The 236,298-nt window shown below is 42.0% G+C and overlaps 3 protein-coding genes across 7 annotated transcripts in view; all 3 read left to right on the top strand.

Annotated features, from left to right (window-relative positions):
- Positions 1-5,500: 5,500 nt before the first annotated feature.
- On the top strand, positions 5,501-22,466 carry LOC144497939 (calreticulin-like). The gene is made up of 9 exons (XM_078219400.1): positions 5,501-5,591; positions 8,685-8,786; positions 13,665-13,868; positions 14,399-14,493; positions 15,579-15,788; positions 17,501-17,614; positions 20,457-20,600; positions 20,683-20,775; positions 22,332-22,466. The coding sequence occupies exons 1-9, from the start codon at positions 5,501-5,503 to the stop codon at positions 22,464-22,466; spliced, it is 1,188 nt and encodes a 395-aa protein (XP_078075526.1).
- A 12,984-nt stretch (positions 22,467-35,450) lies between these two features.
- eps15 (epidermal growth factor receptor pathway substrate 15) lies at positions 35,451-183,805 on the top strand. Of its 4 annotated transcripts, XM_078218557.1 has the most exons (26): positions 35,451-35,509; positions 57,650-57,709; positions 62,239-62,280; positions 71,208-71,297; positions 72,577-72,624; positions 72,771-72,866; positions 77,609-77,674; positions 78,097-78,222; positions 82,205-82,264; positions 90,523-90,723; positions 93,002-93,156; positions 93,837-93,987; positions 97,516-97,601; positions 122,508-122,580; positions 149,282-149,443; positions 154,351-154,548; positions 158,998-159,204; positions 160,571-160,660; positions 164,324-164,414; positions 168,137-168,181; positions 171,081-171,226; positions 172,752-172,821; positions 177,442-177,518; positions 179,618-179,780; positions 180,002-180,177; positions 181,861-183,805. In XM_078218557.1, exons 10-26 carry the CDS (start codon positions 90,526-90,528, stop codon positions 182,005-182,007), a joined length of 2,235 nt encoding a protein of 744 aa, XP_078074683.1. In that variant the 5' UTR covers positions 35,451-35,509; positions 57,650-57,709; positions 62,239-62,280; positions 71,208-71,297; positions 72,577-72,624; positions 72,771-72,866; positions 77,609-77,674; positions 78,097-78,222; positions 82,205-82,264; positions 90,523-90,525; the 3' UTR covers positions 182,008-183,805. The 4 variants fall into 4 exon arrangements, with proteins under 4 accessions (XP_078074683.1, XP_078074681.1, XP_078074684.1 ...); XM_078218555.1 differs by lacking the exon at positions 57,650-57,709; XM_078218558.1 differs by lacking the exon at positions 78,097-78,222.
- Positions 183,806-196,955: 13,150 nt separating this feature from the next.
- The window catches only part of ttc39a (tetratricopeptide repeat domain 39A), a 92,092-nt gene continuing 52,749 nt past the window's right edge, over positions 196,956-236,298 (top strand). Inside the window, exons 1-2 of one of the 2 annotated variants that reach the window (XM_078218552.1) lie at positions 196,956-197,222; positions 214,592-214,699. In XM_078218552.1, coding sequence (XP_078074678.1) covers positions 197,164-197,222; positions 214,592-214,699 — 167 coding nt within the window. In that variant the 5' untranslated portion in view covers positions 196,956-197,163. The remainder of the gene's footprint in view (positions 197,223-214,591; positions 214,700-236,298) is intronic. The other variant, XM_078218554.1, reaches the window with a different exon arrangement.

Raw genomic sequence — 236,298 nt, 5'->3', positions numbered from 1 at the left:
CAAAATCGATTTACTCAACCCACATTCTAAATAAACATTATATATACAAGTTAGACATTTGCAAATCAATGCAGAAACTGTTCAATGGAGGGATCTTGAAACTTGCAGTTAACATAACACTTTTTCTGTCACAAATATTATCTAGCATTGGATTCTTCCATACAAGTTTGCTGCTTTCCAAGTTCTGTCCTAGACTGTGTGCTGACCAAGAATTACATACTTCATTCGATGGACAGTGTCACTCTCCAATCCACTGTTGATCCTTTTCTCTGTCAAGCAACTTATTCTACAATGCATGCAGGTACTATCATTGCAATACAGTCTTAGGTCTTGACAGTTCTTGCACAAGCTCAGTTTGTCACTTGTGAAATAAATAATTGTGATACTCTTTCTGGTACTTTGCAGTGTGATAAAGTTTCTTCTCTTTCTAGCGTTTTTATTTGGCATGTTTTCCACCAACCATGTTACCATACTGGTTCTTGTGCATTTCTATTGGTGTGTCATTTCAACAATCTTGTACTGGCATGTAATCTAGATTCCTTCTCTGCCTGAATTGCTGCTTTCTCTCTAACACATCTCCTTCAACTAAGTGGCTTAATTTACCAATCTCTGCCTTTCATCTTCCGTACTAACTAATCTTCTGCTTAGACTTGATTTGTTCTTTAGTCCAATGCATCTGCTTGTGCAATCCATTCAGTTTATCCATTTCTGAGTTTCTTCCAAAGTGAATCCATCATTCTCTTCTAACAACATTTGATAACAATCTCTCCCTTTTCATACTTTCCATGTTTTCAGAGAACTGACACTTTCATTTTGTTGTAGTTGCAACATACTCTACTTCGACATACATAAATTTCTTCCTTGTTACATTTATTAGACAATTCTCCTGAATTGTTAACTTGTTCCAACAGTTGTGTTCTTTCTTAGAGTCTGTCCATTGTTAAGTCCTCCTCAGCACTTTCAAATGCCAGACAGTTTCTGCCTCTCTGCAGAATGTCAGTTTCTCAAACTCATTTGTGCATTCCACATGACTGGTAGTTCGATTATTCAATTGGATCTCTATGGGATTCCCAATATGACTCTGGTGAATGATGGCTCTCCTTCAACTGTATAACTCTTGCAGTAGATGTCACAAGACGTCGTACATGAGTGCCATGGATCAATCTTTGAGGTGCTTCATTCTGAGACAAGCATTTCTTTCACTGATCACAAAACTGATTTTTTATTTGATTTATTATTGTCACATGTATTAATATACAGTGAAAAGTATTGTTTCTTGCATGCTATACAGACAAAACATACTGTTCATAGAGATGGAAACGAGGGAGTGCAGAATGTAGTGTTACAGTCATAGATAGGGTATAGAGAAAGATCAACTTAATGCAAGGTAAGTCCATTCAAAAGTCTGACAGCAGCAGGGAGGAAGCTGTTTTTGAGTCGGTTGGTACGTGACCTCCGACTTTTGTATCTTCTTCCCGATGGAAGAAGGTGAAAGAGAATGTCCAGGGTGCGTGGGATCCTTAATTATGCTGGCTGCTTTGCTGAGACAGTGGGAAGTGTAGACAGAGTCAATGGATGGGAGGCTGGTTTGCATGATGGATTGGGCTACATTCACGACCTTTTGTAGTTCCTTGTGGTCTTGGGCAGGGCAGGAGCCATACCAAGCTGTTATACAACCAGAAAGAATACTTTCTATGGTGCATCTGTAAAAGTTGGTGAGAGTCGTAGCTGACATGCCAAATTTCCTTGGCATCCACTACATGGGATTTCCTTGGATCTTCTCGAGTTCCATGGTACAACCTCTGTTGCTGAGTTTCTCTCAATCCTTTCTATGTTTTATTCACAACTGTATCCTTTAACTCCAATTCCTTCACCATTTGCTGGTGAATGTCGCATTGTTTCTTACTGGCCTTGATAGATTTCCTAGCTACTTCCACCTTTTTTTTTAAATAGAGCTTTGTTATTGTTTTTTTTCTTGGCTCCGATTTGCTTTCAGCTCTTCATTTATTCATTTAGCATCTTTCTAGGTCTTTCGTTGTCCACTTGGGGTCTTTTGTTGCCTTCCTTCTGGCTCTTCCCCCTCTCCGGGGTTTCGTAGTACCCCTCTCTTGCGAATTTTGCTGCCTACTCTGAGTCTGGCATTGCCTCATGCTTGAGGGCTTAGTACCTCCTCTGAGATTCAGCACTGTCTCTTTCTTGAAATCTCCACTATCTCCTTTTGAGGTCTTCATTGCCTCCTTTGAAGTTGTCAGTTGTTTATGGACCCCCTTTTAGAGTTGCTCGCTATCTGGGTCTTCTGAATTTCCTGTCCCTTGTCCCCTCTCCTTATGGTTGTTGCGTTAAATGCTGCACAATTTTAAATGCATTACCTCTTTAAATATATTAATGCTTTAAGACTGTCTAAGTTTCTTTTTTAACTGTCAGTTGTTAGGGACCAGATCAGAAACTCCAAGGTATGTTATGAAGTTAGCCCAAATTTGATTTGATTTTGTCAGTACGATGAGCATAGGGTGTTTTGCTCCAGATATGATTCGATTGACCCAGTTTTTATTAAAACAAGCTTTATTTAAGAACACAGCTAGAATATAACAAAAAGTATTTGTATAACTTTTATCAATTAAAATATTTAAACATGACTAAGTATAATTTTTAACAGTTATCCAACTCTATAATTCCAATTTAAGCAATATACCATTGACATAAATCCTACTTCAGAACCAATTAGTACCAAAAATAGATATGCTCACATGGATGATAGATTTCCAGCCTTTTAACCCCTCTGGACAGATATAGAAAAATCCCTGCCTTCTGACTCCCATACAGCAATTTCCAGAGAAGAATATATCCTCAAGCAGCAGAACTTCAGGGAAATAAACCAAGCTTTTGGAAGATCGCAGACTTCAGAGAGACTCAGAGCTATTTCTTCTTTCTACAGCTCCCAAAAAAGCAGCTGAGCTTGTTTTCTTTCTCTGAGCCTAATCTCGCTCAGTCATATGACCTTACCCACCAATCAACCTAATCAAGCCCCACTTGGATCAACCCCAGGGGAAAACACAAAAATAACAACCCTGCATTTGACCAGATTAAAACAAACATTTTAGCAATTAAGATCAATTATGCTGCTGCAGTAACAACAGGGCTGCCAGATCCAGACAAAACAGCACCAATAATAAAACAAACTGCTAAAACAGATCCTGCATAGAAACATTGAAGATAGGAGCAGGAGGTGGCCATGTGGCCGTTTGAGCCTGCTCCACCATTTGTTACGATTATGGCTGATCAACCAACTCAATAGCCTAATCCTGCTTTCTCTCCATAACCTTTGGTCCCATTCGCCCCAAGTACTATATCCAGCCACCTCTTGAATACATTCAATGTTTTGGCACAACTACTTCCTGTGGTAATTAATTCCACAGGCTCACCACTCTTTGGGTGAAGAAATGTCTCCTCATCTCCGTCCTAAATGGTCCACCCTGAATCCTCAGACTGTGACCCCTGGTTCTGGACTCCCCCACCATTGGGAATATCCTCCCTGGGTCTACCCTGTCTAGTCATGACCCAAATACATTTCTTAAAGGCACAGTATTGTCACAAACAGCTGGCTTTCCTGGCTGCGTTATTCTTGTACTTTGTGTTTTTGGCAGGAATCTACATTTGGACCCTTTTTTGGTTTCTCTTTCCTTGCTCCTGAACAGTAGCTATTCTCTCTTCATTCCAATGTTTTTTTTGATATATTTCCAAATCTCTTTGTTCACCTGGCCACACTGGGTTTTGTACTTCAACTGCCGCTCAAGGTCTGGCACTAGCTCAACAACTCTTGCTGAGTCTATTTGCCCAATAGGTATCCCACTTTTCTAACTCCAATTAAACAGGATACTCACCGGTAGGCTGTGTCATCCAATTTATCCACCTTATCACCAATATTATATATTTTGTGTGGTCCACTTCTGGAATTGTTATGAGAGGCTTCAGACTTTGTTAAGGACAAGGAAGGCATTTATTGATAAAGAGAAACCAGGAGGGGTTTGCAGCACAAAGGCTTCCTTGGGGCAGAGTGCTTACATGCTTACAACATGGCTTGTAGATGATTCTGCCTGAGAGAGGACTCCACCCTCTGATGTGATCACTCATTCTGTTTCCATAGGCCCCTCAATTCAGATGACTTACTTTTCCTGTACTGAGACAGACACCACATACACAACATCTTCCACTCATCAAAATGGAGAATGGGACCTGGAATGTCAGGACCCTCATGGATAATCGCAACAGTGACAGACCTGAGCACTGAACCACCATCATAAAATTGGGAATGCAGATGAGTTGGCATCGACACAATATGCTGTCGAGAGACTGGATAGACTGGGGTTGTTTTCCTCAGAGCAGAGAAGGCTGAGGGAGGACCTGATTGAGGTATATAAAGTGAGGATCATAGATAAAGTGGTTGAGAAGGAACTTTACCCCTGGTCAATAAGTTAAGGGGCAGGAGGTTTATCGGAGATGTGAGGAAAAACCTTTTCATTCAGAGGGTGGTGGGAATCTGGAACTCTCTACCTAAAAGGATGGTAGAGGCAGAAACCGTCACATTTAAGGAGTATTTAGATGACCACTTGAAATGCCATAGCATACAAGGCCAAGTGCTGGAAAATGTGATTAGGATAGGTGCTTGATGGCCAGTGAAGACATAATGGGTCATAGGGCCTCTTTCCATGCTGTAACACTCTATGACTCTGTGAGACTTGTGACCAGTGCAAGAGAACTAACAGGCTATCTGATTGAATGGAACACCACAGCCAATTCCCATTCAGCATCAACACTGGTCTCAATAAAGCCAGGAAGAAGTCTCGCAACACCAGGTTAAAGTCCACTGGATTTTGCTACCAAATAAACCTGTTGGACTTTAACCTGGTGTTGTGAGACTTCTTACTGTGTTTACCCCAGTCCAACGCCAGCATCTCCACATCTCAATAAAGCCAACAGGAGCTGTTAGACAGGCTTGACCAGTGGTGCCATGATCAATGACAACTGTCCTCTTACTACTTCAGGGCTGAAATCAACCAACACCACACAAGGATTGACCTTAGGACATTGCTGAACTATCAATTACTTTAATTCCAAGTAATTGGGATATGAGAGAGGGATGATACATTTACTGTGCTTTATACTTTACTATCAGGACTTTTTGTTACTAATTTCATATATGAGAAATGTTGATTTCATTTTGAAAAAGGTCATACACACCCCTCCGCGGGGTCTCTGTGAACCTGGCAATTACTTCACAGAGCCCAGCTTCCCCCTCATTGGCTACTGGCCGTCTCGCCGTCAGATAACATTGTTCACCCAATGGCCTTCATTAATTTCACTGCTGGGCAGCAATTTTATTGTTGGGGCAAACGGCATTGTCGTTATTAGACAGAGAACGTGAAGCTTTAAACCGTTTACCGGCTCCGAATAACGACTGAAAGAAACAACAGAACGAAACAACCTAGTAGCATTTGATGACATGACGGTAGCTATACTGCTCCTGGCAGCTTTCGCCGTCCAGTCGCTGGCAGAGCCCCAGATCTACCTGAAAGAGGAGTTCGCAGATGGCGGTAAGCGACAGAGTTTGTGCCTTAAGAAGAGGAGGTGAGAGGCACCAGCTGGCGGGGCGGCGGGGGAGTGGGGGTGGCTGTACTTAGCTCTGAGTTTATTTTAAATCCAATCATTTTCTTGACGTTTGCACTTTTGGTGATAGAAGCCAATCAGTCATTCTTCATTCCCCACACAAAACTCAAGAGGACTTGAAAGTGGATGCCAGAATTTTTCCTGGCTTGGAAAATGGACTTTCAAAAGGGAGTTTTACTAAATAATCGAGAAGTCTAGATACAAAACACTGCAATTTTTACGGATGGCATTTAAAATTTATAATGGGTAATGTAGATTGAAGGGCTGAAGAGTTAATCAAAGATGGTTGTTGTGTTAAGAAATGAATTATATCACTACAGTTTAAGACAAATGTGTGAAGTATATCATTTCTAAGAATGGGTTTGTCCAAATCGTGGATCTGAATTATTTTCCTGAGCACCATGATCTCATAGAATAGAATCTACAGTGCAGAAGGAGGCCATTCGGCCTATTGAGTCTGCACCAACTTTCCAACAGAGCATCTTACCCAGGCCCACCCCTACCCTATCCCCCATGACCCCACGTATTTACCTTGTGAACCCCTCTAACTTACATATCTTGGGACACTCAGGTACAATTTAGCATGGCCAATCTACCTAACCTGCACATTTTTGGACTGTGGAAGGAAACCAGAGCACCCGAAGGAAACCCACGCAGTCACGGGGAGAACGTGCAGACTCCACACAGACAGGAATTGAACCCGGGTCCTGGTGCTGTGAGATAGCAGTGCCAGTCAGATTCTCTTTGACACCCAATTTATTGTAGTATAGAAAATAGGTATTTGTTTTCATACATGAAATACCTAGGCCGGAATTTTACCATTCCGTCTGCCACGGGAATTGGAGTGGGCGAGGGGCAGAGCATGGAAAGGTCCGTTGATCTTGGGTGGGATTTTACAGTTTCGGGAAGTAAAATCCTGCCCCTAATCTTTTGATTCATACCTGAATTTAAAATGAAATTTAAGAGTTAAAGCACAAGTCATTACAATTGAAAAGGATGGATGGACACCAAGAATCAATTAGTCTGCTGGTCATGGTAGTAATGCATTAGATTAGGCTGTGTGAACAACCATTTTTAGGATAACTTTCACTCTTGGGCCAGTTGAATTGGTCGTACTACAAGTTAGAACATAGAACATAGAAAAGCTACAGCACAAACAGGCCCTTCGGCCCACAAGTTGCGCTGAACATGTCCCTACCTACTAGGCTTACCTATAACCCTCTATCTTACTAACTTCCATGAACTTATCCAAAAGTCTCTTAAAAGACCCTATCGGATACGCCTCCACCACCACTACCGGCAGCCGATTCCACGCTCCCACCACCCTCTGAGTGAAAAACTTACCCCTAACATCTCCTCTGTACCTACTCCCCAGCACCCTAAACATGTGACCTCTTGTGGCAACCATTACAGCCCTGGGTAAAAGCCTCTGAGAATCCACTCTATCAATACCCCTCAACATCTTATACACCTCTATCAGATCACCCCTCATCCTTCGCCTCTCCAAGGAGAAAAGACCTAACTCTCTCACCCTATCCTCATAAGGCATGCCACCTAATCCAGGCAACATCCTTGTAAATCTCCTCTGCACCCTTTCTATGGCTTCCACATCCTTTCTGGAATGAGGCGACCAGAACTGGGCACAGTACTCCAGGTGGGGTCTGACCAGGGTCCTATACAGCTGCAGCATTATCTCCCAATTTCTAAACTCAATTCCTCTATTGATGAAGGCCAGTATTCCATATGCCTACTTAACCACAGCCTCCACCTGCGACGTTGCTTTGAGCGTCCTATGAACCCGGACCCCAAGATCCTTCTGATCTTCCACACTGCCAAGCGTCTTACCCTTAATATTATATTCTTTCATCCTATTCCATCTGCCAAAATGAACCACCACACACTTATCTGGGTTGAAGTCCATCTGCCACTTCCCCGCCCAGTCTTGCATCTTATCTATGTCTCGTTGCAACTGCTGACATCCCTCTCCACTATCCACAACACCTCCAACCTTTGTGTCATCAGCAAACTTGCCAACCCATTCTTCCACTTCCTCATCCAGGTCATTTATAAAAATCACAAAGAGCAAGGGTCCCAGAACAGATCCCTGGGGCACTCCACTGGTGACCGACCTCCATGCTGAAAAAGACCCATCTACAATCACTCTTTGCCTTCTGTGGGCAAGCCAGTTCTGAATCCACAAAGCAATGTCCCCTTGTATCCCATGCCCCTTCACTTTCTCAATGAGCCTTGCATGGGGCACCTTATCAAACGCCTTCCTGAAATCCATATAAACTACATCTACCTCTCTTCCCTCGTCTATGTGTCGAGTCACATCTTCAGAAAATTCAATTAGGCTCGTAAGGCATGATCTGCCTTGGACACAGCTATGCTGGCTATTTCTGATCATAATATTCCTCTCCAGATGTTCATAAATCCTGCCTCTCAGGATCTTCTCCATCAACTTACCAACCACTGAGGTTAGACTCACCGGTCTATAATTTCCCGGGCTATCTCTTCTCCCTTTCTTGAATAACGGAACCACATCCGCAATCCTCCGGAACCTCTCCCGTCTCCATTGATGACGCAAAGATCATCGACAGAGGCTCAGCAATCTCTTCCTTCGCCTCCCACAGTAACCTGGGGTACATCCCATCCGGTCCCCGCGATTTATCTAACTTGATGCTTTTCAAAAGCTCCAACACATCCTCTTTCCGAATGTCCACATGCTCAATCTTCTCAGTCCACTGCAAGTCTGCACTGCAACTACCAAGATCCTTTTCCACTGTGAATACTGAAGCAAAGTATTCATTGAGTACCTCTGCTATTTCTACCGGTGCTATGCAGACTTTCCCACCGTCACAGTGGTGCAGTTCTCTGCACCAGAGAGCCCGCAACATCAGAAAAGGAAATGTATTGTAGTGCCTAGCTTTAACTTGTTCAGAGCTTTCTCAATCATGCAGTAATGTATGTATAGTTTTTAAAGAAGCTTTGTGATGCATTGCCATTCTTTTTCTTTTAAGATGCTTGGGAAAGCAGGTGGATAGAATCAAAACACAGGTCAGACTATGGTAAATTCAGACTCCATTCTGGAATATTTTATGGTGATTCTGAGAAGGACAAAGGTAAATATTGAGAATGAATTAAGCAACAGTACATATACATGAACTCACCATCCTAATCCGTTTACATATTCCCCCTTCCATTATCCTCTCCCTCTTCATTATGAGGGCGTGTATAGAAAAATCCTACATATGCAACACTCCTTTGTTAATTCTTTGGTCTTTGGGGGCGGCATGATGGCACAGCGGTTAGCACTGCTGCCTCACAGCGCCCGGGACCCTGGTTTGATTCCAGCCTTGGGTCACTGTCTGTGTGGAATTTGCACATTCTCCCCGTGTCTGCGTGGGTTTCCTCCGGGTGCTCCGGTTTCCTCCCACAGTCCAAAAATGTGTGGGTTAGGTTGATTGACCATGCTAAATTGCCCCTTAGTGTCAGGGGATTGGCAGGATAAAAATGTGGGGTTTACTTTCTTAAAAATATTATAACCCACTTTATATTTGTTCATATTTAATGCTGCCGCATTTTCCATGATACTTTGACCAAGCTTCCTTCCCGCTTATAACGAGTCAATTTTATTTTTCCTCTTGTGCTTCCTTTATTAATTTATTCATTCTGCATATTATACACTTTTTGTTTATCAGTCTCATCTAATTCTAGTTTTTTACTTGCTCTGCCCCTTCCCTCCCTAGATTAAATAACTCTCACTCCCCTATTTAATATTTTTGCTAATTCATTAGGAACATAGGAATTAGGAGCAGAAGTAGGCAACTAAGTCCTTCGAGCTTGCTCTACCATTCAATAAGAACAGTACAGTACAGCACAGGAAACAGGCCCTTCGGCCCTCCAAGCCTGTGCCGCTCATTGGTCCAATTAGACCATTCGTTTGTATCCCTCCATTCCCAGACTGCTCATGTGACTATTCAGGTAAGTCTTAAACGATGCCAGCGTATCTGCCTCCACCACCCGACTTGGCAGCGCATTCCAGGCCCCCCCCCCCCCCCCCCCCCACTCTCTGTGTAAAAAAACGTCCCTCTGATGTCTGAGTTATACCTCGCCCCTCTCACCTTGAGCCCGTGACCCCTCGTGATCGGCACCTCCAGCCTGGGAAGAAGCTTCCCACTGTTCACCCTATCTATACCCTTCATAATTTTGTACACCTCCATTAGGTCTCCCCTCATTCTCCATCTTTCCAGGGAGAACAAGCCCAGTTTACCCAATCTCTCCTCATAGCTAAGACCCTCCATACCAGGCAACATCCTGGTAAACCTTCTCTGCACTCTCTCTAAAGCCTCCACGTCCTTCTGGTAGTGCGGCGACCAGAACTGGATACAGTACTCCAAATGTGGCCTAACCAGCGTTCTATACAGCTGCAACATCAGACTCCAGCTTTTATACTCTATACCCCGTCCTATAAAGGCAAGCATACCATATGCCTTCTTCACCATCTTCTCCACCTGTGCTGCCACCTTCAAGGATTTGTGGACTTGCACACCTAGGTCCCTCTGTGTTTCTATACTCTTGATGGCTCTGCCATTTATTGTATAACTCCCCCCTACATTAGTTCTTCCAAAATGCATCACTTCGCATTTATCTGGATTAAATTCCATCTGCCATTTCTCCGCCCAATTTTCCAGCCTATCTATATCCTGATGTATTGTCCAACAATGTTCATCGCTATCCGCAAGTCCAGCCATCTTCGATGATGCAGCTGTGTAGAACGCTGGTTAGGCCACATTTGGAGTACTGCGTCCAGTTCTGGTCGCCGCACTACCAGAAGGACGTGGAGGCGTTAGAGAGAGTGCAGAGAAGGTTTACCAGGATGTTGCCTGGTATGGAGGGTCTTAGCTATGAGGAGAGATTGGGTAAACTGGGCTTGTTCTCCCTGGAAAGACGGAGAATGAGGGGAGATCTAATAGAGGTGTATAAAATTATGAAGGGTATAGATAGGGTGAACAGCTTTTTCTCTGGTCGGAGGTGACGATCACGAGGGGTCACGGGCTCAAGGTGAGAGGGGCGAAGTATAACTCAGATATCAGAGGGACATTTTTTACACAGAGGGTGGTGGGGGCCTGGAATGCGCTGCCAAGTAGGGTGGTGGAGGCAGGCACGCTGACATCGTTTAAGACTTACCTGGATAGTCACATGAGCAGCCTGGGAATGGAGGGATACAAACGATTGGTCTAGTTGGACCAAGGAGCGGCGCAGGCTTGGAGGGCCGAAGGGCCTGTTTCCTGTGCTGTACTGTTCTTTGTTCGTGTCATCCGCAAACTTGCTGATAACACCAGTTACACCTTCTTCCAAATCATTTATATATATCACAAATAGCAGAGGTCCCAGTACAGAGCCCTGCGGAACACCACTGGTCACAGACCTCCAGCCGGAAAAAGACCCTTCGACTGCTACCCTCTGTCTCCTGTGGCCAAGCCAGTTTTCTACCCATCTAGCCACCTCTCCTTGTATCCCATGAGCCTTAACCTTCTTAACCAACCTGCCATGAGGGACTTTGTCAAATGCCTTACTGAAATCCATATAGATGACATCCACGGCCCTTCCTTCGTCAACCGTTTTTGTCACGTCCTCAAAAAACTCCACCAAATTTGTAAGGCACGACCTCCCTCTTACAAAACCATGCTGTCTGTCACTAATGAGATTGTTCCGTTCTAAATGCGCATACATCCTGTGTCTCAGAATCCTCTCCAACAACTTCCCTCCAAGGACGTCAAGCTCACTGGCCTATAATTACCCGGGTTATCCCTGCTACCCTTTTTAAATAAAGGTACCACATTCGCTATCCTCCAATCCTCAGGGACCTCACCTGTGTCCAGTGAAGAGACAAAGATTTCCGTCAGAGGCCCAGCAATTACATCTCTTGTCTCCCTGAGCAGTCTAGGATAGATGCCATCAGACCCTGGGGATTTGTCAGTTTTAATGTTACCTAAAAAACCTAACACTTCCTCCCTTGTAATGGAGATTCTCTCTAACAGGTCAACACCTTCCTCTGAGACACTTCCAGTCAACAAGTCCCTCTCCCCTTTGTGAATACCGATGCAAAGTATTAATTTAGGATCTCCCCTATTCCCTTGGGTTCTAAGCATAATTCCCCTCCTTTGTCCCTGAGAGGTCCGACTTTTTCCCTGACAACTCTTTTGTTCCTAACATATGAATAAAATGCCTTAGGATTCCCCTTAATCCTGTCTGCCAAGAACATTTCGTGACCTCTTTTTGCCCTTCTAACTCCCCGTTTGAGTTCTTTCCTACTCTCTCTGTATTCCTCCATAGCTCCATTCAATCAGATCACGGCTGATCTCTTCCTGGTCTCAAATCCACCTCCCTATCTCTACCCTATTCCCTTTAACTCATTTTAAAATCAGAAATATATCTATCTCCTCCTTTGAACCATTTAATGATTCAGACTCCACCGTGTTATGTGGCAGCGAGTTCCACAATTTCACCACCCTCTGCAAGAAACATTACCTCCTCATCTCAGTTCTAAATCTACCATATCTCAACCTATACCTGTGACCTCTTGTTCTAGATTGCCCCACAAGGCGAAACATTTAGTCTACATTTACTATTATCAATCCCTTTTAGTATTTTATATACCTCGATCAGATCCCCTCTCATCCTTCTAAACTCCAGCAAGTACAAGCCCAAACTGTTTAATCTCTCCTCGTACGTCAACCCTTTCATCCCAGGAATCAATCTGGTGAATCTCCTCTGAACTGCCTCCAATGCCACCACATCCTTCCTCAAATAAGGAGACTAAAATTGGACACAATTCTCCAGATGTGATCTCACTAACACCAACAATTGCAACAACACTTCTCTATTTCTATACTCCAGTCCTTTTGCAATAAATGCTAACATTCCATTTTTTTAACATGCTGTACCAGCATACTGACTTTGAGATTCATGAACAAAGCCACCCAGATCCCTCTGCCCAGACACATTTTGAATCTGCTTTCCATTTAGATAGTAATTTGCTTTTCTATTTTTTCAGCCAAAATGGAAAACCTCACACTTAATCCATATTAAACTCTATCTGCCAAATTTTGGCCCATTCTCCTAACTTATCTATATCCATCTGTAAAATCCTCATCACCTCTTCATTGTATGCTTTCCCGCCTATATTAGTGTCATCTGCAAATCTTGCTATGTTATACTCTGTCTCTGCTTACAGATCATTTATATAGATTGTAAATAGTTGAGGTCCAAGGACTGATCCCTGTGGCACCCTGCTAGTTACATTTCATGAGCTTCCTTCCTATTAGGATGTAGTGTATTCTTGCAGAATAGCTCCATCTTCCCCAGAAATGTTGCCAGCATACCACAAAATTGAAACCCTTTTCCTGGTATTACTCCTTTAACCACATGTTAAGTTCTTTAATCTGCCATCCTTCCCTCTTCTAACACATGGCAAGGGAAGTAATTTGAATACTCTGTTCCAAAACCAACTTCCTAAGTTTATTTTGCAAAACATCATGCCGTTCCTGTATCTTTGGCTCCACACAGACCACATTGGCTTTTCTCTTGATCCTTCTGTAATCTTTTCCAGCTCTTCTGAAATGTTCCTTGCCCTAACATCAGGAAGGCAGCAAGATCTGAAATATGCAAATCTTCAATGGTAACATCCATCACAAACATTCCTTACACAAATTTAAAAAAAAAGACAGAATAACAAATGCTCTAACTTCTGTGCCTCCAACCTTCATTTTAGAGTTGTGAGCAGTTCATGCATGCATGACCTGTCGTTTTTTGGCTTTCTCCCCATGTCACCTGCCATCCCATCCCATTCCACCAACAACTTTTCATGTGTTATCTCAGACAATTAAGTTTATTCAACACAACTCACCCCAGTGTGGTAGCTGTTTTGGTTAGAAGTCCTTGTAATAATTTTTCAGTTTGCTCTCAAAGGGTATGATCTTTATTTCTCCTTTCAGGAATCCAGACAAGCCAGGATGCCAAGTTCTATGCAAGATCAATTAAATTTGAACAATTCAACAATGAAGGACAAACATTAGTCGTACAATTCACTGTAAAACATGAGCAGAATATTGACTGTGGTGGTGGATACATTAAGCTTTTTCCTGCTAATCTGAACCAAGAAGATATGTCTGGAAATTCTCCTTATTATATAATGTTTGGTAAGTAGTGACTACAGATCAACTTATTCCCAGTCTTCAAAATGACTCAATTTAATACAGGATCTACTTTAGCTCAGCACAACTGTGAAAATAAATTAGGTGCCCTTCATCAGAACATTCCCTTTTAGGGAAGGTGAATGGGAAGGAAGAGGTATAAAGGATCACTTCTTTAAGAGCAAGTTAGCAAAAATTGTAAGGGAGATTTTTTACATGAATTTAGATTAAAATTGATTGCCATCTAAACTAAATCTGAGACAATTTAGTTTACAGGAGTTTGCTGGTAAGCATATATGGGTATTTTTAATAGCATTAAGACTTCCAAGACTTGGGACTGGAATTTCCTGTGACAGAATAATCAGAAAGTTCTGCTTGCATTCATGCAAAATTCACACCCAATTTCCCAACAGTAATTGTTCCTGGAATTTTCTTCCAACTGAATGTGCCAGAATGTGAAAATCAGTGTTTCTCCAAAAGCTTATAATTTACTTAAGAACTCAATGGTAAAGTTTTAATGTCATTCCATTCTTCAGGTCCTGATATTTGCGGACCAGAAACTAAAAAGGTTCATGTGATCTTCAGCTACAAAGGAAAAAATCACTTGATTAAAAAAGATATTAGATGCAAGGTAATTATTTTTTTCAAACAACACCGAGCCTGAGTTTACTAACAGGTAGACATGAAGAATAAACACAAGAATGCAAGAAATAGGAGTAAAGCATATAACCTGTCAAGCCGACTCTGCCATTTAATACAATCATGACTGAGCTTCTACTCCACTTTCCTGCCTGCTCCCCATATCCCTTTATCCCCTGAGAAACCAAAAATCTGCCTTATGGGATGGAACATCTTCAACTCTCTGGGGTGGGGAATTATTCAAAATCCTTCATATGAAATAATTTCTCCTCGTCTCAGTCCTAAATGGCCGGCCCCTTATCCTGAGACCATGGTCCATGTATTAGATTCCCTGACCAGCATTTACCCTACCAAGCCCTTTTGGTGTTTTGTATGTTTCAATGAGACTGCCTCTCATTCTTCTAAACTCTGGAGAACACAGACCTAATTTACTCAACCTCTCAACATAGGACAACATCCTCATCCCAGGGACCAATTTAGTGAACCTTCGCTGTTTTGCCTCCATGTGAGTATATCCTTCCTTAAATATGGAGACAAAAACTTCATATTGTAGTATCCATGTGATCCCATCAAAGACGTGTACAATTGTAACAAGACTTCTTTATTCCTGTGCTCCAATCCCCTTGCCATAAAAACCAACATGTGCTTTGCCTTCCTAAATGCTTGCTGTAGCTGCCTGACAACCTTCTGCACTTCTTGTATGAGCACAGCTATTAAGAGGAAGTGGTGGCATAGTAATAATGTCACTAGACTTGTAATCCAGAGGCCCAGGCCAATGCTCTGGAGATGTGGGTTCAAATCTCACCATGGCAGCTGGTGGAATTTAAATACAATGAATAAATCTGGAATTAAAAGCTAATGTTGTTAATGGCGACCATGAATCCATTGTCAATCGTCATAATGTCCTTTAGGGGAAAGATACCTGCCCTGCTATCCTTACCTGGTCTGACCTACATGTGACTCCAGATTTATAGAAACGTGGTTGATTCTCTTTAATGGCTAAGCAGCTGAGGGGCGAAGTTTGTTAATTGCAGAAGTAATTTATCTTTTTGAATTGAAATACCATTTTGCTCATAGGACGATGAGTACACGCATCTCTACACCTTAATAGTTCATTCTGATAACAAATATGAAGTGAAGATTGATAACCAAAAAGTTGAATCTGGGACTCTGGAGGATGACTGGGACCTACTGCCTCCTAAAACAATTAAGGACCCAAATGTTAAGAAACCTGAAGACTGGGATGATCAGGAGGAAATTTATGACCCTGATGACATGAAACCAGAAGTAAGTGAGCATTACTAATTTTGAAAAATTTAAGTAATTTAAAAGTACCTTTGTGGCAATTTTAGAAATGCATACATTTAATAGGATTCTAGTGAGTAAGCCACTCAAATTTTGAATGCTGTAACTGATAATTGTGTTAGAGCTTCCCTGTGCACAGAACTTAGCAATCATGGATGGGCTCTGTGAGCCAGATCAGGACATGAAGAACTACTCGAGGCTCCTTCACCTCCTGTTGTCACTTTCATAATATGGTTTTTTGGTCCTTTCAAAGTAACTCTTGGTAACTTCTCAGCTGCACAGACAATCTTAGATGATACATCTGGCAATGCCTAAATTTTACAACTCATTCTTGCTTTAAAACCCCTCCGTGGTCCATCTCCATTTCTAACTCCTCTAGCTCTGCTAATTTTACGAGCCCCCCTACCCCTCCGGGGAACAGTTGGCAGGCAGTGGGGCATGACGAGGGTATCATAACTGTTGCCTACTCCCCTCCACTGGGATTTTAACAGCAGCGTGCAGGCATTGAATGGCACACCTGCCCTTGGGCTAATTGAAATCTTTAAGTGACCAATTCATGGCAACATAAGGATCTCCCCCTGCCACATTTGGGGGTGGGGGGGTGGTGGCGGTGGTGTTGTCCATGCCAGATTGTGGGAGGGATTCCTCCAGGTCAGGTGCCCTCCTGTGACCAACTGAGTCCTTGCACTATGGTAGTACTCCACCTGCTTTGCTGGGACCTACCAGACTGGCCATGACATAACACCACCTTGCCTTCTAATGTGACATCAGTGTTGGAGACTTGTCTGTAGTACCTCCAGTGGTCACCGCTCTAGGTGGCATTGCTGGGAAGGGGAGCTAGTCTGGGAGCCAGGTTTATTTTAGAGGATATCAAATAAATCATCAAAATAAATCAAATAACCTGAGGGACAAATAAAAGGGGCAGCTCCTTAAAGGGATATTTCCTGAACTAAAAAGGAAATCGCAAATGAAAATTAAAACATTAAACCAAAACATGATTAAAAGGGCCAAGAAGGAATCCTAGTACCTGCGATGCCCACCCAACATGGAAAGCCTCAACCATGTTGGTGGATTCTGTGTATTCCTTCCAGGGACAACCGGCTGCGAATATAGCCGCGGTAGAGGGCAGACAGTCAGGTCAGATGATCCCCTTGACCACCTTGCCTGGACCTGTTAACGGCAAGTTTGGCCAAGCCCTGGAGTAGATTCACGAGAAAGTCCTCATTCCCTATCTCTGCACTGTGTGCCCATAAATCAGATCAGGAGCATAAGGCTGAGGTGCAAACAAAACTGTAACGAAAGGTTCTTTAAAAAAACTGAAAAGGGGATGCAGTCTAAAACAACCTATGTAAGCATGGGGGTCCATGGACTCCACAATAGTAGGTGAGCCAGATGGGAGCAGAAGTCTTGTTTGAGATAATAAATGGCCCGACAACCATAAAACCAGCTCAGGGCTTCCCAGCCACACTGAGACGGGATCGCCCACCCAACTTTTAAGTCGGGGTGGGATTATTGCCTCTGTGTAATGTTGCATCAATTATTTGAGAAGTAGTTTGTAATTGGACAATGGACATCGAGGGAATTTCCTTTACATCTAAAAACCTTAGGCTCTGGAGACACTTTCGGAAAGTAAAGATACATTTTCTTCCCTCCTTCCAATTTTCCTCTTTCCTGCCCAAAAAACAAAAAATGAGGACTGGGACAAGCCAAAAAGCATTCCAGATCCTAACAGCAAGAAAACAGATGACTGGGATGATGAGTTGGATGATGAATGGGAGCCTTCTATGGTTCAGAATCCAGAATACAAGGTGAAAATTGAAAATTAAACTTTTATGGTGTACATTTATTTCATGTTAACGTCTCTACCTTGAACTATCTTTAATAAAGACGGGTGAACTGAAGATCCCTGCTCTCTAGCCAAAGCTAGATGTATCTTCCAGCTCCATTTAGACCCTCTCAAACTTGACCTCTTCAGTCGCTCTCTCTCTCTCTAGCGTTCTCTCTCTCCCTTGCGTTCTCTCTCTCCCTTGCGTTCTCTCTCTCCCTTGCGTTCTCTCTTTCCCTTGCGTTCTCTCTTTCCCTTGCGTTCTCTCTTTCCCTTGCGTTCTCTCTTTCCCTTGCGTTCTCTCTTTTCCTTGCGTTCTCTCTTTCCCTTGCGTTCTCTCTCTCCCTTGCGCTCTCTCTCTCCCTTGCGCTCTCTCTCTCCCTTGCGCTCTCTCTCTCTCCCTCTTGCGCTCTCTCTCTCTCCCTCTTGCGCTCTCTCTCTCTCCCTCTTGCGCTCTCTCTCCCTCTTGCGCTCTCTCTCTCCCTCTTGCGCTCCCTCTCTCCCTCGCGCGCTCCCTCTCTCCCTCGCGCGCTCCCTCTCTCCCTCGCGCGCTCCCTCTCTCCCTCGCGCGCTCCCTCTCTCCCTCGCGCGCTCCCTCTCTCCCTCGCGCGCTCCCTCTCTCCCTCGCGCGCTCCCTCTCTCCCTCGCGCCCGCCCTCTCTCCCTCGCGCCCGCCCTCTCTCCCTCGCGCCCGCCCTCTCTCCCTCGCGCCCGCCCTCTCTCCCTCGCGCCCGCCCTCTCCCCCTCGCGCCCGCCCTCTCTCCCTCGCGCCCGCCCTCTCTCCCTCGCGCCCGCCCTCTCTCCCTCGCGCCCGCCCTCTCTCCCTCGCGCCCGCCCTCTCTCCCTCGCGCCCGCCCTCTCTCCCTCGCGCCCGCCCCCTCCCCCTCGCGCTCGCCCTCATGCCCGCCCTTCCTGTCGCTCTCCCCCTCGTCCTCGCGCGCTCCCTCGCCCTCGTCCTCGCGCGCTCCCTCGCCCTCGCGCGCTCCCTCCCCCTCGCCCTCGCGCGCTCCCTCCCCATCGCCCTCGCGTGCTACCCCTCCCCCGCCCCTTGCTGGCGCGTCCCCTGCCCCTTGTGGGCGTGCCCCCCTCCCCCGCCCCATGCGGGCGCGCCCCTTGCGAGCTTGCCCGCTAGCGCGGCCCCCTTCCGCCCTTCGCATATCCCTTTGCAGACTGACCCTCGATAAGATTCAAGAATTTTTTTTAGAAAAACCTACAATGGCTTCCTCTAGCCTCCTCCTCTCTCAAAGCCCCTCTCCAAGGCAACTTGAAGCACTTGGGCCCTGCGTCCAGGTAGAAATGCTAATTGATTGTCTTTTGAAACTCAACATCATTCTACATTGGGATTAAAGAGGCAGCTTAAGGTATAACCATTTACAAAAGCAGACAACCCTAACACTTCTTTGGGACTTGGAGACTGACAGACTCCTGCCTTCAACACAGCTGATCCGTTAATTGTTTAAGTGTGAATATTGTGCACATTCTTTCTGGCAAAACAACTTGCCCCCATGTCACCTTTAACCTTTAATAACCAAACCATCCAGGCTTGTTTATGTTTTGCAATTAATTCAAAAGGGTGTTGGTTGAGGCGTTGTTCTGCATGAGAATTTGTGCATCGAACAAGAATTTACCATGGTGGCATTCAAGCTCATGAATCTAAGATTGATTTTAAAATCAGTACCAGTACAACAACCACTAAACCAACATACATGGGAGAAGCCGCCCAGATTTTTTGTTAGGCAATTCAGAACAGATCACAAGCCCCCCTTTATTACTCCACTTTATATTAGAGACATTCCCAAATCATACAAACTTCACATTTGTAACAGGTGGTACTTTCCAGGGAAATAGTTTCATCACTGAAATAATCAAGCTTTGAAACATTTATTCTAGAAAACCAACAATTTGTAGAGGGATGTGTGAATGAAAAAAGTAATGTGTATTCCTCTAGAAATTTTAATGTATCTTAACCAACCTCGTAATGCTTACTAGAGAGTGAAATGGTTACTGTTGATGGCTTCAAGCTTGTGGAGTCACCTGACCTCAGCTGAGCTGCAGCAGACATGTTGTACTTACGGCCTAGTGATCCCACCTACTTTTTGCCAAAGGTACCTCTGTACTGCTGATAAACAAGTTAAAACGTGTGATGAACTTGTTGTACCCACTTGCATTGTCTAGACTTGTGATGAAACGTTCCCATTTGGATAAGGCACCAGGAGCAAACATTTACCGTGGAGTCAATAGGAGGTAGCATCATAGGAGAAAATGGGAGACACCTGAGAAGCTGGGAGGAGAGAAAATGGACTTACAGCACCCACTGGAGGAAATTAACATCTGAGTGTCCTCTAATAATTTCACCTCCTCGTCTCAGATGCTCTTCTCACACGATTTAGTGCATTTGGGGTTCTTTGATTAGCAAGATCTGGATCATTCAGGAACATGTAGAGAGTTTCCCAAAAGAAACGCCAGCAAACTACCGCTCTCAGCAGAACAGCAAGGATTGAGAAACAAAATTTATTGTTTTTCCTTCTATACAAAGATTTATGTGTGACGTTCTAGCCTTGGACTGGTGCAATTACTTGATAATTGTGAATCAGTTGAATGAAGAGTTTTTTCACAAATATATTGCCCAGCATAATATTTTTCTTTCTCAAGGACTCTGTAAGGATGAGTGCTACTAGGCTTTTCTTTCTCGTTCTTCCTCGTGGATAAATATTCAACTTATCTGTAAACAATAGAATTTGTTTAATTTCTAACTGTGCCAGTTGCAATGTTTTAATGGTCAAATGAACCTCAAATTCATTTTTTAAAAACTGGTCTTGTGCTCAGGGTGAATGGAAATCTCATCAGATTAACAACCCTAATTTCAAAGGAAATTGGGTCCATCCAGAAATTGATAATCCTGAATATACACCAAAGACCAACATGTGCCAATATGATAACATCGGTGTTCTTGGCCTCGATCTGTGGCAGGTAAGAATAAAGGCAGTGATATTTTATTGAAGTGAGTCAAACAGAGGTTATACATTGTAAATTCTCTTTTTGTCTGTCATAGGTGAAATCTGGAACAATCTTTGACAATTTCCTTATTACAAATGATGTAAAATATGCTGAGGAATTTGGAAATCAAACATGGGGAATAACTCAGGTAGTTGTTTTATTTATTTTATGAAAATATTTTGCTGGTGCCTGAATGCTGCCAAAAACAGGAGCAACTTGCATTTATGGCGCCTTTAATGTTGTAAAACGTCCCGAGGTGCTTCACAGAAATGTAATTGGACAAAAGCTAACATTGGGACGAAGAAGGAGACAGTAAGACAAAAGCAAAAGCTTGGTCAGAGATCTGGATTTTGAGGAAGGAGAAGCGGAAAGCTTTTGGGGAGGGAATTCCATAACTTAAGAGGTTAGACCAGTAAAAACATGACCACCATTGGTGGGATGAAGGAAATTGGAGATGTGCAATGGTCAGAATTGGAGGAGCACAGAATTCTGTAGATAGGATTGTGGGGTTGAAGGAAATTGCATATTTATATTCCATTATTATCTGGAGGGTGGGGTGTTGGATTAGAGGAGGGAATTATATTTTTATTTTTTTGTATCAGGGTGCCCTTTAAAAATGTAAAAACAGCACCCTAATCTTTAAAAGGTTAAGTTCTTGATGCCCGCCCCGCCAGCACTGGGTCATGAGATCCACCTCCTCAACTTTTTTTCGACTACTTCTTAGACAGTAGGCCAGAGAAGGGGGCCGGTGGCTTTAACTCTGTTTTTCTAGCCCGCTGCGCCACTCTGCTGATGCTTTCCGCCCCAGGGCTCTGACTCCAGGCCATATTACATCAATAACTCAACCTATACTGTGTGATCCTTGCTGAGAATGTACTGAAAATATATTAACACACCTGAGTTAAAAGCTTTAATTTAGATGATAAACTGATGAACTTTTCAGTTTAACAGTAATTCAACTGCAGCATCTTCTGTTGCAATAAATCTTGTAAGAAGTCTCACAACACCAGGTTAAAGTCCAACAGGTTTATTTGGTAGCAAATACCATCAAACATCGCAATAAATCTTGACAGCATTGTATTAGCTGGTGTGTTTTAAAAACATCAGGATATAATGTGTTGCTAACAAGGTGAGCTTGAATTTATACATTGACAAAATGAACATTTGATAAGCAAATTTGTATTCCTCTAAAAACTCGTTTTGCAAAAACAGACCAATCAGGCCACATAACCTTTAAACTCAGATTGACCATCAGTCTCCAGTTGGACAAATTGATGCATTTAAGGTACAGGACTCAATCTACACTGTTTACATTCCCATTATATCAAGCAGAAGCAGACATTATAAATCTGGTGACAGATTGTAAGGCACAGAGTGTACCTTCATTGGAACCAGAGCAAGGTCAGCTGGCAATTTATATTTACAATTGATGCTTGACAGTAGGATAACCTGGTGCTCGTGGTTAAATGTCATGTTTAAACATTGGAGTATCTTAATATAACAAGTATATAGGATGACTCCACTCACTAATTTATACAGCCACCAAACACACTACTCTTGCCCTTGATTTATAAGATTTTATGAACAACCGATGCATGTGTGCTGGCAATACATAAGCCCAGGGTAAACCGCATTTTTTGATTTTGATTGTAACATTTTCAGACTACGTAATACAAGGTAACAAATTTAGCTGTTTAATAATAGGTTGGTGAGAAAAAAATGAGAGAAAAACAAGAAAAAGAAATGAAGGAACAAAAGGAGGAAAAAACTGAAAATGAAGAGGTTGAAGAAAAAGGAGAAAAACATGAAGACGGGGGAATGGATAAATATGAATTGTAAACCTCTAAAACATGTTGAATGTTTAGCTACATTTGGAATGTTCATCCTGTTCCAAAAGGAAATCTCCAACAATTGCACTGTCGTACCTTCATAAATAAATGTGGCTTAAAGGTGGGAGGGAGGATAGCATTATTTTTTCTATATATATGTACATAGTACAATAATATTGGTGGGAATGGTCGAATTTGCAGCAAATGCAAGACCATAATGTTCAACTTCATTGATGTTCAGTGTTAAATATCGCAGTTTTTATTATTTCTATCCTCCGGATGCTCCGGTTTCCTCCCACACTCCAAAGATGTGCGGGTTACTTTGATTGGCTATGCTAAATTGCCCCTTAGTGTGTCCCGGGATGTGTAGGTTAGAGGGATTAGCGGGGTAAATGTGTGTGGTTGTGGGGATAGGACCTGGGGTGGGAATATTGTTGGTGCAGACTCATTGGGCCAAATGATCTCCTTCTGCACTGAAGGGATTCTATGGTATGTGAAACACTGCATTGAGTTTAAGGGGGATGAGATTAAAACCAACTAATTTGGACACAGCTACCAACAAAAGACTACCCAGGAGCAGAGAATTTAAGGAAAATTGAAAGCAACACTACAGCTGGAGGCGTTTCACCCTCATGTCTCAGACAGCTGACACCAATCTCCCAGAAGATGGCGAGTTCACTAGTTCATTCATGCTAATTCAGAAGGACGAGATCATCTAAGTTATAAAGACATTGCGAACCACAAACACAGACCTGAAGTTTGCTGATTAGGTGAAAGACTGAACATCACCAGAAATGAGTGTTGCCAGTGGCCAGTGCGCTTCGCTTTCTTTCTGAATCTTACGGGCAGCAACCAATTAAGTGGCCACCCACCCCTGAGAGCTGCTGACACAATTGGTGGGCTGGTAGCTCAGCCGCATTACCAGGAGTGATGGCCACTGCTGAGGCAGGCAGGGACCCCGCAGCAAAAGAAAACTTAAAAAAATTCCAGGGCTGAGTATTGGAGACAAGACCCCTCCTTGGAGGGATATTGGTAGTGGGGACTGCCTTCCCTGCATCTGCCTCCTTTCTGCTTCAGCATGATAAAATGGTTCTCTACAGGGGTTTTACAAGTATAAATTGGCTGTTTGTCTCCTTGGGGCGGGCAGGATGTCTGATTTCAGTCCCACTGCTGATAAAGTTACCCGATGGTAGGAAGTGGTCAGGGAGTCAATCCAACAAGGCTCCCAGCTACTTTACCACTTCTCCCCCCACCACACCCCCACACACACACCTCCTAGGGGCCAGTAAAATTCTGTCCGTAGACCTGAATCTATTCTGTGGATTGCTATTTAACGTCATAACTTGGCCACTATCTTTGGAAACTTTGAAAATTAACTTGCAGGATGTGGGTGTCATTGTGAAAGCTGCCAATTATTGTCCATCCCCATTTGCCCTAAACATGGTGGTGGACTGGCTTCCTGAAATACTACAGCAGTTTGATATGACTTAGTGATGTACTAAGCCACTTCAGAGGGCAGGTAAAAGTCAACAACATTGATTTTGGGCTGGAGTCACATATAGATTAGACATGGAAGGATGGTAAATTTTGTGTCCCAAAGTGCACAAGTGAACCAGCTGGGTTTTTAGGACAGTGTAACATCTTCATGGTCATTTTTACTGATTCCATATGTTGAGAAATTGAGTTTAAATTCTCAACTTGCCATATTGTACTTCCATTCTCTGCATTATTCTGTGTGGAGTCTGCTCGTTCTCCCCGTGTCTGCGTGGGTTTCCTCCGGGTGTTCTGGTTTCCTGGACATGCTGGTTAGGTGCATTGACCATGCTAAATTCTCCCTGTACTCGAACAGGCTCCGGAGTGTGGCATCTAGGGGATTTTCACAGTGACTTCATTGCAGCGTTAATGTAAGCCTACTTGTGATGCTAATAAATAAACTTTACACTGGCCTCTGACAACTAGTACACTTTGATTTGATTTATTATTGTTGCATGTATTAGTACAGAGTGAAAATTATTGTTTCTTGGGCTATACAGACAAAGCGTATTGTTCATAGAGAAGGAAAGGAGAGGGTACAGAATGTAGTGTTACAGTCATAGCTAGGGTGTAGAGAAAGATCAACTTAATGTGAGGTAGGTCCACTCAAAGGTCTGACAGCAGCAGAGAAGAAACTGTTCTTGAGTCAGTTGGTATGTGACCTCCGACTTTTGTATCTTTGTCTCAACAGAAGAAGGTGAAAGAGAGTATGTCCGGGGTGCGTGGGGTCCTTGATTATGCTGGCTGCTTTTCCGAGGCAGTGGGAAGTGTAGACCGAGTCAATGGATGGGAGGCTGGTTTGTGTATTGGACTGGGCTTCATTCAGGACCCTTTGTAGTTTCTTGTGGTCTTGGACAGAGCAGGAGCCATACCAAGTTGTGATACAACCAGAAAGGATGCTTTCTATGGTGCATCTGTAAAGGTTGGTGAGAGTCGTAGTGGACATGCCAAATTTCCTTAGCCTCCTGCGAAATTAGAGGTGTTGGTGGGGTTTCTTAACTATAGCGTCGGCGTGGAGGGACCAGAATAGGTTGTTGGCGATGTGGACACCTAGAAACTTGAAGCTCTTGACCATTTCCACTTCATCCCTGTTTATGTAGACAGGATGTGGAGATGCCGGCGTTGGACTGGGGTAAGCACAGTAAGAAGTCTCACAACACCAGGTTAAAGTCCAACAGGTTTATTTGGTAGCAAATACCATAAGCTTTCGGAGCAGAGCTCCTTCGTCAGATGGAGTGGCGCATGTATTAGTACAGTATCTGGGAACAGATATCCACTCCATCTGACGAAGGAGCTCTGCTCCGAAAGCTTATGGTATTTGCTACCAAATAAACCTGTTGGACTTTAACCTGGTGTTGTGAGACTTCTTACTATGTAGACAGGGACATGAACTCCATTATGCTTCCTGAAATCAATGACTATTTCCTTCATTTTACTGACATTGAGGGAGAGATTTTCATCATCACACCAATTCACCAGATGGTCTAAATCTTTCCTGTACTCCAGCTCATCATTTCTTGAAATCCAACCCACTATGGTGGTGTCATCAGCAAACTTGAGAATCGAGTTTGAGGGGAATTTGACCACACTGTCATAGTACTCTAAAATTAATGCTAATTAATTTTAGATTGATCTCAACTGTAAGTTCATGATCAGCAAGCAGCTATTGCTGAATTACTATGATCTAACTGTAGCCTCTTATTTATGTTGTTGAATAACCCTATTTTCTGCTGCCTTGCTTGATGCTTACAGAGTAGTGCCCCTCAAGCTTTATATAACCAATTATTTTTCTCTAATGGGGAGAGGTCTTATGATCCTTTGTGGACTATGACTAATTACCTAAAAATTACCTTCCCCTATCTATTAATTATTTACATATTCAATAGGTTTGGACAGGAGAAATAAGTTAGGATGATGGCTCTCCCCTCTCCCACCACTCAACTCATCAAAGATATGTGTTCTTAAACCCGCTGTGTGCTGTGACTGTTAAAAATAGACAGGTTTTCTCATAAGATTTTTAAAAAATGATAAATGTATTAATCAACACCCCAAAAATATTGCAGTAGCTCTCACTCATACAGACACACAAGAAAAAAGTGATTGTAATATTCAATGGTTTGATCCTGTTGGTCTGTTTTTTGATCTATGGAGTGGCACTTGATTCCTTAAACCTTAAGATGGAGGGAGCCAATTAAATAAAGAAGCTTCCTCAGAAAATTCCAGAAACAGCTAGGTTCCAGCTGACACGTGTGTGTGGAAATCATGTAAGTTCTGAGATATCTTAAAGTATTGTAAATAAACCCAAAATAGATTTGGAACTTGTGCCATCTCTGCATTGTGCTGAGATAAAACAGATATATAATATATACAACAAACCTGGTGAATATGACCATAGTATCTAAGGGTTAGTATAGTGGTATTGTCAATGGATTAGTGCTCTGGGTCTCAGATTCAAATCCCACCATGACAGATGGTGAAATTTGAATTTAATAAAAATCTGGACTTAAAAAGCCTAATGACCATGAAACCATTGTCGTAAAAACCCATTTGGTTCACTAATGACCTTTAGGGAAGGAAATCTGCCATCTTTACCTGGTCTGGCCTATATGTGACTCCAGATCCACAGCAATATGGCTGAGTCCTAAATGCCCTCAGAAAAGTCTGAGCAAGTCACTCAGTTCAAGGGCAATTAGGGATGGGCAATAAATAGTAACCTGATGGGTATTCATAAAGACACCAGCAAAGCCTAATGGTTAAAAAGGCTAACTCAAAGTCAGAACTGTGGGAACAGCAAAGAACAGGATGTGCAGTTCTGGAACAAACATGGGAATTGATTGAACAGTGGCTGTTGCTATGCCTTGAGCAGAGATTGATGGAACATTGATCCCTGGGTGTTGTGTTCCTGAGAAAATTATCACCCCTGTCATGGGGACAACTTGGTATTTGTAACAAAAAGACAGTTCCTGATTAGTGTTTGTCCTGAGAGTGTGTGACTGGAAGCATGATCATTGCCAGCAAGATCTCTATAAGAAGAAGAGACAAAGAGACATCAGCATCAGTAACCTGGGATTAACTGCTGTAGAGGAAGCAGCAAGTCCCTGAGTTTCAATCAAAACCCTCAGTAGGGAATATGATTAGTTCACCTCACCTTGGATAGTATTTCTAAATTCAAGTCAGGAGTTTGGATATTTTGTGAAGTTTTGGTATCTTTTGAATACCTATGTGTATAACGGGGTAGACACAGGAAGAAGCTTAACAACACCAGGTTAAAGTCCAACAGGTTTATTTGGTAGCAAAAGCCACACAAGCTTTCGGAGCTCCAAGCTCCTTCTTCAGGTGAGTGGGAATTTAATGGGGTAGATCAGAGATTAGCTACTTTGTGTATAATGAAGCAAGTCAGAGGTTTGTTACTTTGTGTACAACAAAGTTTGATGCCTGGTGTAACTTTGTGGTAACTTGGTACAGTATAATAAAGGAGATTTGTTGTACAATAATTTGAGAGTTTGAGTGTCTTTGTCCATTGTGTCAGTTGACCCAAGTCCGAGGGAAACAAAATGCTGGCCCAGCCAGCGAGATCCATATCTCATGAATTACTGAAAAAAATGTTTATCCATTGTCCTCACATTTGGTCTCTGATGGGCTGGCCATTGGTTCAAGTTCCAGCTTGAGATAGGATGGAGATTCTTCAAACCATTTTTTTGGAATTCCACACAAGAGCTGAAAGGTCTATATGTCCATGTGAACTAGTTTCTTCAATTATTTGGACAATGGCAGCCATCAATTCACAGAGAAGATTTGTTGCATTTCAATGACTTGTCCAGACTTGCAAGTTAGCTTCCAGGGCATGGTGTAGTTCCTTGTGTATTGACAGAAAAGGAAATGTTCACCTGACCTCTGGACTCCATTTGATTTCAAAAGCAGAGTGTCCATTTTGTTTTGAAAAGTAAGATGTCTATTTTAAATTTATACTCCATAAATCAATGGCTAATTGTATGAGTGTGACATAATGTGATAGTAAATCTGATTTTAAGTTTAATAAACAATTGATAATTCTATGACTATTCATAGAAATCCTACAGTGCAGAAGGAGGCCATTCGGCCCATCAAGTCTGCACCGACCACAATCCCACCCAGGCCCTACCCCCACATATTTACCCGCTAATCCCTCTAACCTACGCATCCCAGGACTCTAAGGGGCAATTTTTAACCTGGCCAATCAACCTAACCCGCACATCTTTGGACTGTGGGAGGAAACCGGAGCACCCGGAGTAAACCCACGCAGACACGAGGAGAATGTGCAAACTCCACACAGACAGTGACCCGAGCCGGGAATCGAACCCAGGACCCTGGAGCTGTGAAGCAGCAGTGCTAACCACTGTGCTACCGTGCCGCCCATTCTATGGGCTTTTCTATGGGCTTTTCCTTTTGCAAGTTGCTGGTGCATATTTTGCTGGGAATTTGGTTATGTAAATACTATAATAATTTGAACTGATTGGTGAAAGACAGTTTAGTGTGTTACAAGTGTAAGGTTTTAGAAATGTTTATGTTTTAAACTGTCTCATTTAATTCAAAGTGAAATGGAGCACTTGACTTCCCATTAGTTCTGCCTGGCAATAAGCAGATGTGACTTGGTTGCCATAGGAACTGGAGGTCCAGACAAGTCCTATTGAAACCAGTGACAGATTTAACATTTGGACACAAAGAAAGGAACAGCTGGCTTTGCTATGGGTAGAATTACAGATTCTCAAATTTACTGACTCAGAGATAACTGGACACAGAAAGTGAGAGTGTTCCAGAGGGAGAGGGAGAGTGAGACCGGAATTGCAGCTGCTATGAACAGTAATGGAAAAGACTGTTTCCTGTTTGAAAAAAAGAACAATACAGCACAGGAACAGGCCCTTTGGCCCACCAGATTGAACACAAATGGGAACACATTCTCTGGATTTACCCTGGCATGACCAGGAAAAAGAATCGTCGGAATGAGCCGTGCTGCTGAAAGTCATTTGGGGGATTCTCAGAAGACTGAGGGAAACGACTTTCAACTGGTTTCATATCTCATTGGAGAAGATAGCAAGGACTTTTTGATAGTATCCAATTGTGTATAAGATATCACGGGACCTCAAATCAAGCCATATTTATCCATTATAATTTCCTCTTTTAAGTACACTGATTTACAAACCAGATGAAGTTTTATTTTAAATCAGAGTTTCATCTACATATGTTATTCACAAATCTATCTTTTAATACAAAATTAAAGAAATAGATGTTGATCTTTAATATTTTCACACTTTGTTTCATGGAGTATATGGTCCCTTGTATTTGTGATACCACTTTATCCATTGCAGCCTGAGAAAACACTCCAGGATGTACTACTGATCTAACTATTTAAATTGTAATTAAAAGCATACTGAACACTTTTTAACAATTTGATTGTAAAAATATATATTTTGGTTTTATTTGGATCTTGTTTGAATTTTTATTATGTTTATGGGTGTAGCAAGTAGCACCCTAAGGAAATAAAAGAAAGACTTGCATTTATATGGCATTTTTCATGACCAGTGGATACCTCAAATTGCATTACAAACAATGGAGAACTTTTAAAGTATAGTCACTGATGAAATGTAGGAAATGCGGCAGCCAATTTGTGAACAGCAAACTACCACAAGTAGCATTGTGATAATCACCAGGTAATCTGCTTTTGTGATGTTGATCGAGGGATAAGAAATGAGCAGGACACCAGAGATAATTCCATATTCCGATTCAGAATCGCCCCATGGGATTTTCTTCTATGTCCACCAAAGCAGGCAGTTTGGGCTTTAGTTAAACATCTCATCTGAACGATGACACCTCCAACAAATGTCGCACTCCCTCTGTACTGAACTGGAGTATCAACTTTGATTTTTGTACTCATGTCACAAAGTGGGACTTCAACCTGGTGATGCAGAAGCAACTGACATGGCTAATAAAATACACCTTGGTGTTTTGTAAAATGTGTGTGATTTTTAATAAAGGAATAAACAATCTTGTGATAATCTCTTTTTAATATCACGTTTTTAACCACAGCTTTGCATCATTTCTTTCCCACAAATTTAAATTACAGTCCAGAAAATAATCCTGTTTTTCTTTGGCAGTGTAATTAAAGTTTAAAAGTTTAAAGTTAAAGTTTATTTATTAGTGTCACAAGTAGGCTTACATTAACATTGCAATGAAGTTACTGTGAAAATCCCCTAGTCACCACACTCCGGCACCTGTTCGGGAACACTGAGGGAGAATTAAGCATGACCAATGCACCTAACCAGTACGCCTTTCGGACTGTGGGAGGAAATCAGAGCACCCAGAGGAAACCCATGTGCAAACCCACGGGAGAACGTGCAAACTCCACACAGACAGTGACCCAAGCCAGGAATTGAATCTGGGTCCCTGGCACTGTGAGGCAGCAGTGCTAACCACTGTGCCGAATATAATTATGTTTATATTTACAAACCCTATCACTTGCTGAATTAGTTTGCATTTAGATTTGGAAGAATTGACTGATTTTTATTAGCCAGAAAAATCTGCAACTGCTCTCCTACTGAAATTCTGTGCCTTTGGTTAAAAATTGGTTCAAAACAAATTGCAGCAGAACCTCCTCATTAGAGCAGTTCTTTTTGGAGGCTGGACATTTCAGAACAAAATAAATTATGTGTTTTGTACATCAGTAAATATTGATTTACTTCTAAAGGTTCATCACAGGGAGTGACAAATTTCCTTATTTGCAAAGTTGAACAATGAAGAAGGGGAGGCATAGGGGGACATTGTTAGGGGCAAATTCTAAAACTTTATCCTTTAGTTGTAGTTATACGGCTGATCCTTAACAAATAAATAAATCTATTAAGAGACCCTCAGTAGGAATGAACAAAACAAATTTAAGAGGGAAAAGGAAGAGAGATAATGGCACGATTAACTTTTATGGCAGTAGAAGTATGAAGATCATCTTGGTGAGGTCAATCGGAAGCCATTGAACAAACAAAGGAGAATGAAAGTAGCTTAAATGACAAATTGGAAATCTGAGGTCAAAACATAAAAACAAACTGTCTCTGTACTGATCCTTCTCGAAATTGGAACTGTTCACCAGCGTCCATGCTGCCAAATTTACCTCCTTCAGCTTTGGAGAACAAATTGCAACAGCTGGTCTTCAGCTGTAAACCAAAAGTAGAACTGCACAAAAGCAACCAGGGAATACGAGAAACATGTAGCAGCCCTTCTGGCATTTGAAAGAGAAAAGACAGGCCAACACTTGACTGGTAAGAGCAAGGCCATGTTCTTTGGGCTGCCAGATCCTTTGTTCACTTTACGATAAAATCACACTACCTGAAGGTGCTGGAGATATGGTGTGAAGCAGCCAGGCCATGCGCTATAAACTGAAAGGGACACGTAGGTATGGTTAAACAAAACTGAGCAATGCTTCCCCTCCAATGTGGGTAAAAACCTGATCATTAGATGTGAGGTGTTCTTGGTGTTGTTGGACATAGTGCCAATTTGGCCCATTCCTCTACACCACAGCAATTATACAAGTCATCTTCCGTTTTACCAGGAAATTGAAAATGGACCATGTTTGCAAGGACACAACATACGAAAAAGGAGTAGGATTAGGCCATTCTGCCATTTAATAAGGTCCTGGCTGATCTAATAGTAACCTCAAATCTTCATCCCACCCAACCCTGATAACCTATCATCCCCATGTGTACCAAGAATCTATCCACCTCTGGCTTAAAAATATTCAAAGACTCTGCTTCCACTGTCTTTTTGGGAAGAGAGTTCCAAAGACTCACAACCCCCTGTGAGAAAATATTTTTTTTCCTCTACTCCATTTTAAATTTTATTTATTATTAGTCACAAGTAGGCTTACATTAATACTGCAATGTAGTTACTGTGAAAATCCCCTAGTTGCCACACTCTGGCACCTGTTTGGGTACACGGAGGGAGAATTTAGCATCACCAGTGCACCTAACCTGCACATTTTTGGAGTTTGGGAGGAAAACGGAGCACCCGGAGGAAACCCACACAGACATGTGGAGAACATTTGGATTCTGCACAGACAGTGACCCGAACCGGGAATCGAATCCGGGTCCCTGGAGCTGTGAGGCAGCAGTGCTAACCGCTGTGCCACCGTATCGCCCATGCCACCCAAATGGGTGACCTCTTATTTTTAAACAGTATTTCCTAGTTCTGGATTCACTCACAAGAGGAAACATCCTCTCCACATCCATCCTGTCAAGACCACATTCACAATATCCAAGTTTCCAGATAAAGGGGATTAAACAAATCTAACATCGACTTCATCCTGATAGTCACCTTAGTGTGTGGCTGTATCCATCTATGTGTAGATCTTCTGTATGCAAACACCAAGTATCACAATGTGTTGAAGTTCTACTTGTCCCTGATGTTGCAAAGGACGGGTCTGGCCATGTTGCTGCAGGATGTTCTAAGTAGTTGGATTGTGCCATATCACCTATCCCACATGGAAAAGTTTATGTTTAAGCTCTGAGATTCAGAGGGATCTGGGTGTCCTAGTGCGCAAATCACAAATGGCTAGTATGCAGGTACAACAAGTAATTAGGAAAGCTAATAGCATGTTATTTTTTATCATGAAGGGAATTAAATACAAAAGCACGGAGGTTATGCTTCAGTTGTACAGGGTTGGTGAGACCACGTCTGGAGTACTGTGTACATTATTGGTCTCCTTGTTTAAGGAAAGATGTTAATGTGTTAGAAGCAATTCAGAGGTTTGTTAGCCTAATATCAGGAATGGGCAGGGTGTCTTCTGAGGAAAGGTTGGACAGGTTAGATTTCTATCCACTGAAGTTTAGAAGAATAAGAGGTGACTTGATTGAAACATATAAGATCGTGAAGGGGTTGGGTGTGGAGAGAATATTACCTCTTGTGAGAGAATCTTGAACATAGGTCATGGTTCAAAATGGGCTATTGCTCACTTAAGACAGAGATTAGGAGAATTTCTTTCTCTCAGAGGATCATGAGTCTTTGGTACTCTTTCTCAAAAGGCAGTGGAAGAAGATCTTTGAATATTGTTAAGGCACAGCTTGTAGATCCTTGAGTAAGGGGGCGAAAGGTTATCAGGGGGTAGGCAGGAATGTGAAGTGGAAGATACAGTTAGATCAGCTATGATCTTATTGAACGGTGAAGCAGGCTTGAGGAGCTGAGTGGCCTGCCCCTGCTGCTAACTTGTATGTTGTATGCATAAAAACATCTTTGACCACATGTCCATCAGCCTGTGGTCTGCACATAACATTTTGAGCCCCTGTGTGAAAAGAAAATACTTGATCCTGTCAGATGGTTCCCTGAGCAAACTGCCAAAGTCATTTGACAAAATGTCTCATCACCAGAACTTTCAAACAAATGCCAAGATATAGCTTTGTTGATGAGAAATGCTGTCTCTGTCAGGGATCCTTCCTACATGTCTGCAGTCTCACCTCCCCGCACATTGCCCTCAGGGTGGCTATGATGGTGGAGACAGTTGTTCACTTCCCTGTGGAATGTGCCTTTGCAAAGAAGGTTTGGAAAAAGTTGCAATGGTTTTTGTCAAGGTTCATCTCGAACAGCTCCATGCCGCAGGACTCTGCACTAAAGTTGTTCCCAGGGACGCACATCGAGATAAAGATCAACTGTAGTTAGTGAAAGACGTTCTTTAGTCTGCCTGAAACTTGCTGGCCTTCCAGTGTGACGTGTTGTCCTCGACCAAGTGTTGCAGCCTAGCACATTCCATGATCTAGCACTACATGCTGAGGGGTGCACTAAAGGGTGGGCAGTCACCGCAGAGGCACAAATGGGGATTGGTTGCTGTCTAAGGCTTTTCAGCTGTAGGAGCTGGACTCCTAGTAAAACCCATTAGGTTATGTGCCTGATATGGAATGTACATTGTGAATATTAAGAGTATTGAAATTGTATTGAGCCACACCAGAGTGAAACATGCTATGTGGAGAAAAGTTGAATTCTATTGCACTTTCTATAATTTTCAAATTGAACTGTTCTGCCCTCAGGCTGTACACCTGACATGGAATGAACATTACAAATATCAAGAATATTATAACTGTTTTGAAGCAAATGTTTTGTTGTATGGAGACAAGTTGAATTTTAATGCACTTTCTATAATTTTGAAGTTAAAATATGTTTGTAATGTACTTTTACAAATTTAATGAATATATTTATATATATTATTTATGGAAAAAACAGAGTATTTGCAGTACAGAATTAAGCCTTTTGGTACAACAGGTGCATGTCTGTGTTTATGCTCCACACAAGCCTCTTCCTATCCTTCCTCGTCAAACCCCTCAATATACCTTCCTCTTCCTTTCTCGCTCTCTCTGATGACCAATATCTCAGCTTCCATTGCAGCTGAAGCAGAAGCCACCCAACATCTGAGTGCTCCGTGGAAACTCAGACTGTTTGCCAGGCCATCAATTGACCTTGCCTACTTTTCTTCAATTACTGGCATAATGTTTCTTATGTCTGTCTGCACAATCTGATAGAACCTTGGTTTATCATCTTGTCCAAAAAATAGCACTTCCAACAACACACCATTTCCTCAGTACTGGAGTGTCAGCCTAAATGATACGATCACATTCTTGGACCAACAACCTTTCGATTCGGAGGCCAGGGTGAAGCCATTATCAAGCTAGCACAGGAGAAAATGTTTTGATTCATTAGTCCATGAGATGTGGACATTGCTAGTGTGACCAGCATTTTTGGCTGGCCCTACTTGTTCTTGAGAAGGTGGTGTTGAGTCACCCTTTGAAACCACTGAAGTGGTGAAAGTACTCTTCCAAATCTATGAGGAAGGGAGTTCCAGGTGTTTGACCCAGTGGTGAGTAGGAACAGCACTATATTTCTAATTCAGTGTTGAGTGGACCTAGGAGGAGATGGTATTCCCAATTGCCTTAGCTGCTGTCCTTGTCCTTCCAGGAGGGCTTGAGTTTGGAAGCTGCAGTTTAAAGAAATCTTGGTAAATTGCTGTGGTGCATCTTGTAGCTATGGTACACACCTGGTTCACATACAAGGGAGTGAATATTTAAGATGGTGAATGGGGTACCGACCGGTCAAGCAGGCTGCTTTGTCTTGGATGGTGTCAAACTTCTTGAGTGTGGTTGGAGCTGCACTCATCCAGGTGAGTAGAGACTATTCCACCACACTTCTGACTTGTGCCATGTAGATGGCGAGCAGGCTTTGGGGAGTCTCCTCTAGGTAATACACATAACAAAAGATTGAGAGATAATTGGTCACCAGATTGGCCAGTCTTGCTTTTCAAGAACTGGCATGGGCTGAGAGGGGGGTTGGTGTCTTTTAAAAAAAAATTGTATTTGTTTGTTAGAAAACTGCATGGAGATAAACCCCTAAAGTAATCTATTCCAGCTGGAAATCCAGTGCCAGATTTTATTTGTGGTCCTAAAGTTCACGAACTTTTTTCAGTGCATGATGGGCTAAAGTGTAGGAAACAGCATGGCGGGGCAGTTTACACTCACTCAGGTAAAAGCCGGGCCTTTTCTTTTAAAACACTCGGGTTTTTACAACGTTTGCCAGGATTTATGTTAGAGAAAAGCGAGTGGGTGCCGAAGGAATGCGGTCGCGGTGGTTGGGAGGGATAGAGTTTTTCATTCTGTGAAGTTCGCCTTACAGTGGGGCTGGTGCGGGCAGCGACAACCGGAAAAAAGGAAACAAACCTGTGGGCGTAGTTCGTGGGAAATAGCGATTTTGCTGAAGGTTTGGGGGGGAATTGCCGGGCCTACAGCACCGCCGGACAAGCTCAGGGGCCGGGAAGCTGGTGTGTGGATGGGAGACCAGGCGGATACTTTATTGCAACTGGGAGGGTGCAACCAGCAGGATTTAAACTGTATCAGCAACATGCTACACTGATGCGACTTACTGTGGCACTTTGTAAACATTAATGTCAGCGGCACTTACTCTCCCATATAGATCTGATTTCCAATTACTATCGGGGTTCTTTCCTTGACTGTTTCTCATACGTATGCAGAACTTCAAGCCCAGCCTTATTTCCGTACAAATCGTTCATTACATAGTTGATGCTTAGCCCTTTTAATAGTGTCTTATGGTGAGCAGATTGCAGGAAATGTTGTTGTCATTATGTCAAATGGTATCATAGAATAGAATCACAATGTTTACAGCTTAGAAAGAGGTCATTTAGGGAATTTCACAGTGACTTCATTGCAGTGTTAATGTAAGCTTTACTTGTGACTAATAAATAAACTTTAACTTTTTCGTGTCCAGGTCAGATCCCTGCAAGAACTGAGTCCATTTCCCCTTTTTCCCTACAGCCCTGCAATTTTTTTTCTTTTCATGTAAGGAGATTACAGATCGCTCCAAGAAAAATAGGATGGTAATAGTAGGGGATGTTGACTTTCCCAACATTGACTGGGACAGCCATAGTATTAGAGGGTTGGATGGAGAGAAATTTGATGAGTGTATTCAGGAGGAATTTCTCATTCAGTATGTGGATGGCCCGACCTAGAGAGGGGGCAAAACTTGACCTCCTCTTGGGAAATAAGGAAGGACAGGTGACAGAAGTGTTAGTGATGGATCACTTTGGGACTACTGACCACAATTTTATGTTTTAAGATAGCTATGGAGAATGATGGGTCTGGCCCAAAAGTTAAGATTCTAAATTGGGGCAAGACCAATTTTGATGATATCAGGCCAGAACTTTCAAAAGTGAATTGGGGGAGTCTGTGGGAAGGCAAAGGGACATCTCGTAAGTGGGAGGCTTTCAAAAGTGTGTTAACCAGGGTTCAGTGTAAGCGCATTCCTTTTAGAGTGAAGGGCAAGGCTGGTAGAAGTAGGGAATCCTGGATGACTTGGGATATTGAGACCCTGGTCAAGAAGAAGAAGAAGGCACATGACATGCATAGGCAGCTGGGATCAAGTGACTCTTGAAGAGTATAGGGGGTGTAGCAGTAGAGTTAAGAGAGAAATCAGGAGGGCAAAAAAGGGATTCAAGATTGTGTTTTGGCAGATAAGGCAAAGGAGAATCCAAAGAGCTTCTACAAATACATAAAGACCAAAAGACTAACTAGGGAGAGAGTAGGGCCTCTTAAGAATCAACAAAGTCATCTATGTGTGGATCCACAAGAGATGGGTGAGATCCTAAATGAATATTTCTCATCAGTATTTACTGTTGAGAAAAGCATGGATGTTAGGGAACTTGGGGAAATAAATAGTGATGTCTTGAGGAGTGTACGTATTACAGAGAAGGAGGTGCTGGAAGTCTTAAAGCGCATCAAGGTAGATAAATCCCCAGAACCTGATGAAGTGTATCCCAGGACATTGTGGGAGGCTAGGGAGGAAATTGCGAGTCCCCTAGCAGAGATATTTGAATCATCGATAGTCACAGGTGAGGTGCCTGAAGATTGGAGGGTGGCAAATGTTGTGCCTTTGTTTAAAAAGGGCTGCAGGGAAAAGCCTGGGAACTACAGGCCAGTGAGCCTCACATCTGTGGTGGGTAAGTTGCTGGAAGGTATTTTTGAGAGAAAGGATCTACAGGCATTTAGAGACGCAAGGACTGATTAGGGACAGTCAGCATGGCTTTGTGAGTGGAAAATCATGTCTCACAAATTTGATTGAGTTTTTTGAAGGGGTAACCAAGAAGGTAGATGAGGGCAGTGCTGTTGATGTTGTCTACATGGACTTTAGCAAGGCCATTGACAAGATACCACATGGTAGGTTACTGCATAAGGTTAAATCTCACGGAATCCAGGGTGAGGTAGCAAAATGGATACAAAATTGGCAATGGCAGAAGCCAGAAGGTGGTTGTAGAGGGTTGTTTTTCAAATTGGAGGCCTGTGACCAGTGGTGTGCCTCAGGGATCAGTGCTGGGTCCACTGTTATTTGTCATTTATATTCATGATTTGGATGAGAATATAGGAGGCATGGTTAGTCCGTTTGCAGATGACACCAAGATTGGTGGCAGAGTGAACAGTGAAGAAGGTTATCAGATTGCAACGGGATCTCGATCAATTGGGCCAGTGGACTGACGAATGGCAGATGGAGTTTAATTTAGATAAATGGGAGGTGATGCATTTTGGTAGATTGAACCAAGGCAGGACTTACTCAGTTAATGGTAGGGCGTTGGGGAGAGTTACAGAGCAAAGAGATCTAGGGGTGCAGGTTCATAACTCATTGAAAGTGGAGTCACAGGTGGACAGAGTGGTGAAGAAGGCATTCAGTATGCTTGGTTTCATTGGTCAGAACATTGAATACAGGAGTTGGGACGTCTTGTTGAAGTTGTACAAGACATTGGTAAGGCCACACTTGGAATACTGTGCACAGTTCTGGTCACCCTATTATAGAAAGAGTGCAGAAAAGATTTACTAGGATACTACCAGGACTTGATGGTTTGAAGTATAAGGAGAGGCTGGATAGACTGGGACTTTTTTTTCTGGAGCGTAGAAGGCTGAGGGGTGATCTTGTAGAGGTCTATAAAATAATGAGGGGCATAGATCAGCTGGATAGTCAATATCTTTTCCCAAAGGGAGGGGAGTCTAAAACTAGAGGGCATAGGTTTAAGGTGAGAGGGGAGAGATACAAAAGTGTCCAGAAGGGCAATTTTTTCACACAGAGGGTGGTGAGTGTCTGGAACAAGCTGCCAGAGATAGTAGTAGAGGCAGGTACAATTTTGTCTTTTAAAAAGCATTTAGCCAGTTACATGAGTAAGATGGGTATAGAGGGATATAGGCCAAATGCGGGCAATTGGGACTAGCTTAAAAAAAAAGGGCAGCATGGACAAGTTGGGCCGAAGGGCCTGTTTCCATGCTGTAAACCTCTGTGAGCTAATTATTTTTTTGAAAACCATGGTTGAACCTGCCTCCATCATGTTATTTATAATATGATGGATGTCTTCAACATCCATCATGTGGTAACACGTGGTAAAAAGGCACCCTTTAGTCCTTAGCTGAACTGCAAGGGATCTTGCAGGACCTGTCAACCTAGAGATGCAATATGCAGACCCATCAGCATGTCGATATGTCCTGATGTCCATCAACCAAGTCCCAGTTATGGGTCAAGCTGCCTTGTGCGTCGGGCATGGGAGAGTCGGAGCTACTGGAGCAGAGCCTTATAAGCAGCATGGGAGAGTCAGAACTACCGGAGCAGAGCCTTATAGGCAGCTGCTGTTCCCTTTAACCAAGCAGCTTCCAGCATCTCCTGCAACTGAGTGTGCTCCAGACTTAGGGTTTGTTCTTCTTTTGGATTCAGTTCATAAGGTAGAGAGGGAGATGCAGATGCTGGCGAAGCCTATGTCTCCAAATCCTGCTTGTGCTATGCTGCCAAAATATCAAATAGAGGGAACACTTCATCCCAGCTCTTATTTCATGTGAGGCACTTGTGCAGACTGCACTTTTCCAGAAATGGCTTCTTCAGCCATTAGATGATCTCATCTGACCTCACCCAAGTTTAGGGTTGGATTCCTATCATCTCTCTCAGATGGAAGGATGCCAATCTGACATTCTTTGGCAGTGAATTCCAGATCCTAACCATTGTTGTGTAAGAAAAAAGTTTCTTCCCCCTATTGCCTCTAGTTATTTTATTGTTCAGTTTAAAGCAATGGCCTTTGATTCTCGACCCTTCTGCCAATGGAATCATTTTCTCCCTATCTGTCCAAACTCCTCATGATTTTGAGCCCTCTTCTCAAATCTCTCTTTAACCGTCTCTTCTCAAAGCTGAACAGCCCCAACTTCCCAAATTTATCTTTGTAACTGAAGAGCCTCATCCCGTGAACCATTCTTGTAAATCTCTCTGATGCCTTCACATCCTTCCTAAAGTGCAGTGCCCAGAATTGGACAATACTCCAGTTCAGGCCAAACCAATGTTTTATAAAGATTCACCATAATTTCCTTGCTTTTGTATTCTAAGCCCAGGATCTCCTGTGCCTTTTTAACCGTTTCCTCAACTTGCTCTGCCACCATCAATGATTTGTGCACATAAACCCCCAGCTTTTCTTTGCTCCTGCACCCATTTTAGAATTGTACCCTTTATTTTGTATTGCCTCTCCTCATTCTTCTTTCCAAAATATGTCACTTCACACTTCTCTGCATTACATTTATTCTGTCATGTGTTTGCCTATCTTTCTTGAAGTCTGCCTTTATCCTTCTCACTGTTCACAATATTTCCAAATTTTATGGCATCTACAAATGCTGTAATTGTGGCCTGGACAAGTCTTGGGTTGTTAGATGAAGAAAAGCAGTGGTCCTCAGGAACCCCACTATAGCCCTTCCTCCAGTCTGGAAAAAACTGTTCACCATTACTGTTTCCTGTCACTCGGCCAAATGTATCTCTCATTCCATGGGATTTATCTTTGCTGACAAGTTTGTTAAATGGCACTTTATCAAACACCTTTTGGAAGTCCATAACTTTACACAGGAACAGGTTAGCAGGAAAAACCATAGCTGAACAATGGGTTACCTTAAAAACAGATGGACACAGTCAAGGTATAAGGCAAACAAATGCAGAGCTCCCTGGGTGAAAAAGTGGTTGGAAATTAAGGAAGGAAAAGTGTGCTTATTACAGGTGCCAGGTAGAAAATAAAGTTGAGAACTAAGAGGGATACAGAAGGTTCAGAGGCGACATGAAAAAGCACATTTGTTTAAAAAGGGCTGCAGGGAAAAGCCTCGGAACTACAGGCCAGTGAGCCTCACATCTGTGGTGGGTAAGTTGTTGGAAGGTATTTTGAGAGACAGGATCTACAGGCATTTAGAGATGCAAGGACTGATTAGGGACAGTCAGCATGGCTTTGTGAATGGAAAATCATGTCTCACAAATTTGATTGAGTTTTTTGAAGGGGTAACCAAGAAGGTAGATGAGGGCAGTGCAGTTGATGTTGTCTACATGGACCTTAGCAAGGCCATTGACAAGGTACCACATGGTAGGTTGTTGCACAAGGTTAAATCTCACGGGATCCAGGGTGAGGTATCTAAATGGATACAAAATTGGCTTCTTGACAGAAGCCAGAGGGTGGTTGTAGAGAATTGTTTTTCAAACTGGAGGCCTGTGACCAGCGGTGTGCCTCAGGGATCAGTGCTGGGTCCACTGTTATTTGTCATTTATATTAATGATTTGGATGAGAATATAGGGGGCATGGTTAGTAAGTTTGCAGATGACACTAAGATTGGTGGCATAGTGGACAGTGAAGAAAGTTATCTCCAATTGCAACGGGATCTTGATCAATTGGGCCAGTGGACTGATGAATGGCAGATGGAGTTTAATTTAGACAAATGCGAGGTGATGCATTTTGGTAGATTGAACCAGGGCAGGACTTACTCAGTTAATGGTAGGGCGTTGGGGAGAACAAAGAGATCTAGGGGTACATGTTAATAGCTCCTTGAAAGTGGAGTCACATGTGGACAGAGTGGTGAAGAAGGCATTCGGCATGCTTGGTTTCATTGATCAGAACATTGAATACAGGAGTTGGGACGTCTTGTTGAAGTTGTACAAGACATTGGTAAGGCCACACTTGGAATACTGTGTGCAATTCTGGTCACCATATTATAGAAAGGATATTATTAAACTAGAAAGAGTGCAGAAAAGATTTACTAGGATGCTACCAGGACTTGATGGATTGAGTTATAAGGAGAGGCTGGATAGACTGGGACTTTTTTCTCTGGAGCATAGGAGGCTGAGGGGTGATCTTATAGAGGTCTATAAAATAATGAGGGGCACAGATCAGCTAGATAGTCAATATCTTTTCCCAAAGGTAGGGGAGTCTAAAACTAGAGGGCATAGGTTTAAGGTGAGAGGGTAGAGATACAAAAGTGTCCAGAGGGGCAATTTTTTCACACACAGGGTGGTGAGTGTCTGGAACAAGCTGCCAGAGGTAGTAGTAGAGGCGGGTACAATTTTGTCTTTAAAAAGCATTTAGATAGTTACATGGGTACGATGGGTATAGAGTGATATGGGCCAAATGCGGGCAATTGGGATTAGTTTAGGGGTTTTTAAAAAATAAGGGCAGCATGGACAAGTTGGGCCGAAGGGCCTGTTTCCATGCTGTAAACCGCTATGACACTATTCGAGAAGCGAAGGGGGATTGTGAGGAAAAACTGGCAGCCAACGTAAAGGGGATCACAAAGTCTTCTATAGGCATATAAATAGTAAAAAGAGTAGGGCCAATTAGAGATCAAAAAAGGAATTTGCACATGGAGGCTGGGGGCATGTTTGAGGTATTAAATTAATACGTTGCAACTGTAGAAGGTAGAAGCAACACCGGCCATAGCGACAAATGATGAAACTCTGTCCCTAGAAGAGTTTAAAATTGATAAGTTGATACTGTCAGCACTTAAAGCTGACAAGGCACTGGGACTGGATGAGATATATTCAATGATATTGAAGGAAGTGAGAATGGAAATTGCTGGGGTATTGGCCATAATCTTCCAGTCTCCTCTAGAATTTGGAGAGTTGTCGCGGACTGAAGAATTGCAAGTGTTACCCACTTGTTCAAAAAAGATTGTAAGGATCGCCCCAGCAATTACAGACCAGTCAGTTTAATATAAGTGGTGGGAAAGCTTCTAGAAACAATTATTCAGGATAGAATTAGTAGCCACATCGATTAGGAAGAGCCAACATGGGTTTCTGAAGGTGAAATCATGTTTGATTAACTTGCTGTCGTTTTCTGAGGAGGTAACAGAAAGGCTCAATGTGGGTAATGCAGTTGATGTGTTTGTGGACTTTCAGAAGGCATTTGATACAGTACAAGTTTTCTCTCAAACTTATGAGAAATGTTATAGCTCATGAAACAAAAGGGCAGTAGCAACATGAATACAAAATTGGCCGAATAATAGAAAGCAGAGAGTAGCGATCAATGGATATTTTTCGGGCTGAAGGATGGTTTCTCAGGCTTGGTATTGGGACCCTTGCTTTTCCTGATACATATTAATGAACTAGCTCTTAGTGTGCAGGGGACAATTCCAAAATTTGTGGAGGATACAAAACATGGTGGCATTGTAAATTGTGAAGAGGACAATGTGGAACTTCAAAACAATATAGAAAGAGGGTAGACAGATGGCAGATGAAGTTCAATGTGATGTGTGAGGTGATGCATTTTGATAGGAAGAACATTGAGAGACAATAGAAAATAAGGGATAAAATTCTTAAGGGGGTGCAGGAGCAAAGGGACCTGGGTGTACATGTGCATTGGTCATTTAAGGTGGCAGGACTGGTGGACAGAGCAGTTAATAAGGCATATAGTATTCTGGACTTTATTAACAGTGGCATAGAAAACAAGAGCAGGAAGATTATGCTGAACTTGTAGACCTCAGGTTAGACCTCAGCTGGAATATTGTATACAGTTTGGGCACCACATTATTGGAAGGATGTGAACCATTGGCGAGAGTGCAGAAGAGGTTTACAAGAATGGTTCCAGGGTTGAGAAATTTCAGTTATGAGGATAGATTAGAGAGGCTGGAACTGCTGTCCTTGGAGAGAAGGAGTCTAAGAGGCGATCTGATGTTCAAAATTATGAAGGGGCTGGACAGAGTAGCTAGGGAGAAGATGTTCCTCCTTGTAAAAGATCAAGAATAAGAGAGCACAGATTCAAAAAGAATTGCAAAAGAAGCAAATATAAGAATTTTTTCTTTCACACAGCGAGTGGTTTGGGTCTGGAATGTACTACCTGGAATGTGTGGTGGAGGCAGAATCAATTGAGTCATTCAAGAAGGCATTAGATAATTACTTGAGTAGAAACAATGTGCAGAGGTATGGGGAAAAGGCAGGGGAATGGCACTGAGTCACGATCCTCGTTTGGAGAGCTGTTGCAGACATAATGGGCCAAATGGCCTCCTTCTGCACTGTAAAAATTCTGTGAACATTGTATTATGTCATGCACAAATGCTAGCTGTTGTTTCTTTGGGGGTCATATTTAATTGCTGTTAAATGAACATAAGATAAGTTCAAAATTTAACACGTTCAGCCTATAAGTTGGACTCTGGCTTGTTGAAAAATGTTTGAAAAGACTTTCAGGAGTTGGAGATATTCTGGTTCTGTTGACACTTAAGGTTCTCTTTTAATCTATCATTGCACTTAAAAAAAAATCTAACCTAGCTATACCACAGCATATTGATTCTGGGAGGCCAAAACAGCTCATGAATGCTGCATATGTAGCACGATTTCTGGGTGTGAATGTTGTAGATTATGACACAAATTCAGAGGAGTTTGTGAACAATGAAATTTAAAATTTACACAGCCTCACTTTGGTCAAGCAGTCATTGTTATATATTGTTCGGTACATCTCTTTGGCCTTTTTACAGTTTAGTTTGTATCTTCTATTACGCCAATAGAATTACCACTTACTTTGTGCCTTTTCAGTCCATTTGATGCTTATGCCAATGTTTTACTACATTGGAATAAGTAGTGGTCCTTGTGTCACCTGACAGGAAGAGCATCATTTTTGTCTGGACTGCCCCATCTCATTTAAATGCAACTGTGATCACTAAATATCACATTGCACTCTCAAAATTCACCTGAGGCCTGAAATTGTAAGTAGCCATCTCCAGTTTTAGGTACCAAATGATAAAGTTGTGACACAGTAGAGTTTTGAGGAAAAAAATTACATTTATATAAACGTAAAACATTTCATAAGCACCAGCTGTCCCATAGCATCTTGTAGCCATTTAAGTGCTTCTGGAAAATTAGTCATGTTGTAATGTAAGAGACGGAACAGCCAATTACCACACAGCAAACTCTCACAGAGATATGGCAATAACCCCAGATACTTTATTTTTGTGATGTTGATTGAAGGATAAATATTGGCCAAAATACCAGGGATAAATTCCATGCTCTTGGAAATATGAGATCTTTTATGTCCACTCGAGAGGTCTGATGGTTTGATGTATCATCTGAAAGACAACACCTCCGACAATGCTGCACGCACTCACCACTGCGTTGGAGTGTGAACTCGGATTGTTGCAATCCCTGCTCATTAAGAGGCTAGAGTGGCAGCAACTGCACCACGACTGACTTTGATGCTGTTGTGAAAAGATGTGATGTGAAAGATTAGGCCAGCTGTGTTATTACAAAGTCTACTTTTGTCTTTCTTTTCTCATGATTTTGATTATCTAAATCTCTATAGCATGTTGCTATGCAGTCTTGACTTAGCATTGGCTTTCAGCATATCATACAATCTCTTGCTTTTAATGCAGATTGACAGCCAGAATCTTAACTAGCAAGATGATTCAGTGTTGTCTTGTTATAGGGAGAAGTGTTTTCCTCTAGTCTTTGTTGTAAAATCATCTGTTAAGTCATCTTTCATTACCTTATCCGCAAAACTACTATTGAGAAATTCATGCTGTGACCATTCAACAGCATAATAGATTTTATACCTCCTAAACTTGGGTTCTATCTGGAGAAAGATTTTTGAGTATTGCAACAGTGTAAGAATACAGAATGATAGTGGTGAGAGCAATTTGAGATAATTCATTAACACAGGTTATAAAATATTAAAACTTAAGTTTTTATTTTTAGGATAATTTTACTTGATGTCATTTCATTTGTTAATGTAAAAACAAATCTGGTTATTTTAATGTAATTTTTTTAGTATTTTAATTTAAGGACATTCAATAACAGTTGTACATGGGTTATGTAAGTTGATTATAAGAACACATAGCTGAAGTTGAATGTTCCAGAAGAGAAAAAAGTTATTTGCATTTATAATATCCTTAGTTATTTTAGTACACTTGTTATTCAGAGATTACATTAATCAGTTAGTGAAATACTTCTATCTGTATCTCTCCTTTCTCTTTCTCATACAAGCAATGATAACAAGAAATATCACCATCTGGAAAACACACTGCAACATCAGAATATAATGGAGGTTTACATGGGAGTGGCACAGTTCCCTTGTCCTCGCCTTCCACCCCAACAGCCTCTGTATTCAGCAGCTCATCTTCTGTCATTTTGACCACTGCCTCATCTTCTTTCCACCACTCTGAGTTCTGAAGGGATTGATTCCTTTGTGATCCTGTTGTTCACTCTTTTCCCCTCAGCTCTTCACCCTTTGCATCTTCCTGCAAGCATAAGAGATGTTGGTAGGATGGTCTGAAAACTTGGTTTTTCATTCTTTCCAATATACTTGCCTGCCCCATTTTAACTCTTGCCACACCCTGTGCATTATACATGTTTATTTCTTTGATTTCTCTCATTGCTCCTCCTCTTGTCTCTTTACGTGTAGGAATTCTACCGGTTAATCATTTCCTGGTCTCCACTGTGGGAATTTTCTATGCCTTTATTTGTGTGCAGGTTACCCTGCCTTTCCAACTCCCCCCTGATAACCTATCACCCGTTTGGTGATCATGAATCTATCCACCTTTATCTTAAAAATGCTCAAAGACTCTCTCTCTCTCAAAAGGCGGTGGAAGCAAAGTTCCAAAGACTCACGACCCTCCGAGAAAAAAATTCACATCATCTGACTTAAATAGACCAATTAAGCAGTGACCTCTAGTTCTAGATTCTCCCACAGTAGAAAACATCCTCTCCACATCCATCCTGTCATGACCCCTCAGGATTTTAAAGGTTTCAATCAAGTCACCTCTTACTCTTTTAAACTCCAATGAATACGAGTCTAGCATGTCTAACCTTTCCTCATTACACAACCCATGTGTTCCAGGTTTTAGTCGTCTTTGAATTACTTGCAATGCTTTTAGATCTTTCCTTAATTATGGAGACCAATACTAGAATACATCTATTACTCTAAATATGGTTTTACGAGTGTCCTGTACAACTGAAATATCACTTCCCTACCTTTGTAATCAATTCCACTCACAATAAATGATGACGCTCTATTAGCTTTCCTAATTATGTGCTGTATTTTATACTAGCCTTTTGTGATTCATGCACTTGGACACCCAGATCCCTCTGAATCTCAGAGCTCTGTAATTTCTCACCATTTAGATCATCTTTATTTACATTTGTCGACATTATACTTCATTTGCCAGATCTTTGCTCTCTCACTTAACCTATCTATGTCCATTTGTTGCCTCTTTATGTCCTCTTCACAACTTACTTTGTGACCTATCTTTGTGTCATCAACAAATTTCACAACCATATGTTTGGTCCCTTCTTCCAAGTCATTTATATAAATTGTAAAATGTTGAGGTCCCAGTACTGATCTCTCTGGCACACCACCATTGCATACTGCCAAGCAGAAAAAGACCCATTTATGCCAACTCTCTGTTTGCTGTTAGCTGGCTAATCTTGTACTCATGCCAATATTCCCTGCATCATGAGCTTTTATTTTCTACAATTATCTTTGCTAAATTATCAAATGCCTTCTGGAGATCTAACTGCATTAGATCCAATGTTTCCCTTTATCCTTTAAGGCTACATGTACACAATCGTGTTGTATTTTAAGCCATACAATATGTAAATATAATAGCCTGTGAGCAAAGACATCCATTTACAAATATGAAGGAATTTTGTATTAAAATTACATTTATAAAATATAACCGTATTATATCGTATGAGGAAAGGTTGGAGAGGCTGGGTCTGAATGCATTGGAGTTTAGATGAATGAGAGATGATCTCTAACATATATAGGATCCTGAGGGGACTTGATAGGGTGGATGCTGGATCTCCTTGTGGGAGGGACTAGAACTAGGGAATACAATTTAAAAATAGGGGGTCTCCCATGTAGGACAGAGATGAGAAGAATTTTTTTCTCAGAGGGTCCAGTGTCTTTGGAACTTGCATCCCCAGAGGACAGTGGAAGCAGGTTCATTGAATATTTGTAGATAGATTCTTTACTAATGAGTGAGTATTGGGGAGAGGCAGGAATGTGGAGTTGAGGCTGCAATCGGATCAGCCATAATCTTATTGAATGGCGGAGCAGGCTCAAGGGGCCAAGTGGCTTTCTATGCTCCTAATTCATATGTTTGTATGCTTACTGCATGTGTACGTGTCTGTGGAGGGAGAGAAACAGAGTCTTTGTTTCAAGTTGGTGGCCTTTTGTCAGAGAGTATCTGCAGAATTTTGCTTTTCAAACTTCAGACCAGATTGTCGTGTCACTGGAGGGAAATTTGGAAGCAGTTCCCTTGAGCTTTCTGCTCTTTGTTGGTGGTAGAGGTTAGAGAGCTGGCAGATGATGTTGAAGTAAGCTTAGTGAGGCGTTATAGTGTTTTCTATAAATAGTTGTTACAAGCAGGTGAGGAGAGGTAGAATTTTTTCCCACTCCTGCAACAGATTTTTAAAAAGGATATGCTTGCCACTTCAGTGAGTGTTTAACTGTGTAGGGTGCTGTGTCTGTAAAAGGCTTACACAGACAGGACTCCTTGAGTTTATAAAAAAAAGAGGGTAGTATTTATTGTACTTGACTCGCTCTAAGAAAAATAATAAAAATGCTCCAACTTTCATGCAAGCACACAGATATCAATAATTTAGAGTCGGAGGATAGATTAAGTGATGTTTTAGAGTCCAGTGAAGATTAATTTTATCCAGACCTTGTAGCTTGATGACTTGGATGGATCCAGGCTGAGCTCAGTGGTCTCTCAGGATTTGGTATCAAAGTGGTTTAAAGATGTTGGTGATGGATTTATCTTTCCTTCTGGAGACAGCAGCCACTGGGTTAATGTTTTAAAAATCTCTAACTGTGGCACATGGATAGTCAAAAAGCAGATAGAGTTCGAGCTTGCAGGAAAGTTGAAGAGAGTGGGGGGAGAGGGTGCTGACACGGGGATCTTCTGTTTATTTCCAGATTGGCTTGTTTTTCCTAGTTCTTAGTTCAATAAGATTTGTTACCTGAAGTCAGTTTGGATCATGAGATGAAAAGATCAATGCCTCTGTTGTCTACACAAGTAATTCCAAGTCAGAAGTCATTGTTCCATAATGGGGAATGTAAGGTGGATGTTCACACCTGCTTATGATAAACTGATTTCTTGGCAGTTCTCTACGCTTAGTATTGAGCTTGGAGACAGAAAGTCTGGAAACCAATAGATTTTGAGCTTGGTAAGAGCACGGACAGTAGGCGGTCTAAGTTCCACAAGTGGTTTCATCTCCAGCATGTCCACTCAAGGGAAGGCACCCCACCCATGGTCATTAATTAAAAACTTTCTGGAGACTTGAGGTAATTCTGAGTCTGTGCAGAAATTCAAAAAGTCACCGGGTTCTTGGCAGTCACCTTCACAGCTGCTGTTTTCGTATTTAAACTCAAATCAGTGGTTTTTGGCCAGTAAATACGTAGTAATTTTCCATATGAAGTATGGCTTCGTAACGTAGTACATAGAGGAGGGAGTTGAAATTGAGTGGCGGAGACATCAATGTAGATGTTATCATGGTCTCTGGTCAGCCAATGAAGAATAATTGCTCTAGCCCAACAGAAGCGAGCATGCCTAATGAATGACAAACAATTCCAACAGGGCACATAATAGGGAAGTAAGAGGCGTGTCCTGGGTGGAGAGCAGGGACATCTTCTTGTGTGAATCAGTATTCTCAGCAAGCAGTGAGAAGTCAAAAGTATCGCTGGACAAAAAATCCAGCAACAACCCAATAATGTGCTGCGTCTGACAAATTCATGCCAAAGTTCCAAACTTAATTGAAAGAAAAATACTTTTAAGTTTCACGCTGAATGATGGCAGATGTTTAAGTAAATGTGCACATGAAGCACGTTTACAATATATTACATAGAACATTTCCCGCAAAAATTATGTCACTGTAGCCATGTCTCTGGTTAGTTGGTGGTTTTTCTCTGGGATAACACTGTAAGGGTTACAATTCACAGTCACCCCTATTCACTTCACACTCACTTCTGTCACGATTCCTCTACTGCACATTTCATTTGTCCTTTTACAAAATAAAGTTATATAACATGAGGGAATTGTACAGTGGTAATATCACCAAGGCAGTTGGTGGAATTAAAATCTGGAATTAAAAGCTAAACCCAGTGTTGGTGATCATGAAATAACATTGATTGTCTTAAAAACCCAGTTGATTGACTGATATCCTTTAGGGAAGGAAATTTGCCATCCCCACGTGGTCTGACCTACATTGTGAATTCAGACCACACTGGTTTGGTTGACCGTTAAATACCCTAGCAAGCAATTGTTCCAAACTGCAATCAAGTCAAAAAGGAATTAAACCAGATGGAGCACCTGACTTTGATCTAGGAACTGGAAATGACAATGGTCCAGCATGTGCCTCACTCCACCATCACCGTCAAACTGGGGGATTAATCCTAGTTCATTGAAGAGTGCAGGAGGGCATGCCAGGAGCAGCACCAGGCATACCTAAAAATGCCTGTTAACCTGGTGAAGCTACAATGTAGGATTACGTCAAACATCAGGAGCAACATGCGATAGACAGAGCTTAGCAATACCACAAGCAATGGATTAGATCTAAGCTCTACATCGCCAATCATGAAAGTGGTGGACAATTAAACAACTAACTGGAGGTAAAGGCTCCACAAACATACCCATCCTCGATGATAAGGGAGCCCAGCACGTCAGTGCAGCTATCTTTAGCCAGATTTAATTCACTCTTGATGGCAAGAAATGGCTGAAGACACTGGATACTGCAAAGACTAAGGGCCCTGACAACATTCTGGCAATTGTATTGAAGCTTCAGGACTAGCTGCCTTCCCTAGTCAATCTGTTCCAGTACAACTACAACACTGGCATCTATCCGACAATGTGAAAGATTGCCCAGGTATGTCCTGTCCACGAAAATCAGAACAAATTGAATGAATTAATTACTGCTCTATCAGTCTATTTTCGATCATCAGCAAAGTGATGGAGTGTATCAACAGTGCTATCAAGCAGCACTTGCACACTAATAACCTGCTCACTGTCACTCAGTTTGGATTCCACCAGGGCCATTCAGCTCCAGGCCTCATTGGTATCTTGGTCCAAAATGAACAAAAGAGCTGAACTTGAGAAGGAAGTTTAGAATGATTGCCCTTGACATTAAGTCAGTGTTTGACTAAGTGTGGCATCAGGAACCCCAGCAAAACTGAAGCTGACAGGCAGGATGGAGTTCTCCACTGGTTGAAGTCATATGAAGATGATGTGCTTGTTGGAGGTCAGTCATCTCATTTTTGGGGTATTGCTGAAGAGTTCCTAGTGTACTAGGCCCAACCATCTTCAGCTGCTTCATCAGTGACCTAGCTTCCATCATAAGGTCAGAAATGGGGATCTTCACTGATGATTGCAGAGTGTTCAGTACCATTTGCAACTCCTCAGATACTGAAGCATCATTTACGTGCCTAAATGCAGCAAGACCTGGACAACGTTCAGTTTTTTACCAGAAGCCGAATTTGACCAGCTGCATAAATACCGTGGCTACACGTAGCAGTTCAGAAGCTGAGAATTTTATGCCGAGGTGCTCACTTCCTGAATCCACACAGCTATCTACCATCTCCAAGACACAAATCAGGAATGTGATAGAATACTTTCCACTTGTCTGGTTGAGTGCAGCTTCAACAACACTTGAGGAGCTTGACACCATCCAGGAAAGAGGGACCTGCTTGATTGGCACCCCACTGAAACGTTCACTCCTATCAACACCAATGCACAGCAACAGTGCTGTATACTATCTGCAAGATGTATTGCAGAAACTCACCAAGGCTCCTTCAATACCACCTTCCAAACCCGAGACCTTTACCACCTAGAAGGACAAGGGCAGCAGGTGCATGGGAACACCACCATCTGCAAGTTCCACTCCAAGTCACGCACCATTCTGACTTGGAAATATATCGCCGTTCTTTCACTGTCACTGGGTCAAACTCCTGGAGCACCCTCCCTGATAGCACTGTGGCTGTACCTCCACTACATGGAACTGCAGTGGTTCAAGAAGGCAGCTCAGCACTACTTTCTCAAAGGCAATTAGGCCTTACCATTGATAGCCACATTCAATGGAAGCATTTTTAAAATGCAGTCTAACTCTTCACTCCATTCAAATACCTGATGATTCCCTTTTGTTAATGCTAAGTTTACTCACTTTCCTGAGTATTTATATTGTTTAGATTGGTGGATAATTCATTTTTTAACCATGAAAAAGCTTTTTTGAATTTTCAGGAGTGGGCTAACTGATTGTGAACCTTCAACTCATTGCACTATTATGTAAACTATTGAAGCTACCAAGAATTGTGTTGTCAACGTGTGATTTTTCTTTCTGCAGAGGCGGCCATTCAGCCCATTGAGTCTGCACCGACCCTCTTTGACAGATACCTTACCTTTTCCCACCCTATCCCTGTAACCCTACACATTTACCGTGGCTAATTCCCTAATCTAGGACAATTTTGCATGGTCAGTCCACCTAACCTGCATATCATTGGATTGTGGGAGGAAACCGGAGCACCCGGAGAAAATCCACGCAGACATGGGGAAAACGTGCAAACTCCACACAGAGAGTGACCCAAGCCGGGAACCGAACCCGGGTCCCTGGCGCTATGAGGCAGCAGCGCTAACCACTGTGCCACTGTGTTATCTGGTATTGTTTTCAGTGCATTAGAATTTAAAGCACTGCATTGTTTCCTGAATAGTGTTCAGGAATTTCGCAACATTCAAAAGTTTGAGGGCTAAGATTCGCTGGTTTTATTTGCAGGGTAAAAAAGAATTGATGACAGCTTAGCTGTGATTGAGAACCTTTTCTATTAATAGATCTGGTGCTGCAATGTTTGTGGATTATTCAAATATTGTGGCAGATGGGGTTCATTGAAGCAAATGCACACCTAAAATTATCTGAAGGAGGCTAAGATGCTTGAACTAGATATTGAATTTATTTTGGTGATTTGTGTGTGCTTGTACTAAAGCATGATTTTCTATGCTATGCTTTTTCTGCTATTGATTGGTATGCTTCACTCTTGACAGTGAAAATAAAGATTTGCATTTATATAGCACCTTTCATGACCGCAGGATGTTGCAAAGAGCTTTAGTCAAAGAAGTGCTTTTGAAGTGTAGTCACTGGTGTAATGCAGGCAGTGTGATAGCCAATATGAACACGGCAAGGTCCAAACAGCAATACCAAATGAAAGGATAATCTGTGTTTGCAATATTGTTTGAGGGATAAATGTTGGCCAGGATACCGAGGATAATTCCCCTACTCTTCAATGTAGTGGCATGGGGTCTTATTTTCCACCTGAGAGTTCAGACAGAGCCTCGCTTTGATGTCTCATTTGAAAGACAAAGTGAATGAAGTGGATAGAGAAAGGCATAAACAGGAAGAGAGGACCAGGTTTGGAAGAAGAATGTAGAAGCCAAGAGTTAATGATAAACTTGTGTCAAACTAATTGGGTCTCAGTTGGAGAACTGTGTGGTTTTGGACTGTTATTGCCTTTAGGGGGCTAAAACGTAGATACATTAGGAAACGTACACGAAAATATAAACACAAACGAGCAATTGAGATATTTTGACAAAACAATGCAGATTATGACATAAAATAGAAGAGAGAGTAGTTATTGAGACACAAATTATGTTATTCAAAATTAAATTGGATCTGTAAAGGAATGAGTAAAGGTGATTAGGATAATTTGCTTAATTGGGAGGTCAATGTTTTTTCACTTTAATCCATTCTAAGGACAGCATCATGGATACAGTTCCAGGGACACCCCAGTGTTTTTTCCAAGTGGCTGATCTTATGAAAAGGCCTCAGCGATTTACAATCGATATTAATGACTTGTTTGCTAATGATACAAAGGTGGAAAGGTATGCTGTTCAATAGACAACGAATGATGTGGAGATGCCACCGTTGGACTGGGGTGGGCACATTAAGAAGTCCACTCCACTCACCTGATGAAGGAGCAGCGCTCCAAAAGCTTGTGATACCAAATAAACCTGTTGGACTTTAACCTGGTGTTGTGAGACTTCTTACAGTGGACAAGGAAATGATGCAAAGAGACAGGTAAAGGTGCCATAGTTCCAGATGACCATAGGCTGCTCTCTCTTTTGATTTTAATCTGACGAGCACCACACCTCCGGCAAGGAGCAAGGTTGAGAAGGCAGGCATCATGAATAACATCAGCTGGTACGGGAATTGAACCCACACTGTTGGCGTCACTCTGCATCACGAGCCAGTCAACTGAGCTATTTTGTGTGTTCCTGTTAGCGACGCACTAAAATATCATAATTATGATGAATATCTTGTATCTTTTGAGTCCGTGCCTGATAATTTTGGTGGACATAAAAGGAATTCAAACTAAGCTTTTGCATTAGAGCACATCAGCTGGACTGCTGTGATAGGTTTTCAGAGAGGTTAGTCTGGTACAAGGTAAATTTAAAGATAAATACAACAGGTGTTAAAGGAGTCCTGTAATAACGTTTCTTTAAAATTGATATGTACAATGTTATATTTTCAAATTTGTAATTTTAGGATATAATTAATGAAACGATCGAGTGTTGCAATTTTGTCTCAGAAGCCAGTTGCGTGCCGCTTTCTTCTTTCTCTGTCCCTGAGCAACCAATTCATAAAAACATTATCTTGCTAGATTGCCGCTTACGCTCTCTGAATTTAGTTTACTTTGGGAAGATTTCCATTCCTGTCCCTGAAACGGTTGAATGTTTGTTCCCAGATCCTAAAGTTAATCTGTTTAACTGTCTGCTAAGCTGCCTGGTCAGTTGTTTTAATCATCAAGTGTTTATATTTGTGTATGTGAAATGGTGAGTGGACAGAAAGTGGAGAGGGAGGAGTCGGATTTCTTTACAGTTGAGTTGGCTCCAAGATAACATCCCCGGCAATGGAAGATTGGTAATTAATCAATCAATCCTCTGGCAGTCTTAGTAACCTGATAACTGAGTCAGAGAAGTCTGTAGAAATCTTACGGTCCAGCTTATGATTAGATAGGCAAATTCTTTGTGTAGGTCACTAACAAGGTAACAAAAACGGGAAAGCAGGTCAAGGAAGCATCTGTGGAGAGAGAAACAAGAATTAATAGGCAGGATTTTACGGCCTGGCTCGGACGAGATCTGAAATTCCTGCCCAAGGTCAACAGAAATTTCCATTGTTGGACCCTCGCCCACTCCCTTTCCGTGGAGGACGAGGTGGTAGGGTTCCAGCCAATGTTTCAGGTTGATGACCTTTCATCATAACTCCAGCATCTGCAATATTTTACTTTTCGAGGAAAAAAAGAATCTGAAGTTGATGATGAAGCGAATTGTTCTATTCTAGATGGTGCTGGAATTTAAGCCACAATAATCCAGGTGTTCAAAATCCCAGCCTACTCTTCTATTTAATTGCTGAAAAGACCAGTACAGTTAAGTTTCTAGTCCACTGATATCCTCAAATCAGTGATGGTGGAGGCTTCAGCAATCATCATGCCATTATGGGTGAGGGAAGATAGCTTAATTTTCTCTTGCATGAAATAGTAATTATGTGGCTCAAATTTTACCTGTAGTTTGCCAGCCAGAGTTTGGATGTTGCTCATGTCCCGCACTTGCTTTATGATCAAAGCTGTTGTGAAAAGAGCTGAACATTATGGAAACATCAACAAACAGTCCATTCCTGACTTTAAGGTGGAAGGGACTACCATCGATGAAGCATGTGAAGTTGGATAGGATAAGGGCGCTTCTCTGGAGAACTCCTGAGAAAATGTCCCAGGGAAATGATAATAGGCCTCATTCTAAATTACTCACATTCAAAGTCACTACTGTATTTATTACCGTGTAAAACACATTTCGATAGACCATAAATGCAAAGCCCAGTTACATGCGTTCTCTTTATTATATGGAGCTCTGAATATGCACTCACATCCACAAGGACAGAAGAGAATCAAGATTTAAAAACAGAAGTCATTACAAAAACAACTTCATTTATGTATAACAACTTTAGAGTTGTAAATTGTACTCGGTCACTTCACAGGAGCATTCAGACAAAGTGTGACGCTTGACTGCATGAAGAAATATTAGGACAAGTGTGGCCACTGCCAGAGACCAAAGAATACCTGACACCAGACCAGCAGTGCTGCTGCATGGTGGAGGGGAAAGACGTCAAACCCATGGAGGTGATCTCAACACGGGCCCCCATCCAAAAGCCCACAACTAAAATATACACCAGAACTACTCGTGTTTGTGAATATAATTTCTTAATTTCAAGTGAAAATCATTGATGAGACCATCAAACATCACAGTATATTCCTGGCTTGTCTCTATCTCCTGGATTTTGCAAAATTACTCTTGGGTGCTTGATTCTTGCATCCTAACCTTAGTATACTGGATATAAAAGAATCCAGCACTTGATAGTGGGCAGAATATCTAAAAACTGGACTGGTCACACTAATTAGTAAGAAGTCTCACAACACCAGGTTAAAGTCCAGCAGGTTTATTTGGTAGCAAAAGCCACTAGCTTTCGGAGCGCTGCTCCTTCGTCAGGTGAGTGGGAGTTCTGTTCACAAACAGGGCATTTAAAGACACTAACTCAATTTACAGAATAATGATTGGAATGCGAGTCTTTACAGCTAATCAAGTCTTAAAGGTACAGACAATGTGAATGGAGAGAGCATTAAGCACAGGTTAAAGAGATGTGTATTGTCTCCAGACAGAACAGTTAGTGAGATTTTGCAAGTCCAGGCAAGTCGTGGGGGTTACAGATAGTGTGACATGAACCCAAGATCCCGGTTGAGGCCATCCTCATGTGTGCGGAACTTGGCTATCAGTCTCTGCTCAGCGACTCTGCACTGTCGTGTGTCGTGAAGGCCGTCTTGGAGAATGCTTGCCCGAAGATCAGAGGCCGAATGCCCGTGACCGCTGAAGTCCTGGCTGGAGACAATACACATCTCTTTAACCTGTGCTTAATGCTCTCTCCACTCACATTGTCTGTACCATTAAGACTTGATTAGCTGTAAAGACTCGTATTCCAATCGTTATTCTCTAAATTGAGTTTGTGTCTTTATATGCCCTGTTTGTGAACAGAACTCCCACTCACCTGACGAAGGAGCAGCGCTCTGAAAGCTAGTGGCTTTTGCTACCAAATAAACCTGTTGGACTTTAACCTGGTGTTGTGAGACTTCTTACCGTGTTTACCCCAGTCCAACGCCGGCATCTCCACATCAGACTAATTAGGACAGGTGACCAAATTAGATCAAAGAGTTACAGTTTCAGGAGCACCTTTAAGGAAGAGAGAGAGGCGCAAAATGTGGAGAGTCTCGGGGAGGGAATTCCAGAGCTTTGGAACTAGGCAGCTGAGGCACAGTCATGAAAATCATAATGGTTGATAAGTTTAAAAAAAGAAAGAGGGGTTTGCTTCAGTGACAATAACCAAGCACAGTGTGAACATTAATTTTTCACAAAATGCAGCATCCTTGCTCAACTTTGGATAATAATTTTTAAAAACTCAGAATAAGCTGCCCAAGAAAGTGGTTAAGACAGGTACAATAGCAATGTTTAAAAAGCATTTGGATAAGTACATGGCAATTGGGACTAGCTGGGAGGGCACCATGGTCAGTATGGACCGGTTGGGCCGAAGGGCCTGTTTCTGTGCTGCATTGCTCTATGACTCTAAATGTGTCCTCCTTGTGTGCCCCACCACAAAGTTTTAAAATAACATTGCATTTAAACAATGCAATATTTTGTAGGCTGTCCCAAAGTAATGAAAAATGACACCGACTAATTGGATAAAAGTGTGTTACCGGAAAAATGTTTTGAACTTTAGCCTCATTCCTGGTTTGATTTAGCAAACATTTATTTTCTTCTCCTCCAGTAGGAGGGTCAGGAAAAGAAGAAGGACATCACAAATAATATTACGAGGAAAGAATCAACCGTAAGTCAGTTGTAGCACCCTTGCCTGAGTCAGAAGGTCATAGTTCAAGCCCCACCCCACAGCTTTGAACACATAATTCAAACTAAAACTTCAGTGTTAAATTAAAGGAGTTCTGCACTGACAGAAGCATCATCTTCCAAAGCCTCATCTGCCCTCTAGGCTGGCCTTAAAAGATCCTACTCAAAGATGGGCAGAAGAATCCTCCCTCTATCCGGCCAATATGTTTCCCTCATTTAAGAACAATAATAAAACGGATAAACTCATCAGTATTTGTAGGATCTTGCAGTGCACAAATTAGGTGGGACTTTCCCTTCATTACAACAGTGAATGTACATCAAATTCACTTCCGTAGTTGTGCAATGTTTGGGATGTCCTAACAATGTGAAAGATACAATATAAATGCTTCCTCTTCCTAAAAGCACGAGTCATTTATAAAATGAGGAAAAGTAAAGTCACCATAGTCCCAGATGACCATAGTCCCTGGATCCTGAGGGGGAGAGCTGACTGGTGGTGATTTAATCTAAAGATCACCATATCTCAAGCGAGGGGCAAGGTTGAGAAAGCGGGGACTTCATGAATAACCTCAGTTGGTATGGGAATTGAACCTGCGTTGTTGATATCACTATGCATCACAAACCAGCAGTCCAGCCAACTGAGCTAACCCGACCCACTAAATACTGTACTGATTAAATTATTTCAAGTATTTAAATCAGCTAATATCTGAGAGAATATTTGCCCTTATTGCTGATGTAAGAGGAGCTGAGTGATGCATTTTACCTCTGGAACTAGAGCTCAAATTCAGCCCAAAATAATCAGGTGAACATCTCCTGTTTGGCTCTGTGGGCTCCTACTTTGACAATTAAAGCTTTGATAGTTTTAATCCAATTTCTAGTGGAGGATAGGGTGGCACGGTAGCACAGTGGTTAGCACTGCTGCTTCACAGCTCCAGGGACCTGGGTTCAATTCCCGGCTTGGGTCACTGTCTGTGTGGAGTTTGCACATTTTCCTCGTGTCTGCGTGGGTTTCCTCCGGGTGCTCCGGTTTCCTCCCACAGTCCAAAGATGTGCGGGTTAGGTTGATTGCCCATGCTAAAATTGCCCCTTAGTGTCCCGAGATGCGTAGGTTAGAGGGATTAGCAGGTAAATATGTAGGGATATGGGTCTGGGGTCTGGGTGGGATTGTGGTCGGTGCAGACTCGATGGGCCAAATGGCCTCTTTCTGCACTGTAGGATTTCTATGATTCTATGAGGTAGACAGATGCAGGAAGAAAGCATTAACGTAACATACAAATGCTTATAAAAATTTGGAGGTGAACTTGAGTTACTCACAAGCTATAACACCAATATCATTGGTTGATTTGATTTATTATTGTCACATGTATTAGTATACAGTGAAAAGTATACCGTACATAGAGAAGGAAAGGTTGAGGGTGCAGAATGTAGTGTTACAGTCATAGCTAGGGTGTAGAGAAAGATCAACTTAATACGAGGTAGGTCCATTCAAAAGTCTGATGGCAGCAGGGAAGAAACTGTTTAGTTGGTTGGTACGTGACTTCAGACTTCTGTATCTTTTTGAATAGCAAAAAAAAGCCAATTTCAACAATGAGTGAGGCCACTTCAAAAAATGAGTGGAGTTTTACTGTTAGTTGTATATTAATTATGTTTATTGTGCATGCAGGTAGCCGGCATTAACTGGACATTCAGTTGAGCCCCCTATAAATAGACACAACCTAAAACATTAGTGGCTGGGTGAAGGTGATTTATGCTTGCAATGTGTAACTCTATATAGTGTAAAGAGATTGACTCCAATTCTATCCTTCACCAACCAGCTTTCTGGATCATCTTGATTTCTTATTATTTCAGTACCAGTGTCTCATGGAAGTACAAATAAAGATATAATTAATAGTGTTTCAGATGCACATATTAACAAGTACAGTAGTAGGAGATAAAATGGAGTACATCAATTTACAACTTTTAAAACCAGGTTTGGGCTTGAGATGTTCTGAATAACATGCAAGAGTTGTTGGAATTGTTGCAGCAAAATTATCCAACCTTTTTCCATTAAATAATTTGCCAGTATAATGGATTTCAGATATAGATTGCATCAAGCTGCCCCTCCAGTCTCTATCAGCTCACCAACAAATAGGAACAACAGGGTTAGAGATGTCAAATGAAAACAAAGTACTCATCAAGATTATAATATTTTGGTGAGTTACTCACAAGCTACAACACCAATTTCATGAGAAAGGGGCGAGGCAGAGATTATCTGTGGCTCCTGAGAAGGCCCTTTATATGGAGCAAATGTGTCCCCGGGTGATTCATCATCTGCATCCTCCTCCAGTCTATAATTTCCCCATAGCGATCAAAAACAATACACCCTGTTCCCAACTCATCTTACTGGTTATTTGCTCAGACCACACTCAGTGATATCCAATCTTGGTATGCTACTTAATCCAAAGTCAAATTTTGAACATTATTGAGAGATTTACTTCCACTCTACAACATCACCCAACAGGTTTCTCTTTCTGCACTGCGCTCTCAGACAACCTTTTAATACCTAGGTGGTAAAAAAGAAAATCTCTACTGTTATCTATCACAAACTCTAGTGGAGTGAAAAGAGATGGAAAAATGATTTCCAAATAACTATAAGAATATTCTTATAAAAAATAAAGATTTGCATTAAACAAGGACAGGCAAAGGCAGGTTTATAGCGAAATGATGTATCACACAACTCAATAACATAATTCTGCTGCCTCACAATAAGTTTCTTCATATATTATCCGACCTGTTCATTTATTTTTCAATGTTTGATCAGTGCCTCCTCTACGCTGTTGCTGCATCACTGGCATAGTATGACTGCCCAATGCACAGTTTACTGGATATACTGCACTAAATTATGAAGGTTACTTCAAAAACACCTTCCTCCTCAAAACCTTTATTACCAAGAAGAGCAAGAGCACTTATTGTCTCGGTTCATCTTCAACTTCTCCTCCAAATAACACCATCCTGAATTGGACATTTTCCACTGTCCCATCATTGGTCTTTGGTCATTTTCCTGTTAACATGTGGATTTTCAAGGAACTATTTGAGGGAGGAAACTGGAACACCCAGAGGAAACTCGTGTAGATACAGGGAGAACACAGTCACCCCAGGCTGGAATTGAACCCGGGTCCTTGGCGCTGTGAGGCAGCAGTGCTAACCACTGTGCCAGTGTGTTGCCTTGGGTACAATGTAGCACAGGCTCATTTTAATGCGAAAACTTCCCATATATTTCTAAGGCCAAAACTCCCTTTTCAGCACACCCATTCTTGCTTCCATCAGCATTTGATACTGACAGTGTTTTTGGAATCTGGTTAACATGTCTTCATTTACTAATGCAAATCAATGAGAGCAGGTTCCTTTTGCATCTCTATCAGGCACCTCATGAACCCTATGGCTTATGCTCTTCTGGATAGGTCTCATCTGCACTTAAGTGGGTCCCAACAGTACTGGTGTAGTTTGGTGTCTTGATACACTGGAGTGTGAACTTTTGTGAGAACGGGAGCCACTAATCAGGGCTGTTAGCACTTTGTGTACAAAGCTGGGCATGGAGACTTTTTTGTGCATTAGTCACTGAACACGTGAGTAAATTGGGTGGAGGAAGAACATGGCTCAGGCATAGAAGGGGAAAGAAGAAAATGAGGGTAGGGATAGGGTAGTGGTAATGTCACTCTATTCGTAACCCAGAGGCCCAAGTGAATGTTCTGGGGATATATGTTTGAAGTCCATCACAATAACTGATGGAATTTGAATTCAATTAATAAAATCTGGAATATAAAACTAGTCATCGTAATGGTCACCATGACTACTATCATTAATTGTTGTAAAGCCCATCTGGTTCACTAATGTCTTTTGGAATGGAAATCTGCCAATCTTATTGATCTGGCTTACACATGACTCCAAACCCACAGCAGTATAGTTGCCTCTTGTCCTGCCCTCTGAAATGGCCTAGCAAACCACTCAGTTCAAGGGCAGTTAGGGATGGGTAACAATTGCTGGCCTTGCCAAAGATACCCATGTTTTCATGAAAGAAAAAAAACACACCTCCAGTTGCCCATTCATAAGAGATTTGAATCGAGCTTTGATGGTTCTCTGTGCTGACACTTATGAAAAATGGCCACTGTACAAGGAGTCTGTGCATATGGCTTTGATTTAGCTTGAGTTGCTACTTCCGAATGGAAGGGATAATTGGACTGGAGATGTAAAAGGAAAGATAATTCTTTGCCTTTTGGTATTAAATTTATGTTGGAGTGACTCTTGGTAACTAAGTTTGATGCTTTCTCTATTGAGTAAACATGTCTCAACAATGGAAGATTAAATATTTGTGGAATCAAGAATGTCATCATTTGGCAGTAAACAACTGATTGTAGCAATTTTTTTCAGAACCAGCCTCCAGTAGTTTTGAAAATGTTGGTGTTGATTGTCATACGCTGGTTTTTTTATCCTTAGTAATAAGGTCAGAATGCTTATTTTGTTTTTATTCATTTACAGCTTTCCAGTGGAAATCCTTTATATGAAAAGTATTATCGTCAGGTAAATGAAGCTTTACTTACTTCAGAGCACGTGACAATAGTCCTTCTAAATCTTTGACATTTAACTGCACAGACCATTTTAACAATTTTTTGTTATAATGAACATTTGGATGTTTTGTAAATTAAAAAATGTCATTTTAATCTTAAGTTTCAAAATTTTTGTGACATTGTTTGCCTACGAAACAGTCTCCATGGATTGTTTCAGAGATCTACACTGTAAATTCTACATAGTTCTGTTCCTCTTATGTTTATTTTCTCTCCTTATCTGAAGGCACTAATTCAAGTAGTGGTATATTTTCACAGTCGCTGTAGCTTTTGGTATCTTGCCCAAATGACTACATCATACATGTGTCTAGACTGTGAATAGTAGCAACCTATTCAACCATAAAGAACATCTGCAGAGTCCAACCCTTTTGCTATGTATCCTCACACATGCACTTTTTAGCAGCGGTCAGTGGATAGCAATCATGAGTGCAAAATCTGGCAGATTATTTTTTTACCTCCTTTGTGGGCCAAGAGTACTGAGGTCAGTTCTACACTGGTGATGCCAGTGATTAGAAATAGGTTCGAAAGAGAGACGTGAAACACTGGGACCATTTTCATTGGAACAGAGAAAGCCAAGAGCAGAATTAAGAAGGTTTTAAAAAATTTATATTGGGGTGTGATCGAGTGAAAAAGGAAAAACTAATTAGTCTTGCTGGAGAGATGATAAGGAGGAGTCAGAAATTTAAAATTGTCACCTGAAGAATGCAGACGTTTAGGAGAGATTTCTTAATGCAGTTGATCGGTTGGTGGAATGTGGACGACTTTTGAGAGCAATTAAGGCAGAGGCCAACGGGGTTTTTAAAATTTATTCATGGGGATGTGGGCATCCTTGGCCGGACCAGCATTTATTGACCATTCCTAATTGTCCTTAAGAAGATGGTGGTGAGCTGCCTTCCTGAACTGCTGCAGCTTCATGCGGTGTAGGTACACCCATAATACTGTTAGGGAGGGAGTTCCAGCACTTTGTCCCAATGACAGTGAAGGAACGGCGATATATTTCTGAGTCGGGGTGGTGAATAGCTTGGGGAGTACTTCCAGGTGGTGGTGTTTCCATACATCTGCTGTCTTTGTCCTTCTAGTTGGTAGAGGGTGTGGGTTTGGTGAGTTGCTGCAGTGCATCTTGCATATGGTACACAGTGCTGCCACTGTTGTGGTGGAAGTTGTGAATGTTTAAGGCATCATTCAAGCTGGTTGTTTGTCCTGGATCTTCTTGAGTGTTGTTGCAGCTGCATGCATCCAGGCAAGTTGAGACTATTCAATCACACTCCTGACTTGCACCTTGTTGATGATGGACAGGCTTAGGGGAGTCAAATTCCCAGTCTCTGACCTGCTCTTGTAGTCACAGTGTTAAGGCGTGTCAGGTGGCAAAGGCCAAAGGGAAATTTGAAATAGCTGTCAAAATGATTTTTGCAATTTGTGTATTATGAGGGGGTTTTCTGAAATCAGGAAATGAGTCTCTGACCAATTGTGATGATTTTATATTTAATTAAACATTTGTTAAAATAACAAAGAAAATATAAAAATACACTTAAACACAATGGCTTTACACAATTAACAATACTTTAAAACAGTTCCAAACGATCTTAATTTAAACCATACTTTTAACCTTCCCTTTCCTATTGGCAATAATCCTTGTAGGTTTTTGAATCGATAGAATCCAGTAATTTTACCATGCAATTCTGGAGCATAAACCCAAGCTCACCAGGGTGATTCTCTACCCTGCTCCTTAATTGGTTCTCTGGGTCATGTGACCCTTACTCTGCAGATGGATCCTTAAAGGGATAATCACCACACCAGCATTGATCATACTCCTTTATTTTTAAAAAGTAAACTTGGCTTATCTTTGCCTCACTTGCTTACAAGTTTTGCAACTTGCATATGTTCCCCTTTGAACTAAAACAACTTACTTCAAAATTACTTATTTTATTGCCTTGTGTAAATCCATATTGAAGTTCCTCTTGGTTCATTAACATGTCAAAATCACTTCTTACTAATGTTTATACTCTTGCATTTTCTGTCTCTTTATCCAATTGCACCAACACATCCCCACCAGCCTGTTTTCCAATATATATGAAATATGACAGGGATATTACCAAAATAAAAAATATTATAGTTCCTCATTTTTCTGACAGCAGATATATAGAGAGAGAGCTAATCCAGTTCAATATCTGGTCAATAGTAACCCCACCAAGACTGTGATAGTTGGGGAATCAGCAATTTGTAATGCCTTGGAGTGTCAAGGGGAGATGGTTAGATCCTCTCTTGTTGGAGATAGACATTGCCTGACACTTGTGTGACGTGAATGGTACTTGTCACTTCTCAGTCCAAACCTGAATGTTGTCCAAGTCTTGCTGTATATAGATATGAACTGCTTCAGTATCTGAGGAGTTGCAAATGGTTGCTGAACATTGTGCAGTCATCGGTGAATATCCCACTCTGACCTTATGGAGGGAAGATCATTGATGAAGTTGCTAAAGATGATTGGGCTCAGGACACCACCCTGAGGAACTCCTGCAGCGATGTCCTGTGACTGAGTTACAAAAAGATTAGCCAAATGGGGCATAGAGTAGATGGCAGAAAGTCACAAAATCAACAGCAGATGCATAAATATTCCACTGCAATAAACTGGCAACTGAACGCACTGCCAAGTATAATTTTAGATCATCAGATTTGGTGAGAATAGCCACTGTGCTGTTTTAATAAAGTGCTGAGAATGCACAGGAATCCTGTGATGGAAAGTAACCCCAAACATTACTATACAAATGAGGAGAAGTGAAACATATTCAGTAAAGCTCTACACACACAACAGCAAAATATTGCTCCCCATTTTAATGATTTAAAATCTATCTTGTGAGAAAATGTGTCATGTTTAAGTTCTATGCAAAAGATTGTCTGCCCTAAGAAATCACACAGTTTATTGTCCAGTATTTAGATTGATAATCACTGCTGGAAAAGTGTGCGGGAGCTTTAGTGATGACAAGATTAAGCACCCTGCAGTCTGTAATGAATATAAGATTTTATAATGTGGTTATATTTCAAACTGTCTCTTTAAATTGAAGTTTAAAAAAGGAGCATATGCTCTCCTAGTTCTGTCCAACAATTAGCTGATGAGACGTGGTTACCGTGGGGACATGTGGTTTAGAAATCCCCTTTGCTATGGGTAGATTTACAGACTTACAGGCTTTCTGATTTTAAGAAGCTCTGGGCACAGTGTGTGTCCTGGAAAGAAAGACAACTTCAGGTACTGTGATCAGCAGAGGGAAAATAGCTATCTCTGTTAGCTAATAGACAGAATGCAGTTCTCCAGTTGAAGAGATTGAACCCATAGAAATTTAAGGACACTGGAAGCTTCGTTCTGGCATGGCTGGAGGAAGGAGTCACAGGAGTGAATGAGCAATGCTGCTTTGGGTTGCTTCAGGATTTCCGGGAGACTGAGGGAAAGGGTCTTCAAGGGTCACTAGATATTCTGACTCAGTAAAACAAGGAAATGTGAGCCTCTTCAACTGGTTCATGTGAAGACTGCAATTCTGTGGAGTACGTGCTATATAAATGTGGTCGAAGTTTTTTGTGTATGTTAAGACGCTAATTTTAAAAAAGTTTAAAAGTTTATTTATTAATGTCACAAGTAGGCTTACATTAAACTGCACTGCAGTTACTGTGAAAGTCCCCTAGTCACCACACTCCGGCGCCTGTTTGGGTACACTGAGGGAGAATTTAGCATGGCCAATGCACCTAACCAGCATGTCTTAACCCACGCAGACACGGGGAGAACGTGCAGACTCCGCACAGACAGTGACCCAAGCCAGGAATCGAACCTGGGTCCCTGGCGCTGTGAGGCAGCAGCGCTAACCACTGTGCCACCAGATGTCTTTTCTGTATTTGGTGTATTAGTTGCTGTTTAAGCATTCTTTAGTCAATGCTGATTTTGTTTTGTTTCTTGCAGTGAAAGGTCTCAAAATGTAAAATCTTGACCTGTGATCCTTTGAGTTAGTCACTAGGAATTCAAATCCCTTTTTTAAAAGATACTGGTCTCTACGTGGATCATAACAAGTTAAATAGCTTGTTAATACTCAGCATCAAAGCTCACAAGAATAATGGGGAATTGGGTCTGTACTGGAGAATGCCTGGCACCAATGGAGCGACATCCCAGCAAAAGCCAACACTTTGTGGAGAGAAACTGCTAAATTGGAAAAAAAAATCAGAACTACGTGAAGCTCCTACATACTGCAGTTTCTATAGATAGAATCTAAGAGAAATCAATGGTGAAATTGCCATTAGTTCTACAATAATTGTGGAAAAGGCTGAGTGTGCAGTGTTTTACAAGGAACATGTATTTTAACAATTCATAAAAGAGCAGTATCCGTCTGGTTCTCTCACTATGCATCACCAATCCCTATACCCCACCAAAAAAAAAAATTATAAGACAACCTATTAATTTGGGCATCAGACCTGGCTATTGAAGGATATTGAACAAATTCAATATGGCTGTACTCCTTTGATCTTTGTATGCATGTGGAACAAAGGGGAATCTTAAAATTCAGAACCAATTAAATAATCAAACATTTATCACAAGTTTAGATGTGTGGTTATGTTGATTAGGAAGACCATGTCAAATTCACCAGAGTAATGAAAATCAAGGATCTGAAATACATTATCATCAGCATATTAAAAATCTGGTGAAGTATTTGGTTCAAGGCTTCAGAATGAAGTTGCTTCATTGATTATTTTTCTGCCTCTTGTCCTCAATTATTACAGGTATTTAATAGAGAATGATTAATCATATCTAAAACCAATATAACTTGTGGGAGCTTTATTGTGAAGAACAGACAAGTTGAAGAGGTGATGGCATTTTAGCTCGGAGATGGATCATCATCAAAAATGAATAGCAGAGTTCCCCCAATTCAATAACAGTAGCACCTCATACATGAATTAGCTGATCACATTTGAGGAAAAAGTATCACAGTGATATACAGCCCAAAAAGGGCTATTTGACCACTTTGTGTTTGCTAGAAACAGCCCAGAACACATCCCAATGCTTAGTTGCTCCCCATTTAGAGCTGAACTCAGAGGTGAGGTGAGAGTGATTGTCCTCGTCTTCAAGGCAGCATTTGACTGAGTGTAGCATTAAGGAGCTCTAGCAAAGCTGGCGTCAGTTGAAATCAGGAAGGAAACTCTCTGCGTGTTGGAGTCATACCGAACATAAAGGAAGATAGTTGTTGTTGTTGGAGGTCAATCATCTCAGTTCCAGGACATCACTGCAAGAGTTCCTCAGGATAATATCCTAGGCCCAGCCATCTGCAGCTGCTTCATCAATGACCTTCCTTCAGTCATAAGATTTGGGATGTACACTGATGATTGTACAATATTCAGCACCATTTGTGATGACTCAGATACTGAAACAGTCCATATCTACATGCAGCAAAATCTGGACAATATCCAGGCTTTGGCTGACAAGTGGCAAATAACATTCATGCCTCAGGTAATGGCCATCTCCAACAAAGGAGAATCTAACCATTGCCCCTTGATGTTCAATGGCATTACCATCACTGAATCCCCCATTAACAACATCCCGGGGGTAACCATCGACCAGAAACTGAACTGGACTAGCCATATAAATACTGTGGCTATTGGAGCCAGGCCACAGGCCAGGAATCCAATGGTGAGTAATAACTTCCTGACTACTATCTACAAGGCAGGCGAAGGATGGAATACTCCCCGCTTGCCTGGATGAATGCAGCTCCAACAACATATACAAAGCATAGAAACTAGAAGCAAGAGTAGGCCATTTGGCCCTTTGAGCCTGTTCCACCATTCATTTTGTTCATGGCTAATCATCAAATTCAATGTCCTGATTTCCCCCACCCCCTCCCCCATATCCCTTTAGCCCCAAGAGCTATATCTGTAGAAACGAGCTTGACACATTCAGGACAAAGCAGCCCGCTTGATTGGCAGCCCATCCACAAACATGCACTCCTTTCTCCACCGATGCAGAGTGGCAGCCCTATGTACCAAGACGCACTGCAGGAACTCACCAAATCTCCTTAGACAACACCATCCAAGTCCATGACCACTACCACCTAGAAGGACAAGGACAGAAGACCATGCTTGCAATTGCCTTGTGTGATCATTTATTAGCTTGTAAGGAAATAATTACTTTTTGTACGTAAATATTTTTGGGATTGCGACCAACTTTTAATTATTTTCTTTCAGTTTCATTCTAAAGTTAACCATTTGGAAGTGGATGGTATGTTTGACTGCATGCTGGTAAATCTACTGTTTGTGAACAGCAGCTTCTTGTCCCTTTGTTCACTTACTTGGCCGACATCTGCTCCTTTTTGGCTCACCCATCCTGGCAGAGTTGATGAGTTATACGAACAGAGACAATCCAGGATATGTTCTGAGTTGATCGCTGTCAGTCAGACACCTGGGTGAGCACCACAGTGGGCCTCGGTGCCTTTAGAATGGCATGACCCAGGAAGAGCAAACAGATTCAGTTTGGGTTCTCAATCTTCATCAATGTCCCTTTGATCTCCCTTCGAGACTGCGCATGCATATCACCACTGGGCAGCTACAGAGGATTAGACTTGGCTGTAAGGCTTCCCCTGTCAAATATCATTAGAACATGCAGTCTCTAGGCTTGCAAATGAAGGATAGCTGCTTGGGATATCGGAGTACTTTGAACTAGCATTTATCTGGCACAAAAATAATTAAAAAAATTATTTGCAATTAATAGAAAACTAAGTATAAACTAATTTCTGCATTCTTCTTCCCTAGAAAATGTCTGCAGCATATTTTTTGGTGGGGCCACAATTGGAAAATATTTAGTTTTGGTTTATAGTAGCCTCTTGTGGAATTGCTATTTTTGTTCTTTGTTGAATGATCGCCACAATTTTTTCCTTTCACTGCTTTTGTTTTTCATTGCTGCTTTGAATTGAACATTTGTTTCTGTTCTAAAGTCTCATTTTGAATTTCCTTCATTTTTTGGATTAGTAAGGGGTTTCCAACGTGAACTCAAAACTGTACAGACAGGCAAGGACTTTGCCATTTGTCTCCCCAGATTTCCTAATAAGGGATGACTTCTGGAAAATAAGTTGACATTTATCTGAAAACAGTGCAGTGTACCTGGTCTCAAATGTTCAGAAACAAAAATGTCATTTGTGTTTATCATCTCTAAGTTCTTACATTAAGTTTGGATGATATGTTTTCGTTGGCATTTATTTTGCAGGAGCAGCTGACCAATGACTTCCAAGAAGGCACATTCTCCATTGTAAACACTTGCAGCTAAATGAGTCCATGTGTGTTTTGTTACCTTTTATTTCCCTTTCCCTCCAGTTTTTATTTTCTCCTCTCTCTCTCGGCCTTTTGGCTAATTTCAAGCCCAAGATGGGATGTAATGCCTCATCCAGGCTCTTGTTTGCCTCCTTTGTGGGGATCTTGAATTGGATTCAATTGGTTTTTGAATTTGATATTTGGAGCAAGCAAGGAATGGGATTTGAGTTTGCTCGGTCCATTCTGAGCATTGGCTTTGTAACTTTAAGAATGGAGTAAAATTTTTTTTTTTAAAACTTAGTCTCCAGAACTATTATGTCTTGAAAGAGACTTACAGCAAGGCTTTATCCAACATTACTCTGCAACTGTACTGACCAGTGGGTGAATGTGACTGGGGGTGATTCACCTTTAAACATTTTATTTTTAGAACATAGAACATAGAACAGTACAGCACAGAACAGGCCCTTCGGCCCACGATGTTGTGCCGAGCTTTATCTGAAACCAAGATCAAGCTATCCCACTCCCTATCATCCTGGTATGCTCCATGTGCCTATCCAATAACCGCTTAAACGTTCCTAAAGTGTCTGACTCCACTATCACTGCAGGCAGTCCATTCCACACCCCAACCACTCTCTGCATAAAGAACCTACCTCTGATATCCTTCCTGTATCTCCCACCACAAACCCTATAGTTATGCCCCCTTGTAATAGCTCCATCCACCCGAGGAAATAGTCTTTGAACGTTCACTCTATCTATCCTCTTCTTCATTTTATAAACCTCTATTAAGTCTCCCCTCAGCCTCCTCCGCTCCAGAGAGAACAGCCCTAGCTCCCTCAACCTTCCCTCATAAGACCTACCCTCCAAACCAGGCAGCATCCTGGTAAATCTCCTCTGCACTCTTTCCAGCGCTTCCACATCCTTCTTATAGTGAGGTGACCAGAACTGCACACAATATTCCAAATGTGGTCTCACCAAGGTCCTGTACAGTTGCAGCATAACCCCACGGCTCTTAAACTCCAACCCCCTGTTAATAAAAGCTAACACACTATAGGCCTTCTTCACAGCTCTATCCACTTGAGTGGCAACCTTCAGAGATCTGTGGATATGAACCCCAAGATCTCTCTGTTCCTCCACAGTCTTCAGAACCCTACCTTTGACCCTGTAATCCACATTTAAATTAGTCCTACCAAAATGAATCACCTCACATTTATCAGGGTTAAACTCCATTTGCCATTTTTGAGCCCAGCTTTGCATCCTATCTATGTCTCTTTGCAGCCTACAACAGCCCTCCACCTCATCCACTACTCCACCAATCTTGGTGTCATCGGCAAATTTACTGATCCACCCTTCAGCCCCCTCCTCTAAGTCATTAATAAAAATCACAAAGAGCAGAGGACCAAGCACTGATCCCTGCGGCACTCCGCTAGCAACCTGCCTCCAATCTTTTTTTGCAGTTTATTGTCTTTGAGATGAGTGCGCAACCTTAGTTTTGGTGCTTTTCCCAAGTCAAGCATTTATACTACCATGGCCCATTCTGTTTTAAACATGCTTGCGGAATAGAGCAGAACAATTCCATGCTTAGAACTTTCATTGTTTTGTCTTTTGTTTCCACAGATTGATACAGTGAATGGTGGGAAAGTTGGTGCAGCAGAAGCTGCCTCATTTTTAAAAAGGTCTGGCCTATCTGACCTAGTACTTGGAAAGGTACAGCTTCCTTTTTGTTACCATTCTGATTCGTGTGCTGAACGTAAATCATTGATGCATGAGTAACGTAATCAGTACTTTCTATAATACTGGAACAAGTAAATGATTCATTGTAGTAAATAGTTGTAGTTTTGTAATGTTACCCTTTTGAAAACTTTGCTTGCTATTTTCCCCTCTAAATCTTTATTTTGTTACCTATTTGTCATTACCCTAATTTATTTTGACTACTTTTATTCTCTTCTACCTGCTCTACTTACAATCATTCGATCATAGCTCTTTTTGAGTAATCTGTTGAATTCAAAACTTGATTTTCTTGTTCTATCTCCCACTTGAGCTGTTGCTTTTAACATGTTGTGAACTTGAACATCAAACCCCACTGATTGTCAGATCATTGGGAACAGAGGGATATGGTCCCCGGAAGGGCAGGGGGTTTTAGTTAAGTTGGGCAGCATGGTCGGTGCAGGCTTGGAGGGCCAAAGGTCTTGTTCCTGTGCTGTAATTTTCTTTGTTCTATTTAACTCTACCCCATTCAAAGAATAATCATTTGCCCTGAGAAGACTATCAGAAGTTCTGTTTCCCGACCCCTATTTGTTTGTTCATTTTAATGCTCCATTTTTCAAAGTAATAAGAATGTAGATTTTCCTCACTCTTAATTGGACTGCATAGCTATTGTGTGTAATCAATAGTAGCCTTATTATACTTCTTTAAACTACAAATGCTAGTTTAAGGAAGTATAATAATCTACTTGTAAGTCCAAAGATGTGCAGGTTAGACTGATTGGCCATGCTAAATTGACCCTAGTGTCAGGAGGATTGGCAGGGTAAATATGTGGATTTACAGGAATAGGGTCTGGGTGAGATTGTGGTCGGTGCAGACTCGATGGGTCGAATGGCCTCCTTCTGCACTGTTGGGATTCTATGAAATGTATCATAATTGCCCTTTTATAATCCTCTGCCATATCATGTCTGAACTAATCTGAAGATAGCCTACCTTTTAGCTGTTTTATTCTGATTGTAGCTTTATACAGATGATTAATAAAGATCTTAAAGTCAAAGGCAATAAGAATAGCATGGCCTAACGTACGCTTAGTTTTGGGGATAAAATGTGTGGGTAAATTCATTGACTGAATTTTGCCTTTTTGTTTCTGAACTTTCCTGTAATTTTCCAAAGGTTGCAGAATACTGTGATATAATAGTGAATACCAATCAATAGACTGAATTAGCATTAAGTACTAAGAAGATGTGCAATGTTTTTAATCTGTTGAATGCTTGTTTTTTAGATATGGGATTTAGCAGATGCGGACGGGAAAGGGTTTTTAAACAAACAGGTATTTATTTTAGATTTTAAATTCAGGAGAATTGTTGCTGCTGCTGGATTTATTGTGCAATTTGTATGTACCTTTAGAATTGTTACAACTGACCAGTTTTGATCATGTGGTGAGTCAGTTTATTTGTCCATTTTTATTTCCTTCAGGAATTTTTTGTTGCTTTAAGGCTTGTAGGATGTGCACAAAATGGGCTTGAAGTCTCTCTCAGCAGTTTACACCTTGCTGCCCCAGCTCCAAAATTTGTAAGTAAATTAATTTCTTATTGTTTGTAATCTGAAGTGGCAGCAGTGTTTTGAACTTTTGGCTGCAGTTCAGGAATCCAGCCTGGAATGTTTTCATTTCATTCAAAAGGGAACTAATGCAGGAAGTCATGTTTGGAATCTGAGTACTGCTTTTAAACTCAGCCCAAACTGATGGAATGAATACTCTCTTTTTTTGTGTCTCTTCTGTCTCTCAGTCCTTCCTTCTTTCTTGTTCTCTATTCCCCATGTTGCTCCCTCTCCAACTCTTTGCCCTACCCCCACGTTCCCCAACATTACCTTCTCTCCCCCGCCTCCCTGCCTCTCACTCAAAGAACAAAGAACAGTACAGCACAGGAAACAGGCCCTTTGGCCCTCCAAGCCTGTGCCGCTCATTGGTCCAACTAGACCATTCGTTTGTATCCCTCCATTCCCAGACTGCTCATGTGACTATCCAGGTAAGTCTTAAACAATGCCAGCGTGTCTGCCTCCACCACCCTACTTGGCAGCGCATTCCAGGCCCCCACCACTCTCTGTGTAAAAAACGTCCCTCTGATATCTGAGTTATACCTCGCCCCTCTCACCTTCAGCCCGTGACCCCTTATGATCGTCACCTCCGACCTGGGAAAAAGCTTCCCACTGTTCACCCTATCTGTACCCTTCATAATTTTGTACACCTCTATTAGGTCTCCCCTCATTCTCCGTCTTTCCAGGGAGAACAAGCCCAGTTTACCCAATCTCTCCTCATAGCTAAGACCCTCCATACCAGGCAACATCCTGGTAAACCTTCTCTGCACTCTCTCCAAAGCCTCCGCGTCCTTCTGGTAGTGTGGCGACCAGAACTGGACGCAGTACTCCAAATGTGGCCTAACCAGCGTTCTATACAGCTGCAACATCAGACTCCAGTTTTTATACTCCATACCCCGTCCTATAAAGGCAAGCATACCATATGCCTTCTTCACCACCTTCTCCACCTGTGTTGCCACCTTCAAGGATTTGTGGACTTGCACACCTAGGTCTCTCTGTGTTTCTATACTCTTGATGGCTCTGCCATTTATTGTATAACTCCCCCTTACATTAGTTCTTCCAAAATGCATCACTTCGCATTTATCCGGATTAAATTCCATCTGCCATTTCTCCGCCCAATTTTCCAGCCTATCTATATCCTGCTGTATTGTCTGACAATGTTCATCGCTATCCGCAAGTCCAGCCATCTTCGTGTCATCCACAAACTTGCTGATAACACCAGTTACAGCTTCTTCCAAATCATATATATCACAAATAGCAGAGGTCCCAGTACAGAGCCCTGCGGAACACCACTGGTCACAGACCTCCAGCTGGAAAAAGACCCTTCGACTGTTACCCTCTGTGTCCTGTGGCCAAGCCAGTTCTCTACCCATGTAGCTACCTCTCCTTGTATCCCATAAGCCTAACCTTCTTAACCGACCTGCCATGAGGGACTTTGTCAAATGCCTTACTGAAACCCATATAGACGACATCCACGGCCCTTCCTTCGTCAACCGTTTTTGTCACTTCCTCAAAAAACTCCTCCAAATTTGTAAGGCACGACCTCCCTCTTACAAAACCATGGTGTCTGTCACTAATGAGATTGTTCCGTTCTAAATGCGCATACATCCTGTCTCTGAGAATCCTCTCCAACAACTTCCCTACCACGGACGTCAAGCTCACTGGCCTATAATTACCCGGGTTATCCCTGCTACCCTTCTTAAATAACGGTACCACATTCTCTATCCTCCAATCCTCAGGGACCTCACCTGTGTCCAACGAAGAGACACAGATTTCCGTCAGAGGCCCAGCAATTACATCTCTTGTCTCCCTGAGCAGTCTAGGATAGATGCCATCAGGCCCTGGGGATTTATCAGTTTTAATGTAACCTAAAAAACCTAACACTCCCTCCCTTGTAATGGAGATTCTCTCTAACGGGTCAACACCTCCCTCTGAGACACTCCCAGTCAACAAGTCCCTCTCCTTTGTGAATACCGATGCAAAGTATTCATTTAGGATCTCCCCTATTCCCTTGGGTTCTAAGCATAATTCCCCTCCTTTGTCCCTGACAACTCTTTTGTTCCTAACATATGAATGAAATGCCTTAGGATTCTCCTTAATCCTGTCTGCCAAGAACATTTCGTGACCTCTTTTTGCCCTTCTAACTCCCCGTTTGAGTTCTTTCCTACTCTCTCTGTATTCCTCCAGAGCTCCATCAGTTTTCAGTTGCCTGGACCTAAAGTACGCCTCTCTTTTCTTTTTGATCAGATCCTCAATTACCCTGGTTATCCACGGCTCTTGAATCCTACCTTTCCTATCTTTCCTTTTTACAGGCACATGCCTGTCCTGCAGCCTTATCAACTGTTCCTTAAAAGACTCCCACATGCCAGACGTGGACTTACCCCCGAACAGTCTCTCCCAATCAACGGCCACCAATTCCTGCCTAATCCGGCTATAGTTAGCCTTCCCCCAATTTAGCACCCTACCCTTAGGACAACACTCGTCCTTGTCCATTACTATACTAAAGTTAACAGAGTTGTGGTCACTATTTGCCACATGTTCCCCTACCAAAACTTTGACGACCTGACCGGGCTCATTTCCCGGAACTAGATCCAGTATAGCCCCCTCTCTCGTTGGGCTATCTACATACTGTTCCAAAGAACCTTCCAGTACGTATTTTACAAATTCCTCCCTGTCCAGACCCCAAGCCCTAAGCACTTTCCAGGGAAATTGAAGTCTCCCACTACAACAACAACAACCCTATTTTTTCTGCATATATCCAGAATCTCCTGACATATCCGTTCCTCCACTTCCCGTGGGCTGTTGGGTGGCCTGTAGTATACCCCCAGCATAGTGATTGCACCTTTCCTGTTTCTGAGCTCCACCCACAGCGACTCATTACATGACCCCTCTAAATTGTCCACCCTCTGCACCCTAACTAATACCGCTACTCCCCCACCTTTTTTAGCCCCTCCTCTGTCTCGCCTAAAACACTTATACCCCGGAATATTCAGCTGCCAGTCCTGTCCTTTTAACCATGTCTCCGTCATCGCAACCACATCCAAATTCTGCGTAAGCATTAAGGCCCTAAGTTCGTCTGTCTTACCTGTTACGCTCCTCGCATTGAAGCAGATGCACTGCAGACCTCCAGGCCCACTCAGGTCATCCTGCTCCAGAATGCTCTTCTTCTTATCTAGCCTTGCCCTGGCCCCCAGCTCGACCCCAGCCTCAGTACTTACTGACCTATTGTTTTGTTCCCCACCTCCCTGCCACACTAGTTTAAACCCTGCCGAAACACTCTAGCAAAACTCCCAGCCAGGATATTTGTGCCCTTCCAGTTAACGTGTAACCCATCCTTTCCGTACAGGTGCCATCCTCTCTTGAAGACTTCCCAATGATTTATTAATTTGAAACCCTCCCTCTTGCACCAGTCCTTTAGCCACGTGTTCAATTGTGGAATCTCTCTGTTCCTGGCCTCACTAGCACTAGTGAGATTGCTACCCTAGAGGCCTTATTTTTTAGCCTAGCACCCATCTCCCTGAATTGCTCTCGTATGACCCCCCCTGCTCTTTCTACCTACGTCATTTTCACCAATGTGTCCAATTACATCTGTTTGATTACCTTCCCTTTTTAATATGCTTCCTACCCTCTCGGAGACATCCAGTACCCCGGCACCAGGGAGGTAGACGACTATCCTGGAGTCTCGTTCGTGCCCGCAGAACCGCCTGTCCGTGCCCCTAACCATCACATCCCCCACCACTATTTCTCTCCTAATCCCCTTCTTTCCTTCCTGGGCCTCTGAGCCTGTCTCTGTGCAGGCGATCTGGTCCTCGTGGCTTACCCCTGGAGGGTCATCCCCCTCCACAGAATCCAAAACAATATACCTATTTTGGAGGGCAACCACAGGGGATCCCTCCACTGACTGCTCACTCCCTTCCCCTCTCCCATCTGTTGCCCAGCCCTTACTATTATGGGAGACTGCCACTGGGGTACTTTCTGGTACATCACCCTTATGACTTTTACCCTTCCTAACTGTGATCCACTTGTCTTCCTTCTGAGGCCCCGGTGTGACTACCTGCTTATAACTTCTATCTATTATTTTCTCATTTTCCCTGACTAAACTGAGGTCATCGAGCCGCAGCTCCAGCTCCCTTACACGGTCCCTCAGGAGTTGCAGTTCCATGAATCTGGCACAGATATGGACCTCCGGGAGGCAAGTCGTCTCCAGGAACTCCCACATCCCACACCAAGTGCAGCAAACTGGCCTCTCACTCATACCTGCCATTTCCTTTATAGTTTTGGGAAAAAAAAACAACAACCTTCCTTGCCTCCGCCTGTTTTCACCGAAGCCCTTAGAGCCAAAGCCCTTACAGCTCTCACTCTGCTTCCGGCTCACTCCACTGCCTGCTAACGATGCTGCCCGCGGTATACTGCAGCCTACCTGTTATACTTCGCGTGCTTAAAAAAAATCCTTCCCAGACTCCCCCGCCTCCCTCTCTCCTCCACCTGCCTGTCTCCTGCATTGCGTCCTACCCTCAAAAATACTTTTTTCAAATCATCATGATTTTTGGGTCCCTCTCCAAATTTCCATTCTAACCATGCATCAAGGAGCTAAAGCAAGAGAGTCATGAGATTGATTGAATTTTGTGAACAAAATGAGGATATTATTCACTTGACTTTTGTTCTACTGAGATCATCTGTAATTCTTATTTATGAACCTTGTCATTTTTTATTTTTAGAACGATAGGAACAGTCCATTACCTGCTAGCGGCTCAGCACCTCCTGATGTTCCCTGGGCTGTGAAGGTACAATGTTGAGTTTTAACGCGCACTTTTCTTGAGATTTTTGACCGTCCCATAAAAGACCTGCGACTGGAGATGGAATGTGGCTATCTTCTCAGAATAATTTTTAAAAATTAAATGCCCCATGTGCATCAAGTATATATTACTTAAAAACGGATTCAGTGATTAGGTTTTTAATTATTTTTCAGCCAATCCATCCATTATTCCATTCATAATACCGAGAAACTTATAAACAGTCAAGGTTGAGTTTTTATATGTGAAATATTAGACTTGTGAATTAAGTTGTCCTCCTTTTAAATGCTTTCAGTCGTAACATTGTAAATCATTTTAGTTAAAACTATGAATGTAACTTGACATTTGTAAAGCAATGAGAGTTTTTGGTTTATAATTATTAATTCACATCTGCATTAATTTATGAACTGCAGTTGGAAGAAAAGGCGAAGTATGATATAATTTTTGACAGCCTTAATCCTGTGAATGGTTTCCTGTCTGGTGATAAAGTGAAACCTGTGCTTCTCAATTCTAAGCTACCTGTGGATGTCCTGGGAAGGGTAAGAACAATACTATACTAACACATTGTGCAATAGTCCAAAGGGAATTGTGCTGAAAGGTGCTACTTGTTGTTGTAGAATCATAGAACTATACACATGTAAGGAGGCTAACAAATCTAAGCGGCTTCTTTGAAGAGCAATTCAGTTAGTCCTACGCCGCTGCTCTTTCCTGGTATAACCCTACATACATTTATCCAATTCCCATTTGAAGGCTATTTTGAGTCTCTTCTATCAAGTAGTGCATTCCAAATCCGAACTACTCGTTGCATAAGAAGATACTTTTCCTCATCTGGCCTCTGCTTCTTTTGCCTGCCACTTTGAACCTTTGCCCCCTGGTATCGACCCTTCAGTCATTGGAAACTGTTTTTCTTTATTAGCTCTATCTAAACCCTTTGAGGTTTGAAACACCTCTATCAAATCTCCTCTTAGTCTCTATTTAAAACCAATCCATCTATGCATGTAACCGTATTTTGGCATCCCCGGAACCATTTTTGTAAATCTCATGTGTACCCCCTCAAAAGCATTCACATGCTTCCTTAAGTGGGGTGTCCAGAATTGGGCATAATATTCCAGCTGGAGCCCAGTTAGTATTTTATATAGGTTTAGCATTGCTTCCTGGCTCTTGTACTTGGTGCCGCTATTTATAATGTGCAGGTTCCCATAACTGCTTTGTTAACTTGCCCTGCCATCTTCATAGACTTGGGCACAGGTGACCTCAATCTTTCTTTCTTCTTCCACCCATTTTAAAATTACACCATTTAGCATGTATTTTTCCCCTTCATTCTTCCTACCAAAATATGTCAACTGGCACTCTTCTGCATTGAATTTCATCTGCTATGTGTTCACCCTTTCCATGAGCCTGTCTGGTGTCTCCTTGAAGCCTGTTGCAAATTTTCTCCACTGTTTGCTACACTTCCAAGTTTCGTGTCATATGCAAAAGTTGAAATTGTACGTTCGTTGTAGGAAATAGTCACACCAGAATTTGACTCCTCTTCCATTTGCTTCTGCTACATTTTATTTATTCCATTGGTGTGTGCTCCATTCTATCCTCCATTATCTTTCATGTTTCTTATGAGTGCCAGTACGTGCATGAGAAAATTAATGCAGCTGAACAAGGAGAATTATGGCTGCCGTAACTCTGCCACTATTATGCTGCTTGGAAGTGAGCTGGGATATGCATCAGTGCAAAATTAGCAGTATATCTTGGTGCAATAAATTGAGGGTGACCCGATGTGGCTCAAAGTAACAAAGGTTTTATTGCCAACGATAAATAAGTATTTACAATAAAAAGATCAGACAGGTTAAACTTTGGGACTGTACAACACACCTCCCTGGCTCCAACTGAGGACCCTCCCCGACCTGGGTTAGACACCCTTGCACCCAATCGGCTCAGCTTCCTGCCTCAACATTCCATAAGGTCTGGCACAATCACGTGGCCCTCAGGGAATGCCCCATCAATGGGGCCATGCTACCACACTTTGATATCAGATTCTGACTAGACTAAAGCCTTGTGTGAGGTTCTTTTGTAAGAAGTATCTTATTCTGGTTTTAATTCACATTTTGCAGTATTAACACCAGCAGAAAGTGAGACCAAATTTTAAACCTGCTGCGTCTGTTCCAGAATTCTTGAATCTTTTATGTGTGAAATATTTTTGATTTACAAAGAAGACGCTTTTAAAAAATCTTTCATGGGATATGGGTGTCATTGGCTCGGACAGCATTTGTTGCCTATATCTAATTGCCCTGAGAAGGTGCTGGTAAGCTTCCTTCTTGAACAGTGGCAGTCGAAGCGGTGTGGGTGCCCCCATGATACTCTCGGGGAGGGAGTTCCAGGATTTCGATCCAACCACAGTGAAGGAATGGCAATATAATTTCAAGTCTGCATGGTGTGTGACTTGGAAGGAACTTGCAGGCGGTGGTGTTTCCATTTGTCTGCTTCCCTTGTCCTTCTAGACAATATTGAATGAGGCTTGACGAGTTGCTGCAGTGCCTCTTATATATAATAAACAATGTTGCATCGTGAGTTGGTGGTGATGGGGTGCCAGTCAAGTGGGCTGCGCTGTCCTATATGGTATCAAGCTTCTTGAGTACCTGTTCCCTTAGATTTCTTTTCTGAGGTAGAGCTCTGCATCTGCAACAATACTTTAATGCCTTAAAATACTTTTACATTAGAGCATACTGAGTTCCCTATTGGATTTCTTGGTGACTGTCTTATATTGATGGCCTCTTGATCTTCACCACTAGAGGAAACATTGTCTCTGTATCAACTCTGGTCAAAACCTTTCATCATTTGCAAAATTACTATTACGTAGTCCCTAAGCCTTCTTGAGAGAAAAGAGACCTAACCTTTCAATCTTGTTCTGGAAATGCATGAGTGCATATACCAAGAACTCTTGTTCTTGGTATATGCAAGAACAAGATGGTTGTTCTTGGTATGTGCCAACTCTTGTTCTTGGTATGTGCACTCATGCATTTCTAGTATTTTGTACCTACAAAACCTGTCACAAAAAGTTAGGGCTTACTCATTCCAGTGTAAGTAAATTTCTAATGATGTGATAAGTCTGTATTTGTTACTAAATAATTTCTCTGGCACTGAAAATTAAGTGTGGAGTCTTGTTTCTTCAGAATGTAATTGTTGTTGGAGATTTACAAAAAAGTAATTTAATTTTTCTTTATGTCATTTATCTCTCACACTTTATCCCATCTTTCTTTCCCTCTATTTCACTTTCTATACCTGAAATGATATTGAATTAACTATTCTAACTGCTACTTCCTGGTTCAGATCCTGTGGGGGTGATTCTCCCAAAAAAATTCTAAGTGTCGAACTTGTGGGAAAACTGGAGTAAATCACGCTGGTTTTTTCAGTGGGAGTTCACACTAAAATCTCCCGCATTGTGTGCACTGCAGAGGCCACCAGCGGGGTCTATTCGCACTGGACGGGACGGGACCATCGCAATACTGCTCCCCCCCCCTCCCCCCCCCACAGCACAATCACGACCCCTTGTCCATTTGTGGGCCAGCCCCGAACCGCGCCTCTGTCCTGGCCCAACCCGATCTCCAGCCCTGTCCTCCAGCAGTGACGAACCCCCCCCCCCCCCCCCCCCCAGCTCGCTGCGATCGCTGGCCTCCTTTCAGCCCCCACCGAACCTTATGCAGGGTGGCAGTGGCACTCCGCCCCACCCCCACCCCCACCGATCGCCCCCTAGGCCATGCCCCCAGCATGACCCGCCCCAATATGCCCCACTCTTTGTCACTGCCCATGCCTGATGGGCAGTGCCAAGGTGCCCCATGGATTTGGGCACTTTGCACCTTGGGCAGTGCTGGTGGCACAGGCTGGCATTGCACGGGTGCCCATGCCTGGGGGCACCAACTCCCCACTGTTTGCTCCCCCCCCCCCCCCCCCCCCCCCCCCCCCCCCGGAGCTACTCTGAACCCTGCTGCAGTGAAAATACCCCTGGCGGGGTGGGAGATGCTAGCGGGCCCGGAGAATTCAGTCCCAGGCCCACTAATAGCATTTAAAAAGTATGTAAAATACTAGCTAAATGGTAGCCCCTCCTCCCAGTCAATTTCTGGTGCCGTGCAGATGCCGCCGGAAATCCGGGCCTGAGAAACGCAAGTGCGGCACGAACACTTGCAGCAATGCCGCGAATCGGCTGACATGCGATTCTCCTGGCCCGCTGTGCTAAAAAATAAACTCAGGATGGGAGAATCACCCCCTGTGTTGCTTAGAAACAATCCTTTGATCTGATTTATTAAGGAGTGTTGCTTGTCCTATTTGTGCAGGTTCCAGACCCTTGTAGAAGGCAATGTGCTGGCATAGTTTTCTACTGTAAGTTTGAGTATAAATTTCCATAGCAAGTCAATGGGCAGCAACTCATGCCGCTTGTTTGTATCTGAGAGCAAATACTGGCTAATTTAAGTTAGAAAGAATGTTCAGTATTAAGCTAGTTAAAGCCTTAACTTGCCTCTTATTATCTTTTAGGTCTGGGACCTGAGTGACACCGATCGTGATGGATTATTAGATCGAGATGAATTTGCTGTTGTAAGTTGCAAGTTCATTGTATCGATAACCGTTTTGGTGCAGCAGGCTGCCTCCTGATACCTACATTATATAAACATTTACAGATTGTGCAACAAGGCTACATTGAGTTTTAAAATAGTCTCTGATATCTCACTCAAATAGCAATATCCTTGGGTCAGTCTTCAGATGGAATGTAGTCAAGGACTGCTAGGAATATTAATGCCAATGCTGTCCTCACACCTACAATGATCTTTGAATGACCAAGGGAATAGGAACGCTGTCGATCTGGGGTAGTGTGGCCAATTGTACCATCCTTAACCCCATCTCAAGCAGGAGTAGCTAAAGCAGCACAAAGTGAAATTGAGCTTGGGATCTCTGTGGTTTGTATCATTCAGTTATCTGTTATTCTGACATTGGGAAGTTAAGAATTTTAATATCGATCAGAGAACAAACTGCTAATTTATAGTGCCTCCTGATCCAGAGATGTGGTTATTTTCTCCAAGTTCATTGGGGCGGCACGGTAGCACAGTGGTTAGCACTGCTGCCTCACAGCGCCAGGGACTTGGGTTTGATTACAGCCTTGGGTGACTGTGTGGAGTTTGCACGTTCTCCTCTGTGTCTGTGTGGGTTTCTTCCAGGTGCTCCAGTTTCCTCCCACAGTCCAAAGATGTGCAGGTTGTGTGAATTAGACATTGTCTTAGTGTCAGGAGATTAGCTGAAATTGCCCCTTAGTGTCAGGAGATTAGCAGGGTAAATACGCGAGGTTATGAGGATAGGGTGGGATTCTTTTCGTTTCAGACCCAGTGGGCTGAATGGCCTTTTTCTGCACTGTAGAGATTCTATGAAATTCTAGCATTTCTGTTTTATGGCTGGAATTCATGGTCTGGTTCTTTTGAACTTTAAGTGTTCTTTCTGGTGTCAGGTTTGTGTGGACAGGAGATGACAGCTCCTCGGGAGTGAACCACGTAATTTGAAATACAATGCTACTTGGTTTTGGTTCATGAACGTAATGGGATAGGATAACTTGATTCTAGTTCTACATTGAAATTTCAAAACACCAACATTACTCTGAGGTTGGAATGCATTGGTGAGATGATGCCAATTTTGGAACATTTTTGGAGGTGCAGGGAAAATCAGACACTTAATCAGATACTTGCTGATTTTTGCGTTTAATTGAACATGCGCACTTTGGTGGTTGTTGCCTAATCGACTCTTTAAAAACGGTGAGTACTCTTAGCCTCTGTTGTTCCTACTGAAAAGTCTAGGCCAACATTAATTTGTATTGAACATTATAGAAAAAAATAATACATTTCATCACTTAGTGTTTCAGCAAAATTAATGGGAAGTGGCTGAGCTTGTGCTTTTGAATCTATTCAGTCTGGTTTCCACCATTGTTGAAAAACTGTTCTGGTCAGCAGTAACAATGTTACACGTGACTGTGACTGGAAATACATTATTCTCCGTTGACTTCTGACTTGTTTGATCATATGATCCTCCTCTACTGCTACCTCCCTGGCACTGACCTGACATGACTTCACTTCTACTGTCTCAATGTAACATCTCTATCAATGGCTTCGTCACTTGTACCTATGAATGCCCCAAAGTTCCAATCTTGGTCTCTCCTGTTCATTAGACTAATTAAAGTTCATTTATACTAATATTCTCCATAAAAAACCTTTTGTCCCCCAGGCAACCAATCAGATTTTTAAAAAAAACTTGCCTTTGAATTTGAAGAAATTCCTAATTTTTTAATGAAAATTAGGTCCATAAATGTGTGTGTTGACATATATGCTCTAAGCATGTGCTTGCTGTATGTCCCATGTTGACGTAACTTATATGATGCACGTTGCCTGATTTTTGGCAGTAAAAATAATCCTAAACTTTGGAGCCCGATTGGAAGGAGAGAGAGAATATGTTTTGTCAAATAAAATTTCACAGCCTTTGACTTGGATATTTATCCACCGATGTTTGCTCATGAATTATTCATCAACTCTTGATGTTAAACATTAAAATTGCATTACCTGAATAGCTAGACGATGCCAAATATATGCATGCACTTTTGCCTGCTAGCAGAAGCTAACAGAATTGGAAGTGCATTTGAGTCTTATGGATTGTACCTTTGTTCTAATGGAAGTGGAATTGAAGGATTATTTATTATTAAATTAGAAATGAATTAATTATGTTATAACCTCTCTTCCCACCATTTTCTTTTCTACACCTGCCAATAACTATCTGACTATTTGGGACCAGATTCTAAGTGAAGAAGAATTTTCTGCAGCTCCAAACTAACAAAATTAAAGCATCAAAAAGCAGATTACTGTAGATGCTGAAAATCTGAAATAAATACTGGAAATACTGAACAATTTGTTACCGTATCTCTGGAGGTAGAAACAGAGTTAATATTTCAGTCCTGTGACCTTTCATCAGAATTGGGCAAAGTTAGAAATGTCATCAGTTCTGAGCAAGTGGTGAGTGAGACGAGTACAAAAGAAAGGATAGTGTGAAAGACTAGAGATTGAAAGACAAAAGAATTAGTCTTCAGGGTCAAAGGGAATGATGATAGAGCAAGAAAAGAAATAGAAGATTTGTCTTGAACAGGTGTGCTGTTGACTGCAAGCAAAAAATAAGAGGAAAACTGAAACTCGTAAAGAAAAGGAAACAACATGGCTGCTGAGATTATCGCCTGAAATTGGTGAACTTAGTGTTGAGTACAGAAGGCTATAAAGTGCCTAATCGAAAGATGAGGTTCTGTTCCTTGAACTTCCGTTGATCTTCACTGGAAGAGTGCAGTCAATCCAGGAGAGAAATGTCAGTATGAGAGCAAGTTGGAGAATTAAAATGACAGGTCGCTGACAGGTCATGCTTGTGGTTGAATGGAGGTATTTCACAATCTGAGTTTGGTCTCCTAGTGTAGAGGAGACTACATTGTGAAGTAGATTGAAAGAAGCACACTGAAGTTGCTGCTTCACCTGAAAGAAGTATTTGGAGCCTTGGTGAGGAGAGAGGAGATAAAAGGGCAGTTGGTACATAGAACCATAAAATTCCTACAGTGCGGAAGAAGGCCATTTGGCCCATCGAGTCTCCACTGGTGACTGAAACATTCCTGTTCATATTCTTCCACCAAACCAAGTTTCCATAATCCCTACTTCATGCTGCTGCCTTGGCCCTGACCATGTGCTCGGGTTGAGCCAGAAAGCACAACATCATGCCATTATTTTTGTCCAGAGCCTAACTTAAAATCCCACACCCTCACATTCACCATGATTGCTGATTTCTACCTTTGCAACATTGCCCACTTCCACTCCTGCCTCCTGCTATTGATACCCTTGTTGTCTCCTTTCTCTCACAGCAGTCAATTTCTCCTTTCTGGCCCTCTATCCATCATCTCTCCAGGGCCTATGCCTCCACTCGCATTCTCTACAGAGGTAGGTCTTGCCGCCTAACTCATCACTGCAGGCTTGCTGACCAACATTGGTTCCTAGCCCCAGCATATTAAATTTAAAGTCCTCAAATTCAAATTTATTTACATCCCTGCTCCCTCAAATTGCAAGCTTCTGATTTTCCTGCATTTTGTGAATAGCTGGCAAATTTTATGTTTCACGTCTAGATCTTTCTTTGTGAGAATGCACTTGTTTAAGTACTATTTAGCTCCCCCTTAAACATTGATCACACAGCTGTTTATATGGCATGCAGCTTCTGCTGTTTAGCATGCATAAAGGTCCTGTGTTGTAGCTTCACCAGTTTGACACTTCATTTATAAACTTAGCATTATACTCTTCAGTACTCTCAGATTGATGCATCCTTGACAGATGGATGGGTAAGGATAAGGTCAGGTAGACTTATTCCATTGTGTTCGTTCTCTCACCATGTACCATAGGCCCAGTCTGGCAACTATGTCATAGAATTATAGAATCCTACATACAGGAGGAGGCCATTCGGCCCATTGAGTCTGCACCGACACAATCCCACCCAGACCCTATCCCCATAACCCCATGCATTTACCCTACTAAACCCCTGACACTAAGGGGCAATTAGCTTGGCCAATCCACCTAACCCACACATCTTTGGACTGTGGGAAGAAACCAGAGCACTCGGTGGAAACCCACGCAGACACGGGGAGAATGTGCAAACTCCACACAGCCGTGACCCAAGCCAGGAATTGAACCCGAGTCCCTGGTGCTATGAGGCAGAAGTGCTAATCACTGTGCCATCGTACTGCCCTTAATTGTCCTTCTGGACCTTTCCAGTTTGGTTAAGACCATAAGACATAGGAGCGGAAGTAAGGCCATTCGGCCCATCGAGTCCACTCCACCATTCAATCATGGTTGATTTCAACTCCATTTACCCGCTCTCTCCCCATAGCCCTTAATTCCTCGAGAAATCAAGAATTTATCAATTTCTGTCTTGAAGACGCTCAACGTCTCGGCCTCCACAGCCCTCTGTGGCAATGAATTCCACAGACCCACCACTCTCTGGCTGAAGAAATTTCTCCTCATCTCTGTTCTAAAGTGACTCCCTTTTATTCTAAGGCTGTGCCCCCGCGTCCTAGTCTCCCCTGTTAATGGAAACAACTTCCCTACGTCCATCCTATCTAAGCCGTTCATTATCTTGTAAGTTTCTATCAGATCTCCCCTCAACCTCCTAAACTCCAACGAATATAATCCCACGATCCTCAGACGTTCATCGTATGTCAGGCCTACCATTCCTGGGATCATCCGTGTGAATCTCCGCTGGACCCGCTCCAGTGCCAGTATGTCCTTCCTGAGGTGTGGGGCCCAAAATTGCTCACAGTACTCCAAATGGGGCCTAACCAGTGCTTTATAAAGCCTCAGAAGTACATCCCTGCTTTTGTATTCCAAGCCTCTTGAGATAAATGACAACATTACATTTGCTTTCTTAATTACGGACTCAACCTGCAAGTTTACCTTTAGAGAATCCTGGACTAGGACTCCCAAGTCCCTTTGCACTTTAGCATTATGAATTTTGTCACCGTTTAGAAAATAGTCCATGCCTCTATTCTTTTTTCCAAAGTGTACGACCTCGCACTTGCCCACGTTGAATTTCATCAGCCACTTCTTGGACCACTCTCCTAAACTGTCTAAATCTTTCTGCAGCCTCCCCACCTCCTCAATACTACCTGCCCCTCCACCTATCTTTGTATCATCGGCAAACTTGGCCAGAATGCTCCCAGTCCCGTCATCTAGATCGTTAATATATAAAGAGAACAGCTGTGGCCCCAACACTGAACCCTGCGGGACACCACTTGTCACCGGTTGCCATTCTGAGAAAGAACCTTTTATCCCAACTCTCTGCCTTCTGTCTGACAGCCAATCGTCAATCCATGTTAGTACCTTGCCTCGAATACCATGGGCCCTTATTTTACTCAGCAGTCTCCCGTGAGGCACCTTGTCAAAGGCCTTTTGGAAGTCAAGATAGATAACATCCATTGGCTCTCCTTGGTCTAACCTATTAATAGTGATGCTACCAAGAAACTTATGGTTTTGTGCCCTTGCTATCCTTAGTGCTTCTTCCAAGTGGTGGTCAATGTGGAAGAGTTTCAGCTAAGAGAGTGTGGTAGGGGTAATCAGCATATGGTTTACTTGTCCATCAGGGCAGACCCAAGAATGATGATGGAGACTCTGGGACATTGGCTTAAAGGCATGATTCACTGTGTATGATAATGTTAGCTTGTCGTTTGACTCATCTGTGGGACAACTTTCTTAATTTTGACACAAGCTCCTGGATATTAATGAGGAGGACTTTGCAGGCTGGGCATGCCTTTTTGTCTCTAAATTTGGTGCCTCGATTGATGTGAGTCACCCATCACGCATACTTATTCTTCAAATTTCTCATAGCACTTCTGATATAATTGAGTCGGTAACTAGGCCATTTCCATCCAGGTCTTCCATTCTTAAAATTTCTCGTAGTAGTTTTGATACAGATGGTGGGTCACTAGGCCATTTCAGAGGGCAGTTAAATATCAACTACTTGACCAGATAATGGTGGCAAATTTCTTTCCCTGAAGGACCTCAATAGGTTTTTACAACAACCTATAGTTCCCTGGTTATTATTACTGATATAAGCTTAGCATTCCAGATTTATTAATTAATGAACTGGTTTTAAATTCCCCACCCCCTCCCAGCTGCTTTGATGAGAATAGCATTCATGTCTCAGCGATCCACGATCCGGTAAAATAACTGCAATGCTATTGTACTCTGTAGTTTCATCATTAAGACAGTTCTTAACTTTGTAGCTGAGTGCATTTGATTGAAAAAGAAAGATAGCAGGGATGTACTTCTGAGGCTTTATAAAGCACTGGTTAGGCCCCATTTGGAGTACTGTGAGCAATTTTGGGCCCCACACCTCAGGAAGGACATACTGGCACTGGAGCGGGTCCAGCGGAGATTCACACGGATGATCCCGGGAATGGTAGGCCTGACATACGATGAACGTCTGAGGATCGTGGGATTATATTCATTGGAGTTTAGGAGGTTGAGGGGAGATCTGATAGAAACTTACAAGATAATGAACGGCTTAGATAGGATGGACGTAGGGAAGTTGTTTCCATTAACAGGGGAGACTAGGACGCGGGGGCACAGCCTTAGAATAAAAGGGAGTCACTTTAGAACAGAGATGAGGAGAAATTTCTTCAGCCAGAGAGTGGTGGGTCTGTGGAATTCATTGCCACAGAGGGCTGTGGAGGCCGAGACGTTGAGCGTCTTCAAGACAGAAATTGATAAATTCTTGATTTCTCGAGGAATTAAGGGCTATGGGGAGAGAGCGGGTAAATGGAGTTGAAATCAACCACGATTGAATGGTGGAATGGACTCGATGGGCTGAATGGCCTTACGTCCGCTCCTATGTCTTATGGTCTTATGGTCTTATATATTTACAAAGCACCTCCCATAATCTCTGGACCAGTGTTCACTCTTAAATTACAATGACTACACTGGCCAAGCAGAAGCCTCAAAATCCCCACTCAGGTTGCACAGAAATCAACCCCTTTCACGCCTATGTGTGATGATGTAAAATAATTCAGAGGCCATGCACTTGAAGAAATCATCCACACACAAAAAAAAATTATAGGCAACCTTACTCAGCACATTTCAGGATAAACTTGGCTGAAGCCAATAAAGAAAATATATTTAGCCTTTTTCTCTATCACACCTGGATATACCTGAAATAGATTATTTTGACATTTATATGTGGGTTCACAGAGGCAACCAAATAATGGGCAGCTACACAAGAGCAGGATGGAAAATTACATTGAGGGCATTAAATATCATCAAATTGAGAGTAAAATATCCAAAGATTAGAGCTTTACAACCATTCCATATAACCATTCTTACACTGAATGAACATTTCCTCTGGAGATTTTAGGAACTGATTAGACTACATTCTGGCAATTCAATTTTGTAGAATATCACAGCTGTCCCTGATCTTGTCACATTGATGTATTAACAGTAAGAAGTTGCAAAAGAGACTTAAACTCTCATATAATTGCTACAGGGAACACACTAAAATCTGAAATTTACTATTAGGAATATAATTGATTATTCCCTGAATTTTGTTGATCATTTAATTGCCTATGTGGATGTTAAAAAGCAGGCAAGATTCACATTACAGAAATATAACTTGATGGTCACGACACACATCTGTCAGTGAAGTAAGTGTGGGCAGTGCAGAAGAAGGCCATTTGGCCCATCGAGTCTGTACTGACTTTTCGAAAGAGCATCCTATCCAGGCCCACCCATCCGCCCTATCCCTGTAACCCTGTGCATTTACCATGGCCAATCCACCTAACTTGCACATCTTTGGACTGTGGGTGGAAACCGGAGTAGCGGGAGGAAACCAACGCTGACACGAGGAGAATGTGCAAACTTCATACAGTCACCTAAGGCTGGAATAGAACCTAGGTCCCTGGCACTGTGAGGCAGCAGTGCAAACCATTCTGCCACTGTGTCGTCCTTTGTTTGTCTAACAACCCGGTTGTAATCCGCAAAATGTATGGCTTTTAATTAATAGTTTATATTGAAGACATCTGATGAAAGTGCAAGCATTTCTCAGGAGTAAACTAAGGGTTCATAGTTCATAGGTCACATGTTCTGCCATTCCTATCCCTGGTGTACCAGTTAGACATCATTGTATAAATATGGCTGTTGTCCTGATTACAACCATAGCTATGTTTCTTCATTAGTCTGTGTTTCATTTAGTATTTTTGTGAACTGTTGTATAATTTTTTTAATATACTGACTTGGCATAATTTTTCTCTAATAAAGGCTATGTACTTGGTTTACCGTGCTCTTGAGAAGGAACCTGTGCCATTTTCCTTGTCGCCTGCCTTAGTACCACCTTCAAAGAGGAAAAAAGCCAGTGTTCCATCTTCAGTGCCGCTCATTCCATCTCCGCCTTCTTCCAAGGAAAGCCGACAGTCCTTACCTCCTGTGGGAATTCTATCTTCTAAAACGCCAGTAGTCCAGGTAGTGCATTTAATAATGATGTTTTCTCTTTATACCCATTTTCCGTTGTTGATGTTAACAAAATATGTTGTTGATTGTGCTGTTCACTCGAGATTCTGACTCATCTCTCCCAAATGTAAAATTGTAGTCGGGTGTATTTCTGACAAGCTTGTATGTTCACACTCAGCTGCTTTCAGAAAATAGAGATCTTCCAGGATGCAAATTTATTCTAACTTTAGTGTTCAGTGACTGACATTACTTCAAAATTAGAGACAGAATCATTTCTATTTTGATTCAATAACCAACTTCTGGTGGTTTGTTAATCATTGATTTGGATGACTTTTGCCACCTGATTTACAATCCGCATCTCCCATTATTTGCCAAAAGAAACACAATTTAGGAAAGCTCGAGCAGAATACTAATTGAGAAAGCAGGCAATAACATTTGTAAGACTCTGGGTATTGTTATATTCCCGACAGCCAGTTGGTGAAGGAAGAATCCAAAGCCAGTCTTTACTTGGGATACATTTATTCAAAGAGTGAAACATTACAGGTATATATGTCTCTTTATACTCTTGAATAAAACAAAAATCAATGAATTAGACAAATGAAAGGGGTGACAGCTCCTAGACAGACCCCTCTGCACCGGGTGACCAAAGGTTAGGAGCGTGTAACTGTAGTGTCTCTTTATATGTGCTAATGTAACCAATCAATCAATGCCTTCCACCTGCACATACTTGCCTGTTAATTATGTGTGATTTTAGTACTTGGTATTTGAGGAATTTATTTTAGCACATAAAGTTACTTCTCTTGCTCCTTGCGATGAAATGTGGTTCCACAGGTCTCTGTAATCCTTGTTCCTTCCACAATTAGTCAAAAACCTAACATTAAAAGGAAACTTACAAAATCAAACCAGAATGTCATTCCCAGGGCTGATGACGCACACCAGCCCCTCAGGGAGCTCACTGGACACGGAAAGCCTGAAGCATGTTGGTGGACACCGCGTGCTCCCTCTCCAAGGCCACCTGGCTGTGGGCTGTGAATATAGCTGCAGCAGAGGGGCAGACAGTCGGGTCAGATGACCACCTCAACCGCCCACCACCTGGACATGGCCGACTTGGCCAGGCCCAGGAGCAGGCTCACAAAGAGGTCCTCCTCCCTGCTGGCCCCCCTCTGCATTGGATGACCGAAGATTAAGAGCATGTGACTGTCGTGTCTTTATATGTGCTCATGTAACCAATCAATGCATCCCACCTGTACATACTTGCCTATTAATTATGTGTGATTCATAGTCCTTGGTATTTGAGGAATTGATTTTAGCTCATAAAGATATGTCTCTTGCTCCTTGTGCCTAAACATGGTTCCACAGGTCTCTGTAATCCTCGTTCCTTCCACAAGTATTCATTCTTCCTCAATTGCCCTTTACGTTACGTTGACTATTCAAAATTGGTGGGTTATCACAGCTGAGCATGATCTTGTTTATTCACTCATGCAGACTTATACAAAGAGATGCTGTGGGCAATTATAATGCCATAAAACCTGCTGTTAGTGGTTGAATAGTGTTACCTTGTTTGCCATGCAACCAATGTAGTAAAAGAACAATGTGCTCTTTTTGTCATAGACTCACACATTTTTGTCTCAAATTATAAAAAGGAAGGATTTCTTGCTACTTATGTTGTTGCTTGCAGGCACTATTTCACTTGATTTAGATTTTTACCCAATATAACCCGATTATCTTTTGTACAAAACACAATTGGAACCAGCATGTTGCTGGTGATCCATGGTACATTAGGTCAAATCATGTTATCTAAATCAGGAGGTGTGATTATTTTCATTGTAATAATCTCCACTCACATACCGTATTTAGCATGTGTATACTGAGATTTCATAATTCAAAGTAAAATTATATTTACACATCCTATAGAGTTGTATTTTGAACCTTTGCTTGCCCCATTGTCACCCCTTTTGCCTTGCATCATCATCCCTTTTGTCATTTAATCTCCCCTAGCCTCCCATCCGATCATAGACCTTCTCTCTTGTTCTTCTCCATCCCCGCTTTCTGTACCTCTGCCCTTGTTTCATACCTGTTACATCTCTGGCTTCTTCCTTTTCTTTCAAAAGGTTATCATTGACTCTGTTTCTCTCTCCACAGAAACTGTCATAACTGCTGAGTATTTCTGGCGTTAAGATTTCCAGGATCCATAACATTTTGCTTTTGTATAAAGTGTACGTTGTGATTTCTGAACTTTGAAAATTATGGTGCAATTTATTACTTTACAGTGTTTTGTGTTATTTTCCAGGCTGTAAAATGGGTTGTAACACCAGCTGACAAAACAAAATATGATGAAATCTTCATGAAAACTGACAAAGACCAGGATGGTTTTGTCTCTGGGGTAGAGGTCAAAGATATCTTTCTCACCACAGGTCTGCCTCCAACAACACTGGCTCATATCTGGTAAGTGTTCAGTATCTATTTAGTGATAATCATGATATCACTTCTATCCACTGCAGTTAGCCTGATTACTCTTAAGCTTAAGAAGGGCAAAAGAAAGCATCTGTTCTTGATTGCTATTCAATAAAGTTGTACATTTCTCAAGATATATTCAACTTGTATGATCTCAGCTTTCCAGGTTATCAACTCTATTCCTAGTATTAATAGGGGCGATCTTACAAAAAAAGGTTTGTGCCAAACGAGTGTGAAAATGGGGAAGTTTCTGATCAGATTTTTTTTTTGGCAAGGCCACAAATGAAATCTTGCGCCATAGTGCAAAGAAATGCTGCACAATCTGCTTCCTGCCAGTAGAGGGACTGGACAGAGTTTGTGGTCACTGGAAAGCCAGCTGCTCACATTGGAGGGTGCTATTGCGCAAGCGCAGATCTGTCAGTCGTTGCCCCCTCCCCTCCCCACCCGTTGATGGTCTGGCCTTGCCAGTCGCTGCCCGAACCCAGTTATTCTGTTTATTTTTTATTGCTTCAAGCTTAATTTAAATGTAAAAATAACATGACAAAATATTATTGCAATTTCAACCGTGGGAACTGGAAGTAAAATGACCCAAATCCTAATTAAGTTAATTTCTACATATCTAATCCAAGTTAGCAGAGCTGTTGAGTTGCCTCAATTTTCTGCCTTCGCAGGGCACTGTGTGATACAAATGATTGTGGGAAGCTTTCAAAGGAGCAGTTTGCTTTGGCACTACATTTAATAAACCAGAAGATAACTAAAGGTGTTGATCCACCTCAGGTTCTCACAGCAGAGATGATGCCTCCTTCTGACAGTGCACAAAAGGTAAATCTTTTTTTTTTTGGCATGACTAGAATTGCAGTGATGTGACCAGCTTTGAATAGTTCTTATGAGGAAGATGTGGGCTGAGCTACATGTTCCAACACTGGCCCTTAGCTCCATTTTCAGGAGAAATAAAACTAACTGCACTGATCTGAATAATGATTTGGTTATGTCCAAAACAATTCAAATTAAATTATCATTGAATTCTTACCATTCTAATTTTGTGATATTTCTTTTGATTTATGAAAGTGTGCGATAGCATGACTGATGTAAGTGATTGTGAATTTATTAGTGAACCACTGTTGCTTCCAATAAAATTCTCCCTTCTTGCCATATGGTGGTTTCACGCACTCTACTCGTAAATCTTCTGCCCTTGACCATTTCCTTCCCGCCAGATAATGTAAGGCTCAGTAGCCATAAAACGAATGGAGATTTAGTTAGAAAGTACTTGAGGAATACTTCCAGCTTCAGGAAATGGAAGAGACAAGCCTCATTCAAAAATGTATCAGTAGAAATATGAAATTGATACGATATGTGCTATAAAACTGATTCCAGCAATAATACAGATTGCAAAATTCTCGACGAATAAGAATTTTAAAGTTGATTTGTTGAGCTGTTATGAGCTTTTACATGTGATCTGGATTCTGCTGACTATATAAACAGCTCACGCTAGTCCCATCCAACGTGCCTTTAATTTTCTATATTAAAGAAAGCTAGCTGCTCTTAATTTGTTTAGTACCCTTTTGAATCATAGAATTTTGATGCACAAGTGGTAGACATGGTGAGTTTATTTTGATAAAATTGCTGGGAACTCAAAACAAGTCTGCATCCGTCAAAAAGAGCAAGATTGGTTAATATTTTGAACAATTGCACTCTTCAGAACTGAATATTGAAGAACAAACAAGCACTTTGAATCAGAAAGAATGAGGAGAGAAAACACAATTGATACTGGGGTCACAAATGTTAATAAAAGTAAGCACTTTCAAACAAGAAATAAATGGTAACAGACACGTGAAACATGCTAATATATGAATGCTACCTTTAAAATGGCAACGAATGGTGGCATTTTAAAAATAAAAGAAAGTCAATCAAGACGGGTTTGAAATTATAATAAAAACGCTGTCATTCAGCTGCAGTTAAGTACTGATGTTACTCCAGTCAATATTAGGTATTAGCATGTCCAGCAGAAACATCAAACCCTGTTTCTGAAGCTTGTACTAAATTTGGCCAGAACATTGTACAATTCCAGTGCTTGCACTCTCACCACTTCCTTTCCTAACAAAGAGATTGCTCTTCACCTTCACTTAATTCCATATTCCTGTTCGGACTTTCTTTTGGTCTTGTCTGCTGTTCTGGTCGTTCAATTTTAATTCCAGTTTGCATGCGTTTTTGTCCTTTTTTTTTGCATTTTACAAGGCTGAATTTCTCATTGCTTTAATTAGTTATAACTTCCTGTTGTGTTTTCCATCTATCTATGCGTAGTTATGAGCATTCTTTGTATTATTTAACCATTTACTGATTTTATTAACGTTTCCATTTGTGATTGTGGTGTCATTTGCTTGAATTTTCCATCCATTCCATTCCCTTTCTCCCCTCTTTTTCTGATGACATTTTATGCATCCCTTCATCTTCTGCAGAAGGGCACTGTCCAAGACATCAGCATTATTAGTTTGTCTTTCCCCATTCAAGTGAAAAATACTGCATGTTTTCAGCATTCTCTGTTTTTGTTTGTGATTTTAGATTGTTCTGTTTCACTGTTCAGTGGTTAGCACTGCTGCCTCACAGCACCCAGGGACCCGGGTTCGATTCCCAGCTTGGATCACTGTCTGAGTGGAGTTTGCATGTTCTCCCCGAGTCCGCGTGGGTTTCCTCCGGGTGCTCCGGTTTCCTCCCACAGTCCAAAGACATGCTGGTTAGGTCCATTGGCCATGCTAAATTCTCCCTCAGTGTACCCAAACAGGCGCCGGAGTGTGGTGACTCGGGGATTTTCACAGTAACTTCATTGCAGTGTTAACGCAAGCCTAGTTGTAACTAATAAATAAAGTTTAAGCTTAGTTTAGTATTCTTTTGGCGATGTTGCTATTTTTGCAACCTAAAAGTTAGGCAGCAGAATTATTCTGTTATTTTGGTTGGTGGTGCAACATTTTTATTCAATCATTGCACATTGACATGATGGGCAGGAGGTTTAATCCTCTTTTCCTGTTGCATGTGCAATGTCTCGAGAGTAGAGTCTTCATTCAATAAGGGCAGAAAATAAACTATGGAGAGGAAGAACTTTCTCCAATTAATTAAAAGCTTCTACCAGAAATTCTTCTGAAGGAGAAAAGTGTGTTGGTGACAGTCTAATGGTTCTCTTGTCTCAAGATTCTCTTGTTAATTTCTTCCTGCATTTCAGGTCACTATCGACATTAATGTATCATAGTGAAACAATATGATTCAAAGTAGAAGTACATTTCCTGCATTTGTGACTAATTATTTTAAATAATTGTGTTTTTTTTAGTGCTCTTTGTTCTGAAAATTCTGATTTCCATTTTGTTAAGATGCTGCTTGATCCAAAGCAAAAATTCACTAAGAATGTGGTTCTTCGCAATTTGATTTTCCACAATTAATCCAGTTCTGTTTTGTAGCTTTACTAATTCTTGCTAAACCTTTCTTTCTTGCATTCTACTGGCCTCTGCTTTGCTACAGGCTCTATGCCTTTCTCACTGTGCCAGCCATCCTTGCTGCACTGCTTTGATGTCCATAATATGTGAATAACGTTGGAAGCCTAACGTAACACTTCTTCGTTAAAAATGCAAGGTTAGCATTATTATTTACTGTTTAATCTACTACCTTCTATTCACCGTCTTTTGGTCATGGTAGCAGACATTTCTTTTTCAGATTGCTTTTTTTTTATTCAATTAAGAATTTCATCAAGCACAATTTTGGAACAAAATTTATTTAGTCTACCAAGAAAATAATGCAAGTTGCACAATCTGGCAAAGGAATTCAATGCTAAGGCTAAACCTTTCTCCCTTTTAAACTACATAATTTGTTGTTGTTTTACATTGACACATTAACTAACACAATTGAAGAATGGTGCTACGGGTGGAGGATAGACTCTTGTTTGGACGCATGTTTTGCCCTGTTTTTCTGTGCTTCCAGTTAGCATTAGGGTCACGTGTAGGATATCTAACATTGTTCTAGTTGCCTTTGGTTACATCCAGTTGTGCTGTTTCATTGGCAAACAGTTACTTGTACCTTAATCTGGTGCTCAGAATTAAAATATACATGCCATTTGGTCGGTCATCCCTTTGGATTTGATACCTGATGATGTGGTGAAGTTGTTTTTGTGTTAGTTGGTATGTTGGAGCTGCTGACTGTTGGGTGAGTTCAGGTTCTTAGAAAGTTGACTTTACATATATTCTTTTTAAACTACAAAATGATTGTTCAGTTCTGAAATAAAGTAAAGGTATGGACTGTTTATGAATTCACATGCTGAGAAGTGTTAGAGGTTAGATGCTTAAATACCCTAAAACTTGCTTCCCACAGAATGGAGCAGCCCTGAACACTATAACTGACTTTTCAGCCATCAAAGAACTTGATTCTATACACAATGAAATTGCCGATCTTCACAGGTAAACAAAATGTTGTCACTTTATATATACAACTCTGCATTGTACAAAGATACCTCCCAGTAGGCCAAAATGTTGAATCAAGTGATAGATCAACATTGTAATTATTTGCCATTCTATAAAATAACTCTGAAAGAGATGGCAATTATTCTGTTGGCTCACTTAGACTTGATATTATAATTACTGGTAAGTACAAGCATGCACAAATTATTGTTTTTAGACTTCAATAGTTCAAGAAGTTGGCTCAAAGAACAAAGAACAAAGAACAATACAGCACAGGAACAGGCCCTTCGGCCCTCCAAGCCCGCGCCGCTCCCCGGTCCAGGATTGAATCCTGAATCCAGGATCCCCGCCCAATTTTCCAGCCTATCTACATACCAATATCCTATCCACCGAGCTGTCCCTCACAGCTATGATGCTTTGTTCATTACAACCTATTAACTTACCCCCACCCCCCCATTCCAGACCATGTGATCTCCAGGGAGAGGCGAAAACCCAGAGTGAAAAACCCCAGGGCCAATATGGGGAAAAAAAAAAAATCTGGGAAATTCCTCTCCGACCCCCTGAGGCGATCGAAACGAGTCCAGGAGATCACAATGGCCCCGATCGGAAAATGCTTCCCAACCCTAGTCATTTCCACTTCCACGAACACCATATGAATTCCCTGCCCCCGAGACAGGTTCCCAACTATCCGCAGTCTCCAGCAAGATGATCGTAGAATGAAGCCTTGAAACGAGAAACCAGGAACAATTAGCCCGCGCCGCTCCCTGGTCCAAACTAGACCACTCTTTTGTATCCCTCCATTCCCACTCCGTTCATATAGCTGTCTAGATAAGTCTTAAACGTTCCCAGTGTGTCCGCCTCCACCACCTTGCCCGGCAACACATTCCAGGCCCCCACGACCCTCTGTGTGAAATATGTCCTTCTGATATCTGTGTTAAACCTCCCCCCCTTCACCTTGAACCTATGACCCCTCGTGAACGTCACCACCGACCCGGGGAAAAGCTTCCCACCGTTCACCCTATCTATGCCTTTCATAATTTTATACACCTCTATTAAGTCTCCCCTCATCCTCCGTCTTTCCAAGGAGAACAACCCCAGTTTCCCCAATCTCTCCTCATAACCAAGCCCCTCCATACCAGGCAACATCCTGGTAAACCTCCTCTGTACTCTCTCCAAAGCCTCCACGTCCTTCTGGTAGTGTGGCGACCAGAACTGGACGCAGTATTCCAAATGCGGCCGAACCAACGTTCTATACATCTGCAACATCAGACCCCAACTTTTATACTCTATGCCCCGTCCTATAAAGGCAAGCATGCCATATGCCTTCTTCACCACCTTCTCCACCTGTGACGTCACCTTCAAAGATCTGTGGACTTGCACACCCAGGTCCCTCTGCGTCTCTACACCCTTTATGGTTCTTCCATTTATCGTGTAGCTCCTCCCTACATTATTCCCACCAAAATGCATCACTTCGCATTTATCAGGATTGAACTCCATCTGCCATTTCCTTGCCCAAATTTCCAGCCTATCTATATCCTTCTGTAGCCTCTGACAATGTTCCTCACTATCTGCAAGTCCTGCCAGTTTTGTGTCGTCCGCAAACTTACTGATCACCCCAGTTACTCCTTCTTCCAGATCATTTATATAAATCACAAACAGCAGAGGTCCCAATACAGAGCCCTGTGGTACACCACTAGTCACAGGCCTCCAGCCGGAAAAAGACCCTTCCACTACCACCCTCTGTCTTCTATGACCAAGCCAGTTCTCCACCCATCTAGCCACCTCCCCCTTTATCCCATGGGATCCAACCTTTTTCACTAGCCTACCATGAGGGACTTTGTCAAACGCTTTACTAAAGTCCATATAGACAACATCCACGGCCCTTCCTTCGTCAACCATTTTGGTCACTTCTTCAAAAAACACCACCAGGTTCGTGAGGCATGACCTCCCTCTCACAAAACCATGTTGACTATCGTTAATGAGTTTATTCCTTTCTAAATGCGCATACATCCTATCTTTAAGAATCTTCTCCAACAACTTCCCCACCACGGACGTCAAGCTCACCGGCCTATAATTACCCGGGTTATCCTTCCTACCCTTCTTAAATAACGGGACCACATTAGCTATCCTCCAATCCTCTGGGACCTCACCTGTGTCCAGTGACGAGACAAAGATTTGCGTCAGAGGCCCAACGATTTCACCTCTCGTCTCCCTGAGCAGCCTTGGATAGATTCCATCAGGCCCTGGGGATTTGTCAGTCTTTATATTCTCTAACAAACCTAACACTTCCTCCTTTGTAATGGAGATTTTCTCCAACGGTTCAACACTCCCCTCCGAGACACTCCCAGTCAACACATCCCTCTCCTTAGTGAATACCGACGCAAAGTATTCATTTAGGATCTCCCCTACCTCTTTGGGCTCCAAGCATAAGTCCCCACTTTTGTCCCTGAGAGGTCCGATTTTTTCCCTTACAACCCTTTTGTTCCTAACGTATGAATAAAATGCCTTGGGATTCTCCTTAATCCTGTCCGCCAAGAACATTTCGTGACCCCTTTTTGCTCTTCTAATTCCCCGTTTGAGTATTTTCCTACTTTCATTATACTCCTCCAGAGCTCCCTCCGTTTTTAGCTGCTTGGACCTAACATACGCCTCTCTTTTCCTTTTGACCAGTCCCTCAATTTCCCTGGTTATCCACGGTTCTCTAATCCTACCCTTCCTATCCTTCTTTTTTACAGGCACATGCTTGTCCTGTAGCCCTAACAACCGTTCCTTAAAAGACTGCCACATACCAGATGTGGATTTACCCTCAAACAGCCTCTCCCAATCAAGAGCTGCCAATTTCTGCCTGATCCCAATAAAGTTAGCCTTCCCCCAATCCAACACCTTACCCTTGGGACACCACTCATCCTTTTCCATCACTATCCTAAAGCTAACAGAATTGTGGTCACTATTTGCCACATGTTCCCCGACCAAAACTTTGAAGACCTGACCGGGCTCATTCCCCAGCACCAGGTCCAGTATAGCCCCCTCTCTAGTTGGGCTGTCCACATATTGTTCCAACGAACCCTCCTGTACACATTTTACAAATGCCTCCCCATCCAGAGTCCCTGCCCTCAGCGATTTCCAGTCTATACCAGGGAAATTGAAGTCTCCCACTACAACAACCCTATATTTCCTGCACCTATCCAGTATCTCCTGACATATCCATTCTTCCACTTCCCTTGGGCTGTTGGGGGGCCTGTAGTACACCCCCAACATAGTGACTGCGCCTTTCCTGTTTCTAAGCTCCACCCAGAGTGACTCGCTACACGACTCCTCCGAATTGTCCTCCCTCTGCACCGCTGTAATATGCTCTCCAACCAATACCGCTACTCCCCCACCTCTTTTGGCCCCTCCTCTGTCTCGCCTAAAACACTTGTACCCTGGAATATTCAGCTGCCAGTCCTGTCCCTCTTTCAACCAAGTCTCCGTCACCGCAACCACATCCAAATTCCTCGTGCGCATTAAGGCCCCAAGTTCGTCTGTTTTACCTGCTACGCTCCTTGCATTGAAGTATAAGCACTCCAGACCCCCAGGCTCAGTGAGGTCGTCCTCCCCCAGAGTGCTCTTCTTCTTTGCCAGCCTTGTCCCAGCCCCAAGCTCGTCCCCAGCCACCACACTTATAGACCTAATAGTTTGATCCCCACCCCCCTGCCATACTAGTTTAAACCCCCCCGAACTGCATTAACAAAGCTCCCAGCCAGGATATTTGTGCCCTTCCAACTTAGTTGTGACCCCTCCCTCTTGTACAGGTGCCATCCTCTCCTGAAAACCTCCCATTGGTCTATGAAAATAAAGCCCTCCCTCCTGGACCAGTCCTTTAGCCAAGCATTCATTTGAACCAACTCCCTATTCTTATCTTCACTGGCACGAGGCATTGGGAGCAGCCCAGAGATGGCCACCCTAGTGACCCTACTTTTTAACCTATTTCCCAACTCCCTGAATTGCTCCCTTAGGACCCCCCTACTCTTCCTATCTACGTCATTTCCACCAATGTGTATAATGACATCCGTTTCTTTATCTTCCCCTTTTAAAATGCCTCCTATCCGCTCGGAGACATCCGTGACCCCAGCACCAGGTAGGCAGACTACCATCCTGGAGTCCCGTTCGCCCCCACAGAATCGCCTGTCTGTCCCTCTAACTGACGCATCCCCCACCACTATCGCTCTCCTAACCCCTCTCTTCCCTTTCCGGGCCACAGAGCCTGACTGTGTGCCAGTGACCTGGTCACTGTGTCTTACCCCTGGAGAGGCACACTCCTCCACACTATCTAAAACAATGTACCTGTTTTGGAGTGGGACAACCACAGGTGACCCTTCTTCTAACTGTCCACTCCCCTCCCCTCTCACACCTGTCACCAAGCCCTTCCTATTTTGAGACACCTCTGGAGACCTCCCTTGTACTTTACCCTTCTGCCCTTTACTCCTCCGAACTGTGACCCACGTGTCATTCTCCTGATGCCCCGGTGTAACTAGTTGCCTATAACTGCTGTCAATTTTTCTCCCATTTTCCCTGATTAGGCTAAGGTCAGCGATCTGCAGCTCCAGTTCCCTAACACGGTCTCTCAAGAGCTGCAGTTCCACGCATTTCCAGGGCAATTAAGGATGAACAATAAATACTGACCTTGACAGCAACACTCATATAGAATCAAAAAATCCTACAGAGCAGAAGGAGGCCATTCGGCCCATCGAATCTGCATCGATCACAATCCCACCCAGGCCCTATCCGTATAACCGCATGCATTTACCCTAGTAGTCCCCCTGATACTTGGGGGCAATTTAGCATGGCCAATCCACCTAACCCGCACATCTTTGAACTGTGGGAGGAAACCCACGCAGACACGGGGAGAATGTGCAAACTCCACACAGACAGTGACCCAAGCCGGGAATCAAATCCGGGTCCCTGATGCTGTGAGGCAGCAGTGCTAACCACTGTGCCGTTCATATCCCATGAACAAATTTAAAAAACAACCTTGTAATTGTGTACACAAAACAAAATGTCATGAAGTGATGCTGGATAAGCACTTGGCCTCTCAAGCACTGCATTTACACTGCCCTGCCTTCCTTGTCAAAAATTGCAGACTTGTTGAGACATGAGCATTTTAATGAAGGATCTGCTATCTGATCATTTTTGGGAATTAAATATATTTAAACTCGGGTTTAAATGATCACAATTTCAGAATAAGTCTTGTATTGTAAAGCACTTTCCTAAAAAAAAACTTCATTGAAGTAATTATATATATTTCAAATAACTTCTATATTCCCCTTTTCCTATTTGTTGTTACATTTTGTTTGATTCTGTCACAACTAAGAAACGGGCAGTACAAATCTGTTCTCATGGCTATGACAGTAACATTGCTTAATCAGTCACCGAGGAACATGAGAGCAGTACTGGATGTTTTAGCTACCAGTACATATATTTTCAGATTTTCTGTTGTGAAACATCTTAATTCCACCTGGCATTGGTGATTTCCCCATCCTAATTGCTCAGCTGAGATTAGGAAAGGTGTTGGTGAGGTTGTTGGCAAAAACCCCAGTATCTAACAATCGTGTTACCCAGCCCCTGAAAATGTTTAGTATCTTCTTGGTTCCTGTGGGGCTAATTTTTCACCAGTGTAGAACGGTGTCGTTTTGGACTATCTAGTTCTTTTTGGGCAGCCTTAATATAGTTTTATATTTTGTTTATAAATCCAAACTGTGCAATGATTGTGTTATGCAGCTAAAGGATAGAAATGTATTAAAGCATTACTGGGTTTGTACTAGATATTCTATATTGCATATTTTTAAAGAAGTAACAAACAACATGTATTATTATAGAGCCTTTCATGTCTACAGTCCTTCAATTTTGAAGCACAATCATGGTTTTGTAGGCAAATGTTGCAGCTAATTTGGGCACAGCAAGCCGCTTCAAAAAGCAGTGCAATAAATAACCAATCAGTCTGGCCATTTAACAGTCAAAGCCTGAATGTTGCCCAGGCCTTGCTGTATATATGGACTGCTGCAGTGTCTGAGGAGTTGTGAACGATACTGAACACTGTGTAATCATCAGGGAACATCCCCACTTCTGACTTTTTATGTTGGAAAAAAGTTTGTTGACTAAAATCCAAAGACTAGCTGAGGAACTCTTTAGCAATGTCCTGGGATTGAGGTTTGATCTTCAACAATCATAACTGTTGTCCTTTGTGTTAGGTATGATTCCACAACCAGTGAAGAGTTTCCCCCAAATTGCCATTGACTTCCATTTTGCTGGACTCTTGATACCACACTCTGTTTAATGCTACCTTGATGTCAAGGGCAGTCACTGCCACTCCCCTTCTCTTTTGTCTCGTGTTTCAACCAATGCTATAATGAGAACTCGAGCTGAGTGGCTCTGACGGAAACCAAACTGAACATTGGTGAGCAGGTTATTGCTGAATGCATGCTGCTTGATAGCATTGTTGATGACGTTTTCCAGTACCATTTTTTCAATATATGGGAAGCAAGAGGGGAAATTCACTGGTTGAGGCTAACATCACTGAAGTGGAATCTGTAATTGACACCAAGCAATCTGCTCACATTAACTCCAAGAGAGATCTGAGTGACAAGACTCTGAATGCACTAACAGCTGCTCAAAATAAAATCCAACAAACTGCGAGGTACTGCGCCAGACACCACGTTAACATTCCTTGCTAAGGAACACCTTCAGCAGCAAATAAGCAGACTCTCTCTTTCTCACCTGTAAGGAGGCTGGTTTGACTGTCAGCATCAGGAAGACAAATGTCATGGTCCAGGATGTTGCCATATCACCATCAGTCAGCATTGACAATGTGACTCTGAGGTTACTGATAGCTTCACCTATCTAGGCTCCACAATCCCCAGGAATCTGTCATCAGATGCAAGAATCAAGATCGGCATTGTGAAAGCCGAAGCTGTTATATCCGAGCTGAGTAAGAGTGTGTGGACCAACAGCAAGCTAACTGAGCTCCAAACCGCGAGTCTACGAAACCTGCGTCCTCGATGTATTTCTCTACAGTAGTGAAACCTTGTGTGCTAGGCAAATAAAAAGTCTGAATAGTTTCCACCTTAGTTGTCTCGGATCTATCCTTGGCTGGACGAGGTCACGAACTCAAAGGCCCTGGAGCATGCAAATTCCATCCGAATAACCTTTATACCAAACCAACGATGGAAGAAACTTTCTGTTGTGAAAGGATCAAGAACTGATTGAGAGGATACTAATTTAAAGTGATTGGCAAAAAAAAGATCACGGCAACATGAGGAAAAGCTTTTTTTTAAAAAACACAGTGAGAGGTTAGGATTTGAAATGAGTGGTGGAATTAGATTCAAACAAAGTTTTCAAAAGTGAGTTGGGTAATTGTGTGGAGAGGAAAGATTTGCAGGACTAAGAGGGAAAAAGTGGGCAGGTTGGCTCAGGTGCTGTGGCGAAGAGCTGGTATGGGCACAACAGCCAAAATGACCTTCAGTGCTGTGACTATTCCATGATTCTGTTCTATGATTGATTCTATCCTCATTTACCATTCAACTCGAGCACAGTTCCTATAGGAGTCACTGGTTAATGACCAGGCCTGGGAGTGCTGTCAGCATAGACTGAAGTTAGAATCTATTCTGTAAGGTTCACACGCACACACCAGGTCAGCACACAAAGCTGTTAGCAGTCTTGTGACTAGCACTTCAGCGTGACTGCAAGTTCCTTATGCTTATTAACTTCAAAGTGTTCTGCTAAAATGATACTTTTGGCAAAATGATTTTAACTTCAAAATATTAATTATTGTAATTTCATTCTTTGTCTTTGGGTGCATTCTTTAAACAAAAAACCTCTGCAGGGTTTTTTGTGGGTATATTGTAATGCTTGCATGTGTATGCGTGCTCTTGCTTTCACTGTCACATGCACTCGGTTGAATTGAATTGATTTATCATTGTCACATGTATTGGGATACAGTGAAAAGTATTATTTCTTGCAAGCTATACAGACAAGACATACTGTTCATAGAGTGCATAGGGGAGGAAGAAAGGATAGGGTGCAGAATATAGTGTTGCAGTTACCGATAGGGTGAAGGGAAAGATCGGTTTAATATGTGATAGGACCATTCAAAAGTCTGATGGCCACAGGGAAGAAGCCTGTCCTTGAGTCAGCTGGTACGTGATCTCAGACTTTTGTATCTTTTTCCTGACGGAAGAAGGTGGAAGAGAGAATGTCCAGGGTGCGTGGGGTCCTTGGTTATTCTGGCTGCTTTTTGATTTGATTTATTATTGTCACATGTATTAGCATACAGTGAAAAGTATTATTTCTTGCGCGCTATACAGACAGAGCATACCGTTCATGGAGAAGAAACGAGAGAATGCTGAATGTAGTGTTATAGTCATAGCTAGGTTGTAGCGAAAGATCAACTTAATGCAAGGTAAGTTCATTCAAAAGTCTGCCAGCAGTAAGGGAAGAAGCTGATCTTGTGTTGGTTGGTATTTGACCTCAGACTTTTGTATCCTTTTCCCCGACAGAAGAAGGTGGAAGAGAGAATGTCCGGGATCCGTGGGGTCCTTAATTATGCTGGCTGCTTTGTCGAGGCATCGGGAAGTGTAGGCAGAGTCAATGGATGGGAGGCTGGTTTGTGTGATGGACTGGGCTACGTTCACAGCTCTTTGTAGTTTCTTGTGATTTTGGTCAGAGCAGGAGCTATACCGAGCAGCGATGCATCTGGAAAGGCTGCTTTCTATGGAGCATGTGTAAAAATTGGTGAGGATCATAGTGGGCATGTCAAATTTCCTTAGCCTTCTGAGAAAGTAGAGGCGTTGGTGGGCTTTCTTAACTACAGCGTCAGCGTGGATAGCAATTGTACTGCAACAGACTCATTTGACAACAAAGAACATCAGTGGAATGAACAAAATGCAAAATTTGTACTAAAACATAATCCTCAAGCCATTTTGCATCTCTTTGCCAAATACAGCTATATTGGTCATCCATTTCATGCATGGTACTCAAACATTTTTACATAAGGTGCCCCTGCAAGTATTGTCACACTTCTCAGGACTCTCTGTGCTAACTTTCGGAAACCAATGCTATTGTAGAATTTTCATCCATTGTGAACAATGTGAATGGATTCCAGGTCTGGGGATCCTGGTTTGAAATGTATGATCTGATCAGAATGAATAGAAATAAGAACGAGTCTGTGTCAACACATGGTTTACTGTTTCTCATGAGAATTAATTGCTCATTTTTTAGAGAAATTAATATGGTTTAATTCCCGGAAGATGCCTACTCGAATCTGTGAAAAAGAAGTCGATATCTTGTAAACATAACAAAACATGTATTTTACCCAATGATTGATTAATGATTTTGGTCTCCAAGGTGTTTGACAGAAGGCAATGCTTGATTCTCCAACAGTCCAAACAGATGGTGTTTCTGTTTGAATGATAGGGAGCATGTGCTTGCAAGGACACACTCAAGTGACCCAATTACAGACAGCTTGGATACAGGTCTGCAAACTCAAGATTTGGGAAACCCTCGCCCCAAAAATACAAATGGAGCTTAACCAGCTAGCTGCTTATAAGTTCACTTGCAGATTCATGTGGAACCAAAATAGGATCCTTACTTCCAGTGACATTTAACCCTTTAGATTCTATTACTAAACCAGTCTAACTGGTCAGACATCACCAGTTGAGCCCTCACTAAGCGAACTTCCCACATCAGAAGAAACGTGATAACTAGTGCAAGTGATTACAGTATTTAAATGTGAGTGCATTGCAATCATTCTCCTGAACACCACCTAAAAATGCACATTCTGTGCCTCTTGTAGCTGATGAGCGAACTGAATCTTGACACAACAGCTATTGGAAAGCATTCCTTGAAGGCTGAACAAGAATGGTTCAATCATTGTTAGGTTGCAGAAAGGTAACCAAACTTTCACTGTAATATTTATTAATGGGACTAGTTAGAAGGTGACTTATAATACTGTTCTGAGGATCTGTAAATAGAAGGAAAGGGATTCAAATCCCCATTGGCACTATTTGGGAGAAGTTGTATCTGTTTTACAGTTAGACCATAGAAGAGAGAATTTGTAGTAATGGGTGCTTGTATCCTGTGGCGATTGGTATAAGCACAACCTCCAATGAATTCTTAATCATGGTTCTGTAATCAATGGATGTGACAAAGATGATCTAGTGGTCTTGCCCTCCTGATAGGAATGGGCTTCACAGATTAATAGTGGCAGTTCATGGGTGTCATTTTTTGGGGGGATATATACTACATATTTTCTTGGGTTTAGTATTATCTACCATCCCTGCCATGGTAGTTAACTTGATCTGGGATCTGACCAGTTTTTAAAGTGATACCAACTTCCAACACACTTTTTTAAACCAGTGCAAAAGATTCCAGAAACCTGATTTGGCTGGACATAATTTGTGCTTGAAATTCCTCTACCCTTTGCATTGGTTTGTCTGATTTGCGATGAATTGCATAGATGAAGCCAGCGCTACCTAGCAGAAATTCTAGACCCGGATGTTGCTTCAGAGGGAACTGTACCACAGCAAGAACACCTTCAGGAATGAATTGAGGGGGATAAAATTTAACTTGGAATGAAAAGTTACATTTTGTATGCTATGCTTCAGCTTCACGTATATTTCTAAATTTAAGTTATCTGCTCCAGGCAAGCAGACAACTGCATCAACTGTAATCTGATGATTCTTGACTGGATTTCCTAATCTCGGGCTAATTTGGTCCAAAAATCTGTATTTAATTCTTCTGAGGGAATAATTATGAATCTGTCAGGATTGTCACGGCTTGATAATTATTACAGAACTGATGAGAAATTATCAGGAACATATAATCCTCTGTCTTGAAAAATGTTAGCCATTAATTATTTAATCTCTGTAAAATATTGAAGTTGGGCTACAGTGCCCCTTTATGAGCCATGGAGTCAGAGGTTTACATCATGGAAACAGGCCCTTCGGCCCAACTTGTCCATGACACCCTTTTTTAAAAAACCCCTAAACTAATCCCAATTGCCCGCATTTGGCCCCTATCCCGCTATACCCATCATACCCATGTAACTGTCTAAATGCTTTTTAAAGGACAAAATTGTACCCGCCTCTACTACTACCTCTGGCAGCTTGTTCCAGATACTCACCATCTTTGTGAAAATATTACCCCTCTGGACACTTTTTTGTATCTCTCCCCTCTCTCCTTAAACCTATGTCCTCTAGTTTTAGACTCCCCTACCTTTGGGAAAAGATATTGACTATCTAGCTGATCTATGCCCGTCATTATTTTATAGACCTCTATAAGATCACCCCTCAGCCTTCTACCCTCCAGAGAAAAAGGTCCCAGTCTATCCAGCCTCTCCTTATAACTCAAACCATCAAGTCCCGGTAGCATCCCAGTAAATCTTTTCTGCACTCTTTCTAGTTTAATAATATCCTTTCTATAATAGGGTGACCAGAACTGTACACAGCACTCCAAGTGTGGGCTTACCAATGCCTTGTACAACTTCAACAAGATGTCCCAACTCCTGTATTCAATGTTCTGACCAATGGAACTAAGCATGCCGAATGCCTTCTTCACCACTCTGTCCACCTGTGACTCCACTTTCAAGGAGCTATGAACCTGTACCCCTAGATCTCTTTGTTCTGTAACTCTCCCCAATGCCCTACCATTAACTGAGTAAATCCTGCCTTGGTTCAGCCTACCAAAATGCACCACCTCACATTTATCTAAATTAAACTCCATCTGTCATTCGTCAGCCCACTGGCCCAATTGATCAAGATCCCATTGCAATCTGATAACCTTCTTCACTGTTCACTATGCCACCAATCTTGGTGTGATCTGCAAACTTACTAACCGTGCCTCCTATCGTCTCATCCAAATCATTAATATAAATGACAAACAATAGTGGACCCAGTACTGATCCCTGAGGCACACCGCTGGTCACAGGTCTCCAGTTTGAAAAACAACCCTCTACAACCACCCTCTGGCTTCTGTCAAGAAGCCAATTTTGTATCCATTTAGATACCTCACCCTGGATCTCGTGTGATTTAACCTTACACAACAACCTACCATGCGGTACCTTGTCAAAGACCTTGCTAAAGTCCATGTAGACAACATCAACTGCACTGCCCTCATCTACCTTCTTGGTTACCCCTTCAAAAAACTCAATCAAATTTATGAGACATGATTTTCCACTCACAAAGCCATGCTGACTGTCCCTAATTAATCCTTGCGTCTCTAAATGCCTGTAGATCCTGTCTCTCAAAATACCTTCCAACAACTAACCCACCACAGATGTGAGGCTCACTGACCTGAGGTTCCCAGGCTTTTCCCTGCAGCCCTTAAGGCACAACATTTGCCACCCTCCAATCTTGAGGCGCCTCACCTGTGACTATTGATGATTCAGATATCTCTGCTCGGGGACCCGCAATTTCCTCCCTAGCCTCCCACAACGTTCTGGAGGAAGGAGAAATGACGTACTGTTAGTGTAATTGTGTGAATTCCTTGGAGACTTAGACAGGGAACGGTAAATAAAGGCCCTTGGGACTGCAACTGAAGCAAGAGTATATTCCTCTCCTTTCTGACATGTAGTCCTCGTAGTATTTATCTGTTTTGCTGAATTCTCCTCCTTGTTTTTAATCCTTCCATGTCTCGCCTCTCCCGATCTGTACGATCTCCTCCAACTCCACAATCCTGACAAAACTACATCTCTCGAACTCTGTCTTTTCATGAATTCCCAATCATAATTGCTTCACCATCAGTGGCTGTGCCTTCAGGTGCCTAGGTCCTGAGCTCTGAAATTTCCTCCATACACCTCTTCACCTTTCTGCTTCACTTTCCTCCTTTAAGACACTTTTTAAAACTTATCCTTTAAAAAAAAAATCAGATATGGGATGCGCCAGCATTTACTTTCCATGCCTAGTTGTCCTTCAGAAGGTGGTGGCAAGCTGCTTTCTTGAACCGCTGCAGTCCCCAAGGTATAGGTACATCCACAGTGCTGTTAGGGAGGGAGTTTCAAGATTTTGACCAAGCAACAGTGAAAGAACAGCAATTATATTTCCAAGTCAAAATGGCGAGTGACTTGGAGGAGAAACTCCAGGTGGTGGTGTTCCCAGGTATCTGTTGCTCTTGACCTTCTAAATGGTAGTGGTTGTGGATTTGGAAGGCGCTGCCAAAGGAACCTGCCTAAGGTGCGGTCCTGCAGTGCATCTTGTAGATGGTACATTCGACTGCCACTGTCCATAGGTGGTAGAGGAACTGAATCTTTGTGGATGGGTAGCATCAAGTGGGTTGCTCTTGTCTTGAATGATGTTGAGCTTCTTGTGTGTTGTTGGAGCTGCACTCATCCAGGCAAGTGGAGAGCATTCCATTACACTCCTAACTTGTGTCTTGTAGATGGTGGACAGGCTTTGAGGAGTCAGGAAGTGAGTTACTGGCTTCCCTAGCCTTTGACTTGCTCTTGTAGCCACAGTATTTATGTGGCTAGTCCAGTTCAGTTTCTGGTCAATGGTAGGATGACCCCAGGATGTTGATTGGGGAGATGCAGCCCCTAAGGTATAGGTACATCTACAATGCTGTTAGGGAGGGAGTTTCAAAATCTTGACCAAGCAACAGGTGATACAATTGAATGTCAGGGGCGATGGTTAGATCCTCTTTTGTTGGAGATGATCATTGCCTGGCACTTGTGTGGCTCAAATGTTACTTGCCATTTGCCAGCCAAAGTCTGGATATTGTCCAAATCTTGCTGCATTTGGACATGAACTGCTTCAGTATCTGAGGAGTGCGAATAGTACTGAACATTGTGCAATCATCAGCGAACATGCCCACTTCTGATCTTATGGAAGAGAGGTCATTGATGAAGCAGCTGATGTTGGTTGGCTAGGACACTACCCCAAGGAAAGTCTGCAGTGATGTCCTGGAGCTGAGATCATTGACCTTCAATCACCACAACTATTTTTCTTTGTGCCAGGTATGATTCCATCAACAGAGGGTTTCCCCTGATTCCCATTGACTCCAGTTTTGCTAGGGCTCCTTACCGTACTCAGTCAAGGTTCTTTCTCAGAATGGCAACCGGTGACAAGTGGTGTCCCGCAGGGTTCAGTGTTGGGGCCACAGCTGTTCTCTTTATATATTAACGATCTAGATGACGGGACTGGGGGCATTCTGGCCAAGTTTGCCGATGATACAAAGATAGGTGGAGGGGCAGGTAGTATTGAGGAGGTGGGGAGGCTGCAGAAAGATTTAGACAGTTTAGGAGAGTGGTCCAAGAAGTGGCTGATGAAATTCAACGTGGGCAAGTGTGAGGTCTTGCACTTTGGAAAAAAGAATAGAGGCATGGACTATTTTCTAAACGGTGACAAAATTCATAATGCTAAAGTGCAAAGGGACTTGGGAGTCCTAGTCCAGGATTCTCTAAAGGTAAACTTGCAGGTTGAGTCCGTAATTAAGAAAGCAAATGTAATGTTGTCATTTATCACAAGAGGCTTGGAATACAAAAGCAGGGATGTACTTCTGAGGCTTTATAAAGCACTGGTTAGGCCCCATTTGGAGTACTGTGAGCAATTTTGGGCCCCACACCTCAGGAAGGACATACTGGCACTGGAGCGGGTCCAGCGGAGATTCACACGGATGATCCCAGGAATGGTAGGCCTGACATACGATGAACGTCTGAGGATCGTGGGATTATATTCATTGGAGTTTAGGAGGTTGAGGGGAGATCTAATAGAAACTTACAAGATAATGAACGGCTTAGATAGGATGGACGTAGGGAAGTTGTTTCCATTAGCAGGGGAGACTAGGACGCGGGGGCACAGCCTTAGAATAAAAGGGAGTCACTTTAGAACAGAGATGAGGAGAAATTTCTTCAGCCAGAGAGTGGTAGGTCTGTGGAATTCATTGCCACAGAGGGCTGTGGAGGCCGAGACGTTGAGCGTCTTCAAGACAGAAATTGATAAATTCTTGATTTCTCGAGGAATTAAGGGCTATGGGGAGAGAGCGGGTAAATGGAGTTGAAATCAACCATGATTGAATGGTGGAGTGGACTCGATGGGCCGAATGGCCTTACTTCCGCTCCTATGTCTTAAATGGGGTCTTGATGTTAAGGGCAGTCACTCTCATCTCACCTTTGGCGATCAGTCTTTTGTCCATGTTTGAACCAAGGCTGTTATGAGGTCAGGCAGTGTGGCCCTGGTGGAACCCAAACTGAGCGCCGGTGAGCAGTTAATTGCTGGGTAACTGCCGCTTGCTAGCACTGCTGATGACTCCTTCCATCACTTTACTGCTGATCAAGATTAGACTGATGGGTAATTAGTTGGGTTGTATGTGTCCTGTTGTCTTGTGTACAGGACATACCTTGGCAATTTTCCACATTGCCAGGTAGATACCAATGTTGCAGCTGTACTGAAACAACGGGCTCGGGACACAAGAAATTCTGGAACACAAGTCCTCAGTACTATTGCCGGAATTTTGTCAAGGCTCATAGACTTTGCAGCATCCAGTGCCTTCAGCTGTTTCTTGATATCATGCATAGTGAATCTAATTGGCTGAAGACTGACATCTGTGATGCTGTGGACTTCGGAAGAGGCCGAGATGGAGCATCCATTTGGCACCTCTGGCTGAAGACTATTGTGAATCAGCCGGTGACTAGTGGTGTGCCTCAGGGGTCGGTGCTGGGACCACAACTTTTCACAATATACATTAACGATTTGGAAGAAGGAACTGAAGGCACTGTTGCTAAGTTTGCAGATGATACAGAGATATACAGAGGGACAGGTAGTATTGAGGAAACAGGGGGGCTGCAGAAGGACTTGGACAGGTTAGGAGAGTGGTCAAAGAAGTGGCAGATGGAATACAATGTGCAAAAGTGTGAGGTTATGCACTTTGGAAGGAGGAATGGAGGCATAGACTATTTTCTAAATGGCGAAATGCTCAGGAAATCAGAAGTATAAAGGGACTTGAGTCCTTGTTCAAGATTTTCTTAAGGTTAATGTGCAGGTTCAGTCTCCGGTTAGGAAGACAAATGCAATGTTAACATTCGTGTCGAGAGGACTAGAATACAAGAGCAGGGATGTACTTTTGAGGCTGTATAAGGTTCTGGTCAGACCCCATTTGGAGTATTGTGAGCAGTTCTGGGCCCCATATCTAAGGAAGGATGTGTTGGCCTTGGAAAGGGTCCAGAGGAGGTTCACAAGAATGATCCCTGGAATGAAGAGCTTGTCGTATGAGGAACAGTTGAGAACTCTGGGTCTATACTCGTTGGAATTTAGAAGGATGCGGGGGGATCTTATTGCAACTTACAGGATTCCTCAAGGCTTGGGTGGAGAGGATGTTTCCAATAGTAGGAAAAACTAGAACCCGAGGGCACAACCTCAGACTAAAGGAATGATCCTTTAAAACAGATGAGGAGGAATTTCTTCAGCTGGAGAGTGGTGAATCTGTGGAACTCTATGCCGCAGAAGGCTGTGGAGGCCAGGTCATTGAATGTCTTTATGACAGAGATAGATAGGTTCTTGATTAATAAGGGGACCAGGGGTTATGAGGAAAAGGCAGGAGAATGGGGATGAGAAAAATATCAGCCATGATCGAATGGCAGAGCAGACTCAATGGGCCAAGTGGTCTAATTCTGTTCCTATATCTTATGGTCTTGTGGTGAATGCTCCAGCCTTATCATCTCTTTGGCCAAGCTTTCGGTTATCTATCTTAATTGCTCCTTGTGTGTCTCGCTGTCATACTTTGTTTTATAACAACTCAAAATAATTCAAAATAAGTAATATTCAAAAATGGAGGGGGGCAAAAAGCAGGTAGGCCGATTAGCCAAACATTTATTGTTGGAAAAATGTTGGAATCAATTATTAAGAAAGTGATAGCACATTTAGAAAATCATAATCCAATCAAGCAGAGTCAGCATGGCTTCATGCAGGGAGATTGGGTCTAACTAACTTATTAGAGTATTTCGAGGAAGTCTCAACCAGAGTGGATAGGGGGAACCAGTAGATGTTGATCCACTGGAGCAAGCTGAGAGGGGTGATTGAAAAGCAGCAGTGCTGGTAAGAGATTAATTGGATTAATTGAATTGTTTATTTATTTAATTAGTCAGCTAGTGTGTGTATTTTTTTGGCCTTTACTTTAACAGCAGTTTTTCAAGTTTAAAGTGAAAACTAGAAGTGGGCAGCAAAGGAGTCTGGGAAGGGTTTTTATTTTAACTTTAAAAGTCAGTTACCTGGGAGGTTCCCCCTCATTGATCCACTGGAGCAAGCTGAGAGGGGTGATTGAAAAGCAGCAGTGCTGGTAAGAGATTAATTGGATTAATTGAATTGTTTATTTATTTAATTAGTCAGCTAGTGTGTGTATTTTTTTGGCCTTTACTTTAACAGCAGTTTTTCAAGTTTAAAGTGAAAACTAGAAGTGGGCAGCAAAGGAGTCTGGGAAGGGTTTTTTAAGCGCGTGAAGTATAAAAGGTAGGCTGCAGTATACAGCGGGCAGCGTCGGGAGCGGGCAGTGTAGTGTGTGGGAAGCAGAGTGTGAGCTATAAGACTTTGGCTCACAGGGCTTAGGCTGAAAGGGCGAGTAGGGGTGAGTTGAATTCATTTTTGCACTTTCTACCTGGTACTGGCAAGGTATCTAGAGGGGATGGGTGTGAAGGCAGTGCAATGTTCCTCTTGCACTATGTTTGAGGTGAGGGACGACGACAGTGTCCCTACTGATTATACCTGTGAGAAGTGCACCCATCTGCAGCTCCTCCAAAACCGTGTTAGGGAACTGGAGCTGGAGTTGGATGAACTTAGGATCATCAGGGACGCAGAGATGGCCATAGACACAAGCTTTAGGAATACAGTTACTCCGAGGATTGAAAACAGATGGGTGACGGTGAGAGGGGCTGGGAGGAAGCAGTCCGTGCAGGGATCCCCGGTGGTCGTTCCCCTTAGCAACAAGTATTCCGCTTTGGATACGGTTGAGGGGGATGACATACCAGTGGGGAGCCGCAGTGAGAGGATCTCCAGCACTGTGTCCGTCTCTGTGGCTCGGGAGGGAAAGGGGGAGAGCGGGAGGGCGATAGTTATTGGGGACTCGTTAGTTAGAGGGATAGATAGGAGGTTCTGTGGCAGCAAAAGAGACTCACGGATGGTATGTTGCCTACCGGATGCCAAGGTCCGTGATGTCTCAGACCGTGTTTTCCAGATTCTGAAGGGGGAGGGGAAACAGTCACAAGTCGTGGTGCACATTGGTACCAATGACATAGGTAAGAGAAGGGACGGGGATTTAAAGCAGGAATTTCTGGAGCTGGGCTGGAAGCTGAGAGCCAAGACGAAACGTGGTCATCTCTGGTACGTTGCCGGTACCACGTGATAGCGAGTTGAGGAACAGGGAGAGAGTGCAGTTAAATATGTGGTTGCAGGGATGGTGTAGGAGGGAGGGTTTCAGATACGTGGATAATTGGAACATGTTCTGGGGAAGGTGGGACCTGTACAAACAGGACGGGGTGCACCTGAACCAGAGGGGCACCAATATCCTCGGAGGGAAATTTGTTATGGCTCTTCAGGGGGGTTTAAACTAATTTGTCAGGGGAGTGGGAAAGGGAGTTGCAGTCCAGAAGTCAGTGAGGGTGGTGAGGTATTGGGGAAGGTATCAGGGTCAAGGGTGGGTACTGGTAGACAGGAAGGTGGGTTGAAGTGTGTCTACTTCAATGCAAGGAGCATCCGGAACAAGGTAGATGAACTTGGGGCGTGGATTGGTACTTGGGACTACGATGTTGTGGCCATTACGGAGACGTGGGTAGAACAAGGACAGGAATGGTTGTTGGACGTTCCGGGGTATAGATGTTTCACTAAGTGTAGGGAAGCTGGTAAAAGAGGTGGAGGAGTGGCATTGTTAATCAAGGATAGTTTAACGGCTGCGGAAAGGCACTTCGTGGGGGATCTGCACACTGAGGTAATATGGGCTGAAGTTAGAAATAGGAAAGGAGCGGTCACGTTGCTAGGAGTTTACTATAGGCCCCCAAATAGTAATAGAGATGTGGAGGAAGAAATTGCTAAGCAGATTATGGATATGTGTGGGGGTCACAGGGTAGTTGTCATGGGGGACTTTAACTTTCCAAATATTGATTGGAACCTTTGTAGGTCAAATAGTTTGGATGGGGCAGTTTTTGTGCAGTGTGTGCGGGAGGGTTTCCTGACACAATATGTGGATGGGCCGACTAGAGGTGAGGCCACATTGGATTTGGTACTGGGAAATGAACCGGGCCAAGTGTTAGATTTGGTTGTGGGAGAGCAATTTGGAGATAGTGACCACAATTCGGTGTCTTTTGTTATTGCAATGGAGAGGGATAGGGCCGTACGGCAGGGCAAGGTTTACAATTGGGGGAGGGGTAATTATGATGCGATTAGGCAAGAATTAGGGGGCATAAGTTGGGAACAGAAACTGTCAGAGAAAGGAACTAATGAAAAGTGGAATTTTTTCAAGGAACAAATACTGGATGTCCTTGATAGGTATGTTCCTGTCAGGCAGGGAGGAAATGGCCGAGTGAGGGAACCATGGTTCACAAAAGAGGTGGAATGTCTTGTGAAAAGGAAGAGGGAAGCTTATGTCGGGATGAGGAAACAAGGTTCAGATGGCTCGATTGAGGGTTACAAGTTAGCAAGGAATGAGCTGAAAAAGGGGCTTAGGAGAGCTAGGAGGGGACATGAGAAGTCCTTGGCGGGTCGGATCAAGGAAAACCCCAAGGCTTTTTACTCTTATGTGAGGAATAAAAGAATGACCAGGGTGAGGTTAGGGCCGGTCAAGGACAGTAGTGGGAACTTGTGTATGGAGTCAGTAGAGATAGGCGAGGTGATGAATGAATACTTTTCTTCAGTGTTCACCAAGGAGAGGGGCCATGTTTTTGAGGAAGAGAAGGTGTTACAGGCTAATAGGCTGGAGGAAATAGATGTTCGGAGGGAGGATGTCTTGGCAGTTTTGAATAAACTGAAGGTCGATAAGTCCCCTGGGCCTGATGAAATGTATCCTAGGATTCTTTGGGAGGCAAGGGATGAGATTGCAGAGCCTTTGGCGTTGATCTTTGGGTCCTCGCTGTCCACGGGGATGGTGCCAGAGGACTGGAGAATGGCGAATGTTGTTCCTCTGTTTAAGAAAGGGAATAGAAATGACCCTGGTAATTATAGACCGGTTAGTCTTACTTCGGTGGTTGGTAAATTGATGGAAAGGGTCCTTAGGGATGGGATTTACGACCATTTAGAAAGATGCGGATTAATCCGAGATAGTCAGCACGGATTCGTGAAGGGCAAGTCGTGCCTCACAAATTTGATAGAATTTTTTGAGGAGGTAACTAAGTGTGTTGATGAAGGTAGGGCAGTTGATGTCATATACATGGATTTTAGTAAGGCGTTTGATAAGGTCCCCCATGGTCGGCTTATGATGAAAGTGAGGAGGTGTGGGATAGAGGGAAAGTTGGCCGATTGGATAGGCAACTGGCTGTCTGACCGAAGACAGAGGGTGGTGGTCGATGGAAAATTTTCGGATTGGAGGCAGGTTGCTAGCGGTGTGCCACAGGGATCAGTGCTTGGTCCTCTGCTCTTTGTGATTTTTATTAATGACTTAGAGGAGGGGGCTGAAGGGTGGATCAGTAAATTTGCTGATGACACCAAGATTGGTGGAGTAGTGGATGAGGTGGAGGGCTGTTGTAGGCTGCAAAGAGACATCGATAGGATGCAAAGCTGGGCTGAAAAATGGCAAATGGAGTTTAACCCTGATAAATGTGAGGTGATTCATTTTGGTAGGACAAATTTAAATGTGGATTACAGGGTCAAAGGTAGGGTTCTGAAGACTGTGGAGGAACAGAGAGATCTTGGGGTCCATATCCACAGATCTCTAAAGGTTGCCACTCAAGTGGATAGAGCTGTGAAGAAGGCCTATAGTGTGTTAGCTTTTATTAACAGGGGGTTGGAGTTTAAGAGCCGTGGGGTTATGCTGCAACTGTACAGGACCTTGGTGAGACCACATTTGGAATATTGTGTGCAGTTCTGGTCACCTCACTATAGGAAGGATGTGGAAGCGCTGGAAGGAGTGCAGAGGAGATTTACCAGGATGCTGCCTGGTTTGGAGGGTAGGTCATATGAGGAAAGGTTGAGGGAGCTAGGGCTATTCTCTCTGGAGCGGAGGAGGCTGAGGGGAGACTTGATAGAGGTGTATAAAATGATGAAGGGGATAGATAGAGTGAACGTTCAAAGACTATTTCCTCGGGTGGATGGAGCTATTACAAGGGGGCATAACTATAGGGTTCGTGGTGGGAGATACAGGACGGATATCAGAGGTAGGTTCTTTACGCAGAGAGTGGTTGGGGTGTGGAATGGACTGCCTGCAGTGATAGTGGAGTCAGACACTTTAGAAACATTTAAGCGGTTATTGGATAGGCACATGGAGCACACCAGGATGATAGGGAGTGGGATAGCTTGATCTTGGTTTCAGATAAAGCTCGGCACAACATCGTGGGCCGAAGGGCCTGTTCTGTGCTGTACTGTTCTATGTTCTATGTGTTGTATTTAGATTTCCAGAAGGCTTTTGACAAGGTACTTCACAAAAGGTGACGTCATAAGCCTATGCATAGAGAATTGGTTAATGGGCAGGAAACAGCGAGTGGGTTTCTTTTTCAGTTTTGCGACCTATAACCAGTGGGGTTCCACAGGGACCAGTGCTGGGACCACAACTGTTTATGTTGTGACTTCGTGACTTATTAGTGATTTGGAGAAGGGAAACAAATGTATTTAGCCAGACGATGCAAAAATAATTGGAAAGGGAAGTTGTGAGAGGGATACAAACAGTTTACAAAGAGAAGTTGATAGGTTAAGTAAGTGGGCAGAAAGCTGGCAAATGGAGTATAATGTGGGAAAATGTGAAGTTGTTCATCTTGGAAGGGAGAACGAAAGAACAGTATTATTTAAATCGAGTAAAACTTCAGAAAGCTGCAACATAAAGGGATTTGGGGATCCTTGTGCATGAAACACAGAAAGCTAGCACACAGGTGCAGAATGTAATCAGGAAGGCTAATGAAATGTTGACCCTTATTTCAAGGGGGTTGGAGTATAAGAGTAGCAAAGTCTTGCTGCAACTTTACATGGCACTGGTAAGACCACATCTGGAGTATTGAGAGTAGTTTTGGTCCTCTTATTTAAGGAAAGATTTTATTTCATTGGATGCAGTTCAGAGAAGGTTCACTAGGATGATCCTGGTATGGAGGGATTGTCTTGAGGAAAGCTTAAACAGGTTGGGAGTCTATTCATTGGAATCTAGAAGAACGAGAGGTGATCTCATTGAAACATATAGGATTCTTAAGGTGCTTGAGAGGGTAAATGCTGAGAGGATGTTTCCCCTCATGGAAGAGTCTAAGACCAGAGTACATAGTATTAGCATAAAGGGGCGCCAATTTAAGACTGAGGTGAGGAGGAATTTCTTCTTTGAGGGGTGTGAGTCTTTGGAACTCCTTGCCACAGAGAGCTGTGGGGGCAAAGTCATTGAGTATATTTAAGGCTGAGATAGATAGATTTTTGATTCGCAAGGGAATCCAGGGTTACAGAGAAAGGGCAAGAAAGTGGACATAAGGAATGTCAGATCGGCCATGTTCCTACTGAATGGCAGTGCAAGTTCAAGGGGTTGAACAGCCTATTCCTGTTCCTATTTCTTGTGGTCTTATAATGCTCCCATGAAGAGCCTTTGGACATATAGTTACGTTAACAGCGCTATATAAATATGTTGTTGATTTGCTAAATTTTAAAATTTTTCCAACTGAAAATTGTGACATATATGATCTGTTGAAAATACTTAAGTTGGTGATATGAATTATTACCTTTTAAAATAATTTAAAATGTTCTATTCTGAACTGACTGAAGGTTCATTTAAAGTCACCTCTTGAAGGCCCTCGCTGCTTCGATGAAACACTAATAAATTGTATTTTAATTGCGAGGCGTTTGAATAATAGATACTCATCATTTTGAATTGACGATTGATGGATGAATTGTCCAGGAAAATCTTTAATTACAGTGGTCAATAATGCATAGAGCATCAATTGAAGTTTAAACCATCTGATCATGTTTATGACCTGAAGAAATTCTTAAGAGATTCGTCGAGTGCATATCATAGCCCAGAAGAAAAGCTAAGTAGTTGGTGAAACGCTGTGGCAGCCTCTAAACCAGAGGCTTTCAGATCATGATAACTAAAATGTGCGTGTGGTACGCTATTTTTAAAAATTGTGAATGAACAGTGCCTAAAATAGAGCTGGGACCTCAATTTCATACCTGTGCTTCCATTTCATTTCCTATACTTATTAAACAGTCTTTAATTTATTGCGATTGAATCATGACCGTCTTCAATTGACCTCTTGTTTGTTTCGTCACACTTCTGCTGCTGCTTTCTTGGCGAGTGTAAATCACCCTCATGCACTGCCACACAGGCTTAGTAGCCTCCTGCTATGATATATTCAGTTTCCTTGTCAAGCGGCACGTGTGGTGTAATTAAACAGGAATGCACACAGGGAATTGTCCATTTAAATTCTTCTAAAAGCCCAGTCAGACATCTTGTGGGAAGATCAAGGGAACCATCCCCCACAATCTCTTCCTCCTGCTCGCTCCCCCCGCCCCTCCTCCCCCCTCCACACCACCATGTCCACTACCCCCATCAACAGTGAATGAAATGAATGATTAATTAAATCTAGTGTGGAGAATCTCTGGAGCTGGGGAAGTTTTCACGTGACTGCTATTTCCTGGTACCTGAACTGATTCTGTGGAATCTGAAGCCCTTGTCTGCGTACACGGTGAGGGAGGGCAGGCTTGCAGCTGTTGGAGAACATCAGCCTTTGCTGATTATATCATGCAGGTCTGCCGTCATAGGATTCACTCTCGGCACTCAGTGGACCTGCATTTGATTTTGAACCCCACATTTGTAATGTTAAGCTCGGTGCCAATGTAGAATGAAGCAGAATGTGCTGCAAAGATGATGCGAGTTGTAAGAGATTGTTTAAAATCTCCACGGCACCGCTCTCCACCCAGCGAACGGTGAGTCTCAAAACTGTCAGGTTATTGGTGTTGGCGGGGGCGGGCGGGTGGGTGGGTGGTAGAAGATGGAAAAATGTGTTGTGAGGTAGAAATGATAACTGATAGGTCAAAAAATAATCGTCAGCCATGTTTGTGCACTGGGGACATATTTCTAGATGAAATCATGCAAACACTATCCTGTTTGTGAAAATCCTACATTATAGATAGAGGTGGAGGAATACAGTACATAAAAGCCACAGTGCCAATCTATTTATGTTGTATACTTTAACAGTATATGCCAATTTAGGATTTCAATAAAGTGCTGATTTTGTGTGGTCAAAAATGCATTATTTAAAAAGAAAAAATGCAGGAATATCTCTTTTGTCAGATTCTGAAGGTCACTTCTTGTTTTTTTTTCCAAAATAGGTTTATTGTAAATCACACTGTACCATATATTAGTTTATTGGCATTAGCAAAAGTGTGTGTATAATTGTTTAAAATTTAGTGTTTTAACACTGAATGTTATTTAATGGTGGGATGATCTTTAGCTCCTCCTCTTCCTCTAAACTCTAGTTTCGATTAGCTGACAGCTCCCTAGCAACAGTGACATTTGTGGTGAGAAAACGTCTCATTGATTTTTGCCTCTGTATTTCACAAAACCCACTCCTGAGAGCAGACATTTTCATTCTCCACTGCAGCTGGGCTTTTTGTTCATAGTTTAATACAAGGTATACTGAGATCCAAACCAGGACCTTTAAGCATTAGCTCGCCGCCTGAAGATGCATTTGAAGGGCGAGTCAGGGTTTGGGAGCTGGCTGGCTGTTCCTGTTGTTGCCGATGTCCTTAAATATACCTGCCTTATCTGCTGGTCTTCCAGGGAGAAAAGCAGTGTGGAAGTGGAAATCAAAGAAAAGGAGGAGGCCATCAAACAGCGAACAAGTGAGGTCCAGGTGAGTGTTAATTGCAGCAGTTTATTTTTAAATTAAAGGACCAGCATCTGCAAAGTCATCTTGCCCTTGCTGTATTTTTCTGGCTATTTTTCAAGAGCTGAGATTTTGCCAGTTTTCCCGACGGTGAAAGATTTTAGTTACAGTATCAAGTCAGTTGCATCATGCAGAATTTTACCGAAGGCACGCAGTGGCTATTTTTCATGATGACAAAATTGTGTTACCGTTGGTCAAAATGTACTTGCCGTAGTTTTGCGGGTACATTCACTAAGAGACAATTAAAAATATATTGAGCAATGTTTGAAAATATGTGACTGAAAAGGGAGAACTATTTTTAGCACGTACAAATTTCTGATTGTTCAAGTGTAATGACATTTTAGTTCACACAGAGATGAGCCTGAAGTAAAAAGATCTTTCGCACTTCAACATTATGCTTTGCATATTTTTGCCCGAGATGTTGTTGCGCAGAGTTGATATTTAGTTTATTGCCCAACATCGCGAATAAGATTCCTTGTGACTTAGTCCAGTCCTAGGGTGCTTGCTGCAGTGACTGTATATAAATTGATCAGTAAAGAATTTGCATGGCAGTTTCTTTAGATTGCAAGTTGTACTTGCCCTGGTTGCTGGACGGCCTTGATGGAGGAACTAGCTTAATTGGGCAGATGATTGTAGAGAATAAACCAATTATTTTTTATTGTAGCCAGCTTTTAATATGACCATCACAGATATTCATAACCATCATGATTGGCACCAAGGTTTTGCTCTGAAATCCTCTCCCTCAGTAATAGAGATGGAACATTATAAAATCAGCACCATACATGATTACAATGGCATGACATCATAGCTCATTCACAAAATGTATCAGTCATCCTGTTAGGTTGGGGGATTTAATTCAAACTAAGTTGGTACATTCTACCTGTCATAGCATTTTAGGGAGTCAGTAAGCAAATATTATATATTTTCTTTTGGCAACATGCTAATTTTTTGAGATTTGCAGCATAGCATTGTAGCTGCAAAAATTAGTAGAGTTTTTAATTCGCCATCCAGTGCTTTTCTGTAGTTTCCTTTTATGTTATGTTTTTGTTTGGCTGCACACTGACTTTGATATGCTTAGCTTTTTTTGTTATTGCGTATTATTGCTATCCAGATAAGCAGAAATAATACTTGATATTGATATTTTGTTTCTTACTGTATTTCTTTATAAAAGCAGCAGTGTTGGACAGGGTAAGGTGTAGAAAATTATACCATTTGTTACTGCTTCAGAGGCAACATATTTCTTCAGTGTTACAGTAGGTAATAGAAATACCAGGTAACATGGTGATAATTATTAAATTTGATATATATTTGAATAACGTTAGATCACCTAAACAAACTTCTGTCTGTTCTGTTAAGTGAGTTGCCAAGGTGGTTTGAGGTTCATAACTAAGTTTTAGATACACTATAACATAGATCACAGCATATAAATTGATCCAGCATATAAGACAACCCCAGAAATTGTGTTTTTGCATACACGTTGATCCCTTTTACAGCCACAACATGCTATAACTTTCGTTTGTAGTCAGCCACAAGTTTTCACCCCATGAATGTATGTTTTATTTACCTTCCAACTGGGTGCAAGGGATCAGGCAGGTGAAACGGGCCGTGTTGCGAAGGTGTATGGGAGTTTAAGATACACTCATGCAGAATAGATCCTGTGTAGTGAATGACAAAGAGAAACAAGTCTTACCAAGAAACCCGACAAGGAGGATAAGGGGTGACCTTATAGAGGTTTATAAAATCATGAGGGGCATAGTTAAGGTGAATAGCCATGGTCTTTTCCCCAGGGTAAGGGTGTCCAAAACTAGAGGGCATAGATTTAAGGTGAGAGGGGAAAGATTTAAAAGGGACCCGAGGGGCAACTTTTCCACACACAGGATGGTGCATATATGGGATAAGCTGCCAGAAGAGGCGGTAGAGGCAGGTACAATTACAACATTTAAAAGGCATTTGGACAGGTACATGGATGGGAAAGGTTTAGCGGGATATGTGCCAAACGCAGGCAAATGGGACTGGTTCAATTTAGGACACCTGGTGGGCATGGATGAGTTGGGCCACAGGGCCTGTTTCCATGCTGCATATCTCTATGACTCTTGAGTATGAGCTGGTTTCAAGCTAAATGTTGCAACATCTGTTAACTCATCAAAAGCTGCTGCAGTGAGGGAATTTGATATTGGTGAAAAACTGGTGTGAGAATGAAAGAAGAAGATTCTGCTCTGAAGAAAATTCACAAGACCAAATGCATCATCAGAATAGGGACCAGTCACTGGCCTGGTTTTGAGAAGCATGTCTTGGAATGGTTTCTCGAAAATGGTCAGATTGGTTTTATCATCACCAGAAATGCTATGTGTTTAGATGTGCTTAAGTAGGCCAAATCAAAACCTGATTCCAGCAAGGATTTCAGAGTAACAGCTAGTTCCTGCAGCCTCTTTAAGGCCCAAAGATGTCCAGTGTTGCAGCAGGCTAGCAAGATTGCTCAGAAGCCATTAACAGGCCTTAATGCTAAAATTACTAGTTTCCAGCTATTTACCACCAGACAGCAGCAAAAATACTGAGACAAAACAGAGACCCAATAAGCCATGTTGGCAACATGGATAAAATGCCCATGGATTTCAGTATGCCCAAGAACTGTGGAGTGGAAATGTTTGAAAACATTCTAATGAAGATGAGATTCATGATAACACTAACCTGGAGAGAGAAACCAAGAGAAACATCTCTCCACAGTTGCTACCAGATCTGAGGTTTTCCAGCATTTCTGGTTTTATTTCAGATTTCCAGCATCCACAATATTTTTCTTTTATTTATGGATTGGTAATGCCCTGGTGGCCTACTTGAAGAATTCAGCTTAGTATTGTGGGACATGTTCAGATCCCATATAACCAATAAGATCGAAAGGTGCCAGTGAAGAAATAACACCCATATTGCAGTTATACCGGGGAAGGATCTAATGTCTGTAGTTCAACCTTTGGATGTGTGCCCCAACAAGCCATTTAAGGATCAAATTTGCGCCAAATGGATTAGGTGGCAGGTTAATGGAGAAAAAAACTTCCATGAAGAGAGGAAATTTGCGTCCTGTCTCACTTGACGTTTTGTTATCAAATCATGAATGCACAAACTATCAAACATTCTGGAATATCTGTTCAATGGAAGAGGAAGAAGATGACTTTTAGAGGGATGATTCTAAAACCGAAAGTCCCACATCTGATCCAGAGTGGGATCTCTGATGCCATAGAATCATGGCTCATTGAGTCTGCACCGACTCTCCAAAAGAGCATCCTACCCAGGCGCACCCCCCCACCCTATCCCTGTAACCCCGTTCATTTGCCATGGCCAATTCACCTAACCTGCACACTTTTGGAATGTGGGAGGAAACCGGGGCACCCGGAGGAAAACCATGCAGACATGGGGAGAATGTGCAAACCCCACATAGACAGTGACCCAAGACTGGAATTGACCCCAGATCCCTGGCCCCTGGCACTGAGGCAGTAGTGCTAACCACTGACAATTATGCCATTGCCATAGCCAAAGTGATTCGGAATGAATTGGATGAACTCTTTGCACCAGGTGCTAAGCACAATGAATTTGATGGGGTTTAAAACTCCTTCATTGAACAATTAATTTATTCAATAAACCATGCCACGTTAATGTGATATGAAATACTGTACTTGTGTTATTTTGTTTCACATTTCAAAATGGTGACCACCTACCCCTGCAGCTCCCATTTGATACTTGGCATACAAGTTCACTTTAATCTTTGGAGGCGTCAATGGATGACTTGTATGTCAACATCTATGGTAACCGCGAGTTACAAAACAGAGACAAGATATTTTCACACAGTACGGTAAGAACATAATTCTCAAGTTACATTGATGTATCATGCAATGCCTGATTTCAAAATGGAAAACAGAGTGCTGGAAATACTCAGCAGGTCTGGCAGCATTTGTGGAGCGAGAAACAGTTAATGTTTCGAGTCCATACGACTCTTTCGGAACACTGAAGATGTCTGATAAAGAGTCATATTTAATTTGAAACTTCAATTCTGTTTCTTTCACCGCAGTGATGCCAGCTGAGTACTTCCAGCACTTTCTATTTAAAATTGGATTTCCAGCTTTGGCAGAATTTGCTTTTATTAAAAATTGATGAGACCTGGATATATTTGCTTAACTCGTGCTCTTAGTCAGAAGGTGCATAGTGCAAGGAGACCCGGGGAAAAGGAGAAATATATTCTTGTCTATACTTGTGGATGTTGTACAGTGTTTCTCAAGAACAGTTCAAAGCACAGTTGTAACGTTCAGCTGCTAAAGTAATTGTTCAAATATTGCATGTGGGAATCCAAGTAGCTGCAGCTGCCTGTAATTATCGCTGAGATCAGTTATAGATCAGTAAATTACTTGTACATTTAAAACTCAGGGACAATGGCTTCTTTAAAGAAAAGGCATCTTGTGTCTGACCTTTGAAGTGTAATGGATGTGAGGTAAGTTTTATTAGCATAAATATTCAAGAGGGAGATGCAGGGTATAGTTGACAATTGCCTGCTTTTAATGCAGACATCATTCCTCTCTCTCCGCCGCACTCTTCCCCCCCCCCCCCCCCCCCCCCATTCATGTGGTGAAGTAAAAAAGAACTTTCTGTGCCAACAGGAATTGCAAAGGTTTAACATATCTACTAAAAGTAAAGAAAAATAAAGCTATATTTACATTCCAAAGCACTTCACATCCAATAAATTAGCTATAGAAGTGTCATCATTTATATAACATAGGGAATGTGGTAACCAATTTTCACACAGCAAGGTTCCATGAAAAACGGTGACATAAATGGAAAGATTGTTTGTTTTAATGATGTTGGTTGAGGGATAAATGTTGATTAGGAAGGATTTTGCTGCTGAACGGATAGTACCTTTACATCCATCCGAGTGGACAGATGGGGGAACTCAGATTAGTGTCTCATCTGAAAAACAATATTTCCAATAGTGCTGAAGTCTTGAGAATGAGGCTTGCACCCAGTACATTTTGACCCCAAGGTGATAATGCCACCACCGAGCCAGGGCAAACACTTATTACAAGTTCCCATCTCAAAAGGGATCTGCAAATCCCATTTCCCTAGGTTTTATAAAACGCTACGTTTTAAACTCTTTTAATTCAAGGTAAAATGGAGTAGTGGTGAGGGGCATGTGATCTCATACTGATCAGCCCATGATAAGCTGATGTGATTTGATTGGCATGGGGACCAGGAGCCCAAGGCAAGTCTTGTTGATACTCAAGTTTGTTTATATTCTTTCATCACTTGCCCATCCATGATTGCCATTGAACTGAGTGGCTTACTAGACCATTTCAGAGGGCAGTTAAGAGTGGATCCGGAGTCACATATTGACCAGGCCTGGTAAGGATGGCAGATTTCCTTTCCTAAAGGACGTTAATGACCCAGATGTAACAATCTATGATTGTTATCATGGTCACCATTACTGAGACTAGTTTTATATCTGTATTGAGTACAAAGAACAAAAAGATTACAGCACAGGAACAGGCCCTTCGGCCCTCCAAGCTTGCACCGACCATGCTGTCCGACTGAACTAAAACCCTCTACCCTTCTGGGGACCATATCCCTCTATTCCCATCCTATTCATGTATTTGTCTAGACACCCCTTAAAAGTCACTATCGTATCTGCTTCCACTACCTCCCCCGGCAGTGAGTTCCAGGCACCCGCCACCCTCTGTGTAAAAAAAAACTTGCCTCGTACATCTCCTTTAAACCTTATACCTATGTCCCCTAGTAATTGACTCTTCCACCTGGGAAAAAGCTTCTGACTATCCACTCTGTCCATGCCCCTCATAATCTTTTAGACTTCTATCAGATCTCCCCTCAACCTCTGTCCTTCCAGTGAGAAGAAACCAAGTTTTTCCAACCTCTCCTCATAGTTAATGCCCTCCATACCAGGCAACATCCTGGTAAATCTTTTCTGTACCCTCTCCAAAGCCTCCAAATGTGCAGGTTCGGTGAATTGGCAATGCTAAATTGCCCCTTAGTGTCCAAAGATACGTAGGTTAGGTGGATTAGGCATGGTAAATGCGTGAGGTTGGGGTAGGGCGGAGGGGAGTGCCCGAGTGGGATGCTCTTTCAGAGAGTTGGTGCAGACGTGATGGGCCGAATGGCCTCTTTCTGCACTGTAAGGATTCTATAATTCTATGGTTCAGAAACCTGCTCCACCATTTGCTTAGAACATGGCTGATCTTCTACCTCAATACCATTTTCCCACACTTTCCCCATTTCTCTTAATGTCTTTACCATCTATAAATCTATCAATTTCTCTTGAACATACTCAATGATTGAACTTCCACTGCCTTCTAGAGTAGAGTATTCCAAACATTTACTATCCTCTGAGTAAAGAAATTCTTCCTCATCTCAATCTCAAATGACCTATCTCTTTAGTTATGACGAGAGATTGGGTAAACTGGACTTGTTCTCCCTGGAAAATGAGGGGAGACCTAATAGAGGTGTACAAAATTATGAAGGGTATAGATAGGGTGAACAGTGGGAAGCGTTTTCCTAGGTCGGAGGTGACGACCACGAGGGGTCATGGGCTCAAGGTGAGAGGGGTGAGATATAACTCAGATATCAGAGGGACGTGTTTTACGCAGAGAGTGGTGGGGGCCTGGAATGCGCTGTCAAGTAGGATGGTGGAGGCGGACACGCTGGCATCGTTTAAGACTTACCTGGATAGTCACATGAGCAGTCTGGGAATGGAGGGATACAAACGAATGGTCTAGTTGGACCAATGAGCGGCACAGGCTTGGAGGGCCAAAGGGCCTGTTTCTTGTGCTGTACTGTTCTTTGTTCTTCATTTTGAGAAAGCGTCCCCTAATTCTAGATTCCCCAGCCAGGAAAACATCCTTCCTGCACCTACCTTGTCAAGCCCTGTAAACCATACTCAGCAGATACGTAGCCTGGTCGATGAAGTCCTATACTCATCCCAGCTATTCAACAGGCTCTCTTCTCCCTGCCTCACCAAAACATGTCATTCAATGTACTTTTAAAGTCTCTTCACTCAATCCCCTATCATTCGAACCTCTTTAAATTTCTACAATTCTCATCACTTCAGACAGGAAATCCATTCAGTTAGGAACTTAGGAACTGGAGTAGGCCATTTGGCCTTTCGAGCCTGCTCCGCAATCCAATAAGATCATGACTGAGCTGGTTGTTTAACTCTGCCTTGAATAAATTCAGTGACTCAGTCTCCACTGCTCTCTGGGGTAGAGAATTCCACAGACCAATGACCTGTGTGGGACAAAAAAAATTCCCCTCACCTAGTTCTTAAAAGGAAGACCTCTAATGCTTAAACCGTGTATCCAAGTTCTCATCTCCCCCACAAGTGGAAACATCCTCCCCGTATCTACCCTGTCAAGTTCCCTGTTGGATCCTTCAATAAGATCGCCATCATTCTTCTAACCACCAATGGGTATAGGCCCAACCTGTTCAACTTTGCTTCGTAGGAAAACCTGTTCATCCCAGAATGAGTTGAGTGAACCTTCCCTGTACTGCTTCTAATGCAATCATCTCTTTTTTTCAAATGAGACCAAAATTGTGTACGCTATTCTAGATGGCCCTGAATGGCTTCATTAAAACTTCCCTGATTTTATATTCCATTCCTCTTGCAGTAAACGCCAACATTCCATTGACAATCCTGATCACTTGCTGTATCTGCGTACTAACATTTTGTGATTCATGTACCAGGACACTCCGGTCCTTCTGCATCATTGAGCTCTGCAAACTCTCTAATAGTTAAATCTTCCTCTCCAGGTCTCTGTCTCTTTGAGAGTCTGTACCCTAAAAGGATCAGCTCCCCCTCTTTTGACTCGATCTGTGAAAACTGGCATTTCTGTGGGTTTCAACTTGGGCGTCTGTCCTCAGGACAACCGAATCACACACAATCTCTGGGTAGAGTTCAATATGATTTCACCATCATTATGAAGTGCTTTGAAAGGTTAGTCGTGGCACAAATAAATTCCTGCCTACCAGACTGCCTGGATCCACTACAGTTCACCTATCGCCGTAACAGGTACATAGCAGATCTCCCTGGCCCTATACTCAACCCTGGAACACCTTTTTAACAAAGACACCTATGTCAGACTCCTATTCATAGACTACAGCTCAGCCTTTAACACCATTATTCCTACGAGACTCATCTCTAAGCTTCGTGGCTTGGGGTTCGGCTCCTCCTACTGCAACTGGATCCTGAACTTCCTAACCCACAGACCGCAGTCAGTAAGGATAGGCAACAATACCTCCTCCACGATCATCCTCAACACCGGTGCCCCACAAGGCTGTGTCGTCTGCCTCTGATGCACCTTTGACAGTATGGCCAGATTCCTCTGCAACTCGATTTTCAAGTTTGCTGACGACACCACCATTGTGGGTTGGATCTCAAACAATGACGAGACAGAGTACAAGAAAGCAATAGAGAATCTGGTGAACTGGTGCGACAACAATAATCTCTCCCTCAATGCCAACAAAACAAAGGAGATTGTCATCGACTTCAAGAAGCGTAGTGAAGAACATGCGCTACCGACATCAATGGGGACGAAGTAGAAATGGTCGAGAGCTTCAGGTTTTTAGGTGTCCAGATCACCAAAAACCTGTCCTGGTCCCTCCATGCAGACGCTATAGTTAAGAAAGTCCACCAATGCCTCTACTTTCTCGGAAGCCTAAGGAAATTTAGCATGTTACCTACAACTCTCACCAACTTCTATAGGTACATCATAGAAAGCATTCTTTCTGCTTATATCACAGCTTGATATGGCTCCTGCTCTGTCCAAGACTGCAAGAAACTACAAAGGGTCACGAATGAAGCCCAGTCCATCACTCAAACCAACCTCCCATTCAATGACACTGTCTACACTTCTCTCTGCCTTGGCAAAGCAGCCAGCATAATCAAGGACCCACGCACCCCAGAGATACTCCACCTGCTTCTGTTGTGAAAAAGATACAAAAGTCTGAGGACATGTACCAACTGACACAAAAGCAGCTTCTTCCCTGCTGCCATCAGACTTTTGAATGGACCTAGATCGTATTAAGTTGATCTTTCTCTACACCCTAGCTATGACTGTAACACTACATTCTGTGCACTCTCCTTCCCTGTGTAGCGCAAGAAACAATACTTTTAATTGTATACCAATACATGTGACAAATCAAATTAAACAAATAATCTCCTGTTCTAGGACATTCTGTTTTACCTTAAAAGAGACAGTTTAAATACTTAGAAAATCTCACGTTCATAACAAAACAAATTGAACTCAAAATGTCCTGCTTTGGGGTCAAAGATGCAATATATTATAAAGAATATAACTTATTTAATCTTAAGCCTTGAAACAGTATTATTGGCCATGGGCTAATATCCAGGGCTGTTTTTCAGTTGCAATTTGTTTCAAGAGGTCAGTTAGTTGGGATCAATCCCTCTTTATGGATGAAAAAGATAATTTGCTCCATTTTCATTCATCCATCCACTAGAACCCTATCATTTTTCCATTTTAGTAATACAACCTAGTAAATCTCTGTAAGATTGTATCTTGGATGCCCCTTTCCCAGGCTGAAAAACCTAAATTTCACAAGTCATTCCCAATAGCTCATATATTTGATGCTGGAATCTAATGACCCTTCTCTGCTTCCAACACTAGAATTGGTGTTCTTGATCGGAACTTGACATAGTACGTGAGACGCGGTCTGATATGAGCCCTGTACACTTTATTCATGGCCTCCTTTGACTTGGTTTAACTCGACTATTCAACATTCTATCTGCTTTATTGAATGTCTCTGTAGTAGTTGGTCTAGTTCAGTATCGGGTTCGCTAGTCAGGCCCCTATACTTACTTTACAGAGGCTGACTGGAAAGCTGAGCTCTGGTGCCCAACAAGGCCTTATTTTATAGAAACAGCAGAATCAAAGTTCCAGTCCGTTCGGAGCAAGATCAATTGTTCGTGCTTTTACCTTCTTGGATGCTTATGAGCTTATTTATGCAAAACACAGCCTGTTATATATTTGATTTATATCTGAAAGAAATGACTGAATCTTGCACTTCAACCAAACCTGAGTTTGCTTGATAAATTATTTTGTAGGTGTTGCGTTCCCATTAGCTCATGTCTTCAACACTAGGGATTCACCTCAGCTCATCTATGCTGCCTCCAATGCTAGAATGAATCTCCCTTGTTTATTGTGGAACAGAAGTTGACAGGACTTAAGTTTGATGGGAGCATTGTATAGTTTATACTCTCTTGATTCTGCCGTTCTATCAGCTTTGTTGATTGCTGGTTGAACTGAGTGTTAAGTCTAGTAAGAAAATTAGAATAAAATGGAGAGAAATTCCTCAATAGAAGCAGCAGTCTCCATCTGTTTCACCATGACACTAAATTACCTTTAACTCCAGATTCATATCAGAACTATCAGGGGTTGGAGTTTAAGAGCCGTGGGGTTATGCTGCAACTGTACAGGACCTTGGTGAGACCACATTTGGAATATTGTGTGCAGTTCTGGTCACCTCACTATAAGAAGGATGTGGAAGCACTGGAAAGAGTGCAGAGGAGATTTACCAGGATGCTGCCTGGTTTGGAGGGTAGGTCTTATGAGGAAAGGTTGAGGGAGCTAGGGCTGTTCTCTCTGGAGCGGAGGAGGCTGAGGGGAGACTTAATAGAGGTTTATAAAATGATGAAGGGGATAGATAGAGTGAACGTTCAAAGACTATTTCCTCGGGTGGATGGAGCTATTACAAGGGGGCATAACTATAGGGTTCATGGTGGGAGATATAGGAAGGATATCAGAGGTAGGTTCTTTACGCAGAGAGTGGTTGGGGTGTGGAATGGACTGCCTGCAGTGATAGTGGAGTCAGACACTTTAGGAACATTTAAGCGGTTATTGGATAGGCACATGGAGCACACCAGGATGATAGGATAGCTTGATCTTGGTTTCAGATAAAGCTCGGCACAACATCGTGGGCCGAAGGGCCTGTTCTGTTCTGTGCTGAACTGTTCTATGTTCTACTTAGCATCAGTGCAAAATGAAGTAATTTTGGAGTAATACTGCAATTGTAGTTTAAATCCTAATCTTTGGTTTGGCGATTTCTTTTTTGCGTCTGAAAAATTGTTTCAGGTTGAGAGATTGTGGCAGTTGGAAGGATTGACATTGATGCCTTCTCTGGTAATGAGACTGTCCATGTTGGTGGATAAGTATGGATGCTGAAATCCAATTTTTCCTTTGTACTACAACACAGATACATCTTTCATTGAAGATCGTGGGAGGAAATTACAGGGTTTCTGATATTCGTACCAATCATGCTGTCATGACATTTCAAGAATATTCCCACTATTAAGAAGTTGATTGCATATTCTGAACTTCATTTTAGATAGCCTGCCTCTGTAATTATATTAATACATCCATTAAATAATTTGTAATTCAATGGTTATGGTGGCTATGGAATCTGTTTTGTAAATTCAGAGGGTTTCAAATTATTTCCTTAAAATAGCAAGCTTAGGATCACACTTAATGGCAAAGCTATTCTTGTTTCAAGCCAAATGTTGGACATTTTGAATGTATTTAAATTATTTTTCTTATTTACCTGTAGCATTGACTTTGCTGTTGTAGCCTCTAGTTTATGCAAGACGAGACAATCAGAGTTGGCACTTTCTGCAGGTTCTAGAAGTGTGTAATTGGATGAGTACCACTACTGTATTCTTGTTGCTCCTGGGAGTTTAGTTTTCTTTTTGCCCCGTTACTTGTGTGAACTCATCAGATTTGCCACATGATGTGTTGGTGGTGAAAGCGTAGGTGGGACCTGCAGTTTCTGTGATACTTTGCTTTCATTCTTTCTAGTCTTGGGACAGCATGGTGGCACACTGGGTATCACTGCTGCCTCATGGTGCCAGGGACCCGAGTTCAATTCTGGTCTTGAATGACTGTCGGATTGGAATGTTTGTGTGCGTTTCCTCCGGGGGCTCCGATTTCCTCCCACACTCCAAAGATGTGCGGGTTAGGTTGATTGGCCATGCTAAATTGACCCTTCATGTCAGGAGGATTAGTAGGGTAAATACATGGGGTTACGGGGATAGGCCTGCGTGGGATTATTGTTGGTGCAGACTCGATGGGCTGAATAGCCTCCTCCTGCACTGTAGGGATTCTATGATTCATGCTTCTTAATATTGCTGGATATATTATGATATCCAAATATCTTCTGAGGTAGGTAAATATCTTAACTGGCTGAATGTCACACACAACCCTTATCCTCCCAGCTCCTGACTCACCTTCCCTAATCTGTCTCCCAATCCTGATCACTTTGAAGTCTACCGCTAGACCTCCCACCTGTGGTGCTGCTGAACCCCTGTGTCAAGACCTGTGCACAGGACATCAAGTCTCACAATTGAACTCCTGTCTACCTTCTAATTGAATCCCTCACCTGCCATAACATCATCTTTTTCTATGATTGTCTGCCGCTGATAATACAATTAGTTTTTTTTTGCCAGTGTAACTCACTGTGCGTTAATCAATTAACAACTGGCTAGGAACAAACGCTTTTGATATTTTAATCTTTATTGCAGGGTAAATGAAAACTTCAGTTACTATGCCCCCTTTCCTCCTCAAATCTTACCAGACAATGTATTTTGTTATTAGTTTCCAGGCAATCCAGATCCACATGTCCCCTCTCTGTTGCAATTCCACCAAGCCCCCTGGCCAATGACACATATTCCGACATTACTCAAAATTCTAGTGCTAGAACCTCTCTCACAGGATTCCCACATCCATAGACTGTTTGCCATAATCCTTCACACCAAACTCATTCTAACTGTCAAACTTCCAAGATGCCAACTCTACTCCCCACTACATGCCTCCTATCTACTTGGAATCACTTACCTACCATCTTGATAGCATCAACAGGGTATTCTTTAATTTGCCTGAGCAACACTGCAGATAAATTAGTAATTACTAAAAACCTCACTTTACATTGCGAATGCTAAATACTGCCCCATATGAATTTCTGCATCGCGTTTAACATTAGAGCCAGATGAGCATTCATTTCAAGAATGCAAAGGAATTGAGAGGTGAACTTGCAGGAGCAAATAGCCAGACTTCAGCAGCAAGATAACATATTGTGGTATGTTCACTTTAATGTTGCCACTCAAAGACGGCCCAACCTCTGATTTGCTGTGAGCATCACCATATAAGTGTTCCTATCTGATATATTATTTATATCAGAGTTTTGTGCAGTGCCCCAGCTGCCTCATTCAGTTATAGCACAATTAGAAGATTTGGAGGGGGGAAGAGGGGGTGGGCTGCTGGTGGAGACAAATGGATTGTAGTAGAAAAGAGGGGAAAGTTGGTGTAGGGGTGGGGGGGGGGAGGCTGGTGAGAAGAGATTGAGGAAGATGGAAGAGGAGTGGACAGCAGAGGAATGGGATAGAAGGGGGAGAGGTAAAGGGAAGAGAGGAGAACCATTGAAAAAAGCAGCAATTTGTTCGGAAGAGGGGTGGAGAGGGAAATACAGCAGTAGGTGAGGTTAATGGCAAAGATAAAAGGGGATGGGGATGGACCGAGTGGAAGAGGGAAAACACACAAAATATTTTGCTGATTAGAGATCAGAAGTGGGTGTGGAAAGCTCTTTGTGGTGGTGGTGAGCTTGGCCAAAAATTATGGTTAGGCAGAGCATAGGCAGGTAGGCCATGCCAAGGACAATGCGAGTAAGAGTTTCGATATGCGCGATCTTCTTGGAGATCCTCTCCACTTGGAACCGGCAGTTAACTCTTACTGTGTTTACCCCAGTCCAGTGCCGGCATCTCCACATCAAGGACAATGCTGTCCAGTCTAAAGCAGAGAGAGCTGGTGTAAATGTGAGGAATGAGTCAGGCGGTGTAGATAAGTGGATAAACGGGTGGAAGAAAGATATAACCATGACAGATTTTGCTGCCATTTTTGCCAAAGTGACATGCTATGGTCAAATGTCCAATGACAACCAGTCCTTTAAGAATATTGTTACACTGCTGGTTACAATTGGAGTAATTGGTACTATAGATTAATGTTGACATTTTGAAAATTGTGCTTTCCCCTATAGACTAAGTCCGACGTGGTAATGGAATGTTGCAGTTCACTCACTGATTCTTATGAAATTGATGTATGCATTTATTCACAATGAGCGTTCAGTATCAAAATTGTAGTTTTTTTTAGCTGTGTCTATATTGGTAAGACTCTTTAGTAATTTCTTTATCATAAATATGTGATATATCTGCACTTCTACTGTGCTCACTAAAATGTCACATTGAAGGATGCAAAATAAGTATTTCAAATCTGAAAATATCGCTGCAGACTTTCTTCGATATTGATTGGAAATTTAGTAACCTTAGTAATTGATATCAAACTGTGCTACTTACAGTTCCACATACAAATTGACTCAGAAATACTGAGTCATCTGCCAAAATGTCTTATATAATCGTGACAAACTTCATTAGCCGTTACATATTATACTTGATTATCCATGAGCTGTAACTCAGTTCTTTGTAAATGTACATAGTAAGTGAACGTTGATGACTTAGTCTTCTTTCTATGAGGATTGAACTAAAGGACTTGGCATTTATTGCACTAAACCGTATAAATAATGTAAATATTTTGATAACTAAATTACAGTGTCTCAGTCCTTTGAGTGGCATGAAAAGTGTTGGAACTTCTGTGCAAATAATGTACATGAAAATAGATTGACATTAAATAATGTGCTTCATGCAATTCGGGCAGAATGTTTTTACATTATTTGGAGTCTGTGGGATCATTTATATTAAAAGGGTTCACAACGTTGTTTGGTTTCAGTGAAATTGATTAAATTACAGTGTTTTGGAAATAGCTGCACCAGAAAGTCTATTTCGGTCTAAAATTCACATGCATTAGTGATTTCATTCTAACTGGGGATTGAAACTGCTGATCTGAAAGATTTGGAGCTGAACTCCTTATGGACAATTTATCAAACCCCTTTTGCAGTTGAATTTCTTCACACTGTTCTCTCATCTCAATGAAGCAATCAATTTATTGAGCTGCATTTGGAAAGGCTGTTTAGAGCCTGATTCCTAACAATTGTTAGGAATCTGTACCTCAACAACTATAGGCTTTGAAAAAATTGAAAGGACATGAATTATTTAGACACTCTCCTGAGTTTTTTTTTAAAAGGTTACAGGTTCACTTTGGTCTGTGAGTAAACTGCTTTTTCTAAGAAATCTCAGAACTTCAGCTAAGTGACCTGCAAGACTCCTGGGGAGATGAGAGTTATTTTGTTTACTTGAGTTAAAAATAGAAAAATGCTGTTGCCAGGCTGTGGGCTCCTGCTGATCCATTGAAAAATACCTGGCCTGGGAGAAGTTCTATCTGAACGTGCTTTTGAACTGTGTGTTTTGGGAGCAAACTGTGAAGAAAGATTGCTCCTCTCTATCTCTCCCTGTATTGCCTACAGCCCTGAGTAGGTATTCACCTTCAGCTGGAAAATACTGACCTCCGTATAACTCGTCAGTATTTGAAAGCCTGCAAAGCTGCAACAAGTGAGTGTTAACAAAGACTTGTGTTTCACTGAAGATCCTTTGGAAAGAACTTCCAGACAGTACTGTGACTAGTGTTTTTCTCTGCATGCCAAAACACCAAATCAACAGCATCAAGACCGTTTCAAACTTTATCCTGTATTATGAAGTGTTCCCTTGTGCCAACCTCCACAGAGACCTTATTTGTTTTGTCTTGTTTTGTGTATGTGCATTGGATTTTAAAATTGGTAAATAGTTACACTTCTGGATTGCAAACTGTGTGTTGACCAGTTTTGCAACTTGTTTTAAAAGAACAAAATTTGTTTCATAATTTAATTGTTCTGTGACTGAAAGAAACCTGGTTAAAGACTTTTACCTTCTGGGTCTAGCAGTAGTGAAGGTAAACAATTGGCCATTTTGATGGGTGAAATAAACATTTACACATATGGGGCGGAATATTCCCAAAAACTGACTTGAGTATCATTTTGGGCGAGAAAACCGGTGTGATCTGCAATGCAAATCAGATTGCAATTTTCCAACAATTAGTCATTTTTTGGGAGAGGGGTGAGTTTTGCCCTGGTTCTGAGGGGCGGAGCCTAAACACACCGGTAAGCCCACTTCACAGAAATCGGGCATCCTTTTTAAAGGGCACCGCAATCTCAAATTGAAATTAAGGTTCCCCCCTCCTTGCCCTCACCTCATTGAAAGGATGTTTACCACCCCCCCCCCCTTCCCAACAAAGATTTATTTATTTTTATTTAAAGTTTATTTACTTATTAGTCACAAGTAAGGTTAACACTGCAATGAAGTTACTGTGAAATTCCTCTAGTCGCCATAGTCTGGTGCCTGTTCGGGTCAATGCACCTAACCAGCACATCTTTCAGACTGTGGGAGGAAACCAGAGCATCTGGAGGAAACCCATGCAGACATGGGGAGAATCTGCAAACTCCACACAGCCAGTGACTCAAACCGGGAATCGAACCTGGGTCCCTGGCGCTGTGAGGCAGCAGTGCTAACCACTGTGCCACTGTGACATCAGGGCAATGAGGCCCTCCCAATGGGTCCACTTTCATGAACTCCCCCTTCACTGACGCCCCCCTCATGCCCCAGCCCCATTGGCACTGCCTCTATGGAATAGTGGGACTGGAGAAATTGCACACTCCTTCCATCCTGACCATAACACAATGGCAGCAGTGGTATGAATTTAGACAAGTATTGAACTATTCTTCGAGTATTGCTTGAAACTGACCAGTTAATCCAAACTATCCTTCTTGGTTGAATTTACAAACTCGGTAATTGTAAAATATTTTATAGGGTGGAGTTGGCAGGTCATTGACCCAATTGATTGTTTGTTCATAGAATCCTTGCAATGCAGAAAGAGGCCATTTGGCCTGTCGAGTCTACACTGACTCTCCGACCGAGAATCCCACACAGACCCTAACCCCATGTATTTACCCCACACTAATCCTCCTAACCTACACATCTTGGGACACTGAGGGGCAATTTAGCATGGCCAGTCCACCTAACCTGCAGATCTTTGGACTGTGGGAGGAAATCGGAGCACCCGGAAAAAATCCACGTAGACATGGGGAGAACCTGCAAACTCCACTCAGACAGTCACCCAAGGCTGGAATTGAACCCCGGTCCCTAGCGCCGTGAGGCAGCAGTGCCAACCAGCATGCTGCTCCAAGTCAATTTATATCATGGTTCTTTCTTCAATGATCTGACCTCATATTTTGCTCTGCGGACATGTACATCGCAGAGGCTGGAGCTGCTCTTTTTGAACCCTTTTAAAGGCATTTACGATACAACGTTGGTAGAGGTATGGGAAGTAGTTTTCTTGGGTTTCAACTTCAAAGCAGGTATGACCTGAATTTGCATTTCTTTAAATAAATTTAAAATATCATGTTTAAAAGTTACGTTTTTCATTAACTTTTGGGTCCCACACCTTGGACCATAGAATTTGAAAGATTTTGTATTTGACCACTTACAGTTCTCCAGGATATAAGCTTCCATATTCCACATAACCAACCTGGCATCTTTATTAATCAAAAGGGATTCCTCTCAACATTCAGCTGGTTTCAATAACCAGGAAATAACTCCTGCAGGTTTGTGCCTGGTTTCCTGGCAGCAGTCATGATTCATCTATCTTGCTCCTAGGTGCCACCTTTTATTCCAGCCAGGCCACAGATTGGAGGGTCATCCTTTCTAGGAATGGCACGTGACTTCTGTCAACAATCTAGCTTCAGCATTGATGTATGAGAACTGTGCCACCACCCTTGTGGGTTACTCCAGCCTCTGACCTGGTGCTTGCAAGCATCTGGACAAATGACAACCCTGGTCCACTTCTTCCTCTAGTGCCAGAGGTATCTCCAAATCTTAAGTTGGAATGGAGCAGACGGACAAAGGTTAGCTTTAGCATGAAAGGAGAGCTAAGAGAGATGAATGGCTGATGAAAGAATCTGCAGTTTGCCATTCAGTGTGTTGGCTGAAATTTTAAGTGAGAAGAGAAGATAAGCTGTGAAGAAACATCGCAGTGCCCGTTATTGTTCTGAATTGTCACAGCCATGATTTCCAGCACATTTTCTTCAAACAAAAACAAAAATCGACTCTTGACTTCCATGTTTCTTGCGATGAGGTTAGATTTTAACCGAATGTTGATATCTTTCTCAAACACTGGAAAGAAAAGGGTAAATGTTAGGCCAGAAGATTTGAAAAATAAATCTCTAGTAGCATTTCAAATCTTGGAAAATTACTCTCTCGTGATCTCTTGATCACCTGTCCCTTCCCTTTACATTTGAAGCTGAGCCATCTGTTTCATTTCAAGTGCTGAAGACATGAAGACATCTTTGCTCCTTGAGGAAAAGGTAGCCAGCCTAATGCTGGTGTATGTCACTCATTCTCAGCATAATAATGATTTTACATGGTTTTGAGGAAGATTGTTATAAAAGCACTGACTGTTTTGAGCAGTAACTGGATTATTAATTCACTGTGTGTGCACTAATATTTCCTCTAAGTAATTGAGAAAGTGCTGCATAAGGAACAAGCAAGCTGCCCCCAAGCAACATTCCTTTTAAGATACACTCTTACATTACCAAGTATTAATCTTAAAGGGACGATGCAGTGCATTAACCAACTGTGCACGGCCAACTGAAGTTAAGAGGGAACATTGGTGTGTAACGCCCTCTGAGAGTAGCTACTGCCCTCAGAGTTGTGCAGCAGAAGTTTTATTTTAAAAAGCCATTTTATCAGACATGCTTGTACATGGAGAGTTGGCAAAAAGGAGGAGAGAGAAGAGCAGGACCAGCAAGGGAGGTGGAAGGGAGAAAGAGGAGGAGACTGTGGACTTAAATTGAGGAAACAATAGCAAAACATGAGTAGAAAAAGAAAGGAAGAGAGATGGAGAAGAAGTTACGAACAGAAGGTTAGTTGGATAGATATTGTATTGTTTCTTACCTTTCTGTCCACCATGATTGTCTCTGATCCCTTTTGGTTTCTGAGCAGTTTAAAATGTATTTCGCATGATGCTTGAGCAGGAGAAACTACTCCATTAAAGAGCATATAAACAAATTGTCTCTATACTAATATATTTATAAAAATAACTTGGCTTCTAAAGCATTGCCATTGTAATTTTCCATGTTCACATTTAAAATCAAAACTCAATGTAAATTGCCATGTTGTAATTGCATCCCATGGTTAAGGGTGGCAGTGTAGCATCTCAATTTTGTGTCTCCAAATTCCCAAGTCTCTACCATACTAAAATTAATCATTTCCAATCAAATTTTCTACTTCTCAATTTGCTGAAATATTATTAAAAACAAGGTTAGAGCGTATGGTATGGGGTCTGCCTTATGACTTTCTTTGATCTAATTATTCCATGTCTATTATCTGATTTCCGAAAGTTTTCGTTCTTGTGTATCACCTGGGAAAATGACTACTCATTTACTAAAGTTCTTGCATCTATCCACCATAACCACCAACCTTTTATAATGGAAACTACCTAACTATATACACTGTAGTTATATTCTGAAGACATTGTGGTGCCTGCAGAAACAACCCACATATTTACCCTACTAGTCCCCCTAACCTATACTAGTCCCCCTAACCTACACATCTTGGGGCTAATTAGCACAGCCAATCCACCTAACCTGCATATCTTTGGACCGTGGGAGGAAACCAGAGCACCTGGAGGAAACCCATGCAGGGAAGACATTTGAACTCCACACAGTCACCCCAGGATGGAATTGAACCCGAGTCCCTGGCGCTGAGGGACAGGATTTCTATCCTACTCTACTTCCTTCATAATTAGAAGCTGCTGCTTCACCAGTAATTTGTACCTCAAACTTTAGAACATTTCATTCCAGGAATTAATCAAGGGATCGGTTTTCTTCTCCTTTTGAAGAATCTGCTACAACATCTTTTTGGCATTGGATAAAATGTGCTGAGATATCATAGATTTAAAAAAAATCAATCTGGCAGTTTTCACTCATTTGAATGCCATATTGTATCAATATATGGATTATGATTGATGAATATTTGGCTGAAGTGTTACTGATTTATCAATTTTGCAACACTACTTCAAAATTGACCCATGGCTTTTATGTAACCTTATTATCCATAAACCAAAATGCATTTCTCTGTCTATCTGTCTGTAGGAGAATGGATAAGAGAAGCTGCATCCATTTTAGAAAATATTTACTATGAAAATATATTTACTGTAGTTGTAAGAAAGACATTCTTTGAGCATCTCTAACAAATAAGATTTTTGTGCTCTATTTTAATAATCTGAAGCTATTGAGGATTATTGATAACAGGCAAGCTTACTCTAACCATAAGTGTTATCCAAATGCTACCACTTTTCATGTAAATAATGTTCCTAGTCCGTTAGACTGCTATTTAAGCCTATTGTAATGTGTAGTTTAAAAATATCATACCTGTCAGCAAAGCAACCTGCTTTTATCAAAGTATAAGCAAAATATTGCAAATGCTGGAAATCTGAATTAAAACAAAAAGTACTGGAAGTACAGTACAGCAAGTACAGCAGGTTTGGTCGCATTGGTGGAGAGAAAAATAATAACATTTTGATCCCATACGACTTCTTCAGAGGTAAAGAGAGGCAGAAATGTGGGATTATATAGTTTAAGGTTTTTTGAGTTTTCAAGTTTGTTTATTAGTGTCACAAGTAGGCTTACATTAACACTGCAGTGAAGTTACTGTGAAAATCCCCTAATTGCCGCACTCCAGCGCCTGTTTGGGTACACTGAGGGAGAATTTAACATGGCCAATGCATCTAACCACGTCTTTTGGACTGTGGGAGGAAACCGGACATGGGGAGGAAGTGTAGACTCCATACAGACAGTGACCCAAGCCAGGAATTGAACCCGGGTACCTGGTGCAATGAGGCAGTAGTGCTAATCACTGTGCCGCCCGAGGGGTGGAGGAGGTAGAGCAGAATAGAAGATCAGGAATAGGTCGGAGTTAAGGAGAGATTGACAAAGATATCATGGACACAAGACAAAGGGAGTGTTAATGGTAATATTGAGGACTAAAGAAGGTGCTGATTGTGGCTTAAAGTTAAGCCAGCAGAATGTGTTAACAGGAGAACAAAGATCAGTACTCAGAGAAAGCAAAGCTAAAGAACAAGTGACAAATAGCCCCATGAGGGTTCAATTCCTGGCTTGGGTCACTGTCTGTCTGGAGTCTGCACTTCCTCCCCATGTCCGGTTTCCTCCCACAGTCCAAAAGACGTGCTGGTTAGATGCATTGGCCATGCTAAATTCTCCCTCAGTGTACCCAAACAGGCGCTGGAGTGCTGCAATTAGGGGATTTTCACAGTAACTTCATTGCAGTGTTAATGTTTGCTTTGGGGCAAACAAAGAAACAATAAAGTGGTCAAGATGCAAGGGAAACTTCACAGCCTAAAGATGTTAAACTGCATGTTGAGTGCAGAAGGCTATAATGTGCCTAATTAGAAGATGAGATATTGATCCTCCAATTTGCGTTGGGCTTCACTGGAGCATTGCAGCAGTCATGATGTGGAGATGCCGACGTTGGACTGGGGTAAACAGATCTCCCACTCACCTGACGAAGGAGCAGCGCTCCGAAAGCTAGTGGCGTTTGCTACCAAATAAACCTGTTGGGCTTTAACCTGGTGTTGTTAGACTCCTTATTGCATTGCAGCAGGCCAAGGATGGACATCTGCACATGACGCTGAATTGAACTGACAAATGACCAGAAAGTTAGGGTAATGCTTGCAGATTGAGCAAAGGTGTTCTGCAAAGTGGTCACTCAGTCTTCGTTTAGACTCCCTAATGTAGAGCAGACTGCATTGGGAGCAGCAAATACCGTGGACCAAATTGCAGGGGTGCAAGTGAAATGCTACTTCACCTGAAAGGAGGTGTGGGCACTTGGACAGTGAGGAGGGACGAGGTAAAGGGGCAGGTGTTGCATGTTCTGCAGTTACATTGGAAGAGGCTGTGGGAAGGGAATGAAGGGTTTGGGGTGATGGAGGAGTGGACCAGGGTGTCACAGGGAGAATGGAACGCTGACGAGCAGGGGAAGGGCAAGCTGTGTTTTGTGATGGCATCATGTTGGAGATGGTGGAAATGGCGGAGTATGATCCTTTCAATACAGAGACTGATGGGATGGAAAGTGAGGACAACAGGGACCCTTATTATGGTTCTGAGAGGGAGGGGAAGGGAGGGCAGAGGTGCAGGTAATGGATTGGACACGGTTGAATTCCCTGTCTGTGGTTAACTTGATTGATGGAAAAAGCAGACATGTCAGAAGCGCTGTTTTTGGAAGGTGGTATAATTAGAACAGATGCGGCAGAGGTGGAGAAACCTGGGAGAATGGGATGAAGCCCTTACAGGAAGCAGGCTAGCTGTGGGAGTGGGTGGGTTTGTATTGAATATTGCTGGTCAGTCTATCACCAGAAATGGAGACAGAGGTGTCAAGGAAGGAGAGGGAAGTGTCGGAGATGGACCATGTGAAGGAGAGAGAGAGAGAGAGAGGCGTGGAAATTGGAAGAAGCAAAATCGATTAATTTTTTCCAGGTCCAGACAAGAACTTGAAGTGGCACCGATATAGTCATTGATGTAATAGGAAAAGAATTGTGGGAGAGGGCCTGAGTAGGACTGGAAGGAGGAATGTTCCACGTACCCCATAAGAAGGCAGACATAACTTTTATCAAAGCTTTGTTTTTGAGATATTTTGAATGAATTATGACCAGCAGAGATGAAAGATGATTAACTGAATAGATTATATGGAATCAAATTCGGTCTGTTTTTATAGGTTTTAATGAATAATTTGATTATTGAGCCTCTCCCGACTTTGTGAATCTGCCATGCTGTTTACCCAACACCTATGCTGACAGCTTTCAATATCATGTTTTATATTGCTTTTGGTTTGATCTGAAGAAAAGCACCTGAAGACAGGCTATTCTAGTTTGCTGCGTGAAATATCACAATGATATCTCCAGTTTCAGTTAGCTTTTATAAGTTTTTAAAAACTGTACATAAATAGATCCTTTTCCCTGTTAATGGAGCATCTGCCAGCCCCGTTTACGCAATAGTTTGACTTTGGAACATAATTTCTCTTTAGGGTGCTTGTATATTTTATGTGAAAACAGTTTTCTGAAGGTGCATTACAACTTGTCGAGAAATGTCAGTAAAATGTTTTTCCCCAACATTTGTGCTGTTGACTTTTCCAGAAGTAAGATTAAAATAATTAAATTTCCGTGATAGAATGTACCTGTGTACAAATTAGAAATGATACTCCACTTCAGTGTATGATACTGCAGCCGTTGGCTTGTATTACTGTAAAATGAAAGGATACATAAACAGTGTTGCAATGCCAAATAGCTGCTGTGTGCTCTAGGGAGGGCAGAAGAGAAAAGCAGACTTTTAATTGCAATAGTGGTAGAGAAGAACAAAATGCAATAATGTAATTGGCCAAACCAAATATTTGAAAACACGTACATGAAGCTCACTACCCAATACATCGGAAACAATATACTCAGGATACTGGAGATCTGAAATGAAAACAGGAAATGCTGGGTGTACTCCACAGCATCTGTGGAGAGGGAATGAGTTATATTTAAGGTCATTGACGTTTTGTCAAAGCTGACAGAAGTTCAAGATGCATCAAATTTTAGCAAGTACAGAGACGGGGAAAGGTGTTGTGAGAGGGGAAGAAAGAACGTGAGAGAGAGTAGGTCTGTGGTAGGGTGCAAGGCAGGAGAAGTTTAATTTTAAATATTCTTTTTCAAGGTGTGGGCGCTTGTGAAGCCAGCATTTATTGCCCATCCTGAGTTGCCGTTCGGATGATGATGAGCAGCCATCTTGAACCGCTGCAGTCCGTGTGGTGTGGATAGGTAACAGTGCTGTTAGACAGTGAAGGAATGGCGATATCGTTCCAAGTCTGCATAGTGTGTGGCTTTGAGGGCAGCTGGCTGGTTGTGGTATTCCCATGCATCTCTTTTCCTTGTCCTTCGAGGTGGTAGAGGACATGGATTTGCTATTGAAGAATCCTTAATGAGTTGCTGCAGTGCATCCTTTATATAGTACACACTGCTGCCACTGTGCATTGGTGGTGTACGGTGTGAATGTTTAGGTTGGTGGATGGGGTGTTGATCAAGTAGGCTCTTTTGTCCTGGATGGTGTTGAGCTTCTTGTGTGTTGTTGGAGTGCACTCATCCAGGCAAATGGCGAGTACATAGGAACCTAGGACTTAAGAACAGGAGTAGGCCATTTGGCCCTTCAAACCTGCTCAACCGTCCAATAAGATGATAACTGATTTGGCATTGGTCTCAGCTCCACTTCCCTGTCTGCACCCCATAACCCTTGATTCCCTTGTCAAACAAAAATCTATCTAACTGAGCCTTGAATAAATTTAAAGTCCCAACTTCCACTACTTTCTGGGGAAGAGAATTCTACACTCTAATGATTCTCTGAGGTGAAATAAAATCGCTGCATCTCTGCTTTATTCTTAAACGATGTCCCTGAATTCCACGGAGTATTCCATTGCACTCTTGATTTGTGCCTTGTAGATGATGGATAGGTTTGGGAAGTCTGGAGGTGAGTTACTCATTGCAGAATTCCCAGTGTCTGACTGCTATTATAGCCACAGTATTTATACAGGTTGTGCATTTCAGCCTCTGGTCCATGGTAACCTCTAGGATGTTGATAGTAGATGATTCAGTGGTGGTAATGGATTGAACATCAAGGGGAGATGGTTAAATTCCATTTTGTTGGAGGTAGTCATTGTCTGGGGACCTATTTATCAGATGCCACTTATCAGACCAAACCTGAATGTTGTCCAGGTCTTAATGCATTTGCACCCAGACTGCTTCAGTATCTGAGGAATTGCAAATGGGGCTGAACATTGAATATTGCTGAAAAGAGAGAAATGTCACTGAAGTGTTTCACTTTGCACTGATCCGGACATACACAAGAATGCCAAATTTCAAAGGAAGAACGGGATGCTGATTGTTTGACAGTTCAACTCTGGTCAAAGCATTGCCTTGGACTATGCACCAGAGAACGATAGACTTCCTGGATAATGCAATAAAGGCAAAGATTAAACATATTTCTTTTGTTTGCAGCAAACAGGTTCCAAGGCATGTTACGAGAGAGGCTGATTATTTTTCTTTCTTCATTCATGGGATATGGGCACCGTTGGCAAGGCCAGCATTTGTTGCCCTATTTGGACTAATGGCAGCATTCGGTTACTGGAAAGTACCATTTGTGTAGCCACTTCATGGCAATATTCAAGTTCTGTACTGCTAAGCCACTGTCTGTACTGAACATTGTGAAATCATCAACAAACATTCACACACTTCTGACCTTATGATGAAGGGAAGGTTATTGATGAAGTAGCTGTATATGGCTGGGCCTAGGACACTACCCTGTAGAATTCCTGCAGCGATGTCCTAGGACTGAGTTGATGCACCTCCAACAATCACAACAATCTTCCTTTGTGCAAGAAATGGCTCCAACCAGAGGAGAATTATCCCCGGATTCCCATTTATTAAAATTTTGCCAGGGTTCTTTCACGTCACACTCAGTGAAATGCTGCCTTGATGACAAGGACAGTCTGGAGTTCAGCTCTTTCGTCCATGTTTGGACCAAGGCTGTAATGAGGTTAGGAGCTGAGTGGTCCTGGTGAACTCAAATGGGCACCAGTGAGCAGGTTATTGTTGTGTAAGTGCTGCTTGATAGCGCTGCTGATGATCTCTTCTATCACTTTGCTGATGATTAAGAGGAGGCTGTTTGGGCAGTAATTGTTCTGATAGGATTTGTCCTGCTTTTTGTGGACAGGACATACCTGGGCAATTTTCCACATTGTCAGGTAGATAGATGCCAGTGTTATAGCTGTATAGGAACAGCTTGGCAACTAAATGGCAAAAAGGATGCTGGTGCAAGGTAAAAGAGAGTTGTGATGGAATAAGTAAAGAAAAACAAGATGTGGCTGGAGGAGATGAAAATTACAATAGCACAATCAATATCAACGCCTAGTGTTTGAAAAAAATAGGTGCAGCGTTTATCACCTGAAATTATTGAACTCATTGTTCAACCTGGAAGATTGTGAAATGCCTAAGCAAGCTTGCGTCGAGCTTCGTTGGAACAGTGCAAGGGGCCTGAGGGCAGAGTTTGACTGGGACAGAGAATAAGAATGATAAGTGACTGGAAGCTCAGGGAGACCAAGCAGAGTTATTCAGTAAAGCGATCATCCAATCTGCATTTGGTCTTGCTAATGTAGAGGCGCGTGCACTGAATACTATATAATAAATTGAAAGAAGCACAAGTGAATCACCATTTCATCTGGGAAGGAATGTTTGGAGCCCTGGAAGGTGAAAAAGGGACAGGTGAAAAGGCATCTCCAATGCTCATAATTTACCATGCTCTTGTGAAGCACCTTGGGAGATCTTATTACATTAAAGGTGCTATACAAATGTAAGTTATTGTTGTATCATCGAATCACACAGCAATAAAGGAGTCCACTCTGCCTAAAGGTGTAAACTGCTCTAGGTAGTGAAATTCAATTTCTGTTGAGGTTGCAATAGTTGTTAACATTAACCATGTATACTTAATGTTTCTTGTTGATAAAATGTGTTTTCATTCTAAGTGAATACTTTGTCTCCAGGATCTCCAGGATGAAGTTGATAAAGAGAGCACGAATCTCCAGAAGTTACAAGACCAGAGGCAACAAGTACAGCAAGTGCTCAGTGGCCTGGATCAACAGAAAAACCAACTGGAAGAAGAGCTTAACGACATCAGGCAGAAGTGTACTGAAGAGACACAGCTGGTAGGTCCTCGTTGCTTGTGAATATAATAATGAGCAATTGACCTCATCCCCATAGCCCTTTATAAACTCTATGCAAACTTAGTGCTAGTTAATGCCCTCCCCACCCATCACCCTACTTACCCTCCATGAGTGATCACTGATGTGCACCATTGCATGTTATTGAATTAGCTTAACTTCAGGTTCTAGCACCACTTAAAGTCACATCACCACTTAATTCTCACAAGTATTTTCTAATTGGTAAGCAAAAGCTGAACAATCTTGCCATTTAAACTTAGCTCCAGACAGTGCAGGCTAATTTTTAATCCTACAGGGTGTTCCAATGTGACATTAGTGTACCTTTAAGAGATTTTTTAAAAAAATCATGATCTCTGTTGCTCTCTCAGTCAATGTTTCTCAGCTCATAGCCTTAACTGATGTCATTATAACACCAATTTAACAGGAGATGTCCTTTTAAGCTGCTTAAACGGGGGTTTATTTTTACTGGGATGTTTATTGACTCAGGAATGTTAGGGTGAAAACTGGTTGGCAGGTCAGGTGATATGAGTTTTTTTTCATTTTCAGTTTGGAGCTGCAGTTTTAGTTTTAGAAGGGGCTTCAAGCTGAAAAGAAGTCTCCCTCTCTCCCTGGTTTTTGGGAAATTCTGCTGGTTAGCTGATAGCAAGGTCTTGCCTTTCTGAAGGGGGGGAATCAGCTGTTGGTGGCTTGCTTAGAGTTCCCGGTGTTTTGGGTAGCTGTTCTGACTTCAAACTGTTCTGAGTCTATCCAGAGAACTGCAGATTTAATCCAAGTCCAGAATTACATGAGCATTAGTCTTTGCTGTGTTAAACCTGTGAAAAGGGTCTTTCATCTACGGGATTGGTTTGATTAGAACGCATTAGATATATTTGTTAAGGGTTATCCATTATAGTGGGGTTGTTCTGTTTCTTGTTTGTAATTGATAAAAGTTCTTGCTAATTTTCTTACTATGCATATTAACTATATTCTTAAATAAACTTTGTTTGATAAAAGCCCCCTAGTTAGTGGGTCATTTGAATCACACCTGGAGTGAAACACATTCTGCCTATCCTAACCATATTCAAGAGGCAAAACTTATGATCCAGGTGGGCTCCACAAAATACTTTGGAGTTTCTGACCTGAACCATTACACCAAGCTTTCTCCAAGGATTCATTACTGTCCTCATGACAAACATTTCAGCATTTTCACCTTTATATATTAAAACAGATGGTTATCCTCAGTTCTCAAGTAGGGCTGCAAAAAGCTTTTAAAATTGTGCTTTAAAACGTTGTCTTTTAAGAAGTGTTAAGAAGGCGCGGCACGGTGGCACAGTGGTTAGCACTGCTGCCTCATAGTGCTAGGGACCCCGGGTTTGATTCCTGGCTTGGGTCACTGTCTGTGTGGAGTTTGCATGTTCTCCCCGTGTCTGCGTGGGTTTCCTCCAGGTGCTCCGGTTTCCACCCACAGTCTGAAAGACGTGCCGGTTAGGTGCATTGACCTGAACAGGCGCTGGAGTGTGGCGACTCGGGGAATTTCACAGTAACTTCATTGCAGTGTTAATGTAAGCCTACTTGTGACTAATAAATAAACTTTAAATCTTATGTCAAAATAGCCAAGCATTTTTATCACTGGCATCCCTATCGTTTTATTTATGCTATTGCAGCGCCTGCATAGGGTATTTAGATGCAGGTTGTCCCAGAGATGAGAAATATTTAGTAGGTAAAGCATTACACCTAATTAAAAGTGCATTAATAACATTCCATTTTTTTAAACAGTTAAAATGTAACCAGTGATTAGAAATGGGGTCATCAAAGAAATAAGATGCACCAATACCCCAATACACTGATAGTTTAATTTGGTCCGTTTGTGCACCTCATATTTGCGCCACTTTAAAAATACATTATCTTCATTTCCTCCAGAAGCAATTAATGTATTTCGAGGATCTTGGGATATTATTTCTTTAATGATCCCGAGACTTCTCACTTGATTACATTTCCAATCTAAATTTTCTCCACAGAATAAGAGGAGGCTGACATTAAGGGATCTAAATTCATTTTAAAAGAATTACATTTTTTAACAAAAGCAGTTGGGATCTCTGATTCTAATTTTGTTAATCCCAGACCACCATCTCGTGTTTTGACATAAAGTATGCCATCAGCAAAGTCTTTAGAAAGGTGTAGTATATTTTTAGTTGCCTTCTTAATTATATTATCTAGGGTAATTAAAGTATTCTGGGATGACTCAGTTAAAATAAGGTGGTAATAAAAATGAGGGATAAAATACTTTATTAAAATATTAAAGCGTTGTGAGGGTTTCAGAGGGCTCAACATCAAGTTGTCTCTCCATCCCTGTAATTTTCTACCCCATGAATCTACCTTTTGGCTGGTCCAGAAGTCAAACTGAACACCAAGGTTTTTTTTTAAATTCCCTGGCTCCATGTAATTAATTTGAACTCCCTTTCATATACCATGCGTCTTTGTTGTTAAAAAGATACGTCTTGTTCTTTGAAATGATGTGAAATCCTCCAGTCCCAAGTATGGGACATTTTCACTACATTTAAATTTTTCTGCATACCATATAGCTGCAGAATTCTGGGGTGCAGAGGGATCTAGGTGTTCTAGTGCATGAATCACAAAATGTTTGTATGCAAGTGTAGCAAGTAATTAAAAAGTCTAATAGAATGCTATCCTTTATTTTACGAGAGGAATTGAGCACAAAAGTAACAATGTTGTGCTTCAGTTATACAAGGCATTGGTGCGGCCACATCTCGAATATTGTATGCAGTTTTGGTCGTCTTATTTAAGGAAGGATATAAATGTGTTGGAGGCATCTCAGAGGAGGTTTACTCGATTGATACCTGGAATGAGCAGGCTGTCTTATGAGCAAGACAGGTCTTGTTTCTATTGGAGTTTAGAAGAGTGAGGCGTGACTTGAATGAATTATATAAGATCCTAATGGTCTTGACATAGTGGACATGGAAAGGATGTTTCCTCTTGTGGGCGAGTCCAGAACTATGGGGCATTATTTTAATATTAGAGGTCATCCATTTAGAATGGAGATGAAGAGAAATGTTTTCTTTCAGAGGGTTGTGTGACTTCGAAACATTCTAACTCAGAAGGCGGTGGAGGTGAGGTCATTGAAAGAAAGGGATACAGGGTTAGACATAATGAAAACATATAAGGTAGGGTTTTACATGAGTCCAGAATCAAAAATCTAATGGAGTGTTTCTTCAGAGTATAGGTTCATTATCTGTTGTAGGGTGATCTGTCTTTCCAGAATTAAGTCTTCCACGAGGGGAGAAGGTGCATAGAGTTGATTTAGTCTTGAAGGCACTATTGATCGTTTGTTAACTTATCAGCACCCAAAATATTATTAGAATCTGATGTGTCTCAGCAGCTTGATGTATTGAGCCAAAACATATTGGCTCAGATCTTCTGATCACTGGATCATTGGAGATCAGATGTACGACCCAAAATCTATATCAGGACTCCACGGAAGGTCTCTGCGAAGGTCTCTGACTCTGAGGTAGAGTCAGAGACTTTGGATAGTTTTGTGGGACTCAGCTAGTTACCTTACTGAGGACAGAGATTCCAAGCAAACAGTGTACCATCTTGCCATCGAACAGATAGAAGCCGAGGGCGCTCTATCCAGGTGCAATTGCCTGACGCTCATCTACATTCTGAACTACTAGAACATTGGAACTGGGGCCTCCAAGGTTAATCCAACTCTATATGCCTTCTCACATCCCAGAAGTCCTCACTTCTGAAAAGACGATCACTCTATTACAGTAAACCAACCTACCCTCTGAAGAAACACTCAATTAGACTTTTGATTCTGGACTCACCAAAACCATAACTTGTATTTTCATTGCGGTCTGGCCCTGCACCCCTTCTCTTATTCCTCTTTTATTGTAGAAGTGCAAAGGGGCAGACATTGTGAAACACCTTTCCTGCATTTTGTCTGTGTGTGTGAAATAAACCAATCCTATTTTATCTTATCTCGAGTTTGCTGTGCAAGTTATCCATAGAGGATTGGCACTTTACCACTTATAAAGGGGAGGGCATTAAAATAAAAAAAACCCTTTCTGTTTGCAGTTGGGTAGTGAAAGGAGAAATCACGATTGTTTAAATTAATCTCCCTCCTGCACATAACTAAAGTGTTGTCCAATGTGAGAAGAAGTTCAGACGGGTGAAGGGGAATGTATCAGATGGAGACTGGTTGGCCCTCTGTTCGAGGAAGAAGCTAAGAACACTCAGACTGTCTTGGTGGGGAATGGAGGTGAAGACAGAGTAGACATGCATGGCGAAAGGCAAGGGTTAGGGCCAGGAAACTGTTCAAGTGACTGTGGGCATTGGAGGCGTCATGTTCTTTAAATGAGAGTGACTGGATATGGGGAGAAAAAAGGACAAATGAGAAAAGAAGAAATCAGTTCAGTTGAACATGAACAAACCTGAAATAATAGGTCTACCTGTGTGTGGGTAATGGAAAGGAGGGAGAAATGGACGGGATTTGGGGACCACAAGGCTGGAGGCCATGGAAGGGGGATGTCCAAAGGAAATGAGGTCACTGACGGACCTGGAGATGATGATGATGGCTTGATGTTCAGTGGTGTGGTCATGGTTCTGTGGAGTGAGGGGAACATGTCGGAGAGTTGGCATTTGGTTTCTGCAAGGTAGAGATTGGTTCACCAGACAACAGCAAAACTACCATAGTCAGTAGGATTGAGCCTAAGAAAATGGAATGCAGCAAGCTCACAGGAAGACAGGTTAGAGTGAGTTAGGGGAACAAAAAAATTGAGACGATCAATGCCATGCTGGCAGTTCTCATTGAGAAGATCAAGAGAAGTTAAGAGACATGTTTGTAGCATTTATTAAACTTGTATGTTCATATTTATTGTTTATCTTGGTTTCAGATCTCATCACTAAAGACTGAAATTTCAGAACAGGAGACCCAGATATTGTCTTGTGAGGAGGAGCTCATCAAAGCACGGGAGGAACTGAGCCGACTTCACCAGGAGACAGCAGAGCTGCGGGAGCGTATGGAAGCAAGCCAAACCAAGCTGGAACCTGTGCAGGAATCTCTTGAGGCATCCCATCATGAAATTAACCAGGTAAATGGATTATTGCTTTTACACACCATTCCATATTATTTCATCACACCTGCAAGGTAGGGCTTTCTCCAATTATATTGTAGCTCTTTTCATTCTGTTGTAATATCAGACATGTTAGCAAAAATATTATACGGTGAGAATTTCATATGGTGCAACACAATTTTCAACAATACGTTTTACCATTTGTTGCTTTATTTGTAAGAGTCACCTTTCAAATTGACAATGTGATATTTGAAGGCAAGTAGTCCCTTATCATAAAACAAAGCAAAATCATTGCTTATTATTAGCCATTAAAAGTAGATTTCCTTCTCAACATCAATTTGGATGCCACATCTCTGGGTTTTTATGCTAGATATTTTCTCTGGTTCAATATTATTGACCGTTCTCATAAGGAGGCCTTACATCTCCTATGATCTGAAAAGCATCTTTCTTGCCCTGCATCTTACTAAACAAAGGAAAGACAGAGAAGTCTTTTTTAATTGCTGTCAGGGGCAGCATTGATTGCCACACTTTGTTGCCCTGAATTGGGACGATGGACCTTTTTGAGAAGTTACAAATTCTTGCAGAACTTTGAGCCTGAGGGAGAGTTCAAATTATAAAATAGCCGCAGTGAAATTTGAACTCAAATTCTCAGGATAATTAGCCCACGCCTGTCAAGTACAAGTCCAGTAACATGAACACTACATGCTTGTACACTAACCAACAATTGGAATACATCACATGTCATCATATAATTCATCTTTCATAGGAAAGCAAACTTAATGTAGATTCTATCAAACTTAAGACTCAGGCACTAAATCAGTTGTTGATTTCAACAAAACATATAGTCGAGCAAAATAATGCATAAAGCAGTAAACCACACAGGTTGTTACCCTTGTATGTGGTGCAACTTGCATTCACGTCATATAAACTTTAAAACTTATTTATTACCCAGAGAAATATGAAGCTGTTCCACAATTGTTTCTCTTCTGGCTGGCAAAATTCTATGTATACAACTTTCTTACTGGCTGCCAAAGATGAGAACAGACCTTACTGGCACAAAACCAATTTAGCCAGCTATTCAATATTCTTTGAAGATATAATGAAATAAAAGGCAATTGATAACTGTGCGTAACCGAATTAAATTAGATCAACAGCCGTTCAAGGGGTTACTAATTACTTGGAATATTTTTCTATCCAAGTACAGTTGTCATTTTCAGTATAGTACGGAGACCTTTCGTAGCCTAACTGTAAATGAAATGGAAGGCTGGGCAAATTGAACAGAAGAGCGCTTAAGTAGCAGAGAGTCTTGGAATACTGATTAGGAGTAATGGATCTTGCTGAAGATAACTAGCCATATTCTGAAACTATTTTATTCGAAAGCTAATTTCGGATTACAGACCTGCTCGTGAACCATCCTTATTCATCATTTTTGTACGCTTCTGAAAAATATGAAATTAGTATTTGTTTAGTAGCACTCAGAAGATTCACCGCTCATTCAGAACTTGAACACATATTGTCAAGTGATACTTCAGTCCAATAAGGAAGGATTTCTTGTTGGAGTGCTTTAAGACTTGTATTTATATAACACTTTACACTGGACAACCAATGAAACACTTTTTGAAGTATAGTCACTGTTGTAATTTAAGTATGAGATATTAAACAAAGTCCTCACCAACCTGTGTTGGTCAAAATGATGTTTCATGATTTTTTGAAGTGTTTCTCTTACTGTTCTGACCACCATTCAATTCTCAACTAAAACTACTGAAACAGATTAACTGATCATTCATCACATCGCTGTCTGTGGGGCCACATTGTGCATATTTTGAGTGTCACATTTTTTACAAAACAGTGATCACAGTAGTTCAAAATCTAATTCATTGGCTGTAGGGTGTTTTGTCACTGCAGAAGGAGCTAAGCAGTGTTAGACGGGGCTGGTGTAACCACTCAACAAACTAGGCTATTGCCTTGGCCAGCAAAATTTGGGGTGTGGCAAAAAATTGAACTGAAACAACAAAGAGCTTTAAAATGTGAGCAACTTTCCACGAATGTTCTCGAATGAATTTGAAACTCTGGAATTTTCTGAAGCAGCTGTCTCGGCCCCATCCACCCTCACGCATGATCATTAAACCTCTGGTAGCAGTAACCTGATTTCCCTGGCCCAGTGCTTGCTGGTCCACCAATCACAACCTCCCCTTCCCCTCTGGGCTCGCTGATTTACCGATCACAGCTTCCTTAATCAGAGTCCACCTGTCCCCTCCGTGCTCATTGATCCACCAATCAAAATACCTCCTTCTGTTTCATATTTCCACCAATGACAGTTTCCCCTTTCCTGCCTGCACCCACCCAGGTGATTTCTGATCCTCCAATCACAGCTGCTCGTTTCCATCTGTGTTCTCTCCCCCCCCCCTCCCCCCCGGTAATCCCAAGGGCATGTAAATCTAGTGAGTGGTGTCAAGGTAACAGTAATTGTGGAAGGCTGATACTGGAGCAAGGGCAAGCCACGTTAACTGCTCCTTGTGGGTTTGATAGTTTTTAGCGGTTATGAGATGTTGGGACTGACGGGGGACAGGTGTTGATGCCATTTTACTGTATTAATTTTGAAAAATTCATTGGTGGTGGGTTGGGGGGTGGGGGTGGGGGGGGGGGGGCGGTGGGTGGCACAAGGCTGAAGGTTCATTTTGGCCACCTAATACCCTTGCACTCACCCTGTACTCATTTATTGCATCATTTTACTTCAAACAGTTGCACAGATCGTAATTGGTCTTGTACCCTGTTTGCTTACAATAAAAATTGTTATTTTCTGTTTTTCTGCTGTATATTGTAATAAATGAAGCTAAATTTTATGATGATATTTGCCTCATTGAAAATAATGATATATTGCCATGTTACTTTCTCGTTGTGTTGCTTCTAACATTATAGCTGATGTGCAAAATCTTTCCATATTCTATAATTCAAAGCAGTTTAATTGTTATTTTAGTTACCTAGATGGTAGTTGCTTAGTGAATATCAATTCTGAATGCTATATATATATATTAAAAAATACATATTTTTGATAATAATGAATTTAAACTTGTACTAAAACTGCTGTCAGATAAAGTAATTAAAAGTAGCTGCCTAAATCTCTCCAAAATGCGCACTTTGTAACAGGGCTAAAGAACGTTTAAAATACTTACTTTATTTTTGTCACGTGGACACGGCTTTGAAGTGTTTCGAGACAAAAAGTAATGTCTCTTTGAGCACGATTAAAATTCAAGTGAGTTGATGTCAGTCAGTTTCAAATCAGTGTGACTGAATAGAATAAATGGAATTTGAATGCTGTCTTAAAAGATTTATGTGTGGTCTGGATGATTGTTTCACTCGATTTTTGGGGCTGTGCAACCTATCTTCTGTTTTCAAGACAGTCGAGTGATTATAATTACTCAATTCTTCTTAGATTGCAGTCTGATTAATTTTCTAGATGGCGTTAAGGGCTTTGTATACAAGTAACCATGCCATACCAGACCCAAGACCTGATCTGTCACTAAATGGAAAAGTCGTGGACATAGCAGTCATCTGTGATGTTGACAAACCCCTATGATAAATAGTACTATACAGATGCATGCAGTTCTAACCTGGGTCATCATCTCTTTCTTTGGATAAACTCAACACTGACACCTTGAGTCCTAATGTGTGTCCCTTCATAAAGGCCAATTCATTGTGGGTGAGTTCCATAGTTTATTTTTGTGCTGCTGCTGATTACACAAAAATTACAAAAACAGACCCAGTTTACATGGAAGAGATGAAATAAACACTATATTTAATTCCTGTATTTCATACTCAGTAAATGATAACCCATTCTTCGAAATCTTCAGTGTGGTTGTACACAGTACTGCAGGAACAGCTGACTTGAGTTGCATTTTACACACACACTTTGATTTGGTTGCTATTTAAAACCATGCTGTTTCTGGCTTTGAAGTTTTGAAAACCATCTGTATAAAAACCTGTTTCCTTTTTTCTAGTGACTTGAGTCTGTACAACAATCTGTGCTGTTAAATAGAAAGCTTACATTTAAAGGTTTCCACTTAATTTCTTTGTGGTGTAAATAATTTAATGAACTCGCGTGTACATTACATTTTAAAACTGCTTGCTGATCAGAAAATTTACATTTTTATTTCTTGGATTCAGTCCCATTTAATTTGATCAGTGACTCTTGGTCAAAAACAGCTGGGAATCGTATCCAGATGTCTCTGCAAATTGTAAAGATCCAGATAACTCACTTGAGTTGTGCTCAATTTCCATAATGATTCAATAATAATGGTATTTCCTCAAAATATGTGTCTGTGCTGCATACATGAAATGATATATTATTTATGCCCATGGCCCCATATCATTCATACTGCATTTTAGATACATTTCAAAGATTGAATTTGAGTGCCTCGTTGTCTGGCATTTACATGTCTTGTGATCACTTGAGTTTTATATTCAAAGGCAAAATCCAAGCTGTCTGAGCTACAAGAATCTGAGGAAAGCCTCAATAACCAACCGAGCTGGCGGAGCGTTATACAACCTGCCCTTGTCAATGGTGGTGTTGAACACTGTGAGCTCAGCAACACTGTCACTGAGTCTGCTGACCACAAGGAAAATACAGAGAGGCAAAGCCCACTGGAGAAAGAAGTTAATATCACTGAGACATTGGTAAGGCTTTGCAAATACCACTGATTTCAAACATCAAATATCACTTTTGATTCTAAATATAAAATTTGTAATGTCAATATTTCATCTGCTCGCAAACTTACTGTGTATATCTTTGTTTTTGGTTCTTTCATGGGATGTTCGCATTGCTGGCTAGGCCAGCGTTGGTTACTCAACCCTGAATTGCCAAAGTCATCAGGGAAAATTATAGTTGAAGGCCGACCGCTTCAAAATACATGAGGATCTCTCTAGCTGCCAGTTACAATTAGTCAAACTCAGTAAATGACATTGGGGAGAGTTACATGCATTTCTTTAGCTATGTTGTTCTCTTCTATTTTCACTTCTGTTTAAATCAAGGAACTTAAAAAAAGAGGCTCCAAAAACGGGAGTGGGATATTAGTGCTTTTAAATTTTGAGGTAAAGTTCAAGGGTGCAAGTAATTGGCCTCTGATCGGCACCTGTTGCACAAAATAATGCTGAGGTACGGTGGTTGGTTTAATTCATCTGTCTGACTTTTTTATGAACAGAGGCAGCATTTTGGGTCAAGTAATCTGATCCTGCACAAATATTGTTATTATACAAACTGGAGAATTGTTCCCAATTTTCCAATATTGATTGCAAGACCAAGAAACAAAACTTCCACAAGCCCTGTCTAAATAAGCCCTGTCTCCATCTGATGCAAGTGCCTTTACTCTCAATCAGTCTGTTGTAGCAACTGGGAATGGGGAAAAGATCCATTGACATTACTTTAAATTTCAGTTGCCCAGACATCCAATCCATTGCAGCCATGCACTAACCCAATCAAGATTTGGTGAGCATTGCAACTCGTCGGAAAGATGAGAGGATCAATTAGAGGGGAGGAAGGACAAAGAGGGGAATCACAGAGACATGTGGTCCTGGAATGTGTTTGTGGCATCCGTGTCGAAGACTGAGCAGGTGTTTAATGGAAACAAATAGGATATATTCACTATTTGTTCAAGACTTCAAAGAAAACAAACTGGATCCAAATGCTTACATTTATTCAGGAAACAAAATGTTAGTTATAATGATGAAATTTGGTTTTGAGTGTTAGTATTATGATTTAGACATTGAAATCAGCCCCACTTCCTAATAATGATGATATGTAACCAAATGCTGTGTGAACATTTGAACTAACCTAGTGGAGTCTGGATGCTGAATGCCATCAAGGCCTTTATTAGATTTATTAGCAACTATCATATTTCACCTTCTGGGTAATAGAAAACTGGAAATTACTTTTGGTGATGAGCTTATATAATATTTTCCATTTTAATGCAAAATGAACCGATTTATTTTTTGTGATGACTATTTCCATTTTCAACAATATATTTGTCGAAATATGTTTTTCCAGGACAACAAAAGCACTGATGAATCCATCCCGAATACTGCAGAGATGAAGACCGAACAAGCTGAGGTTCAACAGCCAAGTCTTGCAGAAAAGGTAGGTTTGTCAATTTACATTTTTCTTGCGCAAAACTGTACTGTTTAATTAAATAAAGGTCTTGCTGCTAGGGTGGGGTTTGCGGAAGTGGACACCTCCAGGCTTGACTTCTGCCTTAAATAGGAGATGCAGTTTTGATCAGCAGTGTTGATTCTGTCTGCTTTTCCCTTTCTCCCCCTTCAGGGTCTCTCATTCATCTGAAATATTTTGTTGCCGCAAAGTGCTCCATCTTGTGGTTGTGCTAATAATCACAGCATGTTGCGAGAGATTGATTAAATGTGAGAGATCCGTAGTTAAGATTCACAGATATCGCCATCCCTGGGTATGTCATGTCCCACTGGCAGGACAGAACCAGCAGAGGTTGCAGTGGCACAATGGTATACAATCGCGAGAGTTGCCCTGGGAGTCCTCAACACTGAATTTCATGGCATCAGGTCAACCATGCATGGGCAAAGAAACCTGCTGCTGATTACCACATACCATGATACCCAGTATCAGTAGGACTGACCACCACACTGTCCTTATGGAGACAAAGTCCCCATCACATAGGGAATACTCTCCATTGTGTTGTGGCAGCACCAGGTATACCTAAAAGGAGGTGACAATCTAGTGAAGCTACAACGCAGGACTGCATGCCAAACAGCATAAGCAACAAGAGATAGACAGAGCTAAGTGTTTCCACAACAATGGATTAGAGCTGAGGTTTCAAGTCCGCGTGACTCTTCCTCAGAACTAAAGAGAGGGAGAAATGTGATGGCTTACAAACTGTGCAAGAGGGGCTGGAGCAGCTAGAACAGAGTAGAAAATCAGTGATTGGTGGGAGCTAGTAGTTGCATAAAGGTAAGATATCAATGTGTAAAAGTCAGTGCTCAGTGAAAGTGAAACTTCAGAATGTGTCACATGTGGTTCAGTGGGGAAGGGGTTTGAACAAAAAATGTTTTGGATATTAAAAAAAGGGTGAAGATGGAGGAGAAAGGTCACAGTCCAAAGTTGTTGAACTTGATGTTGAGTCTTGAGGGCTGTAATGTGCCTAATTGAAAATGAGCTGTGGGCATCACTGGAACGTTGCTGCAGGCCGCATGTGGGCATGAGAGCAAGATGCTCTCTTATGCCCTAAGTCATATCAACAATTTCCAGTTCTCTGGCCCTAACCACCTCCTCTTCACTATGGACATTCAATCCCTCTACGCCTCCATGTCCTACCAGGAGGGCCTGAGGGCTCTCTGCTTCTTCCTCAAACAGGGGCCTGAATACCACCACTCTCCTCGGTGTTGTCTGGGAAGACACTTCAACCAATGTTTATAAACTATTTTACCAAGGTGTCCTTTCTTGTGTAATGAACAGAGGACAGAGCTGATTAGCAATTATACCCAAATAAAATTTATTACAGTACTTCTGGTACCAAACTTTCACAAAATACCTTAATTCGATGGACATCTTTGATTCTTAAATAAAATTTCTTTAACTTCAAACTATTTAGCTTAATTATCTGAGACCCGAATACTATCCGTGAGGTTGAACAGGCCAGGTTCACTCCACCAGGTACACATCTTAGACTTGGGCCTTGGCTGTGTTCCGATGATTTTGGGCCTTCGCTGTGTTCCGATGATTTTGGGCCTTCACTGGGTCCTGAACTCAGGGTCTTCCACATTATGAAAGTTGGTCTTGGGTCTTCGCTGATTCTTCACTGGATCCTTGCCGCATCTCTGCTGCTGACACCGAGTCTTCGCTGACGGGGCCTCGAGCATTCCCTTCTTATCCTCCTTTTGGCAACTTTCCAGAAAATTCCCTGGCAGTCAGCCAATGAGATTATGGAGTCCAAATATGTAAAATGCTAGGAATACCTTTGGATGTGTATTTCCAGGTGCTTGGAAGTATTTGGAACGCGGCGCCGATGTGTCTGGCAAGCACCCATAACATTGTGCTTATTTGCTCAGGGATGGGAGCCTCAGGCCAGAGCTCACAGGACATGTCAGGCTTGCCCTGCTTGCCTTGATCTGTGTGGGTTCAATTTGACTTGTCCTAATTCCCATCTACTCTGGCTGTTGTCTCCTGGCCACACCCACCTGGCTGAATTTGTTCTGTGTCACTTAATATTTCTCCTTTAATTTGTCTCATAATTATGGGTATCTGCATGGACCCCAGTTATGTCTGTATTTTTGTGGGTAATATGGAACATTCCTTATTCCAGCTCTCTCCGACAGTCTTCCTCCGTTACATTGATGACTATATCCTTGCCGCTTTATGCTCTTGTCTGGACCTGGAAAAATCTGTTGCTTTTGCTTCCAATTTCCACCCCATGGTTAGTCCATTGTTATCTGCCACACATCCCTTCTTTGCCTCGGCTTCTCTGTCTCAATTTCTGGTGATAGACTGACTACCAATATTTATTACAGGCCTACTGACTCCTGTAGCTCGCCACATCCTGCTCCCTGCAAAGAACTCCATCCCGATCTCCCAGTTTCTCCATCTCCATCGCATCTATTCCAACGATGCCATCTTCAAAAATGACACTTTCTGACATGTCTGCTCTTTCCCTAATGGAGCCTTCCCGGCACTCAGGCAGGTTTGACCCATTTCCTGCTCCTCTGCCCCCCACCCCCACCCCCCACCCCACCCCACCCCAATCAAAACTCCCCGTCCCCTCCATGACAATCATTTGTCCCAATCATTTATTTAACTCTCACTATAAATTAAAAATTTATGGGAAGTTCAGTGCATTTTACTTGCTGATGTGCTGTCTGTTTTGGTTCAGGTTAGAAACGTTAAAGTGTTTTATGAAGCCCGCCTGAATCAAGTTTTGCATCTTGAATTTGCCTAGGATAAGTATGATATGTTCCACTTCAGGTATGATTCAAAAGACCTAGTAGGGAGCTTTTATCAAACAAATTTTATTTAAGAATGTAGTTAACATATATGGAAAGAAAATTAGGAATTGTTTCTAACAATTAGAAACAAAACAACCACAGTAATGAATATATATAAGCTGTCCCAATCAAACCAACCTCCATAAACAACCCTTTAATCAGGTTCTACACAGCATAGGCTGAGGCTCACGTGATACTGAGATTGAGGCCGTTAGTTGAATTCTGTAGCCAAATGTTCTTGAGATTCAGAACAATTTCAAGATAAGACAGCTTCCCAAAACACCCGAGAAACCCTGATCCAGCCCCCAACAACAGCGGATTCTCATCCTTCAGGAAAACAAAAAACAGGGAGAGAGAGAGACGACTTGTTCAGCTTGATGCTGCTAACACTCCAACTCCCGAAACTGAAACTGAACTCCTGTCACCTGACCTGCCCGCAGTATTTTCTCCTCCCAACAATGACATCACCTAAGGATATGCGCATGAATTAAAAAAACACTTTTAAAGATACATTAACATCACATGTCCATCAGAATACATCATTGTGATTGGCCCTGTTTGATGGCATCACTTTTGCTGGATGCCTGGAGATCCCCTTGACTCAATGACAGATTCAAAATTTATTGGAAAAGTGGAAATCTGAAATCTACACTACAGATCAATTAATCAATGTGGACAGCTTCCTTCGAGGTCAGCATCATCGCTGCATCATTGACTATGCGCTGACTGCAAAATCCAGGCCCAAATTAATTAGTATGTACATTTATGCATTAATATCTATTTTTAATTCTTGCAGGAGGACCCTTTTGATATGAAAGCTACTGAATATTCCAACACTGTTCCAGACCCAAACCTGGATTTCTTTCAGACAGATCCTTTCACTGGAAGTGAGTTCAAGTTTTTATTTTGTTTTCCTTTTGAGTTTTGAAACTTGTAGTCCTCTTCACACAGTTTCAAAAAAAGGTCACATAAGTAGAGTTTCAATAATTTTAGATTAGATTTGCCCAAGTATCTTTCCTGCTTTCATACAGGGGACCAAATTAAATTTTAAGGCAAAATGTGGGAAACCAGCATTTCTCAGACCGACTTTAAAATGCACACATTCCAAAATTAATTAAGATGGATAATAACCCTGTTTATTTATTGGCTCGGGTTACAAAGAACAAAGAACAATACAGCACAGGAACAGGCCCTTCGGCCCTCCAAGCCCGCGCCGCTCCCCGGTCCAGGATTGAATCCTGAATCCAGGATCCCCGCCCAATTTTCCAGCCTATCTACATACTAATATCCTATCCCCGAGCTGTCCCTCACAGCTATGATGCACAACCTATTAACTCACCCCTACCCCCCCATTCCAGACCATGTGATCTCCAGGGAGAGGCGAAAACCCAGAGTGAAAACCCCAGGGCCAATATGGGGAAAAAAAAATCTGGGAAATTCCTCTCCGACCCCCTGAGGCGATCGAAACGAGTCCAGGAGATCACACTGGCCCTGATCGGAAAATGCTTCCCAACCCTATTCATTTCCACTTCCACGAACACCATATGAATTCCCTGCCCCCGAGACAGGTTCCCAACTATCCGCAGTCTAAAGTTGTACGACAATAGCATGTTGGCTGTACAGTGCTTTGGGACACCCTAAAGTCCTGCTAAGTTAAAGATTATTTATTCGTCACAAGTAAGGCTTACAGTAACATTGCAATGTAGTTACTGTGAAATTCCCCTAGTCCCCACACTTCGGCGCTTGTTCGCGTCAATGCACCTCACCAGCACGTCTTTCAGACTGTGGGAGGAAACCGGAGTATCTGGAGGAAACCCACGCAGACACAGGGAGAACGTGCAAACTCCACACACAGTGACCCAAGCTGGAAATCAAACCCCGGTCCATGGCGCTGTGCGGTAGCAGTGCTAACCACTCTGCCACCGTGCCGCCCCTGTAAGGCACGATACAACTCCAAGTTTGTTATTTTGATTATCAACTTGTGACCAGTAGCTCTCGAGTTTGAAGTGAATGGTACAATACTGTTATGCCTGTTTTTTTTGGGGGGTATATGGAACATTCCTTGTTCCAATCCTACTCTGGCCCACTCCTGCAACTCTTTTTCCATTACATTGATGCTGCTGCTTGCTCTCGTCTGGACCCGGAAAATGTTTTGCTTCAAATTTCCACCTCCCTGCTCATTTTCACATGGTCCATTTCACTTCTCTTCCTTGACCTCTCTGTCTCCATTTCCAATGATAGACTAACCATCAATAGTCATTACAAACCCATCAACTCCCACAGTGGGTGGCACAGTGGTTAACACTGCTGCCTCATGGTGCCAGGGACCCGGGTTCGATTCCCAGCTTGGGTCACTGTCTGTGTGGAGTCTGCATGTTCTCCCTGTGTCTGCGTGGGTTTCCTCCCACAGTCCGAAAAATGTGCTGGTTAGGTGCATTGGCCATGCTAAATTCTCCCTCCGTGTACCTGGACAGGTGCCAGAGTGTGGCGGCTATTTACAGTAACTTTGTTGCAGTGTTAATGTAAGCCTACTTGTGACACTAATAAATAAACTAAAAACAGCTACCTTGACTACAGCTCCTCACACCCCGCTCCCTGTAAGGACTCCATCTCAATCTCCCAATTTCTCCGTCTTCATTGCATCTGTAGTAATGATGTCAATTTTGAAAATGGTGCTTCTGACATGTCTGTTTTTTTGCCTAAACTGAGGCCCCCCTCAACAGTAAAGATGGAATAGGTTAACAAAGGGGTTAAATACTCATTATATAACATACTTCCTACATAATGTGATGAGTAACATACTTCTTGGATGAAGCAGCTAAGCTGTCATGAATATTCATAAGGCACTCTTTAATATAGATGACACGATTTCACAATTTATCCACAGTTTAGATCTCCAGCCGGAAATAAAGTCAATGGGTGGGATTTTTCATACAACCGCCACAGAGGTGGCCCGCCATTGACTGGCAACGGGATCTTCTGGTGCCGCTCTTGTCAACGAGGTTTCCCATTGAATGCACCCCTCGCCACCTGGAAACCTGTGGCGAGGGTGCGCCATTGGTGGGACCCTTTTGGAGCTGGGGCTGAATGTAAATATCAAAGTTAGTGAGAAACCAAAGAAATGTACACAACTTTGGATGTACTTTGAAGGGACATTGGTTCAAGATGAGGGGCAGGAGGTTTAGGGGAGAAGTGAGGAAAAACCATTTTACCCAGAGAGTGGTGATGGTCTGGAACACACTGCCTGGGAGACTGGTAGAGGCGGGTTGCCTCGCATCCTTTGAAAAGTACCTGGATGAGCACTAGGCACATCATAACATTCAAGGCTATAGGCCAAGTGCTGGTAGATGGTATTAGGTGGGAATTCAGGTATTTCTAATGTGTCAGTGCAGACTCGATGGGCCAAAGGGCCTCTTCTGCAATGTATGATTCTATGATTACAATAAATCAGTCTCGCATGTACAAAATTCATGACCTCCTTTCCCCAATTTTGCAATGCCACTCCATTCCCCCAATAATCTCCTTTCCCCAACTTTCTCCCTTCCCACCTTTTTCAAATCCTCCATTCATCCTTTTCCTCTTCTCCCCTACCATTGCCTCTGTGTAATGTTCATCCCCTCCCTCACCCATCCCTGCACTGGCATATTTATTACACTTACACGTCAGCCAGCAATATGTCAGGATCAGAGTCACTGAACTCCACCTGCTCATTTTTCTTTAAAGAAAGTAAATACAGTTGAATACTTGAGATAGAACAAAGAACAGTACAGCACAGGAAACAGGCCCTTCGGCCCTCCAAGCCTGTGCCGCTCCTTGGTCCAACTAGACCAATCGTTTGTATCCCTCCATTCCCAGGCTGCTCATGTGACTATCCAGGTAAGTCTTAAACGATGTCAGCGTGCCTGCCTCCACCACCCTACTTGGCAGCGCATTCCAGGCCCCCACCACCCTCTGTGTAAAAAACATCCCTCTAATATCTGAGTTATACTTCGCCCCTCTCACCTTGAGCCCGTGACCCCTCGTGAACGTCACTTCTGATCTGGGAAAAAGCTTCCCACCGTTCACCCTATCCATCCCCTTCATAATCTTGTACACCTCTATTAGATCTCCCCTCATTCTCCGTCTTTCCAGGGAGAACAACCCCAGTTTACCCAATCTCTCCTCATAGCTAAGACCCTCCATACCAGGCAACATCCTGGTAAACCTTCTCTGCACTCTCTCTAACGCCTCCACGTCCTTCTGGTAGTGCGGCGACCAGAACTGGACGCAGTACTCCAAATGTGGCCTAACCAGCGTTCTATACAGCTGCATCATCAGACTCCAGCTTTTATACTCTATACCCCGTCCTATAAAGGCAAGCATACCATATGCCTTCTTCGCCACCTTCTCCACCTGTGTTGCCACCTTCAAGGATTTGTGGACTTGCACACCTAGGTCCCTGAGATTATTGTACAGCCCCTAACTAGAGTATTAACAGTAATCTTTGGCCGGGGAAATATGTTTCATAACAAGACTGGCTTTAACTCAGCAAAATTTCTGTTAATCCTTGACTGATGTATGGGAATGTTAGTTTTTCTTTTAATATGCTTTTATTCAATTATTTCTGAAGGTGATCCCTTCAAAGATGATCCATTTGGAAAAGTTGATATTGCAGGTAAGAAAAGCACTCATGGTACACTTCAGTCGGAAGCAGTTTCAGCAAGTTCTGTCTGCATTAGTACAAAGCTGATTTTACCCCTCAACCTTGTTGTAGTAGTCGGAAGCAGACATATGGGCATGGCAATATTTATTAAAAATCAACTCTAAGCAGAGTCTTCCACTGTGGAGACAGGCTTGCAAGCGTATCGAGTGAGGAGTAATGTTACTGCTTCGTGAGTTTGGGCCTTTTGTCCAGCCCTTAATTGGCAGGAATTCAGAAATGTAAAGTGACATTTAAACTTTCTTAGCATGAAATCGGATGGTAGGCGAGCAGTACAAATTATAATTATAATTTGCTCCTTTTCTTTCTGCTTCCCCTGTCCCAGTAAACATCAACAACTTTCAATTAAATAGCACCTTTAACATAGCAAAGCTTCCCAAGGCATTTAACAAAGGTATTATAGTTCTTAAAATTATTTAGTCACAGGAGTCATCAGGATAGATGCCCAAAGTTTTAGTCAAAGAGAATGAGCATCTTAAAGGAGGAGAGTTAAAACGTCTGAAAGAATTAGAGAGAATATCAGAGCTCAGCATTAAGACACCAGATAGCGTTGTCACTATTAGTGAATTAAATGGAATGCTCAATTAATATGGAAAGCTCAAGATGCCAGAATTGGAGGAATGCAGAGGCTTGTAGTACTGGAGGAAGTATGACAATTAAGAGGGGTGAGGCCATTTGAAAATGATATGAGAATTGTAAAATTGAGACTTTGTCGGATTTGGTACTGCAAGGAACCTGAGAGTCATCAGCTTAGTTTTCACAGATATTCCTGCTAGGATTCTTGTAGAAACTCATCCAAGTGAATCATAGAATCCTACAGTGCAGAAGATGGCCATTTGGCCCATTGGGTCTGCACTGACCACAATCCCACCCAGGCCCTATCCCTGTAACCGCATGCATTTACCCTAGCCAGTCCCCCTGACACTAAGGGGCAATTTAGCATGACCAATCCACTTAACCTGCACATCTTTGGACTATGGGAAGCAACCCACGCAGACACAGGGAGAACGTGCAAACTCCACACAGACAGTGACCCAAGTCGGGAATCGAACCCTGGCGCTGTGAGGCAGCAGTGCTAACCACTGTGCCACCGGGCCGCCCTAAGTGAAGTGATACCTACTTTGATATCTTATCCATTACTGCTGCTTAATCAGAACATAACAATCTTGAGGATTCAAATTTTTTATTGATTTTTAAAATATTCATTTTTACTGATGTATTTTTAAATCCCTTCATTCTGGATTAAATCCTAAAACCACTCTGATTCAAACATTTACTATTCCATACTTCCTCAAAGCATCTGGATTCTGCTCAGCAGCGTGCAAAAGTAGCTGGCAACATATACTTGTGGGGAATTGGGACAGACTGGCATATTACCCACTCCAGCATATTGTACACATCAGAGATCTCCAGTTTTTAACTCATCTGAGTAAATGGAAATGCATTCCTCCAATTCTACCAACCTCACTTTTTGGGGGAAAAAGAATCATTTATCTCCTTGTCTGAATGGCGGGGCATTCTATAACTATAAACAGCATGTTCTCAAAATAGAGCATAGAACTTTACTGTACTCTGTCTTGAAGCATGTAGTCCCATGAGTTCCAGTAATCTACTTAAACCATATTCCAGTGACTATCTTCATGTGTGTGTGCCTCACTAGCCCATGTCTCATTTTGGACATGGAGTAGGGTGTGATGCACAGGGACAGTAGCATCCAAGTCACATCATATCTATCCAGACCCGTAGAAAAGGTACTGTGTAGAAAGAGGCCATTCAGCCCATCATATCTGTGCCAGCCAAAAAAGAAACTAGTCACTCATTTCAATCCCATTTTCCAGCACCTGATCTGTGGCCTTGCAGGTTACAGCACTCCATGTGCAGATCCAGATAAATTTCATGTGAGTTGAGCATTTCAGCCTCAACCACCAATTTAGGCCGTGAATTCCAGAAGGCCACCGCTCTCTGGGTGAAAAAGCTTTTTCATCATGTCCCCTCTAATCTTTCTGCCAAACACCTGAAGTCCAAAGATGTGCAGGTTAGGTGAATTGGCCGTGCTAAATTCTCCCTCCGTGTACCCGAACAGGCGCCGGTGTGTGGCAACTAGGGGATTTTCACAGTAACTTCATTGCAGTGTTAATGCAAGCCTACTTGTGACTAATAAATAAACTTTAACTTTGAAATCTCTGAGTCCTTAGCTAGGGAATTTACTCAGCTAATGTCCTCAAGCAGACGTTTTCCAACAAAGTTGTGAGATGTCATTAGATCATGGTCAGGAACAGAAACCAAGGTTAGCTTTACTTTTCTCACTAAGGTTAGTCGCAATATTCCTTTTGTTACTGACAGACCAAGGATAAAATCTCTAACCATCCTCAATGTTCCACGCAGTGGGTAAAATAGCTTCGGTCTCAATCCTTTACTCTCAAAAAAAGACACCGGAGGTCACATGGTTCTGGTCACTTGACAATGGCAAGCCACAGTTCACAACACACAACCATGCACAAAGACATTTCTCCAAGCGTACATCATCACATTAATATACATAAAATTGTAAACTTGTATTGAAGTGCATGAAATCAGCATTTTTAAATTTGCCACCAGTTTCCAGCTTTCTTTTCTCTTTTGGATGCAACCTGACCATCAGGTACTAATGACTCCCATTTTTGATAGGCTGTCTCAGTTAAGCTATGAAGCAGACAGCGATTACTTGCCCCTTATATTCATAGTAATTTTGTCCTGTATTTCTGTGAATATTTCTTGTCCGTGAAGCAACTAAACTGAGGTTAATTGAATCATCATTTGCCTTCTGATTTTAAAAGATACTTTTCTGTCAATCATTTGTACAATATCATTGCAGATCCTTTTGGAGGAGATCCTTTTAAAGGCACAGATCCTTTTGCAGATGCTTCTGATAACTTCTTTCAACAATCTTCAAGTGACCCATTTGCATCCACTGAGTCTGATCCTTTCAGTGCTACAATTTCCAACAATAATGCGGAATCAGTAAGTATGGAACCAAGATATGTACACAAAAATATTATGCTTTACTAAATATAAAACTATTTAAAAATGTGTTACTCTATCCTTAAAGTTACAAAGCCAATGCTCAGAATGGACCAGGCCAACCTCAATCCATTCCTTGTTCCAAAGACCAAATTCGAAATCCAATTGAACCCAATTCATGGTCCCCACAAGGGAGACAAATACGATCCAAGCTGACAAGATAAGGCATTACACCTCATCTAGGACTTGATCTGAAGACACTTGATCTTAGCCAAAAGGCTGAGTTTCTGATCTAACAATGATTCTGTAGGCAGCCAATGATACATAGGAACAGGAGTAAACCATTCGGCCCCTCGAACTTGCTCCACCATTCATCTTGATCATGACATATCAGAGAACTACAAAAGAACAAATATTTAACCCTCCAGCCTTTATGCACAAGTTCCTAACTTTAGCCATGTCATTGTGGAAGTCATAGGGCAGAAGCTATTCCATGGAGAAGGAACGAAGTCTGAGGAAAAGTCACCCATGTCTCTCTCATACTGGGTTAGGGGTTAGTTAAATATCATAGGCAGAGGGGGTGGCATGGTAGCACAGTGGTTAGCACTGTTGCCTCACAGCGCCAGGGACCTGGGTTCAGTTCCGAGCTTGTGTTACTGTCTGTGTGGAGTTTGCACGTTCTCTCCGTGTCTGCGTGGGTTTCCTCTGGGTGCTCTGGTTTCCTCCCACATTCTGAAAGATGTGCTGGTTAGGTGCATTGACCTGAACAGGCGCCGGACTGTGGCAACTAGGTGACTAATAAATAAACTTTAACTTTCACTTTAGGATTATTTGCAAATGATTGAAAAATTATTTATTAACACTAAGTAGATTGTTGATGACTATGTGAACATGTTAATATATCCTAAAAAGATTGCTACACAGCCTTGTGCGTGATGATGCAAAAACATTTATTAATTTGCTTAACCCTGGTTCCAAAATGGATCATTTGATGTATGCACAGCCATAATTAAGTCAATAGTCTAATTAATTAGTAAGGTGCATCCTCAGTGTTAGATGAAGTACGTGATTGATCTTAAAGCCTCAAAATTAGCTAACTTTCTGCCCCGGATGATTATTCAGTGAATCATACTGGTAAAGACAAGTATCTGGACATAAGGTGAGGACAGGAACAAACTTGTACCTCCCATGATCAAATATGATGCTGACAATTGCTGAACTGTAAACATTTGTGTGAGGTGTTAAAGGGTTTCTGTGACCTGAGAGATCATGTGTTCAGAATGTTTTCCAACAATTAATGCAAAAAAGAAACTTTCAATCAGCATATATAATTATATTTCCCCGTGTGTTTTAAGATTATTATTTTTATTTGTTTTCCAATTCTCTACATTATACCTTTATTTAAATTAGTAACCACCCCTTGGGAGTGTGCAGAGGATGTGACTTTGATCTCCCCACTTCCCCATGTAGGCAGATATCTGATTTTTCATTCCGAATGATCATATTTAAATATGTTTGATTTTAGACTGAAGCATTGAAAGCCAATGATCCATTTGCTCCTGGTGGTGGTACCGTCTCATCCACTGTTGAAACAGGTGAGAAATTAAAATTTAGTGATACACATGCAAATCTCTACTCTGTGCTGTTTACATGGTTAGAAATACATGAACACACTCATGTACATATAAATGCTATTGTTTACATGGAGTCTCTGCTGATCTGATATTAGTACCATCTTCGTGGCATCACCATGAGCTTGCTGTTGCTCTCTCACTTGCTCTCTCTGTCCCTTTGATATCTCTCCAATATTATCCTTTCATTTTTTAGTCTTTTGCTTCCTGATCTCTCTCTGTCTGATTTCCCCCAAAACATTCTCTGTCGTACCAATTTCTCTCTTTCTCTGTTTTCCTGATGTGGTGCTGTCCAATGGAAACACTAGTAATACAACAGAACACCAACGGCACATGGCCAGTTGGCAAACCAGAAGTGTCTAGTTGCATTTATGACAAGTAAACTTAAGAAAAAGAATATTAGACTTATTGGGCAGGTGATTTCAGTTCTTCAGATGGTACTTTAACTCTTACATGCATTTTTTGGCAAATCAGCCAAAAAGAACGATATGCAAGTGTGTTTTATCGTTTGTGTGCATTTCTCCCTTGGTTATTGTGCTGTGAGGCCAAAGCAAATAGTGTTTGCAGGTTATATTTACAGATCAATCCACTACAAATCAAAGCATATCATTTGGAACTTCTACAGTGGTTAGCACTGCTGCCTCACAGCGCCAAGGACCTGGTTTCAATTCCAGCCTTGTCTGTGTGGAGTTTGCATGTTTTCCCCTGTGTGGGTTTCCTCTACATACTCCAGTTTCCTCCCATGGTCCAAAGATAGAGTCATAGAGGTTTACAACATGGAGACAGGCCCTTCGGCCTAACTTGTCCATGCTGCCCTTTTTTTTAAAACCCCGAAGCTAGTCCCAATTGCCTGCGTTTGGGCCATATCCCTCTATACCCATCTTACCCCTTTTTAAAAGACAAAATTGTACCCGTCTCTACTACTACCTCTGGCAGCTTGTTCCAGACACTCACCACCCTCTGTGTGAACAAATTGTCCCTCTGGACACTTTGGATCTCTCCCCTCTCACCTTAAACCTATGCCCTCTAGTTATAGACTCCCCTACCTTTGGGAAAATATATTGACTATCTAGCTGATCTATGCCCCTCATTATTTTATAGACCTCTCCAAGATCACCCCTCAGCCTTCTACGCTCCAGAGGAAAAAAGTCCCAGTCTATCCAGCCTCTCCTTATAACTCAAACCATCAAGTCCTGGGAGTATCCTAGTAAATCTTTTCTGCACTCTTTCTATAATAGGATGACCAGAACTGTGCACAGTATTCCAAATGTGGCCTTACCAATGTTTTGTACAACTTCAACAAGACATCCCAACTTTTGTATTCAATGTTCTGACCAATGAAACCTGTGACTCCACTTTCAAGGAGCTATGAACTTGTACCCCTAGATCTCTTTGTTCTGTAACTCTCCCCAACGCCCTACCATTAACTGAATAAGTCCTGCCCTGGTTCAATCTACCAGAATGCATCACCTCGCATTTATCTAAATTAAACTCCATCTGCCATTTGTCATCCCACTGGCCCAATTGATCAAGATCCCGTAGCAATCCGAGATAACTTTCTTCACTGTTCACTATGCCACTAATCTTGGTGTCATCTGCAAACTTACTAACCATGTCTCCTATAGTCTCATCCAAATCATTAATATAAATGACAAATAACAGTGGACCCAGCACTGATCCCTGAGGCACACTGCTGATCACAGGCCTCCAGACTGAAAAACAACCCTTACAACCACCTTTTGTCTTCTGTCATCAAGGCAATTTTGTTTCCATTTAGCTACCTCACTCTGGATCCTGTGAGATTTAACCTTATGCAACAACCTACCATGTGGTACCTTGTCAAAGGCCTTGCTAAAGTCCATGTAGACAACGTCAACTGCACTGCCCTCATCTACCTTCTTGGTTACCCCTTCAAAAAACTCAATCAAATTTGTGAGACATGATTTTCCACTCATAAAGCCATGCTGACTGTCCCTAATCAGTCCTTGCATCTCTAAATGCCTGTAGATCCTGTGTCTCAAAATACCTTCCAACAACTTACCCACCACAGATGTGAGGCTCACCAGCCTGTAGTTCCCAGGCTTTTCCCTGCAGCCCTTTTTAAACAAAGGCACAACATTTGCCACTCTCCAATCTTCAGGCACTCCATCTGTGACTATTGATGATTCAAATATCTCTGCTAGGGGACCCGCAATTTCCTCCCTAGCCTCCCACAATGTCCTGGGATACTCTTCATCAGGTCCCGGGGATTTATCTACCTTGATGCGCTTTAAGACTTCCAGCACCACCTCCTCTGTAATATGTACACTCCTCAAGACATCACTATTTATTTCCCCGAGTTCCCTAACATCCATGCTTTTCTCAACAGTAAATACTGATGAGAAATATTCATTTAGGATTTCACCGATCTCTTGTGGATCAACAGATAGATGACCTTGTTGATCCTTATGAGGTCCTACTGTCTCCCTAGTTACTCTTTTGCCCTTTATGTATTTGTAGATGTGCAGGTTAGGTCAATTTGGCCATGCTAAATTATCCCTTAGTTTCCCAAGATGTGCAGGCTAGATGAATGAGCCATGGGATACAGCGGGGTGGTGGGCCTGGGTGAGATATTCTGTCAGAGAGTTAGTGCAGACTCGATGGGCTGAATGGCCTCCTACTGCACTGTTAGGATTTTATGATTCTATGATAAACTTGCGTAGGTTTCAGTTAGTATCGTGTTTTCATCTGTGTTGGAGATGTTGAGGCTTTGGAAAGGATGCAAAGGGGCAGTTTAAGATTATTTCTCAGTCTAAAATACCTTACTTACCTGGGTGGGCTCAAAGAACTGATTTTCTATACTTCCAGACTTGACCGAGGTTGGTAAAATCATTAAGGAACCAGATTGTGCTGGCTAGGGAAGAAAGGGGGCCATGCTTAGAAGCATGCAAGGGCAGGACTGGGTTGGATATTGGGCAGTTCTTCTTTTCTCAGAATGGTGGACTGGTGTGCACTTGTGATGCCAAGGCATACAAGGCTATGGGCCAAATGTTGGAAAATGGGACTAAAATAGTTAAGTGGTTCCTTTCAACCGATGATGAGCCGAAGGGCTTTTCTGTGCTGTGGATGTCCATGACTCAATGGTAGAACAGATTACCAGCTTATACAGTATGTGTTGATTCACTAAATTACCTCGTGAAAACTGGACTTTTTAACTGGCTGGGGCCGTGAGTAGGTAGGTATCCTTTGTTGCCAATCAGGACTTTGATATCCTGGAATATTTTGATTGCCAAATGGGGTTATAAATCAATTTTCCAGGTTTCCTCCCCTATATATTTTTTAATTTTTTCACATCTCCCAGATAATCACACAGCTCTGATTGGGCTAGAGAGTCAGAATCATAGAATCCTACAGTGCAGAAGGAGGCCATTCGACCCATCAAGTCTGCACCAACCAAAGTCCCACGCAGGCCCTATCCCCATAACCCCATGAATGTCGACAGTATGGCGCAAATGCTATTACAATTGTACAGGAAGGCTAGATGGCCACTGGATCTTTTCCTGTATGGCATTTTTGAATGTTTCACACTTTAATGACAGGGAAAGAGTGCGAAGTTTCACATCATGGTGACAGATCTTTAGATAATGAAGTATAGTTCCTAAGTTATGCTCAAGGTGTTTTCTACTAAAATTGGCACTTGTACAAAACGAGCTACCCACTCACTGGCAAGAACTTCAATTTACATGTTCTCAAGTATGCTGCAGGGACTCCCTTTTCTTCCTCCACCCCCCTCCCTCCCCGATTCCCAGGTGCAGCTAACTCCAGAGATCACAATCAAACGAGCTACCTCAGCCCTCTGAACTTGTTCCATGTTACACAGCAACATCGACCAACATGGGAAGGAAATATGCCACTTGCCAGTTTTTCTTTCCCCCACAGCTGCTGTTTATTTATTGCGAGCTGCGATCGCATTAAAGTAAGAGTTACGTCTACAGTTCCGATGCAAAACTTGGGTCTTGAGAACTTGCACTTATTTGTCTCTTTACACAGCCTCACAACATCTCAAAACAGTTTACAGCCAATAAAGTACTTGGGGAGTTTAGTGATTGTTACAGGAAACAGCCGACTTGCACTCAACAAGGTCCCATGAACAGCAATATCTTTATGATCAGATAATCTCTTTTGTGACTGAGGGATAAACAGTACACCTAAATATATAATGGTTTTAAAAAAAATATCTGTGCAATACACGCATTCATAAAATACATGTGAATGCACATGTTAATGTGTAATGATGCATTAAAAGTTTAACGTGAATGGATACTCAAATGGCTTTAAAATGTGTGAAAATATTTTCCTGTGAATCAAGTTTTCAAAAAAAAAGTTTCAAACATTTAATTCTGTCTTTTTCAACAATGTAATTATTTAATAGTGAGCATCAATCTTTACCCATTTCTTTTAGCCAATCTTAAGCTGCAATCATAAACCATTTGGAGAAGATTGTCCAGAGCCTTGTAGACCTGACTGACACGGGAAAAATAAAATGATGCTCTTTGTAATGAAACTTGACATTTTTAATGATTGCATTATTTTTCTGTGTTCCAGCTGCTGACCCTTTTGTCTCAATGTTTGGAAATGATTCATTTGGAAGTGGTTTTGCAGATTTTAACACATTATCAAAGGTAATTATAAATGTATGCAGAATGGATACATGGAACATTTTCTTGTTTCAGGCATTGACCTTTCATCAGAATTGGAGAAAGGTAGAGATGTAACAGGTTTTAAGCAAGAACAGAGGCAGGATAAGGAAGGGGTTGGAAGAACAAAAGGGAATGTCCCTGATAGTTGAGGACAAGAGAGATTAAATGGGATAAAGGATGATGGTGTAATACACTTGTCTCATGACCACCTCTGCCTTGGATCAGATGGCAGCTTTTTGCCTCCAAGCAAGAAGGTTGTGGGTTCAAGTCCCGTTCAAACAAACATAAAAACATACGAATTAGGAGCAGGAAGAGGCCATTTTGCCCCATGTGCTTCCTCCGTCATGGCCGATCTGATTGTGGCCTCAACTCTACTTTCCTGTCTACCTGTTTTTACTCCCTTATCAATCAATAATGATCTAATTCAGTCTTTAAAATATTCAATGACCCTGCCTCCACTGCTCTCTGGGAAAGAGAATTCCACACCCCCATTTAAAAAAACAATTCTCCTCAGCTCTGTGTTAAATGGGAGACCCCCTATTTTTAAACTGTGTTTCCTGGTTCTGGCCTCTCCCACAAGTGGAGACATTTTCTCAACATCCACCCTGACAGGTCCCCTCAGTATCTTAACTGTTTCAAAAGATCACCACTCATTTTTCTAAACTCCAGTGGATACAGGCCCACCCTGTCCAATCTCTCCTCATGAGATCTCTGAACTGCTTTTAATGCAATTATTTCCTTAAGTAAAGAGACCACATGTGGTCTCAAAACTTTTACCACATTTATATTCCATTCCCCTTGCAATAAATGACAATATTCCATCTGCTTCTCTAATCACTTGCTGTACCTGTATACTAGCTTTTTGTGATTCATATTCTAGGGCAGCACGGTGGCACAGTGGTTAGCACTGCTGCCTCAGTGCCAGGGACCTGGGTTCGATTCCCGGCTTGGGTCACTGCGCAGAGTCTGCATGTTCTCCCTGTGTCTGAGTGGGTTTCCTCCAGGTGCTCCAGTTTCCTCCCCAGTCCGAAAGACGTGCTGGTTAGGTGCATTGGCCATGCTAAATTCTCCCTCAATGTATCCGAACAGGCGCCAGAGTGTGGCGACTAGGGTATTTTCGCAGTAATTTCATTGCAATGTTAATATAAGCCTACTAATAATAAATAAACTTTAAAACTTAGCACACCATCTCTCTGTTTAAGTAATATATCCTTTTTTTAATTCTTCCTGCCAAAGTGGACAATCTCACATTTTCCCACATTATACTCTACCTGCCAAACTTTTGCCCACTCACTTAATCTATTGATAACCTTTTGTAGACTCTTTATTTCCTCTTCACAACTTGTTGTTCTTCTTATATTTGTGTCATCGTCAAAATTTTGCAACCATACATTCAGACCCTTCATCCAAGTCATTGGTATAGATTGTAAAATAGTTGAGGTCCCAGCACTGATCCCAGTGGTGCAGCACTAGTTATAGCTTGCCAACCTGAAAATAAGCCGTTGATCCCCACTCTCTGCTTCCTGCTAGCTAACCAATCCTCTATCCATGCTAACATGTTACCCCTAACACTGTGAGCTCTTATTTTCTAGTAACCTTATGTGGCACCTCATCAAATGCTTTTTGGAAATCTAAAAACGCAACATCTACAGGTTTCCCTTGTATGTTGTTTGCTACTTCCTCAAAGAACTTAATAAGTTAGCCAAACATGATTTCCTTCTCACAAAATCAGGTTGACTCTGCCTGATTGCATTAAAATTTTCTGCTATAACCTCCTTAATAATAGCTTTGACCATTTTCCCTATGACAGATGTTAGACTAACTGACCTATACTTCCTTGCTTTCTGTCTCCCCACCTTTACTTATTTTCTAATCTGATGGAACCTCTCCAGAATCCAGGGAATTTTGGAAAATTATAACCAATGCATCTACTGGCTCAGCAGCCCCTTCTTTTAAGACCTTTGGACATTTGTAAAAGCTCTTTGTTGCTGTATTACACCTACAGAATGTCCTTCACAGCCACAAGCTTTATATCACTGATGATGTTCTTCATTCTGTTTTCTCTTTGAATGTGCATTCAGTCCGACCATGCAGATCCGTTTAGTTCTGCTGCAGGAATGGACCATGGTAACGATGCCTTTGGAAAAAATGGATTCACAGAGGAACCTATAAAAACTGAAGAGGTTCCTCCAGCATTACCACCAAAGGTTGGCACTCCAACAAGACCCCCTCCACCACCACCTGGTAAGGATGATTTCAGAAGTGGCATAGCTTTGTTTCAAATGCTAATTCTATTTCTTTTAATTATTCAGACAAAGTTAATCAAGTGTCCTTTGCTCTCTGTTGGGAATTTCCTTTTCTCTAAATTTACAATGATGCTTTCCTCCTCCTCAGATTTTAATTGGGTTAAAAGTTAACCCTTTCATGTCAAGACAGTTAATGTTTTTGTATTATTTTAAACGCAGGTAAAAGACTTTCCCTTGTGAAGTCAGAATTATCCGACTCCTTCAAGATAAATGATCCTTTCCATCCATTTAATTCAGGGGATTCATTCCATAAAGAAAATCATCTTGATCCATTTGCTCCTACCTCTCCGAGTAAAGACATAGGAGACAACACAAATTTTGCAAACTTCAATGCTGTAAGTGTGTTTGTTTGTTTGCCCGTGTTGATGATTTGTTCTCGGGTACAAAAATCATGTATCTTGAGATTTTGTTTTGGTACAAATGGCAACATCGAGTTCTGGTATTTGCTAAGACAGTAAAGCTACAAGATTGCACAATAAAGCTACAAGCTTTTTCAACAAACGAAACAAACTTTACTATACAAGGGCAGAGAACCTTATAGACCTTCTAGTCTAACTTCAGAATTAACATGAGGTAAATGTGAAATAACAAGCGAACTCTGGTTAAATGCACCACACTCCACGAAAATTGCAGATGTGACCACGATAGGTCCAACAGGTTATTCAGCATCCCACCCAGACACCAGTGCTCACTGTGAGTTACACAATCTCATTAAAATCCTAACTCTCTTATGAACGATTACAAACCTTTCAAAGATCTGGCCTCGGAATTCTCTCCAAAAGTCACTTTAACTCGGACTGCCTCAATAATTATTGCAAACCACTGAATTAGGTGACTTATCCACTCTTACGCATAGTTAGCCCTTACAGTACATCCTGCTGGTCAGTTTTCACCCCATCCATTACCTCCATCTCCACTTTTACTGATATTTTGTCAGCATCCTCTTCCTCAGTAAACACTGATACAAGGGTATTCCTGCTCTGCAGGAACTCCAGCCTCTCCAAGCTCAAGAGACCCTGAGCATGAGATCAAGCAGCTGGAGACACTTTCTAAGCACATGGAGCGTCCTGAAGTTCCCACATAGTGCAGGAATTGCAAACAGCAGGTCTCAGATGCCCGTCTATGATCTTAAAACAAAAATCCATCCTCTCTTTTAGAATTTAATAAGTACCTTCTTTAAATTATTCATTTTAATTAATGCCCCTAGACTTCATCTCTTAGGCTTCGCTGACTCCTGCTCCCTCTCTTGGACTGTTCCTTGTTTGTTTTTAAATACCAGAATTGCATCTGTTGCCACACTGCACAAATTTCCCTCGGTGCATAAAATGCCCTCTTGTTTAGTACTCTGAAGAAACAAGACTCTGTAGGTCTGGGCCCTGTAGGTCTCGACTCTTTGGCAGGGTTGGTGGGATGGTGTTGCAAGTAAATTCGACAAATAGAGAAAGTGAACAGATTTCAATGTGCAACTATGCAACATAACTTGTGAATCTGGCAACCATAAAAAGGGAAATTGTTTCAGCTTCAAGGCAGAGTTTATTCTAAAAGGGGTAATTTTTGTTTTCCTGTTTGTAGATAAAAATATGAATGGAAATATGAATGCTTTGGGAAAGATGATCAATTTTCTAAGCTGTGTGGAGATTCTAGTTGGGTCTCCCTCCCTATTATAATGTTTTGTGCGTCCCTGTGCACTTCAAAATTAATCTATCAGATACAATTGAGCCGAGAACTTTAAACCTGACCAGGAACCATTCAACCCTGAGAAACTAGCTACACTAGCTTGCAGCTAGTGTCCTCTAGATCAGCTTTTAGGCCACTCCAAGGTTATGAACTGGTGCCAGCAGAGGGAGCATTCATATTTGTTGCCAATTCACTGTTTTCTGTGTAGGTGTGAAGGTAAACCGTGATTTTATCATTATATCAGCAGTGACACTATTGCTGGTATAAAACACGTCAGCGGTTTATTTTTGTCTTTTATCTGCCATTTGTAAGAAACAGTCTGTCTTTTTTAAATGTTTCAGTACCCCAGTGAGGAAGACCAGATAGAGTGGGCTAAAAGAGAGAGTGAACGAGCGGAGAAGGAGCGACTAGCGAGACTAAATCAGCAAGAACAAGAGGATTTGGAGCTGGCCATAGCTCTCAGTAAATCTGAAATATCTGAAGCATGAATAACTCTGATGTGGTTCTCAGTGTTACTGGTCGCCGTGACTTGCCCAACCAACTCTGTTCTTACTAATGACATTTTATGTAGAAGCTACCTAAAGTAACTTTGACAATACTGGAAATTCTTACCTGAAATTATTAGTTTGTTACTGAAGAGTCTTATACTGGACTTGGATAAGTGTGGTGAAACCTATTAATTCAGAACTATTAAATAACCTTTATTCTGTATATGTAAAAAAAAGCGATGTACAAGCTAAATACTGATGCAAGTCTGTATTAAATGCAATCAATTTACTTCTAATTATACTACTTTACATTGTTGGGCAATGGAGCCACCATCTCAACAGCTTCCTGTTCAAATAATATTGTCCAATAGGATACACAAGCCATTGAACAGCTGTATATATTTACACCTTAGTTACAAAGTAGATTTAAACAATCATAAACTTTTCAAGTGTAGAACATTAACTGTTTCTGTAACCACCAGTTGCTAACAATATATAACTGTATAGAGCATCCGTTTCAGGATACTTGCTGAAACTGCTGCTGTAAGTTAAATGTGTGCACTGCTAAACTTTTTACTGGCTTTATTTTTTTAACTTGTCAGTTTATAAATTTTAAGTGATTTTCCTTTATGTTCATGTGAAATTGCTGACTGCCTGGATAAATAAATAAACATAAATAAAATGTAAGCTTATGTGAAAACATTGAATCCATTGGAATGTAGAGCACTGAATCCAGTTAAGCCATCTATGCCATTCTGTATAAGTCTACAAATTCACAGTTGGTTAAGAAATCACGCTAATTTTCCCAGTTTCTATTTGTTTGACTGAAACCTCCCATTAAAATACTTTTTCGGTTCTTGTATGCCCTTCCCATCTCTTAATAACAGCAACCTGTCTTCCTGCCAATGACCTTCCTGGTGATAGCCCACCCTGATGCTAATTTGCATTGGAGATGTCTGACTAGAATAATTCATTTTATAGCTTTCCACAAAATCATTACCTTTTACCTCCCAATGCTACACCACCACTTTTTTCTGTCTATTCTGTCTTTTGTAAACATTTTTCCAAAGCTGCTTTGTTGTTCCTCACAAGTTTCTTTGTCTTTCGTTTACATGTAACCTATCTACCCTTAGGGAGAGATTTATTTTATCCTGTAAGAACTCCCAGTTTTTGAAGGGGTAGTGTTTCTCTTATCGTGCTGCCAAAGACTTTTTCCCCCCACATTTTTGGTGAATTTCCAGATAACATTTCTCGATTACTTGAAATATGCCAGCAAACATTCTTACCTTTGAGTCTTGGCCATGAATTTTACTGCCTGTATAATATTTGCATTATCTGCCTGCATTATTTATCCTAAAGATTTGTCAGACTACTTCCTCTGCTCTCCTGCTGTCACCCTTTGTCTTCACTTCCAGAACCACAATAGGGTTCCCCTGTCTTCAAATTCCACCCAATCAGCTTCCCCGATGAATGTATCAGTCTCTTCAATTTCTACAACTTACAGGATAATGGCACCATCAAAAACATCTTCCCCTTGCAGCTTTCTGAAGGGACCATTCCCTCAGTGACACCCTGGTCCAAAGAACAACAAAGAACAGTACAGCACAGGAACAGGTCCTTCGGCCCTCCAAGCCTGCACCATTCATGATGCCTGCCTAAACTAAAACTGTATGCACTTAGAGTCCATATCCTTCCATTCCCATCCTATTCATGTATTCGTCTAGATGCCCTTAAATACCCCTATTGTACCTGCTCCCACCACCTCCCCGGGCAGCGCGTTCCAGACATTCACCACCCTCTGCGTAAAAAAAAAAAATGCCTCGCACATTTCCTCTAAACGTTTCCCCATGCACCTTAAACCTATGTCTCCTAGTACTTGACTTTTCTACCCTAGGAAAGAGCATCTGACTATCCACTCTATCCATGCAACTCATAATCCTGTAAACCTCTATCAGGTCACCTCTCAACTTCCGTCGTTCCAGTAAGAACAAACCGAGTTTATCCAACCTCTTTTCTCACAGCTAATACCCTCCAGACCAGGCAATATCCTGGTAAACCTCTTCTGTACCCTCTCCAAAGCATCCACATCCTTCTGGTAGTGTGGCGACCAGAATTGTACACAATATTCCAAATAAGGCTTAACTAAGGTTCTGTACAGCTGCAGCATGAGCTGCCAATTTTTATTCTCAATGCCCCAACCGATGAAAGCAAGCATGTCATATGCCTTACTGACTACCTTATCCATCTGTGTTGCCACTTTCAGTGATCAGTGGACATGTACGTCCAGATCTCTCTGCCTGTCAATACTCATAAGGGTTCTACCATTTACTGTATAATTCCTACATGCATTGAACCTTCCAAAATGCATTACCTCATTTGTCTGGATTAAACTCCATCTGCCATTCTCCACCCAAGTCTCCAATCAGTCTAGATCCTGCTGTATCCTCTGACAATCTTTTTCACTATCCGCAACTCCACCAATTTTTGTGTCATCTGCAAACTTACTAATCATACCAGCTAGCTTTTCCTCAAATCATTTATATATACTACGAATAACAAAGGTCCCAGAACTGATCTCTGTGGAACACCGCTAGTCACAGCCTTCCATTCAGAAAAGCACCCCTCTACTGCTACCCTCTGTCTTCTATGCCCAAGCCAATTCTGTATCCATCTAGTCAGCTCCCCTCTGATGCAGTGTGACTTCACCTTTCGTATCAGTCTACCACGAGGTTCCTTGTCAAAGGCTTTACTGAAGTCCATGTATACAACATCCACTGCCTTTCCCTCATCTATCATCTTCGTCACTTCCTCGAAAAACACAAGTTAGTGAGACACGACCTCCCCTTCACAAAACCATGCTGTCTTTCACTAATAAGTCCATTTGTTTCCAAATGTGAATAAATCCTGTCCCTAAGAATCTTTTCCAATAATTTCCCTACCACTGACGTAAAGCTCACCTGGCTTTAATTTCCAGGATTATCCCTGCTGCCCTTGTTAAACATTGGAACAACATTGGTTATTCTCCAATCCTGAGTCATCCCCAATGTCCCCAGCCCTTCTCATTACACCATCCCTAGTCAGCGTAGCAAGTACACCACTGCCCTTTTATCTCCTCCCTTTTTACCGTCCAAGACCCCAAAGGCACATTCCAGGTGAAACAGTGTTATGCTTGTTCTACTTTCAATTTAATACATTCTGTCCCCTGCTCATATTGCAGTCTCCTCTGAGTTGGGGAGATCAAATGCAGCTTGGGTGACCAATTTGTGGAATATGTCCATTATGGGAAGACAGTGACATAGTGATAACATGGTAAACTAGGCATTCTAGAGACCCTGGCTGATACCGGGGGGGGGGGGGGGGGGGGCGGGTTTGTACGGGATTTTGGCAGCTGCTGGAGCTAATTAATAATCTGGAATTGAAAGTTAGTCTCAAAACACAATAACTTTCAAACTCATTTTTATAAATCATATTATGGTAACTCCTCTCTTGCCTTAAGGCTATTAATTAATCCTTTCTTGATGAGCAATGCTAGCTTCAAAATAGCCTGCTCCCTAAGATAAAAACAAATTACTGTGGATGCTGTAATCAGAAACAAAAACAGAAAATGCTGGAAAATCTCAGCGGGTCTGATGGCATCTGTGGAGAGAAAATGATTCTGTTCTCTCTTCACAGATGCTGTCAGACCTGCTGAGATTTTCTAGCATTTTCTGCTCTTGTAGCCTGCTCCCTAGTTGGTTCCTCGACATGGAACCTACCTTATATACACCTCGTGAACTTGACCTTCACACTATTATTACTTAGCAATTATTGTACATGGACAACCAAATTCCTTTCCAGAATCAGGTGGCAAGTTTTTTTTGGAACATACCTAGACATTAAATGGCATTCATGGCTGGTATAACTGGAGTGGCAAAGATGGTTGAACATTCTTTTTGTAGCTTTAGCATCCTTGTGCACAGGTTACCTGTATTACGGTCATCATAAATAAGTGAAGGTTGTGGATCTCCTACACACTGATTTCCTTCTACCCTCCCACACTCCTTCTGCTCTTCCTGTTTACATCTTCTACGAGCATGTCACTTGTTCCTTGTCCCATTATCTTTCCCTTTTGCCTTGCACCATCATAGCGTCTGTGATTTAACATCTTCTGTCTTTTATCCTATCGCAGACCTCTTTAGCTCCCCCCAGCCTTTCACTCTCCTCTTGTCTCTATACTTGCTTGAAACCTGGTACATCTCTCACCTGTTCCAGTTCTAAGAAAGGGAACATTAACTCTGTTTCTCTCTTCACAGATGCTGTCTGACCTAAGTATGTCCACCATTTTCAGTTTGTAAGTTATGATTTTTTAAATAGATTTTTATGCTTCTGCTCATAGTCTGTGTGAGTTGGTTGATACAACGCCGGCATCTCCACATCATGAGTTGGTTGATCTCAGCTCTTGTGGCAGTAAGGGTGCATTAATTGGTGACAGTGCTCAGTATTCCTGATCACTGTTTAGTGAACCTGCCAGAATGTGCATATGTGGCATCTGACAATTCCAGTATTGATATCATCAAACTCGCTGCCAACAGTACCTGCCTCAGCAATTTGAGGAAGATGCAGAAGAGTGCTATGAAAATGTATCCCAGGATGAGCCAGGACCTTGAGGAGAAAGGAGAGCAATTAATATTTAAGGAAAATTAGAGATATGATTGACCGTAATCTTCCCAACTTTATATTGCAATGGTCTTGCTTTTATGCCCTATCAATAGGCCATACATCATGTCCTACATTCTGTTATCTTTACCTCCATTTACATTAATTTTTTTCTATTCAGTATTCCTTTCTGTCTTGGTGGAATCAGTGTGTCGGAGATTTACAGCCTTCACTTATCCTCACTTATTTATGATGACCTTAAGGCAGTAATATAGATGAACTGTAAGGGCATTAAAAGCTATACAAAGAATTCATAGGTCTTCCATAGAATACCGACAGTGCAGAAGGAGGCTATTCAGCCCATCTAGTCTGCACCAACTCTCTGACAGTATCTGACCCAGGCCCCCCCCCCCATCTTATCCCTGTAACCCCACATATTTCCTGTGGCTAGGCCATCTAACCTACACATCTTGAGACTCTAAAGAGCAATTTAGTATAGCCACTCAACCTAGCCTGCACATCTTTGGACTGTGGGAGGAAACCGGAGCACCCAGAAGGAACCCAAGCAGACACAGGGAGAACGTGCGAACTCCACACAGACGATCACCCAAGGACAGAATTGAACCCAGGTCCCTTGCGTTGTGAGGCAGCACTGCTTACCATTGTGCTCCCCAATGTTCAACTATCTTTGCTACCCCAGTTGTAGCACCCATGAAGACCATTTAGTGTTTAGGTATGTTCCAAAAAACTTGCCATCAGATTCCGAAAAGTGATTTTGTTGTCCATGTACAATAATCACTAAGTAGTATTAGTGTGGGGGATAAGTTCATAAGATGTATTCAAGGTAGTTTCTAAATCTTTTGTAGAGGAACCAACTAGGGAGCAGCCTATTTGGATCCAGTATTGTGCAAAGAGAAAGGATCAATTAATAACTGTGCAGTAAAGCAGCCAAGAGTTACCATAATACAACTGATATAATTTTATAATGAATTTGAAAATGATTTAGTTAAGTCCAAAACTAGGGTCTTAACTCTAAACAAAGCAAATTACATTGGTATAGGAGTGAGTTGGCTAAGGTATTTTGGGAAACTAGATGAAAAGTTTAGTTCAGTTGACTGGACAGGTGGTTCGTGGTGCAGAGCGATGCCAAAAGCCTGGGTTCAATTATTGTACTGGCTGAGGTTATTCATGAAGGCTCTGCCTTCTCAATCTTGTCCTTCTCCTAAGGCATGGTGATCCTCAGGTTAAATCACCACCAGTCACCAGCCTATGGTCATTTGGACTGTGGTGACTTTACTTACTTACCATACTTTGTAAAATGATAAAAAGGATCCGATGCTGTAGATCCGGGGAAACTATCTCCTTTGGTGGAATGAACACAGAAGACCTTCATCTCAAAATGAGAGAGAGGCTGTTTAGGAATGAAATTGGGAAGCAGACCTTCACACAAAAGGGGTAATGGAAATCTGGATTTCTGGGCAAAGAGGTCAATTGAAAGTTTCAAGATCTAGATTGAAAAATATTTGCTAGCTAAAGCTATCAAGGAATGTGCAGCAGAGGGGTAAATGGAATTGATGATCAATCTTAAATGGTGGAACAGGCTTGAAGGGTTGAATGGTTTACTCCTGTTCTTATGTCCTTCACAACTGTCTTACAAAATGAGTTTTTAATATAAAATTGATTTTTTAATACTACCTAATGTTCTTACCTTTTGTGACACGTCTCAGTTTATGGGAACATGATGAAAACTACAAATAGTGCTCAATTCACTGAGCATGTGAGATTCAATTAGAGACGTAAATAACAATACGAGATCTTTTTGAGTGATCAGTACCCTAGAGAGAAAGACCTTCCTATCATTTCAATTCTGAAGAGCAGACAGAAAGTGACACTACTGCTAAATAGCACTTGAACATAACAGGCAGCCCTCCAATTTTCCAAAGTTCAAAGTTTCCCTCCAAAGTTCAATTCTTATTTTTGATGGAGATTTGTATTCTGGCTCCTCTGCATGGTAAGATCTGGTGCCTCACACAGTTTCTCTGGGAGATGGAGAGGATACTAGCAAAGACATAGGATTTGTCCTATCATAGCCAAAGACTGGCAGTTCCATAGTGATCGTTTGATTGGTACACGTTTTTAAACGGAAAAATTAAGATTCAAAATTATATTCATATAAATACTATGTACTAAATAATAGTACATTTTTGACATAATTCCAAAATATTCAACAAATTAGAATTTTATCTTGGCTTATATACAGTATAAATTTGGAAAGAACATGGAAAGTGAGCCCACTTTGGGATTGCCTTGAAACCTTGTGGAGATAAATTAAAATAATTTTATGTTCTTCAATAGCCAATGTTATCAGATGTCATGGTCATATCATATGCCTATAAAACTTATTAGGAGGATAGATGCTTTTTAAAGGAGCATTAACTGTGGACAATTTACAGTAACAAAATGGAGGGTTGTCTTTTATGGCTTTTTTACAGTCAGAGACTGACATATCTGAATATATATCTGAGAAATTACTTAAAATGCAAATTACCTTTCCTGGTGCTGATTGACTATTCCTCTTCATTTCAATTGAAGAGATTTAAAATGACAATGACTGCCAGGCTCGCTGGCCCCATGAAAAGAGAATTTCAAATAAAGTCATTTTGCAGACTAATTATAATTGGAATGATAATTAGATAGCAGACACCTTCCATTGTGTGGACAATGATAAACATCAAAACTGTTGTTATATGATTGAAACTGGCCCATGATAGGAAATGCCTTATTAGTTCACAAGTACAGGCCAGGGCAGATAGTCTGGGGCCAGTGTCTCAGAGGGAGAGATTTAATCCAGTAAAAGGAAAAACTGGTGGGAGGGGTGCTAATTCACCCTACCTGCAGGATTATAACCCTAACTACAGGAATTTGACAACAATTTCAACTGAAAAAGCCAGAAACTTCCAACATCTGTTGTCTTGAACCAAGACAGAATCCTTCAGATCTGCAATGTTTCAACCATCGTCTTAAGGAATGTTTAAGGAAATGCTCTGTTTCTTTTTTAACCTTTTAGTAATCTAAGTGCATGTTGCATCTTTTGAAATCATTGTGTTGTGCATGCGTATCTTATGTGACTGAGGAGTGGGTTTTGTTATGTTTACATTTCAAGTGTTGTTAAAAATAAATGTTTATCCTTTATTTTGTTTTAAATTTGTAAGAAAGCCTGGTGTCAGTTCTTTAAAGTCAAAGTGCTCAAGGGGTCACCCTTTCTCAAAATAAACACTTTCTCGAAAATACATCTTATTGCAGTCAGTCGAGAGGTGGGATAAAAGTGGAAATTGTCCCACGTCACTCCCTTGTCCGTGACACAGGTCACATCGAGATCTTGTGATCTTAATGTCACATGAGACCTATTTAGAACTTTACCAGAAAAAGATTATCTTTCAGCTCTCTTTTTTTTGTTCACAATCAATGTATTATTTGGTTACTAGTTTTAAAATTGTTGTATCTTTTTACAGATGCAATTCTTTTAAAAGTCAGAAATTTATCAGTTTCAGTAAATGTTTCAGAATTATTTAAAATTGATAATGCGCCAAAAAAATCTGTAATCTTCTTACATCCATGTCGGGAAGCTTTTTAGAGAAGGTCAGTGTTGCAGTTTGTTAACTCAAGATCACAAGATAGATATGGATGAAGGAGTTCATTCATTCCATCTTAATTGATCCCATCCATAAAGATCTAATAGTCTTCCCATTGCAAGATAGCTAAGTGTCCTTGGTGCTGTACTTAGTCAAAAGCTGCCTCGATGCTGGCTTCTATGACTGTTGATACACACAAAAATAACTCTTCACTATGTTTTTGTCATAATTGTGCTTTCTCCGGGTCTTCCTTTGACCAGCATTTTATTGTTACTGATTGTGGTTATATTCTCCCTGCAGGTTATTTTACCTTTGTATCCCATTGTAATAATTTATTTAAAGTCATAATTGGTTAGCTTAAATTGCTGATTCATGGTAGATGCTGTTGTTTATGTCCAATATATAAAGGATTTAATCATTTCCTGTGGGTCCTCTCTTGACTGAAGAGTCTATTGCAGGATTGACACGGATGTCCACAGAACCAACAGTTCATATTATCATTGTTGGTGCTTGGTGAATTTCTGCAGCTATGTCACCTCTGGCATGTCAGGTGTTGTAAGTTTGGTGTTGATGGTCTTCAAAGAGTTCAAAGAAAAGTACAGCACAGGAACAGGCCCTTCGGCTCTCAAAGCTTGTCCCAATCATGATGCCCTAACTAAACTACAAAAAAACTTTCTGCCCTTACTCGGTCCGTATCCCTCTATTCTCTCCCTATTCATGTACCCATCTAGATGCCTCTTAAATGTTCCTAATGTGCCTGCTTCCACCACCTCCTCTGGCAGCGCGTTCCAGGCACCCAACACACTGCACGAAAAACTTCCCCCACACATCTACCTTAAACTCCCTCTCACCTTGAACCTATGCCCCCTTGTAACTGACACTTGCACCCTCGGAAAAAGCCTCTGACTATCCACCCTGTCTATGCCTCTCATAATTTTGTAGACCTCTATCAGATCTCCCCTCAGCCTCTGTCTTTCCAGTGAAAACCAACCCAGTTTATTCCTCATAGTCAATACCCTCGAGACCAGGCAACATCCTGGTGAACTTCCTTTGCACTCTCTCCAAAGCTTCCACATCTTTCTGAGTGTGGCAACCAGAACAGCACGCAATACTCCAAATGCGGCCTAACCAAGGTTTTACATAGCTGCGACATGATTTCCCAACTCTTGTACTGAATGCCCTGGCCGATGAAGGCATGCACGCCATTTCCCTTTTAAATCACCTTAGCCACCTGCGTTGCCACTTTTAGTGAACTATGGACCTGCACGCTCAATTTGCAGATAATTGCCTGTCTTTATCCTTGAAGTACACAATGATGCCTTACAGCTTGTATGTGAAGACCTTTGATAAACCTTTAATGTCAACATGTTGCAACAGAATGCTGTAGATTACCTAACAATTTGGGTTTAGTTTAGAAATTGTCCCCTATTGTGGGATAGTTATGGTTTACTGAAATAATGGTCAGCATCTTTTCCTGCTAGCATAGTACATTTGATTAGAGAAAGAGGTTGCAGAATGTTGCAATACAGATGGATCTGTGTGTCCTTGTACATGAATCACAAAATATTAGCATGCTAGTACAGTAGGTAATTAGGAAGGCAAATGAAATGTTGGCCTTTATTGCAAGGTGGATGAAGATAAAAGTAAGGACATCTTGCTACAGCTGTACATGACCTTGGTGAGATGGCAACTGGAGTATTATATAGAGTTCTGGCCTCCTAAGCAGTTCTGAGAAGGTTTACTATTCCGATTCCTGGGATGTTTTATGAGGAAAGGTTGTGAAGGTTGGGCCTCTACTCATTGGAGCTTTGAAGAGTGAGAGGCGATTTTATTGAAACACAAGATTCCGAGCGAACTTGACAGATTAGATGCTGCAATGATATTTCCTCTCGTGGGGAGATCCAGAACTAGGTGTCACAATTTAAGACTCGGGGAATTAATATTCTCAGAGTGTGTTTAGTCTTTGGATTTCTTTCACAGAGAGCAATGGGAGCTGGGTTATTGAATATATTCAAGGCTGAAATAGATTTTTGACTGGCACGAGATTTAAGAGTTACGTACGTCTCATGGGAAGATGGAGTTAAGACCACAATCAAATCAATCAGATCAACCATGAACTTATTGAACAGTGGAGCAGGCTCAAGGGACTAAGTGGCCTACTCCTCTCATGATTTTATGATGAATCTTTCTTCTGTGCGATAGAAATGTTTCCTTGGAGACATAAACTTTTCATCTATTTCATTGGAAGGTTGCATGTCATATTTTATAAGTGGTGTTGTGTTTAATTTCCTAGCATGTTTCTTCTGTTTACACACAATTCTAAATTAATTAAAAGACACTTGTGAAGTGATTCATCTGTGTATGGCAGTAAGAGCCTTAAACAGTTTACCTGTAAAGATCAATTATTAATGGTGGTTTGTTAAAATAAACAGAGTTATTGCAAATGTGCAACAAAGTGAAGTGATTTCCAGCTTTGAATGGCACCAGACATCATTATCAGAATTTGGAAACCTTTTGAAATGAGCTTTATTTCTGGTGGTAGAGTGAAAGGTTCCATGCTGTTAATTGAGAAAAATCATAGATTCTGTGCCAAATCTCTGCAGAAACAATGCAGCGAAATCCAGACCCTTTAAACTTTTTCTCTTCAGGTAATTAACCAATTCTATTTCAAAAGCCATTATTTAATCTACCTCCACTAACTGTCAGGTAGTGCATTCCTGATCTTAACCACCCGCTGTGTAAAAACATTGATCATTTGCATGGTTCATGTAGCCTGTATACATTTACTAAAATTCATTGCATATAAGGTGGAAGAGCATTGATCTGTATCTCCATTGCACTCTTTCCCTACCCATTAATATTTTGTTTTTTATTTTGTTTACTTATGGGTGTGGGTGTCACCAGCAAGGCCAGCATTTATTGCCAATCCCTAATTGCCCTTGAGAAAGATGGTGAGGAGCCACCTTGCTTAACCACTGCAGTCTGTGGTGTAGATACTCCCACAGTGATGTTAAGTAGGGAATTTGGATTCACTGACAATGAAGGAGTGATGTTTATATCCAAATCTGGAAAGTGTGTGATTTGGAGGGGAACCTGGAGATGGTGGTGTTCTCGCAAACCTCCTGACCTCGTTCTTCCATGTGACAGTGGCTTTGGGTTTGGGAGTTGCTGTCAAAGAAGCCATGGCAAGTTGCTGCAGTGCATCTTGTAGGTGGTGCACTCTGCAGCTACAGTGCGCCAATGGTGGAGGGAGTGAATGTTTAGGTGGTGGATGGGGGGACCAGTCAAGTGGGCTACTTTGCCCACTTGGTGCTCAATTTCCTGAGTGTTGCTGGAGCTGCACTCATCCAAACAAGTGGAGAGTATTTCATTAGTCTCACTTGTGCTTTTTAGATGGTAGAAAGGCTTTGGGGAGTCAGGAGTGGAGTTGCTTGTTGCAGAATACATAACCTCTGAACTGCTCTTGTAGCCACAGTATATATATATATATGTGGCTGGTTAGTTTTTATCAGCAAGGTGTGTACAATTTACAAGATGCATTGCAGCAACTCACCAAGACTTCTTCAACAGCACCTGAGCTGAATTCCAAAGGTGAAGTGAGATGACTGCCCTTGATATCTGACCAAGCATGGCATTAAGAAGCCCTAGCAAAACTGGAGTCAATGAAAAACAGAAGGGAAAACCCTCCACTTGTTAGAATCATACCCAGCATAAAGAAAGATGGTTGTGGTTGTTGGAGGGCAATCATCTCAGTTGCAGGAGTTCCTTGGTAGTGTCCGAGGCCCAACCATCTTCAGCTGCATCACCAACAGTCTTCCGTTATAATGTCAAAAATGGGGATGTTTGCAGATGACTGCACAATGGGCAGCACCATTTGTGACTCCTCAAATACTGAAGCAGTCCATGTCTAAATGCAGCAAGTCCTGGACAATATCCAGACTTGGGCTGACAAGTGACTAGTAACATTCACACCACAAGGTTCCAGGCAATGACAATCTCCAACAAGAGAGAATTTAACCATCACCCCTTGACAATTCAGTGGAATTACCATCGCTGAATCCCTCACTGTCAACAGCCTGGGGGTGACTATTGACTAGAAACTGAACTGGAGTAGCCATGTAAATACTGTGGCTACAAGAAAAGGTCAGAGGCTAGGAACCTCTTGGTGAGTAACCCACCCCCTGACTCCCCAAGTCCTGCTCACCATCTACAAGATACAAGTTAGGAGTGTGTTGGATACTTTCCGCTTGCCTGGATGAATACAGTTCCAATAACTGCACAATATCAGCTTAACACAATCCAGGATAAAACAGCTCACTTGATTGGCATCCTATCTACATACATTCACTCCTTCCACCACTGATGCATGAAGCAGCAGTGCGTACTATCTACAAGATCCACTCCAGGAACTCACCAACATGCCTTAAACAGCATCTTTCAAACCCATGACCACTACCATCAAAAAAGAGGACAGCAGACACATGGGAAAACCATGACCTGCAAGTTCCCCTGCAGTTAAGTTTCTGGACAACAGTGATCTCAGAACAACAGTGATCTCAGTATGTTAATGGTAGGGGATTTCATGATGATAATGCCATTGAATGTCAAGGGAAGATATTTGGATTCTCTCTTGTTGGTGATGTTCACTGCCTGGTACTTGGGTGGCATAGATGGTACTTGCCACATATTAGCCCAGTGATAATTGGGATGTTGTCCAAGTCTTACTGTACTGATTCATAAGATGATGGAGGGTTGTAGATGGTAATTATCAGGAGGATGTTCAGCAATTCAGAATTACCATGCAATGACAAGCAGTCCACGCACAAGAAGTGAGCTCTTTTGAGTTATGTGCATGTGTGGCTGAACAGGCATCTTAAAGGAGCCACATGGCACATTAATGCACAGTGAAGGGAAATGTGGGGGAACATTGCTCCAGAATCAATGTTGAGAATACCCAGATCCGCTATCTCCCAAATATTAAACCAATATGCAACCACTTCTGGTGTAACACCAGTGGTTGGTTGAAAGGTATGGTTTGGTGAGTAAAACTATGTCAGGATGTTCTGTAGAAGTGTCACATGGGCTTGAAACAATAACTGTGTTTCTCTCTCCACAAATGCAGGCTGCTGAGGTAATCTGGCATTTTCAGTTTTTATTTCAGATTTTCAGCATCCGCAGTATTTTGCTTTCATGTCAGGCTGTTGCTAGACTTGTCTGTCGAAAGGCCCGCATCCGCAGAATTTTTGCAAAAGATGGATTTTGTTCCCGAAAGGGCTTTTGTGAACCCAATGTTTTTTATGACATTCCGATAGTTTCATAGACACCATTTCTCTGGATCATTAATCCAGGTATCTGAATAGCTGGTCCAGGAACATCACTCCCATGCTACAGCAGCCCTTGCTGTACCCTCATGGATCACAGTGCACCATCTCATGGTCAGTTCAACAGCAACACTAACTGAAACCTAGATGGAGTTTGGCTGGTGAAGTATGTAATGCAAACAATAATATGTTAAAGTCTGACTTTAATGGAGTGGACTACTTTTAAAAGTGGACAATTGTTTGATCGAGTGGGAGGACATGGGTGATTGAGATGATGATCAGTGCTAACAGTATTGTTTTCAGGGCCTGACTTCAATGTAGAAAGAGGTTCAATGACCTCACAAGAACAGCAGGTCGTCATTTCCCTAGTTATGTCAAACAAGTTTTAGCTTTATTTTTAAAATTATAGAACTGGTAAGACTAGTAGGCAGAAGGAAATCTACCCTGATAATGGTGCACTGAAACAGTGATAGGTAGCTGCAGGGCAGTTGCTGGGGTGGGGATCGTCAGCAGTTGCAGTGCAAGTGACGTCTGATGAAATAAATAGATCATTATAAGTCATCCAAAATACTGTTTACTGTAAAACCGATTAAATGTTGTGACCCAGCCAACAATGGGATAAAGTTAGAATCTCCAAAGGTTAGGTTAACCCATCGCCAACTAATTGAATGAACGAGCTTGCATTTATACAGCATCTTTAATGACCTTTATAGCCGGTGGAGTACTTTCTTTAAGTGTAGTCATTATTGTAATGTTTGTTCAGCCACAAGCGTGAAGAGATTTGCCATTAATCTCAGGTTGATGCTATGATAATTTTATGATAACTAATACTGGTCCTTTGTTGGATTTGGGCAATGGGTTTCAGCTACTTGTGAAATTTTTGAGTTTAAGTGTCTGTCTGTCCAGCCTCAGCATCTGAAAGGCAGGATTTATTTAAAGTTCAATATAATAGTCAATCAACAGCACAGCAAAAAAAAAATTGAAAGCGTGATGTCTGATCATTGTTGGACACATCTTACAAAGCAAATACGTACAATAACATGCCATTCGGCCCAACAGGTCTACGCCTATATTTGTACGCCACCTAACTTCCTCCCACCTGGTTTCGGTGAAGCCGATAAACGATTCCTTTCTCTCTCGGGCAGTTATTCAGCTTCCCCTGAAAGGCAGCACGGTTCACCTGAACTACCCCTTGTGGCCTGAAGTGAAAACATTCCTCCCGCATTATTTATCCCAGCAGGATATTAAGCTGGTTTCGTCCCAGGCTCGGAGGACGGACTTCTTCAGAGTTTTGAATTTTTAAAAGTTTATTTAGTCGATCATCCAGAAGAGACTTATGCCTGGAAAGTTTTCAGCTGCTGAATAAAGGAGTTAGCACGGCCCTTGGCGAGGGTGGGATCTGACTGGCTGCAAGGCAGCTTCTGGGAGTGGCGCGCCTCTGGAATGAGGACAACATTTCTGGCGTCGCTCTCACTTCAGGCACAGAATCACCGGGAAAGGAATCACCCGAAGCTTTAAACCCCAACCCGGTGTAACGTTTTCGTGATCCGGTTCTTCTATCTGACTCGATGTCCGCATTCATGAACTTCACGTCGCTGTGGAAGCAGAAGAGTAAGGCTGACATGAGGTTAGTGCTGAACAGAATCTCGGCTTTGTCCCAACACATCTACTCATCTGTGTCAACTCGCACTGCGTCCCCTTCGGTTTGAAGGTGCATTTGTTCAACATAAAGCTGCCCCTTAAATAGTTTATCTGCGTATTGCAGGAAAAAAAAGTAAATTATAGAACCGAGTTTTTTAATGTTCTTATTTCCGCTCTCATTTCGTCGATATTCTGGAATGTAAACTGTCAGGACATGTTACCTTTCCAGTGTTTGTGTTTTAGTGATCCTCCTTCATTTCCTCTAGTCCTTTATACCCACATTCACATTTCTGTTTTTAAAAAAAAAGTCTGTGTCTGTCACCTCTTTGTCCTTCAGGTGAGTCCACTTTTTAAAAAATCTATTCTTTCACTTATTTTACCCCACCTTTATTTCATACATTCCTTTACAATTTATCTTTTATGTTAACCTATCGTACATACTTCCTTTAGCCCAGGGGCGGCACAGTGTTTAGTACTGCTGCCTCACAGCTCCACGAACCTGGGTTTGATTCCTGCTTTGGGTCACTGTCTGTGTGGAGTTTGCACATTCTCCCCGTGTCTGCGTGGGCTTCCTCCGGGTGCTCTGGTTTCCTCTCACAATCCAAAGATGTGCGGGTTAGGTTGATTGACCATGCAAAATTGCCCCTTAATGTCCCGAGATGTGTAGGTTAGAGGGATTAGCGGGGTAAATGTGTGGGGTGGGATTGTTGTTAGTGCAGACTCGTTGGGCTGAATGACCTCCTGCACTGTAGGATTCTATGATCTGATTCTTTTTTCCCTACCCTTCTATACTTTCTTCACTTGATTTACTATCAGATTTAGATTTGTTAATGTCTTGCTTAAGTTTTTAATGTTCCTACTGATCAAGAAATTCAGCTTGGCAGCACTCGTTCTTTTAGGATTAGGTCTAGTTTATAAACCTGTCGCCTCCTGTTTAACAATTTCCCCCATTGTTCACCGTTTTAGTTGTCAGTTTTTCTTCCCAATTTATCTCTATTAGTTCCTTCTTTGTGTTATTAGAATTGTCTGTTTTTCTACTCCAATACCTTTGTTTTGAGTGCTTCTTTTCATTTTTTTAACGCAACTTAACAATGGCTGTTCCATAGATATTCCCCTTTGTTAAATTACCTTTGTACGTTGCTTTACTTCCGAAAGTTAAATTCAGTTCTCAATCATAAAATTATATAAAGGTGTTCCGAAAACATTTTATCTCTTATTTTTAACTAAGAATCACATGGTTAGAATCAGCCAAATACCTCTCTTCATATACTTTGGTTAATTTTGACATATGTGTCATTATATAATGGATTACAGCAAATATTTGTGCATCGCAAGGCACTCCACAGGGACACTGGGTCATGTAAGAGACCTTAGAGCAGCTGATCAAAAGTTTGGTCAAAAAAGTAGTGATTTAATACTGCTTTCAAGGAGGAAAGTGAGATAAAATCCCAGAGCTTAGGGACTAAGTAGCTGAAGGCATGGTTGACAGTGGTGGAGCAATCAGAATTGGAAATGGTCAAGAGATTAGAATTAGAGGAACACAAATATCTTGAAGGGTTGCTGGGCTGGAAGAAATTAAAGCGACAGGGAGGAGCAAGACCGGGAGCAACCTGTAAGCAAGAATGAGGCCTACTTAACTTGGTGCCAGTGTAGTTTGGTGAACACAGGTGTAATAAACAAACCGGTCTTAGTGCAAGTGAGGACATGGGCAGTAGTAGAGTTTTAGATAATAAATTCACAGAGAGTGGAATGTGGGAGGCTGGCATGGAGTGCATTAAAATTGTCAAGGCTACAGGTAACAAAGATGAGCACGAGAATTTCAGTAGCAGATGAGCTGAGACAGGGATGGAGTTGATAGATGTTATGGTGATACTACTATGCAGTCTAATGGACGGCTAGGGTACACAGAATGACACAATGAGTCTGGGGAGGATATGTATCCAAGAATCCATCAGATTCTGGCATTTAAAATCTGCTGACTGATGTGAAATTCTTTACACATTAGTCTTCTGTTTGAATGAAGCCTACAGATGCACAATATGGCAGCATAGGAATTCTCAGACAAAGAAAATTAAGGACTCTTCTACTTCACCTACCATGTGGATAGTCACATGATAGAACAATAATGGAGGTTTGACAAATAATAACAATGAATCTCTACCATTTAGTCAACAAAAGACACAAATATAAAATCATAGAATTAGAATCCATTCGGCCCATCGAGTCTGCACCGACCACAATCCCACCTCAGCCCTATCCCCATAGCCTCATGCATTTACACTAGCTAGTCCCCCAGACACTAAGGGGCAATTTAGCAAGGCCAATGAACCTAACGCACACATCTTTGGACTGTGGGGACCCGAAGAAAACCCACGCAGACACAGGGAGAATGTGCAAACTCCACACAGACAGTGACCCAAGGCCAGAATTGAACCCAGATCCCTGGCGCTGTGAGACAGCAGTGCTAAGCACTGTGCCGCCCTATAATGTGAGGAACACTCTTGGGTCCAGTGGTAGAAAGCTTTGGAAACTACAGGTTCAAAGTCACAATTTCCTTCCAAGCATATCACACTTAACTATGTATCATTACTTATGTACTGTGTTACTAATATAATTTATCCCAAAATAACAATTTTTGAAAGAAATTGTCCAGTTTGTACTTATTGACTCAATACCATCTACTTCTACTGTTCTCCTCGGGAGCCTGTTCAATGTTGCCTTGATGAAATTATGCTTCTATCTTCTTATTAGAAGTTTGCAAAGCGTTGCATCAATTCACTTACTACAAATTGCAAAGGATTTAATGATCTACTGGACTGAAACTGGTGTATTTCACAAAGGTTCAATATGGTGGTTGGTGTGGGCTGAGGATCCTATGAGTGCTGTTAATAGTATAAATATTAGTTTAAATGCTTTGCTGTCACCAGGCTTAATTAATGCACTGGTGCCAATTTGCCATGGGAAACATTACACTTAAGCCAATAAATTATAATATTGTGCAATATTCTTAATTAATCACCAAGTTGGTAGCATCACAAGTAATTGACATATAACCATCAGTATTTCACGTTAGTCTAAGCTATGAAATAACATAGTTTAAAATATTCTATCCAACTTCATTTCAGGTTCTGTTGGTGAAATCTATAATTGGATTGCTGGGTGCTTTACAAAGTTCAAGTAAACATAGTGAGATGACAAGTTACATGATCCTTATAACAACAGGGAAATGCTTGTATTAGATGATAACTTAGTATCATCTTGCACACAAACTTACTCCCTGCCCCCTTATTGTAAAGCTGTTAGATCGTATTGATTCAATAGTAGCTTTCATGATAGTGGGAGCAATTTTAATAGTAACTTTCAAAGAGAAATTGGATACCCTTGAAACCGAAACATTTGTAGTAATTGGAAAGCTAGTTTAAAGTGCTGACAGGCCAAAGTAGTAATTGGAAAGCTAGTTTAAAGTGCTGACAGGCCAAAGTAGTAATTGGAAAGCTAGTTTAAAGTGCTGACAGGCCAAAGTAGTAATTGGAAAGCTAGTTTAAAGTGCTGACAGGCCAAAAGGCTTCCTCTCTACTGCACAATTCCGTCTTTCACCCTGATTTGCATAGGGTATAATCTCTGTAGGTGATAATGAAGTACATACACACCATTTGTGTTTAGACCTGTGTTCTGTATTTCTGCTTCAAAATCAGCATGCAGCTGATTCAAAGCCACCATGTTCAGCATTTCTCTGTAGGAAATAGAGTAAGCCAGTATGTCCTCGGCCTGTCCTGCCATTCAATCAGATCGTGGCTGATGTGTACAAAGAATCCTAAACAGCAGGATTTTGATGGTGAATGAATGGAATACATATTGCCCGCAGAAGAGTGAGTGGGCAATGAAGGTATGATGTTCAAATGAAAATGAGGAAGCAAACTGAGAGTGCGTACCAGACATGAAGAGGAGTTCAAACCTGGAGAATGGAGACCAATGTGCCCAAGGACCCAGAGCATCATAGTACTGGGGAGGGAGGAACTCTTTCCTATTACTTTTAAAACTCTTACTATCTGTCCAATTTTGAGTGAAAGCTCCAGATAGTGATGAGTGATGGAGTCTATATAGTATGTTTCATATTCACAATTCAGCAGGTCTCAACTGAGGCTCACTTTCCCCTCTGCGTCAGAAGGTTCTGGAGTCAAGTTTCACTCCAGAGAATGAGTATAAAATCTAAATTGATCCTTCAGTACAGTGCTGAGGGAATGTTGGAGTTGCCATCTTTTGGATGAGATATTAAACGGACAGTCTAAATCTGTCTTCTCTAATGGAAACAAAAGATACCATGGGCACAATTTTAAAGAGCTGGTGTCCTAGCCAATATTTATGCCTCAACCAACATCACTGAAACAGATTACTTGCTGTTTGTGGGAGCTTGCTGTGCACAAATTGGCAGTTACATTTCCTAAAATTTTAACAGTGACTACACTGCAAAAGAACAAAGAACAATACAGCACAGGAACAGGCCCTTCGGCCCTCCAAGCCCGTGCCGCTCCCTGGTCCAAACTAGACCATTCTTTTGTATCCCTCCATTCTCACACTGTTCATGTGGCTATCTAGATAAATCTTAAACATTCCCAGTGTGTCTTCCTCCACCACCTTGTCTGGCAGCGCATTCCAGGCCCCCACCATCCTCTGTGTAAAATACGTCCTTCTGATATCCGTGTTAAACCTCCCCCCCACCTTGAACCTATGACCCCTTGTGAATGTCACCACCGACCTGGGAAAAAGCTTCCCACCGTTCACCCTATCTATGCCTTTCATAATTTTATACACTTCTATTAGGTAACCCCCTCATCCTCCGTCTTTCCAGTGAGAACAACCCCAGTTTACCCAATCTCTCCTCATAACTAAGCCCTTCCATACCAGGCAACATCCTGGTAAACCTCCTCTGCACTCTCTCTAAAGCCTCCACGTCCTTCTGGTAGTGTGGCGACCAGAACTGGGTGCAGTATTCCAAATGTGGCCGAACCAATGTTCTATACAACTGCAACATCAGACCCCAACTTTTATACTCTATGCCCCGTCCTATAAAGGCAAGCATGCCATATGCCTTATTCACTACCTTCTCCACCTGTGACGCCATCTTCAAGGATCTGTGGACTTGCACACCCAGGTCCCTCTGCGTATCTACACCCTTTATGGTTCTGCCATTTATCTTAGAGCTCCCCCCTACGTTAGTTCTACCAAAATGCATCACTTCGCATTTATCAGGATTGAACTCCATCTGTCATTTCTTTGCCCAAATTTCCAGCCTATCTATATCCTTCTGTAGCCTCTGACAATGTTCCTCACTATCTGCAAGTCCAGCCATTTTCGTGTCATCCGCAAACTTACTGATCACCCCAGTTACACCTTCTTCCAGATCGTTTATATAAATCACAAACAGCAGAGGTCCCAATACAGAGCCCTGCGGAACACCACTAGTCACAGGCATCCAGCCGGAAAAAGACCCTTCCACTACCACCCTCTGTCTTCTGTGACCAAGCCAGTTCTCCATCCATCTAGCCACCTCCCCCTTTATCCCATGAGATCTAACCTTTTGCACCAACCTACCATGAGGAACTTTGTCAAACGCTTTACTAAAGTCCATATAGACAACATCCACAGCCCTTCCCTCGTCAACCATTCTAGTCACTTCTTCAAAAAACTCCTCCAGGTTAGTGAGGCATGACCTCCCTCTCACAAAACCATGCTGGCTATCATTAATGAGTTTATTCCTTTCCAAATGCGCATACATCCTATCTCTAAAAATCCTCTCCAACAACTTCCCTACCACGGGCGTCAAGCTCAGTACTTCATTGGGTATAAAACTTTCTGGGATGCCCTGAACCCATTAAAGAGTCAGAGTCATAGAGGTTTACAACATGGAAACAGGCCCTTCGGCCCAACTTGTCCATGCCGCCCTTACTTTTTTTAAAAACCCCTAAGCTAATCCCAATTGCCTGCATTTGGCCCATATCCCTCTATACCCATCGTACCCATGTAACTATCTAAATGCTTTTTAAAAGATGAAATTGTATCCGCCTCTACTACTACCTCTGGCAGCTTGTTCCAGACACTCACTACCCTCTGTGTGAAAAAATTGTCCCTCTGGACACTTTTTTGTATCTCTCCCCTCTCACCTTAAACCTATGCCCTCTAGTTTTAGACTCCCCTACCTTTGGGAAAAGATATTGACTATCTACCTTGTCTATGCCCCTCATTATTTTATAGACCTCTATAAGGTCACCCGTCAGCCTCCTACGCTCCAGAGAAAGAATCCCAGTCTATTCAGCCTCTCCTTATAACTCAATCCATCAAGTCCTGGTAGCATTCGAGTAAATCTTTTTTGCACTCTTTCTAGTTTAATAATATCCTTTCTATAATAAGGTGACCAGAATTGCACACAGTATTCCAAGTGTGGCCTTACCAATGTCTTGTACAACTTCAACAAGACGTCCCAACTCCTGCATTCAATGTTCTGACCAATGAAACCAAGCATGCCGAATGCCTTCTTCACCACTCTGTCCACCTGTGACTCCACTTTCAAGGAGCTATGAACATGTACCCCTAGATCTTTGTTCTGTAACTCTCCCCAACGCCCTACTATTAACTGAGTAAGTCCTGCCTGGTTCAGTCTACCAAAATGCATTACCTTGCATTTGTCTAAATTAAACTCCATCTGCCATTCGTCAGCCCACTGGCCCAATTGATCAAGATCCGCTGCAATTGGAGATAACCTTCCTCACTGTCCACCATGCCACCAATCTTGGTGTCATCTGCAAGCATCTTTGTCAAAGATGCTATATAAATGCAAGTCTTTTTTTAAATTGACCTGAACCTGGTGGGGATAGCAACAAATTCATCTGTGAAACACTGACAATTGGCAGCAATTTACCCGGACAAAACAACATCTGAAACCAAATATTTTTCTGACTTGTGTTGAGAATCAGACACCCGTGTCCCATTGTGTGAATTTGAGTGTGCTTTTAATCCAGGTTTGTTCAATCCTTTTGCTTGAGGGGGCCACATTTCCATTTTTTTCTCTGTCAAGGGGCCAATGAGCACATTTCAGAAAGAAGGTTTGGCATAACATTAAACTGAATTTTAAAAAAAAGTTTAGGCATTAAGAAACATTTGCAGAGCAAAACAATCACACACACACATTTACACATTCTCACTCTATCATCTCTCTCCCACACCTGCACATACAGGGCGGCACGGTAGCACAGAATTATGGGCGGCATGGTAGCACAGTGGTTAGCACTGCTGCTTCACAGCTCCAGGGACCTGGGTTCGAATCCCGGCTTGGGTCACTGTCTGTGTGGAGTTTGCACATTCTCCTCGTGTCTGCATGGGTTTCCTCCGGGTGCTCCGGTTTTCTCCCACAGTCCAAAGATGTGCAGGTTAGGTTGATTGGCCAGGTTAAAAATTGCCCCTTAGAGTCCTGAGATGCATAGGTTAGAGGGATTAGCGGGTAAATATGTGGGGGTAGGGCCTGGGTGGGTGGGATTGTGGTCGGTGCAGACTCCATGGGCCGAATGGCCTCCTTCTGCACTGTAGGGTTTCTATGATTTCTATGATACACACACACGCTCATTCTCTCTCATTCTATCATCTCTCTTACTCGCATCTCACTCAATATCCCACACCCAGCAGTCAATCTCTCTTTCAGCATGTTGAAAACTGACTCCAGGGCCCTTGGGCTGTGCTTTGGACAAGCAGTAGATATCTGTATTAACAGACCCCAAAATAATTCTGGCTTAATGTGGACCAAAAGTTTGCAGCTGGATGCAAATTGAATAGGATTTGCAAATTTTCACAACAAAGATCCTACAAGATGCTAGTCATGGATTTGCTGTGATTGCATTATTTGCATTACTGAAATTCACTGAATTTTAAGACTTACAAAACTACGCTAGAAATGGTGAGAAGCAACCCATTAAAATAGTTCCTCGAAGGTTTCATTTGCACAGAATAATAATGTTTTTGTGCTAATACTTGCTGTCAGGTCCAGCATTGTGATGCAAATAGGAAGTTAACCTACAACCATTGCAGATAGCATTTTAACCTTCCAGGTACCAGTGACACATGAGAAAATCAATATTTACATTAGTTACAGAGAGGAAAAGAGAATGCAAAGATAGAGTGTTCCCATAGCCTATATCTGTAAAATATTTATATTTTAATAATGCCTGTTTAAATAGTAGCGAAGGGGTAATAGTTGCTCTCAAGCTTATTTAAAATCCAATATACTTACATTACTCATCCTGCAGTGCAGGCCCCAGAACGTTAGCTGATAGTGCTACATACTCTGTTCTTCTACAGCTTACTTGGACCTAACCCTACCACATCTTTCTGCAGTGCCCCCCATTTTCCTGATGCCAAGAGTCTTCCTGCTGAGGATCTCTTGAAGCACCTGGGCCCTACTGCTTTTTTGTCTTGCCAGTCATTCCTGGTTTAAGGCCCATTTACCTGGCAGATCTTCCCCTTACTGACCATTCCAGCACCCCAACCAAACATCACTAGCCAACCAAAAGCTTTCTCTTTTCTTTCTGCCATTTCCTGAACACCCAGGCTATTCTGGTCAATAGTCATCATAGAAACCCTACAATGCAGGAAGAGGCCATTTGGCCCATCGAGTCTGAACCGACCACAATCCCACCCAGGCCCTACCCCCATATCCCTACATATTTACCCGCTAATCCCTCTAACCTACGCATCTCAGGACACTAAGGGGCAATTTTAGCATGGCCATTCAACCTAACCTGCACATCTTTGGTCATGTATTGTCTTGTCTACAGTTGCCTGCCTCATGTATGGCTCTTCATGTCTCTTCTACTGCTTCTTCATTATTTTCTCTCTATACATCCATAGAATGTGTGAGTTGCTAACAAGGCCAGCATTTGATGTCCATCCCTAATTGCCACTGAGACGGTGTTGGCAAACTGCCTTGCTGATCTGCTCAAATCTGTGTAGCGAAAGTATCCTACAGTGGCATTAGGTAGGGCGTTACAGGACTATGATCCAGTCACAATGAATTCATTGTAAATGAATATTTGTTCTCAATTGACTTACTTGGCTAATAAACATAAAACAAAATAAATAAAGCTTCCACAAGCCACTGTAGCTTCTCTCCAATTCTCCCCCACCCCCAGCACTACAGGTCCCTCCCAGCTGCAGGCATTGCCTCAGCTTTGTTTTTTCTTTGGCCAAATTAACCGTTTAAATATATTTCATGCAAACTTGTAGTTATTTTTGGTGAAAACATAAGTTGGGGTATGGAAAGAAGTTATGATTGAGGATATGAGAGAGGGAGAGACAGAAGATAGGGTAGACATGTACGTAGCGAGATGGGAGAAATAATGGTGGAGAGTGAGGGGGGAAAAATAAAATGGGCAAAAGATCATGTGAGTGGCATAATGTACAAAAATAAAATCACTGGACAGAGAGATATCAAGGCTGACCTGACCACTCTGCCCAAACTGATATGAATAGTCCCCCTACCCACCAGCCTCCTCACCCATCACTCCTTCATCCACTTACCCATTTGCCGATTCACTAATGTTCACACTGGACATTTAACCTTACCATGTGGCACCCAGTGCCATAAACAGAGGGTGTGCCCTGCCCCACCCTGCTGTGATGGAGTTCTCCAATAGACACTGCACTCCTCAATTCTGGAAAAGCTGAGTGAGGAAGACCTGGCAAGAAATGCAGAGCACTGTCTCGGCGTGCAACTGTCTGAGCGGAATGGCAATCCGACAATAATTGTGGCTTTGTGGAGGGTCCTGGATAATGAGAGATTCAAAGCTCACCATAATCAACATCATGGGAGATCTAAAAAAAAGTCATTCTTGAGACCAATTGAGAACTCAAAAAAAAACATTTTTGGGAAAACATCTATTTTGTCATTGACAGGACTGAAGGATTTTTTAAGTTGCTTTTTGCTCTAAATATAATTATATTATAATTACTACCCAGATTCTGTAAATAAGTACTGATAAATAATCATCAAATGGAGTTTAACCCTGATAAATGTGAGGTGATTCATTTTGGTAGGACTAATTTAAATGTGGATTACAGGGCCAAAGGTAGGGTTCTGAAGACTGTGGAGGAACAGAGAGATCTTGGGGTTCATATCCACAGATCTCTGAAGGTTGCCACTCAAGTGGATAGAGCTGTGAAGAAGGCCTATAGTGTGTTAGCTTTTATTAACAGGGGGTTGGAGTTTAAGAGCCGTGGGGCTATGCTGCAACTGTACAGGACCTTGGTGAGACCACATTTGGAATATTGTGTGCAGTTCTGGTCACCTCACTATAAGAAGGATGTGGAAGCGCTGGAAAGAGTGCAGAGGAGATTTACCAGGATGCTGCCTGGTTTGGAGGGTAGGTCTTATGAGGGAAGGTTGAGGGAGCTAGGGCTGTTCTCTCTGGAGCGGAGGAGGCTGAGGGGAGACTTAATAGAGGTTTAAAGAATGATGAAGGGGATAGATAGAGTGAACGTTGAAAGACTATTTCCTCGGGTGGATGGAGCTATTACAAAGGGGCATAACTATAGGGTTCGTGGTGGGAGATATAGGAAGGATATCAGAGGTAGGTTCTTTACGCAGAGAGTGGTTGGGGTGTGGAATGGACTGCCTGCAGTGATAGTGGAGTCAGACACTTTAGGAACATTTAAGCGGTTATTGGATAGGCACATGGAGCACACCAGGATGATAGGGAGTGGGATAGCTTGATCTTGGTTTCAGATAAAGCTTGGCACAACATCATGGGCCGAAGGGCCTGTTCTGTGCTGTACTGTTCTATGTTCTATATCTGCTTCTTAACCTATTTAACATGCGCATCAACCTTTTGCATGTTAAGCTATCAACCAGCATTCAAACCCCAGTGGTAATCAGTTCACATTCCAGAATGTTTTCCAGACAGGCAAGGTCACCTGGAAGATGGGCTTTGAGTCAGTGAAGTCCACAGGAATGTGTACGATTATTTAGGATGACATGTCTATCGCAAATCAGTGGTTAATGAGAGGAGGTGGGTAATGTGACTGCCTTTCTCTTTTAACTTAATAACACGAGCCATACTGCGAGTGGAATAGGTTGTTACATTAGAAACCACACTGTGGGAGGTGCAGAAATGAGATGTGGCTCCATGAACATGTTGGGACATGGACTGAGATTCACTCAGCACCTGGTGTTTGTGGATATGTTGTCACTTTTATACATTTGCACAGTTATACATGGGTTTGTTTTTCTTAGATGACCATTGAAAGGGACACAGACCTGAAACATTGACTTTTTTTTCTCCACGTATACTGTCAGGCATACTGCGTATTTACAGCATTTTCAGTTTGTATTTCAGATTTCCAGCATCTGCAGTATTTTGCTTTAGTTTCTGTTGGGCACCTTTATCCGATGTTAAATTTTAGTGGAAGAAACTGAAACTTCTGCAAAGTTGTATTAAACTCTCTCAAATTTGCTTCCTTAAACAGGCTGAATAAATTAGTTTGGTCTCCGAGGCAGAATTGTATTATTTTCTCAAATCTGTAACATGATGGCCCTGCAAATTTCTCATTCTGCCATTACCATTAAGACACGGGATCAACCCTCGTTTTATGAGGAATCTAGAAAGGCCAGCCCAAGACCGAAGCAGAAGTACCTGAAAATGAGGAGTCAACTTGGTGAAGCTACAAATGCAGCACCACATGCATGGTAACAGCAGACACACTATTAGGTAAAGCAAGGAGAACCCATTACCAACAGATCAAATCAGTGTGGCATGCATGCAGAGCAATCAGTCATGAATGATGGCGGTGGACAATTAAACAACTAATGTTGAGGAGGCTACACCCAGCATCCCAATTCTCAATGATGGCAGATACAGTATGTCATTGAAAAAAAGACAAGGCTGAAGCTTTTTCAACTATCTTCAGCCCAGAAGTGCCAAGTGCCATCTTGGCCTCCTCCTGAGGTTCCCACCATCACAGATGTCAGTCTTCAGCCAATTCAAATAAGTCCTCTTGATAACTCCAATCAGTCCTCGTGATATCAAGAAATGGATGAGTGCACTGGTTACTGTGAAAGCTCAATATCTGTATCTCATTTTATGGAAGAGTTGTGCTCCACAACTCAAGTTGTTCCAATACAACTACAGCATGGTTGCCTACTGAACAAAATGGAAAATTGCTCAGGTATTCCATGTCCTCAAAAAGCAGAATAAATCCAGTGTGGCCAATTACTTGTCTAACATTCTACTTCCAATAATCAGCAAGATGGTGAAAGTTGTTGTCGACAAGTGGCACTTATTCAGAAGTGACCTGCTTACTGGTGCTCAGTCTGTCATGCTAGAGCCGCATGTGGGCAAAAAAAAATTAAACCCATAGCTGAGTTAAAGGAGGCTGCCCTTGACATGAAGGCAACATTTGTCTGAGTGTAGCATCAAAGAGCTCTAGTAAAATTGAAGTCAGTAGGGACTGAGGGAGAAATCTCCACAGGTTGGAGTGATATCTAGCACAAAGGAAGATAGTTGTGATCCTTTCTTGCATCTACAAGGCACAAGTCAAGAGTCTCCACTTTCTGAGATGAGTGCAGCTTCAACAATACTCAAGACGCTCAACACCCTCCAATAGACAGCAGTGTGCTTGATTGGCACCCATCCAATCATATGTGTAGCATCTACAAAATGCACTGCTGCAACAACACAGTGGCTTCTTTAACAGAAACTTCCAAACCTGCAACATCTACTGCCTAGAAGAACAATGGCAGCAGATGCATGACAACACTGTCACCTGCAATTTCCTTCCGTGTCACACACCATCCCCTGACTTGGAGCTATATTTATCTTTCTTTCACTGTGGCTGGGTTAAAATCCTGGAACTCCATACCTATCAGTACTGTGGGTGTACCTAGGCGACATGGACTGCAGCAATGCAAGAAGGTGGTTCACCATCATCTTATCAAAGACAATTAGGGATGGGCATCGACAGCAACACCCAAATCCCACAAATGAATCTAAAATGCTGACTATAACCTCAGATCTCCCTGAAGTCTGAATTTTGTACCTTCAGCCCTGACGTTTCTCCAAAGGATTGTCTAGCTTCATAACCTCGTCATTTTGCCTTTTCCCATCTGGTACACATGATGGCAAGTTAGAAATACCTGCTTCTAAACTCAGCAAGCACATCTCCCAATGCACTTTTCAACTATCATTCAAGTTGTTTTTTGCTACAAAACCAGAAAATGCAGCAGGTCTGACAGCACCTGTGGAGAGAGAATAGAGCTAAATGTTTCGAGTCTGGATGACCCTTCGTCAGAGCTACTGGTTATTGCTAGTTGTTTACCCATATCAAAGCTATTTGTCAGTTTTTAAAGTTGGCATGTAATATAAATTAGATAGGACTAAGCTATTCAAAAATTTAAACTGATTTCTTAAAATCATAGTCGACAGTTTCTTGCTCCAAATGTCCATTGGGAACATTTCTCTCCAGTTGCTTGAGATGCTAAAGAGCCTCTAAAGTAACCAAAATGGGATCTCAAGCTGCAATGCCAGTTTAGAAACAAGAATAGGCTATTTAATCCATTGAGCCTGTTTTCCCCCTTCAATGAAATTATGGCTAATATGTGATCTAATTCCATATATCCACCTCTTTCTCCCATTCTTCCATATCTTTGATGACAAAAATCTTTCAATCTCAGTTTTAAATTTAACAATTGATCCAGCATCAGTTGCTGTTTGCAGAAAAATTAGTGTTTGGCTCCAATATCTCAACAATGCTTCCTATTCCTGGACCCTCAAACCAGTGGAAATGGTTTCCCCTAACTTACTGATTCCTGGGATGGTGGGACTGATGTATGAAGAGAGATTGAGTCGGTTAGGATTATATTCGCTGAAGTTCAGAAGAATGAGGGGGGAATCTCATAGAAACATAAAATTCTAACAGGGCCATACATGGTGGATGCAGGAAGGATGTTCCCGATGGTGGGGGAGTCCAGAACCAGGGGCCATAGTTTAAGGATAAGGGGTAAACCTTTTGGGATTGAGATTAGGAGAAATTTCTTCACCGAGAGGGTGGTAAGCCTCTGGAATTCACTACCACAGAAAGCAGTTGAGGCCAAAGCATTGCATGTTTTCAAGAAGGAGTTAGATATAGCTCTTGGGGTGAAGGGGATCAAAAGATCACAGGGGCGGATAGAAAGATAGAATCAAGCTATTGAGTTCGATGATCAACCATGATCGTAATGAATGGTGGAGCAGGCTTGAAGAGCTGAATGGCCTCCTCCTCCTATTTTCTATGGTTCTATCTATTCAGTTTAATATCTTGAAAATTTTGATCAGATCACCCCTTAAACTTCCAGGAACTGATACCCTAATTGGTCTAATATCTCCCTGTAATTTAAACCTTAGAATCAGGGGATCATTCTGATAAACCTGCATTTCCTCCTTCCTAAGATTTGGTTCTGAGAAATGCTAACAATATTCTAAGTGTAATCCACCCAGGGCTTTGTATGTCTGGAGCAAACCTTCTTGTTGCTTGTATTTGAATCCTACACATTTTCTTTATTCATTCATGGGATGTGGGCGTCACTGATTGGGCCAGAATTTATTGCCCATCACTGAGGGCAGTTAAGAAACAACCACATTGCTGTGGGTCTGGAGTCGCATGTAGGCCAGACCAGGTAAGAAGGGCAGATTTCCTTCCCTAAAGGACATTAGTGATTCTGATGGGTTTTTATGATAATTAGCAGTGGATTATGGCCATCATTAGTCATTTAATTCCAGATTTTTATTGAATTCAAAGTTCATCATCTGCCATGGTGGGATTGGAACCAGGGTCCCCAGAGAATTATCCTGGGTATCTGGATGGCTAGTCCAGTGACAATACATCACTGCATCCCCAAACGACCAACATTCCATTAGCTTATTATCTGTATCTGATCATGATATTTTAATGATTTATATATTTCGACCTCCAAGTCTTTTTGGTTCTTCATTGTTTCTATCTTTTCACCATTTATAAAGTACCCTGATCTATCCTTTTTAGGTCAAAAGTGGATGATCTCACATTTGCCTGTATTGAAATCTATGTATCACAGTTTTGCCAATTCAATTAATCAAACAATTTCTCTTTGTAATTTTATACTGCCATCTACACTGCTTACAGTGCCAAGTATCTTCATATCATCAGCAAATTTTCATATTTGGCTTTATATTACATAATCAAATTCATGTGGTGAATAGCTGAGGCTTCAACACATATTTGTGGGACACTACTAGTCACATTCTGCCAATTAGAATCCCTGTCTATTATCTCTAGTCTGTCTCTTCACATTCAGCCATTTTCCTAACGTCAATAATTTGCCTTCAAATCCATGAGTTCAGCTTCAGCTAAAAATCTCCAGTGATGGACTTTATCAAATGTGTTCAAGCAGACCACATTGTCATTGTCATTGTCAAGTCCAGCATTTTTGCCCATGCATATTTGGTCTAAAGCAGATGGTGGTGAGCTGCCGTCTTGAATTGTTGTTGTTAGGGAGGGAGTTCCAGCATTTTGACCCAGTGACAGCGAAGGAACAGCAATATAGTTCCAAGTCAGGATGATTTGTGACTTGGAAGGAAACTTGGAGTTGGTATTCCCAGGTATCTGCTGCCCTTGTCTTTCTAAATGGCAGAGGTTGTGGGTTTGGAAGATGCTTCAGAGGAGCCTTGGTAAGTTGCTACAGTGCAACATGTAGATAGTAAGGAATGGAAAGTATGATGGAATATTTAAGGTGGCAGATGAGGTGTTGATCAAATGGGCTACTTTGCTTTGGATGGTGTCAAGCTTCTTCTAGCTGCACTCATCCAAGCAAGTGGAAATTATTCCATCATACTCCTGGCTTGTGCCTTTCAAATGATGGAGAGATTTGGAGAGCGTTCCCAGTCTCTGACCTACTCTTGTAGCTACAGTATTTATATGGTACAGTAAGGTTTCTGACCAGTGATGTTGATGGTGGGAGATTTGCAATGGTAATACCATTGAATGTTGATGGGAATTGGGTAGATTCTCTTCTGTTGGAAATGGCCATTATCTGGCACTTGGATGTCACAAATGTTACTTGCCACTTATCAGCCCAATCCTGAATGTTGCCCAGGTCTTGCAGCATATGGACATGGACTGCTTCAGTATCTGAAGGGTGTTGAATGGTATTGAACAATAACTTTCTATAGTGCTGTTAATGTGATAAATGTGCCTAGGCATTTCATAGCAGCATTATAAAAAGAAATGTGACATTGACCTCTATAAGGAGATATTAGGTCAGATGACCAAAATTTTCGTCAAAGAGATAGGTTTTAAGGATGAAAGCAAGATAGAGATGTAGAGGGTATTCCAGAGCTTGGGGCTTAGGCAGCTGGATGCATGGCTGCCAATGGTGGTGTGATTAAAATTGCAGATGCACAAGAAGCTAGCATTTGAGGGGTGCAGATATCTCAGAGGATTGTTGAGCTGGAGGAGATTATAGAGATAGGGAGGAGTAAGACCAGGGAGTGATTTGAATTAGTATGAGTTAAGTCACAGGCAGAAAGTTTTAGATGACCTGAAGTTTGCAGTGGGTAAAATGGGGAGACCAGCCAAAAGTGCATTGCAATAGTCAAGTCTTGAGGTAACAAATACATAAATGAAGGTTTCTGCTGTAGATGGACTGAGACAAGAGTGAAGTCAGGTGATGTTATGGACGTGGGAATAGGTGGTCTTAGTGATTTCACATGTATGGTGGCACTGTGTAATCGTCAGCAAATATCCAACTTCTGCCTTTATGTTGGAAGTAATGTCATTGATGCAGCAGCTAAAAATGGCCGAGCCTAACTCACTACCTTGAGGAACTCTTGCAGCGTTGTCCTGGAGCCTCAGTGACCTACAGTGCCAAGTGGGAGAACCTGGGCGCTCGCTCTCTGGGTCCTTGAGAGATCCTTCCACATTGGCTTCTCTTCCAGCCAGTGCACTCCCACCTTCAGTGGAAGTGGTCGAATGCCAGCCAACATATACAGTTCCAGGGAAATTGTGTCAAATCTGTGCTTGAGGGACGTTTTTAGGGAAACTTGCAGAAGCATATTAGAAAGCTGACTCACTTTTTTAGAATGACTCCAAAGTAATGGATTGTGAAAATTTAATTATTCTATCGTATAATAAAGTAGCAGCCAATATCAGGGGATGTTATAAAATGTAATTTAGTTGTAAGCTTCAAATATCAAACATGGCAGCACTTCTTTCATATTCATAATTCCGAAATAGATGCAGTATTTATTTACAAATATATTGTATTGTTTATGTTTTTAGTTATTTCTTAAAATTCCTTTTAAGCAGGTCACCTAAGGCAGACTTGAAGGTTTCTTTGGATGAGTGTGTGGCAGCCCTAGACCTGTTTCTTAGCAACAGATTTGAAGAAGCTCTGACCACACTTCGCTCAAAGTGAGTAATGTTTGCAACTTTAATCAATTTTTCTAAATTGTTTTATTAAAGAAGCTGAAAAGCCAAGTTCCTTTGGACTCCTGCATCAGGTGAGAAATACATAATCTAGTTTGTGACTCCTACATACCAGCAACAAGGCAGCAACAATGACTTGTTTTTATATAGCATAGTAAAACATTCCAAGCCAATTTACCGGAGTGCTAGGATATGACAAAGTAGTAATTTTTGATAAGAGTCTTGAAGGAAAAAAGTGATGGCGAGGTTATAGAAGGAAATTGGAGGCTTCGCACAGGTGTCAATGTTGGAGTGATTAAAATTGGGGATGTCTCAAGAGCCCAGAATTGGAGGAGTGCAAAAACCTTGAAGTGCTGTAGGACTGATGAAGGTTACAGCAATAGGGCTGAGGTCATGAAGGGATTTGAAAACATGGATGAGAATTTAAAAATCAAGGTGATTGCTGGGCCAGGAACCAGGATAGGCCAACAAGCACAGGGTGATGTAAGTAAACAGGAGTTGGTTTGAATTAGGATATCATAGAAATCATAGAAACCCTACAGCACAGAAAGAGGCCATTCGGCCCATCGAGTCTGCACCGACCACAATCCCACCCAGGCCCTACCCCCATATATTTTACCCACTAATCCCTTTAACCTACGCATCTCAGGACACTAAGGGCAATTTTGCATGGCCAATCAACCTAACCCGCACATCTTTGGACTGTGGGAGGAAACCGGAGCACCCGGAGGAAACCCACGCAGACATGAGGAGAATGTGCAAACTCCACACAGACAGTGACCCAAGCCGGGAATCGAACCCAGGTCCCTGGAGCTCTGAAGCAGCAGTGCTAACCACTGTGCTACCGTGCCGCCCAAATGGGCAGCAAGGGTTTTGGATGAGTTCAGTTTATGGAGGATAAAGATGGGAATCGGGCAAGGAGCACATTTGAACAGACCAGTCTACAGGTAATGAAGGCACGGATGAAAGTTTCAGCAGTAAGTGACTCGAGGCAAGTGCAGGGATGGACAACGTTATGGTGGTGGACGTAGGCAGTCTTGATAATGGAGCTGATATGTGTTTGGTGTCATTTAGAATGCCGAGATTGTTAATGGTCTGGTCCATCCTCAGTTAGTTGGAAGAGAGAGGGGTGAGGTCGGTAGTTATGTACCTACTAGAAATTTATGGGAACACAAAGTTTAATGAGCGGGAGGGACTGAAGGAAATCAATATTAGTAGGGAAATGGTGCTCTGGAAATTGATGGGATTGAAGACCAATAAATCCCCAAGGCCTGATAATCTACATCCCAGAGTTCTTTGGGAAGTGGCCCTAGAAATAGTGAATGCATTAGTGTCATCTTCCAAGATTCTACAGACTCTGGAACCGTTCCTGCAGTTTGGAGGATAGCTAAAGTAACCCCACTATTTAAAAAGGAGGTAGAGAGAAAACGGAATTTATAGACCAATCAGCCTGACATCAGTAGTGGGGAAAATGCTCGAGTTCGTTACAAAAGATTCAGTAGCAGAACAGTTGGAAAACAGTGGCAGGATTGGATGGAGTCAGCATGGATTTATGAAAGTGAAATCACACTTGACAAATTTCATGGAATTCCTCTAGAATGTAATTAATGGAGTTGATCAGGGAATGTGGTTTATTTGGACTTTCAGAATGCTTTCAAAAAAGTCCCATTTAAGAGATAAGCGTGTAAAATTAAAGCGTATGGAAATTGAGGATAGTACATTGAGATGGATAGAAAACTGGCTGGCAGACAGGAAACAAAGCATAGGAATAAATGGGTCTTACTTCGGGTGGCAGGCAGTAGACTAGTAGGGTACAGCAGGGATCAATGCTAGGACCCCAGTGACATGGTGGCACAGTGGTTAGCACTGCTGCCTCACAGCACCAGGGACCCAGGTTCTATTCTGGTCTTGGATGACTAATCTGTGTGGATTTTGCACATTCTCCCTGTGTCTGTGTGCATTTCATCCGGGTGCTCCAGCTTTCTCTTGCAGTCCAAAGATATGCGGGTTAGGTGGATTGACCATGCTAAATTGCCTCTTAGACATGTAGGTTAGGGAGATTAGCGGGTAAATGCGTGGGGTTACAGGGTTAGAGCAGGGGGTGGGTGTAGGAAAGATGCTGTCTTGGATAGATTCAATGATTGACAATGTACATTAATGATTTAGATGAGGGAACTAAATATAGTGGCCGCGATCTAGTCGCCCTGTTAGCTGCAAGTGCAAATCCCGTAATGGCCATTAAATTCTGTAAGTGGGATATTGGTGTTGTGGTGAGGGGGTAACCGAAGGTTGATATTGTGGAGGGATGGGGGAATGTCCCGATGCTTGATTCTTGATTGGGAGGGGGAGGCGGGGTGGGGGGTGGGGGGGGGGGGCGTGGTGGGGTGTGGTTCTGATCTCTGTGGAGGGCCTTAAATTTAACTTTGAGATCGGGGCACCAAATCCCAGCTTTGCTGGTGTGTTTAGGCCCTGCCCCTCCAGCTGGCTTTGTGATTCTCCCCAACATTTTGAAATTACACTGAGTGCTATTAAGTCAGGCGAGAAAAGATGACTGTGAAGCTAGCAAGTCTCACACAGTTTTTCTCATCTGATCTAGCACTCTGCAATTTTGGGAAAATTGCTCCCAATATCTCCAAATTTGCAGATGACACAAAGCTGGGTGTGAGTGTGAGGAGAATGCAGAGATGCTTCACTGTGATTTGAACAAGTTGAATGAGTGGGCAAATACGTGGCAGTTGCAGTTATAATGTGGATAAGTGTGAGGTTATCCACTTTGGTAGCAAAAACAGGAAGGCAGATTATTATCTGAATGGCTACAGTTGGAGAGGGGCGAATGTGCAATGAGATGTGGTTGTCTTCTTACACCAGTCCCTGAAGGTAAGCATGCATGTGAACAGATGGTGAAGAAGGCAAATGGTATGTTGGCCTTCACAGCGAGGGGATTAGAGAAATGGAACAGGGATGTCTTGCTATAATTATGATGTGGAGATGCTGGCGTTGGACTGGGGTAAACACAGTAAGAGTTTTAATAACTCCAGGTTAAAGTCCAATAGGTTTATTTGGTAGCAAATGCCATTAGCTTTCAGAGCGCTGCTCCAAAAGCTAATGGCATTTGCTACCAAATAAACCTGTTGGACTTTAACCTGGAGTTGTTAAAACTCTTACTGTTGCTACAATTATACAGGGCCTTGGTGAGACTGCACCTGGAATATTGTGTGCCGTTTTGGTCTCCTTATCTGAGGAAGAATGTTCTTGCTATAGAGGGAGTGCAGCAAAGGCTTACCAGACTGATTCCTGAGATGGAGGACTAACATATGAGGAGAGATTGAGTCAGTTAGGATTATATTTGCTGGAGTTTAGAAGAATGAAAGGGTATCTCATAGAAACCTATACGATTCTAACAGGACCAGATAGGGTAGATGCAGGAAGGATATTAGCAATGATGGGGAGTCCAGAACTAGGTCACATTCTGAAGATATGGGATAAACCATTTAGGATTGAGGTGAGGAGAAATTCCTTCACCCAGAGAGTGGTCAGCCTGTGGAATTCTCTACCACAGAAAGCAGATGAGGCCAAAACATTGTGAGGTTACAGGGATAGGGTGGAGGAGACGGCGTGGGTAAGATAGCCATCAGAGAGTCGGTGCAGACTTGATGGGCCGAACAGTCTCTTTCGCACATCTTTCTGAGTTGGATGATCAGCCGTGATCATAATGAACCATGGAGCAGGCTCGAAGGGCCAAATGGCTTACTCCTATTCCTATTTTCTGTGTTTCATTGTGATGGAGTTTGTGGTGGGAACTGAAGACAATAGGGATAAGGGGCCTGAATGTCTAAGTGTGACTAACTGGATTGCTCTGAGGAGAGCTGGCATGGACTTGATAGGCCAAATGACAACCTCCTATGCCATAAATGCCACTATGGGTTCTATGACAACAGTTCATATTTTCCCACTATTTAGTTGGATTTCTGCTCCTTCCGTATTGGATGTCAGATAAGAATTGTAAGAAAATATGGACTGTGGAAGGGTCAAAATAGGTGATGGGCAGGTAGAGTTGGGTGCTGTAAATGCACATGTGGTTGGTGCCATTGCATTTTTGTCGGAGGGACAGCATGTAGATGAGAAAAAGGAGGGGGCAAAAGATAGGTCTTTGGGTAAATTCAAGCAGTAACAGTGTGGGAGCTGGATGAGCACCCATTGTTGTAACTGGATAGATAAGAATGAATCCCGGTGAGTGCTGTTCCACCCAGCTGAACAGAAGAGAGCCATTAGAGAGGATGGGGTGGTGAAATGCGTCAGTGGCTACAGACAGGCCAGGAAGGTTAAGGAGGGATTGTTTATTATGGTAATCGCATGTAATCTGCGGCTTTTGGAATGGATATTATATGTTGTGGCAAAAGCGGGAACCTGGTTGCAGGTGTACGAATGTGAAGTTATGGTAAAGATCAGCACGCTTTCAGGAGGCAATAGCCCACTCAAGGACTTTGAAAATGAAAGGAAGATTGGAGCGGGGACATGAGGGTCAAGGATGAGTTTTCTGAGGAGAGTGGTGATGATGGCAAATTTGAAAAGGAGGAAAGGTGGGGAGGAGCCTTTGGAGAAGTTTGGCTTGGTGGGCTCAGAAAGCGATGGGAAGCAATAGAAGGAGCTGAACACATGGTCTCATAATAGCAAAGAAGTCCACCGTTGCTGCAGATTCAATCCCTGGTTTTGTTAAGCTAGCTGTTCTGACCAGTCCATTAAGAGATTTCAGTTTGTTATCTTTGCAGTTTGGACCAGTGAGGAGAACAAAAAGCTAGTGGTTTTGCTTCTGCTTGCTACTTGGTGTGATCCTGACTGAATAATATAGATATTTGGTGGGGACAGGGCCAGTTTAAGCTGTGATTTCCACTCAGGGCTGAATAGCTTGTTGACACTCATCTGAAGAAGTCACTTTATTAAAGTACCAAAGAGTTGTTGGTGCTCTTAGAATTGGACCTCAGAATGAGTTGATGTTCTCAGGGAAATATGCAGAAACAAAGCCAAAAAAACAGATATCTGCTGCTCACAGGTAAAAAGCTACACTGTGTGTGGTTGGCAATTGGCAAATCAAAGTTTAAGAAATTTACCTGTATGTACACAGTCCAACAATTACTTCAGTAATTTGAATTGACATTCAAGAAATATTAATTGAATGAAAAATCAGGCATATTTATAGATGTATGAACACCCAGGACACCATTAATGTGCACTCCGATTTAAAATTCACCAGTTTTACATCATCACATTTATATTTAATGAAAATACCACAACTTTTAATGAGAAAAATGGTTTGATGTTGCGGCAGGTGGATGGTTAGCAGAATTGAAGATAAATTTGTGTGCTTGACACTTCGTTCAAAGGAACTGCATATAAATGTTCTTAAAGACATGGAGGAAAAAAATGCAGTTGCTAACCTACCATCTGTTAAATTTCCAGTGTTCTTTAAGTTGTTGTGACATTCTGGCAATTTAATTGTTCACTGATTAATTCCCTATACAACATTCATTTTGTTTTGTATTGTATAAAAGTTGTATTCTTATGTGAAAATTTAAGAAATACTATACTGTTGGTAACTTGATAATTGGAAGAATTCCACAAAGTGTTTCCCATCAATTTCTGTTAAATGCACTGTGATTAGAAATAGAGGCAGAACAAAACGTAAACTGGAAATGTTTCAACTGAAAATATTTTCACATATCCATTTTGTGAACTGTCTTATTTGTATTAAAAATTATACTTTGACACAGGCTCAGTTCTGAAAAATAAAGAACCATGGAAAAGTTACAGCACAGAAGGAGGCCACTTGACCCATCTTGTCCATACCAACCCGAGGACACCAAGGTGTCCAATCCCATCTTCTTGCACCTGGCCTATAGCCCTGTAGCTCACAGCACTTTAAAGTACAGATCCAGGAGCTTTTTAAAAGTGTTTAGGGTCTCTGCCTCCACCACCAACTCGGGAAACAAATTCTAGCACCCACCACCCTCTGCGTCAAAAAAAAATGTTCCTCTATACCTACTGCCACTTACCTTGAATCTATATCCCGTGGTTCTCGAATTCTTCACGAAGGGAAACAATTTTATCCTGTCCACTCTGTCACTTCCCCTCATAATTTTGTACACCTCTATCAAGTAACCCCTCAGTCTTCTTTGCTCCAAGGAAAATAGCCCCAACCTATCCAATCTCTCCTCGTGGCTACACTTTTTTAGCCCTGGCAACATTCCTGTAACATTCTGCAATTAAGTCCTTCCTGTAATATGATGACCAGAATGCACACAATACTCCAGTTGTGGCCTCACCAGTGTTTTATACAATTCCAACATTATATCCTTTTATATTCTATACCACTGCCAATGAAAGAGAGCATTCCAAATGCCTTCTTTATAACCTTGTCTACTTGAACTGCTGCCTTTAGGGACCTGTGTACGCCAAGATCTCTCCCTTCATCTGCCCCTCTTAGTATATTCCCATTTATTGTGTATTCCCTATAAACATTTGATCTCCCTAAATGTATTACCTCGCACTTCTTTATGTTAAAATCCATCTGCCACTTTACCATCCACTGCACCAACCCATCGATATCATTTTGTAGATTATAGCTATCATCTATACTATCCACTACTCGGTCAATTTTTTTGTTATCTGCAAATTTTTCAATCATGCCCCCCATGTTCATGTCCAAGTCATTAATATATAACACAAACAGCAAAAGCCCCCACACCTAGCCCTGTGGAACACCATTTGAAACAACTTTCCATTCGCAAGGGTATCCATGAACCATGATTCTTTGTTTCCTGTTTCTAAGCAGACTTTTTGTCCAGTTTGCCACATTACCCTGTATCCCATGGGCTTTTACTTTTTTGACCAATCTGCCATGTCAAACACCTTGCTATAATCCACTGCACTACCTCCTTCAACCCTTCTTGTCCCTTCCTCAAAAAATCAATCAAGTTTGTGAGGCAAGACCTTCCTTTAACAAATCCATGCTGACCATTCCTGACTAGTTCATACCTTTCTACGTGACAGTTAATCCTATCTTTCGGGATTGATTCTACTAATTTGCCCCCCACTGATGTAGGACTAACTGACCTATAATTGTTCAGCATTTCTTTCAATCCGTTTTTAAACAGTGGAACTGCATTTGCATTTCTCCAGTCCTCCAGTACCTCTCCTCTATCTAGTGAGGATTGGAAAATCAACGTTAGAGCTTCTGCTATCTCCTCCCTGACCTCCTTCAGCAGCCTCGGAAGCAGTCCATCTGGCCCTGGCGACTTACCAACTTTCAAGCATTTCAAACCTTTGAATCATTCCTCTCTCTCTATGACAATGTTCCTCCTGGACTACTAAAACTGAATTGTCACTTTCCTTTGTAAAGACAGAGACAAAATATTCACTTAAAACCCTTTCCGTAGTCTCTGCACGCAAGTCTTTATCTCTGATGGGTCCCACTGTTTCCTTAAATAACCTTTTATCTTTTGTTGGTTAAAACATCTTTGGATTTTCTTTACCTTTACTTGCTGATCTTTCTTTCATGCCCTCTCTTTGATTTCCTTATTTCCTTTTTTACTTTGTGCTTGAACTTTCTATATTCATCTAGACCAGTGGTTCCCAAAGGGTGCGGCGCGCCACACTGGTGCGGCGAGAGAGGATGGCAAGTGTGGCGGGAAGATTCGAGGACAATCAAAGAAACATTTAAACATGGTTTAAACAAGCATTGTTTTATACTTTCTGGATGTCCCATGATCATATTATAAAGTAGTTGTGTTCTATGTTATGAATCAAGCACTGCTAGGAGTTGGTTTTTTTTTGATTTTGAATGTATTTCTTATCAATAAAAAATTCGGTGTGGCGCGAGCAAATTTTTATTCCGAAAGTGCGGCCCAGTGAAAAAAGTTTGGGAACCACTGATCTAGACTATCAGCTGTGCTTAGTTCTTTGTGCCTATCATGCACTTTTTCTGTTTGATCTCGCCCTGTATTCTTCCAGACAACTAGGGGGAGGGGGTATCTATATTTGACAGTACCACTCTTATTTTTGGAGGGAACATGTCTACTTTGTACATTTCGAATTTCACTTTTTAATGCTTCCCACTAGTTTTCCACTGATTAATCCCATGTAGACACAAGGAGAGCATGCAAACTCCACACAGACAGTCACTCAAGGCCAGAATTGAACCCAGGTCCCGGAAGCTGTGAGGCAGTAGTGAGAAAGGGTTGATGTATGAGGAGAGATTAAACAGTTTGGGCTTATACTTGCTGGAGTTTGGAAGGATGAGAGGGGATCTGATCAAGGTATATAAAATTTTAAGAGGTTGATAAAGTAAATGTAAACCAAATGTTTCCTCTTATGGGGCTATCTCGAATAAGAGATCACTGGTATAGGTTGAGAGGTGGTAGATTTAAAACTGAGATGAAGAGGAACTACTTCTCGCAGAGGGTGGTGAATTTGCGGAACTGGTTGCCCCATAGCAGTGTGGAGTCTGAATCGTTGAATGGTTTCAAAAAGGAGATAGACATATTTCTAATTTTAAAAAGAGATAAGGGGCTATGGGGAACAGGTGGGGAGGTGGATTTGAGACCAGGGAGAGATTAGCCATGATCTGATTGAATGGCGGAGCAGGCTCAAAGGGCTGAACTTGCCGACTTCTCCTCCTTGTTCCTATGTTCCTGTCCAGTCCACTTCAGCAAAATCCCTTCTCTTTCCTGCAAAATTTGCCTTCCCCGATTCAAAACTTTAATTCCTGCTTTTTCTCTGCCCTTTTCCATGGTAATGCTAAATCTAACTGAATTGTGATCACTTCATTCAACGAATTGTGAATCTTAAGAAGTCTCTACCCCAGAGGGTTGTTCTACCCCAGAGGGTTGTGAATGCTCCTGTGTTGAATGCATTTAATGCTGGGATGGACAGACATATTTGGCCTCCCAGAGAATTAAGGGATGTAGGAAATGGGCAGGAAAATTGACTTGATGCCCCAGATCAATCGCGATTTTATTGAATGGTGGGCAGGCACAAAGGGCCATGTGGTCTATGCCTACTCCTATTTCTTGTGTTCTTGTGGTACAGTGAACGTTTAAGAGAATGTTACCAGGAATGGAGAGTTCTAGCTATCAGAAAATATTGGATAAGTCGGGATTATTTTCTTTGGAGCACAGGAGGCAATTGAAAAGTACAAAATTCTGAGGGGCCTATAGGATAGGAAGAACATATTTCCCTTGGCAGAGAGGACAATAACCGGGGATGGGGGATAAACTTTAATTAGCAAAAGGACTGAAGAGGAGTTGAGAATTTATTTTCATCCAGGAGGACCTGGGACTCACTGCTGGAAAGAGTGGTAGAGGGTTTCTGCCCTCTTGAATAACTTGAATATACACTTGAAATATGATAACTTACAGGGCAATGACCCAAGATCTGGAAAGTGGGATTAGACTGTGTAGCTGGCACTGACATGATGGGCAGGATGGCCTCCTCTGTGCCAGGTAGCTTGTATGTTGCAATGTTTTCTCTGTTTTCATATTTAAGTTGCAGCAATTTGACTCTAAACCAACGTATCAATACTTGTTTATTTGGATAAAATAGAAAGGAATGCATGTTACATTTGAGGTGTTATAAAAATTGCATCACTGCATTCTTCACATTTGTTTTGTGTATTTCTGTACGTCCCTAAAGGGTGGAGGTATCTGTCATTGTGTTTAGCTCCTTTCCTTTTTTTCGATAAGGAAATTGTCACTAGATTGAGTGAGTGAATGGTTTATGAATTCTAATTCCAGTCTCATGAAACAATTTCACCTGGCTGAGTAAACAGAACACATCCTGTAATAAGCAAGGTGTTCACTTTTCGAGGGCAATTAGCTATGGGCAACAAACACTGGCCTTACCAGTGACGCATTCCACGAATGCATTAAAAAGAAGAATGAATTGTCATGGGGGAAAAAAAATAGTTGCATCCTTTTAAGAAATCTTGTGATGTATACCTTAGATGATACTTTACAATAAATTCTCTTATTTTCCACAGCATCTCCACAGATGCCTTTAGACCTGCTGAGATTTTCCAGCATTTTCTGTTTTTGTTTCAGATTCCAGCATCCACATACTTTGCTTTTGTTTTCATATGAATCTCAAACTTATTGTCCTACACCTCTGATCACTGTTTCTCAGCCTATCTTTATACACTCAGTTATACAGCAGAACTTTATTATTTTTACTACCTTTGGTCAGTAGCAATAAAGAGGCTGCTAATACTTGAAGTACCCATCACCATTGTAGTGTGACACTATGCAGGTGATTGGACGATAGCTTTGATTTCCACTCTGTGCTGAGTTTAGCTCAACTGGGACATGCGCATTACAATTGGTTGCGGTGCTCTTGGGACATGACAAAGAAAACTCAGGTTGAGCTTTGACATCAGGCTTTATTCCTAAAACAACCAGGATTGGGATAAATACATTGAATATTTCAGCAAGTCTTTAATATATTCCTTTACGGTAGTTAGTATAATATTATTATTTTATATGGTTGATAGCTGCAAAAATAACAGCAAAAGACAAATAACTGCTTCACATACTGTGGAGAATGTACATTAAAAGATTTTGATTTATTATTGTCACGAATTAGTATACAGTGAAAAGTATTGTTTCTTGCGTGCTATACAGACAAAGCATATCGTTCACAGAGAGGGAAATGAGTGCAGAATGTAGTGTTACAGTCATAGCTAGGGTATAGAGAAAGATCCACTTAATGCAAGGTAGGTGCATTCAAGATAAGATGTACTGAATGATTACAATGCACCGATTTCTAGTGGAGAATTGTAGTTTACAATTGTCATCTGAACCCCTCCATGAGATTATTCCCTGACATTCTTGGTGCATTATAGTTCTCAATATCATTGGTGTTGAGAGTCAACTTTTCTTTAAAAATATGAAATGAAATCTCTTAGTTATTGACATTGCAGTGTGAATGGCACTCTGCCTCGATACCTACTCGGTGCCAGGAATAGACTGGAGGTGATCAAGGTTCACTTCTCAAGGGCGATTAGCGAGGGCAACAATTGCTGGCCTCGTCAGCGACACTTGCATCCCATAAACGCATTGAAAAAATAGGAGAATGCATTGTCATTTCTAACAAGAGAAAAAAAAAGCTGTAGCCTTTTAAGAAATCTTGTGATGTATACCTTAGATTGTACTTCACGACACATTCTCTACATTTTTCAGACATCCTTAGTATCTGAGAATTTTTTTTGCATATTTTGTGAGAAATACTATAATGTGGGAAGATTTACCAGCAGGATGTCTTTTAAATTGTAGTCCAGAAGTCAGTGAGGGTGGTGAGGTATTGGGGAAGGTATCAGGGTCAAGGGTGGGTACCGGTAGACAGGAAGGTGGGTTGAAGTGTGTCTACTTCAATGCAAGGAGCATCCGGAACAAGGTAGATGAACTTGGGGCGTGGATTGGTACTTGGGACTACGATGTTGTGGCCATTACGGAAACGTGGGTAGAACAAGGACAGGAATGGTTGTTGGACGTTCCGGGGTATAGATGTTTCAGTAAGTGTAGGGAAGCTGGTAAAAGAGGTGGAGAAGTGGCATTGTTAATCAAGGATAGTTTAACGGCTGCGGAAAGGCATTTCGAGGGAGATCTGCACACTGAGGTAATATGGGCTGAGGTTAGAAATAGGAAAGGAGCAGTCACGTTGTTAGGAGTTTACTATAGGCCCCCAAATAGTAACAGAGATGTGGAGGAAGAAATTGCTAAGCAGATTATGGATATGTGTGGGGGTCACAGGGTAGTTGTCATGGGGGACTTTAACTTTCCAAATATTGATTGGGACCTTTGTAGGTCAAATAGTTCGGATGGGGCAGTTTATGTGCAGTGTGTGCAGGAGGGTTTCCTGACACAATATGTGGATAGGCCGACAAGAGGTGAGGCCACATTGGATTTGGTACTGGGAAATGAACCGGGCCAAGTGTTAGATTTGGTTGTGGGAGAGCACTTTGGAGATAGTGACCACAATTCGGTGTCTTTTGTTATTGCAATGGAGAGGGATAGGGCCGTACGGCAGGGCAAGGTTTACAATTGGGGGAGAGGTAATTATGATGCGATTAGGCAAGAATTAGGGGGCATAAGTTGGGAACAGAAACTGTCAGGGAAAGGAACTAATGAAAAGTGGAACTTTTTCAAGGAACAAATACTGGGTGTCTTTGATAGGTATGTCCCTGTCAGGCAGGGAGGAAATGGCCGAGTGAGGGAACCATGGTTCACGAAAGAGGTGGAATGTCTTGTGAAAAGGAAGAGGGAAGCTTATGTAGGGATGAGGAAACAAGGTTCAGATGGCTCGATTGAGGGTTACAAGTTAGCAAGGAATGAGCTGAAAAAGGGGCTTAGGAGAGCTAGGAGAGGACATGAGAAGTCCTTGGCGGGTCGGATCAAGGAAAACCCCAAGGCTTTTTACTCTTCTGTGAGGAATAAAAGAATGACCAGGGTGAGGTTAGGGCCGGTCAAGGACAGTAGTGGGAACTTGTGTATGGAGTCAGTAGAGATTGGCGAGGTGATGAATGAATACTTTTCTTCAGTGTTCACCAAGGAGAGGGGCCATGTTTTTGAGGAAGAGAAGGTGTTACAGGCTAATAGGCTGGAGGAAATAGATGTTCGGAGGGAGGATGTCCTGGCAGTTTTGAATAAACTGAAGGTCGATAAGTCCCCTGGGCCTGATGAAATGTATCCTAGGATTCTTTGGGAGGCAAGGGATGAGATTGCAGAGCCTTTGGCTTTGATCTTTGGGTCCTCGCTGTCCACGGGGATAGTAAGAAGTTTAACAACACCAGGTTAAAGTCCAACAGGTTTATTTGGTAGCAAAAGCCACAGAAGTGGCTTTTGCTACCAAATAAACCTGTTGGACTTTAACCTGGTGTTGTTAAACGTTTTACTGTGTTTACCCCAGTCCAACGCCGGCATCTCCACATCACGGGGATAGTGCCAGACGACTGGAGAATGGCAAATGTTGTTCCTCTGTTTAAGAAAGGGAATAGAAATGACCCTGGTAATTATAGACCGGTTAGTCTTACTTCAGTGGTTGGTAAATTGATGGAAAAGGTCCTTAGGGATGGGATTTACGACCATTTAGAAAGATGCGGATTAACCCGGGATAGTCAGCATGGATTCGTGAAGGGCAAGTCGTGCCTCACAAATTTGATAGAATTTTTTGAGGAGGTAACTAAGTGTGTTGATGAAGGTAGGGCAGTTGATGTCATATACATGGATTTTAGTAAGGCATTTGATAAGGTCCCCCATGGTCGGCTTATGATGAAAGTGAGGAGGTGTGGGATAGAGGGAAAGTTGGCCGATTGGATAGGTAACTGTCTGATCGAAGACAGAGGGTGGTGGTGGATGGAAAATTTTCGGATTGGAGGCAGGTTGCTAGCGGAGTGCCACAGGGATCAGTGCTTGGTCCTCTGCTCTTTGTGATTTTTATTAATGACTTAGAGGAGGGGGCTGAAGGGTGGATCAGTAAATTTGCCGATGACACCAAGATTGGTGGAGTAGTGGATGAGGTGGAGGGCTGTTGTAGGCTGCAAAGAGACATAGATAGGATGCAAAGCTGGGCTGAAAAATGGCAAATGGAGTTTAACCCTGATAAATGTGAGGTGATTCATTTTGGTAGGACTAATTTAAATGTGGATTACAGGGTCAAAGGTAGGGTTCTGAAGACTGTGGAGGAACAGAGAGATCTTGGGGTCCATATCCACAGATCTCTAAAGGTTGCCACTCAAGTGGATAGAGCTGTGAAGAAGGCCTATAGTGTGTTAGCTTTTATTAACAGGTTGTTGGAGTTTAAAAGCCGTGGGGTTATGCTGCAACTGTACAGGACCTTGGTGAGACCACATTTGGAATATTGTGTGCAGTTCTGGTCACCTCACTATAAGAAGGATGTAGAAGCGCTGGAAAGAGTGCAGAGGAGATTTACCAGGATGCTGCCTGGTTTGGAGGGTAGGTCTTATGAGGAAAGGTTGGGGGAGCTAGGGCTGTTCTCTCTGGAGCGGAGGAGGCTGAGGGGAGACTTAATAGAGGTTTATAAAATGATGAAGGGGATAGATAGAGTGAACGTTGAAAGACTATTTCCTCGGGTGGATGGAGCTATTACAAGGGGGCATAACTATAGGGTTTGTGGTGGGAGATACAGGAAGGATATCAGAGGTAGGTTCTTTACGCAGAGAGTGGTTGGGGTGTGGAATGGACTGCCTGCAGTGATAGTGGAGTCAGACACTTTAGGAACATTTAAGCGGTTATTGGATAGGCACATGGAGCACACCAGGATGATAGGGAGTGGGATAGCTTGATCTTGGTTTCAGATAAAGCTCGGCACAACATCGTGGACCGAAGGGCCTGTTCTGTGCTGTACTGTTCTATGTTCTAAATTTTTTTCAGCAATTTCCTGCCTGACAACCAGTAAGATTGACAGGCTGTGTTAGGCTGGGAAGCAGCCAAGTAACAGATGTCAGGTAAGTCTGACATTGCTGGGGCACAGAAGGTGCCTGAGTTCATGGAGGGGTCGGATATCACATGTGGATACACACATTGTTAGGAGGGGATACTGGAGGGGATACAGACGTGGGGATTGGAATGAATCAGGTATTGCTGGGGGTGGGGAATGGCGGGAGGTCTGGCATCGCTGTTGGTTGAGGGTGCTCAGCTGATTCCTTGGGCATGACTGTGGGGCGGTAAATTTGTTGGGCCTGGGGTAACAGCCCTGTACCTCTTGGCTTGCAAATAATGTAATAAAGACACATACTTCCTGGATCTGGCCCTTCTCACTTCCTTTAATATGGCGTGGGAAATCCGTGCATTAAAAATAAAAGAATTGAGCCTACTTAAACAACATTAGTGACTGATCTGCATGCGTCCAGAGAGTGGTTTGATAACCCGCCCCTTTTAAAACCAGAAATGGGCGGATTGAGTCTGGGGTTGAGAGTTTCAAAATTTTTACCTTCACACCTACCCACAACCCAACCACCCTGCAATCTAAAATTCCCACACACCCATCCTGATGGTTAAAACTCCCACACTCCCGTCCTATGGGCTAAAATTCTCTATGTATCAAATATGGAAGGAGCAGAGTTTAGACCACGTAGGATACTAGTTAAGAGTAAGAATTATGACTGAAGAAGTAGTCCAAAATAGGAAGTTAGAAGAAGGTAGATGCGATGTATCTTAAAATACATAGAAGAGATTTTTCAGTGAAACATACTGAAGGAAGCAAAAAGAGAAGGAAATGGGGAAAGAGTACTGATGAGTATGAATGTGTCAGGATTTTGGTATTTAGATACAAATACAAAATAATGTTTTGGTAGTCAGAAGCATTTATTAGAATAGGGGGATATGATATTGTAGCCTTCACAAAAGCTTGGCTTCAACCACTGTATAGAGTTTTCACGAGAGATAAGGAAAGAAAACTAGGACTTGTGGCCTCATTAAGTAAAGACAGCATTTTAACCACCAGGCATGGTGGTGGCACACAGATGGAATCTGGCAGGATAGCGCTAGGGCATAATGGAACTTCTATGTTATTGTCAGTATGATATTTGAGAGATCACTGAATAGTATGAAAGAAGTTACAGGTGAGACTTGTAGGTCTTTGTGATAGTAATGGTGTTGTAAATATAGGGAACTTTAATTGAAGCTAAACTGAGATATAACGATAGTTTGTAGGCAAAATTAAAAGGGACTGCCAGAATGCATCCAGGATAGTTTCCAGTTGTGATACAAGCACTAAAGTTTGTTTGTTCTTTTGATATTTCTGGATTAATCATGGTATGTATGTTACTAGACTAATTGAATTCTTTCAGCAAATTGGGACATAGATGAAAGGAAGCCGAGGGATTTGTATTTATGCGATTGTTAGAAGGCACTGGTTAAAGTGTCAAGGAAGCATCAAAAATTGTGGTGAACGTGGAAATACACAGCTGTGTGGCTCAGTGTCAGAAAGCAAGTAGAGATGAATGATTTCAAATCAACGGGTCATAGTTCATGGCATGCTCAGAGACCTGTTCAGAACCTCTCTTGTTTTGCATTTATATAAATAATTTGGGCATAAGCATGAGGAAGGACATTGAAATTTGCATTGGAGGGCATGACGAGCTGTGAATAAGAATACAGTTACAGGGAGATATAGACTGATATCGATGTAGAATATTGCAATGGCTATGGACGCTGACAAAATTCCGGCAATGATACTGAAGTTTTGTGCTCCAGAACTAGCCATGTTCCTAGAATCCCTACAGTGCAGAAGGAGGCCGTCCGGGTCATTGAGCCTGTACCAACTCTCTGAAAGAGCATTTTATCCAGCCCCACCTCCCATATCCCTGTAACCCCACGCATTTACCATAATCCATCTAACCTATGCATCTTTGGACACTAAGGGGCAATTTAGCATGGCTACCTAACCTGCACATCTTTGAATGTGGGAGCAAACCAGAGCACTGGAGGAAACCCACAAAGACACTTGAAGAACATGCAAACTCCATATGGACAGTCACCCAAGACTGGAATCCAACTTGGATCCCTATTGCTCTAACATTAGTTTTCATATGCTTGCTAACAAAACCCAGCTCTATTTCACCCCAATTTCTTGCTTTCTCCACTGTGGCTAAGTTATCAGATTCTTCATCCAACATCCAGAACTGGAAGGGCAGAAATTTCCTCCAATTCAATGTTGAGAAGACTGAAGGCAATGTTTTCAGTTGCTACTCAAAACTCTGTTCCCTCGCCACCAAAGCCATTCCTTTTCCTGGCAACAGTTTGGGTTTAAGTCAATTTATTGCTCTCTTGGTGTCACATTTGACCCTGAGATAGCATCTAACCTCGTATTCATACCATCACTAAAATAGTCTATTTCTACCTTAATAACAAAACTTGACTTTGCCCCATCTCAGCTCATCGGTTGCTGAAACCTCAAGCATGCCTTTGCTGCCCCTAGGCATAACAATACTCTCCCGACTGGTCTCCCACACTCTTCCCTCTGTAAGTCTTGAACTCATCTAAAACGCTGCTGCCCTTGTCTTAACTGTTTCCCATCACCCCATTGCTCGCTGATTTACATTGGTTCCTGGCCAAGCAACATCTTGAATTTAAAATTCTCATCCTCGATTTCAAACCCCTTCATGGTCTCACACTTCCCTTTCTCTGTAATCTCCTCCAGCCCCACAACCCTCTGCGAAATCTGCGATCTTCTAATTCTGGCCTCTTGTGCATTCTCAGTTTTATTCTGTGCTCTCAGTTGTATAGAGCCTAAGCTCAAGAATTTTCCCCTGCACATCTCTATCTTGTGTTCCTTCCTTTAGACACTTTATAAAACTTATTCCTTTGACCAAGCTTTTGGTCATCTGACCTAATATCTCCTTATGTAACTCAGTGTTGTGTTTTCTTTTATAATGCTCCGTTGAGTGCCTTGGGACTTTTTATTACATTAAAGGCTAAATATAAATATATATTGTTCAAGATGGTGGCTCAATGCCACCTTCTCGAGGGCAATAAATATTGGCCTTGCCAGTGATGTTTATATCGTATGAACAAATTTTAAAAAAAAACCACAGCTGCTGAGGAGCAATTAACTAATGGAGGAGTAACAGATGTACTTCAATGTAGAGAAGTTTGAAGTAGTACAATATGAAAAGAAGAATGGTCAACAGCATACCCAATGAGAGGATTCTTATCAGAATGCAGGAATTTTGGGATTTAGGTATCCAAATCCAAATATAATTTTAAAGACTGGAGTGAGGAGGAAAGGGCATAACAAGATTAGTGAGATTCTGGGTTGTACATATCTCCCAAGGGCAGGTCCAATAGCACCACGACCTTCGCCATGCTCAGGATAATGAGGCGGGTCCCAAATCCACTCCAGCTATAACAGGGAATTTAAACCTATGTTTTTGGCACCAATCTGATCCAAGCTGGTCATCCAGTCAACTTAGCCAACCAGCTCCCCAAGAAGTCCAAATTGCTGTGGCTACATACTGAACTATGGAGCTATGGATAGTGCTGGTACAGGCTCCAATGTCTTTTCTGATATGACTGACCAGGAATCCCTCCCATTCTTACCACTTGCCAGGTTGATTATCAACTTGTAAATTATTTCAATATATGCCAAGTATTTACAAGTTGATAATCAACCTGGCTGGCCACATTATGAACACATCTATAGCCATCAAGTCCTGGAGTGAGACTTGAACTTAAGAGCTTCTTGCTTAAATGTGGAGATGCTACCACAAGACCTGTTTTACATGGAAGGGTGTCAGAGGAAATGGTATTAAGTTTGTACGAAACATTGGTTAGGTTGCAATTGGTATACAGAATGCAGTTTTGATACCCCGTTAAGAGAAAGGGTAAGGAACTGGTAGACATGGTGTGGGTTAATTTGACTGGCACCATGGTGTGATCTTATAATCATGATTAGAGTTGTTAGCTCTGGTTAAGCACAAAATAGGTGCAATAGCCCAAACGATTGCCTTCTCTGGTGCAATTTCCATGATTGCAGGAAATATAAGATATAGCTTGAGAAGTATATCATTTTTAGGTCATAGCTGTTTTGTGAGGAAGACCGGCAACACAAGTACACACTTATCATTTGACGCCTGAGCAAAGATGGAAAGGCCTATCGAAATTCTGAACATTAGCTTTGATAATGGTATTTCGAAAACTTAACTTTTCATCTTTTTCATTTGGTTTTGAATAGTAATCTTGATTTAGTGGTGCTCATTTGCAAAGTTCAATATGGTAAGTTGAGATGTTTTGGCTACCACGCTATAGGGTTGTTTGTTCATGAATTATTTAAATAAAGGCTGTCTTTGGAAAGTAGAATGTTACACTATGCAACATTTGGCAGCCTGGCTGTACCTACTTTAAGAAGTCTCACAACACCAGGTTAAAGTCCAACAGGTTTATTTGGTCGCAAAAGCCACTAGCTTTCAGAACGCTGTTCCTTCGTCAGGTGGGTGGGAGTTCTGATCACAAACAGGGCACAAAGACACAAACTCAATTTGCATGAATAATGATTGGAATGTGAGTCTTTACAGCTAATCAAGTCTTAAAGGTGCAGACGATGTGAGTGGAGAGAGCATTAGGCACCGGTTAAAAAGATGTGTATTGTTTCCAGACAGGAAAGTTAGTGAGATTTTGCAAGTCCAGGCAAGTCATGGGGGTTACTGATAGCATGACATGAACCCAAGATCCCGGTTGAGGCCATCCTCATGTGTGCGGAGCTTGGCTATCAGTTTCTGCTCAGCGATTCTGCGTTGTCGTGTGTCGTGAAGGCCGCCTTGGAGAATACTTACCTGAAGATCAGAGGCCGAATGCCCGTGACCGCTGAAGTGCTCCCCAACAGGAAGAGAACAGTCTTGCCTGGTGATTGTCGAGCGGTGTTCATTCATCTGTTGTCGTAGCATCTGCATGGTTTCCCCAATGTACCATGCCTCGGGACATCCCTTTCCTGCACCGTATCAGGTAGACAACGTTGGCCGAGTTGCAAGAGTATGTACCGTGTACCTGGTGGATGGTGTTCCCACGCGAGATGATGGCATCCGTGTCGATGATCCGGCACGTCTTGCAGAGGTTGCTGTGGCAGGGTTGTGTGGTGTTGTGGTCACTGTTCTCGTGGAGGCTGGGTAGTTTGCTGCGGACAATGGTCTGTTTGAGGTTATGCGGTTGTTTGAAGGCAAGAAGTGGGGGTGTGGGGATGGCCTTGGTGAGATGTTCGTCTTCATCAATGACATGTTGAAGGCTCCGGAGGAGATGTTGTAGCTTCTCCGCTCCGGGGAAGTACTGGACAACAAAGGGTACTCTGTCCACCTTGTCCCGTGTTTGTCTTCTGAGGAGGTTGGTGCGGTTTTTAAACCGCAAACTGTTCCTACTTTGACAGGCCTAAAAGCATTATCCTGAATTAATTAATCAGTGAACTCCCTTTAAAAGGTGTTAAAGGCAATGACAATTCTTAGACCCTGTCATAACTAATGCTTTATTTGAATCCAGTTTAAGATTTGGTGAATATTACATTGGCAATCTAAAACATGTTTTCTAATGCTGTCATTTGTTGAGACATGCTGGTAAAAATGCAAGACAATCAAGGAGAGTAGACAGGAATCCATGGCCCTCCTACTGCTTATTCAGATGTTGGACAGTTAAGATTTTGTCTTTGCTAAGAACCATCTTCAAAGAGGTGGTTGTTCAACAAAGGAATCCAGTGTATAAGTTTGAGATTTGGTGGTCATTCATTTGGTTCTGTTTGAGCATTTGGAATGTATGAAATTCTGCAAACAGCTGCTTGTATATTAGCTGAGAGACTCTGTTTAAACAAATCTGTTGTTGTAACTCTTTGTCCAAATTCTTGAAGAAAAAGTAATTCAATTTGTGTATACACTATTGCAAATTCCGAAGGCAAAATACTGCAGATGCTGCAAATCTAGAATATAAGAAGAAAATGCTGGAAATGTTCAGTAGGTCAGGGAGAATCTTTGGAGAGAAGCAGTAGTTTTTCAGGTCAGAGATCTTTCCTGAGAACTTATTGTCCAATATCTGAGTGAACAGTAGATTTGAGGACCTTGGATTCTTGCCTTCTCTCTCTGAATATCTAGCATCTTGCCTTAACACATTACAGCATTTGGAAAAAGATATTTTAGTTTCCAATGCAATATCTGTTGTCAAATGTTCAAGAAAGGTCATCATCTTGAAAAGTTAACTTTGTCTCTAACTCTGTCGATGCTGTTAGACCTGCTTATTTCCAGTATTTTCTGCTTTTAAATTAAGTTACAACTTGTTTATGCCCCGTCCTTTATAGGACGGGGCATAGAGTATAAAAGTTGGGGTCTGATGTTGCAGATGTATAGAATGTTGGTTCGGCCGCATTTGGAATACTGCGTCCAGTTCTGGTCACCACACTACCAGAAGGACGTGGAGGCTTTGGAGAGAGTACAGAGGAGGTTTACCAGGATGTTGCCTGGTATGGAGGGGCTTGGTTATGAGGAGAGATTGGGGAAACTGGGGTTGTTCTCCTTGGAAAGACGGAGGATGAGGGGAGACTTAATAGAGGTGTATAAAATTATGAAAGGCATAGATAGGGTGAACGGTGGGAAGCTTTTCCCCGGGTCGGTGGTGACGTTCACGAGGGGTCATAGGTTCAAGGTGAAGGGGGGGAGGTTTAACACAGATATCAGAAGGACATATTTCACACAGAGGGTCGTGGGGGCCTGGAATGTGTTGCCGGGCAAGGTGGTGGAGGCGGACACACTGGGAACGTTTAAGACTTATCTAGACAGCTATATGAACGGAGTGGGAATGGAGGGATACAAAAGAGTGGTCTAGTTTGGACCAGGGAGCGGCGCGGGCTAATTGTTCCTGGTTTCTCGTTTCAAGGCTTCATTCTATGATCATCTTGCTGGTGCCAGTACAGAGTGAGACTGCGGATAGTTGGGAACCTGTCTCGGGGGCAGGGAATTCATATGGTGTTCGTGGAAGTGGAAATGACTAGGGTTGGGAAGCATTTTCCGATCGGGGCCATTGTGATCTCCTGGACTCGTTTCGATC

Source organism: Mustelus asterias, chromosome 8 (genome assembly GCF_964213995.1).
Source record: "Mustelus asterias chromosome 8, sMusAst1.hap1.1, whole genome shotgun sequence".
In the NCBI taxonomy this organism is placed as follows: Eukaryota; Metazoa; Chordata; class Chondrichthyes; order Carcharhiniformes; family Triakidae; genus Mustelus; species Mustelus asterias.
Note: the sequence above shows the minus strand (reverse complement) of the source record. Positions and strands in the feature narration are given on the sequence as shown.

Excerpts from the sequence above, each read along its gene's own strand:
- LOC144497939 (XM_078219400.1), top strand. The coding sequence starts at position 5,501 with ATGACGGTAGCTATACTGCTCCTGGCAGCTTTCGCCGTCCAGTCGCTG. Across the intron at positions 8,787-13,664 it reads TGATTCTGAGAAGGACAAAG|GAATCCAGACAAGCCAGGAT; the intron begins GTAAATATTGAG and ends TTCTCCTTTCAG. Across the intron at positions 14,494-15,578 it reads AAAAAGATATTAGATGCAAG|GACGATGAGTACACGCATCT; the intron begins GTAATTATTTTT and ends TTTTGCTCATAG.
- eps15 (XM_078218555.1), top strand. The coding sequence starts at position 35,483 with ATGGCGGGGCAGTTTACACTCACTCAG. Across the intron at positions 97,602-122,507 it reads GAAATTGCCGATCTTCACAG|GGAGAAAAGCAGTGTGGAAG; the intron begins GTAAACAAAATG and ends CTGGTCTTCCAG. Across the intron at positions 180,178-181,860 it reads ATTTTGCAAACTTCAATGCT|TACCCCAGTGAGGAAGACCA; the intron begins GTAAGTGTGTTT and ends TAAATGTTTCAG.